The 288,358-nt window shown below is 40.6% G+C and overlaps 8 protein-coding genes across 17 annotated transcripts in view; all 8 read right to left on the bottom strand.

Annotated features, from left to right (window-relative positions):
- pacs2 (phosphofurin acidic cluster sorting protein 2) overlaps positions 1-52,348 on the bottom strand; it is an 80,033-nt gene extending 27,685 nt beyond the window's left edge. For 2 of the 3 annotated variants that reach the window (XM_061893883.1, XM_061893884.1), the window contains exons 1-12: positions 51,485-52,067; positions 33,550-33,637; positions 26,585-26,674; positions 19,110-19,235; positions 18,893-19,052; positions 18,755-18,828; positions 18,612-18,692; positions 13,703-13,762; positions 12,013-12,161; positions 7,036-7,120; positions 6,903-6,965; positions 3,060-3,184 (exon numbers count right to left, since the gene is read on the bottom strand). In XM_061893883.1, the coding sequence (XP_061749867.1) occupies positions 3,060-3,184; positions 6,903-6,965; positions 7,036-7,120; positions 12,013-12,161; positions 13,703-13,762; positions 18,612-18,692; positions 18,755-18,828; positions 18,893-19,052; positions 19,110-19,235; positions 26,585-26,674; positions 33,550-33,637; positions 51,485-51,603 (1,220 nt within the window). In that variant the 5' untranslated portion in view covers positions 51,604-52,067. Of the gene's footprint in view, positions 1-3,059; positions 3,185-6,902; positions 6,966-7,035; positions 7,121-12,012; positions 12,162-13,702; positions 13,763-18,611; positions 18,693-18,754; positions 18,829-18,892; positions 19,053-19,109; positions 19,236-26,584; positions 26,675-33,549; positions 33,638-51,484 lie in introns of all 3 variants that reach the window. The other variant, XM_061893885.1, reaches the window with a different exon arrangement.
- Positions 52,349-52,963: 615 nt separating this feature from the next.
- On the bottom strand, positions 52,964-61,343 carry srsf5a (serine and arginine rich splicing factor 5a). The gene is made up of 8 exons (XM_061893880.1): positions 61,186-61,343; positions 57,147-57,275; positions 56,996-57,066; positions 56,764-56,913; positions 56,348-56,417; positions 54,534-54,607; positions 54,353-54,457; positions 52,964-53,754 (listed from the first exon to the last, which is right to left on the bottom strand). The coding sequence occupies exons 2-8, from the start codon at positions 57,270-57,272 to the stop codon at positions 53,430-53,432; spliced, it is 921 nt and encodes a 306-aa protein (XP_061749864.1). The 5' UTR covers positions 57,273-57,275; positions 61,186-61,343; the 3' UTR covers positions 52,964-53,429.
- Positions 61,344-66,916: 5,573 nt separating this feature from the next.
- Positions 66,917-74,142, bottom strand: LOC133548928 (deubiquitinase DESI2). Its single transcript, XM_061893887.1, has 5 exons — positions 73,396-74,142; positions 71,347-71,419; positions 69,672-69,765; positions 68,086-68,227; positions 66,917-67,996 (listed from the first exon to the last, which is right to left on the bottom strand). Exons 1-5 carry the CDS (start codon positions 73,567-73,569, stop codon positions 67,754-67,756), a joined length of 726 nt encoding a protein of 241 aa, XP_061749871.1. The 5' UTR covers positions 73,570-74,142; the 3' UTR covers positions 66,917-67,753.
- A 2,535-nt stretch (positions 74,143-76,677) lies between these two features.
- Positions 76,678-87,084, bottom strand: synj2bp (synaptojanin 2 binding protein). 2 transcript variants are annotated; one of them, XM_061893889.1, is made up of 5 exons: positions 86,899-87,084; positions 83,144-83,280; positions 81,415-81,510; positions 77,363-77,535; positions 76,678-77,294 (listed from the first exon to the last, which is right to left on the bottom strand). In XM_061893889.1, the coding sequence occupies exons 1-4, from the start codon at positions 86,954-86,956 to the stop codon at positions 77,389-77,391; spliced, it is 438 nt and encodes a 145-aa protein (XP_061749873.1). In that variant the 5' UTR covers positions 86,957-87,084; the 3' UTR covers positions 76,678-77,294; positions 77,363-77,388. The 2 variants fall into 2 exon arrangements, with proteins under 2 accessions (XP_061749873.1, XP_061749872.1); XM_061893888.1 differs by having other exon boundaries at positions 76,678-77,535.
- A 3,350-nt stretch (positions 87,085-90,434) lies between these two features.
- lgals3a (lectin, galactoside binding soluble 3a) lies at positions 90,435-105,365 on the bottom strand. 2 transcript variants are annotated; one of them, XM_061893879.1, is made up of 6 exons: positions 105,213-105,365; positions 104,868-104,990; positions 104,058-104,777; positions 98,288-98,376; positions 98,071-98,227; positions 90,435-91,169 (listed from the first exon to the last, which is right to left on the bottom strand). In XM_061893879.1, exons 2-6 carry the CDS (start codon positions 104,880-104,882, stop codon positions 91,014-91,016), a joined length of 1,137 nt encoding a protein of 378 aa, XP_061749863.1. In that variant the 5' UTR covers positions 104,883-104,990; positions 105,213-105,365; the 3' UTR covers positions 90,435-91,013. The 2 variants fall into 2 exon arrangements, with proteins under 2 accessions (XP_061749863.1, XP_061749862.1); XM_061893878.1 differs by having other exon boundaries at positions 104,868-104,885; positions 105,213-105,363.
- Positions 105,366-110,906: 5,541 nt separating this feature from the next.
- clmna (calmin a) lies at positions 110,907-160,747 on the bottom strand. Of its 3 annotated transcripts, none has more exons than XM_061893873.1 (13): positions 160,220-160,747; positions 147,384-147,445; positions 137,662-137,757; positions 137,481-137,564; positions 137,307-137,399; positions 134,797-134,987; positions 134,526-134,719; positions 128,173-128,255; positions 126,051-128,069; positions 123,479-123,603; positions 121,148-121,244; positions 121,007-121,065; positions 110,907-115,420 (listed from the first exon to the last, which is right to left on the bottom strand). In XM_061893873.1, the coding sequence occupies exons 1-13, from the start codon at positions 160,350-160,352 to the stop codon at positions 115,327-115,329; spliced, it is 3,330 nt and encodes a 1,109-aa protein (XP_061749857.1). In that variant the 5' UTR covers positions 160,353-160,747; the 3' UTR covers positions 110,907-115,326. The 3 variants fall into 3 exon arrangements, with proteins under 3 accessions (XP_061749857.1, XP_061749858.1, XP_061749860.1); XM_061893874.1 differs by having other exon boundaries at positions 121,148-121,232; XM_061893876.1 differs by lacking the exon at positions 160,220-160,747 and adding an exon at positions 151,600-151,735.
- A 6,605-nt stretch (positions 160,748-167,352) lies between these two features.
- syne3 (spectrin repeat containing, nuclear envelope family member 3) lies at positions 167,353-232,274 on the bottom strand. The gene is made up of 17 exons (XM_061893877.1): positions 232,124-232,274; positions 224,808-224,965; positions 224,369-224,541; positions 215,454-215,763; positions 214,131-214,286; positions 211,100-211,459; positions 209,064-209,200; positions 206,423-206,597; positions 205,411-205,593; positions 201,903-202,046; positions 196,748-196,882; positions 195,250-195,411; positions 191,511-191,683; positions 191,221-191,434; positions 188,409-188,552; positions 184,195-184,380; positions 167,353-170,010 (listed from the first exon to the last, which is right to left on the bottom strand). Exons 2-17 carry the CDS (start codon positions 224,949-224,951, stop codon positions 169,828-169,830), a joined length of 2,979 nt encoding a protein of 992 aa, XP_061749861.1. The 5' UTR covers positions 224,952-224,965; positions 232,124-232,274; the 3' UTR covers positions 167,353-169,827.
- A 1,344-nt stretch (positions 232,275-233,618) lies between these two features.
- Positions 233,619-273,001, bottom strand: LOC133548919 (gamma-aminobutyric acid receptor subunit rho-2-like). Of its 4 annotated transcripts, none has more exons than XR_009806000.1 (10): positions 272,740-273,001; positions 269,270-269,376; positions 257,797-257,864; positions 250,732-250,955; positions 246,325-246,407; positions 245,003-245,143; positions 238,439-238,526; positions 235,972-236,180; positions 234,893-235,151; positions 233,619-234,743 (listed from the first exon to the last, which is right to left on the bottom strand). XR_009806000.1 is itself a non-coding variant. In XM_061893871.1 (10 exons), the coding sequence occupies exons 1-10, from the start codon at positions 272,925-272,927 to the stop codon at positions 234,700-234,702; spliced, it is 1,476 nt and encodes a 491-aa protein (XP_061749855.1). In that variant the 5' UTR covers positions 272,928-272,999; the 3' UTR covers positions 233,624-234,699. The 4 variants fall into 4 exon arrangements, 3 of the variants coding, with proteins under 3 accessions (XP_061749855.1, XP_061749854.1, XP_061749856.1); XM_061893871.1 differs by having other exon boundaries at positions 233,624-234,743; positions 238,439-238,591; positions 272,740-272,999; XM_061893870.1 differs by having other exon boundaries at positions 233,626-235,151; positions 238,439-238,591; positions 272,740-272,999.
- Between the last annotated feature and the right edge of the window lie 15,357 nt (positions 273,002-288,358).

Raw genomic sequence — 288,358 nt, 5'->3', positions numbered from 1 at the left:
CTGTCACCTCATACGTCACATACTGTCACCTCACATACTGTCACCTCACACGTCACATACTGTCACCTCACACGTCACATACTGTCACCTCACACGTCACATACTGTCACCTCACACGTCACATACGGTCACCTCACACGTCACATACTGTCACCTCATACGTCACATACTGTCACCTCACACGTCACATACTGTCACCTCACACGTCACATACTGTCACCTCACATACTGTCACCTCACACGTCACATACTGTCACCTCACACGTCACATACTGTCACCTCACACGTCACATACTGTCACCTCACACGTCACATACTGTCACCTCACACGTCACATATGTATACGCCCTTGCGGAGCAGAGAGGTAGCAGCATGGGTAACGTTAGCTGTGGTGCGAGTGGTAATATGAGAGAAAGTAGGTGCCAATCTGGTAACAAATGAAGGAAAAATTAATTCCTAAGAAAAAAACAGCAGGGGGTCCATCGCCTGGCGGTGGTTTGGCTTCAAGTGGGAAAATGTCAAACAGACAACTGTAATTTGTCAAGTATGCGTCAAAAGTGTTGCTAACAAAAGTAGTATTATTGCTAATGTGTAGCATCATTTCAAAAGTCACCCGCTAGAGAATGAAGAGTGCTTACTCTGCATTTCAACATCGCCGTTCGGTGCCACACGCCCACAAAATCATGCACAAAAGTGCACTTTATTTGTTTTAAAGTATTGTAGTGGCGTTCTGAACAAAAAGTGCACTTTAATTGAGTGTTGTTTTGATATGTCATCTTAGTGACATCATGCACAAAAGTGCACTTTATTTGTTTTAAGTTATTGTAGTGGCGTTCTGTACAAAAAGTGCACTTTAGTGTTGTTTTGATATGTCATCTTAGTGACATCATGCACAAAAGTGCACTTTATTTGTTTTAAAGTATTGTAGTGGCGTTCTGTACAAAAAGTGCACTTTATTTTAGTGTTGTTTTGATATGTCATCTTAGTGACATCATGCACAAAAGTGCACTTTATTTGTTTTAAAATGTCTCTGACAATCTTGCACTTTCTGTTTTGGAAATGACATGAATGTTTGTGCCACTGTGCCAATAACTGTTTACTAAATACACTTTTAGTTGTGATTTCCTTCTCTGCATGAAAGTTTAAAAGTAGCATATTTGAATGTAGACACATAGAATCATCATACTGCTGTCATTACATGCATCAAGTCTTCATTCGAGGCTAAGGCAAAATATCCACATATATATGGTGTATGGTCACATGACCTAAACATATATATGGTGTATGGTCACATGACCTAAACATATATATGGTGTATGGTCACATGACCTAAACATATATATGCTGTATGGTCACATGACCTAAACATATCCACATATATGTGGTGTATGGTCACATGACCTAAACATATCCACATATATGTGGTGTATGGTCACATGACCTAAACATATATATGGTGTATGGTCACATGACCTAAACATATATATGCTGTATGGTCACATGACCTAAACATATATATGGTGTATGGTCACATGACCTAAACATATATATGGTGTATGGTCACATGACCTAAACATATATATGGTGTATGGTCACATGACCTAAACATATATATGGTGTATGGTCACATGACCTAAACATATATATGGTGTATGGTCACATGACCTAAACATATCGAGATATTAAAAAAAGGCCATATCGCCCAGCCCTAGTTGTTGGTGTGCCATGTTGTTCCAGACCACAGCAAACATTACCTAGCTTGCCAAGGATTGTAATAAATCTATTAAAATATGACGGCCATAACTAGGACACACACACCTATACCTTTAGCCATAATGAGCCAGTCATTTCCAGGAGTTATCTCACTTTCAGAGTAGCCTCTGATTTACTAATGGTTTCCAATGTTGTAAAAATGTGTAGAATAAATATAACGTTTCAACATTTCTGTCAACAAACATTAGCTTCAGCCTGCGATAGATAGTAGGCTAACATAGCTAATATAGTTGCATTCAACACTTACACATTTTGTGCAGCTCCAGACTGATTGAGTGATACTTTTATTAGTAGATTGCACAGTACAGTACATATTCCCTACAATTGAGCACTAAATGCTAACACCCCAATAAGTTTTTCAACTTGTTTAAGTCGGGGTCCACCTTCATCAATTCATGGTAAAACAGATTAGTTTTTTATATTTTTACTTCAATATGGCTCTTTCAACATTTTGGGTGGCCGACCCCTGTGCTAGTCACACAGCCCACATTGCAGTATTTTGACATGATATTGTGGTAGAAATGTTGGGGATTTAACCCGGGTCCTCATCCTGTTCGTGACGCCAATTTAATGTGGTGGCCTCTATGGGTACGCTAATTTTATGTGGTCGAAAAGTCAATCTTAAACAGGAACAATAGAGAGTTTGTTACAACACTTTTAATTACTCACAATCAGATAGTACAAAGTTGGATTGAATCGATATGAAACCAGACAGTGTCTCATGAGACGAAAGATGGTGAACCCTCATGAAGGAATTAAGAAAGAGCGCACAACAGGCTTGGTCTTCCCTTCTTATTTATACGCTCCATGATGACCTGATTTGTAGCATAACAACTTATGTAACTGTCCAATGTTCAGGACAGTGATGAGCCACTACAGTATTAGTAGTGTGCAACATAGCGGCCTGCTGAGCGAGGTGAGGTGTCTGTCTGGCGAGCAAGCAGGTGTCCGACTCAATCTCATCTATGTCTTGTCGCACTGGGTGGATTTTATCATCTCTCAGGATTTATTATTCACCTATTTGCTCATTTTTTTTCATCTATTTCTACAGTTAGACATCTGTTGTTTCACTACTTCATATTCAAACTCGCTCAGCTTCACTTTGCTCCGTGTGTGTCCTCGCTACCTCCGCGTTTCTGTTTTATCTCCATACTTAATAATCCATATTTGGACCTTTCTCCATCGACTCGGAATAGTCTACGTCCGAATCATGGTGCATCTGTCAATCCATCAGTGCCTCAAAACCCCGAGTCAGTCGCACATTGATGATGTCACACGTTGTGTACCTGGTAGATGACAGGATGAGCGACTCGGTCTTGGTCATCCTGCCACTGGGGGGCAGTCTGTCCTGGAATGTGTCCATGTTGTCCAGCTCCAGCTCCGTGGTCGGCGTCACGGCCTCGGGATGCTCCTACGTGTATCATATATGAGACGTGATCAGATATGAGCGATTCTTATGACTCCCGTATGAAACATGATCGCAAACTGAACAAGAGGTTATCATGTCATTGTCTCATGTATGAGACATGATCAGATATGAGAGTCTCATGACTCACATATGAGACAATATCACATATGCGAGTTTCTCATGACTCAAGTATGAGACATGATCGGACATGACAGAGTCTCATGACGCATGTATGCAAGATTCTGATGACTCTCAAACAAGACATTATCACATAGATTCTCATGACTCATGTATTAGACATGATCATACAAACCCTGTTTCCATATGAGTTGGGAAATTGTGTTAGATGTAAATATAAACAGAATACAATGATTTGCAAATCCTTTTCAAGCCATATTCAGTTGAATATGCTACAAAGACAACATATTTGATGTTCAAACTCATAAACTTTATTTTATTTTGCAAATAATAGAATTTCATAGCTGCAACACGTGCCAAAGTAGTTGGGAAAGGGCATGTTCACCACTGTGTTACATCACCTTTTCTTTTAACAACATTTGGGAACTGAGGAAACTAATTGTTGAAGTTTTGAAAGTGGAATTCTTTCCCATTCTTGTTTTATGTAGAGCTTCAGTCGTTCAACAGTCCGGGGTCGCCGCTGTCCTATTTTACGCTTCATAATGCACCACACATTTTCCATGGGAGACAGGTCTGGACTGCAGGCGGGCCAGGAAAGTACCCGCACTCTTTTTTTACGAAGCCACACTGTTGTAACACGTGCTGAATGTGGCTTGGCATTGTCTTGCTGAAATAAGCAGGGGCGTCCATGAAAAAGACGGCACTTAGATGGCAGCATATGTTGTTCCAAAAGCTGTATGTACCTTTCAGCATTAATGGTGCCTTCACAGATGTGTAAGTTACCCATGCCTTGGGCACTAATGCACCCCCATACCATCACACATGCTGGCTTTTACACTTTGTGTCGATAACAGTCTGGATGGTTCGCTTCCCCTTTGGTCCAGATGACACGATGTGGAATATTTCCCCCAAAAATTTGAAATGTGGACTCGTCAGACCATAGAACACTTTTCCACTTTGCTTCAGTCCATCTTTGATGATCTTGGGCCCAGAGAAGCCGGCGACGTTTCTGGATGTTGTTGATAAATGGCTTTGGCTTTGCATAGTAGAGCTTTAACTTGCACTTACAGATGTAGCGACAAACTGTATTTAGTGACAGTGATTTTCTGAAGTGTTCCTGAGCCCACGTGGTGATATCCTTTAGAGATTGATGTCGGTTTTTGATACAGTGCCGTCTGAGGGATGGAAGGTCACGGTCATTCAATGTTGGTTTCCGGCCATGCCGCTTACGTGGAGTGATTTCTCCAGATTCTCTGAACCTTTTGATGATATTATGGAGCGTAGATGTTGAAATCCCTAAATTTCTTGCAATGTCACTTTGAGAAAGGTTGTTCTTAAACTGTTTGACTATTTGCTCACACAGTTGTGGACAAAGGGGTGTACCTCGCCCCATCCTTTCTTGTGAAAGACTGAGCATTTTTTGGGAAGCTGTTTTTATAGCCAATCATGGCACCCACCTGTTCCCAATTAGCCTGCACACCTGTGGGATGTTCCAAATAAGTGTTTGATGAGCATTCCTCAACTTTATCAGTATTTATTGCCACCTTTCCCAACTTCTTTGTCACGTGTTGCTGGCATCAAATTCTAAAGTAAATGATTATTTGCAATAAAAAATAAAGTTTATGAGTTTGAACATGAAATATGTTGTCTTTGTAGCATATTCAACTGAATATGGCTTGAAAAGGATTTGCAAATCATTGTATTCTGTTTATATTTACATCGAACACAAATTCCCAACTCCTATGGAAATGGGGTTTGTACAAGAAAATTGTCATGACCCACCTATGAGACATGATCAGATATCCTCATGACTTGTGAGACATGATGAGAAACTTGCATAGACGATGAGAGACATGCGTGGGAGACATGATCACATGAGAGCTTCTAGTGACTGGTGTGTGAGACTTGAGGGTGAATGAGCTGTGTTTGTATCATGCTTTTCCACCTTCCAGGTACTCAAAGCTCCTTGACGCTGGTGATTGACGGCTACACAAATCGACTTTTACTGATTGATTGACTAGCATGGCAGAAGCTGCGGATCGAACCAGGATCCCTCAAGTTGCTGGCACAGCCGCTCTACCAAGCTCAGACGTGAGAGAATGTCATGACTCACATATGAGACACGGTCATACACATTGTCGTCCTCATGACTCACATATGAGACATGCTCAGACACATTGTCGTCCTCATGACTCACATATGAGACACGGTCAGACACATTGTCATCCTCATGACTCACATATGAGACACGGTCAGACACATTGTCGTCCTCATGACTCACATATGAGACACGGTCAGACACATTGTCGTCCTCATGACTCACATATGAGACACGGTCAGACACATTGTCGTCCTCATGACTCACATATGAGACACGCTCAGACACATTGTCGTCCTCATGACTCACATATGAGACACGCTCAGACACATTGTCGTCCTCATGACTCACATATGAGACACGCTCAGACACATTGTCGTCCTCATGACTCACATATGAGACACGGTCAGACACATTGTCGTCCTCATGACTCACATATGAGACACGGTCAGACACATTGTCGTCCTCATGACTCACATATGAGACACGGTCAGACACATTGTCGTCCTCATGACTCACATATGAGACACGGTCAGACACATTGTCGTCCTCATGACTCACATATGAGACACGGTCAGACACATTGTCATCCTCATGACTCACATATGAGACACGCTCAGACACATTGTCGTCCTCATGACTCACATATGAGACACGGTCAGACACATTGTCGTCCTCATGACTCACATATGAGACACGCTCAGACACATTGTCGTCCTCATGACTCACATATGAGACACGCTCAGACACATTGTCGTCCTCATGACTCACATATGAGACACGCTCAGACACATTGTCGTCCTCATGACTCACATATGAGACACGCTCAGACACATTGTCGTCCTCATGACTCACATATGAGACACGGTCAGACACATTGTCGTCCTCATGACTCACATATGAGACACGCTCAGACACATTGTCGTCCTCATGACTCACATATGAGACACGGTCAGACACATTGTCGTCCTCATGACTCACATATGAGACACGGTCAGACACATTGTCGTCCTCATGACTCACATATGAGACACGGTCAGACACATTGTCGTCCTCATGACTCACATATGAGACACGCTCAGACACATTGTCGTCCTCATGACTCACATATGAGACACGGTCAGACACATTGTCGTCCTCATGACTCACATATGAGACACGCTCAGACACATTGTCGTCCTCATGACTCACATATGAGACACGCTCAGACACATTGTCGTCCTCATGACTCACATATGAGACACGCTCAGACACATTGTCGTCCTCATGACTCACATATGAGACACGCTCAGACACATTGTCGTCCTCATGACTCACATATGAGACACGCTCAGACACATTGTCGTCCTCATGACTCACATATGAGACACGCTCAGACACATTGTCGTCCTCATGACTCACATATGAGACACGGTCAGACACATTGTCGTCCTCATGACTCACATATGAGACACGCTCAGACACATTGTCGTCCTCATGACTCACATATGAGACACGCTCAGACACATTGTCGTCCTCATGGCCGAGTTTGCTGGCGTCGTTGTGGATCTGCAGGCAGACACAAGAGAAAGGTATGAGGGACTTGAAATGTCCAGCAGGGTCCAACAGGACGTCTCACCACACTGGCCGACTCCAGCTGGCTGCTGTGGACGCTCCCGATCTCCGTCTGCGAGCTCGACAGCGACAAACCCTCGAAATATGGCCTGCAATGCAAGTTAGTAAGAAAGTACATTTTATTCATGAAGCCATTTTCAAAATGACAAAGCGCTGTACAAAACATAGGTGAAGTAAAACAACAAGAAGTAAAACAACAAGAAGTAAAACAACAATTCAATGAAAAGAACAGGGGCAACATTACGGTAGAAAAAGGATGCAAAGTGGATTAAAATGATAGTTAAAAGATATATTAACTAAAAGCTTTACTAAAAAGAGAAGTTTTCAGATGTTTCTTCAAAGTGTCAACAGTCAAGATCACTGAGGGACTGCAGCGAGTTGTTCCAGAGTCTGGGGACTATAGTCTGGAATACCAGGTCTCCACGGCTTTTAAAACAACTTTTTGGGATCTTTAGAAGACCCTGGCCTGAAGACCCTGAAGAGTAGGGGAAAAACAAGTCAGAGATTTACTGAGGGGCCCCAACCGTGCAATTGGAGAGTAGGGGCAAAACAAGTCAGTGATGTACTGAGGGGCCCCACAATGCAATTGGAGAGTAGGGGCAAAACAAGTCAGTGATGTACTGAGGGGCCCCACCATGCAACTGGAGAGTAGGGGCAAAACAAGTCAGTGATGTACTGAGGGGCCCCACCATGCAACTGGAGAGTAGGGGCAAAACAAGTCAGTGATGTAGTGAGGGGCCCCACCATGCAACTGGAGAGTAGGGGCAAAACAAGTCAGTGATGTACTGAGGGGCCCCACCATGCAACTGGAGAGTAGGGGAAAAACAAGTCAGTGATGTACTGAGGGGCCCCACCATGCAACTGGAGAGTAGGAGAAAAACAAGTCAGTGATGTACTGAGGGGCCCCACCATGCAACTGGAGAGTAGGGGCAAAACAAGTCAGTGATGTAGTGAGGGGCCCCACCATGCAACTGGAGTGTAGGGACATAGGAGGTCAGTGATATAGTGAGGGGCCCCACCATGCAACTGGAGTGTAGGGACATAGGAGGTCAGTGGTGTAGTGAGGGGCCCCACCATGCAACTGGAGAGTAGGGGCAAAACAAGTCAGAGATGTACTGAGGGGCCCCACCATGCAACTGGAGTGTAGGGACATAGGAGGTCAGTGGTGTAATGAGGGGCCCCACCATGCAACTGGAGAGTAGGGGCAAAACAAGTCAGAGATGTACTGAGTGGCCCCACCATGCAACTGGAGAGTAGGGACATAGGAGGTCAGTGATGTAGTGAGGGGCCCCACCATGCAACTGGAGAGTAGGGACATAGGAAGTCAGTGATGTACTGAGGGGCCCAACCATGCAACTGGAGAGTAGGGGCAAAACAAGTCAGAGATGTACTGAGGGGCCCCACCATGCAACTGGAGTGTAGGGACATAGGAGGTCAGTGATGTAGTGAGGGGCCCCACCATGCAACTGGAGAGTAGGGGCAAAACAAGTCAGTGATGTAGTGAGGGGCCCCACCATGCAACTGGAGAGTAGGGGCAAAACAAGTCAGTGATGTACTGAGGGGCCCCACCATGCAACTGGAGAGTAGGGGCAAAACAAGTCAGTGATGTAGTGAGGGGCCCCACCATGCAACTGGAGAGTAGGGGCAAAACAAGTCAGTGATGTACTGAGGGGCCCCACCATGCAACTGGAGAGTAGGGGAAAAACAAGTCAGTGATGTACTGAGGGGCCCCACCATGCAACTGGAGAGTAGGAGAAAAACAAGTCAGTGATGTACTGAGGGGCCCCACCATGCAACTGGAGAGTAGGGGCAAAACAAGTCAGTGATGTAGTGAGGGGCCCCACCATGCAACTGGAGTGTAGGGACATAGGAGGTCAGTGATATAGTGAGGGGCCCCACCATGCAACTGGAGTGTAGGGACATAGGAGGTCAGTGGTGTAGTGAGGGGCCCCACCATGCAACTGGAGAGTAGGGGCAAAACAAGTCAGAGATGTACTGAGGGGCCCCACCATGCAACTGGAGTGTAGGGACATAGGAGGTCAGTGGTGTAATGAGGGGCCCCACCATGCAACTGGAGAGTAGGGGCAAAACAAGTCAGAGATGTACTGAGTGGCCCCACCATGCAACTGGAGAGTAGGGACATAGGAGGTCAGTGATGTAGTGAGGGGCCCCACCATGCAACTGGAGAGTAGGGACATAGGAAGTCAGTGATGTACTGAGGGGCCCAACCATGCAACTGGAGAGTAGGGGCAAAACAAGTCAGAGATGTACTGAGGGGCCCCACCATGCAACTGGAGTGTAGGGACATAGGAGGTCAGTGATGTAGTGAGGGGCCCCACCATGCAACTGGAGAGTAGGGGCAAAACAAGTCAGAGATGTACTAAGGGGCCCCACCATGCAACTGGAGAGTAGGGGCAAAACAAGTCAGTGATGTAGTGAGGGGCCCCACCATGCAACTGGAGAGTAGGGGAAAAACAAGTCAGTGATGTAGTGAGGGGCCCCACCATGCAACTGGAGAGTAGGGGCAAAACAAGTTGGTGATGTAGTGAGGGGCCCCACCATGCAACTGGAGAGTAGGGGCAAAACAAGTCAGTGATGTAGTGAGGGGCCCCACCATGCAACTGGAGAGTAGGGGAAAACAAGTCAGTGATGTAGTGAGGGGCCCCACCATGCAACTGGAGAGTAGGGGAAAAACAAGTCAGTGATGTAGTGAGGGGCCCCACAATGCAACTGGAGAGTAGGGGCAAAACAAGTCAGTGATGTACTGAGGGGCCCCACAATGCAACTGGAGAGTAGGGGCAAAACAAGTCAGTGATGTAGTGAGGGGCCCCACCATGCAACTGGAGAGTAGGGGAAAAACAAGTCAGTGATGTAATGAGGGGCCCCACCATGCAACTGGAGAGTAGGGGCAAAACAAGTCAGTGATGTAGTGAGGGGCCCCACCATGCAACTGGAGAGTAGGGGCAAAACAAGTCAGTGATGTACTGAGGGGCCCCACCATGCAACTGGAGAGTAGGGGCAAAACAAGTCAGTGATGTAGTGAGGGGCCCCACCATGCAACTGGAGAGTAGGGGAAAACAAGTCAGTGATGTAGTGAGGGGCCCCACCATGCAACTGGAGAGTAGGGGAAAAACAAGTCAGTGATTTACTGAGGGGCCCCACCATGCAACTGGAGAGTAGGGGCAAAACAAGTCAGTGATGTAATGAGGGGCCCCACCATGCAACTGGAGAGTAGGGGCAAAACAAGTCAGTGATGTAGTGAGGGGCCCCACCATGCAACTGGAAAGTAGGGACATAGGAGGTCAGTGATGTAGTGAGGGGCCCCACCATGCAACTGGAGAGTAGGGGAAAAACAAGTCAGTGATGTAGTGAGGGGCCCCACCATGCAACTGGAAAGTAGGGACATAGGAGGTCAGTGGTGTAATGAGGGGCCCCACCATGCAACTGGAGAGTAGGGGCAAAACAAGTCAGTGATGTAGTGAGGGGCCCCACCATGCAACTGGAAAGTAGGGACATAGGAGGTCAGTGATGTAGTGAGGGGCCCCACCATGCAACTGGAGAGTAGGGGCAAAACAAGTCAGTGATGTAGTGAGGGGCCCCACCATGCAACTGGAAAGTAGGGACATAGGAGGTCAGTGATGTAGTGAGGGGCCCCACCATGCAACTGGAGAGTAGGGGAAAACAAGTCAGTGATGTAGTGAGGGGCCCCACCATGCAACTGGAGAGTAGGGGCAAAACAAGTCAGTGATGTAGTGAGGGGCCCCACCATGCAACTGGAGTGTAGGGGCACAGGAAGTCAGTGATTTAGTGAGGGGCCCCACCATCCAATGCACATTGAAATGCCCATCCATTTTCTACCGCTTATTCCCTTTTTGGTGTCGCAGGGGCCGCTGGCGCCTATCTCAGCTACAATCAGGCGGAAGGCGGAGTACACCCTGGACAAGTCGCCACCTCATCGCAGCACATTGAAATGTCAGGACTAAAATCTTCAACTCAATGCAGAATTGAACTGGAAGGTGATGAAGACTGGATGAAAGGTGGGTGATCTGGACTGGTCTAGGTGCAGCGGCCTAAAGTCTGGCAGCTGCATTTTGCACAGTCTGAAGTCTCTTTAGCTTGTTAAAAAAAGTGAAAAGAGAATTGAAATAGTCGATACGAGACAAAATGAACGCGTAAATCATCATTTCCGGATTCAATTTTGACATGACAGTGCAGACTATTTTCTGGCACAGAAACACTATTAGCAAATATAATGTTCTTATTTAACAGTATCACAATCTCACTGTATGATATCATCACAGTTACAAGGCCACAGTATGATATCATTGAGGTATATTCTATGTCTATGTCCCCCTTTTAGAAGAATTATGTGTAAGTTATCACTTATGCTTAAAGGCCATTGCTATAGTTATTATCAATTGTGCTGAAGTTGTACTTTTCTATCCGTGCAAAGGGACAATCTGCAATCTTGGATTGCTTTCGTCTCTTATCAGTGTTTGTGTCCAGAACATCAAGTACCGTGACGTAGACAAAGCAGAGACAGTGCAATATCACGAGTGTCAGCACATTTGCATTTTCTGAATAGTCATATATTGTGTCTAACTGGGGCTGCTGAAGTTAGCCCCCTTCCTTCAGCAGCAGCCTCAGTGATGTAACCAGGGACCTCCCAAATAAATAGAGGAGCACGTGGGACTGTACCTTAGAGTGTAGGTTGGATCTGTAACTAAAAGTACAGCCCAATACGTCTCTCCTCATTTGAGCCAAATTGAACTCTGTCTATGCATGATTCCTTGCTTCTTGTCTGTTTAATAGATGTCATCAGTGTTTGAACCTGACACCCTCCCACCCCCAAAAAAACTTAAAATGCCACAGTGTGCAAAATGAAGTTGCACGACATTTTGCTGTTGACATTTTTTTAGACAAGTACACTTAGTTCTTGAGGAGATCTTTGTGTGTGTTGATTTCATGTTCAGGAACTGACTTGAGTTTGGGTTTCGGTGTGCTCAGGACGCTGTCGTCGTCGTCCAGTTCTGCTTCGCTCTCGCTGGGGTTCTCAAACTCCACACTGTCCAGATCCTCTTCCTCCACCTCGGGAGGAGCCTCAGCCAGATCCTGCTCAGAGTCCAGAACCTTCACACGTGCACACACACACACACACACACACACACACACACACACACACACACACACACACACACACACACACACACACACACACACACACACACACACACACACACACATTCTTGTATTAGTTACTTTCTTGAGACCTGAGACAAATGCCTCCCTTTAGGACCACCCTTTCTAGAAATATAAAGTTTTGTACTTACAATGAATAATATGTACATACTATTTAAATATAAAATAGCTTGTTGTGAAAAACGAGTTAGAATTTCACAAGAAAAACTTTGAATTTTGGCAGAATTATAATAAAAGTCATCGTTTTACTCGACGCTAGTCAAAACTTTACAAGAACAACATAACAACTGGCAATATCGTGAAAAAAGCTGGAACTTTACTCAATGAGTCACAATTTTACAAAAAAACACTTACAATTTTGGCAACTTTATGAAGAGTGGGAATTTTATTCGACATAGGTCACAATTTTATAAGAACATTTTAAAATATTGGCAATATTGTAATAATAATTAGAATTTTTATTTGGCAAAATGATGACAAAAGTTATAATTTTACTACAAAAATGGCACTATTTTGCAAGAATAACAAAACAACTGGCAATATCGTGAAAAAAGCTGGAACTTTAGTCAATAATGGTCGCAATTTTACAAAAAAAACGCTTAACATTTTGGCAATTTTATGAAAAGAGTGGGCATTTTACTCGACAAAAGTCACAATTTTATAAGAAATGTTTAAAAATATTGGCAATATAATAGTCAGAATTTTTATTCGGCAAAATTGTGACAAAAGTCATAATTTTACTCAAATAATGTCAGTATTTTACAAGAACAACAAAACAATTGGCAACATTGTGAGAAAAGTCAGAATTTTATACGACAAATGTAACCATTTTGCATTAAAAAGTAATAATTTTACACAAAAAGGTAATAATTTTATGATAAAATATTGCAATATTACAGAAACAGAAAGAATATGAGAAATTCTTCCCAATTTTATCAGAAAAAAGTTGACACATTGTGAGAAAAAGACTGCTTTTAGTGATTTTTGTTGTTGTTTGTAATTGGTTTTTAATCCTCATTATTTACTTCGTTATTACAGTATGCTTCTATATACGTGTGTATTTTTTTTTTTTAATTAATTTAGGCCAAAGGGTGCACATTTCTTCAACACACTTGTTATTTCATATGTTGACCAGAGGGGGGGCACTTTTAAAAGCGACACACAGTCAACGTGAAAAGTCCCTCCTCTTTGGGACCGCCCTCATTTTGATAGATGTCGCCACAAATGAGACATCGTCTATGAGATGCAATGTTATATGTCATCACTTCTTCACACCTCCTCATATGGAAGATACTGTTCCTTCTTCATGTCTCCACAAATGGCAGGTGTTTAAGTTGTGATCGGTGGGTGACATGATCGGCGTCTCCCCGCCTTCCACCCATGTGCAGCTAGGATAGGCTCCAGCACCCCCCCGTGACCCCATAAGGGACAAGCGGTAGGAAATGGATGGATGAATGTTCGGTGTGGCTCACCTCGTCAGAAACTCGGAACCTCTTGAGAAGAGCGACCACCCTCTGCTTGAAGTTCTGCTGCTGAAAGAGCAAACAATCAAGTCAGCTTCTGTTTGAAAGAAAACACCAAACATTTTACTGATTCATCTCATGAAAAATCAACAGAGGAGCAAGATGGCGCATTAAAGGCTTTCTTTTATTGTTTTTTCCAAACCAAGTGTCCGCATTGTTTTAATGACAAATATAATCTAGCTACAAATGAGGCATAATGATGCAATATGTACATACAGCTAGCCTAAATAGCATGTTAGCATCGATTAGCTTGCAGTGACCAAATATGTCTGATTAGCACTCCACACAAGTCAATAACATCAACAAAACTCACCTTTGTGCATTCATGCACAACTTTATAATGTTGGTGGACAAAATGAGACAGAAAAAGAAGTGGAATAAATCACGTCTTAGAAATGCATGTAAACAAACTAGGGTGAGTTCAAGGACCGCCAAAATTAGTAGGACAAAACAGCGCTCACTCAGTACTCGCATGTTTAATATAAACAGTGTACTTTCTAACAATTGAAGTGAAGTGAATTATATTTATATAGCGCTTTTCTCTAGTGACTCAAAGCGCTTTACATAGTGAAACCCAATATCTAAGTTACATTTAAAGCGGTGTGGGTGGCACTGGGAGCAGGTGGGTCAAGTGTCTTGCCCAAGGACACAACGGCAGTGACGAGGATGGCGGAAGCGGGAATCGAACCTGCAACCCTCAAGTTGCTGGCACGGCCACTCTACCAACCGAGCTATACCACCCCAATTAGGGAGGTTTGTGTCATGTTTGTCCTCCTACAGAAACTATATTAAAACAAAAAATATATTTTTTTATATTTTTTCCCCTCATCTTTTTCCATTTTTCATACATTTTTAAAAAAGCTCCAGAGAGCCACTAGGGCGGCGCTAAAGAGCCGCGGGTTGCCGACCCCCGACTTAGCCTAAGCATTACCTTTTGCGTCAGTTTCGTGTTAAAAAGTAAAGTTAAAGTAGCAATGATTGTCACACACACATACTAGTTGTGGTGAAATTATTCCCTGCTTTTGACCCATCACCCTTGATCTCAAAATGGGAGGTGAGGGGAGCGGTGAGCAGCAGCGGTGGTCACGCCCAGGAATCATTTATGGTGATTTAACCCCCAAATCCAAGCCTTAATGTTGAGTGCCAAGCAGGGAGGTAATGGCTCCCATTTTTATAGGGATTTAAACTCACGAGCTACCGATGTCAAGGCGGACACTCTAACCACTAATCCACTGAGTCGGTTCACGTTAACCTTCATCTTTAGCGCCCGGTCACTTATTTTCAGCCTTAGTTTCAAACTTGTGTTTACTTTCAAAGGACTCCGGCTTATTAGTGATTCCCAAAGCCCAAAAAAAGTCTGCGGGCTATAGAGCATTTTCCGTTCGGGCTCCAGTACTCTGGAATGCCCTCCCGGTAACAGTTCGCGATGCCACCTCAGTAGAAGCATTTAAGTCTCACCTTAAAACTCATTTGTATACTCTAGCCTTTAAATAGGCTCCCTTTTTAGACCAGTTGATCTGCCGCTTCTTTTCTTTTTCTCCTATGTCCCACTCTCCCTTGTGGAGGGGGTCCGGTCCGATCCGGTGGCCATGTACTGCTCGCCTGTGTATCGGCTGGGGACATCTCTGCGCTGCTGATCCGCCTATGCTTGGGATGGTTTCCTGCTGGCTCCGCTGTGAACGGGACTCTCGCTGCTGTGTCTTGGATCCTCTTTGGACTGGACTCTCGCGACTGTGTTGGATCCATTATGGATTGAACTTTCACAGTATCATGTTAGACCCGCTCGACATCCATTGCTTTCCTCCTCTCCAAGGTTCTCATAGTCATCATTGTCACCGACGTCCCACTGGGTGTGAGTTTTACTTGCCCTTATGTGGGCCTACCGAGGATGTCGTAGTGGTTTGTGCAGCCCTTTGAGACACTAGTGATTTAGGGCTATATAAGTAAACATTGATTGATTGATTGATTTTGCATCTTCATTAGCTTGAGTGGAGGGCGTAGCGTATTTTTCAGACCACATCGGATTTTAAGACGCACTGTCAATGAAGGCGTCTATTTTCATACAAAAGGATTAAAGGGGTCGTATTAGAATTATTTTTTCGACATTTAAAAGACTTCCTTGTGGTCTACATAACATGTGAGGGTGCTTCTTTGCCCCAAAACATTGCATAGATGATGTTCTGCACGTCATCTTCAAGCCACTTTCTGTCTTATGTACCTGGCTGTAATGTGTAATGTTCTATATTCTCAATAAAACATCACCGTTTTGGTCTTGCTTGCTTACTGGTACCTGTTAGTGTCATTTACTGAACAGGCGTCAACCTGCAGTCCACACATACCACTTATCATTACACCTTGTATCAACACCAAAATAAGCACACCCAGATGTAATATTTACATAAGGCGCTGCAGGTTTAAGTGAACTGTCCATTTTTTTGAGAAAATGCGAGGATTTCAAGGGCGCCTTAAAGTTGTAAAAACACAGTACTTTTTAGCTTTTGCTTCATTTTCAGCTTTTTGTCTGCTTTGTCCCTATCTTTAGCGTTAGCTCAGTTAGCTTTAATAAGATAGGACAGACGCTATTCATCCCTCAGAGGGGAAATGATGTGTGTGCAGTGCACTTTGAAAAATGTACAAAAAATAAGTTCAAACACATGAAAACAAGGAGGTAAACATTAAAGAAAAAAGGACATCAAATACATTAGCTGCCATTTCACCAGCGCTATTTCTACAGACTACAGCACGGGTGTCAAACGGAGGAAGTGCGGGCTTGAACGGGTTTTATCCGATGACTTTGCCAAGTATGAAAATGAGCCGAAATGTTTGAATGAAAGAAACTGCTGTTCTAAATGTGTCCACTAGATGTCGCAAAAGCAATTCTTTGCATCTTCGTAGATGACGCTACATGTTTGAAAAAATAAATAAACCACATGATGTTAGTGCACTAGTCCAGGAAAATGAGCAAACTACATAAATAACATCCTGTAATTTGATATTACTTTTTTATTTTGACATTTTGAACATTATTGAGTTGACTGATGAACATTACCACTTTTATTTAGAAAGTATAAATAAGGACAAATAAAGATGCAACATCCATCCATCCATCCATTTACTACCGCTTGTCCCTTTATGTGTTACAGCGCACGCGCAGTCTACTTTTCCCTCCTGCATCTGAGTGCCACAGTTCCTCATCTGACTGCTCGCTGAGCGCAGCACGCCCACGGAGCGACAAGCCTGCACTCAATCGCACATCTGCACACCTGGAATTGATGAGGGCGAACTGGATAAAAGATCAGTGGACCCAAGGATCAGCGTGGGAACTTAGTTTTCATGGTGTAGCTACCCTAAGCGACTACTTTATGCTCTATTCTTGTTTTTTCTCTCCGTGGCTTGACTTGTCCACTTGTCTTCTCCCGTGTCCCCGCAGTACCCTCCGTCACCTGGTAAGTGAGTTGTGCGTCTCACTTTTCCCCGTATCTCCTTCTGTCCTCTGACTGTCTCCCTCGTTCCTCGACTCCTCGCTCGCCCCTGGACTCTTGACGCCTCTCTCTCGCCCCTGATCATCTGCCTGCCCCCTGGACTTCCTCGTATCTCGTTCAACACTTTGGTAACACCCACTTCAGTTAAATTCTACACAGTCTTACACCATAAAAACTCGAGTTTTGTCACACTTCATTTCCTTAGTTCATTTGTTAATATTGTTTATTATTCTTATTATATATATATTGTCCATATGTATAATAAATTATTGAACATTAAAACACCCTCTGATGTCAGTTGCCGTCACCTCCCCTTAGTCCCCTTTAGTCAAAACACATCATTATGTTTTGTACATTTTCAGAATGTGCTTGTTCTATTTTAAAACAAAGACAACAATCTGAAGTTGTCTTTATCTTTAAGTTATGGTGTCCGGCCGACTTGGGAGTAGATTTGTCTCCATGCGGCCCCCCATCTGAAATGAGTGTGGCACCTGACGGAGATAGATATCTACATATATCCATATTTAAGAGTTATTTCTTTCTATAGTCATATTTCAAATAACTAGTGTTTTCCATTTGTACTCTACTGCTCGCCTGTGTATAGGCTGGGGACATCTCTGCGCTGCTGATCCGCCTCCGCTTGGGATGGTTTCCTGCTGGCTCCGCTGTGAACGGGACTCTCGCTGCTGTGTTGGATCCGCTTTGGACTGGACTCTCGCGACTGTGTTGGATCCATTATGGATTGAACTTTCACAGTATCATGTTAGACCCGCTCGACATCCATTGCTTTCCTCCTCTCCAAGGTTCTCATAGTCATCATTGTCACCGATGTCCCACTGGGTGTGAGTTTTCCTTGCCCTTATGTGGGCCTACCGAGGATGTCGTAGTGGTTTGTGCAGCCCTTTGAGACACTAGTGATTTAGGGCTATATAAGTAAACATTGATTGATTGATTGATTCCTATTTTTTTTTCTCATGTCCATTGTACACTGCAAGTTAACCTTGGCTTTAGGAATGTTAGGAGAAGAGATACTCATTTTCCTTATCTTATCCTGTCGCCAGCTGAAGAGAAGAATAGACATGTGTATTTGTTCTGGAGGGTGGGGGCGAGAGACATATTGAAGAAGACAGCGCTTCCGTAATGTTTTCAGATCAACTTGGCGACGCGATTTGAATGTGTTGTTTTTAGGTTGGTCTCTCCAAAGCTTTGGAATAAATTGCAAAGTACCTATTGTGTTCTGGGTAATCATTTAAACTCAGGTTATGTGTCATTAAAAGAACTTGGGATTGACCAGTAACTTAAATTCCCTTTGAGAACATCTGGTCCAAACGCAACACACCCCTGCATACAGGAAGACAAAAGCCTGAGCGTCTCACTCTGGTGATGGACGTGGTCCTGACGATGGACCTCCTCAGCTTCTTTGGCTTGCGTGCGTCGTAGTCGTCGTCCTCCAGGTCCTGAGGACAAATAAAAAGCGTGACGTTTGGGACAAAGACAAACTCCAACTGGGACGTCCGACCTGAGCTTGCACGGCGTCGTCGCTGGCCTCCGGATCCGAAGAGAAGCTCTCGTACTCCTCCTCCGAGTAGTTGTCTGGAGTGCAAGACGCTCGTCAGCCATCTTAACTTGTTACCATGGAGACCGTCGACGCAATTACCAGAACATTTGGTCTTCTGTCCTCCCTGTGCGGCGTCTTCGTGGTCGACGGGCTGACTGGACAGCGAGAAGATCCAGATCTCCGCCACCTTGCCCAGCGTGTCCTTCTGGTTGCCACACAGAGAAAGAAACTGTCCTCCTTCTGTGGGATGCTGCATCACCTGAGGAGCGACAAGCGCGTCAACAAAAGGACGGCGACGCAAAAGCGGGCGTCGTACCTCCGCCATGTCGATGGAGCCCGCCGCCAGCGTCTTGTAGCCCAGGATGGTTCTGTTCTTGTAGCGCTTGCGTCTCTGCAGGAGGATCTCCAGCTTGTTGCCTTCCCGCTTCAGGTAGTGTGGGTACTGGCCGCAAGGAAAAACACCTTTCATTTTCGGCTGTCACACACACACACACACACACACACACATGCACACACACTAGAGATGCGCGGTTTGCGGTCACAACCACGGAGTCCGCGGATAAACCGTGGGTCGGGCGGGTGACATGACAAAAAAATAGGTTTTAAATAGATGCGGGCGGTTAGCGGTTGAACCAATTCTGAAATATATACAGGTTCCTGTCATATTATTAGAATATCATGAAAAAGTTGATTTATTTCAATAATTCCATTTAGAAAGTCAAACTTGTAGAATGTATACATTCATTCCAAACAGACTGATACATTTCAAGTGTTTTTTGCCAAAAAGGAGATGATTATAGCTGACAACCAATGAAAACCCTCAATTCAACATCTCAGAAAATTAGAATATGGTGAAAAGGTCAGATATTGAAGACACCTGGTGCCACACTCTAATTAGCTAACTAACTCAAAACACCTGGAAAAGCCTTTAAATGGTCTCTGGTTTTGATTCTGTACGACACACAATCATGGGGAAGACTGCTGACTTGACAACTGTCCAAAAGATGACCATTGATACTTTCAAGAAGGAGGGCAAGACACAAAAGGTCATTGCCAAAGAGGTTGGATGTTCCCAGAGCTCTGTGTCCAAGCACATTAATAGAGAGGCCAAGGAAAGACAAAGATGTGCTAGAAAAAAGTGTACAAGCAAGAGGGATAACTGCGCCCTGGAGAGGATTGTCAAACAAAAATGTGGGGGAGATCCACAAAGAGTGGACTGCAGCTGGAGTCAGTGCTTCAAGAACCACCACGCAACGACCTATGCAAGATATGGGCTTCAGCTGTCGCATTCCTTGTGTAAAGCCACTCTTGAATAAGAGACGTCAAAAGCGTCTCGCCTGGACTCAAGACAAAAAGGACTGGACTGCTGCTGAGTGGTCCAAAGTTATGTTTTCAAATTAAATTTTGCATCTCCTTTGGAAATCAAGGTCCCAGAGTCTGGAGGAAAGACAGGAGAGGCACAGAATCCACGTTGCCTGAAGTCCAGTGTCAAATTTCCACAATGGGTAATGGTCTGGGGTGCCATGTCATCTGCTGGTGTTGGTCCACTGGGTTTCCTGAGGTCTAGGGTCAATGCAGCAGTCTACCAGGAAGTTTTATGCTGCCTGCCGCCGACCAATTTAATTAAAGCAAGCTGGGCTCTCATAACACCTGAGGGTGCAACAGACTGCTGGACTCCATGTATTGCTGCAGCAATTCAGGCAAAAGGAGCTGCAACTAAGTATTGATTGCCGTACATGCTGAAACTTTCCATGTTCATACTTTTCAGTTGGCCCACATTTCTAAAAAATATTTTTTGGTACTAGTCGTAACTAATATTCTAATTTTCTGAGATACTGAATTTGGGATTTTCAGTAATTGTCAGTACTAATCATCAAAATTTAAAGAAATAAACATTTCAAATATATCACTATGTGTGTAATGAATTGATATAATATGTAAGTTTCACGTTCGGAATATAATTACTGAAATAAATCAACTTTTTCATGATATTCTAATAATATGAACAGCACCTGTACACATAGTTCAATGTTATGTTGAAGAGCTTCATTCAGCCTACTGACGTGTATTTATAAATGGTTGATTTATATAGCCATGTAAGTTAAAGTGTTGTTCCTGACAACTCTTGATGGTACAGTCTAGTGGTTAGGATTCAACGCGCTCACCGCCGCGGCCCAGGTTCGATTCCCAGTCAGGGAACTCACTTTTTTACCATGAATTGATGAAGGTGGACCCCGACTTAAACAAGTTGAAAAACTTATTGGGGTGTTACCATTTAGTGGTCAATTGTACGGAATATGTACTGTACTGTGCAATCTACTAATAAAAGTATCAATCAAAACAATCCATATAAGACGTCACAGACGAGGTCACGATAACATCACGTGACACCTCTGATGAAGGCTGCAGAAGTAAGGCAGCCCAAACTTGTCAGGTACAACACTTTACCTTACTAGCCTGTATAAACTTGTCAGGTACAACACTTTACCTTACTAGCCTATATAAACTTGTCAGGTACAACACTTTACCTTACTAGCTTATATAAACTTGTCAGGTGCAACACTTTACCTTACTAGCCTATATAAACTTGTCAGGTACAACACTTTACCTTACTAGCCTATATAAACTTGTCAGGTACAACACTTTACCTTACTAGCCTATATAAACTTGTCAGGTACAACACTTTACCTTACTAACCTATATAAACTTGTCAGGTACAACACTTTACCTTACTAGCTTATATAAACTTGTCAGGTACAACACTTTACCTTACTAGCCTATATAAACTTGTCAGGTACAACACTTTAACTTACTAGCCTATATAAACTTGTCAGGTACAACACTTTACCTTACTAGCTTATATAAACTTGTCAGGTACAACACTTTACCTTACTAGCCTGTATAAACTTGTCAGGTACAACACTTTACCTTACTAGCCTATATAAACTTGTCAGGTACAACACTTTACCTTACTAGCCTATATAAACTTGTCAGGTACAACACTTTACCTTACTAGCCTATATAAACGTGTCAGGTACAACACTTTACCTTACTAGCTTATATAAACTTGTCAGGTACAACACTTTACCTTACTAGCCTATATAAACTTGTCAGGTACAACGCTTTACCTTACTAGCCTATATAAACTTGTCAGGTACAACACTTTACCTTACTTGTAACGATCTGTCACTTACTTTCTGATAGTTTTTCGTGTTTTGTACTTTGTTTCCTGTTCAGTGCTCTTATTTTGTCATACTTCCTGTTTACTCCGCTGAGCACTGTTTTTGTCACACTCGCCGTTGATTGGCAGCGGTCCTCAGCTGCGGTCAATCAACAGGTCTATTTATGTTTCACTCGAGCACTCCTCAGTGCTCGAAGTTAAAACCTATGTTGGGAACATCTCCATGCAAGACTGCTTTCTGTTTATATCTTTTACTTTGATGAAATTAAAATCATCTTACCTGCTTTCTGCTCTCCTGGATTTTTGCATACTTGAGGTCACACAACTGCAGCCATGCGACATCCCAACAGTAACTTCGAGCCAGAAAATTGTGACCTCGCGAGAATCCCTGTCGGCAATCCTCAGCCGACGTTCTGGACCGCACAATTCCTGGAGGACTTGAAGGCCAGGTTTGTGCGGTCCCAGCCTACAGACGCGGACCCTCTCCCCGCGGCAACGCCACCGGCTTCGGCTCTCCGACCGGCGCGTCCCCCGCCGCCATCTTTCCTCTCGGCTCAACGGCTGGCTACGGCTCTCCGACCAGCACGTCCGCCACTTCCTGCATGCCTCGCGGCTCCCGCGGCAACGCTACCGGCTACGGCTCTCCGACCGGCGCGTCCTCCGCCGCCATCCTTCCTCTCGGCAACGCTGCCGGCTACGGCTCACCGACCGGCGCGCCCGCCTCCTCCTTCACGTCTCGCGGCTCCTGCGGCTCCGTCGCCGACTGCGGCTCTCCGACCGGCACGTCCGCCGCCGCCATCCTTCCCGTCGTCTGCTGAGCTGCTTCTCCCTGCTCCTACGCAGCTTCCAGCGGCTGCTCCCCGGCTGCTCTTTTTGCCAGCTCCCGCTCTCTTTTTTGGTTCACCGAGAGCTCCAGTGGAGCCCACAGTGAGGTCGCTTTTGTCCTCCTGCTGGGACTTGGCACGGGACGTGTCTTCGTCCCTCCTCCTGGTCCCCTCCCGCCCGTCCCTGGTTTTCGCACCGGGGGACTCCGACGAGCAGGCACGTTTTCCCGCATGTGTGAACGGTGTCTGGCAGCCACCTAGTGGAGGGGGGCCCACTATACACTGCGGTGCAGCCAGGCACACACCGCTGTCATCCCCGCCAGCGTCTCCTTCCACGGAGACATCTACGTCCCTGGCGGGCTTTCGCCGAGCCCCAACGCCGGCTCCACGCCGAGCCCCAACGCCGGCTCCACGCCGAGCCCCAACGCCGGCTCCACGCCGAGCCCCAACGCCGGCTCCACGCCGAGCCCCAACGCCGGCTCCACGCCGAGCCCCAACGCCGCCAAGAGCAGCACCACGCCGGGCTTCGTCACCGCCGGCATCCGCTATTCCTCGGCCAGCATTTGCTGCTCCTCGCCCGGCGTCATCTGCCGCTTCCACGCCGCCGATGACGTCTGCCGTTTTCACGCCGCCGATGACGTCTGCCGCTTTCACGCCGCCGATGACGTCTGCCGCTTTCACGCCGCCGATGACGTCTGCCGCTTTCACGCCGCCGATGACGTCTGCCGCTTTCACGCCGCCGATGACGTCTGCCGCTTTCACGCCGCCGATGACGTCTGCCGCTTTCACGCCGCCGATGACGTCTGCCGCTTTCACGCCGCCGATGACGTCTGCCGCTTTCACGCCGCCGATGACGTCTGCCGCTTTCACGCCGCCGATGACGTCTGCCGCTTTCACGCCGCCGATGACGTCTGCCGCTTTCACGCCGCCGATGACGTCTGCCGCTTCCACGCCGCCGATGACGTCTGCCGCTTCCACGCCGCCGATGACGTCTGCCGCTTCCACGCCGCCGATGACGTCTGCCGCTTCCACGCCGTTGATGACGTCTGCCGTTTCCACGCCGGCACCAACATCGGCTCCTCAGCCGCCTCCTGCAGAGGTATCTGTTTTGGCTGCAGCCCCCGCCGCTTTGTCTGCTGTCTCCGGGCCTGCTTCAGCGCGCCCGCCTCCACGTCAGCCGCGGATGTGGCCGTGCCCTGGGCGTCCTCCTCGCGGGATGCACTCGTCTCTTTTTCGGCCAATGATGTGGCTGTTCCGTGGCCGCCCGCCCCGCCAGTTCCAGCGGCGCTCTACGCGCCGTCGACACCTGACTTTCCCTCGCTGGCTGCGGGGACACGAGGTTTGGCGACCTTCCACCAAATCCTCCTTCCATCCTCCCTTACTTTGTGGACATTTTTTTCCATTTTTCTTTTCCAGGGAACATCTGGTATCTGTTCCTTGAGGGGGAGGTCCTGTAACGATCTGTCACTTACTTTCTGATAGTTTTTCGTGTTTTGTACTTTGTTTCCTGTTCAGTGCTCTTATTTTGTCATACTTCCTGTTTACTCCGCTGAGCACTGTTTTTGTCACACTCGCCGTTGATTGGCAGCGGTCCTCAGCTGCGGTCAATCAACATAGGTCTATTTATGTTTCACTCGAGCACTCCTCAGTGCTCGAAGTTAAAACCTATGTTGGGAACATCTCCATGCAAGACTGCTTTCTGTTTATATCTTTTACTTTGATGAAATTAAAATCATCTTACCTGCTTTCTGCTCTCCTGGATTTTTGCATACTTGAGGTCACACAACTGCAGCCATGCGACATCCCAACACTTACTAGCCTATATAAACTTGTCAGGTGCAACACTTTACCTTACTAGCCTATATAAACTTGTCAGGTACAACACTTTACCTTACTAGCTTATATAAACTTGTCAGGTACAACACTTTACCTTACTAGCCTGTAGAAATCAACCATTTATAAATAGTTCTATGTTGTTACCCACCTACGGAAAACGAGCAGCACTCTTTGAAACAGTCTGTGGGCATGCTTTTATTTTGAAGTGTCTCGTTTGGTCTGTGGACGGATGTAAGGAAGCTACTTCCGGGTATGAGTACACATTTTTTGATGCATGAGAAGGGAGAAAGAGAGCAACTTATTGTATCCATCCATCCATCATCTTCTGCTTAGCCGAGGTCGGGTCGCGGGGGCAGCAGCCTAAGCAGGGAAGCCCAGACTTCCCTCTCCCCAGCCACTTCGTCTAGCTCTTCCCGGGGGATCCCGAGGCGTTCCCAGGCCAGCCGGGAGACATAGTCTTCCCAACGTGTCCTGGGTCTTCCCCGTGGCCTCTTACCGGTTGGACGTGCCCTAAACACCTCCCTAGGGAGGCGTTCGGGTGGCATCCTGACCAGATGCCCGAACCACCTCATCTGGCTCCTCTCCATGTGAAGGAGCAGCGGCTTTACTTTGAGTTCCTCCCGGATGACAGAGCTTCTCACCCTATCTCTAAGGGAGAGACCCAAACTCATTTGGGCCGCTTGTACCCGTGATCTTATCCTTTCGGTCATGACCCAAAGCTCATGACCATAGGTGAGGATGGGAACGTAGATCGACCGGTAAATTGAGAGCTTTACCTTCCGGCTCAGCTCCTTCTTCACCACAACGGACCGGTACAACGTCCGCATTACTGAAGACGCCGCACCGATCCGCCTGTCGATCTCACGATCCACTCTTCCCCCACTCGTGAACAAGACTCCTAGGTACTTGAACTCCTCCACTTGGGGCAGGGTCTCCTCCCCAACCCGGAGATGGCACTCCACCCTTTTCCGGGCGAGAACCATGGACTCGGACTTGGAGGTGCTGATTCTCATTCCGGCCGCTTCACACTCGGCTGCAAACCGATCCAGTGAGAGCTGAAGATCCCGGTCAGATGAAGCCATCAGGACCACATCATCTGCAAAAAGCAGAGACCTAATCCTGCGGTCACCAAACCGGAACCCCTCAACGCCTTGACTGTGCCTAGAAATTCTGTCCATAAAAGTTCTGAACAGAATGGGTGACAAAGGACAGCCTTGGCGGAGTCCAACCCTCACTGGAAATGTGTTCGACTTACTGCCGGCAATGTGGACCAAGCTCTGGCACTGATCATACAGGAAGTGGACCGCCACAATTAGACAGTCCGATACCCCATACTCTCTGAGCACTCCCCACAGGACTTCCCGAGGGACACGGTCCAATGCCTTCTCCAAGTCCACAAAGCACATGTAGACTGGTTGGGCAAACTCCCATGCACCCTCAAGAACCCTGCCCAGAGTGTAGACTGATTGTAACAAAGACCAAAAAGTGTGACAAGGACTTGAAGTGTTTGGCCTACAAGAGCCAGAAGATCACTATTTCCTCCTAAAAGAAGCATGCAGGCCAACGAGGTATTTGTTTGTCATTTGTTGGTATTTGACTTGGTAAAATGTTTGATCCACATGCTGTGCATGTTATTATTTTACGTTTGTAACGTGCTTTATTTATGACAGTTTTCACGGTGAATTTGAAGGGAAAGGAAGCCTTCAAATAAATCAGTTGAAGAAAGCCATTGTGTCTGTGCTGTTTGGAGGGAGTTACACTTTCTAACCCCACTAGTGCCTTGCATGTTCTATATTAGATAAATAACAACAGGTGGGTGTGGCTTTGATGAAATGTTGGGTCGGGTGGATGGCGGGCGGATGACGACTTTTGTAATGCGGTTGCGGATGATATAATTGCCTATCCGCGCATCTCTAACACACACAAAAAATCATCAGATAGACTTTTTACCTGCAGTGAAAAAGTGAGAGCTAGATCTGTCTCCACAAATCCACTGGGAGGCAACACGATCTCATGGGACCTCAGAATGCGCTTTGAGCCCTAAACACACACACACACACACACACACACACACACACACACACACACACACACACACACACACACACACACACACACACACACACACACACACACACACACACACACACACACACACACACACACAATTTCTTGTATTTACAACCTTCTTGAGAGCTGAGAAAAATGCCTCCTTCTTTAAGACCAGCCTTTCTACACATATAAATATTTGTATTCACAACATGATTATTATATACATAATATGCAAATGTAAAAAAATGTATTTTTTTATTTTATTTGGTTTTTATTTTTCATTATTTACTCCAAGTTATTACAGTATGTCTCTAAATACATGTTTGGACACACACATCTATACTTCTGGCCAGTCTAAGACGGTCATTCCCAGGACTTATCTCATCCTGTGAGAAGCCTCCATTTGACTAATGTTTACCAATGTTGCAAAAAGAATAAACATTTAAATACAACATTTCTGTCACCAAAGATTTGCATCAGCCTCTAAAAGTAGGTTAATCTAGCTAATATAGACACTTACATCATGTGTTGTCTTCATTATAACACTTATATAAGACTTTTAAAGTCATTTTGATAGTAGGCTAATATAGACACTTACATCATGTGTTGCCTTCATTATAACACTTATATAAGACTTTTAAGTCATTTTGATAGTAGGCTAATATAGACACTTACATCATGTGTTGCCTTCATTATAACACTTATATAAGACTTTTAAAGTCATTTTGATAGTAGGCTAATATAGACACTTACATCATGTGTTGCCTTCATTATAACACTTATATAAGACTTTTAAAGTCATTTTGATAGTAAGCTAATATAGACACTTACATCATGTGTTGCCTTCATTATAACACTTATATAAGACTTTTAAAGTCATTTTGATAGTAGGCTAATATAGACACTTACATCATGTGTTGCCTTCATTATAACACTTATATAAGACTTTTAAGTCATTTTGATAGTAGGCTAATATAGACACTTACATCATGTGTTGCCTTCATTATAACACTTATATAAGACTTTTAAAGTCATTTTGATAGTAGGCTAATATAGACACTTACATCATGTGTTGCCTTCATTATAACACTTATATAAGACTTTTAAAGTCTTTTGATAGTAAGCTAATATAGACACTTACATCATGTGTTGCCTTCATTATAACACTTATATAAGACTTTTAAAGTCATTTTGATAGTAGGCTAATATAGACACTTACATCATGTGTTGCCTTCATTATAACACTTATATAAGACTTTTAAGTCATTTTGATAGTAGGCTAATATAGACACTTACATCATGTGTTGCCTTCATTATAACACGTATATAAAACTTTTAAAGTCATTTTGATAGTAGGCTAATATAGACACATCATGCGTTGCCTTCATTATAACACTTATATAAGATTTTAAAGTCATTTTGATAGTAGGCTAATATAGACACTTACATCATGTGTTGCTTTCATTATAACACTTATATGAGACTTTTAAAGTCATTTTGATAGTAGGCTAATATAGACACTTACATCATGTGTTGCTTTCATTATAACACTTATATGAGACTTTTAAAGTCATTTTGATAGTAGGCTAATATAGACACTTACATCATGTGTTGTCTTCATTATAACACTTATATAAGACTTTTAAAGTCGTTTTGATAGTAGGCTAATATAGACACTTACATCATGTGTTGTCTTCATTATAACACTTATATAAGACTTTTAAAGTCATTTTGATAGTAGGCTAATATAGACACTTACATCATGTGTTGTCTTCATTATAACACTTATATAAGACTTTTAAAGTCATTTTGATAGTAGGCTAATATAGACACTTACATCATGTGTTGCCTTCATTATAACACTTATATAAGACTTTTAAAGTCATTTTGATAGTAGGCTAATATAGACACTTCCATCATGTGTTGCTTTCATTATAACACTTATATAAGACTTTTAAAGTCATTTTGATAGTAGGCTAATATAGACACTTACGTCATGTGTTGCCTTCATTATAACACTTATATAAGACTTTTAAAGTCATTTTGATAGTAGGCTAATATAGACACTTACATCATGTGTTGCTTTCATTATAACACTTATATGAGACTTTTAAAGTCATTTTGATAGTAGGCTAATATAGACACTTACATCATGTGTTGTCTTCATTATAACACTTATATAAGACTTTTAAAGTCATTTTGATAGTAGGCTAATATAGACACTTCCATCATGTGTTGCTTTCATTATAACACTTATATGAGACTTTTAAAGTCATTTTGATAGTAGGCTAATATAGACACTTACATCATGTGTTGCTTTCATTATAACACTTATATGAGACTTTTAAAGTCATTTTGATAGTAGGCTAATATAGACACTTACATCATGTGTTGTCTTCATTATAACACTTATATAAGACTTTTAAAGTCATTTTGATAGTAGGCTAATATAGACACTTACATCATGTGTTGCCTTCATTATAACACTTATATAAGACTTTTAAAGTCATTTTGATAGTAGGCTAATATAGACACTTCCATCATGTGTTGCTTTCATTATAACACTTATATAAGACTTTTAAAGTCATTTTGATAGTAGGCTAATATAGACACTTACGTCATGTGTTGCCTTCATTATAACACTTATATAAGACTTTTAAAGTCATTTTGATAGTAGGCTAATATAGACACTTACATCATGTGTTGCTTTCATTATAACACTTATATGAGACTTTTAAAGTCATTTTGATAGTAGGCTAATATAGACACTTCCATCATGTGTTGCTTTCATTATAACACTTATATGAGACTTTTAAAGTCATTTTGATAGTAGGCTAATATAGACACTTACATCATGTGTTGCTTTCATTATAACACTTATATGAGACTTTTAAAGTCATTTTGATAGTAGGCTAATATAGACACTTACATCATGTGTTGTCTTCATTATAACACTTATATAAGACTTTTAAAGTCATTTTGATAGTAGGCTAATATAGACACTTACATCATGCGTTGCCTTCATTATAACACTTATATAAGACTTTTAAAGTCATGTTGATAGTAGGCTAATCTAACTAATATAGACACTTACATCATGTGTTGCCTTCATTTTAACACTTCTATAAGGCTTATAATTTATTGTGGCTTTTTGTATTTTTGGTCCAATATGGCTCTTTCAACATTTTGGGTCGCCGCCCCCTGGTCTAGTGTCTTTATAATAATAATAATAATAGTAATACGGGACAATCATATCCTTTGACTATATAATAAATATTCTCTGGAACACTCTCCCAGGCACATCAGAGGTGCCCCCTCCCTCCCTACCTTCAAAACCACCCTAATAACTCACCTCTTCACACTGGCCTTTCCAAACTGACCCTGCCCTTAGTGCTTCTTTATTCTTTTTCTCTTTTCTTGTTTGCTTATCTTAGTTTTCTTTTCTAATAAAGTTGTTTTTATCCTACCCCCCACCCCCAGAGGCCCCCCCACACACACACACACATGTAAAGCGACTTTGCATATTTAGAAAAGCGCTATATAAATCCCAGGTATTATTATTATTATTAAATAATAACCATCATGAATCAATAATATTCATAAAATGATAAGAATGTGTCTATATAATAGTAGTAAAGTCATGGTAATGTGTCTGTAGAGTAATGGTAATAACACATGGATAACAAGTAATATCACAACGTGATAAGATTATAACTCATTTTACTATTAAATAAGTAATAATTACATATGATAGTAATGTGGCTATTCAAAAATAATAACATTAATAATAATAATAGTGTGTGGAGTGTAGGATGATACAGTTAATAACATTAATAATAATAATAGTGTGTGGAGTGTAGGATGATACAGTTAATAACATTAATAATAATAATAATAGTGTGTGGAGTGTAGGATGATACAGTTAATAACATTAATAATAATAATAATAGTGAGTAGAGTGTAGGATGATACAGTTAATAACATTAATAATAATAATAGTGTGTGGAGTGTAGGATGATACAGTTAATAACATTAATAATAATAATAATAGTGTGTGGAGTGTAGGATGATACAGTTAATAACATTAATAATAATAATAGTGTGTGGAGTGTAGGATGATACAGTTAATAACATTAATAATAATAATAGTGTGTGGAGTGTAGGATGATACAGTTAATAACATTAATAATAATAATAGCAGTGAGTGGAGTGTAGGATGATACAGTTAATAACATTAATAATAATAATAATAGTGTGTGGAGTGTACGATGATACAGTTAATAACATTAATAATAATAATAATAGTGTGTGGAGTGTACGATGATACAGTTAATAACATTAATAATAATAATAATAGTGTGTGGAGTGTAGGATGATACAGTTAATAACATTAATAATAATAATAATAGTGTGTGGAGTGTAGGATGATACAGTTAATAACATTAATAATAATAATAATAGTGAGTAGAGTGTAGGATGATACAGTTAATAACATTAATAATAATAATAATAGTGTGTGGAGTGTAGGATGATACAGTTAATAACATTAATAATAATAATAATAGTGAGTAGAGTGTAGGATGATACAGTTAATAACATTAATAATAATAATAATAGTGTGTGGAGTGTAGGATGATACAGTTAATAACATTAATAATAATAATAATAGTGTGTAGAGTGTAGGATGATACAGTTAATAACATTAATAATAATAATAATAGTGTGTGGAGTGTAGGATGATACAGTTAATAACATTAATAATAATAATAATAGTGTGTGGAGTGTAGGATGATACAGTTAATAACATTAATAATAATAATAATAGTGTGTAGAGTGTAGGATGATACAGTTAATAACATTAATAATAATAATAATAGTGTGTGGAGTGTAGGATGATACAGTTAATAACATTAATAATAATAATAATAGTGTGTGGAGTGTAGGATGATACAGTTAATAACATTAATAATAATAATAATAATAGTGTGTGGAGTGTAGGATGATACAGTTAATAACATTAATAATAATAATAATAGTGTGTGGAGTGTAGGATGATACAGTTAATAACATTAATAATAATAATAATAGTGTGTAGAGTGTAGGATGATACAGTTAATAACATTAATAATAATAATAGTGTGTAGAGTGTAGGATGATACAGTTAATAACATTAATAATAATAATAATAGTGTGTAGAGTGTAGGATGATACAGTTAATAACATTAATAATAATAATAATAGTGTGTGGAGTGTAGGATGATACAGTTAATAACATTAATAATAATAATAGTGTGTAGAGTGTAGGATGATACAGTTAATAACATTAATAATAATAATAGTGTGTAGAGTGTAGGATGATACAGTTAATAACATTAATAATAATAATAATAGTGTGTAGAGTGTAGGATGATACAGTTAATAACATTAATAATAATAATAATAGTGTGTGGAGTGTAGGATGATACAGTTAATAACATTAATAATAATAATAATAGTGTGTAGAGTGTAGGATGATACAGTTAATAACATTAATAATAATAATAGTGTGTGGAGTGTAGGATGATACAGTTAATAACATTAATAATAATAATAATAATAGTGTGTGGAGTGTAGGATGATAGTTAATAACATTAATAATAATAATAATAGTGTGTGGAGTGTAGGATGATACAGTTAATAACATTAATAATAATAATAGTGAGTAGAGTGTAGGATGATACAGTTAATAACATTAATAATAATAATAATAGTGAGTAGAGTGTAGGATGATACAGTTAATAACATTAATAATAATAATAATAGTGTGTGGAGTGTAGGATGATACAGTTAATAACATTAATAATAATAATAGTGAGTAGAGTGTAGGATGATACAGTTAATAACATTAATAATAATAATAATAGTGTGTGGAGTGTAGGATGATACAGTTAATAACATTAATAATAATAATAATAGTGTGTGGAGTGTAGGATGATACAGTTAATAACATTAATAATAATAATAATAGTGAGTAGAGTGTAGGATGATACAGTTAATAACATTAATAATAATAATAATAGTGTGTGGAGTGTAGGATGATACAGTTAATAACATTAATAATAATAATAATAGTGTGTGGAGTGTAGGATGATACAGTTAATAACATTAATAATAATAATAGCAGTGAGTAGAGTGTAGGATGATACAGTTAATAACATTAATAATAATAATAGCAGTGTGTAGAGTGTAGGATGATACAGTTAATAACATTAATAATAATAATAGCAGTGTGTAGAGTGTAGGATGATACAGTTAATAACATTAATAATAATAATAGCAGTGAGTAGAGTGTAGGATGATACAGTTAATAACATTAATAATAATAATAGCAGTGTGTAGAGTGTAGGATGATACAGTTAATAACATTAATAATAATAATAGTGTGTAGAGTGTAGGATGATACAGTTAATAACATTAATAATAATAATAATAGTGAGTAGAGTGTAGGATGATACAGTTAATAACATTAATAATAATAATAGCAGTGTGTAGAGTGTAGGATGATACAGTTAATAACATTAATAATAATAATAGCAGTGTGTAGAGTGTAGGATGATACAGTTAATAACATTAATAATAATAATAATAGTGTGTGGAGTGTAGGATGATACAGTTAATAACATTAATAATAATAATAATAGTGTGTGGAGTGTAGGATGATACAGTTAATAACATTAATAATAATAATAGCAGTGAGTAGAGTGTAGGATGATACAGTTAATAACATTAATAATAATAATAATAGTGAGTAGAGTGTAGGATGATACAGTTAATAACATTAATAATAATAATAATAGTGAGTAGAGTGTAGGATGATACAGTACATGTATTTTGACGGCAATGACCACAGAGATGATTTCCTTGTCCAGTTCTTTCATCACCAGCAGCTTCTTCACCGTCAAAATACACAACCTGCAACACACAAGAACATAGCTTGATGCAAAAGACACACAACAGGACACGCCCACTGTGCAGGAACACACTGGACAGAACATTCAAGCTCACCTGTAGTGATGTCATCACCTCACAGCACTTTCACTTTCAGCCTTTCAACAATCTAAATGTTTCTGTCCGTTTGTGATGTAGTGTCTACCTCAAATATGTTTGTGTTGCTTTGTGACAATTTTGTTGGGTTTGTGTGTCAGTTTGTAATGTAGTGTCTACCTCAAATATGTTTGTGTTGCTTTGTGACAATTTTGTTGGGTTTGTGTGTCAGTTTGTGATGTAGTGTCTACCTCAAATATGTTTGTGTTGCTTTGTGACAATTTTGTTGGGTTTGTGTGTCAGTTTGTGATGTAGTGTCTACCTAGAATATGTTTGTGTTGCTTTGTGACAATTTTGTTGGGTTTGTGTGTCAGTTTGTGATGTAGTGTCTACCTCAAATATGTTTGTGTTGCCTTGTGACAATTTTGTTGGGTTTGTGTGTTGGTTTGCAATTATTGTGTTGGTTTGTGATGATTGTGTTGGTTTGTGATGATTCTGTTGGGTTTGTGATTATTGTGTTGGTTTGTAATGTTTGTGTTGGTTTGTGATGTTTGTGTTGGTTTGTGATGTTTGTTGTGATTTGTATTTGTTAGCAATGTGTGCGTTTTTTGCAATGATTGGGTTGGTTCGCAATGATTGTGTTGGTTTGTGATGTTTCTGTTGGTCTGTGATGTTTCTGATTGTTTGTGATGATAGTTTTGGTTTTTGATGTGTGTGTTGGTTTGTGATGTTTGTGGTGATTTGTATTTGTTAGCAATGTTTGCGTTTTTTTGTGATGATTGTGTTGGTTTGTGATGTTTCTGTTGGTCTGTGATGTTTGTGATTGTTTGTGATGATTGTGTTGGTGTTTGATGTGTGTGTTGGTTTGTGATGTTTGTGGTGATTAGTATTTGTTAGCAATGTTTGTGTTTGTATTTGTTAGCAATGTTTGCATTTTTTGCAATAATTGGGTTGGTTTGCAATGATTGTGTTGGTTTGTGATATTTCTGTTGGTCTGTGATGTTTCTGATTGTTTGTGATGATTGTGTTGGTTTGTGATGTTTGTGGTGATTAGTATTTGTTAGCAATGTTTGCGTTTGTATTTGTTAGTGATGTTTGCGTTGTTTTGCAGTATTTGTGTTGGTTTGCAATGATTGTGCTTGTTTGTGATGATTAGTGTTGATTTGTGATGATTTATTTTGGTTTGTGATTTTTTTATGATGATTTGTTAGGGTTTGTGCTAATTTTGTAAATGCATTTGGATTTAACTTTTGTGTTTGTTGGGAATGTATCACAAAAGGCTTAATTGTCAGAGTTAATCTACTCTAAAAGCTATTTTTCATACAACGCTGCCTTTTTCTAAGAGGATCTGCGCTGGTGACCCACTTCTGCCGGACGGGCGGCTCAGTCCATTAGTCAAATTCGAGCTTGCTAGCACATGCTGAGATCAGCAAAACTGATTTGATTTCCCTCTTGCAATGACTTGTTGCTAGGCAGATTTGGAGGTTGCACCAAGCACTGTAAAATAAAGTATGAACACTCCCACCCACCATAAAGTTCTTGGAAACTTTGAGCAGAATTGGGCACAACTGTACATAGGACACATCGGAGGGACGGAGCAAGAAGGCGCCTCCTTTGCTGAAATACCCACTTAGCCCCCAATCAGGGTTACGTGAAGTCACGGCAGCTGATGGATGAAAATGCAGAGCAGCCAGATAATATTTGGAACTGATGGCCTCGACTGCAGTGTGGGCTGTATGGCAGGACACAAAGCTCGGGGGCACACAACCTGAGCAAAGCAACGTGTTAGCAGGATGCGTAAGTGGACCACTACAGATTGAGGCATCAACATCTGGAATTTGTCTTGGGCTTTCCTTGCCACTGGAATCCAACCTTCCACAGACAAGCAGTGCTAATGAGGAATGTGCATCCTCTATGGCACTTCATAAACCCTTTTTTCATTAGTTTCTGCCCTGACCTTGATGAGAGAGCAGCTGGTCTGGAACCAAAGAAGACAATCAGAATCAGAATCACAATAGTTTTTATTGCCATTGTTTGAGAACGGGTTCACAAACTAGGAATTGTCCTTGGTGCAATGGTGCAACGTAAAAGACATATAAGACAGAATAGGTAATAAGACGAGCTGTGACTGAGCTATCAGATCTTGTTATGGTTCATGTGTCTGATGGCCGAGGGGAAAAAACTGTACAGGTGGCAGGAGGTGTGGGTCTGGATTGACCGTAGTCTCCTGCCTGAGGGGAGAATAAATTGTGTCCAGGGTGAGAAGAGTCAGTTGTGATCCGACCCACACGCCTCCTGGTCCTGGAGGAGAACAGGTCTTGGAGGGATGGGAGCTTGCAGCCCATCATCTTCTCAGCAGCACTGCAGTCCATGCTTATCCTGGACTGTGGCGCCGGGGAACCACACAGTGATGGAGGAGGTGAGGATGGACTCGATGGTGGCTGAATAAAACTGCACCAGCATCTTGGTCGGCACCTTCAGTTTCCAAGTGTGATGGCGATGGGGCGTCAGATGACAGAGGCGGGTTTGGATGAACTGGAGGCTCTCAGGTGGACCCAGCGGCACAGAGCTATTCTGGTTCCTAGCAGCGGAATTAGTGGCAGACCTTTGTATGACTGAGCAGCCCAGCTCAGGATTGCAATGCTCATCAAGATTGTCCACTCAAAATACTTCTGGATAGGTTCCCACGCCTATTGGGACACTCAGCACTGCGGTTAAAATAAAAGAGCAATAATCTTGAAATTGGCAACATGGAATGTGAGAACCTTCCTGGACTTCACTGGCATCTGTGACAGACTTAATCAGAGAACCGCACTAGATGCTGCTGAACCAAGGCGGTGCAACACCAACATTGTTTCCTTGAGCAAGACAAAGAAGGATTCTTTAAAGAAGAAAGAATGGGCTACAATACACCTTGTTGTGGTAAGGATAGCCCCTTCATTGTGTAGGACTGGTAATTAAACATACCATTCCTGACTAAAACACCTGTCGGCAACAGCGAAAGACTAATGACTATTTGTGTCCCCCTAGCAAGGAAACACTCTGCCAACATTGCCATCTGAGACTGAGGTCACAGATCACTTCTGTCAGTCACTGTATGAAACTCTCGGTCATATCCTCAAGTCTGAGGAAATCATGTTGCTTGGCCACTTCAACATTCAGGTCAGCCCGAACAATAAGGTATGGACTGCAGTGCTTGGTAGGGATGGTGTTGGCCAGGTATTTGCAAATGGGATGATACTCCTTACTCACTATGTCGAGCATGACCTGACAAACAGAGTTCCAGCAGAAGAACTGATCTAAAACATCCCGGAGACATCCCCGCTCCAAACATTGGCACAGAGACATCAACAGTGTTCTCACACCCAGGCCAAGAGAGGCGAGGAATGCTGGACAGACCAGCTTTGATAATTGCCTATTTCCACATGCTAGTACCCCCCAAACCCCCCGCTAAAAAACACAACCAAGTAGTCAATCTGCACCCATCTAATGAAAGCTGAGGTGAGAAATGAGTTCCATTACTCTCGAGCTGAGAAACTAGCAAAGGTTCACTCAGAGTCTGCACTCAGAAGATTCCATGGATCAGAAGTGAAGCCCGATTAGCTCCTCTTTGTACAAACCATCAGCTATCAGGTCAAAAATCATCAAGATTAGTTTGATGACAACTCAGACACTACGAAGAGCCTGCTTGAAAACATGCACAAGGCACGCAGGGCAACTCCAAACAACTCTACTCTTTGAGACTGCAGTGACAGGCAGCTTGAAGGGAATTTCAAAAGACCTTGCAGCCCTGCATCAACAACATCTGAGGACAAAACAATTGTGATGTAACTAATCTTAAATCAGCAGATGGTCTCACATTTTTGAAGAACCATACTCAGATAGGACCAAAATCAGACACTCTCAGCCTGTACTTAAGTCAGCCTCCAACTTTCATGGAGGTCCAAGCAGCTATCCGTGCTCTTAGGAACAACAAATCTACCGACCCTGTCAGCAACCCTGCAGACTTACTGAAGCAAGGAGGGTACATAGAGTATGCAGAAGAACCATCAACCAGTACATCACCAAGGCCTTGCCGAACAAGAGCATTCCCTGACAGTGGAAGGATACCATAATTGGCAGAATCTACAAAAAACAGGGTGACAAAAGCAAGGGGATAAACTCTGTGCTGTTGCCAGTAAAGTCCTGGCCAAGACCATGCTGTGAAGGCTCATCAACCATATTAGAGTCAAAGCTACCTGAATCCCAGGTCGAGTTTACAAAGAACAGGAGCACGGTCAAGATGATCTTCATAGCACGCCACCTTCAGGAAACGTGCAGAGAACCGCACCAAGACCACTGTTTCATTAACTTTATTGACTTCTCCAAAAGCTTTGACAATGTCAGCCAGAAGTTCCTGTGGGGTGTGCTCACCATATTTGGCTGCCCAGCTAATTATATTACCATCCCCGTCAATTCCTAGACAGCATCATGGCTCGAGTACCCATTGAAGGCCAAGAGCCTGCAGCCTTCCCAGTTGGAAGTCTCTTGTTGGTCCCATGGATGGGGATTTGGTCCTGCTCTGAGTTGAAAGGTCCAGGCTTTCTGTGGGCTCTCTGGTCTTGGATGGATGGATGTAGCTCTTGCCTGAACAAGGACTTAATGCCTTGGCAGATCTGCTGCCTCCACCTTTCGTTGTCAGCATCTGTATCCTCCCAGGCTCCTTGGTCTATGTGACAGCTGCTGAGTTTGACATTCAGTGTGTCTTTACTTGCTTTCTGCAAACACATCACTTCCTCATTGTGGTAGAAAAAGTCTATCCTATCCTAAAGAACAACGTCTTTGGGTGCGGAAATCAGACATTTGTAGAGATGAGTATCGAATCCGGTACTTTTTTCACAGTAACCGAATCCCGTCGGTCCAACTGGGCACCGATTGACGTCAAGTCCAAAGGTGCCATGTTACAGTTGAAGTGACGTCATGCCCAGTTCCTGACTCATCCAGCTCTTGGTACTTTGGCACTCAGCGATCTCTCCAGCAGCACTGAGAGCGGACTCGGACAAACTATCTTTTAGTAATATTGCAATTTCCAATGCCAACAAAGAAATTGACTCAAAAAAGGCTGCAATGGAAGTAAAGTACAGCGCCACTTTTCCAAAACCACTCTAGCTTGATGCTAATATACATTGGTTTTGCTGTTGACATGATACTGATTAGCATTATCCATTTTACACGGCCATTTTTGCACATGCAATTTTTTTATGAAAGCTACAACTAAAATGCACGTTACAATCAAACAGCCGGTGCATAACAAGTACAACACTTACAGAATTAACACTTTTGGGGCGCAACAAAAGACTGAACTGACTAGCCAACATCAAATATACACGACTGCTATCTAACGTCTTGAGATATAATACAACAAGATATAAAAGTAGTTATCATAATCATACATTTTTAAATGTTGCAATTAAAAATTTGATTTCATTAAATAAAACTACAAATATTTATTTATACACAAAAGTACCTAAAATTGGTAACATTGAGTACCGGTATCGGTTCAAATGTGAACGGTACATTTCTATAAGATATTCGGACAACATGGCTAGCAGTGCCATCAAGAACAGAGTAACAAGTAAAGTAACAAATGAACATAAGGTAACATACAGTAACGTATGTCAAGATGTTAAACAGGTGAGTCAGCTACTAAGCACGCAGGTGAACAGGTGAGTCAGCTACTAAGCACGCAGGTGAACAGGTGAGTCAGCTACTAAGCACGCAGGTGAACAGGTGAGTCAGCTACTAAGCAGCCACACACTGTAATAAGACTAATGTCCGCTCCAGCAGCACACAATGAAAAAATGTCAAATTAGAGCAAGCCCAGTTCATCTATTAACACAAAATGTAATCAACATTTCCAGAACATTCCACACACTCGCTGATCCCAAGGAGCTTATTTAGTGAAATGAAAATGTGACGGATTATTGTTCAGTGTAGCGCACCAAACACAGCTGATGATGTCCTCTATGCAACCACTCTTAGCATTAGCATTTAAAACTTACTTCTGTTAGCATTAGCATTTAAAAGCTAACTCAGTTAGCATTAGCATTTAAAATCTACCTCAGTTAGCATTAGCATTTAAAACCTACTTCAGTTAGCATTAGCATTTAAAATCTACTTCAGTTAGCACTTGCATTTAAAACCTACTTCAGTTAGCATTAGCATTTAAAATCTACCTCAGTTAGCATTAGCATTTAAAACCTACTTCAGTTAGCATTAGCATTTAAAACCTACTTCAGTTAGCACTTGCATTTAAGACCTACTTCAGTTAGCATTAGCATTTAAAATCTACCTCAGTTAGCATTAGCATTTAAAACCTACTTCAGTTAGCATTAGCATTTAAAATCTACCTCAGTTAGCATTAGCATTTAAAACCTACTTCAGTTAGCATTAGCATTTAAAATCTACCTCAGTTAGCATTAGCATTTAAAACCTACTTCAGTTAGCATTAGCATTTAAAATCTACTTCAGTTAGCATTAGCATTTAAAACCTACTTCAGTTAGCACTTGCATTTAAAACCTACTTCAGTTAGCATTAGCATTTAAAACCTACTTCAGTTAGCACTTGCATTTAAAACCTACTTCAGTTAGCATTAGCATTTAAAACCTACTTTAGTTAGCATTAGCATTTAAAAGCTAACTCAGTTAGCATTAGCATTTAAAACCTACTTTAGTTAGCATTAGCATTTAAAAGCTAACTCAGTTAGCATTAGCATTTAAAACCTACTTCAAAACATGCATTAAAAAAGCTAAACCAAACTCTACATCACAGGTGTCAAACTCAAGGCCAGAGAGCTAGAACTGGCCCACCACATTATTTCATGTGGCCCGCCCGTCATTTGATGTACGCCATCATTTTAAGTGGCCTGTGAAAGGCTGCAAATAATAAAGCTGTTTTTGCCTGAAAGTATTTATTTCAATTTTGAGGAAAAATAAAAAATAAATAGTAGGTAGGTATATATATATATATATATATATATATATATATATATATATATATATATATATATATATATATATATATATATATATATCTATATATATATATATATCACATTCTAGCCTGATTTAGCCATTCCTTTACCACTTTTGAGGTGTGTTTGGTGTCATTGTCCTGTTGGAACACCCAACTGTGCCCAAGACCCACAATTTATTATTGGATCATGTTGTACTGCATTTTAATCGTTTGTTCTGTGGTTGTGTGATGTTTTTTGCCTGGACCCCAGGAAGAAGAGTCTCCACTGCGGTGTAGACTAATGGGGATCCTTAATAAACTAACTAATAAAACCCAACCTCCCCCCTGATGATTTTAGCTTGTCCTGAACAAGTTGGAGCTAATCCTCCATACATACAAACCCTGTTTCCATATGAGTTGGGAAATTGTGTTAGATGTAAATATAAACAGAATACAATGATTTGCAAATCCTTTTCAAGCCATATTCAGTTGAATATGCTACAAAGACAACATATTTCATGTTCAAACTCATAATTAACTTAAGAATTTGATGCCAGCAACATGTGACAAAGAAGTTGGGAAAGGTGGCAATAAATACTGATAAAGTTGAAGAATGCTCATCAAACACTTATTTGGAACATCCCACAGGTGTGCAGGCTAATTGGGAACAGGTGGGTGCCATGATTGGCTATAAAAACAGCTTCCCAAAAAATGCTCAGTCTTTCACAAGAAAGGATGGGGCGAGGTACACCCCTTTGTCCACAACTGTGTGAGCAAATAGTCAAACAGTTTAAGAACAACCTTTCTCAAAGTGACATTGCAAGAAATTTAGGGATTTCAACATCTACGCTCCATAATATCATCAAAAGGTTCAGAGAATCTGGAGAAATCACTCCACGTAAGCAGCATGGCCGGAAACCAACATTGAATGACCGTGACCTTCCATCCCTCAGACGGCACTGTACCAAAAACCAACATTAATCTCTAAAGGATATCACCACATGGACTCACGAACACTTCAGAAAACCACTGTCACTAAATACAGTTGGTCGCTACATCTGTAAGTGCAAGTTAAAGCTCTATTATGCAAAGAGAAAGTCATTTATCAACAACATCCAGAAACGCTGGGCCCGAGATCATCAAAGATGGACTGATGCAAAGTGGAAAAGTGTTCCGTGGTCTGACCAGTCCACATTTCAAATTGTTTTTGGAAATATTCAACATGGTGTCACCTGGACCAAAGGGGAAGCGAACCATCCAGACTGTTATCGACATAAAGTGTAAAAGCCAGCATGTGTGATGGTATGGGGGTGCATTAGTGCCCAAGGCATGGGTAACTTACACATGTGTGATGGTATGGGGGTGCATTAGTGCCCAAGGCATGGATAACTTACACATCTGTGAAGGCACCATTAATGCTGAAAGGTACATACAGCTTTTGGAACAACATATGCTGCCATCCAAGCGCCGTCTTTTTCATGGACGCCCCTGCTTATTTCATCAAGACAATGTCAAGCCACATTCAGCACGTGTTTCATAAAAAAAGAGTGCGGGTACTTTCCTGGCCCGCCTGCAGTCCAGACCTGTCTCCCATGGAAAATGTGTGAAGCGTAAAATAGGACAGCGGAGACCCCGGACTGTTGAAGGACTGAAGCTCTACATAAAACAAGAATGGGAAAGAATTCCACTTTCAAAGCTTCAACAATTAGTTTCCTCAGTTCCCAAACGTTTATTGAGTGTTGTTAAAAGAAAAGGTGATGTAACACAGTGGTGAACATGCCCTTTCCCAACTACTTTGGCACGTGTTGCAGCCATGAAATTCTAAGTTAATTATTATTTGCAACAAAAAAAAATGTGTATGAGTTTGAACATCAAATATGTTGTCTTTGTAGCATATTCAACTGAATATGGCTTGAAAAGGATTTGCAAATCATTGTATTTTGTTTATATTTACATCCAACACAATTTCCCAACTCATATGGAAACGGGGTTTGTAGTTTTCTTTGCTGCTCATGTCATTGTTGTGTTTGTGTGGTGCAGGATTGCATTTCACACAATGGACTTTTGATGTCTTGCACTCCAGCAAACACAAGCTGCACTCATTCCTCTGTGTGTGTGTGTGTGTGTGTGTGTGTTTGTGTGTGTGTGTGTGTGTGTGTGTGTGTGTTTGTGTGTGTGTGTGTGTGTGTGTGTGTGCGTGTGTGTGTGTTGCACCAACCAGTTGGCCTCACATAATAATTAAGTTTCAGAAGATGGGTCAGGAAGTGTCACATCATGTAGAACAAATCTTGCATACTATGGTAATGGTTGTACTTGTATAGCACTTTTCTAGCCCTTTTTAAGGAACTCAAAGCGCTTTGGCAGTATTTCCACATTCACACACTGACAGCGGGAGCTGCCATGCAAGGCGGTCACCAGGACCCATCAGGAGCAAGGGTGAGGTGTCTTGCCCAAGGACACAACGGACGTAACTAGGATGGTAGAAGGTGGGGATTGAACCAGAACTTTCAGATTGCTGGCACAGCCACTCTAAGTGAAGTGAAGTGAATCATATTTATATAGCGCTTTTCTCTAGTGACTCAAAGCGCTTTACATAGTGAAACCCAATATCCAAGTTACATTTAAGCCAGTGTGGGTGGCACTGGGAGCAGGTGGGTAAAGTGTCTTGCCCAAGGACATAACGACAGTGACTAGGATGGCAGAAGCTGGAATTGAACCTGCAACCCTCAAGTTGCTGACACGGCCACTCTACCAACCGAGCAGTGATCCGTTATTTTTTCTTCTCGCTTCCACTTTTAACATGGAGGATTACATATCTAAAATAAAACAGTTTTCTAAACTGGACTTTCAATCGAAGCAGGAGGTAATAAAGGAAGATCTCCATCGAGACAGAGACTTTTAAAACTGAAGAAAGATAAGGAAGACTTCTATAAACAAGTTATCGATGCTTTTGATCAGAAGGAGCTGCGCATGGACTTCATTTATAAGTAAAGGTAAGACCATAATAACGTTTTTTTTTAATTAAATGTGCTTTTCATGATGGTATCCTTACATCACACTCAAATTTTCAAGCGCAAGGCCTAAATTTACCGCATGCCTTTGGTAAACGCCGGAGTGAGAAGAGGTTTTAAATGAATTAGGAATTTGCAAATCATTGTATTCTCTTTCCATTCACCATTTACACGACGCGACAACTTCACCGCTCTTTGCGTTTGTATTTCTTCTCTTACATTTTTAGGATCCAGGAGGGGTTCGTAACGACTTTGACAGCCAGACAATTATGTCATCACTCTTTTGTTATGATGTCGCCTGGAAGGGGGGGGGGGGGAGGAGGAGAGAGAGAGATCTACTCAACCCAGGAAACCTTCTTGCTGTCCTTCAGCTTTGCAACAAAACTGTGGTATGGGGTCGAACTTCTCAGGAAGATGTGAGCGTCACAACTAGAAGCCCTCCGACCTCAAAATAAAAGTGTGTGAGCGAGTAAAATATGACGTGCATGGTAGAAAAACAAATGTAGCAGCAGAGTATATGTGTTCATAATATCTGGGAGCATGTTGAAAACACATGTCCTCAGTGCTAATAGAGGATAAAAACAGTCATGAAGACGTAAGAAAATAAAGGGTAAATATTTGCAACAGAAGAGAAATGTGTGTTGGGGGTCTGTGAGTCTGGCTCCGCCCCCCCGGTCTACCCTCATCACCTCCTCAGGCCCTCGTTGTCGCAGCCTGGTGGGCTCACAGAGGACACCAGGCTCCCGCTCCACGCCGGGTTATGTTGCATAGTGGTCAAAGCTTCCCAGGTACTCCAGGGCGGCCCGGTAGCACAGTTACTTCGCCACGTGTGAATGTCGTTAAAACAGTTAACTCCCATCTTTTGACACTTCTTCCACTCCCGTCCTTGCACGCTACACCGCTACAACAAAGATGACGGGGAGAAGACGCTGCCAAAGGTGAGCCACGTAAATAAGAGCGGCCACAAAACGCCACACTCTGAAGCGACTGTCAGAAAGCGGCTTGAAGATGATGAGTAAAACATCATCTATGTAACATTCTGAGCAAAGAAAGAAGCAGCATTACATGTTATGTAGACCACAAGGAACTATTTTACATTTAGAAAATAATAATAATAATATGACTCCTTTAATGCACCTTATATATGAAAAAAGTTGAAAACTAGACCATTCATCAGTGGTGCGCCTTATGGTCCAGAAAATATGGTAAACCTATACAGTGGTAACATGTGACTTTGTACTATGAAAACATTACTAGCATCTTATTAGAATACTATTACAATATTACTAGCATCCTATTAGAATACTATTACAATATTACTAGCATCCTATTAGAATACTACTACAATATTACTAGCATCCTATTAGAATACTATTACAATATTACTAGCATCCTATTAGAATACTACTACAATATTACTAGCATCCTATTAGAATACTACTACAATATTACTAGCATCCTATTAGAATACTATTACAATATTACTAGCATCCTATTAGAATACTATTACAATATTACTAGCATTCTATTAGAATACTATTACAATATTACTAGCATCCTATTAGAATACTACTACAATATTACTAGCATCCTATTAGAATACTATTACAATATTACTAGCATCCTATTAGAATACTACTACAATATTACTAGCATCCTATTAGAATACTATTACAATATTACTAGCATCCTATTAGAATACTATTACAATATTACTAGCATCCTATTAGAATACTATTACAATATTACTAGCATCCTATTAGAATACTATTACAATATTACTAGCATCCTATTAGAATACTATTACAATATTACTAGCATCCTATTAGAATACTATTACAATATTACTAGCATCCTATTAGAATACTATTACAATATTACTAGCATCCTATTAGAATACTACTACAATACGATTACAATATTACTAGCATCCTATTAGAATACTATTACAATATTACTAGCATCCTATTAGAATACTATTACAATATTACTAGCATCCTATTAGAATACTATTACAATATTACTAGCATCCTATTAGAATACTACTACAATACTACTACAATATTACTAGCATCCTATTAGAATACTATTACAATATTACTAGCATCCTATTAGAATACTACTACAATACTATTACAATATTACTAGCATCCTATTAGAATACTACTACAATATTACTAGCATCCTATTAGAATACTATTACAATATTACTAGCATCCTATTAGAATACTATTACAATATTACTAGCATCCTATTAGAATACTATTACAATATTACTAGCATCCTATTAGAATACTATTACAATATTACTAGCATCCTATTAGAATACTATTACAATATTACTAGCATCCTATTAGAATACTATTACAATATTACTAGCATCCTATTAGAATACTATTACAATATTACTAGCATCCTATTAGAATACTACTACAATACAATTACAATATTACTAGCATCCTATTAGAATACTATTACAATATTACTAGCATCCTATTAGAATACTATTACAATATTACTAGCATCCTATTAGAATACTATTACAATATTACTAGCATCCTATTAGAATACTACTACAATACTACTACAATATTACTAGCATCCTATTAGAATACTATTACAATATTACTAGCATCCTATTAGAATACTACTACAATACTACTACAATATTACTAGCATCCTATTAGAATACTATTACAATATTACTAGCATCCTATTAGAATACTATTACAATATTACTAGCATCCTATTAGAATACTATTACAATATTACTAGCATCCTATTAGAATACTATTACAATATTACTAGCATCCTATTAGAATACTACTACAATATTACTAGCATCCTATTAGAATACTATTACAATATTACTAGCATCCTATTAGAATACTATTACAATATTACTAGCATCCTATTAGAATACTATTACAATATTACTAGCATCCTATTAGAATACTATTACAATATTACTAGCATCCTATTAGAATACTATTACAATATTACTAGCATCCTATTAGAATACTACTACAATATTACTAGCATCCTATTAGAATACTATTACAATATTACTAGCATCCTATTAGAATACTATTACAATATTACTAGCATCCTTTTAGAATACTATTACAATATTACTAGCATCCTATTAGAATACTATTACAATATTACTAGCATCCTATTAGAATACTATAACAATATTACTAGCATCCTATTAGAATACTACTACAATATTACTAGTAGATTGCTGGTATCCTATTAAAATACTACTAGAATATTATGAACATGGTTTAGTATGTAACGCTGCTTAGTAAGTGCTAGCACGCTAACATTAGCATGCTCTCCCACAGAGAAGATTCCAGGAGACGAGCATCAAACAAAGAGAGGCTTACGCCGCCTTCTCCTCCGTCCTACTCTACATTCTCTCTGCGTGAGCATCCCGGGCACGGAGACGGGCACGGGGACGGGGGGTGAAGAGACAAAAGACAGAGTGTCTAACACGTTGGCACTCCGGCCTCCAACCAGCTCCATTATGACGGCCTGACCAGGACCAGCTCTTGGCGCCCCCGGGTACAGGTCCTGTCTCCGTGCAGGTTGGTGGCAAAAGGGGCGGCGCCCCACCAGATGGCACAGCTTTACCCACGATGTTTCATACATAATACAGAGCGACCATTCAAAGACTTCAAAGCCCATTGCTAACCTAAACAAAAATACACACACACACACAATCAGCACAGCAATGAAGACTAAGTGTGTCAGCGTGGAAAAACATTCTAGAAGTTTCTTCAGCCCCTCATTACTGAGAAATTATGAAAAACAGAGAAGATCATGGCTATCTTGTCTTTTAGTGCCTAAATTAAACTTTTGGTTTAAATCTGAAATTTTTGGTAAATATTTGCAAACTCATTGATTTTTTTTAAATCAAAATATAATTATAAAACCTGATCATATTGATTGACGTTCATGTTTTAAGAATAAGTTTGATTTAGAGGGTCAGTACACATTTTCCATGGCCAGATTCAAACACGTTTTAAGGACTTTCAAGATTTCCCTGAGGGAACTCTCCTGAAAGAATCAATAAAGTACTATCTATCAATTTTCCAGTTTTTCCAGTACCTTCAAAAGGCAAAAACCAGTGTGAATCGAATCCAGAGCCTTGTTGTTTGAGGTCACCAAATGCTGTCTGTAGGAAAAATACGGAAAAGCTGCCAAAACCTAAGCCTGACATTCTTTCTTTCTTTCTTAGTTTATTTGGAACATGAGCACATTTACAACACAATCATCACACAGTTTCAAATCACCTTACATCACATCATGTCCGAAAAGGAGTAGGAAGAAGCAAAGTTTATTTAATCCTCGCCCTTTCCCACTTCAGAGGGCCCACAAATACTTACATTCATCTGCTGACTCTCCTTACAGCAAATATCAAAATGACATCCGTGAATGAGTAACATGTAACATGTCATTCATTCATTCAGTCATTAAAGGACTATACGTTGCACTTCATCTCCTGTTATTACTTCACCAAAGCATTGTTCAACCCATCCTTCTGTACTGTTCCACAGGTTTTTTCACCATACTTTCTGTAACCAAGCGGACAAATATCACACACATTACAAACATAGCAACTAAAATCATCGGCCCAACATTTCAGATTCAAACCACAGGTCCATCACTCGAGTGGCAAACACGATAGTCCAGGATATCAGTCACCCACTACACCAATACATCATCCCACTACCTTTAGGGTGCAGGTACAGAACCACCAAAATCCAGAAGGCCCGCCTCAGTAAAAGCCTGATCCCTGCAGCTATGGCCGCCCTAAAGCAGGCCCGGCCGACCTGTCCGACAAAGCCTGTAAATGTGTTGGTCATGCATGATGTCTTTTTGTTATTTTTGTTTCGTGATGTGTAATGTCTATGTGTTTAAATGTAAGGCAGTGAAAATGAATTACCCCAACGGGGACCAATAAATCTAAATCTAATCTAAATTTGAACAGTGGATCATATCAGTCCAATGTTTCATTTCCATCATTTAATTCCACATACTGATATGCTAAAGGTTTTAAGTGTTGTACGTGCATACAAATGTTTTAAATTAGATTTTCCTCAAAGTTATATTTCTCCTCTTTAGTTGAGAAGAATTGTTGTACATTCTTTGGTAGCAGCTTATAATTTGCTTTGTACATCATTTTAGCTGTTTGCAATTTTACCAAATGACCGAACTTTAATATTTTGGACTCAATAATTAAAGGGTTTGTATGTTCTCTATATCCAGCATGATGTAGTGAAGTGAAGTGAATTATATTTATATTATTCTAATTGAACTTTTTGTAACACAGTTAATGAATGTAGCGCACATTTGTAGTTGTTTCCCATATTTCTGCACAATAACTCAGTTATGTAACACTAGCCAGCAGTAGAGAATATAAAGTGATTTTTGGCCCAGGACATATTTTGCTTTATTCATTATTGAAATGTTTTTTGCCACCTTATGTTGTATATCTATTAATACTTCCAAAAATCTGTTTTCTTTTACCCTTTCAATATCTACTCCGTCTATTTGTGTCTGATGCTCTTTTCTACTGTTACCAATTAGCATTATTTTAGTTTTGCTGAGATTCAAAGATAGTCTGTTTAATTTGTTCATTTCTTCAGTTATTATTTGTATTATCTTCTGTGTTCTCTCCTTGAACATTGGACCAGCAGTTATCATTAACTAGAACATATAACATATATTAACATAGAAAATGAATCTATCAATCAATCAAAGTTTACTTATATAGGCCTAAATCACCAGTGTCTCAAAGGGCTGCACAAGCCACAACAACATCCTCGGCTCAGTTCCCACATCAGGACAAGGAAAAACTCAAGCCAAATGAAGCTGTGTTTCTGTAGTACTTTTCCATGTCATTGGTGTTTGCGAACGTTGTTTACTTGTTTGTTTGTATCATCATCATTCATGGATACATCTTTCCTTACATGAAATAACATACATTATTGTTTACTTGTATCATAATTAATGTATACATCATTCCTCACAATAAATAACATTAATTATTATTGCTCACTTGTTTTTTTGTATCATAATTGATGTAGACATGTTCATTAAAACGACAACCTCCCAGCATGATGGACCTCTGCTGTATATCCTCTGGCATGAAACAACCTAATGTCAGGGCTCGTGCAAAGCCAACAGATCAAGCGTGTAGCTTTCATTTCTAAGGAAACTTCTTTTTTTAAGACTTAATACGGTAATATTAACTGACGGAACCTTTACCTCATTTTTTTTTTTCATTTTATAATTGGCCTATTGAGTCAGACTGCTGAGAAATACGATGAACTTTACAGAGCATTTTTTAAACTTTGAAAACACAACATTAAAATCCAAGCATTTTCAAGGTTTTTAAGCACCTGTACAGACCCTGCATATATATATATATATATATATATATATATATATATATATATATATATATTTACCGTATTTCCTTGAATTGCCGTTGGGGCGCTAATTAATTTTAAAACCTCTTCTCACTCCGGTGCTTACCAAAGGCATGCGGTAAATTTAGGCATGCGCTTATAAATTTGAGTGTGATGTAAGGATACCATCAATAAAAGCACATTTAATTTAAAAAAAAAAACGTTATTATGGTCTTACCTTTACTTATAAATGAAGTCCATGCGCAGCTCCTTCTGATCAAAAGCATCGATAACTTGTTTATAGAAGTCTTCCTTATCTTTCTTCAGTTTTAAAAGTCTCTCTGTCTTGATGGAGATCTTCCTTTGATTGAAAGTCCAGTTTAGAAAACTGTTTTATTTTAGATATGTAATCCTCCATGTTAAAAGTGCAAGCTAAAGGAAAAAATAAAGGATGGCTGCTCACTCTTGCTGCTTGTTGTCACTTCTTCTGCAGCCGAGTAGTCGCAAGAAGGATCACTAGCGCCCTCTACCACCAGGAGGCGTGTGTCATTTAATAACTTATATTTGACACACGCAGCTACGGTATATTAATAAAACATAGCTGCTTACTGTTCTTTTTAGCATATTCAATAGCTTGGACCTTAAATCCTACTGAATAGCTCTTAATCTTCTTCCCTTTATGCGATTTCAAATGATTGAAATCAGCCTCCTCCATTTTGAAAATGATGACAGGTGAAGTGTCACTCGTGACGTGACGAGTTTGACCCGGTGGAAATTCTAGACATGCGCTAATAAAAATAATATTTTGCGAAACGAGTTTGACCCGGCGTTAATCCTGAGCCGGCGGTAATGCTAAGCATGCGCTAATTATTTTGTGAAACTAGTTTGACCCGGCAGTAATTCTAGGCAGGCGCAATTCAAGGAAATATGGTACATATACAAACTTCTGCAATTCCAGTAAACACAGTGTTGTCTTAGGTCCTGCTCAGCCTGTTGATTAGTTGGAGCACTGCTGCCCCCTAACTGGAGGCGTGTGTATGGTTCAAGCACGAATAAGTCGCCCCCCTGACACCTCAACGCCCCACCCAGCATTGAATATAGTGTAAAAAGTGTGAGCTTCATACTAGCAGATTTAAGTATGACAGGATACATTGTGGTGGTCTACCCCACTAATGTACTATTGGGATAGATGAAGCTGTATTATTGATGACAAATCTAAGATGGGTTGGCATCATAAAGTCAGTCCTTCCAGAAGCCTCCATCATCATCATCATCCACCGCCAGAAGGCGGGCTGTGCGGCAATGGCTGCCGGTGGAGATAAAGGTCAAAAGCGGCATAAAGGTGTCTTACCGCGGGATGCAGTTCGGGGAGGAACCGTCTATCTCCTGGGTGGCGAACAGGTTCATCGCTACCGGTCTGTTGAGAGCCCCGATGCCGGGGAAGCTCAGCCGGCCACTTCTCTCCGCCATGGTGCCGTCTTCGTCGGCAGGAAAACGGAGAAGCAGCGGCGCCGCCCCGCAGTGGTCCTCGCTGGCCCCCGGGGATGTGGTGAAGGAGGCCCGGGTGGAGATGGAGTGGCAGCCGGAGAACTGCGACTGGTCGCGGGGGTCCTCGTGTCCTCCACGCCGCTACAGGGCCCCGCCTACCAAGGGGCGGAGCCTGGAAACACTTTAAAAAATGACCTTTTATCTTGGTGACGTGACATTTGTTTTCCACACATTTAGTCATTTTCAACAAAGCAAGTAAAACAGAGATGTGTGCACATTAAAAATGTAGCTACTCGTCAGTTTGTCAATGACGTCACAATTGCGCCAATGCAGTTTGGACAGAAACGTTGACCTTTAACCGCACTTGCGTCTGGAAGCCATGTTTTACTGTTGCCTTTCACAACTTGGATTAAAAAGGCTTATTTTGATTTGACGGCTTTAAGTCACGTAAAAATTACTTGGGGAAACACTGGCCTCTAGTGGCGGACAGTTGAAACAATGTGAATAGGTGAAATAATACAAGGTTAGGGCGAGTTCTAGCAGTTATCTATCCAGTATCTCCTTTGATCCACACATCATTTAGCAGTTATCTATCCAGTGTCTCCTTTGATCCACACATCATTTAGCAGTTATCTATCCAGTGTCTCCTTTGATCCACACAAGTTCTAGCAGTTATCTATCCAGTGTCTCCTTTGATCCACAAGAGTTCTAGCAGTTATCTATCCAGTGTCTCCTTTGATCCACACAAGTTCTAGCAGTTATCTATCCAGTGTCTCCTTTGATCCACACAAGTTCTAGCAGTTATCTATCCAGTGTCTCCTTTGATCCACAAGAGTTCTAGCAGTTATCTATCCAGTGTCTCCTTTGATCCACACATCATTTAGCAGTTATCTATCCAGTGTCTCCTTTGATCCACACATCATTTAGCAGTTATCTATCCAGTGTCTCCTTTGATCCACAAGAGTTCTAGCAGTTATCTATCCAGTGTCTCCTTTGATCCACAAGAGTTCTAGCAGTTATCTATCCAGTGTCTCCTTTGATCCACACATCATTTAGCAGTTATCTATCCAGTGTCTCCTTTGATCCACACATCATTTAGCAGTTATCTATCCAGTGTCTCCTTTGATCCACAAGAGTTCTAGCAGTTATCTATCCAGTGTCTCCTTTGATCCACAAGAGTTCTAGCAGTTATCTATCCAGTGTCTCCTGTGATCCACACATTTAACAGAAGGAAAATGCACATAAAAAAATGTTGACTTTTGAGCTTGTTCATGAGTGCAATTATTTTGACGTATGCCTCACTGTCAAGTTAGCCCACTGTGCTAAACCACACCAGACGTCATTGTTTGACAAAAGTTTATTAGACGGCACCAGAAAAAGCTTTGCAGCGAGTGTTTTGTTGACAATCGACTGCTGAAATGAACCAAAACATCACAGTCTAACAAATCTTGTTCTTACGTGGTGGGAGAGGGCAGTGAAGGCAACACGATGTGCGCTCCCTGATCAGCTGGGCGGCGCCAACACAGATACAACCACAGCTTAGTCAACCTGGAACCAAGCGGGTCAAAGTACGCTATGGCAGATCCACTCGGACACCAAAATAATGGACTTGTAATCAAAAAGAAAGGACACAAGACATCATGGAACACAAAAAACAGGACTTTCCTGCAGGGGAAGGTACAAACTAAGACTTGGGAGGGGGGGGGAATAAAAATAAAAAAAGATTAAAAGAAGGCGTGCGCCAAGAAGCTCAAGGATGGAGTTCAACAACAAATGCACGGCGGCTCAGATGAGGAAACATTCCATCTTCAGTGTTTGCTCTCAGCTGAGGGCGAGCGGGAGCGGGATCGGGATCGGGATCGGGATCGCGAGCGGGACTGGTTGTTTTGCGCAGGGGGTGGCGTGCGTGAGCGAGACCGGGATCGCGAGCGGGACTTGGACCTAGATTTGGAGCGGGACTTGGAACGGGAGGGAGACCTATCGCTGGCTTTGCCACCGCTCAGCGCTTTCTTTTCCGGGGTGCGACTGGGTGTCCGGGAGCGGCTGCGGCTCCTGGAGCGGCTCCGGCCCCTGGAGCGGCTGCGGGAGTAGCTGCGGGAGCGTGAGCGGGAGCGAGACCTGCTCCTGCTGCGGCTGTTGGAGAAAGATGGCCAGGATCGTTAGAAAGTCCCACACAAGAGTTAGGAGACGTCTGTAATTGCAGCGTCAAGACCACAACATGAACATGATTAGGGCAGCAGCAGCTAGCCATTATTTTAAATACAGTCATTGGTTAGTTTAATCAATCCAGTATTTGGATAAAACACTAGTCTCAATGCTTATTTCAGATGGAAATCGTTAAAGTTTTTCTGGTTGCTATAGACTTCCTAACCTTCTATTTACCCTACATTAGCTTTCTTTAGCATCTATTCACCTAGTACATTTTTCACCTTCCATTTACTTTTTCTTCACCTTCTATTACCTACTATTTACATTTTCTTTACCTCCTACAACTTCTGCTTACCTGCCTTTACCTTTTAAAGAGTACTTTCGATTCACCTTCTTTGACCTTTAACCTTTTACTTAACTCACATTTTTATCCTTTTTTTCACCTTCTTTTATGCGGTCCAGATTTGATCCATCTTATTCATCAAACGATTAATTGAAGCAACATGATATAAATGGAAGCTTTTTCCTTAATCCCATGAATCTGTAAACTGCTGCAGCCTTAATTGAACTTGATCTAACTCACCCTCTGCTGTCCTCAAAGATCTTAATCTTTCGCCCATTGAGCTCGGTGCCGTCCAGCTTGGAGATGGCGTTCTTCATATCGCTTCGGGATGCAAACTCAACAACCCTGCGTTCAGAATCACAAGGCATTAGATTAGGGAGGGGAAAAAAACAAGTAAAGGCCAACTTGGACCAGGACTCACCCTTCGTTTTTGGTGGGCCTGTGAGCGTCAACAAAGGTAACCTCGCCAGCTTTCCTCATCAGGTCTTTGAGGTCCTGCGTGACGTGAGAACATTAGTTAGAAGACTTGCAGACCGGCACAGCGCTCAGGTGTCTGAACCTTTTTTTGGGGTCACACCTGTAAGTAGAGAAATGAACAGACAGCAAACAAAGCAGTGCACACAAGCTTACTAGTGTGGTGGAAACTAATGAATTGCTAAAATGGTTGCAAACTAAATAGAGTGAAAATATGTTCCTAATAAAAACCTTTTCCACTGCATGGTACCTTCTTGGCCCCCAGTCTTCTCTTGGATGAAAAGTCTTTTTACTGCTGCCAGTTAGCAAGTCAAGTTAGCTCACTTCTGTTTGGAAGTGAGGCAATGAGAGCGGAGATGATACTTTGCAGTGGAAAAGAGACATGACTTCCTGGGCTATATCGTGTGGGTGTGAATGTAGGAAAATCTAGCTTTGTTATGTCCTCTGACCGAGGCTGAGACTTGACTAGCAAAAGGGACCCTAAGAGGCCCTGAGTGGCAAGCCTAAACTGTAGTGTGCATTGGAATGTATTCATATTTATATAAAAAGGGATGTAACGGTACTTCACAATATTGCCGTGATACGTGACGGTATGACAACAAAAACTTGATGAGTTAAGTTTTTTTTCTGGAACTTTAGCATTGGCCTGAAGCCTGCACTCGGGCAGAAGGCAGGGTAAACTCTGGGCTAAAAAAAATAACTGGGAAGCACTGCTTAAAAAGGCATTAAACTTTTTTTTCCCTTTTTTAAATATATTTTCTTGAAACATTAGACGTTCCTGCACTATTCTTTGCATTTAATGTGTTTGTAGAATAAATATGATGAGAAGATTTAAGCATTATGTTTGTATTCAATCACAGTAAATGTTTAGCCTAAATATTCATGCCACATCTTTTTACATAATTTACTTAAGTATTTTTTTTTTTTAAATGTATACATACACCACAATAAGTGATATTGTACTGTAAAATGTTGATACCGTTACATCCCAATTATATGATAAGAGCTAAGTGTTCAATACTGTGCACCCCTTTAACCAGCCCACCCGCTAGAAAACACATGAGGTGTAATTGCTACTTACCTGTGTCCATTACCAGGAAGACATTAGCATAGCGTCACGTGTCCAAATAGCAAATGGGAACCAATGCAGTGTTAAGCCTTTGAGAAACGACCCGGCATCCGGCCTCCACAAGTAAGGGACCACCAGAGAGCAAGTCGGAGGAGGGGTGTTCGCCCAACTCAACACCCCGCCCCAGCTCCGTCAGCCAAAGAAAAAGACCCAAAGAGGGCGGCGGCCCGCCAGATTTGAGAGGGCGTTACAGCAGTCGGGGATGCCAGCCCACAGAACCTCCAGACCGGCTACGGACCTCCTAAGGCTACCGTATCCTGCGCTAGACCACTTTCGCCCGCTACCAGGGCCCAGCCAAGACTTTAGACCGGCGGCAACTGCGTGTAAGGAGAGGCACCAAATGGACACTATTCAGAAAACAACCAATAGAGGGTGGTGCACACTTGTGACCCCTCCGTGGAGGGTGTGCATTCACCTCTTGACAAAAGCATACAAAGTGCTTTAATTAAGTTAATTATCCACTGGCAGCAATTAGCTGCTCTCTCTAGGAGAAGTGTGGATTTTTGGCCAATTAGCTCAAAAGACCCATAATGACATGGGCCATTAATACATGATCAATACTTTTAAAACTACTTATACAGTTTATGAGATCAACTTAACAATGTTGTGTTACAAAGGCTGACTTGTCTTACCTGCCAGCTGATGCGTGAAGAAAGGTTCTCCACAATCAATCTGTGGTCCGTGCGCACTGGGGGCCCATACCTACATAGAAAAAATAATAAAAGAAAATAAATAAAAAAAAGCAAAATGGCATCACAGACCTGACAAGACACAGAAATTAGGCTTGGCTAACATGCAACAAGTCTATTGACAAAACGATACATTTAAACTGGGCAGGTAACTTTACCAGCCATATGCATGTTACAGGCTGTTTGCAGCAGCTGCGGGCGTTTGTACTACCTGCACTTATTGGTATTAATGATAAATGCGGTAAAGGTTCCGACGGTTAATATTAACGCATCAAGTCAAAATGATCGGAAAAGCGTGACTGATAAAAGCTAGGATAAACCTATGGTAGGACTAGCATTAGTTTGCTACCATCTCGTACCTTGAACCACTGCTACGAGATTGACGATAGCCACTAAAGCGGCCCATTCCTCCGCCGCCGCCACCTCCCCCACCACCACCTCCTCCGCCTCCGCCACCTCCTCCTCCTCCTCCCCTTCCTCTCCTGGAGCGTGCGTGCTCGATGGTAACCCTGCACCATGGAGAGGGAGAGAGTCCACATTAAACGGGCAGATAAAACTAAACGTGGACTTTGGAACTTTTTAAGAGCGCACCTCTCACTGCACAATTCTTTGCCATTTAACTCGTACACAGCGTCATCTGCATCTCGGTGGTCATCAAACTCCTGAAGAAAAAAAAAAAAAAAAGAAATTTTAAGCTGGAGAGTAAGTCTTTAATAAGCGCAAAGAGGGATGTCACACTGACCACAAAGCCAAATCCGTTTTTCAAGTTGATTTCACGGATCCGTCCAAAGCCCTTAAAAAACTTCTCCACATCTCTTTCTCTGGCGTGGGGGCTCAAACGGCCGATGAAGACCCGATTTCCACTCATTGTCTGTTAAACAAGATGCCACAAAATTAGCCACACACAAAAATTTACAATGACTAGACACTACAAAACATATCAGACCAAATCGGATTATTTTCCCACCTGACTGTTTAGTTTACAAGTCAAATGTGACTTTGACATCAATTGCATGCGCAGTTTGATAAAGTGAAAACAAACTAAGATGCGCGCATTCCGTAGCTGCTACTACTACTTTGCAAAATGAATGCCGCCACGCCTTAGTGTTTTTTTACTGAAATACAAATTTATGTTTTTATCTTTTTTATAGCTGTTAAAGGAGATAAGAGCTTGAAATTCTATTTATTTATATATATTTTATTTTTTTAATCTTGTCTGTCCAGCCATTCAGGCAAATCATATTGTTGATGTAGAGGGCCATATATGCTGTACAGATTTACCTCACAAAAGAGAATGTGGCATACTTCTTGTTGCCTTATTTGCATTTAATTCTACTAGGCATTTGGTTAGAATTTTAATAAACAAAACCAGTTTCATTTTAATTTATACAGAAATTCAACATAGCTGTTTATTTTATGGGGGGGATGTAGTTAATCATACAACTGACACCCAATGTTATTAAAAAAGCAATGATTTCGAATCGAGAATTGATTCTGAATCGAATCGTTACACCCAGGGCTGGGCGATATATAGAGTTTGTACGATATATTGACATATTTTTTAAACAAGATATGAATTAAGAAAATCCGAAATTCTGGAAGTCTGTGCATCCCTTGAACGCTGATTTTTTTTTAATAAATGTTTAACGATTATTCTTTACTGCCTGTGTTTTGTTTTGTTTATATTTGCCAGGGCAAATTATTAATTATTGGTCGACTTCAAAAGTAATGCACCTTCTGGTACAATTTCTTACATTTTAATTCACCGGTTGCCCACATATATGGTCCTCTCCAAGGTTTCTCATAGTCATCATTGTCGACGTCCCCCTGGGGTGAGTTTTTCCTTGCCCTTATGTGGGCCCTACCGAGGATGTCGTTGTGGTTTGTGCAGCCCTTTGAGGCACTTGTGATTTAGGGCTATATAAATAAACATTGATTGATTGATTGATCACTAGAGAGCAAACAATACGGTTTGGTGTCCAGTGTAAACGGAGCCTATCAATTATGTGGCCAAACCGGTTTAACAGTGATATAGCTGGACCAAAGCTGATGTAAAAGTAGCAAACCGGTCGCTTGGCCATGTAATCTGCAAATACATTAGAAAAGATCAAATTCCAAACAAATTTGACCTACCTCCTGATGTGGTCCCATTTTAATGCGTAATTATCAAGTTTGAAGCACTTTGGAGCGTTTAGATTGAAAATAAAATGTCCAAATCTGCATCACTAGAGAGCAAAAAATACGGGTTGGTGTTCAGTGTAAGAGGGGCCTATAAATAAGCTGGCTAAACCGGTTTAACAGTTCATGTTTTACAGCACTTTTCTACTTGCCACTACTCAGCAATCTAAAATATTTCAGCTCAATAATCAAATTTAGACTCTTATTATACATTTATACTGAAACCCACTACTACTGACCACGCAGTCAATTTTAAATTTCCCTCAAAGTGTCCTGTTGAAAACATTGCGGTATGATGACGCGTGCGTTTGACGTCTCGGGTTGTAGCGGACATTATTTTCCAGCCCGCTAGTCTGCTTTAATCGCATAATTACACAGTATTCTGGACATCTGTGTGGCTGGATCTTTTACAATTTGTTCAATTAATAATGCAGAAGTCAAAGTAGAAAGATGTAGGTGGGAAACTTTTAGCCTTTAGCAACACAAACACAGCCGGTGTTTCCGTGTTTAAAATTCTAGAAGGTGAAGCTTTACTATGGAACAGAGCGGTCAAGTGAACATGGATCCCGACCACATCAACCGGCAGGTTTCAGGGAGAAAATTGTGGTAATAAGTCGGCTCTTAACGTAGTTATGAGCGGAGCTTGCGTTCTCCTGCAGCTGCGGACTATTACCTCTCCCAGTGGAGACACTGGCAGTACCACAGCCGAGGTCACACCCCTCCTACTTTCAGGTATTATATAATCTCACTAAAACACTAGTAACACAATAGGCAGATAAGGGACTTTCCAGGATTATCCTAGTATATGTGTCTAATAACATCTGAATTGCTCTCACTATCCTCATCCACAAATCTTTCATCCTCGCTCAAACTAATGGGGAAATTGTCGCTTCCTCTGTCCGAATTGCTCTAGCTGCTGGTGGATATGATTGTAAACAATGTGAGGATAGCTGCACAACCAGTGACGTCACGCACACATCGTCTGCTACTTCCAGCACAGGCAAGGCTTTTCTGTTAGCACCAAAAGTTGCCAACTTTATCGTCGATGTCCTCTACTTAACCCTTTCAGCAAAATTATGGCAATATCGCGAAATTATCAAGTATGACACACAGAATGGACCTGCTATCCCCGTTTAAATAAGAACATTTCATTTCAGTAGGCCTTTAAAAATAGAATGCTAGGTTACAGTGCACTTGACCTTAAAAAATTATAATAATCATAGTTTGAGTGTGCCAAATTTGAGGAAAATCTATCAATTCTTGAGATATGGCTTTAACATATGCAAAGTTAAGACAAAATAATAAAAAAAATTTTTTTGAATACTCAAGACCTGCTGTGATAGCAACACATTGTTTTGCTATTACAATAAAACAATACCATATTGTGTACAGATTCTAAACTGTAATGCAGTTTTGTTGAATTTCCATTTTTTATTGATGTCAGCCATTTTTGGCCAAAGTGTTCGTTATTTTTTACTTTCTCTTATAACAGTATCTACTGACATGTTTAATGTATAAAACATTCTTGTTTAACAAAATGTATAACGTGTGTGTTCAATTGTACAGGTTGCTATTCACTTATTTTAAAGCGTTTAATTTTTTTGTATGTTCCATGGTTTAAAGTCAAATTAAAGTATACCAATACTAAAATACTTGTCTCAAATGTTACGTATAAGTACTAATGTCAATATGTGAGAGAGATTATGTTTCCAGAATGAATGTAAAACATTTACAGGAAAAAACAGCTTCATTAGATTTTCACTTTTTTGTAATTCCAGTTTTATACATTTGTGGCTCTAAAAACAAACCGCCAGGATATTTTGCGGAGAACTTTTAACCTAATGTCCACAATGGCATTGTCTGTGCAAAAATTTATAAAAATAGAGTAGTGTCCAGACGTGGGAACTAAAATCACTTTCTAGCCACTTTTTCCTGGTTCACCTTATGGCCTCAGAGCCAAAAATACGGTTTGGTGTCCAGTATAAACGGAGCCTATAAACTAGCTGGCTAAACCGGTTTAACAGTTAATGTTTTACACCACTTTTCTACTTGCCACTACTCAGCTCAATAATCAAATTTAGACTCTTATTATACATTTATAAAACGGACATTTAGCAATGGGGTAGTAGTATACAAAGACGCCATCACCCGTAATCACAATTCAAAATACAACTCATCGAGAACATTTATAAGCAAAAACTAAACTACACGTTAAGTATTTAACGAATTCACTAATTGAATTGTTGTTAAAGTGAGCATTAATGTTAGAGTGCGGCCTAGTTAGCTCCTTCATCCTTCACTCCGGCGCCATGGCGACCATTTCACACATAAATGCCTTATTGGGATATTATCCAAGCAAGCACAGACGCGGACGTACTGTGCGATTAAAGTTGAAGAAACCACAGCTGGCCTGAAAGTGCAGAAAATAAAATAAAATAACTTTTGTCGTCGTCGCGCCTTTCTGGCCACGAGGCCTTGGCGCGCTAAGCTAGCAGCGGCTACATGCTAAACAAGAATACACGACTTGAGTCGAAATGCGAATTAAAAAGTTGACGTTTGCATAATTGATGTAGGTAGTGGACATACATCATCCAGATACTCACCTCAGTGTTTGATACAAATGTTGTGAGGTCGCGGGTCTTCAACAACTTCTTGCTGCTCGACTCCTGCAAAATGGCGGCCGGGAGGCTGAAGTACAGACAGGGGAGGAGAGTTAGTGGTGGGTTGCCAGGTGGAATGTCGTCCCTTGATCATGCCGAGGTACTTCTTTTTTTTATAAACAGTTCAACAACCTTGCTACCCGAACAATTGAATAATTTAATGATTACAGTTTATTTACAATGTAGCATAAGTGTGTTGTTTTTATTTTAAAAGTGATTTATTGAAAAGAAAATTAGGAATGTAACGAAACTTTCAAACGAGTTAGTAGAGTTTGGCAACGCCTCTAACATTGCTGGCAGCAGCCTACTAAGTAAACAGTAAATACAATGTTTTTTTAATCAAATGATGCTGACGATGTCCTTGAATAAATATTGGTGAAGAAACTGTGTAGTTAAGAATTCAGTGTGTAAAAATTCAAGTTTGTAAAATTTAATCGCAAAAAAAATGTGTGTACAAAAATTCAGTGTAAAATGAAAGCTGCAAGCAGCGATGGATGGGACCGACTTTTGCTGCTGTTTCCTGCCTTTACCCATTCAACATATATTTACCTGCACATTACCTACCTTCTCTGCATCCTGGTGTCACACTGGTGCTTCTTTCTTCCACCCATACATGCAGGTGCTTCTTGCCGTCACCCAGACAACATATCTTTACCTGCACTTTACCTACCTTCTCTCTATCCTGAAGTCACACTGGTGCTTCTTTCTTCCACCCATACACGCTGGTGCTTCCTGCCATCACCCAGACAACATATCTTCACCTGCACATTACCTACCTTCTCTGTATCCTGGAGTCAAACTGGTGCCTCCTTCTTTCACCCATTCAACATATCTTTACCTGCACATTACCTACCTTCTCTGTATCCTGGAGTCAAACTGGTGCCTCCTTCTTTCACCCATTCAACATATCTTTACCTGCACATTACCTACCTTCCCTGCATCTTGGGGTCACACTGGTGCTTCTTTCTGTCACCCATACACGCTGGTGCTCCCTGCCATTACCCAGACAACATATCTTTACCTGCACATTACCTACCTTCTCTGTATCCTGGAGTCAAACTGGTGCCTCCTTCTTTCACCCAGTCAACATATCTTTACCCGCACATTACCTACCTTCTCTGCATTGTGTGGTCACGCTGGTGCTTCCTGCTTTTAAGCGGCCATCTTGAGACGGTATCAGCGCAGCAGTTCTTTTAAGGCTCGTAAAATCAAAGCCGGAGCAGTTAGAAATACTCTTTGCGCAGCTTTTAATCAGAAGGGTTCAATCTCTTTCATATGCGAGTTTGAAGCCGACATAACAAACGTGGTCAGAGGAGATAATGTTGGAAAGAAGGTGACAGGTTTTTACAAAACTTTTGGTTTGAAGGGGTAATTGCCAACTTCCTGTTGATTTTTGCTGAAGGATGTCAATTAATGAAATATAGGTCTAAGTGAGACCTACATAGAAGTTTTTGTTTCATGTCTCTACATCACTCCTACTGGAAGTTGCAAGCAGTTTTGTCTGTGTTTTCTTCCCAAGAGCAGTTTTGTCAGTGTTTTATTCCTAGGGGGCGCTAGAGCGCAATTTAGAGTTTTGGGGTTTGGTTTATTTATTAAATCGCAATTTTCACCAGTCCTGATGTGTGTTTACAGTTTGGTGAGTTTTGAAGCATTTTAAGGGGGTCAAATTACAGCTCAAAGAGGCAAAAATGACATTTTTTAGGAAACTTTTGTTTTGAAGGTTTTTTTTTGTCAACCTCCTGTTGATTTTTGCTGAAGGATGTAAGTTTATGAAATGTAGGTCTAAGTCAGACCTACATAGAGGTTTTTGTTTCATGTCTCTACGAGATTCTTAACGGACGTTACAAGCAGTTTTGTCAGTGTTTTTGCCTAGAAGGCGCTAGAGCGCATTTTTGAGTTTTTTTGTTTTTTTTTTATTATATGGCAATTTTCGCCAGTAAAATTTGGTGAGTTTTGAAGCATGTTAAGGGGGTCAAATCACAGCTCAAAGAGGCGGCGCTATAATAATAATAAAACCTTAGAAATACAATAGGGTCCTCTGTCCCAAAGGGACATTCAGTCCCTAAAAATCGGAGCAGAAATGCTGGATCGATTGCTTCAGTTTTAATTCACCGTCATTGAGTCTTGAAGCAACACATATTCCCGCACGTAATTTTTAAACCATTTTTTTTCAGTTTTAACAAACTGATTTATTAAACATACACATTTTTATCACTGAAATTGTCAGCATAATTTGAGTGTGTCCAAAAAAACCTTTTGTAATAAAGCCAAACATTAACCACCATGCGGATATTAAAAGTTCTTTTGGGAAAAAATATTTACAAAAGGTCACCCTAAATTGCTCAAATGTACCCCTTTTTTCAAGAATATTCCATTCGTACATGTCTCTTTATTCCAGTAGAACTAATACAACAGTCACTTAAGGGAAATACAAGATGACAATACTTGTCTTGGTATACTTTGTAGAAAGTGGCATACTGTATGTACAGACTTTTGGGCATAGTGTACAATCTGTAACTTAATAAAATATATTCAATAATAAATAAGTAAAAGTACACGACAAGTCCATGTGTTTTGGCAGAGTGCAACATTGTCACAACTGAGAAGTTCCTTCCTGAGAAAGAGCCCTTGAAGACCCCAGAGAAGAGGTGATGAATGAACAAGACTTGTTCATTTTTCACGTGTTGGTTAAACTTCACACTGTTGACAGTGGGAAGTTTAACCAACACGTGAAAAAGCATGCACACATTTAAACACAATTAACATCTTGAAATGCTGATTTGCACCTGTAAACTTGTTTAAAAAACACTTCAGTCCACACAAAATAAAGCAAAACCAGTAAGCTTTGCATAAAAACACAAATATTGCAGCCAAAGAACACTTTAAAAGAAACTACAACAAGCAATTGTGTGTGAATGCTGTATTTGTCGAGCTAAAATGCTAACATTAGCATGCCGACACTTAGAATGCGATAAGTACCAGGTATATGACATGATAAGTGCCAGGTATATGACATGATAGGTACTAGGTATATGACATGATAAGTCCCAGGTATATGACATGATAAGTACCAGGTATATGACATGATAAGTACCAGGTATATGACATGATAAGTACCAGGTATATGACATGATAAGTACCAGGTATATGACATGATAAGTACCAGGTATATGACATGATAAGTACCAGGTATATGACATGATAAGTACCAGGTATATGACATGATAAGTACCAGGTATATGACATGATAAGTATCAGGTATATGACATGATAAGTACCAGGTATATGACATGATAAGTACCAGGTATATGGCATGATAAGTACCAGGTATATGAGATGATAATTACCAGGTATATGACATGATAAGTGCCAGGTATATGGCATGATAAGTGCCAGGTATATGAGATGATAAGTACCAGGTATATGACATGATAATTACCAGGTATATGACATGATAAGTGCCAGGTATATGACATGATAAGTACCAGGTATATGACATGATAAGTACCAGGTATATGACATGATAAGTACCAGGTATATGACATGATAAGTACCAGGTATATGACATGATAAGTGCCAGGTATATGACATGATAAGTACCAGGTATATGACATGATAAGTACCAGGTATATGACATGATAAGTACCAGGTATATGACATGATAAGTACCAGGTATATGACATTCAAAATGAGCTGAAAAGGCTAGCATGCTAAAATTAGAATGCTAGCATGCTAACAGTTGACATGTCTTGTACAAAGTTATATAACTCTGAGGTGTATCCTGGCTAAATGTAAGGATTGGCTGGCATCGTGATGCGGGTGTGTTCTCTCAGAATGCAGTCGGGCTAGGACACAGCGCAAAGGTAAGAAATACTGATTTATTTAAACTTATAAAACAGACTAAGAAAGAAAAACTTGCATGAGGCACAAAAGGCAAAACCAAGAGAACTAGCATGGGAGCTAGAGAAAACCATAAGGGCTTAGCATGGAAGCTAGAGAAACCAAGGCATAGCGCGGAAGCCAGCAAGTACAGAAATGGTTACCAAAGTCGTCACCGTTGTGTGAAACACAAACTGCATGTAACACAAACTAGGAAGCGAGAACGAGTGAACAAAGAAGGCCGGCTTAAATCAGGTCAGTAATTACAAAAACAGGTGTGCGTCCGGAAAGAAGTGGCAGGTGAAACAAATAAGAAATTATGGAGACAGAACTAACCAGGAACTAAGGAAGTCAAACACTAACAGAGCACAATACAAAAGAATCAAAACCAAAACATAATATGATCCGGGCAGCGGATCATAACACGAAATTGGCAAAAAAAAAAAAAAAGTTAGCACGCCAATATTAGTATGCTAGAATTGTTAGCATATGTCAGGTACCAAGTCATATGACACTGGGGTAAACGCTTGCAAAATTAACCCCAAAAAAGTTAGCATGTTAACAGTTAGCACGTGTCATGGAAAAAGTTACATGACCCAAGCTAATGTTTTCAGTACAAAGTTATATGACTCTGGAGGTGTATGTTGGCAAAGTTGGCTAAAAAAAAGTTAGCATGCAAATATTAGTATGCTAGCATGGTAACAGTTAGCATATGTCAAGTACCAAGTCATATGACACGAACGTAAACGCTTGCAAAATCAACAACAAAAAAGTTTGCATGTTAACAGTTAGCACGTGTCACGGAAAAAGTTACATGACCCTAGCTAATTTTTCCCATACAAAGTTAGGGTAAATGGTTACAAAATTAGCCGAAAAAAGTCAGCATGCTAATGTTAGCAGGCTAGCATGTAAACAGCATAAGTTATACGACTCAAAAGTAAAAGCTAAAAAAAAACTTGCATGCTAATGTTGACAAAAACAATTAAGTCTACAAACAAAGCAAAAACAGTTAACTTAGCATTAACAAAAAACCCATTGTGTTTAAAGAACACTTTAAAAGAAAGAACTGTGTTTCCACTGGCAGTCTGGAACCGTTTAGAAGTGGATTTAGTTTGGAAAGGAAGAGGAAGTGCAAGCATTGGTCAGCCTCTCTGACAATCATAACAGCTGCAAAAGTGATCGGTTGTGATGTCAGTCAGCATTAACGCCAAACACGTACTTCTACGTGGACGCCACATTGGGCGCTGAATCCTGGCTGGCCGCCATTTGGGGAGTGGCATGAAGGAATGGAGAAGATGCCTTGCTCATGTGCTGCATGGCACGTACCGTAGCAAGTGCAAACCAGGCCACAACAGATCTTGCTGGGTTACCTTTCACAGGTAAGACCAAACAAACATTTAATAAAGACGCTTTATGGAGTTTGGCAGATCTGCCACGTCCATTACAATAATAAATATATTCAGATAACGCTTTTTATAATATAAATATAATTGTGTAAATATATTCATACAGCGCTTTTTATAATATAAATATAATTGTGTAAATATATTCATATAGTTACATTGAGAAATTTGGTGGAGGCGTCTACGTGCATATACATGTAATATATATATATATATATATATATATATATATATATATATATATATATACAAATGTATAATACGTGTATATGTAAAAATATACACAAATCCATACATATTCATGTATATATATATATATATGTATACATATATACATATATAAATCTATACATACATAATGTACATATACATATATAACAAGTACAATCACGATTAAAACAATATTAAGTATTATCAACTTTAGTTAGAGAACCATTATTGTTGCTAAAGATGCATAGAACTTGTTTCTTTAGTTTGCCAATCCATTTTTCAATAAAAAAAATTTTTGTATAGTTAGTACAGCTAGTTTTTGTGTAGCTAGTTTGTTTTTAGCACCCCCATGTCCAAAAAACTATATTACTAATAAATAAATAAAAATCCTAATAAATACAGGACTACAAATACTTTAAAATAAATCTGAAATAAAATGTTTTATATATTTTGTAAACAAATGAAATAAATATTTCACATAATAAAGGAACTTGTGAAAATATGTCACATCTGATTGGAACTTAAAATACTAATTGACATTTTTATTTTTGCCTTCTTTGAACTTTCTGTAAAGCACTTTGAATTTCTGTGTGTAGGAATTGTGAATGAATGTTAAAGACCTGGCCTCGCCCACTCAGGCTGGCACGGTGCCACCGAGCAAAGGAACATGTGACGCAGGCAGGAACATTCTAGAAGGAAGGAAGTGCATATGGGAGGGGGACTGGGTCCTTTGAACCTTCCATCCATTTTCTACTGCTCATCCCACTGAGTTGTGTTCAAATGAAGCGTCCTTGGGAGGCTCAGCTCCTTGCAAAAAGGCTAAGAAAGAAGTTGCTAATTTAGCAGCTTGTCAAAAATGGTCCCCGACAGGAAGTACGACACACTGCAAGTGTCGCTGTTGGCCGACTCTTCCTGACCGTGTCCGACCGCACTGTGGCGGCCTCCTGACAGCGAGGTCATGTGGTCTTGCCGACTAGCTCCGGGCGGGAGGTCCCGCTCCCCGGCGGGCGGGTCCACGCTCACACCCTGGTGTGGCGACAGCCGTGGGAGGAACCCGAGGCGGCGCCGGACGGCGACAGGCGGTCGCAGTCGTGGTCGCTGGACCGGCGGCGTTGGTCCCTGTGGAGGCCCATGCTGATGTGAGTCTGCAGGGCGGCCGGGGTCAACCATTCCTGGGGCAGGCAGCTCTGCAGGAAGGGGATGCAGGAGCTCAGGTAGGCCAGCCTGTTGACCCAGCGAGGGATCTCACGCCCGCACAGCAGCTGCCCACAAGACACAGATGAATACTTTGTGCTACCCTCTTCTACTACCTTTCAACTTTTGCAGGATTTTGTTGTTTTCTTTGACAAACCTCGGACAGCGAAGAGGAGAAATGGTTGCAGTTCTTGTGCATGAGATGGTACGAGTTGCCCTTGAACTCCTTGCCAAGCTCCTCCATGATCTTCTCCACGTCCTCCTCCGTGAAGTCAGTGGTGCCCAAAACTATGGCTTCCCTGTTTCCCATCAATCAATCAACCAATTAATCAATCAATCAACCTTACAACCCAACCATCCATCAATCCACCAATCCAGCCTTGGATCCGTCCACCAACAGATCAATCAATCATTTATCCAATCCATTCATTCATCCATCCATCCATCCATGTATTTATCAACCCACCCACCAATCCATTCATTCATCCATCCATCCATCCATGTATCTATCAACCCACCCACCAATCCATTCATTCATCCATCCATCCATCCATCGACCCACCCACCAATCCATTCATCCATCCATCTATCTATCGACCCACCCACCAATCCATTCATCCATCCATCTATCTATCGACCCACCCACCAATCCATTCATCCATCATCTATCTATCGACCCACCCACCAATCCATACATCCATCCATGTATCTATCAACCCACCCACCAATCCATTCATCCATCCATCTATCTATCGACCCACCCACCAATCCATACATCCATCCATGTATCTATCAACCCACCCACCAATCCATTCATTCATCCATCCATCCATCCATCGACCCACCCACCAATCCATTCATCCATCCATCTATCTATCGACCCACCCACCAATCCATACATCCATCCATGTATCTATCAACCCACCCACCAATCCATTCATCCATCCATCTATCTATCGACCCACCCACCAATCCATTCATCCATCCATCCATCCATCGACCCACCCACCAATCCATTCATCCATCCATCTATCTATCGACCCACCCACCAATCCATACATCCATCCATGTATCTATCAACCCACCCACCAATCCATTCATCCATCCATCTATCTATCAACCCACCCACCAATCCATTCATTCATCCATCCATCCATCCATCCATCCATCTATTGACCCACCCACCAATCCATTCATCCAGCCACCAATCCATTTATCCGCCATGGACTCCCCCACCAATGTATTCATCTATCCACCAATATATTTATTAATAGAACATCCATCATTCCACTAATCGATCATTCATCCATCCACACACCGATACATCCATCCATGGACCCACTTACCAATGTATTCATCTGTCCACCAATATATCTGTTAATAGAACATCCAACATTCCACCAATTGATCATTCATCCATCCCCACACCAATTCACCAATCCATTTATTCATCCATCCATGGACCAACCCACCAATTCATTCATCTATCCATCCAACAATTCATCCATCGACCCACCTACCAATCTATATCCATCATCCATCCATCCACCAATCAATCATCCATTCATCTACCCACTCACCAATTCATCCATCTATCCACCCATCAATCATTCATCCTTCTATCTATCCATCCACCAATCAATCATCCATCCATACCTCTACCAATCGATAATCTTTCCATCCCGTCATCATCGATCATCCATCCATCCATCCATCCATCCTTTAATGCTAACGTGAGCTCACTTGAATCTGAAGGTGTCTCCGAGCTCGGCGGCGTTTCCTGGATTGATGTGAAAGATTCCGCTGAAAGGGTAAGGATGGCCGCCGTATGCAAACTCTACAAGAAAGAACGTTTGCAAAGTTGACATGACTTCAACATTTCTAATTAAACGACTGTGTTGTGTGCTGAGGATGAACAGTTGGAACAGTCCCTGTAACGCTGATTATTATTACAGTATTGTTTGTTCAATGTGACTTAAACACACACAAAAAATGTTTGAAGTTTTATTTTCAAAAGGTTAAAGGGGCCTTATCGTGCAAAATCAACTTTTCTTACCTGTCGCTACCTGAAATGTACCCAAACACACTAACTACCTCATGTGAAGTAAAAAGTGTCTTATTCTTCTTAACTGTTAGGATTCATGAAGTTCAAGTTGAAGTTAAAAGGGAACGCCACTTTTTTGGGGAATCGTTTACAATCATTATGAGAGACAAGAAGACAAGAGGTTTGTGAAAATGGTCTCGTTCTTGTTGGCTAGCAATGCAGCTAATTGGAGCAATCACTTATAGCACTAAATCACTTTAAAAATGTATTCAAAAATGGTCAACAATACTTTATTTATGGGTCATAACCTGTAAAATAACCAAACTGTAACAACATTGTTATTGTGAAAGCTAACACTGAGGAACTCTATTTCTATCCTAGTAACACATCGGCGTGCTTCGGTGTTAGCCGTAAAAGCTAACGACGGCAAGAAATAAGCTAGCTTCTATGTCTGCACAAACCGCGTTTGAGTCTGTAATGCACAACACTGCAATAGGACACCAATCTGTAGTGACTGAAAAAGGTGAACAATCATATTACAGTATCTGTAAAGTATTAGCCCACATATGTACACAGCCAGCCTATGTAGTTGTACTAACACACATGACGTGCTGTGTGTATCATGATGTATACTCCATGGACACTTGTCTCTTTGGTCCAGTTAGCCAAGGAATTTTTTCTGGTTTATTCGGAGTAAGCATGCCATTTATGTTGAACTAACTTGTCTCCAAATTTCCCATTTTGCAGCTTCGAGTGGCTTCCCCCCCACTCTTTTGGTTTCCATCTGCTCCAAAGTTTCACCCTTTTCTTCGTGCTGGCTTCTGTAAGCAGCAGTTCATCCCCCGTTTGTATATTCAGCTTCAAAACTACAAGGACGCGAATCCTCTTTTGTCCAAAAATGGCCGTCATCCTAGTCTATTACTAAGTCTGCCATTAATACAACTTTGAAGTAGGAACACACCTTTGTTGCAGGAAGTCTGATGTGCGTTGCTATGTAAACGAAAATATATGCACTGAAACAGTCAGTCCTGGAATGAATTAAAATGATGAAAATACGGTAAATATTGAACATATTACTTATTGTTATGAACGTGCCTGTTACTACATTATGTACACACTTATAATGTGTAGAATAAACGTTGGTGGAGGGTTTTGAAGTAGTTTTAGAGGACTTTGAAGAATACTGCAGTGACTCCCTTTAACCTCATCTTTCAAGCATATTTTTTATTATCTTTAAAACCCTAATAAGTAAAAAAAAAAAAAAAGAGGTGTGATCTTGTCTCTAATAATGATTGTGAACTATTGGGCAAAATTCCGAAAAAGTGCATTTCCCCTTCAATGTGTTGTGTATTTCCAGGTTGATAAGGTGCTCACCTTGGCCGTACACCTGGATGCCTGAGTGGAAGACGCCAATTCCCAGATTGGAAGTGTATTCGTTGATCCAGTACTGCGTGATAAGGAGGACATGAAGGATTTAGTAGTATTGGATGTTATATTTTGAAGTATTGATACTATGATTAATAATAGCATTGTTTTACTCCTACTTATTGATAATTGGCCCTCTTTCTACTGATGAGGGACGGCCTTCACCCTAACCAGGAAGGCACCATCACTCTATCTAGAAACATAGATTACTGGTTGAGTCACACATGACTAACTACACTAGAGCAAGCCCAGTCAGAGGCAATGACAGAGTCTGTTAGTCCGGATGAGGAGTCAGTTAAACTAGAACTAACCCGCGCCCGGCTGGAAAATTCCTGCACACATAGCATTTCTCCCAGAATAATACATAACTTACATAACGTTTTTTTCTGTAGTGACTGTGCCAGAGGTGAACATGCATTCTACTGAGGTGGCAAATGATGACGCATTCAATGTATCGCAGCACCAAGCTAATAATCTCAAGATCCCCGTCATAACAATTCCTAAATGTGATCAAAATTATTTAAGGCGCATTGTGCAAAATAGATATAACATTATTAATAGTACTACTACAGATACTATTTAGAAAAATGCCTCAAAGCAGCTCACTACCTATAAAATGGTCTTTTTAAACATCAGATCATTGTCTCCCAAAATGTTATCAGTTAATGAGGTCTTTAGAGATAACAATCTAATCGTTGGTCTCAGTAAAACCAGATAATTGTTTCCGCTTAACGAGGCATCTCCTCCTAACTATACGAGTGTACATTTTGCCCGTCCCCTTAAAAGGGGTGGAGGGGTCACACTAATATCCAAAGAAAACCTTAACCTTAGCCCTAACTTAAGTAATACATATAAGTCGTTTGAGGTGCTTTCTATGAGGTTTGTCACACCGCTACCTCTCTATCTGGCTCTTATCTAGCCTCATTCCGACTTTAATAGCAAATTCTCGAGTGACGCACGCAGAGAATATCATTATAGTGGGCAATTTTAATATCCTACTGGGCAGATGCCCGAACCACCTCACCTGGCTCCTCTCCATGTGGAGGAGCAGCGGCTTTACTTTGAACTCCTCCCGAATGTCAAAGATTCTTACCCTATCTCTAAGGGAGAGCCCGCCACCCGACGGTGGCCTATAGAGCGCAAATGGGGGTGATCTGGAAACCTACTACAATGAGTGCAAGGAAGGCAAAGGATAAGAACCCACAACAGTATTCCCAAGTAAAAAAAGTGTAGGTATGCTGTAGAAACCTACTAAAATGAGTGCAAAGAAATAAAAGAAGGGAGGGGGTTGTCGGAACTTACTACAGTGAGTTGCTAAAAAGGAAGTGTAATGTAGAAACCTACTAAAGTGAGTCCAAGGAATACAAAAAAGGAAGTGTAATGTATGGACATACGATAATGAGGCCAAGAAAATTGAAGGGTGAGTGTGATGTAGGAACCTACTCTGGTGAGTGCAAAGAAAGCAAAAAAGGACGTGCTGTGTAGGAAACCACTCCAGTGAGTGCACGGTAACCAAAGGGTGAATGTGATGTAGGGACCTATTCCAGTGAGTGCAAAAAAAAATAAAAAAAAGTATTGTAATTTGGAACCTACTTAAGTGAGTCCAAGGAATACAAAAAAGAAGTGTATTGTACAAACATACAACAATGAGCCCAGGGAAATCAAAAGGTGAGTGTGATGTAGGAACCTACCCCAGTGAGTGCAAAGTAATAACAAAAGTATAAGGTAGGAACCTACTAAAGTGAGTCCAAGGAATACAAAAAAGAAGTGTATTGTACAGACATACAACAATGAGCCCAGGGAAATCGACGGGTGAGTGTGCAAATAAATAAAAAAGTATAATGTAGGAACCCACTAAAAAAGGAAGTGTATAGTGTATGAACGCACAACAATGAGCCCAGGGAAATCAAAGGGTGAGTGTGATGTAGGAACCCACTGCAGTGAGTGCAAATAAATCAAAGAGTAAGTATACTGTAGGAACCTACTAGAGTGTCTCACCATGTCATACACGTTGAGGATGACAGGTTGACTGGCCATGGTTGTCTCTCTGCTGTGCGCGATGAGAGCAGCAGAACCGGGAACAGAACCCACGCAGGACAAGAAGAGTGTCAAACATCCAGGAGGCCGAAGCACTTGAAGGAGCTCCTGCAGGCGTCCTCCCGATGACGTCATAGACAAGTGTGGCAGGGCAAAGCAGGCGTCCTCCCTCCCGATGACGTCATCGGGGATGATGCTGATGATGATGATGATGATGGCGGCCACATCTCCGACTGCTGCTCAGCCGCCGCCATGACGAGCACGTCCGGCGTCGCTGGCTGCTTCCTTCCGGTCTTCACGCCGCAGTCTCCTTCTGGCTGTCCGGTGACGTCATGCAGCATCCTCCAGCAGAGGACGACGCTCCATTTCTGGGTTCATTAATTACATCGACATAATGACTACAGCAATCTAATTCCGGGTTAATGACTACTTTTGCTGTCCAACAATAAAGTGGACTTTATGTCCTCTGCCGTGTGACGAGTGTGCGACTCTAATCGTCAAGTTACACAACTAACTTCCGGTGTGGCTCGCATACAATACAGCCAAATATCATTTGAAAGGCAGCACTTTTCCTCCATTCTTCATCACTTGTGCGTCCTTTACTGCACTAAATATACAACCTGGTATTTCACCCATGGAACCAACTTTTTACATATCCATGATGGTTGATGAGCCCGTCTTTTCAAAGTAAAATGTTACCATTTTACTTTTATTATTCTATTCTAACATTTGATCTTGGTTATCGTCGCTGAAAACAAATACACCCGCTCGTTGAATAACATGAGCTATAAATGTGACTGTTTTTGTTCAATATGGTCATTCCATTTCACATTTTCTCGTTGTATTGTATGCTCTTGTTGTGAAGTGCTGTAAACCAGGAAGTGACGTGGCAGAGTTAGGCCGCCGCACTATTATTTTGAAGTTTCAACATAAACATCCGCTAGTAGCTAACGTAGCAGCATTTAAACACTAGTTTGATCGATTTTAGTGCCCAATAAATGCTACACTATCCGAACAATGTGTCAATATTGTAGTTTAACAGCTGATTGTGGAGCCCAGAACTGTAGAACTATATAACACGACTTCCGGTTTGTTACGTCGAGCGGAAGTGCATGACCAAATTTGGGGTTGTAATGCTATGTATCGTTCAGTTTCCCCTTCAATCCAGGAACCAAAGTGAGTTTTTGGTGGAAAAGGACCTATTGAGCGAAAATGGGGGTGAGGTGGAAACCTACTACAATGAGTGAAGGGAAGGCAAAGGATAAGAACCCACAACAGCGATCCCAAGTAAAAAGGTGTGGGTATGATGTAGGAACCTACTAAAATGAGTGCAAGGAAAACAAACCGGAAGTGTGTTGTAGGAACCTACTACATTGAGTGCCCAAAAAAGCAAAGAGGACAGCTAATGTAAGAACATATAGCAGTGAGTCAATGGAAATGAAAGGGAGTGTAATGTATGAACATACAATAATGACATTTGGGAGGGGCAGTGTGATGTAGGAACCTACTACATTGAGTGCAAAAAAAGCAAAGAGGACAGCTAATGTAAGAACATATAGCAGTGAGTCAATGGAAATGAAAGGGAGTGTAATGTATGAACATACAATAATGACATTTGGAAGGGTCAGTGTGATGTAGGAACCTACTCCGGTAAGTGCAAAGAAAGAAAAAAGGACGTGCGGTGTAGAAAGCTACTCCAGCGAGTGCACAGTAAGCGAAGTGTGATGTAGGAACCTATTCCAGTGGGTGCGAAGAAATACAAAAGTACACGGTAGGAACCTACTAAAGTGAGTCCAAGGAATACAAAATAGTGTAACCATAAACCACAACTTCCTGTTTGTTAGGTTAAGTGGAAGTGCATGACCAAATTTGGGGTTGTAATGCTATGTATTGTTCAGTTTCCCCTTCAATCCAGGAACCAAAGTGAGTTTTTGGTGGAAAAGGACCTATTGACCGAAAATGGGGGTGAGGTGGAAACCTACTACAATGAGTGAAGGGAAGGCAAAGGATAAGAACCCACAACAGCGATCCCAAGTAAAGTGTGGGTATGATGTAGGAACCTACTAAAATGAGTGCAAGGAAAACAAACCGGAAGTGTGTTGTAGGAACCTACTACATTGAGTGCAAAAAAAGCAAAGAGGACAGCTAATGTAAGAACATATAGCAGTGAGTCAATGGAAATGAAAGGGAGTGTAATGTATGAACATACAATAATGACATTTGGAAGGGTCAGTGTGATGTAGGAACCTACTCCGGTAAGTGCAAAGAAAGAAAAAAGGACGTGCGGTGTAGAAAGCTACTCCAGCGAGTGCACAGTAAGCGAAGTGTGATGTAGGAACCTATTCCAGTGGGTGCGAAGAAATACAAAAGTACACGGTAGGAACCTACTAAAGTGAGTCCAAGGAATACAAAATAGTGTAACCATAAGCCACAACTTCCTGTTTGTTAGGTTAAGTGGAAGTGCATGACCAAATTTGGGGTTGGTTCTGACGATTGCATCCAGCAGTTTGGCCTTCAATCCAGAAGGCAGCTCGTTTTTCATCATATTTGGTTTTTCATTTTGTGGTTATTGATTTGTGCGGGCTTCACGGTGGTAGAGGGGTTAGTGCGCCTGCCTCACAATACCAAGGTCCTCAGTAGTCAGGGTTCAATCCCGGGCTCGGGATCTTTCTGTGTGGAGTTTGCATGTTCTCCTCGTGAATGTGTGGGTTCCCTCTGGGTACTCCGGCTTCCTCCCACCTCCAAAGACATGCACCTGGGGATAGGCCCCTCCCACCTTCAAAGACATGCACCTGGGGATAGGCCCCTCCCACCTCCAAAGACATGCACCTGGGGATAGGCCCCTCCCACCTCCAAAGACATGCACCTGGGGATAGGCCCCTCCCACCTCCAAAGACATGCACCTGGGGATAGGCCCCTCCCACCTCCAAAGACATGCACCTGGGGATAGGCCCCTCCCACCTCCAAAGACATGCACCTGGGGATAGGCCCCTCCCACCTCCACCTGGGGATAGGTTGATTGGCAACACTAAATGGTCCCTAGTGTGCGAATGTTGTCTGTCTATCTGTGTTGGCCCTGTGGTGAGGTGGCGACTTGTCAAGGGTGTACCCTGCCTTCCGCTTGATTGTAGCGGAGATAGGCACCAGTGCCCCCTGCGACCCCAAGGGGACTAAGCGGTAGAAAATGGATGGATGGATGATCTGCACCCGGGGCAGAGGTTGGTGGCACAAAGTGAGTTTGAGCAGCTGTAAAACATTTTTATTTCCATTTCTCTTGTCATTATTCACAATCCCAGTCAGCAGAGGACATGACATTTATGTACAATTTAGAAGCGCCTTGACACCACTCCCTCCATTATTGTGGCTACAGTGCAAAAGTAAACCTTCAACCCCTCACACTTTCTTAGTCTTTACTAGAGTAGAGCAAAACTACCTTTTAGTCGGCACTACAGAAGTTGAGCACCCAAGAGCTGGCATCAGAAGGCCAACAAGCTGTGATTACCACCAATCTCTCTGTGCACTATTTGAAAAATAGGATTTTTCTTCCACGACGACACAGCGTATGTACAGTGGAGATGTGGCGGCTGTCAACTGGCACCAGCTACTAATAGTCCCGAGCTAATTGACTGTACACTTTAAAAAAGAGAAGGCTGGGACAAAGAATATTACATGACGTTGTCATAATTACATGTTGGACTAAAAGTGAAGATGTCAGCTTGTGTTGCTTTTCAGGACAGAATGCTGTCCTCATAGACAGGAGCATAATAAGCAGCATCACTCCTTAAGCGTGCACTATTCTCATGATTGGTCCCGGAGCTTGGCTTCTTTTCATCCCCCACACAATTTGACAAGTGTGCCGACTGAAAGACAACACTTGTTGGTCAAGGAGACTTTCTTACTTTCTTTGGCTGAAAGCAACATGCCGCACCTTACAAGAAGAGACCATGAAGAGGCTTAAATGGCTCTTCTGATGCGACCCAAGTAGACCAAGGACAAGATGGCTGCAGCTCCCATCAGCACAGCCATAATTCCAACATAGGAGTCAGACCACGTGGGATCACTTTGGGGGCTTTTTGCTGGTCCGTTGGCATGATGGGGAGACTGCATGGAGGAAACATGATGTTTGTCTTATTATTATGGATGGGGAGACTGCATGGAGGAAACATGATGTTTGTCTTATTATTATGGATGGGGAGACTGCATGGAGGAAACATGATGTTTGTCTTATTATTATGGATGGGGAGACTGCATGGAGGAAACATGATGTTTGTCTTATTATTATGGATGGGGAGACTGCATGGAGGAAACATGATGTTTGTCTTATTATTATGGATGGGGAGACTGCATGGAGGAAACATGATGTTTGTCTTATTATTATGGATGGGGAGACTGCATGGAGGAAACATGATGTTTGTCTTATTATTATGGATGGGGAGACTGCATGGAGGAAACATGATGTTTGTCTTATTATTATGGATGGGGAGACTGCATGGAGGAAACATGATGTTTGTCTTATTATTATGGATGGGGAGACTGCATGGAGGAAACATGATGTTTGTCTTATTATTATGGATGGGGAGACTGCATGGAGGAAACATGATGTTTGTCTTATTATTATGGATGGGGAGACTGCATGGAGGAAACATGATGTTTGTCTTATTATTATGGATGGGGAGACTGCATGGAGGAAACATGATGTTTGTCTTATTATTATGGATGGGGAGACTGCATGGAGGAAACATGATGTTTGTCTTATTATTATGGATGGGGAGACTGCATGGAGGAAACATGATGTTTGTCTTATTATTATGGATGGGGAGACTGCATGGAGGAAACATGATGTTTGTCTTATTATTATGGATGGGGAGACTGCATGGAGGAAACATGATGTTTGTCTTATTATTATGGATGGGGAGACTGCATGGAGGAAACATGATGTTTGTCTTATTATTATGGATGGGGAGACTGCATGGAGGAAACATGATGTTTGTCTTATTATTATGGATGGGGAGACTGCATGGAGGAAACATGATGTTTGTCTTATTATTATGGATGGGGAGACTGCATGGAGGAAACATGATGTTTGTCTTATTATTATGGATGGGGAGACTGCATGGAGGAAACATGATGTTTGTCTTATTATTATGGATGGGGAGACTGCATGGAGGAAACATGATGTTTGTCTTATTATTATGGATGGGGAGACTGCATGGAGGAAACATGATGTTTGTCTTATTATTATGGATGGGGAGACTGCATGGAGGAAACATGATGTTTGTCTTATTATTATGGATGGGGAGACTGCATGGAGGAAACATGATGTTTGTCTTATTATTATGGATTACTTACTCTCCTGTATTACACTTATTAGCTACCCCTATATTACTTTTAATAGTTACTCCTACATTAATTACTTAGTTTTATATTACTAGTATTAGTAACTCTCTTAGATTACTTTTTACTTATACTCTTATTTTATTAGTTACCCTGTCGTAATACTTTTAATAGTAACTCTTATGTTACTTTTATTAGTTGGGCTTATATTACTCAGTTTCTTTTACATTAATTTTATTAGTTACTCTCTTATATTACTGTTTGTAGTTTACACTCTTACATTTCTTTTATTAGTTACTCTCTTGAATTACTTTTATAAGTTATACTCATATTACTTTTATAAGTAACTCTCTCGTATTACTTTTATTAGTTGCCCTTACATTACTTTATTAGTTCCATCCCATCCATCCATTTTCTACCGCTTATTCCCTTTCGGGGTCGCGGGGGGCGCTGGCGCCTATCTCAGCTACAATCGGGCGGAAGGCAGGGTACACCCTGGACAAGTCGCCACCTCATCGCAGTACTTTATTAGTTATTTAACATTTTTTAGTTTCTTTTATAATTGTTACTCATTACTTGTATTTGTTACTGTTACATTACTTTTGTTACTGTCATATTTTCTTTATTAGTTACTCTGTCATATTACTTTTTTAATTGTCACATTATTGTTATTAGTTCCGCTCTCACATTTCTTGTATTAGTTACACTTCTTTAGTTTATAGTTACTCTGTCATATTACTTTGAATAATTGCTCTTAAATGACTTTTTAGTTACCCCCACATTACTTTTTAGTTTCTCTTACATTACTTATTAGTTACTTCATACATTACTTCTATTAGTCACTCATATTACTTATATTAGTTAGTCTTTTATCTTTTTCCCTCCAATTAGTCACACTCATTACTTGTGTTAGTTGTTTTCCTGTAATACTTGTCTTTCTTACTTTCTCCCATTACTTTTATTAGTTACTGTTTGACATGACTTTTATGAGTTATTCTATCATAATTCTTTTATTAGTTACTCTTAAATTACTTTTCAGTTACTCTAACATTACTTTTTAGTTTCTCTTACATTACTTATTAGTTACTCATATTCTTAAACTAGTTACTGTTTTTACTTTTTCCCTTTGATTCGTCACACATTACTTGTCTAAGTTATTTTCTCATATTACTTTCATTACTCAAACATTACTCTTTGACATTACTTTTTAGTTACTCAGTCATATTACTTTTAATAATTACTCTTAAATGACTTTTTAGTTTCTCTTACATTACTTATTAGTTACTTGGTTACATTACTTTTATTGGTTATTCATGTTGCTTGTATTAGTTAGTCTTTATTTTTTCCCTTTAATTAGTCACACTCATTACTCGTGTTAGTTATTTTCTCATAGTACTTGTATTAGTTACCAGAGGTGGGTAGTAATGCGCTACATTTACTCCATTACATGTACTTGAGTAACTTTTGGGATAAATTGTACTTCTAAGAGTATTTTTTATGCAACATACTTTTACTTGAGTATATTTATAGAGAAGAACTGCTACTTTTACTCCGCTCCATTTATCTACATTCAGCTCGCTACTGATTTTTATCGATCTGTTAATGTTTGTTTTGGTTTTTCACAGACCTTCAAAGTAGGATCTACGCATGCCTGCGTTTCACCAATCAAATGCAGTCACTGGTGATGTTTGACTCCGTTTCACCAATCAAATGCAGTCACTGGTGATGTTTGACTCTGTTTCACCAATCAAATGCAGTCACTGGTGATGTTTGACTCTGTTTCACCAATCAAATGCAGTCACTGGTGATGTTTGACTCTGTTTCACCAATCAAATGCAGTCACTGGTGATGTTGGACCAATCAAACAGAGCCAGGCGGTCACATGACCCGACTTAAACAAGTTGAAAAACTTGTTGGAGTGTTACCATTTAGTGTTCAATTGTATGGAATATGTACTGTACTGTGCAATCTACTAATAAAAGTTTCAATCAATCAATGAAGGCCTACTGAGCCCATGGTGCTGTTAAGTTATTGTGGCTCAATTTGCCTTATTTTTTTTATTTTAATGTATTATTATTTAATATATACTATTGTTTTGTTTAAGAGATATTCCCGGCTCTGAATTTGCTCATTGCTATTTTTATGTTTTTGTGCATTATTTGTTGCCGTAATCATTAAACAAACAGGTTACTCATCAGTTACTCAGTACTTGAGTAGTTTTTTCACAACATACTTTTTACTTTTACTCAAGTAAATATTTGGGTGACTACTCCTTACTTTTGCTTGAGTAATACATCTCTAAAGTAACTGTACTCTTACTTGAGTACAATTTGTAGCTACTCTACCCACCTCTGTTAGTTACTTTCTCACATTACTTTTGTTACTCAAATATTACTCATACAAATTAATCTTTTATTTTACTTTTATTAGTTACACACTTCTATTAATTGAATGAGGTTTTCTGTTATAATACTTTGATTAGTCACACTCTTACATGACTTGTATTTGTTAGCACTTTGATTGGCGGCTTGTAAGAGTGACTGTTGTTTACATCTTCTGCTGTGTTTTGAAAAGAAGCAAATCACAGTCATTAAAAGTACATTTCAGTGAATATGGCTGAACAACACATTCAAATGTTGAAGGAACCTTTTTGAGGACGCGCAGCTCCACATCCTCCCCTGCTTTCCTGAAGAGGTTGACGACTTCATTGTGTGTCTGAGCCTCCAGCTTCACTCCATTGATCTACACGTGCAAGAACAGGTGATGAAGTCATGTCACGCTTGCAATGAGAAGGTGTCAAGTGAAAGCAGGCTGTATATTTGTACAGCAGCAACACAAGCAATGTTGTAAAAGCAGTCCAGTGCTGAGTCAGCATTAATAGCACAAACTAGGTAAACGTCGTAAAAGCAGTCCAGTGCTGAGTCAGCATTAATAACACAAACTAGGTAAATGTTGTAAAAGCAGTCCAGTGCTGAGTCAGCATTAATAGCACAAACTAGGTAAACGTCGTAAAAGCAGTCCAGTGCTGAGTCAGCATTAATAGCACAAACTAGGAAAACGTAAAAGCAGTCCAGTGCTGAGTCAGCATTAATAGCACAAACTAGGTAAAGGTTGTAAAAGCAGTCCAGTGCTGAGTCAGCATTAATAGCACAAACTAGGAAAACGTAAAAGCAGTCCAGTGCTGAGTCAGCATTAATAGCACAAACTAGGTAAAGGTTGTAAAAGCAGTCCAGTGCTGAGTCAGCATTAATAGCACAAACTAGGTAAAGGTTGTAAAAGCAGTCCAGTGCTGAGTCAGCATTAATAGCACAAACTAGGTAAAGGTTGTAAAAGCAGTCCAGTGCTGAGTCAGCATTAATAGCACAAACTAGGAAAACGTAAAAGCAGTCCAGTGCTGAGTCAGCATTAATAGCACAAACTAGGAAAACGTAAAAGCAGTCCAGTGCTGAGTCAGCATTAATAGCACAAACTAGGTAAAGGTTGTAAAAGCAGTCCAGTGCTGAGTCAGCATTAATAGCACAAACTAGGTAAAGGTTGTAAAAGCAGTCCAGTGCTGAGTCAGCATTAATAGCACAAACTAGGTAAAGGTTGTAAAAGCAGTCCAGTGCTGAGTCAGCATTAATAGCACAAACTAGGTAAAGGTTGTAAAAGCAGTCCAGTGCTGAGTCAGCATTAACACAAACTAGGAAAACGTAAAAGCAGTCCAGTGCTGAGTCAGCATTAATAGCACAAACTAGGTAAAGGTTGTAAAAGCAGTCCAGTGCTGAGTCAGCATTAATAACACAAACTAGGTAAATGTTGTAAAAGCAGTCCAGTGCTGAGTCAGCATTAATAGCACAAACCAGGTAAATGTTGTAAAAGCAGTCCAGTGCTGAGTCAGCATTAATAACACAAACTAGGTAAAGGTTGTAAAAGCAGTCCAGTGCTGAGTCAGCATTAATAACACAAACTAGGTAAACGTAAAAGCAGTCCAGTGCTGAGTCAGCATTAATAGCACAAACTAGGTAAAGGTTGTAAAAGCAGTCCAGTGCTGAGTCAGCATTAATAGCACAACTAGGTAAATGTTGTAAAAGCAGTCCAGTACTGAGTCAGCATTAATAACACAAACTAGGTAAAGGTTGTAAAAGCAGTCCAGTGCTGAGTCAGCATTAATAGCACAACTAGGTAAATGTTGTAAAAGCAGTCCAGTACTGAGTCAGCATTAATAACACAAACTAGGTAAAGGTTGTAAAAGCAGTCCAGTGCTGAGTCAGCATTAATAGCGCCGATGAGTTGCAAACTAGGTAAAGCTCCTCCAGTCCTGCTCTGAGACCTTGACTTCCATTTCCACCTGTGCCCTGACATCAGCAAGCGTGGTGTGACTGACATGTTTTACCATCAGAATCTTGTCCCCTTCTTCGAGTCTTCCGTCCAGCGCGGCCGCTCCGTCTTCTTTAATCTTGGAGACGTAGATGCCAGAGTCGTTGGCCACATACTGCTGGTCCACGCCGCCCACGATGTTGAAGCCCAGGCCTGCAAACACTCCATCTAATCACTCTCAGGTGGAATGGCTACACACTAGTTTACAAAGCACATTACAATTACAACACAGGTGGTTCCACCACGAGGACGTCAGATTCCAGTTGGAAAAACCCTGAAGAAGCTAACTCAAAATATCAACGCTCTCTTTTGCCACCACAGGAGTTCCAGTAATTAAAGTTGCTCCAGCGTTTCCACCAAAAACTACTTGGCTGGATTTAGTTCCAAAGGAACTATTTTGTTAGTTCCTGTCAGTGAGGTGGGCCTTTGGAAAGGTTCCTGGAACATTAGAGGGGCGGGCTATAAGGTGGATCGCTGATTGGTTGAACACAGTTGGGGGGGCGTTCCTAATAACCTCCTTTAAAAACACAACAACCGCCACCATTACAGTCCGCTCAACCATTTCTCTATTTATCCTTTTTTCTGTTTCTGTGACAACATGCTTGACGACTGAGAGAGAAAATTACGGAAGGAACTTTTGTGTGGCGTCTTTGTGCGGAAGAACGCTGATCAGTGGAACTATCATACAGTCATTTTACTTAGCTGTAGTCTTTCAACTAGTATGCAGTTTCATGTGGTGCACTCATTTTTCCAACCTAATGTTGTCTATCTGTGTTGGCCCTGTGATGAGGTGGCGACTTGTCCAGGGTCTACACCGCCTTCCGCCCAAGTGTCTTTTTTGTGGCCTCTTTTTGCACTGCTCTCCAAATCTAAACATTGAAACTAGTTAACTGGCCTCAACAAAATTGAGAAGATCTTGGGTTTGGGGGAAACTGCTGTCGTGAGGAAGCGGTTGTTGCTGGACACACCACGGACTCTTGGGAGAAGGAGGAGGGCTGACTCTTTTCTGTCGAGGACGTGAAGATATCCACCTATTCGGAATTATGACAACAGGACATCTGCTGATTGGCGTAAGCGTTGCTCTGGTTTGTCGACAAATTGGAAGTTGCTGGCAGTCTTGAAAGTACCCCAAAGCTGCCACAAATGATTGGAGGATGCGGGAAGAACCGTGGATTACGTCGGACTGCAGTTTTGAGGACCAGTCATAGACAATTTAGAGTGAAAAGCAAATTTTATTTTCACCCGCATACAAAACATTTTAACTTGGATTGTTTCCCTGGCTTGGAGACTCTCCTGAAGGACAGTGCGGCGAAGACACAACAAACTCCCTTCTTGTCTCTTATGGACACACACCTGTTGTTGTTGACTTTGGACTAGCAACTGCACAATACATCAAGGCCGCGGAACAGTGACAAACTACAGGCTTACACACACACACAGCCACAAAAATACACGCCACACATACACCCTCCCTCCCCAATGCAAATCCCATAGGGGTGAAGAATGGGTGGTCAGAGCCTGAGAGTTTCCGGCCTACCATCATGACCCCGAACTCCCTCCCCTCTGTTGCTAGATATCTCGAGATGTATGTTGTAATACAGGGGTCGGGAACCTTTTTGGCTGAGAGAGCCAAAAACCCAAATATTTTGAAATATATTTCCGTAAGAGCCATATAATATTTTTTTTAACACTGAACACAACTAAACGCGTGCATTTTTAAGAAAAAACAACATTTCTAGAGTATAATAGGTCTCTTATTCTTTGTAATAACATTGTTATCCTGAAGTTAACTGTGGAGGGGGCGTGGCCTGCAGCGACAGGTGCGTAGATGGCCCACCTGGGCCTTGTTATCTAATCACCTGTCGCTCTGTTATAAGCAGCAGCCAGGAGGAGAGACGGGGTTGGGGCTGGAAATACTATTGCTGGAAAACAACTGAGAGACATATTGAAAAATAAAACAATATTGTAACCCTAAAACAGGCTCTCATGTCGGTGCTTGGGGGTCTGAAGAACCCCCAGGAGGGCAAGCCCCACACTAACCAATAATAAATAAACAACTTCTTACCATAGACGCAACTTCTTGAACCGGTGCGGTAGAAAACGGAGGGATGGATTAAAAATGCATGAGAATAATTGATATTTTGAACATTATTTTTAACACTGTGATTACAAGTGGAATTATTCATTACTTATCGTGTTAAGCAATGTCAGCTCAGATTTATCAGAGAGCCAGATGCAGTCTTCAAAAGAGCCACATCTGGCTCTAGAGCAGGGGTGCCCACACTTTTTCTGCAGGTGAGCTACTTTTCAATTGACCAACTCGAGGGGATCTACCTCATTTATATATATCATTTATATTTATGTATGAAGGAGACATTTTTGTAAACAAGTTAAATGTGTTTAATGATAATACAAGCATGTGTAACACATATAGATGTCTTTCTTTCACAAAGACAAGAATATAAGTTGGTGTATTACCTGATTCTGATGACTTGCATTGATTGGAATCAGACAGTAATGATGATAACGCCCACATTTTCAAATGGAGGAGAAAAAAAGTTGTCCTTTCTGTACAATACCACATGAAAGATGTTGGTTTTTGGCATCTAATTCATCCAGCTTCCATACACTTTACAAGAAAAAGATTGGCGGCAAATTCCGTAGCTTGCTTGATTGACACTCACGGCACCCGAGGGTCTTGTGAGATGACGCTGGCTGCTGCCAGTTCATTATTATGAAAAAATGACAGAGAGGAAGGCGAGAAACACTTTTTATTTCAACAGACTTTCGCGCCGTCCCTTCCGTCAAAACTCTAAAGGCCGACTGCACATTTCCTATCTTCACAATAAAAGCCCTGCTTCATGCTGCCTGCGCTAACTAAATACAGAGTCTCGGAAAACTGGCGTGCACAAGCGATCCCTCAGAAAGCTGGCGTGCACATCACTTGTGCACGCCAGCTTTCTGAGACTCAGCCAGCGTCATCTCACAAGACCCTCCGGTACCGTGAATGTCATTTAAGTGACGTCTTGGTGAAGATTGATGATCACTCATTTTTAGGTCTATTTTTTTAAAAAGCCTGGCTGGAGATCGACTGACACACCCCCCGCGGTCGACTGGTAGCTCGCGATCGACGTAATGGGCACCCCTGTTCTAGAGCCATAGCTTCCCTACCCCTGTTGTAATATGTGTATGTGCTTTGCTATGGAGGTTTTTCCCCACTCCGGACTGGGCCCCCTTAGGAGTTCAGTTTAGATTGTATTTATTTACTCATCCTTCCCCAGCGTTGACCTTTTTCCCATCTTTTACGGGGCGCCTTATGGCTTCCCATCAGCGTTCTTGTTCTGTGACCTCCTACACTGTTTGTTTGTCTCATCTTGAACAGGTTTGTGCTGAAAACAAAGTTTCGTTGTACTTGTGCAATGACAATAAAGACCTATCCTATCCTGAACTTGTGGTGGGAAATAGTCTATTGACGATCTTTGAGTGTCGCTGTGCCAGCAGCTCCTCAAGGCAGCAAAGTGCTCCTGTCATAAAGACGATCTTTGACACATCTTACATGTCATTTACGACTCGGACTTAAAAAACATTTCGAATACGATGAAACAAACACTTTCATCTAAATAAAAACTTCCGTAAATGAAAACGCGTTTATAATCTGAATGACTTGTTCCACTAGTTTGACAAGTTGTGCTTTTCCACTTGAAAGAAGTTAGCATGAGCATGCTAACAGTGAAGCTAACCGCCAAGATGGTCGAAGGAGCTTCTTCTCACCTGCCGAGCCTCGCTTCAGTTCAATGTCCACCACGTTGGAGCGCAGGGAGCCATTCATCTTTTTCTTTCAAAAGCGTACAAACTCTTTTATGGCGAAGACAAAGTCATTTGCCTTCAGCTTAGCTTGCTTTCTACTGCGCAGTCGCAGATGGAGCCGCCGCTTCCTGGTGGCCTTAAGCGGGACTGCAAGACAAGCGCCTTCTACTGCGCAGTCGCAGATGGAGCCGCCGCCTCCTGGTGGCCTTAAGCGGGACTGCAAGACAAGCGCCTTCTACTGCGCAGTCGCAGATGGAGCCGCCGCCTCCTGGTGGCCTTAAGCGGGACTGCAAGACAAGACAAGACAAGCGCCTTCTAAACTCACGTCCGATCTTCTAAGTAACAAAAGCGTTATATTCACATGGATGTAATTAAAACATTTCATTTTTTAACAATGTATTATAATGTTTGAGTGATAGTAAAGGCTGTGATATTCACTGATGTAAATGTTACAGATGGGAGTTACGGATTTCTGAAGGGAGCCGTCACTTTGAGAGCCGTTTAAAAGGCTGGTTCGTTAGACATTTTTCTTGACGGTTTTTTGTATTACGGAATTAATTATTGGAAGCCTTTATAAGATAGGAAGATGTGAACAGAGGTCATTTCAATTTACACAAAATGTACTTAATTGGTGGTAATTATTCTATGATGTTTTCATTGTAGACATACACTGTATTGCCAAAAGTATTTGGCCACCTGCCTTGACTCACACATGAAGTTGAAGTGCCATCCCATACAGCTTCAACTCTTCTGGGAAGGCTGTCCACAAGGTTGTGGAGTGTGTTTACAGCAATTTTCCACCATTCTTCCAAAAGTGCATTGGTCTGATGTTGGTGGAGAAGGCCTGGCTCTCAGTCTCCATTCTAATTCATCCCAATAGTGTTCAATTGGGTTCAGGTCAGGACTCTGTGCAGGCCAGTCAAGTTCATCCACACCAGACTCTGACATCCCTGTCTTTATGGACCTTGTTTTTGTGCACTGGAGCTCCCACAACAGCAGAGGGAGCGCCACAAACTACGTTAAACCCAGATTCCAATCCAACAAAGGTCTTAACTCATTCTCCTTCTATGCCACATCAATATGGAATGCACTCCCAACAGGTGTAAAGGAAAGTGCATCTCTGTACATATCATACCAAGTCAGACCTACACGGTTTCCATGTCCATTTCTCACATGATATCATTGTTGATGACTGAAGTGCTGATAGCAACCAAACCAGGGGTGCCCATTACGTCGACCGCGAGCTACCAGTCGACCGCGGGGGGTGTGTCAGTCGATCTCCAGCCAGGCTTTTAAAAAAAATAGACCTAAAAATGAGTGCTCATCAATCTTCACCAAGACGTCACTTAAATGACACTCACGGTACCGGAGGGTCTTGTGAGATGACGCTGGCTGCTGCAAGATCATTATTATGAAAATATGACCGAGAGGAAGGCGAGAAACACTTTTTATTTCAACAGACTCTCGCGCCGTCCCTTCCGTCAAAACTCTAAAGGCCGACTGCACATTTCCTATCTTCACAATAAAAGCCCTGCTTCATGCTGCCTGCGCTAACTAAATACAGAGTCTCGGAAAACTGGCGTGCACAAGTGTTCCGAGACTCTTAGTTTGTTAGCGCAGGCAGCATGAAGCAGGGCTTTTATTGTGAAGATAGGAAATGTGCAGTCGGCCTTTAGAGTTTTGACGGAAGGGACGGCGCGAAAGTCTGTTGAAATAAAAAGTGTTTCTCGCCTTCCTCTCTGTCATTTTTTCCTAATAATGAACTGGCAGCAGCCAGCGTCATCTCACAAGACCCTCGGGTGCCGTGAATGTCAATCAAGCAAGCTACGGAATTTGCCGCCAATGTTTTTCTTGTAAAGTGTATGGAAGCTGGATGAATTAGATGCCAAAAACCAACCACTTTCATGTGGTATTGTACAGAAAGGACAACTTTTTTTCTCCTCCATTTGAAAATGTGGGCGTTATCATCATTACTGTCTGATTCCAATCAATGCAAGTCATCAGAATCAGGTAATACACCAACTTATATTCTTGTCTTTGTGAAAGAAAGACATCTATATGTGTTACACATGCTTGTATTATCATTAAACACATTTAACTTGTTTACAAAAATGTCTCTTTCATACATAAATAAATATAAATGATATATATAAATGAGGTAGATCCCCTCGAGTTGGTCAATTGAAAAGTAGCTCGCCTGCAGAAAAAGTGTGGGCACCCCTGAACCAAACCTAACTCTCCCACCCCAACCCCCTCCACATCCCACCCCCCGGATTGTAAATAATGTAAATAATTCAATGTACATACTCTGATGATGAACTTGTGTGATGACTGTATTATGCTGATAGTATTTATTTGTACCATGAATTGATGAACGTGGACCCCGACTTAAACGAGTTGAAAAACTTATTGGGGTGTTACCATTTAGTGGTCAATTGTACGGAATATGTACTGTACTGTGCAATCTACTAATAAAAGTATCAATCAATCAAAGGTGTGCACAGTCATGTTGGAGGAGGAAGGGCCCCCTCCAAACTGTTCCCACAAGGTTGGGAGCATGGAATTGTCCAAAATGTTTTGGTATCTTGAAACATTCAAAGTTCCTTTCACTGGAACTAAGTGGCCAAGCCCAACTCCTGAAAAACAACCCCACACCATAATTCCTCCTCCACCAAATTTCCCACTGGGCACAATGCAGTCCAAAATGTAGCGTTCTCCTGGCAACCCCCAAACCCAGACTGGTCCATCAGATTGCCAGATGGAAAAGTGTGATACATCAGTCCAGAGAAGGCGTCTCCACCGCTTTACAGTCCAGTGGTGATGTCCTTTACACCACTGCATCCCACGCTTTGCTTTGGACTTGGTGATGTATGGCTTAGATGCAGCTGCTCGGCCATTGAAACCTATTCAATGAAGATCTCTGCGTACTGTACGTGGGCTAATTGGAGTGAAAGTTTGGAGCTGTGTAGCAAATGACTTTGCAGAAAGTCTTTGCTTTATGCTGACCTTCTCTATCGGTTTACCTGGTCTACCACTTGGTGGCTGAGTTGCTGTTGTTCCCAAATTCTTCACTTTTCTTCTAATAAAGCTGACAGTTGACTTTGGCCAGTGTGTCAGCTATAACTACTTTGCATATGAACCAGAAAAGTAGATAGTTTGACTCATTCGCTAGCTGTGTTGCCAGTGGAAGGACGCTGTGTGCATCTGCATTAAAAAGTGCTCTTCAATGAACGGTTTGCTCCTGCTAATGGGTTCTCACCGTTCACTTGAAAGAGCCGTTCAAAACTCTCAGTTTGTTCGCTAAAGTCACATCTGCAGTGAGTGGGTTTGCTTGCTTTAATGGTATTTTCCTGTCATTTTCTAGTGCCTGCAAGTCAGACATGTACTAAATACATTTCTACAGTTTTTTATAATTTTTTCAAATAGCTGTTTATTTGGACTGTTTTTTTATTTAGTTTTATTGTTGTATTATGTAGCGGCAATGAATGCAGAAACGCCCGTGAAGACACATTTTTATTTCAGTCAATCATCTAACACATCTTGAAAAGCAGTCAGAGTAGACTCGATTCACTCAAATGCATCGTCACTCGTTGGATTTTGGCCGAGAAATACTGTTATCTCAGGCAATTTAACACTTTTCTCAGCCACCAGCAATGATTTGGACAAATTTGAAGAGCACGCTAACTTTGAAATGCGGAACAACTGCAAAGTGCAGTAAATGTAATAATACAGCATTGACTATGTGTGGTAGAAATGCTTTGTGTTGTCTTGTAGTCGCAAAGACATGTAGGATAGTAAACATTTGGTTAAATGTGCATGAGAATATATTGTACATTATGATGAGATGTCTGGACACATTATAGTGCAGAAGTGTCATGTAATTCTTTTCATTTCCCCTCAGGGATTAATGAAGTATTTCTGAGTCTGATTCTTGGGCATGTATGTGCCATCTGCTGAGATAAATATACAAAAAAATAACATTGCACTGCGCTGATTAGTGTGTGTCTCAAATTCCGTCAGAAGCGCTGTTTTTGGAAGGGATTTTCAAATAGGAGCGTCTGAGTTTGTGTGCGAGCACATCAGATCATGCTGGGCGAGGCGCTGTACAGAACCACGTCGCCGGCCACTCGCATCAGGGTGACGTCCTCCATGCCGCCCACGCGGTGTTCGTACTCCAGCAGGTGGTTGCCGTCCACGGCCACCTTAAAACTGTCCTCTTCCACCAGGATCTTCAGCTGCGCACAACAAGGAGGGAAAAAATACAAAACCCTCATCACAGTACAAGAAAACATTTTTTTATTTTTTATTTAAATTGGTGAAATGGGTAATACCAGATTTCCTCCAATTGCCGCCGGGTATATAGTATGCACCTGCCTAGAATTACTGCCGGGTCAAACTCATTTCACAAAATCATTAGCGCATGCTTAGCATTACCGCCGACTCAGGATTAACACCGGGTCAAACTCGTCACGTCACGAGTGACACTTCACCTGTCATCATTTTCAAAATGGAGGAGGCTGATTTCAATCATTTGAAATCGCATAAAGGGAAGAAGATTAAGAGCTATTCAGTAGGATTTAAGGTCCAAGCTATTGAATATGCTAAAAATAACAGTAAGCAGCTATGTTTTATTAATATACCGTAGCTGCGTGTGTCAAATAAGAGTCATTAAATGACTCCCGCCTCCTGGTGGTAGAGGGCGCTAGTGATCCTTCTTGCGACTACTCGGCTGCAGAAGAAGTGACAACAAGCAGCGATCCTTTAGTTTTTCCTCTCGCTTGCACTTTTAACATGGAGGATTACATATCTAAAATAAAACACTTTTCTAAACTGGACTTTCAATGGAAGCAGGAGGTAATAAAGGAAGATCTCCATCGAGACAGAGACTTTTAAAACTGAAGAAAGATAAGGAAGACTTCTATAAACAAGTTATCCATGCTTTTGATCAGAAGGAGCTGCGCATGGACTTCATTTATAAGTAAAGGTAAGACCATAATAACGTTTTTTTCATTAAATGTGCTTTTCATGATGGTATCCTTACACCACACTCAAATTTTTAAGCGCAGGCCTAAATTTACCGCATGCCTTTGGTAAACGCCGGAGTGAGAAGATGTTTTAAATTAATTAGCGCCCCGGCGGCAATTCAATGAAATACAGTACTTGTACAGCACTTTTCTACCTTCAAGGCACTCCTCACGCACTGATGGCGGGGGCTGCTGCCATGCGAGGCGCTAACCACCACCCGTCAGGAGCAAGGGTGAAGAAGTGTCTTGCTCAAGGACACAACGGAAATGACTAGGTTGGTAGAAGGTGGGCATCGAACCAGGAACCCTCAGGTTGCTGGCACTTTAACTTTATATGTTGTTTTATTATGCAATTTGAGTCTCATTTGCAATGCAGTTGCACTTCCAAGACATTAGATGGCAGTATTGTATCTATGGCATGTTGTGTAACCAGGAAGTAGCTTTTTCCATGTTGCGCCCTACAAAGTGTTTATACTGTAAGTATTGTGCTTATTACACACTAGCTGTTTGTTTATCTTTGTTGTAGTTTTCATTACCAAATTTGAGTGGTAAAATTGCCATGTAAAATCGCTAATGCTAGTGGTAGCCTGTCAATAACTAAGCCAAAGCAAATTAGCATAAAGCTTGCACATTTTGGAAGACTGGAGCTTTACTTTGCGTTCAGTCGTTTTCTACCAAGCGTTCTTGGTTTGTTGGTGTTGAAGACTGCAACACTACTTCAGGGGGTGACACCCGGTAGTACTGACAGAATTCAGTGGGTACCTATGAAAGTACCAAATTTGGTACCAATTCCTACATGAGATACACTTGTCTTAGTGTTGTTTACAATCAATTCACCAGCACTATCAATGCTGACTATTACAAATGGTAAGTGGATTACACTTGTAGAGCGCTTTTCTACAAACCCCGTTTCCATATGAGTTGGGAAATTGTGTTAGATGTAAATATAAACAGAATACAATGATTTGCAAATCCTTTTCAACCCATATTCAGTTGAATATGCTACAAAGACAACATATTTCATGTTCAAACTGATAGACATTTTTTTTTCTGCAAATAATCATTACCTTTACAATTTGATGCCAGCAACACGTGACAAAGAAGTTGGGAAAGGTCAAACAATATTTATTTATATAGCCCTAAATCACTAGTATCTCAAAGGGCTGCACAAACCACAACGACATCCTCGGTAGAGCCCACATAAGAGCAAGGAAAACTCACATCCAGTGGGATGTCGGTGACAGTGACAATGCTGACTATGAGAAACCTTGGAGAGGACCGCATATGTGGGCAACCCCCCCCCCCTCCCAGGGGACCGAAAGCAATGGATGTCGAGCGGGTCTAACATGATACTGTGAAAGTTCAATCCATAGTGGATCTAACACAACCATGAGAGTTCAGTCCAAAGTGGATCCAACACAGTAGCGAGAGTCCCGTCCAAAGTGGAGCTAGCAGGAAACCATCCCAAGCGGAGGCGGATCAGCAGCGCAGAGATGTCCCCAACATATACACAGGCGAGTGGTCCATCCTGGGTCCTGACTCTGGACAGCCAGTACTTCATCAATGGCAAGTTGAAGAATGCTCATCAAACACTTATATGGAACATCCCACAGGTGTGCAGGCTAATTGGGAACAGGTGGGTGCCATGATTGGGTATAAAAGTAGCTTCCATGAAATGCTCACTCGTTCACAAACAAGGATGGGGTGAGGGTCACCACTTTGTAAGCAAATTGTCGAACAGTTTTAGAACAACATTTCTCAACGAGCTATTGCAAGGAATTTAGGGATTTTACCATCTACGGTCCGTGAAATCATCAAAAAGTTCAGAGAATCTGGAGAAATCACTGCACGTAAGGGATATTACGGACCTTTGATCCTTCAGGCGGTACTGCATCAAAAACCGATATCAGTGTGTAAACGATATCACCACATGGGCTCAGGAACACTTCATAAAACCACTGCCAGTAACTACAGTTGGTCGCTACATCTATAAGTGCAAGTTAAAACTCTACTATGCAAAGCCAAACCCATTTATCAATAATACCCTGAAAGGCCGCTGGCTTCTCTGGGCCCGAGCTCATTTAAGATGGACTGATGCAAAGTGGAAAAATGTTCTGTGGTCTGACGAGTCCACATTTCAAATTGTTTTTGGAAACTGTGGATATGGTGTCCTCCGGAACAAAGAGGAAAATAACCATCCGGATTGTTATAGGCGCAAAGTTCAAAAGCCAGCATGTGTGATGGTATGGGGGTGTATTAGTGCCCAAGGCATGGGTAACTTACACATGTGTGATGGTATGGGGGTGTATTAGTGCCCAAGGCATGGGTAACTTACACATCTGTGAAGGCACCATTAATGCTGAATGGTCCATACAGGTTTTGGAGCAACATATGTTGTCATCCAAGCAACGTTATCATGGACGCCCCTGCTTATTTCAGCAAGACAAGTGTTACAACAGCGTGGCTTCGTAAAAAAAAAAAAAAAGAGTGCGGGTACTTTCCTGGCCCGCCTGCAGTCCAGACATGTCTCCCATGGAAAATGTGTGGTGCATTATGAAGCGTAAAATACGACAGCAGAGACCCCGGACTGTTGACTGAAGCTCTACATAAAACAAGAATGGGAAAGAATTCCACTTTCAAAGCTTGAAAGGTGATGTAACACAGTGGTGAACATGCCCTTTCCCAACTACTTTGGCATGTGTTGCAGCCATTGAATTCCAAGTTAATTATTATTTGCAAAAAAAAAAAAGTTTATGAGTTTGAACATCAAATATGTTGTCTTTGTAGCATATTCAACTGAATATGGCTTGAAAAGGATTTGCAAATCATTGTATTCTGTTTATATTTACATCTAACACAATTTCCCAACTCATATGGAAACGGGGTTTGTAGTTTATTATCAGCCCGTCCAACACAAAAGCCCCAGAAAAAAACTACACACCAAGTTTTCATTCGATAGGTCACACAGCACGCCATTATTGTGAGGATCGTGAAACCGCAATATTACGGTATTTACAACACTGTCACATTTTGCACTATTTCTTACAATTTGTTGTAAGAAATAGTGCAACTTTTTAGTAACTTCATTTTGAGTGTTTAATGTGATATTAGAATTGTATTTACATTGACTGACTGTTTTCCATGGTTATGTTGACATTTCCTTTCTTTTCTGCCTTAATAGCTGAGGGGATTATAATCAGAGGAAGGTTACATTTGAAATAAAAATGCTTACAATTGCAGGCCTTGAATCTGAACTGTTTGTTGCCTTAAAGGAGGCTCATACTTTAGGGCGCCAAGGCAAGTTAGAAGGGTTAGCGTCCCGGAAGAGTTGATGCTGCAAGGAATTCTGGGAATTTGTTCTCTTGTGTTTATAATAATAATAAACACACTTTACATTTGTTAAAATCTCAAAGTGCTACAAAGTATATAAAAAATTAAACATATAAAGTTAGAATATATAATTAAAAATTGAAATAGAATGAAAACATGAAAAACACTAGATAACACAGAAACATAATTATATATACAAATAAAAGCATGAAAGCACTGGATAAAAGAGAGAGGCAAGTAGTGTATTTAAAAACAAGAAGGCAGAGAAATAGATAAAAGCTGCGCTAAAAAGGTGGATTTTTAATCCCAACAGTGGTGCTCAAGATGGTCGGGGAGAGCGTTCCAGAGTTGGGGTGTGGTCGAGCAGAAAGCCCGGCAGCACAATGGTTGTAAGTTTGTCCTGATGGCTTTGACGAGGTTGGTGTTTGAGGGTAGGAGGTTGGTGTTTGAGGGTAGGAGGTTGGTGTTTGAGGGTAAGAGGTTGGTGTTTGAGGGTAAGAGGTTGGTGTTTGAGGGTAGGAGGTTGGTGTTTGAGGGTAGGAGGTTGGTGTTTGAGGGTAGGAGGTTGGTGTTTGAGGGTAGGAGGTTGGTGTTTGAGGGTAGGAGGTTGGTGTTTGAGGGTAGGAGGTTGGTGTTTGAGGGTAGGAGGTTGGTGTTTGAGGGTAGGAGGTTGGTGTTTGAGGGTAGGAGGTTGGTGTTTGAGGGTAGGAGGTTGGTGTTTGAGGGTAGGAGGTTGGTGTTTGAGGGTAGGAGGTTGGTGCTTGAGGGTAGGAGGTTGGTGTTTGAGGGTAAGAGGTTGGTGTTTGAAGGTAGGAGGTTGGTGTTTGAAGGTAGGAGGTTGGTGTTTGAGGGTAGGAGGTAGGTGTTTGAGGGTAGGAGGTTGGTGTTTGAGGGTAGGAAGTTGGTGTTTGAGGGTAGGAGGTTGGTGTTTGAGGGTAGGAGGTTGGTGTTTGAGGGTAGGAGGTTGGTGTTTGAAGGTAGGAGGTTGGTGTTTGAGGGTAGGAGGTTGGTGTTTGAGGGTAGGAGGTTGGTGTTTGAGGGTAGGAGGTTGGTGTTTGAGGGTAGGAGGTTGGTGTTTGAGGGTAGGAGGTTGGTGTTTGAGGGTAGGAGGTTGGTGTTTGAGGGTAGGAGGTTGGTGTTTGAGGGTAGGAGGTTGGTGTTTGAGGGTAGGAGGTTGGTGTTTGAGGGTAGGAGGTTGGCGTTTGAGGGTAGGAGGTTGGTGTTTGAGGGTAGGAGGTTGGTGTTTGAAGGTAGGAGGTTGGTGTTTGAGGGTAGGAGGTTGGTGTTTGAGGGTAGGAGGTTGGTGTTTGAGGGTAGGAGGTTGGTGTTTGAGGGTAGGAGGTTGGTGTTTGAGGGTAGGAGGTTGGTGTTTGAGGGTAGGAGGTTGGCGTTTGAGGGTAGGAGGTTGGCGTTTGAGGGTAGGAGGTTGGTGTTTGAGGGTAGGAGGTTGGTGTTTGAAGGTAGGAGGTTGGTGTTTGAGGGTAGGAGGTTGGTGTTTGAGGGTAGGAGGTTGGTGTTTGAGGGTAGGACGTTAGTGTTTGAGGGTAGGAGGTTGAGGGTAAACTAGGTCCTTGATGTTGCATTGGTGAGTTAGCAGGTTCATCTTGAAATGGGTCCGGGATGCAATAGGGAGGCAGTGGAGTGATTTGAAGATGGGTGTGATATGATCACGCTTGCAGTGTCTCGTCAGGATCCTTGCTGCTCTGTTTTGGGACAGCGTGGCGCAGTGGGAGAGTGGCCGTGCGCAACCCGAGGGTCCCTGGTTCAATCCCCACCTAGTACCAACCTCGTCACGTCCGTTGTGTCCTTGAGGAAGACACTTCACCCTTGCTTTTGATGGATGCTGGTTAGCGCCTTACATGACAGTTCCCTCCATCAGTGTGTGAATGTGTGTGTGAATGGGTAAATGTGGAAGTAGTGTCAAAGCGCTTTGAGTACCTTGAGGTAGAAAAGCGCTATACAAGTACAACCCATATATCATTTATCATTTTGAATGTACTGGAGCTTTTTGATGTTTTTTTTGGGCACCCTGACAAGAAGTGCGTTGCAATAATCAAGCCTGTTTATGTTGTGTTGCAAGGCAAATATTCACCCAAAATGTGTTTGTCATTGATGTTTAGTGTAGTCTCACTACATAGCACATGTTTTATGACAGTGTTGGCGTTGTTTATATGGCCACTCTTAGTGTGACATGTATGGCTGTTGACTAAGTATGCCCTTCATTCATCTGTATGTGTGTATTCAAAATAAGCATGATCATTAAATTGACTGGGACTATTCACAGTGACAGTTTCCCCTGACATCCTCATCTGAAGACTATTATTGTCCCATCTGACGTTGCCTGATGACAAACTGAGCACTTGGCTGGGTTTACTCCAAAGGGAATGGGAAATCTCTGCAGCAATGTTGGAGTTGTTAGGCCGCCATGATTATCTAGCCAAACAACACTAGTGCACATGCGCCTGACTTTGTGTTGCCTAAAATGCAATAATAAATGACAGGGTTTGGTAATTAAAAACCAGGTCAACGGCATGTTGTGGCCACAAATGTAGGTGAACTTGTTAGAGCATTACGGCAAATGAGAGGGCGATTGCAGCTTTTGCCGCAGTTGCCGTGGTTAAAGTCGAACCCTGCATTTGATATATTTGAAGTCATAAAAAATACCTACATTTATGGATATTGATTATAGAGTTTTTTTAATTCCGTTGATGAGAATAAAATTCAATAACTGAAACATGCATTGACCGTTGAGCCGATAACAACAATAAAAAAGTTGTCCTACCTCAAAACGTTGACCTGGAACAAAGGGGAAGTGACCGTCACGCTCCTCCGGCCCCCAACATCCGCCCAGGCTTGAGTTTCGAACAATCGTCTGCTCGCTGAAGCGGGGATTTAGGTGGAAGACCACGTCTGGACCTTTGATGAAGTCAACTTGGAACCTTCAGGAAAAGAAAAGTCAAGACTAAAAGCCAACGGTGAAGTTGAGGGCGGAAACGCACCTGTTGGCGCCGGGCAGAGGCTCCCCGACGATGGTGATGACAAGACGGGGCAGAATCCCAGCGTGGAGTGGCAGATCGTATGGCACCATCTGCGAAAAACAAAACGGGAATCTTTGAAATGAAAAAATACCAACTACAACCTCTGTCAGTCACTCAACACCAGTAGACGACCATCATGCATACCATTTCCTCCACTGCTGCTCCTTGAAAAGAGCAGTCTGCCAATGTTTTTCAGCAGATTTGTCGCCGTTTCTTTTTAATTACAATTAAAAAGAGGGTCTGAATACATACTAACCTGCCAACACTAATCCCTTACATCTTTTGATTTGCTAGCAGATCAGGTGTGTTCAGAAGCACATTTAGAATCTACTAGTAACAACAGTTCCATTATCAAGTGTTTATGAACAAGAGCAAACAAATAGCATTAAAACTATTCATGGTGTGACTAATACATGAGTGTAGGGGAAAAATGTGTCCAGTAAAAAGGTCAGTGTTAATGGTTTAGTGCTCGATGTGAACATTTTAATAAATCAGAACAACATTATGATTATTATAGCATACACATTGTTGTACATGACGTGACAGGTAAAACACCACAACCCTGCACCAAATTCTCAAACCGCGTGTCGCTTCTGGAAGTCCTTGTGCACATCATTTAAAGGCTGGATAATAACGGGGCTGGAAGACAAGAACACAAAAGCCATTTGGACTTGCAGCACAACATTCTGCCCCCCTCCAGCCAAGCCAGCAAGACCCAGAAGTAGAATGTCAACACCAGCATTCCAGTTGCAAAGATCCACATAGATGACCTCCACAGCTGCTCTATATCCCCAACAGCTAGCACATGTTAGCACACTAGCTTAAGGAAGATACAGGGAACAAATAGAAGTTGATATTTGTCACATTCACAAGTTCTACTCTGTCAAACATTGCTGAAAGAAACAATTAGCATTCATGGCTGATACTCACCACTGCCCTGTTAGCATGGAGCTTATGTAGCAATGCCAGTGTTCACCTAGCATGTAATGATCGCAAGTAGCTCACCGAGCTATGCTAACCATGCTAACCTAGCATGATGTTGAAAAGTAATGATAGCATGTAGCTCACCTAGCTAGCAATGCTAATGATGCTTAAAATGTAACCACAGTATACAGCTCACATGGATATGCTACAATGGCTAGCCTAGCATTCACTTAAAATGTCATTTTAGCATGTAGCTCACATAGCTAAGCTAATTTTTAGACTTAGACAAACTTTATTGATCCAAACGGGAAATTGTTCCACACGGTAGCTCAGTTACAAAGGATGGAAAGGATTATAAAGGTATAAAGTAGACTAAAAATGTACCATCGTGGCAATATAAAATATAACATACATGTCATATTTACATATTATATACAAAATATACTGATGTTAATTATATCATATTATATCTTTATGGCTGAATTTCCCCCAGGGATCAATAAAGTACTTTCTATTCTATTCTATGGCAACACGGTGGAAATTATTATATTATATTATATCTTTATGGCAGCACAGTGGGCCAGGGGTTAGTACATGTGCCTCACAATACAAAGGTCCTGATTAGGCCTGGGTTCAATCCCGGACTTAAGATCTTTCTGTGTGGAGTTTGCATGTTCTCCTCGTGACTGCCTGGGTTCCCTACGGGTACTCCGGCTTCCTCCCACCTCCAAAGACATGCAACTGGGGATAGGCCCCTCCCACCTCCAAAGAAATGCACCTGGGGATAGGCCCCTCCCACCTCCAAAGAAATGCACCTGGGGATAGGCCCCTCCCACCTCCAAAGACATGCACCTGGGGATAGGTTGATTGGCAACACTAAATGGTCCCTAGTGTGTGAATGTTGTCTATCTGTGTTGGCCTTGTGATGTGATGGCGACTTGTCCAGGGTGTACCCCGCCTTCCGTCCGATTGCAGCTGAGATAAGCTCCAGCACCCACCGCGACCCCAAAAGGGACAAGCGGTATAAGAAGGATGGATGGATGGATGATATCTTTATATAATATATACAATACAATATTTTTCTAACCGAACATGATGTTAAAATGTAATGGAAGCTTGTGGCACATGAAATGGAGTAGTTGCATTGCAGATACAAGAAGTCCACAAAAAAATAAAGAAACCCATAAAAATAATACTAAAAGACATTAAAGAAATTGAAAGAGAACAGAGCCTGATCTGATGAAACCAGCTGCCACTTCAGAGACGCCATTTCTACATACAGCTACAAAAGTAAAACAAAACGAAAAAAAAACATGGTGTGCACACACAATTGCCAATTGCTTGGATAAACAACACAACAATAACAAATACACCATTCCAACACTCACATACACCTGTGGCAATGCTATGTGAGCTACATGATAACGCTACATTTTAATATCATGCACACTTACAAAATAGTGCTTCTTGTAGACTATCGTAGAGGAACAAACCCAACCAAACTACTTATTGGAAACATGTCGTTACAAAGGACATGTTCGTATTATTCTTTGTATTATTTTTAAAGTAGGATACGGAGACCACACTAATCCTCTCTTCATTAGGGCAGGATTATTCAAACTAAAAGACATTGCACAATTGCATACTCTATTAGTGATGTTCAAAGATAGAAATAAAGTTCTTCCCAAGGACTTACAAAAGTTATTTGTGTTGATGTCTTAAGATGAGAACGACATGTGTGACTTTAAACATCCAAGAGTGACAACAAATTTGAAAGAAATGTGCTTGTCTGTTGCGTCTGTGAAAGGATGGATTTCTCGAAAGACTTAAAAAGTTGCAAGAATATATTTTAATTTAAAAAGAGTTCGAAAAAGAGACAACTGGAATTATATCAAACTGATTTTTGATTTTGATTGGATGTGTCATTGTGAAAATGTTTCGATGGAAACGAAAAAGTAAGTTGGAGTTGGGGTGTCGGTGGAGGGAACAGTGATGAAGTCATCTCATACCCATCCATCCATGATCCAAGACCACGGGTACAAGCGGCCCAAATGAGTTTCCTCCGGTAGGTGGTGGGTGTCTCCCTTAGAGATAGGGTGAGAAGCTCTGCCATCCGGGAGGAACTCAAAGTAAAGCCGCTGCTCCTCCACATGGAGAGGAGCCAGATGAGGTGGTTTGGGCATCTGGTCAGGATGCCACCCGAACGCCTCCCTAGGGAGATGTTTAGGGCACGTCCAACCGGTAGGAGGCCACGGGGAAGACCCAGGACACGTTGCGAAGAGTATGAGCTGGACCAAGTAGCTTGTGAGAGGAAAGTCTAGGCTTCCCTGCTTAGGCTGCTGCCCCCGTGACCTGACCTCGGATAAGGGGGAAGAAGATGGATGGATGGATGGATGGATGGATGGATGGATGGATGGATGGATGGTGTCATTCTGAAAATGCTTTGACAAAAATGAAAAAGTAAGTTGGAGTTGGTGGAGGGAACAGTGATGAAGTCATCTCAAATCACGTGTGTGTTACAAACCTCGTTTCCATATGAGTTGGGAAATTGTGTTAAATATAAACGGAATACAATGATTTGCAAATCATTTTCAAGCCATATTCAGTTGCATATGCTACAAAGACAACATATTTGATGTTCAAACTGATAATTAACTTAAGAATTTGATGCCAGCAACATGTGAAAAAGAAGTTGGGAAAGGTGGCAATAAATAATGATAAGGTTGAGGAATGCTCATCAAACACTTATTTGGAACATCCCACAGGTGTGCAGGTTTATTGGGAACAGGTGGGTGCCATGATTGGCTATAAAAACAGCTTCCCAAAAAATGCTCAGTCTTTCACAAGAAAGGATGGGGCGAGGTACACCCCTTTGTCCACAACTGTGTGAGCAAATAGTCAAACAGTTTAAGAACAACCTTTCTCAAAGTGACATTGCAAGAAATTTAGGGATTTCAACATCTACGCTCCATAATATCATCAAAAGGTTCAGAGAATCTGGAGAAATCACTCCACGTAAGCGGCATGGCCGGAAACCAACATTGAATGACCGTGACCTTCCATCCCTCAGACGGCACTGTATCAAAAACCGACATCAATCTCTAAAGGATATCACCACATGGGCTCAAGAACACTTCAGAAAACCACTGTCACTAAATACAGTTTGTCGCTACATCTGTAAGTGCAAGTTAAAGCTCTACTATGCAAAGCCATTTATCAACAACATCCAGAAACGCTGGGCCCGAGATCATCTAAGATGGACTGATGCAAAGTGGAAAAGTGTTCTGTGGTCTGACGAGTCCACATTTCAAATTTTTGGGGGGAAATATTCGACATGGTGTCATCTGGACAAAAGGGGAAGCGAACCATCCAGACTGTTATCGACGCAAAGTGTAAAAGCCAGCATGTGTGATGGTATGGGGGTGCATTAGTGCCCAAGGCATGGGTAACTTACACATCTGTGAAGGCACCATTAATGGACGCCCCTGCTTATTTCAGCAAGACAATGCCAAGCCACATTCGGCACGTGTTACAACAGCGTGGCTTCGTAAAAAAAGAGTGCAGGTACTTTTTCTGGCCCGCCTGCAGTCCAGACCTGTCTCCCATGGAAAATGTGTGGCACATTATGAAGCGTAAAATACGACAGCGGAGACCCCGGACTGTTGAACGACTGAAGTTCTACATAAAACAAGAATGGGAATTCAGTCATTGGTGGAGCATAATATTGTTTTTATAATATTGTTTTTAACATGGCTGTGCAGCACTTTGGAAACGTTATTGTTGTTTAAATGTGCTATATAAATAAAGTGGATTGGATTGGAAAGAATTCCACTTTCAAAGCTTCAACAATTAGTTTCCTCAGTTCCCAAACGTTTATTGAGTGTTGTTAAAAGAAAAGATGATGTAACACAGTGGTGAACATGCCCTTTCCCAACTACTTTGGCACGTGTTGCAGCCATGAAATTCTAAGTTAATTATTATTTGCAAAAAAAATAAAGTTTATGAGTTTGAACATCAAATATGTGGGCTTCACGGTGGCAGAGGGGGTTAGTGCGTCTGCCTCACATTACGAAGTTCCTGCAGTCCTGGGTTCAAATCCAGGCTCGGGATCTTTCTGTGTGGAGTTTGCATGTTCTCCCCGTGAATGCGTGGGTTCCCTCCGGGTACTCCGGCTTCCTCCCACTTCCAAAGACATGCACCTGGGGATAGGTTGATTGGCAACACTAAATTGGCCCTAGTGTGTGAATGTGAGTGTGAATGTTGTCTGTCTATCTGTGTTGGCCCTGCGATGAGGTGGCGACTTGTCCAGGGTGTACCCTGCCTTCCGCCCGATTGTAGCTGAGATAGGCGCCAGCGCCCCCCGCGACCCCGAAAGGGAATAAGCGGTAGAAAATGGATGGAAAAATGGAACATCAAATATGTTGTCTTTGTAGCATATTCAACTGAATATGGCTTGAAAAGGATTTGCAAATCATTGTATTCTGTTTATATTTACATCTAACACAATTTCCCAACTCATACGGAAACAGGGTTTGCAAAAAGGAGTCAGATAAATATAAGAATATTATTCTTCCATCTGCTCCTTTCTGATCATGGAAATGTTGAAGAACCAAAAACCAATGAAAGTGTGATCTGTACGTGGCTTGTATATCTGCATGTGCATGAAAGGAATACAAAGTAATGATGATGATGATGAAGATGAAGATAAGTTAATAGAGTGTTCAGCAAAAAGCTGCCCAGGAGAAACTCAAACACCATGAAAAGAGCAGCAAAGAAACAACATGATGTAAGCAAGGTGCGTACTCACCAACATGCCTCCTGGAGCAGGGGGCCCGTCATAAGGTCCCATTGGGCCTGGGCCAGGACCGAAGGGGCCAGGGGCGGGTGGGAAACCTCCACCTGCAGATCCCCAGGATCCAGGGGGAATCGGGGGGAAGCCTCCACCAGGGAACGCCGGGAAAGAGCCTGGACCGGCGGGGGGAGGGTAACTGCCTGGACCGGCTGGAGGGGGGTAACCGCCCGGACCCCCCGGTCCGTACATGCCGTCACCCCCAGGTGGGTAGTTACCCGGTAGAGGCATGTTTGAATATGGGCCAGGAGGAGCTCCGGGGCCGGAGGGGAAAGGTCCAGCTGGATAAGGAACGGGGCCTCCGGGAAGCTGTCCTGGAGCTCCTTCGGGCGGGTAGTGCCCAGGGAACTGGCCCGGTGCCCCAGGGCCGGACGGATACTGCCCTGGAGCCCCTGGCGCCGGAGGAAACTGTCCAGGTACGCCGGGACCGGATGGGAAGCCACCGGGTGCTGATGGCGGTCCCGGGTAGTGGCCCGGGGCTCCGGGGCCTGAAGGGAACGGGAACTGGCCCGGCGCCCCGGGGCCCGATCCGCCGGGGTAGCCGGACGGGGCCGAGGGCTGGGTGGGGGCTCCCGGGGCCGAGGCGGGCCACCCCGGGTTGTTGGCAGGAGGCGTCGGGTTGGTGTTGCCTTGAGATGCAGCCTTGCTGGGGGTGCTGTCTCCCAAAGCGTCTGACAGCTGACAAACACAACAACAACTTTGCTTTTATTTTATTTTTGTCTATCAACAGGAAAGGGATGGACAGGAAAAGCGGAACTAGATACTCACAGAGAAATCTGCCATGACCTAGGAAACAAAACAAGAGAAGATGATGAGAGGGGCTGTCAGAGAGGAGGGCGTGTCACGTGGTCAGGAGGGCGTGTCACGTGGTCATGAGTAAGACGCCAAATACTGCGGGACAAACTAACATGTCAACTCATGTAATGACAGAAACACACAGGCAGCAAAGGAGGTTAATTAGGAGGTTAATTAGGAGCTGGCGGCGGATAAATCTTCAACTATTTGACTTCTGACAGCTAGCATCTCGTGCTAACAGCTAGCTGCTTGTTAGCGGGGCCTGGCTTCTTAAACAAGCGGAAGGAGGAGAAAAGAGAAAAAGGAGCTGATAAAAACCTCTCCGGGCGTTGGACTCCTCTGTTGTGAAAGCGACAGCCGAGTAGTCTTGGAGCAGTCTAGTTTAGCATCGGCCGGCTAAAGTGCAAACTACAAGCTAGCGTGACGCGCGCGGGCGACAACTCTTCAAACAGGAAGTGCGCGCACGCCCCGTGGTGACGTCATGACGCCATGACGTCAGCGCCGCTGAAAGACAAAGGCAGAGAAGAGAGACATTCCACTCTGCCTGCTCATCAAAGACAACAAACTGCACATCATCCTTTTTGTTTTTCTTTTTTTTTTACTTCCTACAACGTTGCAAGCTCAATGTTTACTACATGAAAGTCCTTTTTTTAAAGGGAAACCCAAATGATTTCATTTAATCTTGGAAAATGACACAAAAAGTAGAAAATCCCTTAAAGTAAATTGTGAATATGTATATATTTATATATATGTACATATATTTTGAAAATATATTTGTATTGTCTCTTATTCTAGCTTTTTTTAACAGTTTTTTTTATTTTTTGCATAATGACATTGATTGCTCAATCTGGTGAATATGTGTAAATATTGAAATGTTTATATTTATTTATGATATCATTATACAGTTGCCTTTGTATTTGATTATTCTATTTTTTAGCAGCTCAGTCATCACAATTGTATTGTAAAATTGACGGTCTTTTTTTTACTTTATATTACTGTAAATGGAGAAATGGCTTCATAATTGTTTTACAGTAATAGAATCAAATAGAATAGAATGAACTTTATTGTCATTATATTTGCATATAACAAGATTAAAGACTCCAATTTAAGGTGCGGTAGTGGGAACAAATATGGGGTGAAATAAATGACACAAGAGGTAATAAAAGAAAAAACTAACAATTGAAATAAACAGACTACTATCCAATAAAAATAATAAGCAATCCTGTACAATATACAAAACACTATTGAAATACAAAATACTGTACAAGACAAGAGTGGCGAAGTAATAAGTAACAATCAGTGTCGGACGTATTGCACTGGAAGGCTAGTATTGCACAGTAGGTTATTAGGGCATGATAGTGTACAGGGGTGATTTATTATTATTATTATAAGTTAGAGTTCAACATGGTGACAGCTTTGGGAAAGAAGCTGTCTCTGAGCCTGTTTGTTGTGGCTCTGATGCACCTGTAGCACCTGCCTGATGGTAGCAAGTGGAACAGGTGGAAGCCAGGGTGTGTGCTGTCCTTGGTAAGGTTTTTTGCTCTGTTGAGGCAACGGGACTTGTGTAAATCCTTCAAGGAGGGCAGGGGACAGCCGATGATTTTTGTGCAGACTTTATGACCCTCTGAATGGCCTGTTTGTCTGCTTCAGTGCAGCTGGCGTACCACACTGTTATGCAGTACGTCAGCAGGCTCTCGACAGCCGAGCGATACAAGGTCACCATCAACTGCCTCTCCAGTCTGTTCTTCCTCAGCACCCTCAGGAAATGGAGTCTCCGCTGGGCCTTCCGGATGACCACAGTTGTATTTTGGGTCCAGGACAGGTCAGCAGATATGAGGGTGCCGAGGAACTTGAAGGAGTTGACTCTCTCCACCTCCTCGCCGTTGATGTAGAGGGGGGCGGGATCTGCAGTGTTTTTCCTGAAGTCAAAGAGGAGTTCCTTGGTTTTTGTGGTGTTCAGTGCCAGATTATGCACTGAACACCACGCTGATAGTTTCAGGACCTCATCTCTGTATGCAGACTCATCCCCCCTGTAATGGGACCCACCACCGTTGTCATCGGCGAACTTGATGATGGTGTTCTCCGAGTGGGCTGGACTACAGTCATGGGTGTAGAGGGAGTACAGCAAAGGGCTCAGCACACAACCCTGTGGAGAGTCCATGCTGAGTGTGTGGGGGGAGGAGAGAGGGGGCCAAGTTTTACTGTCTGAGGTTGGTTGGTCAGGCAGTCCTTAATCCAAAGACAGGTGGGTGAGGGCAGGCCTAAGTCCAGTAGTTTGGTGACCAGGATGTCTGGAATGATGGTATTGAAGGCGGAGCTATAGTCAATGAAAAGCATCCTGACAAAGCTGTCCCCGGTGTTCCAGGTGGCTCAGTGTGGAGTGGAGACCAGGCAGCATAAAATCTATCGTGATCACTTGCTTTGAAATCTTAAGTGAAGGATAGATTTATTACAATTCTTTTTTTGCCAAAAAAGAAAAAAAGTTGAATATAATAATCCATCCATCCATTTTCTACCGCTTATTCCCTTTAGGGGTTGCGGGGGGCGCTGGCGCCTATCTCAGCTACAATTGTATAATGTTCGTTGCTTAGCAGATAACACTAAAGTTTAAAAGTTGTGGAAATTGCATGCGATACATGCTTTTTTTTTCTGTCAAAATAGAAAGAAGGAATAAGAAAATATAAAAGTACTTATTTGACCCCCCGGGCCTTGAGTTTGACACCTGGATGGACTTTATCTCAGTTAAATTTCACTGTTATGCTGATGACACCCAACTCTACATGCCCCTAAAGCTGACCAACACGCCGGATTGTAGTCAGCTGGAGGCGTGTCTTAATGAAATTAAACAATGGATGTCCGCTAACTTTTTGCAACTCAACGCCAAAAAAACGGAAATGCTGATTATCGGTCCTGCTAGACACCGAACTCTATTTAATAATACAACTCTAACATTTGACAACCAAACAATTAAACAAGGCGACACGGTAAAGAATCTGGGTATTATCTTCGACCCAACTCTCTCCTTTGAGGCACACATTAAAAGCGTTACTAAAACGGCCTTCTTTCATCTCCGTAATATCGCTAAAATTCGCTCCATTCTGTCCACTAAAGACGCTGAGATCATTATCCATGCGTTTGTTACGTCTCGCCTCGACTACTGTAACGTATTATTTTCGGGTCTCCCCATGTCTAGCATTAAAAGATTACAGTTGGTACAAAATGCGGCTGCTAGACTTTTGACAAGAACAAGAAAGTTTGATCACATTACGCCTGTACTGTATATACCTTTATATACATATATACATACATATATACCTATACTGTATATACCTTTATATACATATATACATACATATATACCTATACTGTATATACCTTTATATACATATATACATACATATATACCTATACTGTATATACCTTTATATACATATATACATACATATATACCTATACTGGCTCACCTGCACTGGCTTCCTGTGCACTTAAGATGTGACTTTAAGGTTTTACTACTTACATATAAAATACTACACGGTCTAGCTCCATCCTATCTTGCCGATTGTATTGTACCATATGTCCCGGCAAGAAATCTGCGTTCAAAGGACTCCGGCTTATTAGTGATTCCCAAAGCCCAAAAAAAGTCTGCGGGCTATAGAGCGTTTTCTGTTCGGGCTCCAGTACTCTGGAATGCCCTCCCGGTAACAGTTCGAGATGCCACCTCAGTAGAAGCATTTAAGTCTCACCTTAAAACTCATTTGTATACTGTAGCCTTTAAATAGACTCCCTTTTTAGACCAGTTGATCTGCTGTTTCTTTTCTTTTTCTTCTATGTCCCACTCTCCCTTGTGGAGGGGGTCCGGTCCGATCCGGTGGCCATGTACTGCTTGCCTGTGTATCGGCTGGGGACATCTCTGCGCTGCTGATCCGCCTCCGCTTGGGATGGTTTCCTGGTGGCTCCGCTGTGAACGGGACTCTCTCTGCTGAGTTGGACCCGCTTTGGACTGGACTCTTGCGACTGTGTTGGATCCATTGTGGATTGAACTTTCACAGTATCATGTTAGATCCGCTCGACATCCATTGCTTTCCTCCTCTCTAAGGTTCTCATAGTCATCATTGTCACCGACGTCCCACTGGGTGTGAGTTTTCCTTGCCCTTATGTGGGCCTACCGAGGATGTTGTGGTGGTTTGTGCAGCCCTTTGAGACACTAGTGATTTAGGGCTATATAAGTAAACATTGATTGATTGATTGATTAAATAATGATATAGAACAAAATGATTTATCTTTGGATTAAAAAAAAATGGGGTAAATTATTGCAGACACAAAAAGTCCACAAAAATAAGGTAAACCACATGACAACATTAAAGAAGACAAAGGACATAAAAATGTCATAAAGCTGCAAAGGTAAAACACACCAAAGACAGAAAAATGAGAAAATCAAACATATTGTGCACATATGATTCATCATTTAGATTTACATTTAAAATATTTAAGTATTTAGATAACATTTAGATATAGACTTAAATACTAAATATTTTACATCCTAATTAAAAAACTAAAGGCTCATTAACATTTAAAAAATAAATGCTAAATAACATTTGTAAATATTTAGTATTTACTGTCGATTTCACATTCAGATTCAACAATTAAATGTAATATATCAAATATTTAAACAATAATTAAATTAAGCACTTAGACTTACATTTTTAAAATGTTAAAACATAAAATATTTACTAAATATTTGTACGATGTCAACATACCAAAAAAGGTATTTACGTAACATTTATATTTAACATTTAAAATATTTGGTATATAGATTACATGTAGACTAAAGTATTTTAAATGTTAATTAACACTTTTAACATACATGTTAATTACCAATAACAATATTTAGTATTTAGATTTAACTTTGAGTCACCATTTATATTTAGGTAACATTTAGGTTTAACATTTAAAATGACCATTTGTGAGTGTGAGTGTTGTCTGTCTATCTGTGTTGGCCCTGCGATGAGGTGGCGACTTGTCCAGGGTGTACCCCGCCTTCCGCCCGATTGTAGCTGAGATAGGCGCCAGCGCCCCCCGCGACCCCGAAAGGGAATACGCGGTAGAAAATGGATGGCATTTAGATTTAATATACAAAAAATTGAATTTAGATCATTTAGATTTAGTATTTGAAAGACTTAGTGTTTAGGTTCCCCATGCTGATGTAATAATAATGTTTAGTGTTTGGATTCCACATTTAACACATTAATTATTTGTCTAACATTTAGATTCAGCATAAAATATTTTCCATGTAATGAACATTTCATGTTAATTAACACAGGAGACTCACAAACACCACAATTAAGTAGCCTGGAAACACACAAAAACCTCTTTTGTGAGATGGTTATGTTCCTTGTTTCTGTTGCCTCCATCCATCCATTTTCTACTGCTTGTTCCTTTTGGGGTCGCTGGAGCCTATCTCAGCTGCATTCGGGCGGAAGGCAGGATACACCTTGGACAAGTAGCTACCTCCAGAACTAAAACTATTATGTTAATTGCCATTTAAAAAGATGAATGTTAACACATAAAATATTTAGGTTTATTATTTAGATTGAACAGTTTCATTTAGATTCACCATTTAATTTCTACCAAAAAATAAGAAAATGAGCTAAATATTCCACATACATCATCTAGGAAATTGTGATTGAATGTTTACATTTAGCGAGCCATGTTTATATTTATATTCCTGCCAATTGCAGGGCTGCCAGCACAGCCTGCTTGGACTCACTCACTCACTCACTCACTCACTCACTCACTCACTCACTCACTCACTCACTCACTCACTCACCTTTTGTCCTCTCTTGCCAAGAGTACTGGATTGTAAAAGCAACAAAAAGTGAAGCATCGATACATTTCTGAAAAACATGGATTGTGATCTATTTGCAGACTCAGCAAAATGTCCTCCCAGGCATGAATGTCAGACGTGTTGTGGAGCACAGAAGTCATGTCACACTTCTGATGATCGGAGGCATGTTGGGGGTGAAAAGCTTTTATTTAGCGAGTAGAAGCCGACATAGCGAGCAGCAATACAATCACGTCAATGCCACAAAAAGAAGACACTGACAAATATTTCCATGGGCCGGCAGCACAAATCTCAAGCGTGTCTTCATTCCACAATCATGTCAAACTAAATCAAATTGTACATCAGCAGATTTGACACATTTCAAAGAATCTCAACTGTTAAATGGCTTTTCAAAGTGGCAACAACACATCCTTAGAACTGTCACGACCTAAATACTGCAGCACAGCTTTAGTAACTATGGAAGAAGACCCCATTTTGATGCATTATCTCATTTTCCAGGCTATAAACCGCTACTTTTTTCCAACGCTTTGAACCCCGCAGCTTATAAAACGGTGGGGCTTATTTATGGATTTATCTACGCTGATGTTTTGTATTTGCCAAACTGTTTTCATATTACACCCAGAGAGACGCTAAAAAGGTGTGTCATTTTTTGTGCTATGGCGCCACATGTTGGACATATCACACCCAGAGAGACGCTAAAAAGGTGTGTCATTCTTTGTGCGATGGCGCCACATGTTGGACGGGTTTACTCACTGCAGGTGCTGAAGGTAGAAAATGTAGTTCCTGTTTCATGCCTTTGAACGAAAGTAAAACCGCCCACAGCATTTCTGCTGGAAAGCATTCTTCCTTCATCACTCCGAGCAACGCTTGGAATTTTTACAACTTTTAAACTATTCATACTTACCAAAGTGTCCCATGTGTGAAGTCTGTTTTCATGCTCATTTGTACGTGCTATCTTAATGTAATCAAGCTAGCGTCGTTAGCATGAGCGAATATTCTAACAGGTTAGTATTCCATCCATCCATTTTCTACAGCTTGTCCTGTTTGGGGTTGCTGTATTATTAGCTTAAAGTGGCATTCTGTTTGTATTGTTGTTTAGGTCTCTTTAGCTGATTGGAGAGCTAGCTTCTGCAGCTAGTGGCGCCATGACGATGACTTCTGTTTTGTTTGATCGGCTGTTTTACTGCCGTGTGACAGGCACTGTTTGGAAACAATCAAGGTGTGTAAATGTTAATTAAAATTCCATATATCAGCGGCTTATAGTCATACTTGCCAACCTTGAGAACTCCGATTTCGGGAGGTGGGGGGTGGGGCGGGGGGCGTGGTTAAGAGGGGAGGAGTATATTTACAGCTGGAAAAGTGCAGATTGGATTTAAACCTACTTAAAACATGACATAAAAAATATATATTTATTGTGAGAAATCATTAAGATAATCAGTGTTTCCACAAAGATAAATATCATTAATTATTAATAATAACAGAGTTAAAGGTAAATTGAGCAAATTGGCTATTTCTGGCAATTTATTTAAATGTGTATCAAACTGGTAGCCCTTCGCATTAATTAGTACCCAAGAAGTAGCTCTTGGTTTCGAAAAGTTTGCTGACCCCTGCTGTAGATGTTATTGTCACATATGCATGTACAGTAGATGGCAGTATTGTCCTCTTTAAGAGTGTCACAACATTGCTGTTTACGGCAGACGAACTGCTTTACGGTAGACGAAAACGTGACTGCTGTTGTTGTGTGTTGTTACCGCGCTGGGAGGACGTTAATGAAACTGCCCGACAAAAAACTCACATAAGAAACCAAGAACTCGCCCTCCATCGTTCTACAGTTATAACGTCACTGGGCAGACACGCTGTTTATATTGTGGGAAAGCGGACGTGAAAACAGGCTGTCTTCACTCAGGTCCGCATGGAGCTGGAGGGGGCGTGGCCTCCAGCTCCGCCTGAATTTCGAGAGAAAATTTGTCCTGGGAGGTTTTCGGGAGAGGCGCTGAATTTTGGGAGTCTCCCGAAAATCCGGGAGGCTTGGCAAGTATGTTTATAGTCTAGTGGGGCTAATATACATACAAAAATGTGCTCTATAGCCTGGAAAATACGGTAATTGACAAAGAATGTTTGCATAAAAAAATGAAGTTAATAAATGCATTTGTATTTGATGTGTAAAATAAGTGCTAAGCTATGGTGGGTCTGGGTTGGTTTTTGCCTCAACCCTCACTTAAAGTGTGAGTGACGTGAAAAAGATAAGATAAGATAAGATAATACAGTGCTATCTGACACTGACGCCACCTGGTGGTTGTTTGAGCACACTGCAGCCAGGCCTGAATAGTCCCACTCCTTAATGTTTTAGTCACACGCAGCAACCATACCTACTGTACCATAAAATTAAGAATTTTTCAGATCTTTGTAGGGATCATCATTCAACGTGTACCCCCCCCCCCCCCGCTATATGTACAAATATATATTATGAGTATGTGTATGTACAATCAAGGATTACTATACAATCATCTGCCATGTGCACGACCTTCCTTGGAAAAGAATCCATGTATAATTGGGATGAAAAAGAAAGTACATTTGTTTTGATGATTAAAGTAAGAATAAGTTATGAGAGAACTGCAACATTAAAGGTGGAAGCCACTTTGCTGAAGAAGTCGACAGAAAGAGCAGCAAACCTACTGAAAGTCTTCACAGAAAAGTTGATGAAAACATTCTTTCTGGTGGTAAAGCTAGCAGTCGGCGTAGGTTCCGACAGGGGAAATATTGACTGGAAAGTGCTTCCTTGTTCTCTTTTGATGTCATCGGAATGTCTTCTAAGATATTTTGCTAACCTAACAAAAATGTCTTCTTTGAATATCTTGGGTGTGGCCAATATCTGTCTGAGCCAATCAGGAGGCCAGGTTCACATCCCGCATGGGTGTGGCCAATATCTGTCTGAACCAATCAGGAGGGCAGGTTCACTTCCTGCATGGGTGTGGCCAATATCTGTCTGAGCCAATCAGGAGGGCAGGTTCACATCCTGCATGGGTGTGGCCAATATTTGTTTTGAGCCAATCAGGAGGCCAGGTTCACTTCCTGCATGGGTGTGGCCAATATTTGTATTGAGCCAATCAGGAGGCCAGGTTCACATCCCGCATGGGTGTGGCCAATATCTGTCTGAGCCAATCAGGAGGCCAGGTTCACTTCCTGCATGGGTGTGGCCAATATTTGTTTTGAGCCAATCAGAAATTGTGCATCAAACCGTTTTAAAAAATGATGTTAATGATGTGTGTTTTGCAGTATTTCAGGTGTTGTGTGTCCAGTGTGACTGACTGAGCTCTTTATTTACAACTTACATTACAGTCGAGGAACAAAAGTATTCGGACCATCTGAGGATAAAATATGACAATATTATTTTTAATGCAGGGCTAAAATTATTATTTTTTAAAATATCAGTATTTAACTGAAAATAATATATTTCTCATGTTATTTATCTGAGGATAAATTATTTTACTTATTATTTCTCTGGGAAAATTATTGTAAATATTTTTATCCGAAGCATTTTTATTATTATTTTGACGATCATTTTTGTTATTATTTATATGGGAATGAATCATTATTTTCTATCCAAGGATATGTTATTTGAATTATTTGTCTTAGAATAAATTATGTTAATTGCTATTTAGCTAAGAATAAATTATAATGATTTATTTCAGGATACATTATTATTATTTTTTTTTTTAGGATATATTATAACTATTATTACTTTAAAGATAAAACAATTAGGATAAATTATTTGAATTGTTATTTTCCTAAGGCTAAATTATAACTATTGTGTTTTGAGGATAAATAATATTGCAAACATTCTATTTTACTATTTATCTGAGGAGTTTTCCACTCATTGAAAGGTTGGGATGTTGAAGAATGTCTGCCATATTTACAATATAACTGTAAGATCCCATCTTGTAGTAAAATATGTTGAGTGTGTGTCGTAACTATCAAGGCCTGCTCGGAGGAGTTTGGTGCGGAAGAAGGCGACTGACTGACTGCTCGGAGCCCTGAGTGCATGACTTTCTCCACGCGGGAGAAAAGAATCCTGCAGCAATCTTTCTTGGAGGCTTCTTGACTTTCTGCCATGAGATATTTGTATTATCAAATATAAAATGTTTGTTTATCATCACAACAAGAGTAATATTTGTAAAAATAGCAAAGCCATACTAGCATGCGCTCCAAATGTGAAACTTTGTAAACACTTCTCTTTTCTCCTACATACACATATTTCCATCTCCAAAATGTCATTCTTTTTATTTTTAAACTACTACTACTACTACTTAATCTAGTACTACTCAACTACTTTCCTAGAAATAGAGCAGAAACCTGAGAAATGATTTTGCAACAGGAGTTTCCCTATCATCTGCACAACGCTTTACTTGGTCAAACAGAAAACCATAATTAGAATAATATTACCCATAATTATATTCATCACAATAAACAATAAAAGCTTGCCAATTGTCTTGACTCGGTCAAAGGTTGTGTGTGTTTGTGTGAGTAAATACTTGCATAAAATGTGACTAATAGTTAATAATAGTTTATGAAAGTGTGTGTCTTCACGGCTCAAATCTTGACGTCCATCTGAGGCAGCAGCATCACGCAGAACAGCACAATCCACGCCACTAACAGAAGGTACGGCTCCCAGCTGTCGCTCCAGCTACACACACACACACACACACACACACACACACACACACACACACACACACACACACACACACACAAAATCAGATTGTTAAGCAGCATTTTCAGAAGTCATGTTGTCATGATGTAAAGCAGGGGTCAGCAACCTTTTTGAAAGCAAGAGCTACTTCTTGGGTACTGATTCATGCCAAGGGCTACCAGTTTGATACACACTTAAATAAATTGCCAGAAATAGCCAATTTGCTCAATTTACCTTTAACTCTATGTTATTAATAATAATTAATGATATTTATTTTTGTGGAAACATTGATCATCTTAATGATTTCTCACAATAAATATATATAGAAACAGATAAATATAACAAAAAATTGGGTATTTCTGTCTGTCATTCCGTCATACATTTTTTTTCCTTTTACGGAAGGTTTATTGTAAAGAATAAAAGATGAAAAAAACACAAAATTTTGAAACATAGTTTATCTTTAATTTCCACTCTTTAAAATTCAAAATTCAACCGAAAAGAATGAAGAGAAAAACTAGTTAATTCAAATCTTTTTGAAAAAATTAAAAAAAGAATTTATAGAACATCATTAGTCATTTTTACGGATTAAGATTAATTTTAGAATTTGGATGACATGTTTTAAATAGGTTAAAATCCAATCTGCACTTTGTTAGAATATATAACAAACTGGACCAAGCTATATTTCTAACAAAGACAAATCATTATTTCTTCTAGATTTTCCAGAACAAAAATTTTAAAAGAAATTCAAAAGACTTTGAAATTAGATTTAAATTTGATTCTACAGATTTTCTAGATTTGCCAGAATATTTTTTTTTTATTTAAATCATAAGTTGGAAGAAATATTTCACAAATATTCTTCGTGGAAAAAAACAGAAGCTAAAATGAAGAATTAAATTAAAATGTATTTATTATTCTTTACAATAAAAAAAATGAATTTACTTGAACATTGATTTAATTGTCAGGAAAGAAGAGGAAGGAATTCAAAAGGCAAAAAGGTATATGTGTTTAAAAATCCTAAAATCATTTTTAAGGTTGTATTTTTTTCTCTAAAATTGTCTTTCTGAAAGTTCTAAAAAGCAAAGTAAAAATATAAATAAATTTATTTAAACAAGTGAAGACCAAGTCTTAAAATATTTTCTTGGATTTTCAAATTCTATTTGAGTTTTGTCTCTCTTAGAATTAAAAATGTCCAGCAAAGTGAGACCAGCTTGCTAGTAAATAAATACAATTTAAAAAATAGAGGCAGCTCACTGGTAAGTGCTGCTATTTGAGCTATTTTTAGAACAGGCCAGCGGGCGACTCATCTGGTCCTTACGGGCGACCTGGTGCCCGCGGGCCCCGTGTTGGTGACCCCTGCTGTACAGTAAAGCCGAGGTTAGTACAGTAACAGAGACGGCCATAAAAATGTAGAATATTGACACTAATACAATATAGTAAGATATAATAGGAGACCATAGGAGAGGGCGGGGGTCGGCACTCTTTGGCTCTCTGGAGCTTTAACAAAAATGTATGAAAAAAGGAAAAAGATGAGGGGAAAAAATATATATTTTTTGTTTTAATATAGTTTCTGTAGGAGGACAAACATGACACAAACCTCCCTAATTGTTATAAAACACACTGTTTATATTAAACATGCTTCATTGATTCGAGTATTTAGCGAGCGCCGTTTTGTCCTACTCATTTTGGCGGTCCTTGAACTCACCGTAGTTTGTTTACATGTACAACTTTCTCTGACTTTCTAAGACGTGATTTATTCCACTTCTTTTTCTGTCTCGTTTTGTCCACCAAACTTATAACGGTGTGCATGAATGCACAAAGGAGAGTTTTGTGGATGTTATTGACTTGTGTGGAATGTTAATCAGACATATTTAGCTAATCAATGCTAACATGCTATTTAGGCTAGCTGTATGTACATATTGCATCATTATGCCTCATTTGTAGCTAGATTTGAGCTTATTTAGTTTCTTTTAAGTCCTCTTAATTAAATGTATATCTCATGACATACTATCTGTTTGTAATCCATCCCATCCATTTTCTACCGATTGTCTCCTTTGGGGTCTGTATGTAATATGGCTTTCAATTTTTTGCGGCTCCAGACGGATTTGTTTTTGTATTTTTGGTCCAATATGGCTCTTTCAACATTTTGGGTTGCCGACCTCTACGATAGGGAGAACCTTGCTTTCCCTCACGATTACAATATTTTAGTCACATTTATGTGAATTTAAGTGATAATCCACATTGAACTGTAGAATACGTTTTTAGTGGCTGATTCCTTGATTCTGTCTGTGTCCTAAACGAACGCACTTATTAGTAAAACACTTAACTGATTATTAACACAAATAACTGATTAGTAAAACAAATAACTGATTAGTAACACAAATAACTGAGTAGTAAAACAAATAACTGATTAGTAACACAAATAAAAACACATACAACACATGCACTCCGAACCGTGTCAAATATATTTTTTTAAAACATAGCATCTGTAGTACATACTGTACTATAATGTACATTAAACTAAAGCAAAACACTCAATTAGGATTCTGTTTATTTGTTTTGTGGTGAGGCTTCATTCTGGGTGATAAAGTAATATCAATATATATCGCGATACGACTCTAATTTGATAAAATACTCCATAATAAAAACAATTATCCTCCGTCGGAAGAAACACTTGTGGAGAAAACAGTAAAAGTCACCTCGACAGTGTGGCAGTTTTTTGGATTTTAAAAAAATGGGACCATAGTCCTACCAATGTGGTCTTTAAGTCCTGCACGGTGATATAATCCCCACCAAGACCAGTAATGTGGTCTTTAAGTCCTGCACGGTGATATAATCCCCACCAAGACCAGTAATGTGGTCTTTAAGTCCTGCATGGTGATATAATCCCCACCAAGACCAGTAATGTGGTCTTTAAGTCCTGCACGGTGATATAATCCCCACCAAGACCAGTAATGTGGTCTTTAAGTCCCGCAAGGTGATATAATCCCCACCAAGACCAGTAATGTGGTCTTTAAGTCCTGCACGGTGATATAATCCCCACCAAGACCAGTAATGTGGTCTTTAAGTCCTGCACGGTGATATAATCCCCACCAAGACCAGTAATGTGGTCTTTAAGTCCCGCAAGGTGATATAATCCCCACCAAGACCAGTAATGTGGTCTTTAAGTCCTGCACGGTGATATAATCCCCACCAAGACCAGTAATAACACACCACCTTAGCCCCCGCTCACCCTTTAGAGCACAACCCTGACGTCCTGCAACTAAACCTGCAGGAAATACTTCTCAGGTTTCTCTGTGTTAACATTTTCACTTTTTGCACTATTTTTTCTTTTTACACTTTATTGAGCATTTATAACATATTCCTTATTTCTGCACTTTCCTTTTAAGAGGTTGATGTTAAGTGTTTGTGATTTTAGAATTGTGTTTACATTGAATGTTTTCCATGCTTGTGTTGATATTTCCTTTCTGTTCTGCCTCGATAGCTGAGGGGATTATAATCAGAGGAAGGTTACATTTTAAATGAAAATGTTTACCATCAACATATTTTTCCATAGGTACTTAATTTTGATAGGTAATAAAAAATATAAAAAATAATCAATATCGACCGATATAAAACTCTTGTGTTGTGATACAGTTTTCAGCTCTATCGCCCGCTCACCCTTTAGAGCACAGCTGTAACTTGCTGGCAAGAAACCTGCAGAAAATACTTCTTCTTTGGTTTCTCTATGTTAACATTTTCACACTTTGCAGTATTTTCTTAAGCATTTCTTCCAGATTCCTTATTTTTGGACCTTCATTTTAAGATGTTATTGTTAAGTGTTAGTGATTTTAGAATATTGTTGACAAAGTTTTAGTCTTTTCAATGGTTGTGTTGATACTTTCTTTCCTTTCTGCCTTGATAGTTGAGGGGATTAAGATTGGAGGAAGGTTACATTTCAAACTAAAATGTTTACATTCAATATATTTGTGTATTGGTACTTATTTTCGATAGGTCGTGAAAAATACAAAAAAGTATCGATATCAACTGATATAAAACTCTTATGTCGCGATACAGTTTTCAGCTCTATCGCCCAGTCCTAATTGTGGGTAAAGTAAGGGAAAGAAAGTGAACAAATGCTTAACATTGTTAGATTGTGCCCCCCTTGACATTTTTCACTTGGAAAGCCAAAAGTTCGCCACAGACGAGGCTTCTTGAGCTCGCTTCAGCAAGTTCAAGACTGAATTGTACTTTGTTAAAGGGGAACATTATCAGCAGACTATGTAAGCGTCAATATATACCTTGATGCTGCAGGAAAAAGACCATCTATTTTTTTAACCGATTTCCGAACTCTAAATGGGTGAATTTGGGCGAATTAAACGCCTTTCTGTTTATCGCGCTGGAGGCGGTGACGTCAGAATGTGACGTCGCCGAGGTAACACACCCACCATTTTCATTTTCAACACATTACAAACACCGGGTCTCAGCTCTGTTATTTTCCGGTTTTTTGACTATTTTTTGGAACCTTGGAGACATCATGCCTGGTGGGTGTGTTGTCGGAGGGTGTAACAACACTAACAGGGAGGGATTCAAGTTGCACCACTGGCCCCAAGATGCCAAAGTGTCTGCCGCCAGACCCCCATTGAATGTACCAGAGTGTCTCCACATTTGACCGGCGATGCTAAAGCAGACATGGCACAGAGATGTATGGATAACCTGCAGATGCATTTGCAACGATAGTCAACGAAATCACAAAGGTGAGTTTTGTTGATGTTGACTGCCAGCTAATCGATGCTAACATGCTACGCTAATCGATGCTAACATGCTATTTACCGGCGGTGCTAAAGCAGACATGGCACAGAGATGTATGGATAACCTGCAGATGCATTTGCAACTATATTACGTTTCCTTCCACCCACATTTAATGCGAAACAAACACTTACCAATCGACGGATTTAAGTCACTCCAGTGTCAAAAGATGCGAAAGTCCTGATCGTTTGGTCCGCACATTTTACCGGCGATGCTAACACAGCTATTCGGCCATGCTATGGCTATGAATAGCGTCAATAGCTTCAGTTTCTTCTTCAATACTTTCATACTCCAACCATCTGTTTCAATACATGCGTAATCTGTTGAATCGCTTAAGTCGCTGAGATCCGAGTTTGAATCCGAGCTAATGTCGCTATATCTTGCTGTGGTATTCCCATTGTTTGTTTACATTGGCAGCACTGTGTGACGTCACAGGGAAATGGCCAGTGTCTTCGCAGAGAGCGAAAATAAGGCACTTTAAAGCTTTATTTAGGGATATTCCGAGACCGGTAACATTTTGAAAAAAATTTCAAAAAATACAACAAGCCACTGGGAACTGATTTTTATTGTTTTTAACCCTTTTGAAATTGTGATAATGTTCCCCTTTAACACTTTGAATGCGTGTCGTCGAGAAGATTCAATAGCCAAGAATCAGATAATGAATATAAAAGTACACGTTACACCCCTATTAACCAATACATGAAGGTCAGGATACTTACTCTCGATATCCACACTAAAGTTTGTTATTAGCGTTAAAAGTCAGGACACATGAAAGGAGGAAGGACACATTCTTACCAAGGTTCTAAGTTGTCCATGTTCTGTTTTGTAGTCCTGTTGACGCCATTGTCCTGCGACTAGAAAGAAGAAACCAAGACTTCAGTGGTCAACTAAGACATTAATGCTTGTAGAGATGGGAGCAAAGTGTAGAAAACCAACCGTGGGCTGACACAGGTGAAGACCCTTCCTGTGACGGAGGACTGGAGGGACCAGGACTTCCTCTTCCTGACTTGGACTGTCATGGCTGGAAGGGAAACTGCCATCAGTTGAGACAGAATGGAGCGGTTATGGACCCCTGGCTGCTCACAAAGTATGCTAGTTGTCAAGTGTGGTTCTAAGTGTCAGAATTAAAGTGGGGTTCTAAGTGTCAGAATAAAAGTGGGGTTCTAAGTGTCGGAATAAAAGTGTGAGAATAAAAGTGTGGTTCTAAGTGTCAGAATAAAAGTGTGGTTCTAAGTGTCAGAATAAAAGTGTGGTTCCAAGTGTCAGAATAAGAGTGTGGTTCTAAGTGTCAGAATAAAAGTGTGAGAATAAAAGTGTGGTTCTAAGTGTCAGAATAAAAGTGTGGTTCTAAGTGTCAGAATAAAAGTGTGGTTCTAAGTGTCAGAATAAGAGTGTGGTTCTAAGTGTCGGAATAAAAGTGTGAGAATAAAAGTGTGGTTCTAAGTGTCAGAATAAAAGTGTGGTTCTAAGTGTCACAATAAAAGTGTGGTTCTAAGTGTCAGAATAAGAGTGTGGTTCTAAGTGTCAGAATAAAAGTGTGGTTCTAAGTGTGAGAATAAAAGTGTGGTTCTAAGTGTCAGAATAAAAGTGTGGTTCTAAGGGTCAGAATAAAAGTTTGGTTCTAAGTGTGAGAATAAAAGTGTGGTTGTAAGTGTCACAATAAAAGTGTGGTTCTAAGTGTCACAATAAAAGTGTGGTTCTCTAAGTGTCAGAATAAAAGTTTGGTTCTAAGTGTCAGAATAAAAGTGTGGTTCTAAGTGTCAGAATAAAAGTTTGGTTCTAAGTGTGAGAATAAAAGTGTGGTTGTAAGTGTCACAATAAAAGTGTGGTTCTCTAAGTGTCAGAATAAAAGTTTGGTTCTAAGTGTCAGAATAAAAGTGTGGTTCTAAGTGTCAGAATAAAAGTGTGGTTCTAAGTGTCAGAATAAAAGTGTGGTTCTAAGTGTCAGAATAAAAGTGTGGTTCTAAGTGTCAGAATAAAAGTGTGGTTCTAAGTGTGAGAATAAAAGTGCGGTTCTAAGTGTCAGAATAAAAGTGTGGTTCTAAGTGTCAGAATAAAAGTGTGGTTCTAAGTGTGAGAATAAAAGTGTGGTTCTAAGTGTCACAATAAAAGTGTGGTTCTCTAAGTGTCAGAATAAAAGTGTGGTTCTAAGTGTCAGAATAAAAGTGTGGTTCTAAGTGTGAGAATAAAAGTGTGGTTCTAAGTGTCAGAATAAAAGTGTGGTTCTAAGTGTCAGAATAAAAGTGTGGTTCTAAGTGTGAGAATAAAAGTGTGGTTCTAAGTGTCAGAATAAAAGTGTGGTTCTAAGTGTCAGAATAAAAGTGTGGTTCTAAGTGTCAGAATAAAAGTGTGGTTCTAAGTGTCAGAATAAAAGTGTGGTTCTAAGTGTCAGAATAAAAGTGTGGTTCTAAGTGTCAGAATAAAAGTGTGGTTCTAAGTGTCAGAATAAAAGTGTGGTTCTAAGTGTGAGAATAAAAGTGTGGTTCTAAGTGTCAGAATAAAAGTGCGGTTCTAAGTGTGAGAATAAAAGTGCGGTTCTAAGTGTCAGAATAAAAGTGTGGTTCTAAGTGTCAGAATAAAAGTGTGGTTCTAAGTGTCAGAATAAAAGTGTGGTTCTAAGTGTGAGAATAAAAGTGTGGTTCTAAGTGTCAGAATAAAAGTGTGGTTCTAAGTGTCAGAATAAAAGTGTGGTTCTAAGTGTGAGAATAAAAGTGTGGTTCTAAGTGTCACAATAAAAGTGTGGTTCTCTAAGTGTCAGAATAAAAGTGTGGTTCTAAGTGTCAGAATAAAAGTGTGGTTCTAAGTGTCGGAATAAAAGTGTGGTTCTAAGTGTCGGAATAAAAGTGTGGTTCTAAGTGTCAGAATAAAAGTGGGGTTCTAAGTGTCAGAATAAAAGTGTGGTTCTAAGTGTCAGAATAAAAGTGTGGTTCTAAGTGTCGGAATAAAAGTGTGGTTCTAAGTGTCAGAATAAAAGTGTGGTTCTAAGTGTCAGAATAAAAGTGTGGTTCTAAGTGTCACAATAAAAGTGTGGTTCTCTAAGTGTCAGAATAAAAGTGTGGTTCTAAGTGTCAGAATAAAAGTGTGGATCTAAGTGTCGGAATAAAAGTGTGGTTCTAAGTGTCGGAATAAAAGTGTGGTTCTAAGTGTCAGAATAAAAGTGTGGTTCTAAGTGTCAGAATAAAAGTGTGGTTCTAAGTGTCAGAATAAAAGTGTGGTTCTAAGTGTCAGAATAAAAGTGTGGTTCTAAGTGTCAGAATAAAAGCCTACCTCCCAGACTCTGTGATTTCCTTGAAAGAGTCTTGGCTTCCATCGCTGTAGGTAATTGGAAAAGCTCCCATGAGTCCAGGAAGCTGGCGTGGTTCTCCGGGTGCAGACGTGCTGTCTTTCTCCGCCTGCACCAAGTAAGAAAAGGAGAAAAAGAAAGTAGAAGTGCTTTATTTTGAATGGAATATAAGACTTGGTTGTCATGCAACCTGCAGCTCCCATGTCCATCTTGACCAGGGGTCTGCAACCTGCAGCTCCCATGTCCATCTTGACCAGGGGTCTACAACCTGCAGCTCCCATGTCCATCTTGACCAGGGGTCTACAACCTGCAGCTCCCATGTCCATCTTGACCAGGGGTCTGCAACCTGCAGCTCCCATGTCCATCTTGACCAGGGGTCTGCAACCTGCAGCTCCCATGTCCATCTTGACCAGGGGTCTACAACCTGCAGCTCCCATGTCCATCTTGACCAGGGGTCTGCAACCTGCAGCTCCCATGTCCATCTTGACCAGGGGTCTACAACCTGCAGCTCCCATGTCCATCTTGACCAGGGGTCTACAACCTGCAGCTCCCATGTCCATCTTGACCAGGGGTCTGCAACCTGCAGCTCCCATGTCCATCTTGACCAGGGGTCTGCAACCTGCAGCTCCCATGTCCATCTTGACCAGGGGTCTGCAACCTGCAGCTCCCATGTCCATCTTGACCAGGGGTCTGCAACCTGCAGCTCCCATGTCCATCTTGACCAGGGGTCTGCAACCTGCAGCTCCCATGTCCATCTTGACCAGGGGTCTGCAACCTGCAGCTCCCATGTCCATCTTGACCAGGGGTCTACAACCTGCAGCTCCCATGTCCATCTTGACCAGGGGTCTGCAACCTGCAGCTCCCATGTCCATCTTGACCAGGGGTCTGCAACCTGCAGCTCCCATGTCCATCTTGACCAGGGGTCTACAACCTGCAGCTCCCATGTCCATCTTGACCAGGGGTCTACAACCTGCAGCTCCCATGTCCATCTTGACCAGGGGTCTGCAACCTGCAGCTCCCATGTCCATCTTGACCAGGGGTCTGCAACCTGCAGCTCCCATGTCCATCTTGACCAGGGGTCTGCAACCTGCAGCTCCCATGTCCATCTTGACCAGGGGTCTACAACCTGCAGCTCCCATGTCCATCTTGACCAGGGGTCTGCAACCTGCAGCTCCCATGTCCATCTTGACCAGGGGTCTGCAACCTGCAGCTCCCATGTCCATCTTGACCAGGGGTCTGCAACCTGCAGCTCCGGACCTGCATGCTGCTCTTTCATCCTTGGCTCCAGCTGGTTTATGCTTGTTTGTCTGATCTTGAATGGGATTGTGCTGAAAAGTTTAATTTCCCCTCAGGGATAATAAAAAGTCTGAGTTCATGGTTCTTGCCCGGAAAAGGGTGGAGTGCCATCTCCGGGTTGGAGAGGAGACCCTTCCCCACATGGAGGAGTTCAAGTACCTGGGAGTCTTGTTCACGAGTGAGGGAAGAGTGGATGGTGAGATGGACAGGCGGATCGGTGCGGCGTCTTCAGGAATGCGGACGCTGTATCGATCCGTTGTGGTGAAGAAGGAGCTGAGCCGGAAGGCAAAGCTCTCAATTTACCAGTCGATCTAGGTTCCCATCCTCACCTATGGTCATGAGCTTTGGGTCATGACCGAAAGGACAAGCAACTGAAAGGAGTTTCCTCCGCCGGGTGGTGGGTCTCTCCCTTAGAGATAGGGTGAGAAGCTCTGAAATCCGGGAGGAACTCAAAGTAAAGCCGCTGCTCCTCCACATGGAGAGGAGCAGGTGGTTCGGGCATCTGGTCAGAATGCCACCCGAATGCCTCCCTAGGGAGGTGTTTAGGGCACGTCCAACCGGTAGGAGGCCACGGGGAAGACCCAGGACACGTTGGGAAGACTATGTCTCCCGGCTGGCCTGGGAACGCCTCGGGATCCCCCGGGAAGAGCTAGACAAAGTGGCTGGGGAGAGGGAAGTCGGGGCTTCCCTGCTTAGGCTGCTTCCCCCACACCCCGACCTCTGATAAGCAGAAGAAGATGGATGGATGGATGGGATTAATAAAGTAGTTCTGATTTCTGTGTACGGTCATCACTATGCTGGCCCTACAGACGCCGCCATGAGCCTTGCAAAAGTTCTCCTTCTGAGAGGACTGTGAGTTGTTGAATTGTCCACGGTGGCGCGAGGGGCAGTCTTTTTGGGGAAGTCAACTGGGTGAGAAACCAAGACACTTAGCCTATTGGCTTCCTTTGTTGCTAATGAACTAAGAAAATTCCAGGTCCCGAATGCTACGGGTGTATCAGTATCATTTACAGCCCATTTACAGTTGGGAGAGATGGAGTGTTATTGGAGATGTGTTACAGCACTTTTACTGTAAAGTTTGATCCAAAATAGGTGGAGAAGATGTTTGCAAAGGTAGGCCCTCTGAATGAATCGCATCAAAAGAGGAAATTGTAGATAGAAAGAAAACAGGACAGAGGGTCGAGTCGATGATATCGACTGAACAAGTCAATGTTGTAACCATAACATCTAAAGCTTCTAATGATTGGGAGAATGACATACCTTATTATCGTTATGTAGCAAATCCACAAGGAAGTTATCCTCCATGGCACAAAGGGGTTGGTCTTCTGGCGGCATCTTGGAAGCTGGAGCTGGCTCCAAGGCAGAGACAGTCAAGACAGACGGCCAGCTCTGCATTTCGTTATCGAGCGGCTCTGTGAATACGTTTTCCTCTTTGTACGGGTAAAACAGATCCATCGGCTCGTTGAAGTCACAAGCTATGTCTTCTGTTGATGTGCACCTGCCAAGCTCTTCCTCCGTTTTCCTGGAGGTCTCAGGTGCTTCACAACACACAGGAGCTTTCTCAGCTGGGAGTAGACGCTCATCTGACGGTCTTGTTGTCCTGTCCTGTCCAGGTGTTTGACTCCTAGTATCAGTTCTTGCATATTGCTTTGAACTTATTTGTGAGATTTCATATTGGTTCTCAGAGCTCAAGTCTGTTGGAAGATCTGGGCAGCATCTTCTGGCCCCGTCGATGGCTTCATTTTGCGTTACTGTGGCGGCTTCCGTCCCTTCAAGTACAACTCCATCTGCCTCAGCTCCTCTGTCCTGTAACAAGCTTTCTGTGTTCTTACATTCATCTTTGAACGGAAGTACTTCTTCATGATTGTTTTCACAATCAAACTCTCCTTCAATAACTTGGCAGGTGTCCACCGCTTGCTTCAAACTCTCTCCGTAAGAGCTTGGTGGAGCAATATACTGCCCTTTGAATTCTTGGTCAGAATATGCTTGAGGTTCATCTCTTTCCAGTAAAACGTCGTCTCCGAAGGACGACAGTTTTACAAGGCCTGCGTCTTCCTTTAAGGACTCTTCATCTTTAAGAAAATAAATTTCATCGATTTGTTGAGAATTGTGCGTTTTATGGCATTCATTTTCCATTTGAAGTCCTTTACCAACATTTTCACCTTGAAGTCTATTTGTCTGGTCATTAAATGGTCCTTTATCAACCAACAATAAAGGATCCGTAGGTTGCTCTAAACACTTGTCTTCTCTAGAACAGCTTGGCGTAACTCCGTACTTCTCCCCAGGTTTTTGGACGGATGATGATTGGGGTTCAGGTTTAGACAAGTTTTGGAATTGGTTAGAATCATCACTTTCCGGCTGATTACCACCTCCAAAGGATGATGATTTTTCAAAAGGAGATTCTTCTATGGATATTTCTTCTTTTTGACAATAACTTGCATCAATTTGTTGATAATGACAATCTGTTTTCTCACGCTCGTTGTCCAATTCAAGTTCTTTCAACGGTTTCGGTGAAAAGTCTTTATGGCTCTCGAGATTTACCTCATTCTTTTCTTTGACCATGTCATTGTCCAGCACCTTTTTCTCTCTGGTGCCTAGAATTTCGTCTTGCATACTACTTAAGGAGTTGAGTGAAAAGACTCCTTCATCAATAAATGACTCAGCCATTGACTGGTCATCTAGCACTTTCTCCGCAAGGTGGACAAAACCTCCATCAACGGTCGTAATTTTCACGGGAATAGCACGGTAAACATCCCAAGGTGTCGTGCAATCATACAGTAAACTGTCACTCTGGCTCTTCACAGGAACAGCACATTCCTCGCTCTCCACCCAGGAATCTGGAGAGTTAATAGCTGAATCGCCCATGACGGATTCAGTTGTCACTAACTCAGGTAATGTCGAGTCAATGGGAGAGTGAGGATCATTCAGCTGGGAGTCCTCCATGGAGCTGGTTGAGACATCTTCTGTCGGTTCTTTCAGGTTTTCTTCCACGCTGCTCAAACTGTCTTTTGTGAAGGGGGAATCAGCCAAGAAGTCTTCACTAAACCAAGTGCGAGACATGGCTGGTTTAATAGCTGGTGACATGCCCCCTCTGTCCTCTGACATGGACGAACACAAGATTTTGGATGGAGGTTGTGCAGAGTCCTTCTGGAACATTAAGAACCTGTCCTTCACTCGGCCAGAGTGAGCATTATTCACCAAGTGGTGCAGGTCGGCGTTACGGAAGTTGAGTCGGCCCATGGAGGTGCTCCTTTCAATCAGCGGGTAAGCCTGTTTTGGCTGAGAAATGGTAAAGCCAGAATCAGTACTCGTCATCAGATGACAGCTTCTCTGCAATGTGATGCCAGAAACGTGTCACTTATGTGCATTCATGGATTTGTACCTCCTCTGTGCCCGGGAAGTGCTCAAGGAACTGTGACACGTATGTCATGATGGACTGTTCATCTGGTGCATTGCTGGTCACATCTGGAGGAGACAAAAATAACATTTACTACTGTTATGCTAACACCAAGATAGTGTGGCAATTTGGAAACAACGAATCAGGCCTTTCAGAAGTCCTTCCAACTTTCCATCTAATATTGAAGAGAGTCAGACCATGTAAAACCTGGGTAAAAAAAACAGGTAGTTCTTACCTCCTTTTTGCTGAATCCCAATTGTCCCCCACCCCCCCGTCTTATTGTCTTATGTTCCATTTACCTCAGAAGTCGGAGCTGGGAATGACGCCACAGCAGAGTTGCAAGCATTCCAGTTTCGAGGTCGGAAACCAAAATGAAATCCACATCCACGAAAGCTATTGCCTTGTCTGAATGTAAACAAGTTGTATGCACTCACTCGCATGCATGCACTCACACGCATGCATGCACGCCTTCTGCAACCTTCTAACACGCTGGATGAAGAGGAATAACAGACGCTAATGCTAGCGATGTCGAACATATATACCACATTAAAACAATTTTGTTTACACTACAGCAGTCCTAACTAATCATAAACTTATAGGTGCCGACCATCAGGGCCGAGTTGTGACGAAAGAGTGTGTCGATGTTGAGATATTAAGCCGAGTTGGTAAGTCTATCTGTTTTCTAATAGTAGCTACTAGCCGTACCCATGTATTTTCTATGGGCGGTTAGCATCACGGTTAGCATCAGCATGGGCTTCACGGTGGCAGAGGGGTTAGTGCGTCTGCCTCACAATACGAAGTTCCTGCAGTCCTGGGTTCGTATCCAGACTTGGGATCTTTCTGTGTGGAGTTTGCATGTTCTCCCCGTGAATGCGTGGGTTCCCTCCGGGTACTCCGGCTTCCTCCCACCTCCAAAGACATGCACCTGGGGATAGGTTGATTGGCAACACTAAATTGGCCCTAGTGTGTGAATGTTGTCTGTCTATCTGTGTTGGCCCTGCGATGAGGTGGCGACTTGTCCAGGGTGTACCCCGCCTTCCGCCTGATTGTAGCTGAGATAGGCGCCAGCGCCCCCCCGCCATCCCAAAAGGGAATAAGCGGTAGAAAATGGATGGATGGTTAGCATCCAGTTTTAATCTCGTTTCCTCCAATGTTTCTGATCCGATTGAATTTATATTTATGTCGAGTCTTTATTTTAGGTACTTAAATGTGGTGACTGAGTATTGTGGCGTCATAGTGACAACACTGTGTCACACCTGTCATAGTGACAACACTGTGTCACACCTGTCATAGTGACAACACTGTGTCACACCTGTCATAGTGACAACACTGTGTCACACCTGTCATAGTGACAACACTGTGTCACACCTGTCATAGTGACAACACTGTGTCACACCTGTCATAGTGACAACACTGTGTCACACCTGTCATAGTGACAACACTGTGTCACACCTGTCATAGTGACAACACTGTGTCACACCTGTCATAGTGACAACACTGTGTCACACCTGTCATAGTGACAACACTGTGTCACACCTGTCATAGTGACAACACTGTGTCACACCTGTCATAGTGACAACACTGTGTCACACCTGTTATAGTGACAACACTGTGTCACACCTGTCATAGTGACAACACTGCGTCACACCTGTCATAGTGACAACACTGCGTCACACCTGTCATGGTGACAACACTGTGTCACACCTGTCATAGTGACAACACTGTGTCACACCTGTCATGGAGACAACACTGTGTACTGTCGTGTTTGTTATTTTGTACATACATGTGATTATTTAATATTGTTAATGTTAGCAGTATTATTGCTAATAATGATAATAAGTGTAATTTATACTATACTATACTATACTATACTAGCTAAAGTACCTGCTACATTGAGTTAAAGTACCAATGATTGTCACAAACACACACACACACACACACACACACACACACACACACACACACACACACACACACACACACACACACACACACACACACTAGGTGTGGTGAAATTTGTCCTCTGCATTTGACCCATCCCCTTGATCACCGCCTGGGAGGTGAGGGGAGCAGTGAGCAGCAGCGGCAGGGAATCATTTTTGGTGATTTAACCCCCGATTCCAACCCTTGATGCTGAGTGCCAAGCAGGGAAGAATATGAGCTTTCAAACATAACCTGTCAACTGCTGCCAATCAAATGGTGAATAAGATACTCTATAGGGTTGATATGTTTATAAATCTGACTGTGATGAAGTCAGTGCCTCACCAGCCATGAACCTCACCGCACGTCACTGGCCTGTTCTGTGTAAACACACCAATGTATGTATGGGTGATTTGGCTGAAAACTGTATACACAACTAGTATTTTACATCGATCAGTCAAACATGTAGGATATCACCACATCATATGCAGCATCACAATAATACGTAATGTGAGGTTCTTACCAATACCTGGGTGTTGTAGGGCCTATTTTATGGGGGCTTTCAACAAGGTATTGTTAAGCCTCCCCTAAATAATTTAGTGGGATTCATTTTTGTTTTTGGTTTTTACAGAAAATTGCATAACATTTTAATATAAATATGCAGGATATGAGTTTGATAAATAACATAACCTGTAATTATTTACTATGATTATAAATCATTTAAAGACCCTTTGACAGTACTTATTATCCAATCCGATCCGTTCCTTCAGTAATGCTGGCATTATTATACTGAAAGTCCAGTCCGTGTTTTAACTCTCACCTTTGCCAGGACCAGCTAGACAGCAGCAGCATTAATTAAGGCTACGTTTATTTCCTTCACAACACCGCTGGGTAGGAACTCCAATTCACATTAGATTTTTGTTGTGAAATCCTATCTTTTTATATTTTCTTCACATTCCAAAAGAAATGTGTCCAGCATCAAATGAGAATGCAAACTGAGGCAAATACAGACATGTGGTCATGACTTCGCAGGTCCTGCAGAGTTTACAGAAGTAGACATGCTTCAACTCTAGTCGTCTGGCGCATTTGTGGCCATTGAAAGGATTCTGTCTAATCAAAGTCAACATTTTCTGCACTGTGGAGAAGATTATGAAAGAAGATGTCTGCTGTGTTTTATCATTTCCCTGCCTTCTCTTTTATGGTGATGTGTGTTTTCTTCAGTCCATTAGTCCCCAGCGAGGCACACCTGCAACCAATTTCTACCTAGAAGTATTTAAGCTCGTCACTGACAGCTGGGTCTTGCCGGTTGTTGTCTCCTGATCTTCCCACGTGCATGCGCCTGCTTCACTTTGTCAGTCCTGGTATGTTGTCTCTCCTTAGTCCTGTAATCCCTCACCTCTTTGTGTTTGTTTCCTAGCCTCCCTGAGGTAAAGAGGATTCTGTGTTCGACTTTTTGCTGTGCTCAGAGCGCCCTGGCCATTTCCCCTGCCGACCACTGACGAACCTGTTTTTGTTTGTTTATTTATGGTGTGCACTTCTGCCCCATCGCCTTTTGTTGCACTTTTTTGACTTATTACTTTTTGTAATTCTACCTTGCCTCTCGTCTCTGCATCCTGGGGTCACCTCCTTGATCAGGTCCTAACAATGTCTCCCGCAGTTTAGGGGACACTTGCCTCGATGTGTGCTCTGAAGAGCGTGTTGGCGATGAGTGAAGATCATTGACGTGAGTTCCTAAAACATTATTTTTGCCTGTTTTTGCTCATTTATAAACAATTTATCTTGCATCCGTCAGGATGGGTGACTAATGATGACAGTCATGATAAGCATGATCATGAATCAGAATTATGCAACCAAAGCGTGGGAGAGTTCACACGGAAGTTGCATCATAACTCTATCTCAATCAATCAAAGTGTACTAATATAGCCTTATATAAAACTCATAATAATAATGTTTATAATACGACTGAAAGAAAAGTAACTTTCGTACCCTATGATACGAGACGGAGATAGATATCTACATATATCCATATTTAAGAGTTATTTCTTTTCTATAGTCATATTTGAAATAGCTAGTGTTCCATCTTTTACTCTTTCTATCTTTTCTCCATCTCATGACCGATTGTACACTGTGGACTACCTTGAGCTTGGAATGCAGGGAGTAGCAATAATCCTTTTTCCTATCTCATCCTGTCTCCAGCTAAGGAGAACAATAGACATGTGTATTCGTTCTGGAGGGTGGGGGCGAGGGACATACTGAAGAACACAGCGCTTCCGTAATGTTTTCAGATCAACTTGGCGACGCAATTTGAATGTGTTTTTTTTAGGTTGGTCTCTCCAAAGCTTTGGAATACATTGCAAAATACCTATTCTGTTCTTGGTGATCATTTAAACTCAGTTTATGTGTCATCAAAAGAACTTGGGATTGACCAATAACTGCAATTCCCTTGGAGGAAAATCTGGTCCAAACGCAACATAAGTACATCACGCTACTACATCTTTGCAGTGTAGGTGTGATACTTAAACTTAACTGACGTACTTTAATGCCTTATTGTTATTTCATAGTAGTGTTTCCAGGGCTCTGAAGAGTGGATACACTGACAGCCTTATTGTCAAAAAAGGTGGGGTTCTATTGGAGTTTTTCTATGTTGAATTGTATCGCTTTCACTATACAGTAAATGGCAGGTTCTTGTGATAGTCCATATCAACCATCCTTACTGGCAAGGTGTGGCCTGTGGGCCTTGAATTTGACACCTGCCTTGACTTACCATTAGAGTAATAATAAGAGACTAACAATACTGCTTTTCAATCATTTCAATGTCTTCAGTATTTGTGGTGCAAATCTAGTACAGTAACAAGTTGTAAGCAAAGAAATATTACAAGTGCAGAAATTGTGAATCCAAGAGGTTGTGCACAGACAACATGTCTTTGGGTGGACATCCAGCTCCTGTTTTACAGGCAAGAAAGTGGATTTCCACCAGAAACTTTTCAGATCCACTCTGTAGTGATGTGCAGGTTGGTTTACACGGCTATCATCTGTACAACGTTTCCTGTTTGCAAGTTCAATCAATCAATCTAAGTTTATTTATATAGCCCTAAATCACAAGTGTCTCAAAGGGCTGCACAAGCCACAAAGACATCCTCGGCTCAGATCCCAGTTGGCTGCTAGCTTTTCCAGGCAACAACACGTCTTTACGTGTTCGGGCCATCTCATGCTTACTAAAGCTTTCTTACACTTCTACTTTCAGCCATTTAGATGTATTCAGTCTTTCTTGTGTATTTCTAATACAGGGCCAGAAAGTTATTGCAAGTGCAAAAATCATGCACTTGCATCCCAGGAAACTTCTGGGGGCTAAGCCCCCCCCCATGTTCTTCAAATGTAGTGATGCCCCTGCCTAGCCATAGCACCAAGTCAAAAGCAACACTGTCTCTATTGCATTACCATTTCTGGCCACAAGAGACCGCCACAGTCAACATCAGTCAGGATCAGACTAGCACAATAAATCAAAGCAAAAGAGTGAAGAGTTGCATATTTCTTTAAGTAAGAGAGACAAAGTTAAGCAGCATTCAGGCTCAGTCACGTTCTCTTCGGAATTTGAAACTCATCCAACATTCCCCAGAAATAATAAATTCACGTCTGAGTTCGTCTGGGCGAAGGTTTTGGAGAATGCATAATCGTGCTTTTGCTAAAGATATCTTTTTATTGCTGAATCTAATGTCAAGGACTCATTTTTGTTGGAACTATCCAGTCAGCAAATCAGGTTCCTGATACCATTTTTGGTGGAGTCCGAAGGTGTGCAGTTGAGGACAAACAGAATGAAGTCATGGCCCAAATAAAACTGATGTGATGCGGTTGAAACTGTAGGCAATGAAGTTTATGTGGAAAATAAAATGTCTTTATAACCTGCAAAATGATTTAATGTACATTGAATAAATAATCAAGAAATCTGTTATCTTCAGCCAGTCAGGGTCATGAGTAGCACTTCTTTCTGCCCGAGAGTGACAGCTTGTAATCAAAGAAGTGGGAGAAATTGTGTTCCTTGTTTGGTATCAGTATTCATCGCCATCATGGATGTAAACAGAATGAAGGAAAAGGGAACATTCTGCAGTGTTGGATCATTATGATCTTATATGGTCGTCCCTCGTTTATTGATCATGGACTTTGCTGCAATAAAATAATTTCCGCACAACAGGAATCACTGATTATAAATGGAATATTTTCATAGCTGGGGCTTAAAAAAACTATTTACGACCTTTTAAATAAGATTTTGACATTAAGAGAGTCCACTACACATGAAATCACACATTTAATGCGTTGTAGTCGTGCTTCATGAGGCTGAACTACTCAGTGCTCATACTTTTTAGTCACCGCCTGGACAACAAGGAGATTTACAGATCACAATCTTCTTTTTTGCACATTACCTTCAGGCTCAAGAAGGCGCGGGATACCCAAGCTGTAGTGAGCGATCCTGAAAGCGTCTTCAAGGTTTTCTCTGGCGTTCCTTAGCAAGGCCTTCCTCATGTCTACCAGGCTGGGGTCAATAGACTTGATGACAGCGAGAAAAGCAAGACCGTTTGTCCAGCTCTTGCCAAAGTCCTGAACCGCCACACCATACCTAGGCAACAAACGTTGAGACGGGGTGAACCGATGAAAGTCATCCAGAGTTGGGTGTTAATGGAAGCTCACAATCACCTGCGCGTTCGCTTCTGTACCCACTGCAACAGCTTTTTAATGGCCTTGCTGTCTTCTCTTGTGCTGGCGGCCACCATCGCTGTCTCGCTCAGTGGAATGTTGCGGGGAGCTGGATCAGAGCTGCCAGCTATGGATGACAGGCTGGATGTGGACGGAAACTGACTCCTTATGTTGCCAGTCAACTCCTTTATCTGACAGGAAGGAGAAAAAGGGACTTGGAATTGATGACTAGTTTAGTAGTTGCTAGTGTATTTGAGGGTTTTGTGTCATTTTGTTAAGCTTGATGTCGATAAAAAAGTGTAAAAATAAAACAACTGAAAGCAAACAAAATTAGATGAACAGTTTTTAAAGTTAAAGGCCTACTGAAAGCCACTACTAGCGACCACGCAGTCTGATAGTTTATATATCAATGATGAAATCCTAACATTGCAACACATGCCAATTTTTAGTTTACTAAATGGCAATTTTAAATTTTGCGCCGAAATATCCTGCTGAAAACGTCTCGGTATGATGACGCGTGTGCGTGACGTCACGCAATGTAGAGGACATTTTGTTCCAGCATCGTGACCAGCTATTAATCGGCTGTTTTCATTGCAAAATTCCACAGTATTATGGACGTCTGTGTTGGTTAATCTTTTGCAATTTGTTCAATGAATAATGGAGACGTCAAAGAAGAAAGATGTATTCTTCTTCCTCCAAACACAACAAGTTGAGTTTACACAAAAAAGTTCTATTTTGGTTTCATCTGACCACATGACATTCTCCCAATCCTCTGCTGTATCATCCATGAATTTGTTTTGCTATAAACTCAACTGGTGGTGTTTGGAGGAAGAAGAATACTGAGTTGCATCCCAAGAACACCACACCTACTGTGAAGCATGGGGGTGGAAACATCATGCTTTGGGGCTGTTTTTCTGCTAAGGGGACAGGACGATTGATCCGTGTTAAGGAAAGAAAGAATGGGGCCATGTATCCTGAGATTTGGAGCCAAAACCTCCTTCCATCAGTGAGAGCTTTGAATGCTTGACCAAATACTTATTTTCCACCATCATTTACAAATAAATTCTTTAAAATTCCTACAATGTGAATTCCTGGATGTTTTTTTTCCACATTCTGTCTCTCCCAGTTGAAGTGTACCTATGATGAAAATGACAGACCTCTGTCATCATTTGAAGTGGGAGAACTTGCACAATCGCTGGCTGACTAAATACTTTTATGCCCCACTGTACTTCACTTCACTTCACAACTTTCTTACATAAGATCGGATATTCCTGACATGTTTGATGGTGTGTCGACGTGTTGGGTGGGACACAAATGTTTGACTATTGCGGTTTCATTATCGCCCCCTTGTGGTGAAAAATTCTATCCGTCATAACATATTTCTAAATGCACCAATCTTCCTGAAATTTTTGATGATCACCTCCTTATGGATACTCCGATTTTTCCGAAATTTTTGGTGGTATCGGGAAGGTCGTGACCACACGTGTCATGTATGCCCACTGACTCGACTTTTGGTTGCTAATAAAAAAGCCTTGCCTGTACCGGAAGTAGCAGACGATGTGTGCGTGACGTCACGGGTTGTGGAGCTCCTCACATCTGAACATTGTTTACAATCATGGCCACCAGCAGCGAGAGCAATTCGGACCGAGAAAGCGACAATTTCCCCTTTAATTTGAGCGAGGATGAAAGATTCGTGGATGAGGAAAGTGAGAGTGAAGGACTACAAAAAAAAAAGAAAAAAAAAAGACTATACAGTGGGAGCGATTCAGATGTTATTAGACAAAATTACTAGGATAATTCTGGAAAATCCCTTATCTGCTTATTGTGTTACTTGTGTTTTAGTGAGATTATATGGTTGTACCTGTACAACCTGAAGGTCGGCCCCGCACCTTTCTTCAGCACCAGTCGACGGGTGGTGGCGATGCCCATCTCTGACCTTCGCAAGGGTTCTCTTCGAAACACGATCTTTCGAAATGATGGCTGCATAATACACTGTACTTTGTGTGTGTGGTCCAATCCAACCGTGTTCACTTGACCGCTCTGTTCCATAGTAAAGCTTGACTGTCATCTTTCGGGAATGTAAACAATGAAACACCGGCTATGTTTGTGTTGCTAAAGGCGGCCAAAATACACTGCTTCCCACCTACAGCTTTCTTCTTTGACGTCTCCATTATTCATTGAACAAATAGCAAAAGATTCAGCAACACAGATGTCCAGAATACTGTGTAATTATGTGATGAAAACAGATGACTTATAGCTGGGAACGATGCTGGAACAAAATGTCCTCTACAATGCGTGACGTCACGCGCTCACGTCATCATACCGAGACGTTTCAGCAGGATACATCCAGGCGAAATTTAAGATTGTAATTTAGTAAACTAAAGCGGCTGTATTGGCATGTGTTGCAATGTTAATATTTCATCATTGATATATAAACTATCAGACTGCGTGGTCGCTAGTAGTGGCTTTCAGTAGGCCTTTAAAGATGAAGTATGAAAAAGTGTGTCAACCTGGAAAAAGAGAATGATGTTCCAAATGAGTCCCAGTATAATGGAGGAGTTTCCATCAGCAACATCAGCAGCGTCGATACTGACAAGCTTCACCTGTTGAGCAGGACACATGCACAGAATGTACTGAATTGAATTACCAACCTTTGGATAACACGACTATTGTGTGTCACTCACATTTCTCTCTTCGAGGAAGGCCAAGACTTTGGCAATGTTGTTGAGTCTGAAGATACGATGAGAGGACTTCTTGAAGCCATGAAGCTGGACAATGATTCCACAAACATCCACAGCAATTATTGCACAATAACAGCATTTATTTATGTGGCTATAATAACCAGTAGAAGAGTGTGAGTCTGACCAGCTTGCAGCCAGAGAGTTCTTCCAGAAGAGCCATGAGAATCCGTCCATCTTGGATCTCTTGGAAAAGGTCTTGGACTTCAATGGGTTGGTCACACTGAGGAGGTAACATAAGATGACTTTTCTATTAAAAGAAAAACAATAGGATATTTTGTCCAGGGTGCAGCTGGGACAGGCTCCAGCACCCCCGCAACCCTGAAAGGGACAAGAGTAGAAAATGGATGGATGATCACTGGCTCCCACGTTGCATTCAAGCAGACACCCAGCAGTTGGTGTAAAGCTGGGATACATAAAAGGTCCCCGAAGAAAATGTTGTGACATGGCTTGCGTCTTTACAGACTCTTAGTTTTATCACTTCCTGTATTCTCTCTCGCGTTTCTTGTCTCTGCTGGTGTTCACTGGCAGCTTGGTGTGCTGACTGGGGCAGGGATGCAAGTGTCAATCATCCTCCTAACACCAACTGAAGTCCTACAAACCTTTGGATGTTCGCTCGGTTATTGGAGCTCAATGCAAAGTCCGTGTGGCAAGATGCCAGGAACGTCATTTTTCAGAAGTTAGGTGGAAATAAAAACATGCCTTGTGTGTTGGCATCAAACATCCAAGCCTTAAAGGGGAAATGCGCTTCCATCCATCCATCCATCCATTTTCTACCGCTTATTCCCTTTTGGGGTCGTGGGGGGCGCTGGCGCTTTTCTCAGCTACAATCGGGAAATGTACTTTCTTTTCTAAATTTGCTTATCATAAAGAATTCCTATGTTAGTCAAGAACACATATCGTTATTTTTGTTCTGCAATTTAATTGGGAAAATACGGCAAGTATGAGTTGACTAACAAAGCAGCTCACGGGAGTACAACATTCCGCCCATAAAGACCTCCAAAAAGCTTCCACCAAATGCAAACAATAGTGCACTTCCATCTCGTTACTTAAATACTGAAGTATTAGCGATACTGTTTTTATAAGATTGATCACAGAGCGCCAACTAGCTTATGCTGCTATATTGACATATATGAGCCGGTGAGCAACTGCATCGTCTCTGAGCTGGTGAAAGTTAATTTTAGATTATAAATCATGCCTCTCACCTGGATAGCAGAAGGTTGTGGCCATAAACCGAGAAGTTGGTCAACTTTGACATTCAACTTAGCCCCAAATTGCTTGTTTGAGGCACTTTTTGTTTTGTACCTCCGAGTGGATTAGGATAAATTCTTTCTCCAAATGGAAGATGTGAACATTCCATTCGTTGACATCTCAGCCAGAGCAAACATACAGTAAGTAGAGGTGTAACAGTACACTAAAATGTTGGTTCAGTACGTACCTCGGTTTAGAGGTCACGGTTCGGTTCATTTTCGGCACAGTAGGAAAACTACAAAATATAGATTTTTTGGGAATAAGCGGTAGAAATGGATGGATGGATGGTTATTTATTTACCAAATTTGTAAACAATTGCATAATTTACATATACACACAGAGTCCTTTGCCAGGGTTAATGTGGTCAACATATATAAAATAAAAACTAAATAAGATAAGACTCAGAATGGTTTCTTAACAAAACGTTTCTACATATAAAGTGCTTTTTTTGGTTGATTGATTGATACTTTTATTAGTAGATTGCACAGTACAGTACATATCCCGTACAATTGACCATTAAATGGTAACCCCCGAATAAGTTTTCAACTTGTTTAAGTCGGGGTCCACGTTAATCAACATTAAACTGCCTCAAGTTCTAAATAAAATAACAAAACTTTTCTTCTACATGTAAAAAGTGCAACATTAAACAGTTTCAAGTCAACTCAGCCTCAGATTGGCATGTTCCACCATAGAAGTGGGTCAAAATCTGTTTTTTAATGCAATTTGGACTAAAAATCTGCTGCTATAAAAACATTTGTTATTGCTTCAGCCCTGCCTGACTTGCAGAGGAGAGGCTGCTTGAATGTGGTGGTGACGCTTCAAACGGGTTATAGCATGTGTTATAAGAGTAAGTGTGGCCCTTTAATATGTGACAGCATGTGATGTCAGTGAGTGTGTGGGCGAGAGAAGTGAGGGAGCGTTAATGAGTGCGGGGACTGGCTAGTGTTTTGTTGGATTGGCTGTGTGCAAGACCTCAATAAAGCCACAATTTGCAACTAATTGCCGGACTCTTCATTTATTCTGTAATCTGGAGCTGTGGAGACCCACTGACGGGTAGAGTGAAGGGTTTTGCCCCCGAGAATACATCAGCCCTGGAGGAGTGTCTCCCCTCCACGTGTTGTCAGAAGCAGCTGCTGAACAATGTCGGCAAACCTCCGTCCTCCATTGTTGTATCGCGCAGCCAAAGTGTTCCCAAACGAGTGATGTTAACGAGGCAGCTCTGGCTTTTACATGCTGTCCTAGCCCGGTCGCTGCTAGCATGTGTACTCATTATGTACACCTCCGAATTGAACCGAAACCCCCGTACCGAAACGGTTCAATACAAATACACGTACCGTTAACCCCCTGACAGTAAGTGATTGTTTTATAATGTTTGTAGTTTGAATCGTTAGTTCAGCACTTAGCAGTACTGCTACTTGCTCGATCTGCTCAGTCATCACACATCTTCTAAAACTTGTAGCACATCCTCCGTAGCACAAAAACACTAAAGTTCTGTATAATCACTTTGTTAGCGCTCATGAAATCTGCAATGATTAGTACTAGTTGTTCAAGGAAATAGCGGATGTATATGCCCCTGTATGCTTCAAATTAGTAAAATAAGTAAATAGTTCATGTTTTATTGATATATTTTTATTTCAAATATGCAAAAAAACAAGAGCAAGCTTGATCCAATACAGTGCTACAGTCATTATAACAAAATGAAAACAATGGAAAGTTATTATACAAAGTGCCTGTCACTACAATAAATATAAACGTGCAACACGTATATAACACATTGATATAGTTTTAGTTAGAGTGCTTTATAAGCGGAATAGAGCAAATCCAATTGGCTCTATTGTTAGCTGACTTTTGCTAGCCTTTATTTACGAGTTTGAATGCATAAAAAATAAAAATGTGTGCTCATCTTAGATAAGGACTGTGAATGACAGGCAAAATTCCCCCAAAAACTTAAAACATTTAAAAATTACTGTGGGGGCAACGATGCAAGACAAGTGTAATTACTATGTAATAACACAAGTGTAATTACTATGTAATAACACAAGTGTAATTACTATGTAATAACACAAGTGTAATTACTATGTAATAACACAAGTGTATTACTATGTAATAACACAAGTGTAATTACTATGTAATAACACAAGTGTATTACTATGTAATAACACAAGTGTATTTCTGTACTTCAGTAGGTCAGAGTTTTGTGCAACGGCCAAGAGAAGAGAAGTGCTTTGTGTGCAAAGACAAAAGGCTGGAAGAAGATGCTCAGCTGGCCCTGACTCACCCTCTTGGACAACAAACACAAAGTAGGAATGTGTCACAACAACACCAACATTGTAAATAAGCATGATTTGAATATATTGTTATGGTTATTTTAAAAAGAAGTAACTAATTATTTGTAAGTGGTATTGACTAATGGCTAATAGTGCCACGTAAATAAGTGTTTTTCCTTCTTTATTATGCATTTTTGGCCGATGCGACGTATAGTCCGGAGCGATTTATAATCCGAAAAATACGGTAATTCACTTATTTCTGTTCTTATAAGTCAGGGGTCGGGAACCTTTTTGTCTGAGAGAGGCAAGAAGCCAAATATTTTAAAATGTATTTCCGTAAGAGCCATATAATATTTTTTTTAACACTGAACACAACTAAACGTGTGCATTTTTAAGAAAAAACAACATTTCTAGAGTATAATAAGTCTCTTATTCTTTGTAATAACATTGTTATTCTGATGCTAACTGTAGAGGGGGCGTGGCCTGCGGGCCTGCAGCAAAGTGGGGTGTTGCCAGGACCAGCCTCGAAATCAGCGACAAGTGCGTGGATGGCCCACCTGGGCCTTGTTATCTAATCACCTGTCGCTCTGTTATAAGCAGCAGCCAGGAGGAGAGACGGGGTTGGGGCTGGAGCCAGAGCACGAGTGAGGACAATAGAGAACAAGACAATTGCTGGAAAGCAACTGAGAGACTTATTGGCAAATAAAACAATATTTTAACCCTAAAATAGGCTCTCATGTTGGTGCTTGGTGGTCTGAAGAACCCCCAGGAGGACAAGCCCCACACTAACCAATAATAAATAAATTACTTCTTACCATTAACACAACTTCTTGAACATAAAAAAGCATGAGAATGTTTGATATTTTGAATGTTATTTTTAACACTGTGATTACAAGTGGAATTATTCATGACTTATCGTGTTAAGCAATGTCAGCTCAGATTTATCCGAGAGCCAGATGCAGTCTTCAAAAGAGCCACATCTGGCTCTAGAACCATAGGTTCCCTACCCCTGTTATAAGTAGTGAAACTAGCAGATATTTTATTCACGCCGCTTTGCCGGCAATCTTGCCATAAGCAGATTCTTTGTATTTTCGTCGATAAATGCCCGCCGTTTGGATATTATTTGAACGTCCTTGGCTGACGCAGCCGACTCATTCTGTTTCAGTATCTTGCAGACTCACAGTGCAACTCTCCAACTGCTGCATGCTTGGTCATGTTTTGGATGATTTCTTTCTTTAATTTTCTCCTTTATTTTAATGTATTTCTTTAATGCCATGAATATCATCCACTGCACTCTTAAAGGGTGCCTGGTGATGAAGCAAATATACATCTGTCATTAAAAACTAGTAACAAATGTAGGTTTCCCCGCAGCCGCCCTCCATTAGTGATCCTCTGGTTCCGAAGCCCAAGTCTTTCCAGACTGATATTTCCATCATTCCTGCGATACCAACACCTAGATTAAACTGTGAATCTATAAAATTGAAGAAATGCATGTCTTCACTGGTATAAACACTGTCTTTTTAAGCCATGCTTCAAATCACATCCTGTTCACAGTCTGTTGGAAACAAACGAAAAGCAGAAAAGTAGAATTGGGCGATAAAAGGATATATAAATATCGCCCTAGCCACATACTCGATATCAGTAAAAATGCGTTCGATTATTTTTTTCCCGTTGCCGGTGGAAACCGAACATTGGTGGGGCACGATGTGATCACTGATGAGTGGGAGTCACACGCTGACAGCCAATCAGGTAACAGTATCAACTCTCGAAGTGAATCTGTACATCCCAGCAGCTGGACAGGACAACATTTCAAAAAACAAAACAGGTTTGGTTGTGCCATCTTGGACTTCATTTCCACTGCAGGCCAAAGTGGCCCAAATTCAATTTTTTTGCAACTTGTTTTTTTTTCCAGCTGAGTGTTTAAACTGCAAGTAAAATGTGATCTTTATCAGACTCCAGTGTAAACGTGCACAGGAGACAGAGTGGCTGCATTGTATGTTCAGTCAGATCAAGTGTAAAGCAGGGCTCAGCAACCTGTTTGAAAGCAAGAGCTACTTCTTGGGTACTGATTCATGCCAAGGGCTACCAGTTTGATACACACTTCAATAAAGTGACAGAAATAGCCAATTTGCTCAATTTACCTTTAATAAATAAATTTACAAATATAAAAAAATGGGTATTTCTGTCTGTCATTCCGTCATACATTTGTTTTCCTTTTACAGAAGTTTTTTTCGTAGGGAATAAATGATGAAAAAAACACTTAATTGAACGGTTCAAAAGAGGAGAAAACACGAAAAAAATTAAAATTAAATTTTGAAACATAGTCTATATTCAATTTTGACTCTTTAAAATTCAAAGTTCAACCAAAAAAAAATGAAGAGAAAAACTAGCTAATTCAAATATTTTTGAAAAAAATTTAAAAAAGAATTTATGGAACATCATTAGTCATTTTTCCTGATTAAGATTAATTTTAGAATTTTGATGACATGTTTTAAATAGGTTAAAATCCAATCTGCACTTTGTTAGAATATATAACAAATTGGACCAAGCTATATTTCTAACAAAGACAAATTATTATTTCTTCTAGATTTTCCAGAACAAAAATGTTGAAAGAAATTCTAAAGACTTTGAAATTAGATTTAAATTTGATTGTACAGATTTTCTAGATTTGCCAGAATTTTTTTTTCTGAATTTTAATCATAAGTTTGAAGAAATATTTCACAAATATTTGTCGAAAAAACAGAAGCTGAAATTAAGAATTACATTAAAATGTATTTATTATTCTTTACAATAAAAAAAAAAATAATTACTTGAACATTGATTTAAATTGTCAGGAAAGAAGAGGAAGGAATTCAAAAGGTAAAAAGGTATATGTGTTTAAAAATCCTAAAATCATTTTTAAGGTTGTATTTTTTCTCTAAAATTGTCTTTCTGAAAGTCATAAGAAGCAAAGTAAAAAATAAATGAATTTATTTAAACAAGTGAAGACCAAGTCTTTCAAATATTTTCACGGATTTTCAAATTCTATTTGAGTTTTGTCTCTCTTAGAATTAAAAATGTCCAGCAAAGCGAGACCAGCTTGCTAGTAAAAAAATAAAATAAAAAAAATAGAGGCAGCTCACTGGTAAGTGCTGCTATTTGAGCTATTTTTAGAACAGGCCAGCGGGCGACTCATCTGGTCCTTACGGGCGACCTGGTGCCCGCGGGCCCCGTGTTGGTGACCCCTGCTGTAAACAAATGAAGTGGAGAGCAAGTGTGAAAGAGTTACCTGACCAGTTGTGTTGTCACTGGCACTACAAGTAAGTGATTATTATATATTCTCTTTGATATCAAAATTGGCGTTTCCAAACTTTAGGAACTATTCTTTGATGCGGCAGCAGCGTAATTCTATAGTTAGTTTTTTTCAACAAAGAGGCTAATTTTGGGCAGAACACCCCGGATTTTGTCAATGAGGAAGTGGCTACTACGGGATAGAAGACGGACGCCACAGATCAGCGTGTTTGTAGCTTTGTGCTGCAGCTGTTGTGCAGAGGAAGTAGGCGGATGAGGGAAAACAACTGCAGGAGGAAGAAGAGAATTGCAGAAAAGGAAAGTGATGATGCTGGACACACAAACGACGGCAGCTCGCCCAAAGATGACGTAAAAGTCGCATTTAGGTCTCATTTAGGTTTAGACTGCAGTCGGCGCAAAAGATCACCAGGACTCCTCTTCCTCCTATCCAGGAGACCGCAAAAAGCCGCTGCCTGACCAGGGCTCAGAAAATCTGCAAAGACTCCTCCCACCCCTACCAAGGACTGTTTTCACTGCTGGACTCTAGGAAGAGGTTCCGCAGCCTCCGAAGCAGAACCTCCAGGTTCTGTAACAGCTTCTTCCCTCAGGCCGCAAGACTCTTGAACGCATCACAATTAAATTATCCCCTCAACTCCCCACAAAATGGATTAACTCGCTGGAATAAAAAAGACAAAATAACATACATCCATAAACGTGGACGCATTTCAAAAAGTGCAATATATTTATCTGTACAGTAGTCTATTTATTTATTTATATAGATTTATTTATTTTATATATATATTTATTTAATTATATATGCACCTTATTGCTTTTTTTTAATCCTGCACTACCATGACCTTATGTAACGAAATTTCGTCCTTATCTGTGCTGTAAAGTTCAAATTTGAAAGTCAATAAAAAGGAAGTCTAAGTCACATTGAAAAGATCCCATTCCAATGGGATTGGGACTACCTCCTGCTATGACTTGAATCGGATGCAAAAAGATCCGACTTGAAGCACTTTGGAGCGTTTTAGATTGCTAAGAAATGTCTGATCTGTGTCACTTGAGGGTAAAAACATCAGATTTAGTGTCCAGTGTAAACGGGGCCTTGTTGATTCTTTACATGGAGTGAAAACAAAAGAGAAAGTCTAAATGAGGGCTGCACAGAGCAAATAAATTGTGGATAAAACAGCAAAAATCACATGGACAGTACAGCATATTATTGGATTTTTTTTCAAGCGGACTGTAATCATACCAATGTGGTCTGTAAATTATGCAAACTGCTCGCCCCCACCAAGACTGGTACTACCACACCACCTTAGTCGCGCTCACCCTTTAGAGCACAGCTTTAACTTCCTGCCACTAAACCAGCAGAAAATAGTTTTCACAATTTTTCATGCATTCCTTACTTCTTCATTTCAAGAGATTATTGTTAAGTGTTTTGATTGATTGATACTTTTATTAGTAGATTGCACAGTACAGTACATATTCCGTACAATTGACCACTAAATGGTAACACCCCAATAAGTTTTTCAACTTCTTTAAGTCCCACGTTAATCAAGTCATGGTAATTATGTGATTTTACAGTTTTGCTTACATTGTTTGAGTGTTTTCCATGCTTGTGTTGACAGGTGACAGGATTATGTATAGAAAGAAGGTTACTTTTCAAATATAAATGTTTACATTTAATAATTTTTCTCCTGGTCCTTATTTTCGATATCAATAATTATCAATATCAACCGATATAAAACGCTTATATCGTTATACAGTTTTTGGCCCTATCGGCCAGTCCTAGAAACAAAGACGCACAATGTCTGCAAAAAAACTAAACATTACAACAATTGAATGAAGACTGACTATAAAGTTAGAAAGATAAGATAAAGAACTGATGAATGTGTGCAGAAAATAACCAATTGTGTTGACATCAATGTAAAAATCAATGGGATCTTTGGTTGACTCTGTAAGTTGGTGTCATCATCCGTGGTCCGGATCATGTTCTGTTAGTTTTGGACTTCTTTAGTTCCTGGTTGCACTTCCTTGTTTGTTTTGTCACTATGGTTACTTATCATTTTCACCTGCCTCGGTTTTTTGGGACACACCTGTGTCTGATCAAGAGATAATATTTAAGCCTGCCTTTTTCATCACAACTTCCTGGCTTCCTTGTTTGCTGTAAGCAGCAGTCATGTTGATCTATTCCTCTTCTAGACTGTGCTAAGTTGTTGCCTCAGCTTCCCGTGTGTTGGGCACGCTTTTCTTTCGTTTATTTTTGTCTGTTTGGTACGGTGTAATATTCATTAAATCATATCCTACCTTTATGTTTTCATCCGGAGTGTCCATGTTTGCATTGGAGGAAGGATCCTGCATGAGGATGCGACCCCCAGTTGACAGTTGGTGCACATTTCATCTTGCTACATCCTCACTATATCAATAAAAAGAGTATGTAGTAGAGTTGTCCCCATACCAATATTTTGGTACCGGTACCAAAATGTATTTCGATACTTTTCTAAATATAGTTGACCACAAAAATGGCATCATTGGCTTTATTTTAACGAAAAATCTTACGGTACATTAAACATATGCAGGAATATATTGTGTCATTTCTCATTCTATTACTTAGTCAAAATTATTAAGGGCAAGTGGTAGAAAATGAATTATTAATCTACTTGTTCATTTACTGTTAATTTATGTTTACTTTCTCTTTTATCATGTTTTTATCTATACTTCTGTTAAAATGTAATAATCACTTCTTCTTCTCTTCTTTGATACTTGACATTAGTTTAGGATGATAGAGGCAGTATAGTATCAAATATGATTCATTAGTATGTTGGTACTACACTAGCACCGGTGTACCGTACAACCTGAGAGTGTAGGTATTAATTAATTATAGAAAACCACATTTTGTTCATTCTTGTCCACTTCAACATACGCTGATTGATGTGATATAAAATGATTTAAAAAAGGTGTTTGCAGTGTGTGTGATGATATTTTCTTTGACTGCATCAGTCGTTGGAGCACAAGCGTGACTTTTGATGTGATCATCATTGTGAAGACGTGAACAAACCTTTTTCAAATGCAGATTTATCCATCGAGTAAAAGTCCTCTTCTGAACCGTTTGTCTCTCTACTGCAACACAGAAAAAGGAGAACAAATATTTGATGAAAATGATGCAGTCTGTAAGTTGAACTTTTTCATACATCCTCAATATTTTCAAACAAAACTAAAACATTTTTTGATTTTTTTTTGTTCTTACTACTTGATGCAGAGCAGGTTTCAACATTGTCAACATGTATTATAACATTTATTTTATATGACCAGCTGTCTATTCAGTAGTAAAACTATTTGGCCCAATGGCCATGTAAAATCGCTAATGCTAATGAGTACCAAGTCAATAGCAAAGACAATGTTTATCACCAACAAGCTAGCGCATTTTTGGAAAAGTGGAGCCTTACTTTATTTACATTGGAGCCTTTTTTTGAGAACATTTTTTTGGTGGCATTGAAGATGTCAAAATTACTTAGAGGTAGTTTGGTGGAGTTTGCTCTCAGTGCTGCTGGAGTGATTGCCAAGTGCCAAACTGCAAAGAGTCAGGTCAGGTCACAGGCGACCCAGGTACAGTAACATGACACTGTCGGGTTTGATCTGAATCGCTGCCTGCTAGGTCCGGCACGATGTAGTTGGTGTCAAAAAAAAAAAAAACCTGTAATACAGTAAAACTGTACGCTAACACAGTTTTGTTAATAAAATCTGAGAGAAATTGAACTTCTGTGTGCAAATATTTTTGAATTTCATCTTTGAGTTCAGGTCGAGGGAAATGGAGGCAACAACCATTCCTGTGTTTATATCTTTGTTGAGTGTATTTTTCTGTATAAAATACAACGTATTAACTTCCTTTACTTCATGTCTTGCCTCTTGGTGAGGGCGGTTGCAGGTTTCTCTGCTCCCTCCTTCTCTGCTTGCTTTCTGGGTCCTTGTCTTTGTCGGAACTTTTCTGAAGCCTCTTTCTTTGTGCTGTCCTCTAATCCAAACATCAAATATGAATATGATCAGCTGGACTCTTGACACAATTGACACAGTCTTTTCGACAAGGAAAATAGATTCGGGGAGCCTGGCTGCCCTGATGGAACCACTGCTGCTTGGTACCTGAGAGACTCCTGGGATGAATGGAGAATCATGTGCCTCTCAGTTCTTTCCATCGAGGACATGGAAGACATCTACCTATTTGGAACTGTGATGGCGGGGCACCTGCTGATCGTCGAATTCGGAAGACGATGGCAGCCACTCAAGGGTCCCAACGGCTGTTCAACGCAATAGAAGGATTGGGTCGGGCTGTGGGAACACAGACTGGAGCGATTTCCGATTTGAATCGCAAAATGGATCTCATCTTGGAGAAGTTTGGTGAGAAGGAATAATTAAATTGAATTTGAGAGATCCAGCATGGACTCAGCGCAGGCAAGTCATTGTTTGGACTGCTCGAAGAAAAACAACATCTTAATCTACGATTTGACTCCCTCGAATGGCCTTGATGCAATCAGGACCAGGCTGTTCTGAAGAACTCCCCCGAGGACTCCTCAAAGATGGATGCTTTTGACCTTCCTTTTTTTCAACAACACCTGGTGTCGAACTTTTGAGATCGGCCCCAGTCCACAAAAACATTTCAACATCTCGGCCAAGTTAATCGGGCATACATGCACGCACACACGTCCCTCCCCAAATCAACGCCTTCACCACTTCTTAATTCTCTGTTGCGGGTTGTTGTGATTACATGTACCACGTTTATGTGTGCCATGCTATGTGAGGTTTTTTCCACGGACTCAGTCTAAACCCCTCCTGAGGGTCCAGCCTTAGACTGATGTTTTTTTTACTCTCCCCCCTTTCCCAATATCACCCTTTTCTCTCCTTTTTTAAGGAGCGCCGTAAGTGGCTGATCCCTTGGCGGTCCCGTCTTGTCCCCTTGTAACGTATGTCTGCTCTGAGTGGGACTGTACCGAAAATGTAATTTCAGTTCTTATGTGTCTTGTACATGTTAAGAATGGACAACAATAAAGCTGCTGTCTCTGTGTTCCAAAACAACATTGCACATCTTGCACTTGAGGGTCTTGCAAATCTAAACAAGCTAATAAGATCTCCCAAAAAACTCTTCAGGCTTGAGCTGACTTAAGGAAAAAGGTGGGGAACCTGGATTGAGACAATGGTTCATATTCAAAAAATGGAAGACGTAGTCCTCAGCAAATGCTGACACCACCTCCATTCAAAGGCTTCCTGCATGCCGACAGATTACACAAATGGGTGTAAATAAACTGCTACTCTCACAGAACATCTGGGGATAAGAAGAACAACATATCTCACGGGTCAAAGCAGCAAGTTCATAAAAGGGAATTGATCAACCTTTTCCAAGTATGATTTCATACAACTCCTCTCATTACAAAGAGGAAAACAAAAGCGAGAAGACTGGACGGTAAAAGAAACGGAGATCTGGTGGGTGTTTGTTTTTTTGTCCGAAAGCCCCGAGAGCTGCGGGTCAACCTGAGAGCGTAATTTTAGAAAGTCTGCGTGCTGAGACTCCTGGTGCTCTGCTGGCTTCACTGTTAACCCTCTCAAGGCAGCGACTAGCAAGTCAACCACCCGCATCATAAAAGTGCCTCCATCACCAAATTAAGACAAAAAACGAGCAAATCCAGGCTTACATGATTGCGGCTGCGAGGAGCTACTGACCCTATTACCAGAGCACAGGTATTTTTAGCTTGATGGAAACCACCTCGGCTTTGATGCACTAAGCCGCTCAAAGATATTGGCGATCATTGTTTTGCTATTTGAAAGTCATATTTCCATAACTACAGTGTTTTCATTAGCAACTGGGCTATATTTCTTCCCATTTCACACAACTGGGCCAAGCAGTGGGATGGACTGGCTATCAGACGGTCGGATGTAATCCGTCCCCCGTACTAAATCAATCCTAAAAACACTTAAGACAGTTGTGTCAAACACATCCTGAACAGGATAAGCCGCAGCAAATGGATGGATGGAGTGTTCTTTTCCCTGACAAAAAGATTTATTACTTGGCTGTAGTTTATTTTCTAACAAACTCTGCACTCAGGTTAATCCATCGCCATGGAAGTTTTAGGGCTCCCAGAGGACTTTTAAATTTAACTGGATCCTTTTTTTCATTTGAAGTTCATTTCCACGTTCGGCATCAACATGTATACTTTCACATGTACAGTAACCAGCAAAAGCATCCGTATTTCTATGACAAGACGACACTTGTGGACACAGATGTGTCATGTTTGAAGAAGTGAGAGAGAGCCATGCTGAAATGCTGAAAGGGCGGACACTTCCATGACATGCTCACCTGACATCTCCTCCTCCACAGAAAGATGTGGCGCCTCAGCCCACGTTCTCACAACACACTGACTTATCATTGCCCAGGTAACTAACCTTTCATTGCTCAACTTACATTTATACATCATAACTAACCTTTCATTGCTCAACTTACTTTTATATCTTACCGTATTTCCTTGAATGGCCGCCGGGTATATAGTATGCGCCTGACTAGAATTACTGCCGGGTCAAACTCCATCCATCCATTTTCTAACGCTTATTCCCTTTCGGGGTCGCGGGGGGCGCTGGCGCCTATCTCAGCTACAATCGGGCGGAAGGCAGGCTAAACCCTGAACAAGTCGCGACCTCACGGTAGGGCCAACACAGATAGACAGACAACATTCACACACTAGGGCCAATTTAGTGTTGCCAATCAACCTATCCCCAGGTGCATGTCTTTGGAGGTGGGAGGGGCCTATCCCCAGGTGCATGTCTTTGGAAGTGGGAGGAAGTCGGAGTACCCGGAGGGAACCCACGCATTCACGGGGAGAACATGTAAACTCCACACAGAAAGATCCCGAGCCTGGATTTGAACCCAGAACTGCAGGGACTTCGTATTGTGAGGCAGACGCACTAACCCCTCTGCCACCGTGAAGCCCCGGGTCAAACTCGTTTCGCAAAATAATTAGCGCATGCTTAGCATTACCGCCGGCTCAGGACTAACGCCGGGTCAAACTCGTTTCGCAAAATATTATCCTTATTAGCGCATGTCTAGAATTTCCGCCGGGTCAAACTCATTTCGCAAAATAATTAACATATGCCTAGAATTTCATGACAGGTGATGTGACACTTCACCGCGATTCAGAATCACGATTCAAATTCGAATCGATTCTTTCCCACACCCCTAATATATATGTGGAGAGACGGAGCCGACAGCGGGCTAGGAAAAATGTCTGTCCTACCCAAGATGGAGGCCAGGAGGCGGAGCATGCAGCAGAGAGGAGAGGCGTGGCGCACTCGGAGCGATGCTGCAGCGAGCCGAGTCACGTGCGTAAGCGACACACCTGCTTGCAATGTCTGCATCTTCTGTCCAGTTGTCTCCAACTACTTCTCCCACGATCGCACCTCCTTCGCCCCTTTTATTCTGCAGCAGAAGATGCAGATTGCGAGCAGGTGTGTCTCCACAAGATATATATCCACATTTTTTTCCAGATAAATTCACGAATAATGTGTATACATGTTTATATATATATATATATATATATATATATATATATATATATAATCTAATTATATACAGTATATTTGTTTGTGTTTGAAATATGATAAGTTCAAGCTGCATTTTCTTTGACTGTATCAATCAATTCAAAGAAAATACATATTGAAGCTGTCATCTTATTTTACTATCTTATATGCCTGGAAAGGAAATGTTTGCCTTTAAGGCAACACTTGGCTTGCCTTCAAAAAGTTGAGACGGGAGGCCTGCTTGGAGATGCAACATCCCTGCATGTCCGTGTGGAGCACAGGTGCTGCACAAGCCAGGTAGTCTGCTTTATCACACCTTGCAAATACTTCTGACTCTATGAAGTGAATGAAATCAATCAATCAATCAATGTTTACTTATATAGCCCTAAATGATACCGCCTGTGAAAGTGCATGTAAAATGTGGAGCGTTCATTTCCCCGTTGGAAAAAAAGCAAAAAGCAGCAAGGGAGCAGAGAAGGCAGCTCGCTGTGTGGGATGTGGGAACATTCAGCGACGCAGTAAAAGCCGAGGGAAAGGAGCTGCTCTCTCTCTGCCTCTTCATTATGTAAGAAGCCTCAGGCCATTGTTTCAAAGCTTGCTGCTCTCTTGGCGTCACATGACTGCATGAAGGCTGCCAGCAAACAACACTCGGCCATCCGTGTCTGTGCTCAACACAAAAAGGTGGTGCTGGTGCCCGAAAAGAATGTGGAGAAGTTTGGATGGAACTCCTAAGTGGACACACAGTAGTTTGAAAGATTTTATGGCATGTTTGCCAACATTCCTAAAGGTGAGACACACAGTGCCATAAAAAAACAAAAGAAACAGAAAAGGCTAACTGGACGGGATAGAAATAGGCATCATTTTAATAGCTCACAGCGATAGAGCTCCGTCTTCAACATGACTCATGGTTTTGTGTTCCCATGGAAACGGTTACTTACCAACTGCAAGAAAACACACAGCCCACTTCAATGAAGCCCTGGAGGAACTTTACCTCTTTGCCATGTTCTCAGGACATTGAAGCGGCTCACAAACTAATATGATATTTGTATTAAAAGAGAGTGTTTGATCCTGTAGCAAGCATCACAGTCTGCTGATGAAGAAGAAGACAGCTTCATGCAGGATGATCATTTCAAGAAGTATATTCATGTGTACATCTGATGTATTCTCTCTGTCCTGCCTTATAAATGTTGGATGCCCGGGTTAAAGGAAAACCAAAGTTAAAATCCAAAGGTTCATGCATTTAGGCGTAAACAAGCAGCTTTCCATGTCTCCGTTTGCAAAGTGTTGCAGTCTGGATGAGTTGTGACGTCGCAGCCGGGTGGATTTATTCATTCATCACATTAAAGGCCTACTGAAAGCCACTACTAGCCACCACACAGTCTGATAGTTTATATATCAATGATGAAATATTAACATTGCAACACATGCCAATACGCCCGCTTTAGTTTACTAAATTGCAATTTTAAATTTCGCACCAAAATATCCTGCTGAAACGTCTCGGTATGATGACGGGCAACGTCGGGCCGGTAGCGGCAAGCGTGGCCACCGCTGCTGCTCACTGCTCCCCTCACCTCCCATGGGGTGGAACAAGGGTGATGGGTCAAATGCAGGGGGTCATTTCACCACACCTAGTGTGTGTGTGTGTGTGTGTGTGTGACTATCGGTGGTACTTTAATCATGTTTAATGCAGCTCTTGAGCGCCGCTCTAGTGGCTTCCTGGAGCATTTTTAAAAAAGGATTGAAAATGGAAAAAGATAGGGATTTTTTTTGGATTGTTTTAGTATGTTTTTTCTTTAAGGACAAACATTACACAAACCTTCTCAATTGTTAGAAAGCCCGCTGTTTAATATGTTGGTATGATTTTCAGCAATTCTTGAACCCACCAGAGTGTGGACGGTGACGCAACAGTTTGTTTACATGTATAATCAGTTTGTTTACATGTACAATCAGTTTGTTTACATGTATAATCAGTTTGTTTACATGTACAATCAGTTTTTTTAAATGTACAATCAGTTTGTTTACATGTACAATCAGTTTGTTTACATGTATAATCAGTTTGTTTACATGTACAATCAGTTTGTTTACATGTATAATCAGTTTGTTTACATGTACAATCAGTTTGTTTACATGTATAATCAGTTTGTTTACATGAATAATCAGTTTGTTTACATGTACAATCAGTTTGTTTACATGTACAATCAGTTTGTTTACATGTACAATCAGTTTGTTTACATGTACAATCAGTTTGTTTACATGTACAATCAGTTTGTTTACATGTATAATCAGTTTGTTTACAAGTATAATCAGTTTGTTTACATGTATAATCAGTTTGTTTACATGTACAATCTTCCACTCCATCTTTGTCTCATTTTGTCCACCAAAAGTTTTATGCTGTGTGTAAATGGACAAAGGTGAGCTTTGTTGATGTTATTGACTTGTGTGAAGTGCTAATCAGACATATTTGGTCACTGCATGGCTGCAAGCTAATCAATGCTAACATGCTATTTAGGCTAGCTGCATGTACATATTGCATCATTATGCCTCCTTTGTAGCTAGATTTGAGCTCATTTCATTTCCTTTACTTTTATCCTCTTTGTATCTAATTTAGTTTTGCATGTCTCATAGATAGATACAAACCCTGTTTCCATATGAGTTGGGGAATTGTGTTAGATGTAAATATAAACAGAATACAATGATTTGCAAATCCTTTTCAAGCCATATTCAGTTGAATATGCTACAAAGACAACATATTTGATGTTCAAACTCATAAACTTTATTTTTGTTTGCAAATAATCATTAACTTTAGAATTTGATGCCAGCAACACGTGACAAAGAAGTTGGGAAAGGTGGCAATAAATACTGATAAAGTTGAGGAATGCTCATCCATCTAGTGGTAGGCCAAAGAATCACTTGAATGAAGTACTCAAGCACAGTGTGACTGTTCAAACTGTTTTTTTTTATTGATTGTTTGATTGAATGAAACTTTGATTATTCCGTACAATTGACCACTAAATGGTAACACCCCAATAAGTTTTTCACCTTGTTTAAGTCGGGGTCCACCTTCATCATCCATTCGTTCGGGATTGCGGGGGGTCGCTGGAGCCTATCTCAGCTGCATTTGGGCGTAAGGCGGTGTACACCCTGGACAAGTCGCCACCTCATCACAGGGCCAAGACAGATAGACAACATTCACACACTAGGGACCATTTAGTGTTGCCAATCAACCTATCCCCAGGTGCATGTCTTTGGAGGTGGGAGGGGCCTATCCCCAGGTGCATGTCTTTGGAGGTGGGAGGGGCCTATCCCCAGGTGCATGTCTTTGGAGGTGAGAGGGGCCTATCCCCAGGTGCATGTCTTTAGAGGTGGGAGAGGCCTATCCCCAGGTGCATGTCTTTGGAGGTGGGAGGGGCCTATCCCCAGGTGCATGTCTTTGGAGGTGGGAGGGGCCTATCCCCAGGTGCATGTCTTTGGAGGTGGGAGGGGCCTATCCCCAGGTTCATGTATTTGGAGATGGGAGGGGCCTATCCCCAGGTGCATGTCTTTGGAGGTGGGAGGGGCCTATCCCCAGGGGCATGTCTTTGGAGGTGGGAGGGGCCTATCCCCAGGTGCATGTCTTTGGAGGTGGGAGGGGCCTATCCCCAGGTGCATGTCTTTGGAGGTGGGAGGGGCCTATCCCCAGGTGCGTGTCTTTGGAGGTGGGAGGGGCCTATCCCCAGGTGCATGTCTTTGGAGGTGGGAGGGGCCTATCCCCAGGTGCGTGTCTTTGGAGGTGGGAGGGGCCTATCCCCAGGTGCATGTCTTTGGAGGTGGCAGGAAGCCGGAGTAGAACCCACGCAGTCACGGGGAGAACATGCAAACTCCACACAGAAAGATCCTGAACCCGGGATTAAACCCAGGACAACTCAGGACTTCCGTATTGTGAGGCACATGTACTAACCCCTGTTCCACCGTGCTGCCCCTATTATTAATACTTTTTAAAATAGTTTACAATTCATGGTAATTGTGTGGAATGTTGTATTAAATGAACTTGTTTAATAAAACATCTGCCTTGTTTTCAATGAATACTTAGGCCTACTATGCTACTGTATTTTAATGTTGGTCATTATGGTGGTACTTGGAGAGCCAGGTGTTTTCTGACGTGGTACTTGATAAAAAAAAAAAAAAAAAGTGTGAAAACCACTGATCGAGACCAGAAGGAATTGTTTTAAATGAAATACTAAGACCCCAAATAATGTGTGATAAATAGCATGTGCAAACTATAAAAGTGCGTGTACTATTGGTGAGCGTGTTGCTTGTGCTCTGTTAAGTGCCAAAGTGGTACAAACCAGATCAAGTTAGGGATTTTCCGTGAACTACGCTGGCTGCCACCATGGAGACACTCATTTCCTGTCCACTCAATGCATCAAATACTCCAACCTGTAGTGTTTTGTGATGTGGTGGAAAATGCAGCCACAAATATCATTTGTACCATCCCTGGGCTATACTGTATAGAAGCCCGATGTAGTCAACACAATCTAGTTTTTGCATGCCCAAGGAGCCCTTTGGGAGGTGCCAAGGTGTTATGAGGTTAAGTCTGGAATGATCCACTTAAAAAAACTACTATTTGCTCTGAATTAAATCCATTAGTTGTTGCCCTACAAGTACCCTTGAGTTTTTAAACAATAACAACAATGGGAAAATATATATATTTTGTAATGCTTCAAAATATTGATGTAATCACTGTAGTGTCCACCATGTACTAATACTATACTTGGTATTGCTACCTCGGGTTACATCCGAGAGCTCTAGCTCTGTTTTATCAGTTATCATGGCTGATGGTATCTTCCTATGGTGTGGAGTGTAGCATGTTAAGCTGTTCCTTGTCCTGTACTCCTCCAGTGATAATGGTACTTCGGCTATGTTCCAAATTTTGATTTTTTTTTGGTAAATCATACCTTTTTATATAGTCATTAACATTACAAAAAAGACCCAAAAGATTTCTAATGTGAACCACTGGAGTTCCTGAACTGATGTAAACATGGCTACAATTCCAGTGGTCTCAGTTCTTGTGCTTTTGTGGCAATAAACATTGTTTCTTACACTTAGCACAGGAGGACAAGGAATAGCTGAACATGATACACTGCACACCCTAGGACATGCTAATTGCTAACTGCTAACTAGAGCTCTTGAATGTGAACCGAGGTGGGCAGATGGCCACAAATATCGATATTAATAAGGATAGTATGTATAGTATCGGTATCGTGGATATTTGTTATTTCCACAAAGTCTTGTGTTGTTTTGGCTATTGTTTACTAGCACAGGAGGTTTTTAGGGCAAAAATCAAAGGATTTAAATGAGACAAAAGAGTAAGAATTAAAAAAGATATTTAATTGATATGTTAAACCAACATCGTGTGATATGTATGATTGTAATTGTGATCAACAATGTATTCACTCAGTCAGATTGAAATGTTGAAGTATCAGCATCGGTATGATCAATGCTGCCTTTGCAACTACTTGCTATTGGATCCATATCCACATTTCTAGTATCGCCGAAAACTAATGTAAAGTATTCAGACAACCCAGCAAATATCAGCACACACACACAACTCGGCTTGAAAATCACACCCCACTGAAAAGTCTGCCAACTGGGAATTTGTCTTAGAAGCTTCTTATTGCCACAGTGTGTTGTACATTCGGCTTTAGGAACCAGTTATAGCAGACCCTCTTCAATATAAACATAAATATATACATATACACACATATATAAACATGATATATATATATATATATTTATATATATATATGTTTATATATACACACATATACATATATATATATATATATATATATATATATATATATATATACATACATACATATATATATAAAATACGTGTGTATATTTCAACAATTCAATATTATGTGACAAATATAATAATACAACTATTTAAATAATTTCATATTATGTAATATATTTAATGTATAGATACATGTAGTATAATGAATATATCTAAATAATTCAATACTATTTAATATAATAAATACAATATATTTAACTACCTCAATAAAATGTAATATAATAAATGTAATGACAAATATATTGAAATACCTGAATATTATTTAATAACAAATACATTTAAATACTTACACATGATGTAATATAACGTAATAACATACATAATTAAATACTGGAATAAAAAGTTTAATATTTTAATATTGTGTAATAAACGTAATATTATCATTGAGATGGCGACTTGTCCAGGGTGTACCTCGCCTTCTGCCCGAATGCAGCTGAGATAGGCACCAGCGCCCCCTGTGACCCCAAAGGGAATAAGCGGTAGAAAAATGGATGGATGGATGGATAATACATATACTGCACTACCTCAATAAAATGTAATATAAGTGTAATGATTATTATAGATGTAGAAACGTCAATATTACATAATAAATGTAATGATTAATATATGCAAATAATAAATCTAACAATATCTTTAAATACCTCAGCATTACGTACTGTAAAAAATTGAAATGATACATGATTAAGGGTTATATGAATACATTTCATTGATGTAACAATACGTTTAAATACTTTAATATTGTGTAGTAAATGTAAGGAATATATTTTAATATTACAATATCATGCCACATAAATACATAAATATAAATTAATATGTAATATTTAACTATATGTAAATACTTTATTATGTATTAAAAGTAATGAATATATCTAAGTCCTTCAATATTAACTCTCTTTTAATACTATAACATTATGCAATAATTGCAGTGGTAAATAATGCTTCAATGTTATTTAATAAAGCAACTGCAGCCTCATCATAAATCATCTAAATACCTCAATATTATGTGATAAGATGAATTAAATGACAATATATACATATGTAAATACCTCAATATTATGTGATACGATGAATTAAATGACATACATGCATATGTAAATACTTCAATATTATGTAATAGAATAAATGTAATGATGAATATATTTAATACCTGCGTAAGAACTTAAAGATTGTTTGCATAGTGCAGGGGTAGGGAACCTATGGCTCTAGAACCAGATGTGGCTCTTTTGATGACTACATCTGGCTCTCAGATAATTATATTTATATAGCACTTTTCTCTAGTGACTCAAAGCGCTTTGCGAAGTGACACCCAATATCTAAGTGACATTTAAAGCAGTGTGGGTGGCACTGGGGGCAGGTGTGTAACGTGTCTTGCCCAAGGACACAACGGCAGTGACTAGGATGGCGCAAGTGGGAATCGAACCCGGAACCCTCAGGTTGCTAGCACGGCCACTCTCCTAACTGAGCTAAGCCGAGCAACCGTGTAATACTCTTCCATTTCACTAGGTGGCAGTCGGTAGCTAATTTCTTTGTAGATGTGGGAAACAGCGGGAGGCAGGGTGCAGGTAAAAAGGTGTCTAATGCTTAAAGCAGGGGTAGGGAACCTATGGCTCTTTTGATGATTGCACCTGGCTCTCAGATCAATCTTAGCTGACATTGCTTAACACAATAAGTAATGAATAATTCCACTGGTTATCACAGTTTCAAAATAACGTTCAAATTGTAAAACATTCTCATGCATTTTAATCCAACCATCCGTTTTCTACCGCACCTGTTCAAGATGTCGCATTAAGGGTAAGAAGTATTATATTTATTATTGGTTAACTTTTAGAACAACAATGTTGTTAAAAAGAATAAGAGACTTATTATACTCTACAAATGTTGGTCTTACTTAAAAATGCACAAATTTGTTTTATGTCTCTTACGGAAATACTTTTTGAAACATTTGGCTTTCATGGCTCGCTCAGCCAAAAAGGTTCCTGACCCCTGATGTAGTGAATGTTGTATGAAGTACAATCTAAGTAGCTTCTGTCATCCATGTTGAACTCTAACTTATAATAATAAATCACAGCTGGACAATATCCTGCTCTAATAACCTAAAGTGCAATATGTCTGACACTGATTCTTATTTATTACTTTGATACTCTTGTCTTGTTCTGTATATTCTACACTATTTTGTACTTCTATAGTCTTTTGTCAATTGTACAGGATTGCTTATTATTTTTATTGGATAGTAGTCTGTTTATTTCAATTGTTATTTGTTTCCTTTATTACTTTTCTGTTATTTATTTCGCCCCATATGTGTTCCCACTGCTGCACCTTCACTTGGAAACTTTAATCTCCTTATATGACAATATAATGACAATAGAGTCCATTCTATTCTATTCTACTAGTACATGTATATGTACATGTATATGTACCTTTAGAATGTAGTACCACTTAGGGCATAGTAAGATATAAATGTGTATATATTGGGTGTGTTTTTCAAAGGGCGGCCGTACCTTGGAGGTTCTGGACCCGCATGTCGCTGATGTGTCCGATCAACTCCTCGCGTTCGAACCAGTCCTTCCACTGAGGAGCAGCAGGAGAAGGAACAGAAGGAGAAGAAGTAGGAAGAGAAGTAGAGGCGGCCATGCTCGCCCTCAGCCACAAAGTCGGCAGGCAGGCAGGCAGGCAGCGAGGTCCCTCATGAAGTGGAAAGAAGTCCACAATCCCCGCAGCTCAGACAGCAGGAAGCCGCGTCCTGTTTCTTCTTGTTGTTGTTGTTGTTGTTGTCGTCCTATTGTCCCGCGCAGCACACACATCAAAGGATGAGATGGCGGGAAGCGGCAGCCATGATGTATCAGCACATCTTCACAAACATCTTGACTCTAAAAGCTGACATGAATATTAATAAGTGCTTCCGTCCGACGGCTGTGAGGAGAAATGACCACCATCGTGATCACGTGACCACCATCATGGTCACGTCGGCGGAGAGGATGAAGACCACCAGCACCTGGCTGATACTTCCGGTGTGGGCGGGGTCCCAGCTCTCAAGCCGCGCCCCCTTCCATCTCGCTAGCCTCACTGTGGAGCAGGTGGGGGGAGGAGGAGGGGGGGGGGGGCTGGGTGACGTCAGAGATTAAATATTAAACAGGTTACAAGTTTAGCAAACATGTTTTTAAAGACTCACTGGAACTCTTCTGCTGCAATTTGGAGCTGTATGTATATATATATACATACATATATATATATATATATATATATATATATATATATATACATACACACATACAGTATATATATGTATATATATATACATACACACACATACATATATATATATATACATACATATATATATATATATATACACACATATATATATATATATATATATATGTGTGTATATGTGTGTGTGTGTGTGTATATATTGGGGACAGCGTGGCACTATTGTAAAGTGGACGTGCCAGCAACCTGAAGGTCCCTGGTTCAATCCCCACCTAGTACCAACCTCGTCACGTCCGTTGTGTCCTTGAGCAAGACACTTCACCCTTGCTCCTGATGGATGCTGGTTAGGACCTTGCATGGCAGCTCCCTCCATCAGTGTGTAAATGTGTAAGTAGTGTCAAAGTAGTTGGAGTACCTTGAAGGTAGTTACAGATAGGAGTGGAAGACATTTAGCATTTATTTTGTATGTGTTGAGTGAGTCAGGCCATATTTGCTGCTTACATAATTCTGATTTGAATATGTGACATCATCACTGACTCCAACATGATGTGAGGAGGTGGACTACACCTGCTGATACTCCCACTGATGCTAATGTGATACAACTCTGTCACACTACTTGCAGCAGGTACTTGTACACACTCATTGCAGGTACTTGTACTAGTCGACATGTACACACTCATTGCAGGTACTTGTACTAGTCGACATGTACACACTCATTGCAGGTACTTGTACTAGTCGACATGTACACACTCACTGCAGGTACTTGTACTAGTCGACATGTACACACTCACTGCAGGTACTTGTACTAGTCGACATGTACACACTCATTGCAGGTACTTGTACTAGTCGACATGTACACACTCATTGCAGGTACTTGTACTAGTCGACATGTACACACTCATTGCAGGTACTTGTACTAGTCGACATGTACACACTCATTGCAGGTACTTGTACTAGTCGACATGTACACACTCATTGCAGGTACTTGTACTAGTCGACATGTACACACTCACTGCAGGTACTTGTACTAGTCGACATGTACACACTCATTGCAGGTACTTGTACTAGTCGACATGTACACACTCATTGCAGGTACTTGTACTAGTCGACATGTACACACTCATTGCAGGTACTTGTACTAGTCGACATGTACACACTCATTGCAGGTACTTGTACTAGTCGACATGTACACACTCATTGCAGGTACTTGTACTAGTCGACATGTACACACTCATTGCAGGTACTTGTACTAGTCGACATGTACACGCTCATTGCAGGTACTTGTACTAGTCGACATGTACACACTCATTGCAGGTACTTGTACTAGTCAACATGTACACACTCATTGCAGGTACTTGTACTAGTCAACATGTACACACTCACTGCAGGTACTTGTACTAGTCGACATGTACACACTCATTGCAGGTACTTGTACTAGTCGACATGTACACACTCATTGCAGGTACTTGTACTAGTCGACATGTACACACTCATTGCAGGTACTTGTACTAGTCGACATGTACACACTCATTGCAGGTACTTGTACTAGTCAACATGTACACACTCATTGCAGGTACTTGTACTAGTCGACATGTACACACTCATTGCAGGTACTTGTACTAGTCGACATGTACACACTCATTGCAGGTACTTGTACTAGTCGACATGTACACACTCATTGCAGGTACTTGTACTAGTCGACATGTACACACTCATTGCAGGTACTTGTACTAGTCGACATGTACACACTCATTGCAGGTACTTGTACTAGTCGACATGTACACACTCATTGCAGGTACTTGTACTAGTCGACATGTACACACTCATTGCAGGTACTTGTACTAGTCGACATGTACACACTCATTGCAGGTACTTGTACTAGTCGACATGTACACACTCATTGCAGGTACTTGTACTAGTCGACATGTACACACTCATTGCGGGTACTTGTACTAGTCGACATGTACACACTCATTGCAGGTACTTGTACTAGTCAACATGTACACACTCATTGCAGGTACTTGTACTAGTCGACATGTACACACTCATTGCAGGTACTTGTACTAGTCGACATGTACACACTCATTGCAGGTACTTGTACTAGTCGACATGTACACACTCATTGCAGGTACTTGTACTAGTCGACATGTACACACTCATTGCAGGTACTTGTACTAGTCGACATGTACACACTCATTGCAGGTACTTGTACTAGTCGACATGTACACACTCATTGCAGGTACTTGTACTAGTCGACATGTACACACTCATTGCGGGTACTTGTACTAGTCAACATGTACACACTCATTGCAGGTACTTGTACTAGTCGACATGTACACACTCATTGCAGGTACTTGTACTAGTCGACATGTACACACTCATTGCAGGTACTTGTACTAGTCGACATGTACACACTCATTGCAGGTACTTGTACTAGTCGACATGTACACACTCATTGCAGGTACTTGTACTAGTCGACATGTACACACTCATTGCAGGTACTTGTACTAGTGAACATGTACACACTCACTGCAGGTACTTGTACTAGTCGACATGTACACACTCATTGCAGGTACTTGTACTAGTCGACATGTACACACTCATTGCAGGTACTTGTACTAGTCGACATGTACACACTCATTGCAGGTACTTGTACTAGTCGACATGTACACACTCATTGCGGGTACTTGTACTAGTCGACATGTACACACTCATTGCAGGTACTTGTACTAGTCGACATGTACACACTCATTGCGGGTACTTGTACTAGTCAACATGTACACACTCATTGCAGGTACTTGTACTAGTCGACATGTACACACTCATTGCAGGTACTTGTACTAGTCGACATGTACACACTCATTGCAGGTACTTGTACTAGTCGACATGTACACACTCATTGCAGGTACTTGTACTAGTCGACATGTACACACTCATTGCAGGTACTTGTACTAGTCGACATGTACACACTCACTGCAGGTACTTGTACTAGTCGACATGTACACACTCACTGCAGGTACTTGTACTAGTCAACATGTACACACTCATTGCAGGTACTTGTACTAGTCGACATGTACACACTCATTGCAGGTACTTGTACTAGTCGACATGTACACACTCATTGCAGGTACTTGTACTAGTCGACATGTACACACTCATTGCAGGTACTTGTACTAGTCAACATGTACACACTCATTGCAGGTACTTGTACTAGTCGACATGTACACACTCATTGCAGGTACTTGTACTAGTCGACATGTACACACTCACTGCAGGTACTTGTACTAGTCGACATGTACACACTCATTGCAGGTACTTGTACTAGTCAACATGTACACACTCATTGCAGGTACTTGTACTAGTCGACATGTACACACTCATTGCAGGTACTTGTACTAGTCGACATGTACACACTCATTGCAGGTACTTGTACTAGTCGACATGTACACACTCATTGCAGGTACTTGTACTAGTCAACATGTACACACTCATTGCAGGTACTTGTACTAGTCGACATGTACACACTCATTGCAGGTACTTGTACTAGTCGACATGTACACACTCATTGCAGGTACTTGTACTAGTCAACATGTACACACTCATTGCAGGTACTTGTACTAGTCAACATGTACACACTCATTGCAGGTACTTGTACTAGTCGACATGTACACACTCATTGCAGGTACTTGTACTAGTCGACATGTACACACTCATTGCAGGTACTTGTACTAGTCAACATGTACACACTCATTGCAGGTACTTGTACTAGTCAACATGTACACACTCATTGCAGGTACTTGTACTAGTCAACATGTACACACTCATTGCAGGTACTTGTACTAGTCGACATGTACACACTCACTGCAGGTACTTGTACTAGTCGACATGTACACACTCACTGCAGGTACTTGTACTAGTCGACATGTACACACTCACTGCAGGTACTTGTACTAGTCGACATGTACACACTCATTGCAGGTACTTTTACTAGTCGACATGTACACACTCACTGCAGGTACTTGTACTAGTCGACATGTACACACTCATTGCAGGTACTTGTACTAGTCGACATGTACACACTCATTGCAGGTACTTGTACTAGTCGACATGTACACACTCATTGCAGGTACTTGTACTAGTCAACATGTACACACTCATTGCAGGTACTTGTACTAGTCGACATGTACACACTCATTGCAGGTACTTGTACTAGTCGACATGTACACACTCACTGCAGGTACTTGTACTAGTCGACATGTACACACTCATTGCAGGTACTTGTACTAGTCAACATGTACACACTCATTGCAGGTACTTGTACTAGTCGACATGTACACACTCATTGCAGGTACTTGTACTAGTCGACATGTACACACTCATTGCAGGTACTTGTACTAGTCGACATGTACACACTCATTGCAGGTACTTGTACTAGTCAACATGTACACACTCATTGCAGGTACTTGTACTAGTCGACATGTACACACTCATTGCAGGTACTTGTACTAGTCGACATGTACACACTCATTGCAGGTACTTGTACTAGTCAACATGTACACACTCATTGCAGGTACTTGTACTAGTCAACATGTACACACTCATTGCAGGTACTTGTACTAGTCGACATGTACACACTCATTGCAGGTACTTGTACTAGTCGACATGTACACACTCATTGCAGGTACTTGTACTAGTCAACATGTACACACTCATTGCAGGTACTTGTACTAGTCAACATGTACACACTCATTGCAGGTACTTGTACTAGTCAACATGTACACACTCATTGCAGGTACTTGTACTAGTCGACATGTACACACTCACTGCAGGTACTTGTACTAGTCGACATGTACACACTCACTGCAGGTACTTGTACTAGTCGACATGTACACACTCACTGCAGGTACTTGTACTAGTCGACATGTACACACTCATTGCAGGTACTTTTACTAGTCGACATGTACACACTCACTGCAGGTACTTGTACTAGTCAACATGTACACACTCATTGCAGGTACTTGTACTAGTCGACATGTACACACTCATTGCAGGTACTTGTACTAGTCGACATGTACACACTCATTGCAGGTACTTGTACTAGTCGACATGTACACACTCATTGCAGGTACTTGTACTAGTCGACATGTACACACTCACTGCAGGTACTTGTACTAGTCGACATGTACACACTCATTGCAGGTACTTGTACTAGTCGACATGTACACACTCATTGCAGGTACTTGTACTAGTCGACATGTACACACTCACTGCAGGTACTTGTACTAGTCGACATGTACACGCTCATTGCAGGTACTTGTACTAGTCGACATGTACACACTCATTGCAGGTACTTGTACTAGTCGACATGTACACACTCATTGCAGGTACTTGTACTAGTCGACATGTACACACTCATTGCAGGTACTTGTACTAGTCGACATGTACACACTCACTGCAGGTACTTGTACTAGTCAACATGTACACACTCATTGCAGGTACTTGTACTAGATGGTGATATAATGTGACAAGGATGGTGATGTAATGGTGATGAGATGATGACAGTGATGTAATGATGATGCAATCGTATTGGTGATGGTGATGTAATGGTGATGTTGTGATGGTGATGTTGAAGTAATGTGATGGTGATACAAGGTGACAGGGATGGTGATGTAATGGTGATATGGTGATGTAATGGTGATATGATGTGATGTGATGGTGACCTAGTGGTGAAAATGGAATAATGGTTATTGACCCAATTATTGTTAAAATGAAGAACATTGAAATATTCTCAATGCTTTCAGAGATTTGTATTTTCTTCCCAATAAATGTTACTTTCACTTCAGATGCTGACGTCATGGCTGTCAAAGATGAGCTAACGTGTACTAAAACACTTGACCATATTTTTGCTTGCTAAAAATGATATCGGAAGTGAAAGGATGTCACTGCAAATGTGCCTTTGGGCAAGACACTCCACATAATTGATCTTCACACCTGGATGCTTCACAGACTAAAAAGATGACCTCTGACCTTGGGGCCAGTTCTCCTCCACAGGAAGGTTTGAACCCCAAAAAGTAATTTGTGTTTAATGAAGTTCTATTCTTGCTAGCATGTAGCATGAACTAACTTTTATTTGTTACAGCCAGGAATTGAACCATCAACCTCCGCATCAGAGGCCAAGTGTCATCGCACCACTTCACCACCAGGCTGTCACCTTTGCAGTTTGATGCAAAATCAAAACTTCTTGATTTACTTTTTTAACCAAAATTCATGCTTTTATTCTTCTATTTCCTTTTTCACTGACACTCTTTTTTTTAACCAAAGTTTTCTCACACCTCATTTTTTGGAATGTTCTTAAATTGTGGTAAAAGTGTGTAGTTTGTGTCTTCAAATAAATTGTGTTGCATAACAAAACCCTCCAGAAATATTATTCTTTTTGCAAAGCATCATTTATGGCAATTCTCCTCATTTGGCAAATGACATTTCAAACAATGTTGAGCACAATAGTACATGAAGTAGTACATATTAGTACACACAGCAGAATATATATATGTATATATGTAGTGTGTACTAGTACATGAATTGCAAGCCCGCATATTAAAAAAAAAAAGCAAAAAGAGTCAACCTACACAAGCTAGGACAACATTGTTGATGTCAAAAGTAAAATGAATATAAAAGTACTTCATGAATATAAAAGTACTTCATGAATATAAAAGTACTTCATGTGTGGTACTTGAGGTCTGAAGTTGAAGGCAGAAAAGCAAAGAAATACTTAGTTTGCAAACACTTGCTGATGTTTCTCCTAGTTGTGTGAATGCTGCAAAGCACTCACACAAACTTTTCTACACAAAATTCATCGACTTCACAAACTTCTCCAAATGTTGGCGCTCTCTCTCTACCTTCCACATTTTTCACCCGATTCAAAAAGTTCCAACTTGAAACTGTTCGGCCTATTTGGGAAAGTCGGCGCGCTTTCCCTTTTTACATTTTCCCAAAATTCTCAGATTTCCCAGAATTCCAGGTTTTCTGGGACATTTTTCCCATTCAAAATGAATTGGCTATTTTTCAAACTTCCATTTCCACATTTTTCAACCGATTCAAAGCCTTCCACTTTCAAAATATTCCAATCATCCTGGACATTCAATCTATTATTTTTTAAAGTTCAAAAGAATTCCGGGAATTTCCAGAATTCCCGTTTTTTTGAAACCCTTTTTTTCTGGCGTCTACTCCTTCCACATTTTTCAAGCCACTTCAACCTTCCAAACATTCTTCTTAATCGGGACAAAAACTACGTTGTTTTTGAACGTGAAAAGTTCCCGGTTTTCCCGAAATTCTGTAACAGCATTTCTCAATTCAACATGTTACAACTTCAACATTTCTCAGTTGATTTGCAAAAATGCCAACACCAACCATTTCAACTAATTCAGATCATTCCAGTTTTTTACCATTTTCCAAAAAATTCTTGCTTTTCCTGAAATTCCTAATTTTTGGGCAAATTCCCATTGAAGTCAATGAGGCATTTTTCAAAGTTCCACAACTCCCACATTTGTCATCTGATTCAAACGCTTCCATCTTCAAAATATTCAGCCTGTTTGGGAATCATGTGCCTCCACTTCAACAATTCTGAAAAAATTCCATGATTTGAGTTCATTGAAGCATCAGACACACTTCCTCCAGGTCGCCTCATCCAGTTACTTGAAAATGTTTTGATGAATAAAAAGAAATGAAAGCTAAAAGACTGACTTACTCTGTGATATTTAGCAAGTAGAGCAGGGGTAGGGAACATCTGGCTCTAGAGCCAGATGTGGCTCTTTTGAAGACTGCATCTGGCTCTCAGATAAATATTAGCTGACGTTGCTTAACACGATAAGTAAATAATTCCACTTGTAATCACAGTGTTAAAAATAATGTTCAAAATATAAAACATTCTCATGCATTTTAATCCAACCACCCGGTTTCTACCGCACCTGTTCAAGAAGTTGTGTTAATGGTAAGAACTGAAGTGAATTATATTTATATAGCGTTTTTCTCAAGTGACTCAAAGCACTTTACATAGTGACACCCAATATCTAAGTTCCATTTAAAGCAGTGTGGGTGGCACTGGGAGCAGGTGGGTCAAGTGTCTTGCCCAAGGACACAACGGCAGTGACTAGGATGGCGGAAGTGGGAATCGAACCTGCAACCCTCAAGTTGCTGGCACGGCCACTCTACCAACCGAGCTAAACCGCCCCAGAAGGATTTTACGTGTTGGTTAGCTTCAGAATAACAATGTCATTAAAAAGAATGAGAGACTTATTATACTCTAAAAATGTTGGTCTTACATAAAAATGCACACATTTAGTTGTATTCTGTCTTTAATTTTTTTTTATATGACTTTCACGGAAATACTTCTTAAAATATTTGGCTTGTATGGCTCCCTAAGCCAAAAAGGTTCCCGACCCCTGAAGTAGACGATACAACATCAGTATGAGGCTGAGTTTGACATTAAAATAGTTCAAATACTCAATTAAATACAAATTCAAGTATAAAAAGCATTTTGCTATTTTTTCTTTTAAAATAAAGTCCATATCTTTGTAAGGCTGTAATAAAAGACATGATTTGATGCTGTAGCCTGGAAATATGCCGTGGATGCAGATATAGATGTATGTATGTATGTATGTATGTATGTATATATGTATGTATGTATGTATGTATGTATATTGTGTTATGTGGGCGGAGGTCCAGAGTAGCGCAGCATCATGGATGCAGATATAGATGTATGTACGTATGTATGTTTGTATGTATGTATATATGTATGTATGTATGTATGTATGTATGTATATATGTATATATGTATGTATGTATGTATGTATGTATATATGTATATATGTATGTATGTATGTATGTATGTATGTATATTGTGTTATGTGGGCGGAGGTCCAGAGTAGCGCAGCATCATGTTGAAGGAGCGTGCAAAGTTGTTGCTGAGAGAGCAGCTGTGGTCTTTGTCCATGAGGGGAAGCAGGAAGGCGATGAGCAGCAAGGCCAGGAAGAAGAGCCACAGAGGAAGAGCCAGTCGACAAACTCTCTGCATCAAGCTCGGCTTCTGAAAGTACACAACATGCTCTTAATCTGAAAGTACACAACATGCTGTTATTCTGAAAGTACACAACATGCTGTTATTCTGAAAGTACACAACATGCTCTTAATCTGAAAGTACACAACATGCTGTTATTCTGAAAGTACACAACATGCTCTTAATCTGAAAGTACACAACATGCTGTTATTCTGAAAGTACACAACATGCTCTTAATCTGAAAGTACACAACATGCTGTTATTCTGAAAGTACACAACATGCTGTTATTCTGAAAGTACACAACATGCTCTTAATCTGAAAGTACACAACATGCTGTTATTCTGAAAGTACACAACATGCCTGTCACCTGCAGGCTGGCCCACTTCCTGTTGGCGGGCGGGCCAGCACTCAATATGGCTGCTGCTTATTCCTGTGATACATCTTCTAAGTACGCTGGATTCTTTTCTTTTCTGCTATAATGTAGTAGAAGACCACATCTTTGTTTTGTTGTACTATAATGTAGTAGAAGACCACATCTGTGTTTTGTTGTACTACAATGTAGTAGAAGACCACATCTTTGTTTTGTTGTACTATAATGTAGTAGAAGACCACATCTGTGTTTTGTTGTACTACAATGTAGTAGAAGACCACATCTTTGTTTTGTTGTACTACAATGTAGTAGAAGACCACATCTTTGTTTTGTTGTACTATAATGTAGTAGAAGACCACATCTATGTTTTGTTGTACTATAATGTAGTAGAAGACCACATCTTTGTTTTGTTGTACTACAATGTAGTAGAAGACCACAACTATGTTTTGTTGTACTATAATGTAGTAAAAGACCACAACTATGTTTTGTTGTACTACAATGTAGTAGAAGATCACATCTTTGTTTTGTTGTACTATAATGTAGTAGAAGACCACATCTGTGTTTTGTTGTACTACAATGTAGTAGAAGACCACATCTTTGTTTTGTTGTACTATAATGTAGTAGAAGACCACATCTGTGTTTTGTTGTACTACAATGTAGTAGAAGACCACATCTTTGTTTTGTTGTACTATAATGTAGTAGAAGACCACATCTGTGTTTTGTTGTACTACAATGTAGTAGAAGACCACATCTTTGTTTTGTTGTACTACAATGTAGTAGAAGACCACATCTTTGTTTTGTTGTACTATAATGTAGTAGAAGACCACATCTATGTTTTGTTGTACTATAATGTAGTAGAAGACCACATCTTTGTTTTGTTGTACTACAATGTAGTAGAAGACCACAACTATGTTTTGTTGTACTATAATGTAGTAAAAGACCACAACTATGTTTTGTTGTACTACAATGTAGTAGAAGATCACATCTTTGTTTTGTTGTACTATAATGTAGTAGAAGACCACATCTATGTTTTGTTGTACTACAATGTAGTAGAAGACCACATCTGTGTTTTGTTGTACTACAATGTAGTAGAAGACCACATCTTTGTTTTGTTGTACTATAATGTAGTAGAAGACCACATCTATGTTTTGTTGTACTATAATGTAGTAGAAGACCACATCTTTGTTTTGTTGTACTACAATGTAGTAGAAGACCACAACTATGTTTTGTTGTACTATAATGTAGTAAAAGACCACAACTATGTTTTGTTGTACTACAATGTAGTAGAAGATCACATCTTTGTTTTGTTGTACTATAATGTAGTAGAAGACCACATCTATGTTTTGTTGTACTACAATGTAGTAGAAGACCACATCTGTGTTTTGTTGTACTATAATGTAGTAGAAGATCACATCTTTGTTTTGTTGTACTATAATGTAGTAGAAGATCACATCTGTGTTTTGTTGTACTATAATGTAGTAGAAGATCACATCTTTGTTTTGTTGTACTATAATGTAGTAGAAGACCACATCTATGTTTTGTTGTACTACAATGTAGTAGAAGACCACATCTTTGTTTTGTTGTACTACAATGTAGTAGAAGACCACATCTGTGTTTTGTTGTACTATAATGTAGTAGAAGATCACATCTTTGTTTTGTTGTACTATAATGTAGTAGAAGATCACATCTGTGTTTTGTTGTACTATAATGTAGTAGAAGATCACATCTTTGTTTTGTTGTACTATAATGTAGTAGAAGACCACTCTATGTTTTGTTGTACTACAATGTAGTAGAAGACCACATCTGTGTTTTGTTGTACTACAATGTAGTAGAAGACCACATCTTTGTTTTGTTGTACTATAATGTAGTAGAAGATCACATCTTTGTTTTTTTGTACTACAATGTAGTAGAAGATCACATCTTTGTTTTGTTGTACTACAATGTAGTAGAAGATCACACCTTTGTTTTGTTGTACTATAATGTAGTAGAAGATCACATCTGTGTTTTGTTGTACTATAATGGAGTAGAAGACCACATCTATGTTTTGTTGTACTACAATGTAGTAGAAGATCACATCTTTGTTTTGTTGTACTACAATGTAGTAGAAGACCACATCTTTGTTTTGTTGTACTACAATGTAGTAGAAGACCACATCTTTGTTTTGTTGTACTATAATGTAGTAGAAGACCACATCTATGTTTTGTTGTACTATAATGTAGTAGAAGACCACATCTTTGTTTTGTTGTACTACAATGTAGTAGAAGACCACAACTATGTTTTGTTGTACTATAATGTAGTAAAAGACCACAACTATGTTTTGTTGTACTACAATGTAGTAGAAGATCACATCTTTGTTTTGTTGTACTATAATGTAGTAGAAGACCACATCTATGTTTTGTTGTACTACAATGTAGTAGAAGACCACATCTGTGTTTTGTTGTACTACAATGTAGTAGAAGATCACATCTGTGTTTTGTTGTACTATAATGTAGTAGAAGATCACATCTTTGTTTTGTTGTACTATAATGTAGTAGAAGACCACATCTATGTTTTGTTGTACTACAATGTAGTAGAAGACCACATCTTTGTTTTGTTGTACTACAATGTAGTAGAAGACCACATCTGTGTTTTGTTGTACTATAATGTAGTAGAAGATCACATCTTTGTTTTGTTGTACTATAATGTAGTAGAAGATCACATCTGTGTTTTGTTGTACTATAATGTAGTAGAAGATCACATCTTTGTTTTGTTGTACTATAATGTAGTAGAAGACCACTCTATGTTTTGTTGTACTACAATGTAGTAGAAGACCACATCTGTGTTTTGTTGTACTACAATGTAGTAGAAGACCACATCTTTGTTTTGTTGTACTATAATGTAGTAGAAGATCACATCTTTGTTTTTTTGTACTACAATGTAGTAGAAGATCACATCTTTGTTTTGTTGTACTACAATGTAGTAGAAGATCACACCTTTGTTTTGTTGTACTATAATGTAGTAGAAGATCACATCTGTGTTTTGTTGTACTATAATGGAGTAGAAGACCACATCTATGTTTTGTTGTACTACAATGTAGTAGAAGATCACATCTTTGTTTTGTTGTACTACAATGTAGTAGAAGACCACATCTTTGTTTTGTTGTACTACAATGTAGTAGAAGACCACATCTTTGTTTTGTTGTACTATAATGTAGTAGAAGACCACATCTATGTTTTGTTGTACTATAATGTAGTAGAAGACCACATCTTTGTTTTGTTGTACTACAATGTAGTAGAAGACCACAACTATGTTTTGTTGTACTATAATGTAGTAAAAGACCACAACTATGTTTTGTTGTACTACAATGTAGTAGAAGATCACATCTTTGTTTTGTTGTACTATAATGTAGTAGAAGACCACATCTATGTTTTGTTGTACTACAATGTAGTAGAAGACCACATCTGTGTTTTGTTGTACTACAATGTAGTAGAAGATCACATCTTTGTTTTGTTGTACTATAATGTAGTAGAAGATCACATCTGTGTTTTGTTGTACTATAATGTAGTAGAAGATCACATCTTTGTTTTGTTGTACTATAATGTAGTAGAAGACCACATCTATGTTTTGTTGTACTACAATGTAGTAGAAGACCACATCTTTGTTTTGTTGTACTACAATGTAGTAGAAGACCACATCTGTGTTTTGTTGTACTATAATGTAGTAGAAGATCACATCTTTGTTTTGTTGTACTATAATGTAGTAGAAGATCACATCTGTGTTTTGTTGTACTATAATGTAGTAGAAGATCACATCTTTGTTTTGTTGTACTATAATGTAGTAGAAGACCACTCTATGTTTTGTTGTACTACAATGTAGTAGAAGACCACATCTGTGTTTTGTTGTACTACAATGTAGTAGAAGACCACATCTTTGTTTTGTTGTACTATAATGTAGTAGAAGATCACATCTTTGTTTTTTTGTACTACAATGTAGTAGAAGATCACATCTTTGTTTTGTTGTACTACAATGTAGTAGAAGATCACACCTTTGTTTTGTTGTACTATAATGTAGTAGAAGATCACATCTGTGTTTTGTTGTACTATAATGGAGTAGAAGACCACATCTATGTTTTGTTGTACTACAATGTAGTAGAAGATCACATCTTTGTTTTGTTGTACTACAATGTAGTAGAAGATCACACCTTTGTTTTGTTGTACTATAATGTAGTAGAAGATCACATCTGTGTTTTGTTGTACTATAATGTAGTAGAAGACCACAACTATGTTTTGTTGTACTACAATGTAGTAGAAGATCACATCTTTGTTTTGTTGTACTATAATGTAGTAGAAGATCACATCTTTGTTTTGTTGTACTATAATGTAGTAGAAGATCACACCTTTGTTTTGTTGTACTACAATGTAGTAGAAGATCACACCTTTGTTTTGTTGTACTATAATGTAGTAGAAGATCACACCTTTGTTTTGTTGTACTATAATGTAGTAGAAGACCACATCTATGTTTTGTTGTACTACAATGTAGTAGAAGATCACACCTATGTTTTGTTGTACTACAATGTAGTAGAAGATCACATCTTTGTTTTGTTGTACTACAATGTAGTAGAAGATCACGTCTTTGTTTTGTTGTACTATAATGTAGTAGAAGACCACATCTATGTTTTGTTGTACTACAATGTAGTAGAAGACCACATCTATGTTTTGTTGTACTACAATGTAGTAGAAGATCACATCTTTGTTTTGTTGTACTACAATGTAGTAGAAGATCACACCTTTGTTTTGTTGTACTATAATGTAGTAGAAGATCACATCTGTGTTTTGTTGTACTATAATGTAGTAGAAGACCACAACTATGTTTTGTTGTACTACAATGTAGTAGAAGATCACATCTTTGTTTTGTTGTACTATAATGTAGTAGAAGATCACACCTATGTTTTGTTGTACTACAATGTAGTAGAAGATCACATCTTTGTTTTGTTGTACTACAATGTAGTAGAAGATCACATCTTTGTTTTGTTGTACTATAATGTAATAGAAGACCACATCTATGTTTTGTTGTACTATAATGTAGTAGAAGATCAAACCTTTGTTTTGTTGTACTACAATGTAGTAGAAGATCACATCTTTGTTTTGTTGTACTATAATGTAGTAGAAGATCACATCTTTGTTTTGTTGTACTATAATGTAGTAGAAGATCAAACCTTTGTTTTGTTGTACTACAATGTAGTAGAAGATCACATCTTTGTTTTGTTGTGTGGAGGTGTGTTGCTAAGAGACAGGTGAGTGTGGATGTGTGTTGCTAAGAGACAGGTGAGTGTGGATGTGTGTTGCTAAGAGACAGGTGAGTGTGGATGTGTGTTGCTAAGAGACAGGTGAGTGTGGATGTGTGTTGCTAAGAGACAGGTGAGTGTGGATGTGTGTTGCTAAGAGACAGGTGAGTGTGGATGTGTGTTGCTAAGAGACAGGTGAGTGTGGATGTGTGTTGCTAAGAGACAGGTGAGTGTGGATGTGTGTTGCTAAGAGACAGGTGAGTGTGGAGGTGTGTTGCTAAGAGACAGGTGAGTGTGGATGTGTGTTGCTAAGAGACAGGTGAGTGTGGATGTGTGTTGCTAAGAGACAGGTGAGTGTGGATGTGTGTTGCTAAGAGACAGGTGAGTGTGGAGGTGTGTTGCTAAGAGACAGGTGAGTGTGGATGTGTGTTGCTAAGAGACAGGTGAGTGTGGAGGTGTGTTGCTAAGAGACAGGTGAGTGTGGATGTGTGTTGCTAAGAGACAGGTGAGTGTGGATGTGTGTTGCTAAGAGACAGGTGAGTGTGGAGGTGTGTTGCTAAGAGACAGGTGAGTGTGGAGGTGTGTTGCTAAGAGACAGGTGAGTGTGGATGTGTGTTGCTAAGAGACAGGTGAGCGTGGAGGTGTGTTGCTAAGAGACAGGTGAGCGTGGATGTGTGTTGCTAAGAGACAGGTGAGCGTGGATGTGTGTTGCTAAGAGACAGGTGAGTGTGGAGGTGTGTTGCTAAGAGACAGGTGAGTGTGGATGTGTGTTGCTAAGAGACAGGTGAGTGTGGATGTGTGTTGCTAAGAGACAGGTGAGTGTGGATGTGTGTTGCTAAGAGACAGGTGAGTGTGGAGGTGTGTTGCTAAGAGACAGGTGAGTGTGGATGTGTGTTGCTAAGAGACAGGTGAGTGTGGAGGTGTGTTGCTAAGAGACAGGTGAGTGTGGATGTGTGTTGCTAAGAGACAGGTGAGTGTGGATGTGTGTTGCTAAGAGACAGGTGAGTGTGGAGGTGTGTTGCTAAGAGACAGGTGAGTGTGGAGGTGTGTTGCTAAGAGACAGGTGAGTGTGGATGTGTGTTGCTAAGAGACAGGTGAGTGTGGAGGTGTGTTGCTAAGAGACAGGTGAGCGTGGATGTGTGTTGCTAAGAGACAGGTGAGCGTGGATGTGTGTTGCTAAGAGACAGGTGAGCGTGGATGTGTGTTGCTAAGAGACAGGTGAGTGTGGATGTGTGTTGCTAAGAGACAGGTGAGTGTGGATGTGTGTTGCTAAGAGACAGGTGAGTGTGGATGTGTGTTGCTAAGAGACAGGTGAGTGTGGATGTGTGTTGCTAAGAGACAGGTGAGTGTGGATGTGTGTTGCTAAGAGACAGGTGAGTGTGGAGGTGTGTTGCTAAGAGACAGGTGAGTGTGGAGGTGTGTTGCTAAGAGACAGGTGAGTGTGGATGTGTGTTGCTAAGAGACAGGTGAGTGTGGATGTGTGTTGCTAAGAGACAGGTGAGTGTGGATGTGTGTTGCTAAGAGACAGGTGAGTGTGGATGTGTGTTGCTAAGAGACAGGTGAGTGTGGAGGTGTGTTGCTAAGAGACAGGTGAGTGTGGATGTGTGTTGCTAAGAGACAGGTGAGTGTGGAGGTGTGTTGCTAAGAGACAGGTGAGTGTGGAGGTGTGTTGCTAAGAAACAGGTGAGTGTGGATGTGTGTTGCTAAGAGACAGGTGAGTGTGGAGGTGTGTTGCTAAGAGACAGGTGAGTGTGGAGGTGTGTTGCTAAGAGACAGGTGAGTGTGGATGTGTGTTGCTAAGATACAGGTGAGTGTGGATGTGTGTTGCTAAGAGGCAGGTGAGTGTGGAGGTGTGTTGCTAAGAGGCAGGTGAGTGTGGACGTGTGTTGCTAAGAGACAGGTGAGTGTGGACGTGTGTTGCTAAGAGACAGGTGAGTGTGGACGTGTGTTGCTAAGAGACAGGTGAGTGTGGAGGTGTGTTGCTAAGAGACAGGTGAGTGTGGAGGTGTGTTGCTAAGAGACAGGTGAGTGTGGAGGTGTGTTGCTAAGAGACAGGTGAGTGTGGAGGTGTGTTGCTAAGAGACAGGTGAGTGTGGAGGTGTGTTGCTAAGAGACAGGTGAGTGTGGAGGTGTGTTGCTAAGAGACAGGTGAGTGTGGAGGTGTGTTGCTAAGAGACAGGTGAGTGTGGAGGTGTGTTGCTAAGAGACAGGTGAGTGTGGAGGTGTGTTGCTTAGAGACAGGTGAGTGTGGAGGTGTGTTGCTAAGAGACAGGTGAGTGTGGATGTGTGTTGCTAAGAGACAGGTGAGTGTGGATGTGTGTTGCTAAGAGACAGGTGAGTGTGGATGTGTGTTGCTAAGAGACAGGTGAGTGTGGATGTGTGTTGCTAAGAGACAGGTGAGTGTGGATGTGTGTTGCTAAGAGACAGGTGAGTGTGGAGGTGTGTTGCTAAGAGACAGGTGAGTGTGGAGGTGTGTTGCTAAGAGACAGGTGAGTGTGGAGGTGTGTTGCTAAGAGACAGGTGAGTGTGGATGTGTGTTGCTAAGAGACAGGTGAGTGTGGATGTGTGTTGCTAAGAGACAGGTGAGTGTGGATGTGTGTTGCTAAGAGACAGGTGAGTGTGGAGGTGTGTTGCTAAGAGACAGGTGAGTGTGGATGTGTGTTGCTAAGAGACAGGTGAGTGTGGAGGTGTGTTGCTAAGAGACAGGTGAGTGTGGATGTGTGTTGCTAAGAGACAGGTGAGTGTGGAGGTGTGTTGCTAAGAGACAGGTGAGTGTGGATGTGTGTTGCTAAGAGACAGGTGAGTGTGGATGTGTGTTGCTAAGAGACAGGTGAGTGTGGAGGTGTGTTGCTAAGAGACAGGTGAGTGTGGAGGTGTGTTGCTAAGAGACAGGTGAGTGTGGATGTGTGTTGCTAAGAGACAGGTGAGTGTGGATGTGTGTTGCTAAGAGACAGGTGAGTGTGGATGTGTGTTGCTAAGAGACAGGTGAGTGTGGAGGTGTGTTGCTAAGAGACAGGTGAGTGTGGATGTGTGTTGCTAAGAGACAGGTGAGTGTGGAGGTGTGTTGCTAAGAGACAGGTGAGTGTGGAGGTGTGTTGCTAAGAGACAGGTGAGTGTGGATGTGTGTTGCTAAGAGACAGGTGAGTGTGGAGGTGTGTTGCTAAGAGACAGGTGAGTGTGGAGGTGTGTTGCTAAGAGACAGGTGAGTGTGGATGTGTGTTGGTAAGAGACAGGTGAGTGTGGAGGTGTGTTGCTAAGAGACAGGTGAGTGTGGATGTGTGTTGCTAAGAGACAGGTGAGTGTGGAGGTGTGTTGCTAAGAGACAGGTGAGTGTGGATGTGTGTTGCTAAGAGACAGGTGAGTGTGGAGGTGTGTTGCTAAGAGACAGGTGAGTGTGGAGGTGTGTTGCTAAGAGACAGGTGAGTGTGGAGGTGTGTTGCTAAGAGACAGGTGAGTGTGGATGTGTGTTGCTAAGAGACAGGTGAGTGTGGATGTGTGTTGCTAAGAGACAGGTGAGTGTGGAGGTGTGTTGCTAAGAGACAGGTGAGTGTGGATGTGTGTTGCTAAGAGACAGGTGAGTGTGGAGGTGTGTTGCTAAGAGACAGGTGAGTGTGGATGTGTGTTGCTAGGCGACGGGTGAGTGTGGATGTGTGTTGCTAAGAGACAGGTGAGTGTGGAGGTGTGTTGCTAAGAGACAGGTGAGTGTGGAGGTGTGTTGCTAAGAGACAGGTGAGTGTGGATGTGTGTTGCTAAGAGACAGGTGAGTGTGGATGTGTGTTGCTAAGAGACAGGTGAGTGTGGAGGTGTGTTGCTAAGAGACAGGTGAGTGTGGAGGTGTGTTGCTAAGAGACAGGTGAGTGTGGATGTGTGTTGCTAAGAGACAGGTGAGTGTGGATGTGTGTTGCTAAGAGACAGGTGAGTGTGGATGTGTGTTGCTAGGCGACGGGTCACGCCCACCAGGGTTTGAGCTGAGCTACATTTGTTAGCTTTAGCAGTTAGCAGCTGCAGGTTGTCTACACTCAATGCTGTTCAGTTTTTTTTTAATATTTATTTCATTTTAAGTGTTTATTGTTTTTTCAAGTATGTGAAACTTTGTGAGGCAATTTTTAGGGTAAATTGTGCAAAGGATTTTTCTTAGCAGCAGAATTTATAGGACATATTTCACTTCAACCCAAGTTGACTTTGTAAGCAGACAAATGTGTAAAAGTTTGAAGGGCACTCAAGGGCGTCCTGTTCAGTCTTTCAGCAGCTTGTGTCAATAAAGAGGAGCTGCAGGCGCCTGCTGTCAGAGCTCCAGGTGAGCAGGTGAGCTGCGTGTAAAGGTGAAGGTGGCGCGGCGTCGGCGTCAACAATGTGGTGCGTCAGAGACTGCGGAGGCGGGGCAGACCCTTTACATTGTTATGAAAAAAGCCTGGGGGAGGTTTGCGGCGGGTGTTGATGTCATGTGATTGATGTCATGTGATTGATGCCATGTGATGGATGTCATGTGATTGATGTCATGTGATGGATGTCATGTGATTGATGTCATGTGATTGATGTCATGTGATTGATGTCATGTGATTGATGTCATGTGATTGATGTCATGTGATGGATGTCATGTGATTGATGTCATGTGATTGATGTCATGTGATTGTCAATAAATAAACGGCGGGAGTGACTATCAAACATATCAGTCTGGCAAACACACACCTCTTTGTAAAACATAACATTTCAACTTGTATTACCACCCAGCACTAAAAAGCTTCCAGGTTAAATCATTTCTAGAAACATTACAAACATCAACATAGACTCAATGAACACACCTTCAACTTCTCACCTGGAACTCAATGTCTTGACTCACTGAACAGCACCCTTACAATCTAGGACATGTCACCCCCTGGCACTCTGACCCCCGGTTCACTAATTAGCTCCCAAAGATGAAAACAGTGGGCGTGTCCTTGGTCGGGTCTGATTGTACACAGACTGGCCAAGTGGGGGCGCCAAAACTTAGAGTACTCAAACATCTCAAAGATGCTACATCTCCATTCTACTCTCACAGGGTCAACAATAAGCCAGGAAACTGTAAACACCTTTTTATCATCTCCTCAAACACATCCAAGTACTTTAGTAGGTAGACATATTCACGTTGCACTTTACTGTTGTGTTTTCTTTTTCTTTTTGTCTATGCATGGGAGAGTGAGAAACATAATTTCGATTCCTTTGTATGTCTTACATGTAAAGAAATTGACAAATAAAGCTGACTTGACTTGAAGTAAACATTCAAACACATACAGAACAGAAAACTAACACAAAAAAACCAGTATAAATGGCAATATCACATAATGTTACAGTGTTTGTGCATATTCAGTAAACAGCATCTAATAAATGAATAAAAGCATATATATATATATATACATATATATATATATATATATACATATATATACATACATACATATCGTACATTAGGGCTGTGAATCTATGGGTGTCCCATGATTTGATGCAATATCAATTTTTTTTTTCAATTCAACACAATTCTCTATTCAAAAACAATTTTTTTTCCGATGTAAAAGGATTGTGTATTCATTCAATACATAGATTTCAGCAGGATCTACCCCAGTCTGCTCACATGCTAGCAGAGTAGTAGATTTAAAAAAAAAAAAAAGCTTTTATAATTGTAAAGGACAATGTTTTATCAACTGATTGCAGTAATGTAAATTTTTTTGAACTATTAAAGGAAGCAAAAATATGACTTATTTTATCTTTGTGCAAACATTGGACACAGTGTGTTGTCCAGCTTATGAGATGCCATGCAAGTGTAAGCCACTGTGACACTATTGTTCTTTTTTTAATTATTTTTATAAATGTCGAATGATAATGTCAATGAGGGATTTTTAATCACTGTTGTGCTGAAATGATAACTAATATTGATACTGTTGTTGATAATATTCACTACTTTTGTTTTGTTCTGTGTGGTGTTTGTGTCTCCTCTCAGTTGTTCTGTTTATTGCAGTTCTGAGTGTTGCTGGGTCAGGTTCGGTTTTGGAATTGGATTGCATTGTTATGGTATTGCTGTGTAGTGCTTTGTTGGATTGATTAAAAAATATATTAAAAAAAAAAATTTTTTTAAATGAGAATCGATTCTGAATCACACAACAGGAGAATTGCGATTCAAATTCAAATAGATAATTTTCCACACCCCTAATATATATATACTTTAAAGATGTGTCTACACATTCTATAAAAGGTACAGATAGCAGTATTCCCACATATAGGATTGGTATCTAACAGAAGTACACCCAGGATTATCTGTAGAGAAGTCCGATCATGGCTTTTTTGCCGATACCCGAGGGCGATAGATCAATAATTGTTTATACTCCTTACTTTACCAGCCTTGTCTTTAATGACATGTAGTAAAATACATGTCAGCATAGCATCTGGCAGGATGACATGTATGACCAGGCCCGTAAAACAGATGGAGAGCAACACATACACTGTATACCCTAGGGCTGGCTAGCTTCAGCTGCTGTGCAGTACTAGTATCCACGCCATGTGCACCACTTCCTCCACAACATGGCTCACTTCTCAATCACTTCAATAGAGCAGCATAGTTCCTGCCTGCATAATTCACTTATATTTCCTCCAACTCAATGTTACAAAGCAACACTGCTTTAACTCTATTTAGATGTTCAACTTCCTTCCACAAGCCCGTGACACTGCTGTCCAGCAGCTTCCACACCATACACTCAGATCTCAGGGCCTCATCATGCTTGCCAACAAAGCACACTACACATTTCTATGGATGGTATTGGTTAGCTACAGTATTTATGCTCAAGAACAGGTCCCAGTCCAGGTCTAGCAGCAACAACCCAGTCCAGGTCTAGCAGCAACAACCCAGTCCAGGTCTAGCAGCAACAACCCAGTCCAGGTCTAGCAGCAACAACCCAGTCCAGGTCTAGCAGCAACAACCCAGTCCAGGTCTAGCAGCAACAACCCAGTCCAGGTCTAGCAGCAACAACCCAGTCCAGGTCTAGCAGCAAGAACCCAGTCCAGGTCTAGCAGCAACAACCCAGTCCAGGTCTAGCAGCAACAACCCAGTCCAGGTCTAGCAGCAACAACCCAGTCCAGGTCTAGCAGCAACAACCCAGTCCAGGTCTAGCAGCAACAACCCAGTCCAGGTCTAGCAGCAACAACCCAGTCCAGGTCTAGCAGCAACAACCCAGTCCAGGTCTAGCAGCAAGAACCCAGTCCAGGTCTAGCAGCAACAACCCAGTCCAGGTCTAGCAGCAAGAACCCAGGCCTTACAGGTGGCCTTAGCCTCTGCCAGTGTGTTAGCTCCATACTTCTTCCACCCAGGCTTGGAGTTTTTAGCTTTAGTAAAATGAGTGAGTAGAGGTCTGCAGGCCTGGGGTAAAGTCTCCACAACACAATTGTACATTTCCTGGAGGTCATCAGAGTGGGAGGTGACATTGGAACATAGAACAACATTAAACGTAGAACAACATGAAACATAGAACAACATGAAACATAGAACAACATAAAACATAGAACAACATGAAACATAGGACAACATGAAACATAGAACAACATGCATTGCTAAACCAAAGCCCCTCAGTCACAAATGACACACAAGAGCAGTGTAATAACTTCATTTCATTTCTCATAAAAATCATTTGCTCTTCTCTCTCTAACCCCCTCTGTTTTGGCCCCCTCTCTATATCGCTTTCTCTCTCTGGCCCCCTCTCTTTATCGCTTTCTCTCTCTGGCCCCCTCTCTTTATGGCTTTCTCTCTTTATGCACACTGTGTCTCCCAAGTTCTCTCCACCTTCTCCCAAAAAGAGTTTGATGTCATCACATGTTTGGCCTCCAACACATTTTACTGGACCACATATTGACCAACAAATGATTGTCAATAAAGGATGTGGCCATTATTTTGGAGAGCAAATCAAGCATTGATGTAAAAACATTACATAACAGTAATGGAAGTATACCTTTTTAAATACAAGTAACGTGTATGTCTTGTATATTGTAACATGGTAAGTGCATTATTTGTTGTGTGCAAACTACAGTATTATTGTTGTGTACATAGTCCAGTTTTATTTGTTGTTTACATAGTCAGTGCAATATTTGTTGTGTACTAACTACAGTATTATTTGTTGTGTACATAGTACAGTATTATTTGTTGTGTACATAGTAAGTGCATTATTTGTTGTGTACACAGTACAGTATTATTTGTTGTGTACACAGGACAGTGTGATTTGTTGTTTGTGAAGTAAGTTCACTATTTACAGTGTACATATGACATAGTACAGTATTTAAATGATTTATATATTTCATATTTGCATTCTAACATCTAAGAAGAGTTCAATAAAAAAAATGTTTTTTTTCTGTACTTGGATTTGAGTTGTAAGATGTAAAGAGATGGTGTAAATATATAAAAAAGAGAGCTTATGCAGAGAAAGAGAGAAGTTTCAAAGATTGTAATACAAGTTATGGGCCAGAGTTAGTGTCATTCACTTTGTAATAATGTAGATGTGTTTGACATTCTCACTGCTCTTGTGTATAGTCTCACATCTTTCACGTCCACAGTTGGATGCTTACCTGAGAATGGAGCCTTTTCTGAGGGACACGGGCATCCTTTAGTTTGGACTTGTAGAGAATCCAGCGATAGCGAAGGTCTTCAAAGCTGGCATCTTCTGCTGGACCTGATCCAGTCTGACTCTCTCTCCTGTCCTGCAGCAAAAGCTGGAACTGCTCCTGACCCCAACTCACTCCTGCCTTCAGAGCCTGGATGGAGCATGCAATAATAGTTGGAGGATATAGCATCCTTTTGGACCAGCAAAATAAGTCTTTACTAGGCTCGCCTTCCACAAAGGATTTTCATACTCTAATTACTGTCAGCTCTATGGTGTTCTTTTCTTTTTTAAAGATAGGAATTATGATAGGTAGTACACTGACTAGCCACTAGGTGTCAGTAACGTCATGTGTATGTAGATTAGAGGTGTCAATGGTGCTGCCCACGGGTCTGAACAGGTTTTAATCGGCCTGCGGTCTGCGAGATGAGTTTGCCAAGTGTAAAAATGAGCAATTTCTTTAATGAAAGAAACTGCAGTTCTAAATGTGTCCACTAGATTCTCAATAGCAATTCTGTTAGGCAAGCAAACGGTTTATAGTGTGGCTAAGCAAGTATGTCATGCAAGAGGTGACCAGTAAAGAAGAGACTGCGGCTCATTCTCTTCAAACCAAATAAAAAGCAAAACCTGCAGTTTTACGTCTTCTGCAAAAAAACACGTCGTTCTTTGGTATCATCATTGCCACAAAATGTCTGTCAAGAAAGAGACATTTGGACGAAGAAATTTGTCAAGAGGATTATTTGTGGTATTTACGTTTTCAGAATGTGCTTGTTTGATTTTTGGCCCAAGTAAAACAAAGAAAACAATCTGAAGTTATCTTTATTTTTAAGTTCTTATACCATGATTTTACCAATCCGGTGGCCCCTGAGCTAAAATGTTGTTGACACCTCTGATGTGGATTTAGCCGCTACAAGGCCCAAAGTAAGTAAAAGGAACAAGGTCTTTCATTGACGCAAACAAAACACAGATCTGATGAAGAAATAAAACACGATAGAGATACGATAGTTATGCAAAGTCAAACAAGACATCAAAGTTGACTAAATAGAGGTAGTAAAAGTCGTAACAAAGTAAGCCAAGCTGCAGCAGGATAGTTACCTTTTCTACAGGAGCTCTTGTGCTCAAAGCTACATCTCCTCTATTTCTATTTCACAACTGTGTTCATTTGAGAATTAGCAACCAATACTTACATTTGAAAAGAATTAAAGACACACAAAACAGGATTTATTTTGTCTTTCCCATGCCCAAAATCAGCTTCAAACTAAGGTATGTGGGAAATTGTGAGGAATGATGACTTATTGTACCTTTTTGATAGTGTCTGCAAATACACTACAGGTGGGCGTAGCAATAGGAATATTGATAGTATCGATACCAAGGTGGATATTAGGATCCCAGCAATACTTTTGTCACAGTTTCTCTTCTCTACATACACATAAGTACTCAAATGTTTATGCGGTCGCAGCGCCACCTGTAGTCTGTCAGTGTAAACTGCACATCTCTCTCTCTCTCTAAGCTGCTCACTTCACCTCTCCACTCCCTCCCTGCTCTACTAGCACATATCACACATAAACACATATCACACATACAAACTACTAGCACATATCACACATACAAACTACTAGCACATATCACACATACAAACTACTAGCACATATCACACATACAAACTACTAGCACATATCACACATACAAACTACTAGCACATATCACACATACAAACATACAAACACATACAAACTGCACATCTCTCTCTACAAGCTGTTCACGTCACATCTCCACTCCCTCCCTGCTCTACTACAACTTATCATCTTGTGCACAAATATCTGCATGACATGGAAGTTATTTTACTGGTTTTGATTACATTTTAAAGGCCTACTGAAATGAGATGTTCCTTTTTAAACGGGGATAGCAGGTCCATTCTATGTGTCATACTTCATCATTTCACCATATTGCCATATTTTTGCTGAAAGGATTTAGTAGAGAACATCCACGATAAAGTTGGCAACTTTTGGTGGCTAATAAAAAAGCCTTGCCTGTACCGGAAGTAGCAGACGATGTGCGCGTGACGTCACGGGTTGTGGAGCTCCTCACATCTGAACATTGTTTACAATCATGGCCACCAGCAGCGAGAGCGATTCGGACCGAGAAAGTGACGATTTCCCCATTAATTTGAGCGAGGATGAAAGAGTTGTGGATGAGGAAAGTCAGAGTGAAGGACTAGGGGAAGAAAAAAAAAAAAAAGGCGACGGCAATTGGAGTGATTCAGATGTTATTAGACACATTTACTAGGATAATTCTGGAAAATCCCTTATCTGCTTATTGTGTTACTAGTATTTTAGTGAGATTATATGGTACCTGAAAGTCGGAGGGGTGTGGTGACCGCCAGTGTTTCTGAGGCAAGCCACGTTTCTCGACGAGGCGAAGCGAAGGCAGCCGTTGGGGCCGGGCTGAGCTTTTATTCCCCCTCCTCCATGGTGGAAGCATCCCATATTCGGGGGCGGCCGGTCGGAGGAGGCAAGAGAATCCGCACCTGCCTCTTTGACAGGTGCAGGAGGAACGACGCAATCTATCCGCTCATGTCCACGGTAAGAGCCGACTTATTACCACAATTTTCTCACCGAAACCTGCCGTTTGACATGTGGTAGGGAACCATGTTTGCTTGACCGCTCTGTTCCATAGTAAAGCTTGACCGTCATCTTTGGGGAATGTAAACAATGAAACACCGGCTGTGTTTGTGTTGCTAAAGGCGGCTGCAATACGCCACTTCCCACCTACATCTTTCTTCTTTGACGTCTCCATTATTAATTGAACAAATTGCAAAAGATTCAGCAACACAGATGTCCAGACGACTTATAGCTGGGATCGGAGCTGGAACAACATGTCCGCTACAATCCGTGACGTCATGCGCACGCGTCATCACACCATGACGCTTTCAACAGGATACTTCGCGCGAAATTTAAAATAGCAATTTAGTGAACTAAAGCGGCCGTATTGTCATGTGTTGCAATGTTAATATTTCATCATTGATATATAAACTATCAGACTGTGTGGTTGCTAGTAGTGGCTTTCAGTAAGCCTTTAAGATCTCTGTTTTTGTTACATTATTTTTATTTCGTTATTTTGCAATAATGAAATTGTAATCAGGAAATTGTTTATTTATTCATACATTTTTTTGTAAAGTACATTGTTATGAATACATTTTAATGCAAAACATTTTTTTCTGTGTTTTCATAACCATTATCTAAGTAGAGGCAAATTTACAAAATTATTCAATGATAATGACGTATCCGATAATGAAGTATCTGTATCCGTATCGGCAATACTGGCCTCGTAGTTACTTAGCCTCGAATTGATATCAAAACTTTTTTGGCACCTACCGACTCCCGCCAGACTTTGATTACCGTTAAGTCAATTGTTGCCATGTTACAGTGTCTGGAATGTGGATGACAGCACGCCCAGTTCTTAATTTGAGTGGCTCTTCGTACTTTGGCACCTCAAGATCCCTCCAGCAGCACTGAGAGCTGGCTCAGCCAAACTACCTTGAGGTAAAATTGCCATTTTCAATGCCAACAAAAGAATGGACTCACAAAACGCTACAAGGTAAGTAAAGCAAGGATCCACTTTTCCAAAAATGCACTTTGCTTTAAGCTAATATACATTGGCTTTGTTATTACCATCTTACTGATTAGCATTAGCGATTTTACATGGCGCCTTCAACACTTCCAAATGTGTTAATGAAAACTACAACTAAGATGCACATTACAATCAACAGCTGGTGTGTAGTGTGTACAATACTTACAGTATTAATACTTGTGAGGGCGCAACAAAAACCAGACCCTATAATGTACAAATACTGCCATCTAATGTCTTGGACTTGAAACTGTAAATCCAATGTATTGTCATACTTGCAAATAGTAATATGATGATAATAAAAAAGATATAACAACTGCTCAGCAGTTATTATAATTTACTTCAATGTTGCAATAAAATAAAACAATTAATACTGAACAACACACACAAAAGTACAGTAAATGAGTATTGTTGAGTACTGGTATCGACTCCAGGTACCAGGAAGTGGTACCCTATCAATTGAAATGTGTATGGTAGCCCTCCCTGGTGTCCGATGCATAAAAGGAAGGCAAAGAAAAGCTAAGAAGTGCTGATGTTGTGTTGTTGTTTGTTCACCTTCAGTGTGTCTCGTTGCTTCTGGACTTGATTGCTCTTCAGGGTTCCTCGCTTGGTGCTCAGGATTCCTGACAGGAGTTGATTCTCTCTGCTGAGCCAAGCCTCAAACTGTTTCCTTTTGGACTGGAATTGATCCCTGCTCACCTGTATAGCATCAAATATGCAAATCAGCAACTTTGCTCTTATTGGAAATGTTAAACTTCTACTGAGCCCCTTGACTGCATCTTTGCACACATCAACTAGTGACTCAACTACAATCTGTTGTTTTCATTCAATAATTAGTCAATAGAACACTAATTTAAAAAAAGCTAAATCTACTATGTATTAAACGAGAATTATTCCCTGAGTTTGTAAACATTAACAAACTTAATGAAAAAACCATTTTATGAAAATGAAAATAAGGATCATATGCTGATACTAACTACCCTTAGTGTCGACACCACCGTTATATGGATCCATCATCTGCCCTCTTTATTCATCTGGCGTATTTCCTTGAATTGCCGCCGGGTATATAGTATGCACCTGTCTAGAATTACTGCCGGGTCAAACTCGTTTCGCAAAATATTATTTTTATTAGCGCATGTCTCGAATTCTCGCCGGGTCAAACTCGTCACGTCACGAGTGACACTTCACCTGTCATCATTTTCAAAATGGAGGAGGCTGATTTCAATCATTTGAAATCGCATAAAGGGAAGAAGATTAAGAGCTATTCAGTAGGATTTAAGGTCCAAGCTATTGAATATGCTAAAAAGAACAGTAAGCAGCTATGTTTTATTAATATACCGTAGCTGCGTGTGTCAAATATGAGTCATTAAATGACTCCCGCCTCCTGGTGGTAGAGGGCGCTAGTGATCCTTCTTGCGACTACTCGGCTGCAGAAGAAGTGACAACAAGCAGCAAGAGTGAGCAGCCATCCTTTAGTTTTTCCTCTCGCTTGCACTTTTAACATGGAGGATTACATATCTAAAATAAAACAGTTTTCTAAACTGGACTTTCAATCGAAGCAGGAGGTAATAAAGGAAGATCTCCATCGAGACAGAGAGACTTTTAAAACTGAAGAAAGATAAGGAAGACTTCTATAAACAAGTTATCGATGCTTTTGATCAGAAGGAGCTGCGCATGGACTTCATGTATAAGTAAAGGTAAGACCATAAAAACGTTTTTATTATTATATGTGCTTTTCATGATGGTATCCTTACATCACACTCAAATTTATAAGCGCAGGTCTAAATTTTCCGCATGCCTTTGGTAAGTGCCGGAGTGAGAAGAGGTTTTAAATGAATTAGCGCCCCGGCGGCAATTCAAGGAAATACACTTCATAAACTTTACTGAACACTTATTTCTTGGTATGTTTCAAACTAGCTTAGTGGTTCTCTCAGCAGTTAGCAGGTCTGCTCCTCGCTTGTTATCGGAGTGTAACATGTTAGTCAATAAACCTCATCTTTCAGCGATAATGATAGTTAAGTTATTAGTAAAATTCTGTTTATCTGACGTGATGGTGCTGATTATTATTAACTTAGGGAAGCAGCTTCACAAAGTGTAAAGAGAAACATTAGGTATTTTCCAGGCTATAAAACGCTACATTTTCCAATAATTTGAACCCTGTGGCTTATAAAACGGTGCGGAAAATTGATGAATTTTTCTTCGCTAACGGCCATAATGTCAACAAATAGTTTTCATAAAACACCGACAGACACTGAAAAGGTGTGTTATTGTTTGTGCTATGGTGCCATGTTTTGAAAAATGTTTTGCATGTTGAACTGATGGTTCCGTATATCCTGTTTGCTCTACTATACGTCTATTGCGTTTCTGCTGGAAAGGATTCTACATTCATCAGTCCAGGCAAGGTTTGTAACTAAGACACTTCATATTTACTCAACCGTCCTACGTGTGATGTCTGTAGCAGTCTTTTCATGTATGTTTGTACCTGCTATTAGAATATAAACACGCTACCCCGGCAGAAAGAAGACATTGATACAACGTTGGTTACACATAAATGTCCTTTAAAAAGGACTTAGTAAAAACGTTGTAAAATAGTTGTATTTGTAAATTGAGACAACGTCGATGTCCAGTGTTGGATCCACGTTGTTGGTTGGGAAATGACCACATTTCAAAGGTCAAATCAAGGTCACAAGCGGACATGGAATAAACAGTCGTCAAAAAGCATGTTGTTGCAACGCTGTGTCTGAGTTGCTCAACGTCAGGACCTAATTCACCAAGTTCTCACCATTGTTTTAAGGCCTTCTCCCTGCTGGCTATAGCGTCTTTAGCTTTAGCGAATATACTAACCCATTCACAAGTGTCTATGTTAGTATTATTAACTTATAATGGCATGTTTTTTTGTACTGTTTAAGTTTTGTAAATTGACTCAAACATCACTGTAAAGTTATTGACTCCGTCTAGGTGATTGGAGAGTTAGCTTCAGCAGCTAGCGGGTCCATGACGATGACTTCTGTTATGTTTGATCAGCCGTTTTACTGCCATGTGAGAGGCACAGTTCGGAAACAATTAAGGTACGTAAATAAACATTTACAAAATGTTTCGTACCAGTATACTGTATATCTGTGGCTTATAGTCTGAATGCTTATAGTCAGAATGCAAAACAATTCTAAAATATGGTGCACTCTATAGCCTGGACATTTAATTAGACGAGCGTATCAGTCATGAGACTCAAAAAACAATTAAAAGCATTAATCAGCAATGGTGATCACTTATTTTTTTCACGGAAATTGTTCGATACTGATCAGTGGCTGATCGATTGGCACAACCCTAACAGTTTATTTTGAATATATTTCAACTTTTGACAACATACCATTGCACCATCTTTCTGCCTGAAGTGTACAAAGGCTCCTCTGCTTCGGTCAGAACTTTCTTGGTCGGTTACTTCTTTGGGAAGCTCTTCCTGTCTCGGCGTTAGGAGGTGACCTTTGGAATGGTGACCACCATCCACCACCTCTGCCATTTCTAAAGTGTTGAGGCCCCACATGTCAGGAACAGTCCCCTGTTCTGTGGATCCATTCAGCAGCCTGCAAGAGAAGAAAGCAACATGAAGATGAACTTAACATTGCACCAAAGTTGCGTATTTCATAAGTAGAACATCACCTGTGAATGTTGACACTCATCTTGCACAAGTTCAACCAGGACTCTTTCAGACGCTTCATATCTTCCACAATGTGGACTTCTCCTTTCTGCGAAGTCCTTTGTAGAACTTTCTGACCTTGGACCTCCATCTGCTGGATCTGCAACTCTTTCTCTGGAAACTCTCCCAGTGCTTTCTGTGGACCATCCAGAAGAGTCAGTGGTGTCCTCACCCAGTTTACAACTTTTTCGAGCTCTCTCTTTTCGGTTACGAGCCTAGTGAAAGCCGTATGATCCGACTTTAAAATCCAAACTTACTCGCATTAGCTTGAGGCTAGAGAGCAACATAACTTAGTTTTCCCAACCATAGGAAGAAAGAGCGTGAAGGACGGTGCTGAGAAGAAGAGGAGGATATTCAATGAATTAAAAAATAACTCATAAAAACATGAGCTAGCATGTATTTAGCTAACTTGGTCACAGTTGGAACGTAGCACAGCTAGTCCGCACCAAACTGTAGCAGAATGAGTCGGTTATGTCAGCCAAGGATGTTCAAAAAATATCTAAACGGCTGTTTTGTATCCATGAAAATATAGAGAAGCTGCTGATGGTGTGTTTGAGGGCGGCGTGGCTCAGTTGGTAGAGTGGCCGTGCCAGCAACTTGAGGGTTCCAGGATGAAAAAAAATGAATAAAGGGGATCTATTTTTTGGAATATTGCCCATTATTTACAATCTTTATGTAAGACAAGAAAACATATGTTTTTTATGCATTCTAAGTTGTAATTAAGAGTAAGCAAAATCCCAACTAATTCTAACAATGGAGTCAATGGAGCGCCTCTATTCCGCACACAAAGACTTAGACTTCCTTTTAGTGTCATTCAAAGTTGAACTTTGCAGTAGACATAAGTATGACATTTTGTTGTATTAGTCATGGTAGTGCAGGACAAAAAAGCCCAAAAAGTTCCACTCTCAATATAAGAGTTAGTTGATCAATATAAAATGCCCAGAAGTCATTTTTTAATGTTATCTCTTTAAAATAGAGGTGTGATGTTAGGAGGAAAGTCTATTCCCACATTATTCTTTAAAAATGTACATAACTTCAAAACTAATGTATTTGTCTTACTTTGACCAAAAGAGAAAAAGCACATTCTGAAAATGTACACATTACAAATAATCCTGTTGGCAAAACACTTTAAATTAGTCGAAAATTTTGAAGAAAAAAATGGTGCTGTTTCAAAAACACCAGGAAGAACACAATGAAGTTAGGCTGTCTCAGTGTGTTTACAAAGCCAATACACTTTAAGCACTTTAGTTAGCTTTCTCTTGCTGGCAGTTCACCATTAAACCGAGTGTTTCCTTAAACCATGGCAATGATGACATCTGCAACTGCCACAACACATTCATTTATCAATATTCAAATAATACAATTATAACATAATCAAACAATTGTCACAATGACATCATAATAATGGTGAAATAACTACAAACTTAACCATTGAGAAAATAATATATTTAAGCATAAAATAAATTAGAACCATCAACCAATGTAGAAACACATTTTTTCCAGAGTGCACATTGTGCCGTCTGCCCTGCAGAGAATTTAACTACGAAGAAGATGGTCATGTTGACTTAAGTCTTTGCATCTTATCGTTTTGTTATTTGATCTGTTATGTGGGTATTGGGTGTCGCTGCAGCATTATTCTGCCGGCAGCCACATCAGGAGCACCTGCGCTGATTGGAGTAGCGGCAGCCAATCCAAGAGCTCGTATGTTTGACACCCCTGCTTTGAAACAGGCATATCATCTGAAAATATGCCTTATAATATTCACAAACTGGAGGATACATTTTTTAATCAGGATACAATTTTAGGCTTCATGTAATTATACACATCAAACTTAATGAAAATTCTGCATGTGTTCGGAAATAGAAGCCTGATTTAAAGCTTTTGGAAAAAGACCACACGAGGACATTTGCATCCTTAGGATGCATTTGAAATAGGCTGAATCCACTTTAACATTTTGAAGAGATGATATCGTACATCCTCTCAGTTGTTCCAAATGTGTACACTAGATAGCAACTTATGCAAATAAGTGTCAAGCTAAAGGAACAGTTATTCCTTTTATTTGGGAATGTCATAAAAGAAGAGTTGCGGTCTGTTGTGAGAATTGCCTTGTGTGTCCCTGGCAGGTGATGTGAGGTGTGTGCGTCACAAGACTGTTGAACTGCAGACACCTGAAATAAGGACAAGCTCAGCTGTCACATCAACATGACTTGCTGGCAGAGTTCAAATCTGCACACTGCAGTAACAAAAAATGGCAACATTTTAAATTGCTGTATTGAGGCAGCACTTTTTGCGCTTTCAGACCGGACCGGACCGGACCGGACCGGACAAGACCTCGTGTCCAGTTTGAGAGCCCCAGCTGTTAAAAAGAAACAGACGGACGCAGCAATTTATCGATGACGGAAAAGTTATTGAGTTTATTTCCATTTACTGTTCAATTAAATGACTTACTATGACCGACCCAGTCCCATAATTGTATAATATTTGTATTGCCTCTAAACATTGAATTCAATGATTTTAATGTCATTGAAGTGAGTGAAGTGAATTATATTTATATAGCGCTTTTTCTCTCTAGTGACTCAAAGCGCTTTACACAGTGAAACCCAATATCTAAGTTACATTTCAACCAGTGTGGGGGGCACTGGGAGCAGGTGGGTAAAGTGTCTTGCTCAAGGACACAACGGCAGTGACTAGGATGGCAGAAGCGGGAATCGAACCTGCAACCCTCTACCAACCGAGCTATACCGCCTTCATTTTCCCCCAAAAAATCATTAAATTACTTTTAATGCCTCTTAATGCCCTGTGGAAACCCTGTAGGGTCTCGAAAATGTGCATTTTTAATTTGATGTGACAAAAATAGGGACTTTTGTCGAGGCTAGAAGCAATTATTCAAGTTTACATTGATTCTTATGGGGAACCCTGCTTCACTATACAAACTTTTCGGTTTGCAAACCATGTTCAAGAACTAATTAAGTTCATAAATCGAGGTTCTATTGTATTTATTTACGGAATTATGCATCTCTGGTCATCTATCCATGCAAGCCACGCAGGTATACAACGGTCAGGCCGATTAAAAGAACAAGAACATTTTTCCCCATTAAAGAGCAGAGGGTACATAATTACCTGTGCAGCCACTTCACTTGTTGTTATCACGACAACACAATACTTCCCGGTAGCTCGGTCATGTGCCATGAGATATAAAATATGCAACTTGGCTCAACATAGATTGGGAAACACAGACTTAGCATCTTGAAGAGCCAAGTCCAGAATCTCACCCTTCTTCTTTTGCAATACTTGAGAATAGTCAAAGATGCATGACCTGGTATTCCTACAGGGGGGAGTTGCTTCTAAAAAAAAAAAAACCTTTCTCGTACCAGCAGCTGGAAAACCCTGCTATTAAAACATGGTTCTAAAGTACTAAGTTTTAAAAGAGGAGCACTATGATATTACCCCAGTAATATCTTTAAAACTTACCTGACTGGAGGAAGTCCTTGGGCTGAAACACTAGTGTGGCCTCAATAGCCCTGCTGTAGTGTGTAGCATGCTGACAATTGTCCCAGCATGTGATGGAGGAATTTGCATTAAATCTGGTTGTTTTTGCTAACGATCTAGCATGTTGCATTCAATGTTTATTCCCATTAATTCCCAACTTTGAATAATCCCGGAATTTTGCAACCCTAGTTGTCAGTATGAAAACTCACAGACCTCAGCCTCGTGTTTGCGACCATCAATGCTCCATTCTCCCGTGGGACTCTTAAAGGACTCCACCTTCTGCTTCAGGACCATCAAGCACTTCTCCATGTTCAGGAGACTCTCATGGAAGCTTTTGTGATCTTCGATACTCCGCTCACTCTCATGCAACTTCACCTACAGCATTTAATGACACATGTACAGGATGTATTTAAAGCTAATTAGAATGATTTTATTATACATTTAAGTCAGGGGTGTCCAAAGTGCGGCCCACAGCTAATCCTTTATTCTGCAAAAATTGCAAAATTGATAGTATTGCAAAAATCTTAAAAAAACATTTAAATAAGTAGAATGAGGTGAAATCTAATAAGAAAAAGTGGCAATGTTGACACAAAGCTGCCATGCGGGCATTTTTATTTCCCTTTTGTCTTTATTTTCTTTTTTTTTTCCATTGCTCAAAAAAAAAAAAGAAAAGGACAAACAAATCTGTTATAATGAATTATTGCTAAAAAATTATCATTTTAAAATGTTTTATGTGGAAAAAATATTGCATATGTTGTGTAGTTGCCATATAAAAACATCAAAGTTTTGACAAAAGAGCATAAAACAAACAAAATAATAGTTCAAACTTCAAATCGACAGATATATCGGAAGTTGAACTTGAAATTTAAGTGTTAAAAGTAAAAAAAATATATAAAAATGCATCACTTTATTAATGGGGAACCTTTTGGATCTCAAATATATTTAGTAGGATTTTATTTAACTTTTCACTGTGATTACTCAAAAATATTAAATAATCAAAATCAATGGTGTCCTGCATTATTGATCTTTGAGGGCTTTAATTGCTAAATAAAGGAACTCTCCTGAAGGAATCAATAAAGTACTATCTATCTATCTAAATACTGCATATTTCTGTTTTACTATAAAAAACAAAGTTGTCTTTGACAGAAAATGCATAAAACCTTATTTGTTTTACTTTATATCAACCTCAAGTTGATATAGAGATTTACTGTAAGCATTAAATAAAAAATAATAACAATAATTTGACTTATTTTTAACATTTTAGTGACTGAGACCCTCTATGCTCCCCAGGAGCCCTAAGGATTAAAAAAAAAAAATCCATATATTTTGTTATGGTTTGAAAATGAAAAACATCAAAAAGGCCCCCGCATGTTTACTTTTTTCCCGTGTGCGGCCCTCTGTGGAAAAAGTTTGGACACCCCTGATTTAAGTAATTATGTAAAGATGTATTTAATTTTTCCCATTTGACCTTCAGTATTCTTACAATTTACACAACATCTTCAGATGTCATACAAGTATAAAGGTGAGAAAAATACCAACCAATTTAATGCAAACAAGTAAAACAATCAAGGGTGAAGAAATGACCTTCTCTACAATCCATATTCTTTTTATGAATATCATATTTTTCGTTTTTTATGCACAAAAGGTGAAAATATTTGGGTTGCAAAGTGAAGTTTGAATAAACCTCAGTTACATTTCACAAGTCTCTTACCTTAATCGTGTTGCAAAGCTGTTTCCAGTCAGCGTGGACTTTTTCAAAGCGAGTCCTGTTGCTGGAACTGGAGGACACGAGCGCTTCAAGAGATGTGAGCTGTGCTTGGCAGTCTTCCAGGTCCTTCTGGATCGCCTGCAAAAGGGACACATCCACAACATGTGATGTGTCCGACTTTCTTGTTTGAAAAAGATGCTAAGTTTTTGTGAAGGTTTGATCCAAAAGGACTACAGCATGAATCATACACACGGGTACTTGTTTTATTCAGTAGTCTCAGGGTTTCCCTTAAGTTTCCAAGATACTCGTGTCTGTAGGGCCGTGATTACCAGGACGTCATTGTATGATTTGCTATGACGATATCATTTTCTTTGAAAAGGTTCAAAAAATGTATACTGTACATACATTTAAAAAGTACCAACATATGTTTTTGATATTGTTGCTGCTTATTAGAGACCGAATGTCCATTTGGGACAGAGGACCCTATTGTATTTCCAAGGTTTTATTATTATTATACCGCCACCTCTTTGAGCTGTAATTTGACCCCCTTAACATGCTTCAAAAATCACCAAATTAATAACACACACATCAGGACTGGCGAAAATTGCCATCTAATAAAAAAAACAAACCCCAAAACACAAAATTGCGTTTTAGCCTCTTAGGAAAAAACAGACAAAACTGCTTGTAACTTTGGTTAAGAATGTCGTAGAGACATGAAACAAAAACCTCTATGTAGGTCTGACTTTGACCTACATTTCATACACTTACATCCTTCAGCTAAAACCAACAGGAATTTGGCAAAAACTCTTTCAAAACTAAAGTTTCCTAAAAAAATTTAATTTTTGCCTCTATGAGCTGTAATTCGACCCCCTTAAAATGCTTCAAAACTCCCCAAACTGGACACACACATCAGGACTGGTGAAAACGGCGATTTAATAAAAAACCCAAACCCAAAACTCAAAATTGCGCTCTAGCACCCCCTAGGAATAAAACACTGACAAAACTGCTCTTGGGAAGAAAACACAGACAAAACTGCTTGTAACTTCCGGTAGTAAAGTCGTAGAGACGTGAAACAAAAACCTCTATGTAGGTCTCACTTAGACCTACATTTCATCAATTGACATCCTTCAGCAAAAATCAACAGGAAGCTGGCAATTACCCCTTCAAAACAAAAGTTTAGTAAAAAACCTTTCACCTTTTTTCAAACATTATCTCCTCTGAGCGCGTTTGTTGTGTTGGCTTCAAACTCGCACAGGAAAGAGATTGAACCCTTCTGATTAAAAGTTGATTGCGCAAAGAGTTTCTAACTGTTTTGGTTTTGATTTTACGAGCCTTCAAAGAACTGCGGCGCTGTTGCTGCTGCGCTGCTGCCGTCTCAAGATGGCCGCTTAAAAGCAGGAAGCACCAGCATGACCACACAATGCAGAGAAGGTAGGTAATGTGCAGGTAAAGATATGTTAACTGGGTGAAAGAAGGAGGCACCAGTTTAACTCCAGGATACAAAGAAGGTAAATAATGTGCAGGTAAAGATATGTTGTTTGGGTGATGGCAGGAAGCACCAGGGTGTATGGGTGAAAGAAAGAAGCACCAGTGTGAACTCAGGATGCAGGGAAGGTAGGTAACGTGCAGGTAAAGATGTGTTGAATAGGTAAAGGCAGGAAACACCAGCAAAAGTTGGTCCTGGCCATCGCTGCTTGCAGCTTTCATTTTACATTGTAGTTTGTTGAGAAGGCCTCGAGTATGGAGATACTTTTTCTTTACTAAAGATGACCAGCAATAATTCTAGCATCCTTTTCTGGTGTTATTATAGACTGTACTGTAAGGACCTGCTGGTGGCAATGTTTTATGTTCGTGTGGTTTTGATTTCATGTTCATTGTTCCCATGAGATCAAGAGTGCACCGTCCGTGCCTGAAAGGGGATTGGCAGAGAACGAGGAAGTGTTGTTGTGTTTCCGGGGAAGCAAGAATACGAAAGTGTGTGCACGGGAGAGAATATGAATTGGAATTGGGCCGGTTGTAAGCATAAGATTGGCAATAAAAGATAAAAATAGCATCTGCTTTTTGACTTCTTCTGGAAGCTACAATATATATTTGTTTAATTTGTTTTCATGTAAAAAAAATACAACAAAAATTAAAGGGTAGGGACTTTAATTTTGCTGTGGCAATGCGCTACGTTCAGTCACATAAAATTATACAAACAGAGAACAATGTTAGGTATGTAAAAAAGACTAACCTATTTATTATTAAGGTCTGGGATGGACTTATGCTGAGTGGAATGGTAATTATTATTTCAGCGACACCAAGTGGCCACAATAATCATTTAAATGAAGAGCCTGACGCATTAAGTTTAATGACACAGACCAGTTTGTTCCTGGACACTTTCTAATATGCTTCTGCCTTGGAGACTTTGTGTGTGTAATTAATATGCAACTATAATTATTCGATATTTGTTTATGTTGACAAACTGTTCTATTTCACAATGCAAAAATGTTCATATAAGGACACTATTACATATGTATAGTTTGTGTCCAATCGTGTGCTTAGTTTGGGTGTAGCTACTAGCTCCTAGTAGCTTATAGCCCACCATGTTTACTTTTTGTAAATGACTTGACTAAAATAGAAGAAAAGACCAATCTTGTGGGATTATTTGAGGACATTTAGATGCTAACTGTCTGTCCAGCTTTGCACAAGTAAACATGCTGCAAGACTGCTTGTAGATGGGAGATTTTACATGCAAGCTGATATCATTCCATACGGTCAATAGTGTTGTTGTTTTTGCTGATATCTGATAGCAATATCGGATCAAGACACGCTAAATTTGGACATTTCTACTTGGGGCGGATACAATCTAGTCTTCACCCGTAAACGAGAGGGGGCTTCAATGACTTTCAGGAAACAGAATGTCACAAACACAAAGTCACAGAACCGTTCTGGTAGTCCTTGAAGGGAAACTTCAATGCCCAAGTTGGCAATGACAGTGTAACCTGGACCAGTACCATTGGGAAGAACTTATCTCCTATCCCAATGAGCAGTGTCAGCTTATTAATGACAGTGTAACCTGGACCAGTGCCATTGGGAAGAACTTATCTCCCATCCCAATATGAGCAGTGTCAGCTTATCAATGACAGTGTAACCTGGACCAGTGCCATTGGGAAGAACTTATCTCCCATCCCAATATGAGCAGTGTCAGCTTATCAATGACAGTGTAACCTGGACTAGCGCCATTGGGAAGAACATATCTCCTATCCCAATATGAGCAGTGTCAGCTTATCAATGACAGTGTAACCTGGACCAGTGCCATTGGGAAGAACATATCTCCCATCCCAATATGAGCAGTGTCAGCTTATCAATGACAGTGTAACCTGGACTAGCGCCATTGGGAAGAACATATCTCCCATCCCAATATGAGCAGTGTCAGCTTATCAATGACAGTGTAACCTGGACCAGTGCCATTGAGAAGAACTTATCTCCTATCCCAATATGAGCAGTGTCCGCTTATTAACCTCTGCACTAACCACGCTTCTGACCACAAGCACATGTATGATCGACTTTGTTGTTGTTGTTATCATTACATTTATGACTTTAGAGTGCATAAAAGCAAAAAAATAAACGTTAGCATTGTAATTCCCAACTACAGAATAAATCAGAGGAAGTCACAAAACAAACAAGCTTGTTTTCATATAGATGTATTGTAATTTTAGAACACCATGATGACCATTGTTCATGTTGTAGGAAAGAGGGGTCTCGCCATCCGATATTGGTCTGATAATAGCAACAAAACAAGTATTGGCTTACATGTAAACGTTCCGACTCAAGGCTATGATACAAGCAGTCCTGCAGCGTGCTTAGTTAACATCTTATTGTCCTCCAATAAGAACACAGGCTTGGTCTTTTCTTGTATTTAACCAAATTATTTACTAAAGGCGAACATGGTAGGGTAAAAGGAGCTAGCAGCTACACAACAGCTAAGCACACAAGATAGATATAAGTGTCCTTAAGTGAACAACAGTGCAGTCTAAAACAATATTTGTCAATATATAAAATAGAGGTTATGTTCAAGCTGCAGGGTTGGATGTTAAAATTAAGATTTTTTGGTCAAATCGGATGTTTTAGTGGCCGTTCACATTACCAAAAAACATGGGATTTATAATGTGAATGCAATCTGACCCGCCTGCGTAAATGATGTCGCATGCACTGCAGTGTTTCCAGAAGGAGACATGGCTTCAGTGTTAGTCGGTCTTCTATCAACCAAATTATTGTGCATGCAAGATTAATAATAATAATAATAACTTAGATTTATATCGCGCCTTTCTAAACACTCAAAGTGCTCACAGAGAGAGAAGATTAAGAAGAAAAGTGCATGTATTTTTGGGCTCTTGCAACTTTACGAGACATTTTTCTTCAATGTGTGTTTGAAGAGCGTGTCTGTGGGCGGGCAGTCGGAAACAGGAGTGGTGGACGCCAGTTCCTAAAACTTTATTTTTACCTGTTTTTTCCCCGTTGTCAACTATTTGTTTTGTAAGCATCTATTTGAGTGAAAAAAGATGATGCTCATCACTTTTTTATGATGTTCTGGTCGGACGAATGCGAACTGAGCGCGGGAGTCTTCACATTAAGGACGCATGGCATATCTATCCACATACCAAAGAGGCTTGGGTCGGATTGAAAAATTCGGAATCGCAATGTTTACACTGACATGAAAAAATCCGATACAGGTCGCATATTGGATAAAAAAATCAGAAGTGACCTGCAGCGTGAACAAGGCCATAGTTGAATATTGCATACACGTACAAAGTCTCCAAGGCAGAAGTGTATTAGAAAGTATCCAGTAACAAACTTACTGCATTAGCAAGGTGGCCACAAGGTGGCGCCAAAACACAATTATTAATCCACTTCAACTGATTTAAAAACAGCATACATTTAATCCAGATGCTTAATAATAACTAAGTTAGTGTTTTTCATACCGACCATTGTTCTCTGTTAGACTAACTTCACTCGATCAAAGCTTTTCTAACATTCCACACTAGAAAATAATAAAAGTATGCATGACTCCTGCTGATATCGTCTCGGATGAAAACCGGGACACCCCTGGTAGTGAGTAAACAAGCTGTAAAGTAAGTAAACAAACAGTCCTTATCATGCCGACATTTCAACTCACCTTCAACTGGTCAAACTGACTTTTCTTGGCCAGGATGTCAGGCTGGAGCACTTCAACTAGCACCATCCTGTCTCGCAAGCCCCTCAACTTGGAGCTCATCAAAATGTAAGCATCTCCAAAGTCCTTAGCTCTTGAAACGGAGGCCTGTCAAAGTGAAAAATTACATAAAAAAGCAGTCACAAACTTCCCCATTATTTGTTTTTCAATGCCTGAATTCAACAATCCAATTTGAAAACACATTTAGAGGGGAACTTATCTGACCATTACTCGCTTTTTGATACTACTTAAATTGCATGAACTCTCTCCTCACAGATCGATTATCAGCCCCGATATTAGTCATTTTGATATATATCGGTACTTTTTTTTTACACTCAGCTGCTTCATAAGAATTTGAAATGCTCATGCGGCCTAACCTTAACCAGAAACCAGGGGTCGGCAACCTTTACCACTCAATGAGCCATTTTTATACATTTCACAAAATAAAGAAAACTAGACTCTTTTGAAATTTAAAATGAAATAACACAGCGTACAAAGTTTTTTTTTGCTTTGTGCTATGTATTAACCAGGGGTCTCAGACACGCGGCCCGCACCTTTGTATGAAAAGTTATTATTAGTGCGTCCCGCCAGTTTTATTTCAATGCCGCTCGACAACATCACATTTGCCAACCATTTCAAGTTTTCCAGGAGACTATCGAGTTTCAGAGCAACAGTTCTCTCACCCAAACAACAATGATAAGGGCGTGCTATGATGACAATGAGTTTAGCGCCCTCTACAACTGTAACAAACAGCTCCTGCAGACACACATAAGTGACTGCAAGACATACTTGGTCAACAGCCATACAGGTTACACTGAGGGTTGTAATATAAACAACTTTAACACTCTTACTAATATGCACCACACTGTGAACCCACACCAAACAAGAATAACAAACACATTTCGGGAGAACATCCGCACTGTAACACAACACAGCTGAGCCACATCAAAGTGATCCAAGAGCCGCGGGTTGCCGACCTTTGCCATAACCCTAACCCATGCCTCCTTTCTTCTAATACAGTGCTGGTATTTTTGTCCTTCTTTCATGGTGTCTTACCGGCCCCGTTTACCTTGTTTTTACTACTGCAGCCATGGAGTCTGCTTGACAAGTCTCTGTGCGCAACACTGGGAGCGTAGGCTCATTAAAGGGAGCGCCGTGACTTTTTATGTTCCCTGATTCAATCAAATGAAGACCACAGAAAATATATCTCTGACAAAAATCCCTATTTTGTGTATATACAGTCGCGATCAAAAGTTTACGTACCCTTGAAAGGAAAATAATGTCATGGCTGTCTTGAGTTTCCAATAACTTCTACAACTCTTATTTTTAATGAAGGTTTTAGAATGGCCTTCCCAAATTCCTGACTTAAAGGTGTGGACAATGCTAAAGAAACAAGTCATGTCAGAAAAGCAACACATTTAGCTGAAGTGCAGCAATTTTGTGGTGAAAAATGTACGCAAAAGTTTGTGGATGGCTACCAAAAGTGTCTTATTGCAGTGAAACTTGCCAAGGGACATGGAAGCAAATATTAACATTGCTGTATGTATACTTTTGACCCTCACATTTTTAGTAGAGCCATAATAAATTCATAAAAGAAGCAAACTTCATGAATGTTTTTGTGTTCAACAAGTATGTGCTCCAATCACTACATCACAAAAAAATAAGAGTTGTAGAAATGATTGGAAAGTCAAGACAGCCATGACATCATCTTCTTTACAAGTGTACCTACACTTTTGACCACCACTGTATCTTGACAAATAGGAGACAAAGTCAGTAAGCAAAGAAGAGTACGCAGCAGTTTGCACTTTCTGAGACTTTCTGTAACATCCAGGAAGAAATGATGTCAGACATCTTAAAAAATGTCTCATCTACAAACTACATTAAGAAGCCCAGAATTGTATTTATTTTTTTAATATTATCAATATTCCAGGATTCCTCAGGAGGAACCCTTGCAATGTAATACATTCATAAAGTGCCATAAAATAGTAGATGAGGAGTTATTGATGTTGAGACATCCCATTGTTTAACAGATAGTCCCAGGAGATTTTTCTTGTATTTTGAAATGCAAATGTTGATGCTCCTCTTAGACACAAGCAATAAAGGTGCTTGTAAAATCTCCTGATGTTTCTTCCTGATAAATTAACCACAACATTAGTACCACATAAAACATTATGTTGCTACCAGGGCTGGGCGATATATCGCAGGTTTGTCTCTGTACGATATAGAAAATGACTATATCGTAATATTTGATTATATGTTCTCACGCCGTTGCTTTAAGCTGCGTGCATTACATTAGAAGCTAGTTGCTAATGTAAGCCATGCTAACGTTAGCTGAGGCAGGTCAAGTTGCTTTTAGCTGCAGGCATTTCTAACTCCTCCTCGTCTCTCATTCTGACAGAGACGGAAAACAAGTTCTCCTTCTTACATACGTCACATACTCTCGCGAGTCTAGCCTCATAGCTCTCGCCGATCAGAGAGGTAGCAGCATGGCTAACTTTAGCTGAGCCAAGTTGAGCGAGCGGAGCTTGTGACAATACAAGAGAGAGATGGTGCCAAACTTATCACAAATAAAGGAAGAACAATAAATGCCCAACATAAAGAGCAGGGGGTCCATCATCTGGCGGTGGTTTGGCTTCAAGTGGGAAGATATTAAGCAGACAACAGCAACATGTGGTTCAATGTATATACTATGATGATGAACCTGTGTGATGACTGTATTATGCTGATAGTATATATTTGTACCATCAATTGATGAAGGTAGACCCCGACTTAAACAAGTTGAAAAACTTATTGGGGTGTTACCATTTAGTGCTCAATTGTAGGGAATATGTACTGTACTGTGCAATCTACTAATAAAAGTATCAATCAATCAATGCAAAGTATGCAGCAGAAGTGTTACTACAAAAAGATAGCAACACTTTTAATTTATTGTTTCATTTAAAAAGTCACCCGTGACAGAATTAAGAGTATTAATGAATACAGTTTTGGTCAATTGACTTAGTTGTGATTTCCCTCTCTGCATGAATGTTAAAAAGTAGCATATATGAATGCAGTATGAAGAAGAATGTTTGAATGATGTTTGAATGTAGACACATAGAATCATCATACTGCTGTCATTATATGCATCAAGGCTAAGGCAAAATATCGTAATATATATCGTATATAGCAATATGGCATAAAAATATCGCGATATTAATAGAAGCCAATATCGCCCAGCCCTAGTTGATACGGTTCTGATGTTTCCTAAAAAAATATGTTAAAAAAACAACTAAAAGCCTTGTCCAGCTGTATACTACTATTCATCTTTAAATAACTTTTACTGCAAATGAATATTGGTCCAGTCTCGCAACGATTCTACAAGCCGAGGTGGAGGATACGTGTCATGTTTGGCACACGTTATAATTGAATGATTTTGTCTGAAATCTTTCTATGGGACAACAACTGTTAAATGAAACTATGGAGGGTGTCTCACCTGCAGCCTGCCTTGTCTGTGGAGCAGTTGATCATGCAGCAGTTGTCTGTCCCTCATGGATGCACTCAGCTCACCTTGCAGAGCAGCACACTTGTCAGGACCCAACACTGACACCAACAAGTCCTCCCTGGTCTTCAGCCTCTTCAGAACATCCTGCAGCTGAAAACTGTCTTTCAACAGCCGCTGAGTGAAGACACAAAAAAAAAAGCCATTTAATCTAACTCTCAACAAACTTTTCAAGAACAACAGCACAGACTGACAAGTCGAAGGATGAGGGGGCCATTTTGGTTGTTTTCACCTTTAAAAACAGTTCAATACATAGATTATTTTTTTTAACAGCTAGAACATGCAATTTGGGTAGAAATGTTGTGTGAATGCCGGAGAGCCAAAGCCAAACTGAAATGCTAACAGTTGGTCAGATAGCGACAAGTGACAAAATATATAAGCAAAATGAGCTAAAAAGTTAGCATGCTAACAGTACTATGCTAATAATAGCATGCCTACAGTTAAGATTAGTTAAATACTAATGTATGACACTGAGGTGTATACCTGCTAAATTACTGAAAAATGAATTTTAGCACGCTAAAATACTATCTGTAGCATGTGTCAAGTACCAAAATATATTACTCTGCGATGTACACCTGAAAAATGTGTTTAAAATATTAGCATACATCAAGTACCAACATATGACACTGGTGTATACCTATAAAATTTGTAAAAAAAAGCTAGCCAACTCACATTAGCATGCTAACAGGTAGCGTTCCTCAAGTAACAAAATATTTGTGTACTTGGTGTATACCTGCAAAAATAAAAGCTGTCCTGCTAATATTACAATGCTAACAATTATGTCACAGGCCGTTAAGAAATGAGCTAAAGGGCACAAATAGCCCGCGGGCCACACTTTCGACACCTTGAACTAGAACTTTTTAACCTGGAACAACTGCTAGGTGAGGAGTGGGGTCATCATTAAGCAGCATGACAAGATTTATTTAGCAGCAGCAAAGATTCTTACGTCAATTTCTTCAAGCAGCATGACAATGTGGGAGAAGTCTGTGACCACAGCAGAAGTTTCCAGAACCTGGGACACAGCCTGCCTCCACTGGCCAAAGGACATCAAGGGGTCCTGGAGTGTGTTTCTCAGGACACACTCGGATTCTGAACACAATCTTGCCGCTTTGCATTTCACACTGCAGTACAAATAGGCTTTTAATACAACATTTGTCAAATGCATTTGTACAGGTTGACATTCTTTACAGTGGGTGTCAGCAACCTTTTCCAGCACAAGATCCCTGGTCTCAAACAAAAACCACAGCAAGATCTACCCCTGCGTCAACTATGTTGTACATCAGGAGTGTCCAAACTTTTTGACTTGGGGGCCACATTGGCCGGGGGCTGAACGTCTACTGCATGTGAAGTAACAAGTTTCCCCTTAATGTCATTGAACGTGGCGCGTCATCACAGCATTTTTATTACCGCCGCACCTTAAAAATAAGGGCTTTTTTGTACTAGAAAATGAATTAAAGAAATACAATATATTGGCAAACCCAGAGGAAATCACACAAAGTCAGACGCTATTTTTAACTTTTAGTACCAATCTTATGATAACAAACGGCACAATTCCAACAGGTTTTGAAGAGGCTGGCAGGCAGAACTTGGCCCACAGGCCGTAGCTTGGAGACCCCTGTTTATTAGATTAGATTAGATAGTACTTTATTTATTATTTTTTTTTAAATTTATTCCTTCAGGAAATTTACAATTTTCAGCACAATCCCATTCAAAATCAGACAAACATTACAGGGAGACAGAACAGGATCGCTGACGGCTCTGCCGGCTTCCAGCGCCCTTTACAAAAAAGGTGAGATATATATATATATATATATATATATATATATATATAACGGACGTTGTATCGATCCGTTGTGGTGAAGAAGGAGCTGAGCCGGAAGGCAAAGCTCTCAATTTACCGGTCGATCTACGTTCCCATCCTCACCTATGGTCATGAGCTTTGGGTCATGACCGAAAGGATAAGATCACGGGTACAAGCGGCCGAAATGAGTTTCCTCCGCCGGGTGGCGGGGCTCTCCCTTAGAGATAGGGTGAGAAGCTCTGCCATCCGGGAGGAACTCAAAGTAAAGCCGCTGCTCCTCCACATGGAGAGGAGCCAGATGAGGTGGTTCGGGCATCTGGTCAGGATGCCACCCGAACGCCTCCCTAGGGAGGTGTTTAGGGCACGTCCAACCGGTAGGAGGCCACGGGGAAGACCCAGGACACATTGGGAAGACTATGTCTCCCAGCTGGCCTGGGAACGCCTCGGGATCTCCTGGGAAGAGCTAGACGAAGTGGCTGGGGAGAGGGAAGTCTGGGCTTCCCTGCTTAGGCTGCTGCCCCCGCGACCCGACCTCGGATAAGCGGAAGATGATGGATGGATGGATGGATATATATATATATATATATATATATATATATATATATATATATATATATATATATATATATATATATATATATATATATACATACAATGGGGCAAAAAAGTACTTAGTCAGCCAGCGATTAAAATGATGACAGAGGTCTGTAATTTTCATCATAGGTACACTTCAACTGTGAGAGACAGAATGTGAAAAAAAATCCAGGAATTCACATTGTAGGAATTTTGAAGAATTTATTTGTAAATTATGGTGGAAAATAAGTATTTGGTCAAGCATTCAAAGCTCTCACTGATGGAAGGAGGTTTTGGCTCAAAATCTCACGATACATGGCCCCATTCATTCTTTGAATGCCCCAAAGCATGATGTTTCCACCCCCATGCTTCACAGTAAGTGTGGTGTTCTTGGGATGCAACTCAGTATTATTCTTCCTCCAAACACGAGTTGAGTTTATATCAAAAAGTTATATTTTGGTTTCATCTGACCACATGACATTCTCCCAATCCTCCGCTGTATCATCCATGTATCCATTTTGGTATAAACTCAACTCACCAATTTGTTGTCCTGAGGTTTATTCTTTACATGAAGTGAGAAAAGATAATAAAAATGAGCGACTAAATCATTGATGAAGAGGAGAAGTCACCTCGACAGTAAGGCGGTTTTTGGGATTTTTTAAAATGGACTATAGTCAGACCAATGTGGTCTGTAATTGATACAAGGTGCAGTAAACCTGCAGAAAATACTTCTTCTCAGGGTTCTCTGTTTACATTTTCACACTTTGCACTATTTTGTGACACTTTATTAAGCATTTCTTATGTATTCCTTATTTTTGTGCCTTCATTTCAAGAAGTTATTGTCTAATTTTGTTGGTAGTTCAGTGTTATGCATGGTTGTCTTGACAACTCCTTTCCTTTCTGCCCTGATAGCTGAGAGGATTATTATCAGAGAAGGTTACATTTCAAATAAAAATGTTTACATTGAATATTTTTCTCTTGGTCCTTATATTCCGTAGGTCCTAAAAAATATAAATAAATATCGATATTGACCGATATAAAACCATTACATCGTGAAAAAGTTTTCAGCGATATTGCCCAGCCCTAGTCGTCATGTAAATGTAAAAGACAAAAGTAGTACAAATGAAAATGTTTGAGTTGGATTGTGTTTAGTTGAAATCCAAGAGGTACAAGTTCTATTATGTGAGACAGCAAGGAGCTTGTGGACAAATACCTCTGGTGCTCTTTGACAACTGCCAGGACATCATCAGAGATGTGGCGAGAGTCCTCGGAGAACCTGAAGAGATCCTTGAGCTGAGACTTGAGGTGCTCCACTTGGGTCTCTTCCATAGCCACACCCTTTCTCACATCCTAGGAGATACAGTTATGTCAGTGAAATTGCACATCAACGTGTCATCAGTCATCGATATCAGAGCAACTCTATCAATTGAAGGCATTACAAATATTACACAGTTGATTGGCTTTTGTGAGTATAATGAAATGAAGACATGCTTGGATGCAAAGGAGGAGGAGAATTGAATCAGCTCTGCATCTTCTACTCCTTTTTGGACTTGTTGAATTTGTCAAATTGTAAACACGATATCTCATGTCGCCACCTCTTGTCCAGGGTGTACCCCGCCTACCGCCCGAATGCAGCTGAGGTAGGCTGCAGCGACCCCCCGCTACCCCAAAAGGGACAAGCGGTAGAAAATGGATGGATGGATATCTTATGTGCATGTTCCAAATAAACTAAAGTCGAACTTAGTCTCTGACTTTACAGAATACAAGAAGCATTCGAGAACAGGGGTCAATGTTTTCCAGGCCGAGGTACTTTTATATGTTGTATAACAAAGTGATTGTGTTTGAAATTAGACTAGTCATGAAAGTACTTAGTATCGCAAAACACTAAGATCTTTTAAAAATAACAGTATAGTGCCTGTGGAGAGGCGGAGCCGACGGGCCGACAGAGGCGGAGAAGTCCAGTGGGTGGCGAGTGGGTGGCGAGGCGGGGCGTGCCGGGAGCGACGCCATGATCGAGTTCAGGTGTGTGGATCGAACACCGGTACACAATCAACTCATCTCCTCTCACTGTATAAAAGGGGAGAATTAGGAGAGAACGGGGCTGAAGGAGGTGAAGAGTCCACAGCAATGCCCGGCGAGCAGAAGCACCAGGAAGCAAGACACGAGAGACGGAGATGCGGCCGACTAAAGCGCGGACCGGAGAGCGAGAGACGGGGAGCGAGACACGGAGAGCAAGCGGCAGGAACGGCGACGACGCAAAATACTTTCTTTATTTGAAAATCAAACGAGTCAAACCTGCTCAATCTTGTCCTTCCTGAATGGTCCATGGAACCCGCATGACGACAGTGTGAGTCGTTCACAGTGCTGCTAATCGCTAACGGTCAACTAGTGCGATAATCACTAACTGGCATTTAGAGCACTCATTTCTAGCTGGCAACTAGCGCACTAATAGTTAGCTGGAAACCAGCGGGTAAATTGTTAGCTGGCAACTAAAGCGCCAATCACTAACTGGTAGCTAGAACCTTAATCGCTAGCTGACCACTAAAGTGCTAATCAATAGCTGCCAACTAGCACAATAATTTCTAGCTTGCAATAAAGCATTAATTGCTAGCTGGCAACTACAATGCTAAATACTTGCTGACAGCTAGTGTGCTAATAACTACCTGGAAACCGAAGTGCAAGTTGTTAGCTAGCAAATATCTTCCTGGCAAGTAGTGCGGTAATAGCTTGCTAGAAACTGGGATGTAAATTGTTATCTGGCAACTAACTTGCTGATCGCTTATTGACAACTCGATCACCAACCACTAGGTGGCAACTAACACTAATCGCTAGCTGGCAGTTAAAGCGCTAATCAACAGCGGACAACAGTAGCTGGGAACTAGAGCGCTAATCACTAGCTGGGAACTAGAGTGATAATTGTGAGCTGGCAACTAAAGTGCTATACGATTGCTCAGAGTTTGTGTGTGCAAACGACTAACTGGCAACTCGCTTGCTGGCTACTGGCAAGACAATCTTGCAACTAGACTGCTAATTGCTAGCTGCCAATTGGGTAGGGTGGCCATGCCAATGCAATTTCCAAACTAGACCGTGTTAATGTGGACTTAAAGACATTTAAAATGTGAGGGAAAATTAAGGGGAAATATCAAATTTAAATGACAAAAGAAAAGTTATTATTTATATCATGTAATAAAGAGTGTGTGATATGTGTTTAGTCATGGATGAGTAAATAAGGCTTTTAGAAAAACTTACCGTGTATTTTCTCCACTGGCGGACCATCAGCTCTTCAGTCAAATCCTTCTCATCCCCAACATCAGCCACCTTGTCCAAGTCCTGGTCCAGACCCTGAAGTCGTATCCTGAGGCCTCCAAGGTCCTCCCCCAGTCGCTGGCGACGAGCCATGTAGTCGCAGCGTGCATCCAGGCTGGAGCGCAGGCCGTCCTCGGCCTCACACAGACCCTGTCTGAGTCTCTGCCAGCCCAGCCTGAGCTCCTCAGCCTCCTCCACTACCACCTCCGCTCCAGCGGGGGAGCTGTTGACTCGGACCGCTTCGGACACGCCCTCGATGTGTTGCAGGGTTTTTTCCTCACTGGCCACGCTCTCATCAACCGCCTGAAAAAAGGGACAAATCCACTTAGGTTTGCTTGGATAGATCCATGAAAAATGAGTGAATAAACTGTGGATGAAACAGGAAAAGTCACATGGACGGTGGGGCACTTTTGGGGATTTTGTAGTCAAGACCAATTGGGTCTTTAAATCCCCGCCAAGACAGGTAATACCACACCACTTTGGAGCACAGCTGGAACTTCCTGACACTAAACAGGCTCAGGTTGTCTATCTTTACATTTTTATACTTTGCACTATTTTGTACCATTATTAACCATTTCTTACATATTCCTTATTTTTGCACCTTCATTTAGAGAAGTCACTGTGTGATTTTACAATTGTGCTTACATTCTTTGAATGTTTCCCATGCGTGTGCTGACATTTCCTTCCCTTTTTGCCTTGCTAGCTGAGGGGATTATAATCAGAGGAAGGTTACATTGAAAAACAAATAAAAAAAAAAAAAATTTTATTATATAAATGTCGATATTGACCGATATAAAACACATGTATCATATTTTTCAACCACATTATCTCGCCCTATAATGTAGAGTTGACAAATGGGACACAATAAATAAACTGCTGAATAATTATTTAAATGTCTCATTAATTAAATAATGAAAACATTTATTAAATCGTGAAATAATGAAATGAACAATTAAATGCAGCTGAGATAGTCTCCAGCAGTAGAAAACGGATGGATGGAACAATTAAATGATTAATTAAATATACTTTTACATTCAATAGATTTATTACATATTAACAAGTATTCATTTTATTCAAATTACAATTAATTATTGACACGTACAAGTCATTATATAACGATTTATTTATTTAATTTTGTCCCTTTCCACACCATAGTGTAGCCTCCACCTTCATTAGCAAATGGCCATTGCTACCATCTGCTGTTCAGTGTGTGCCTCGTGTACAGTAAGTACTACTCTGATTGCAACAGTACACCTAAGTGGAGGATTTATGCATGTTTCACTCAAAATAAATGCAGCTGGCCAGATTGTACCCCAGAGTGTGCTGGTTTTGTACACACATGCCCTGATATATAGCATTAGCATAATGATACATAATTATCTTTATTTTGACTTGTTGATTATTCGGGAGTATTTATATTATTAAAGGAATGTGAGACGGTGATGGAATGATTGTAATACCCAGATTCTACACAGCGGTTGTAAATCCCATCTGCAAAGTAAATGTTGTACATTATAATTACATTCCTGTAAATTCCGGGATTATAAGCCACTACTTTTTTCCTACACTTTGAACCTTGTGGTATAGAAAACGGTGCGTCGAATTTTTGTTCACTGATGACAATAATGCAAATTGTTTGAATAAAACACATGCAAAGACACTGATAATAGTGTGTTATTGTTTGTGTATCTTTTGAACAAATGTGATCAAGGCAGTGACTCAAAGCACTTAACATAGTGAAACCCAAGTGAACGTTTACAGTGTTTTCTTTTGTTTAGTCCTTTCGACCGTAAATACAAGTGCTGTTCCGTCCATAGTGTGGCTAGTCGTATGGATTTGTTATTCGTCACTCCAAGCAACGTTTGTAAGTTAACTAAAACACTTCTTACATACTAAACCAGTCATTCTCAAATAGTGGGGCAAGGTGTGATGCCTGCCTTTTTTGCCATAGCAGAATACGATGAAGCATACGTAGCACTTGGCCTCACTGTAACCACGGTGGTAGACCAGCAAAGGCCAGAGTGTGGTTTCCTTTAATGTTAATAAACTTTAAATGCCATGAAAGGTATAGTTATAACAATTTTATAGACAAATTATACAATATATAGTCACAGTGGAAAGTGTGTGTATGTGTGTGTGGGGGGGCAAAATATTTGCTTCGTCATGGGGGGGTGCGTAGTGGAAAATAATTAAAAAATCACTGTACTAAACCGTCTGTAGGAGTGTTTTTTACGCATATTTGTATGTGCTATCTTAATGTAATGGAGCTAGCTCTGTTAGCATTTGCTAATATGCCAACACGTTTACGAGTGTCTCTGTTAGAGTATTCTTAACTTACGATGGCATCTCTTTGTTTTGCTTTAGTTTGGCAAATTCTTCAGTAAATTTGCAAAAACATCACCGTGGAGTAATTGAGTTTGTTTAGCTGATTGGAGAGCTAGCTTCTGCAGCTAATGGGTCCGTGACCATGACTTCTGTTTTGTTTGATCTGCCATTTTACTGCCGTGATACTGACACCATTTGGAAAAAAATGAAGGCATGTAGATAAACATTTACAAAATATTTCTGTGTAAATAAGTAATTTGACAATGTATAGTATATACGTGTAGCTTATAGTACGGTGCGGCTAATATATGGAAAGTTTAGCAGGTGCGGCTTATACACCAGTGCGATCTATAGTCTACAAAACTATAAAACTACTGTAGTTGTTTGTACTTCAGTCTATTATTTTTCATACAATTTTCATGATATACACGTTAGTTTTCCCTCATCAAAAAGCATGTTAGATTTAAAATTCTGCTGTTTTTTGGTGGTTCTCAGCACATAATAATGGCATTTTAATTTATTTTGAGGTACAAGCTCCGTCACGGAACTAATTAAACTCATAAGATGAGGATACACATTTCCAAATAAACAGCCTGGTAGCTTTGAGACAAAAATAAGTTGATCTTCAGGGAAGTCAGTTTAGTCTTACTCGTAAGGCTTGGAGTTTGTTCTCTGTGGTATCTTCTTTCTCCATCAGATCTGTCAGTTCCTTGGTTTTGGACAGCAGCCAGGACTGAAAGCTCTGAACGCAGCCTTGGTAAGTCTGGTGCTCCTCAGCGATCTTCTGGAGCAGCGCCAGACGCTCCTAGCAAGGACCGGCACACTTTTATTCACTTGCAGTGATAATGACACAAATGGAGGACGTTAGTATCTCATAGTCATAAAATGTTCATATTGGCAAAGGTTATGTTGATTGTTTTTCCTACACTACTACTAGGGGTGGGTACCGAATTCAGTACTTTTATAGTGACCGAATTCCGTGGGTCCTAACAAGTAACACTTTACAAAACAATCAACTACATGCTACTGATTAGCATCAGAGACTTTACATGGCGGTTTCGACACCTGTACATTTGGTTGAACAATTAAGATTATTACAATCAAACAGCTGGTGCTTAATAAGTACAATACTTACATTATAAACACTTTGTAGGACTGCCACATTTAAAATAATGGCAAAGACTACTTCTTGAAAATGGATTAACTTGGACAAAACCAAAACAATGCATACTTGAGACTCAGAAGTGTAAGAAATCCAAATATAACAACAGTTATTATCAGCTCACTGCTAAATGTTGCATTAAAAATATCATAAAACACATTATTACCACATGAACGCGTACAATAGTATCAAAAATTGATACCATGGAGTACCAATATCGATTTACAGGTACCAGCAATTGGTACTGTATCAGTTGAAATGTAAAAGGTAAAAATGTCAGAATGTAATACAGAATCTGATATCCGATAACAATGGTAAAATATGATACGGAATCTGATATTTGATAACAATGGTATACATGTCGTAATCTAATATTGGATCACAATGGTACAACTGTCATAATCTGATATCGGATAAAAATGGAACAATGTGATAGAGAATCTAATATTTGATAACAATAGTACAAACTGATACAAAATCTGATATTTGATACAAAATCTGATATTTGAAAACAATGGTGCACGTGTCAGAATCTGAAACACAACTGATATTTGACAACAATTAAACAATGCGACATTATCTCCCATTTGATAACAATGATAAATGTGCCAGAATTTGATAGCAATGACACGTGTGTCCCAACCTGATACAGACTCTGATATTTGATAGCAATGATAAATGTGTCCCAACCTGACACAGAATCTTACATTTGATAACAATGATACATGTGTCGGAATTTGATATTTGAGTCAGAATTTGATATTAGAGCTAAATTATTGTTGAAAAACCAGTTTAATGGTATCAGCCCACCTCAGCCTTGGTCGTGATGTCACTGTAGGCCCCCTGCAGTCTCTCCTGGGTCTTAGGGTCCACACAGGGGTCTTGGATTCTGTTGTGCAGCGCGGCAGCTTCATCCAGCAGCCGTTCCAATAACGCTGCTTGGCCACGGATGTCGCTCACCATAACCCTCTGCTGGTCCACCTGCCACAACTTCTCCTTCAGGCCCAGTTGTAGCTCCAAGGTCACGTCCAGACTGCACTGCTGCTTCATCAGCCACAACATGAACTCCTCGTAGGCCTTTAAATATTCACTCCAGTGGAGCCACACCCACTCGATCCGGCTGATAAGAAGACCAAAGACGGGAGGTGAGACTATGCAGTATTCAGGGTCTTTATGCACACTTCATGATGTTGGATTCACGTCCACATGAATATCAACAATTTCATTCTATTCTGGATTATTGGTGAAAAACCTACTCAGTGGCCTAGTGGTTAGAGTGTCCACCCTGAGATGGGTAGGTTGTGAGTTCAAATCCCGGCCAAGCAAATAAATCTGTAATAGTACATCTTGGTTTTCTTCCACATCCCAACTATTGAAGCCAAAATAAGCTCCTTGTTGACAGCCTGCTGGGGACAAGCTGTCCAACTGTCCATGCACCAATCATTCAGTCTGGCACATGGCAGAAACTCAGTTTTAATGGACTGCAAGGATGTGAAATGTCTTGCACAAGCTACATCAGTAACATTTGATGGTAAAATGCATTCCTCACCTGAGAGAAACTTTTATAAACACACCTTTATAGGAACTAACATGTTTGCTTACTCAATCTCATACACAATTCTTGTGTGCAATGACTTCACTTTTCTTGACTTGAATTGATGAACGTGGACCCCGACTTAAACAAGTTGAAAAACGTATTGGGGTGTTACCATTTAGTGGTCAATTGTACGGAATATGTACTGTACTGTGCAATCTACTAATAAAAGTATCAATCAATCAATCAATCAAGCCATTTTCTAGCGCTTGTCCCTTTTGGGGTCCCTTTGGAGCCTAATCCAGCTGTGCTCGCGCGGAAGGCAGGGTACACCCTGGACAAGTCGCCACTTCATCGCAGACTTTGCTAATGTGCTAAGTGAAGTGAAGTGAATTATATTTATATAGCGCTTTTCTCAAGTGACTCAAAGCGCTTTACATAGTGAAACCCAATATCTAAGTTACATTTAAACCAGTGTGGGTGGCACTGGGAGCAGGTGGGTCAAGTGTCTTGCCCAAGGACACAACGGCAGTGACTAGGATGGCGGAAGCGGGAATCGAACCTGCAACCCTCAAGTTGCTGGCACGGCCGCTCTACCAACCGAGCTATACCGCCCCTAACTGCTCGAGGAAACTAAACTTTCAAATTGTTTCCTGGTAATTGGCCTAAAATTTAAACCTTCAAATTGTTTCCTGGTCAGTAGGCTACAAGAGTACATCCTAAAAGTGTTCACTGGTAACTAGACTTAAAAATCTAAACCTTGAAATTGTTTCTCCGTAATCAGGCTAAGAAACAACCACTTAAAATAGTTTCCTGGTAATTAGGCTAAGAAACAACTTCTTGAAATTGTTTCCTGGTAAGTAGGCTACAAAAGTACCTCCTAAAAATGTTTCCTGTTAACTAGGTTTAAAAATTAAACATTAAAATTGTTTCTTTGTAATTAGGCTAAGAATGAACCTCGTAAAACCGTTCCCTGGTAATTAGGCCAGGAAAGTGTCTCCTAAAATTGCAGGAAACAACCTCTTAAAATTGTTTCCTGGTAATTAGGCTGAAACATTTTAAAATTGTTTCCTTGAAATTAGGCTAAGAAACAACTTCTTGAAAGTTTACTGGCAATTAAAAAAAGCCCCCTCTAAATCCATCCATCTATTTTCTACCGCTTGTCCCTTTTGGGGTGCAGGAGCCTATCCCAGCTGCATTTGGCGGAATTCCTTCCTGGTAATTATGCTAATAAGTCGTTTCCTGTTTTTTTGGCTAAAAAAACCATGACATTTTTTCCTGGTAGTTGGGCCAATAAAGAACCTCCTGAAATTGTCTCCTGGGGATTATGCAAAGAAACTAAACCATAAAGCAGTTCCCTGGTAATTAAACTCATGAAAACAAAAGCCTGAAATTATTTCCTGGTAGTCGGGCTAAGAGACTACAGTCTAAATGGGTTTCATGGTCATTAGGCTAACACACTACACCCTAAAATGTTTCTGTGGTAATGAGGCTAATAAAGTGAACCCTAAAAAAGCTCCCTGGTACCAGTAGTTAGTCTAAAAAACTAAACTCTGAAATGGTTTCCTGGTACTCAGGTTAAGAAACTCAACCGTAAAAATAATGTCCTAGTAAGTAGTCTAAAACCTTCAAATTGTTTCCTGGTCAGTAGGCTACAAAAGTACATCCTAAAATGGTTTCCTAGTAACTAAGCTTAGAAACTAAACCTTATAATTGTTTGCTGGTAACTCGACTAAGAAATAACCTATTTAAATAGTTTCCTAAAAAATTAGGGTAAAAAATACTTCTGGAAGTTGTTTCCTTGTAAGTATGCTAGAAAAATACCTCCTAAAAATGTTTCCTGATAACTAAGTTTAGAAACTAAACCTTACAATTTATTCGTTATTAGGTTAAGAATTAACCTTTTAAAACCGGTCCCTGGTAATTAGGCTACAAAAGTACATCCCAAAATTGGTTCCTGGTATTTAGACCAAAACAACCTTTTTAAATAGTTTCCTTGTAATTAGGCCAAGAAAGAAGTTGATGAAAGTTTCCTGGTAATCAAAAAAGGCCCTTCTATAATTGTTTCCTGTTAATTACACTTTGGAACAACTTAAAATCTTTTCTTGATAGTCCTGAAAATGTTTCCTGTTTTTTTGGCTAAAAAAACTAAACCCTAAAATTGTTTGCTGGTAATTAGGCAAATAAAGCACCTCCTGAAATAGTCTTCTGAGTATTAGGCAAATAAAGTACCTCCTGAAATTTTCTCCGAGAGATTACGCTAAGGAACTACACCTTAAAATGGTTCCCTGGTAATTAAAACTCAGGGACACTAAAGCCTGAAATAGTGTTTCTGGTTGTTAGGCTAAGAAACTACACCCTAAAATGGTTTCCTGGTAGTTTGAACCTTATAGGTTTCCTGATTATTACACTAGGTAACTTTGAAACTTTTATTATCAGTAAATTGCACAGTAAAGTACAAACCCCGTTTCCATATGAGTTGGGAAATGGTGTTAGATGTAAATATAAACAGAATACAATGATTTGCAAATCCTTTTCAAGCCATATTCAGTTGAATATGCTACAAAGACAACATATTTCATGTTCAAACTCATAAACTTTATTTTTTTGTTTTTGCAAATAATAATCAACTTAGAATTTCATGGCTGCAACACGTGCCAAAGTAGTTGGGAAAGGGCATGTTCACCACTGTGTTACATCACCTTTTCTTTTAACAACACTCAATAAACGTTTGGGAACTGAGGAAACTAATTGTTGAAGCTTTGAAAGTGGAATTATTTCTCTCTTTTTTTTTTTATGTAGAGCTTCAGTCCTTCAACAGTCCGGGGTCTCCGCTGTTGTATTTTACGCTTCATAATGCTCCACACATTTTCCATGGGAGACAGGTCTGGACTGCAGGCAGGCCAGGAAAGTACCCGCACTCTTTTTTTACAAAGCCACACTGTTGTAACACGTGCTGAATGGGGCTTGGCATTGTCTCGCTGAAATAAGCAGGGGCGTCCTTGAAAAAGACGGCGCTTAGATGGCAGCATATGTTGTTCCAAAAGCTGTATGTACCTTTCAGCATTAATGGTGCCTTCACAGATGTGTAAGTTACCCATGCCTTGGGCACTAATGCACCCCCATACCATCACACATGCTGGCTTTTACACTTTGCGTGGATAACAGTCTGGATGGTTCGCTTCCCCTTTGGTCCGGATGACACCATGTCGAATATTTCCCAAAACAATTTGAAATGTGGACTCGTCAGACCACAGAACACTTTTCCACTTTGCATCAGTCCATCTGAGATGATCTCGGGCCCAGAGAAGCCAGAGGCGTTTCTGGATGTTGTTGATGAATGGCTTTTACTTTGCATAGTAGAGCTTTAACTTGCACTTACAGATGTAGCGACAAACTGTATTTAGTGACAGTGGTTTTCTGAAGTGTTCCTGAGCCCATGTGGTGATATCCTTTACAAATTGATGTCGGTTTTAGATAGTGCCGTCTGAGGGATCGAAAGTCACGGTCGTTCGATGTTGGTCTCTGGCCATGCCGCTTACGTGGAGTGATTTCTCCAGATTCTCTGAACCTTTTGATGATATTATGGAGCGTAGATGTTGAAATCCCTCAATTTCTTGCAATGTCACTTTGAGAAAGGTTGTTCTTAAACTGTTTGACTATTTGCTCACACAGTTGTGGACAAAGGGGTGTACCTCGCCCCATCCTTTCTTGTGAAAGACTGAGCATTTTTTGGGAAGCTGTTTTTATAGCCAATCATGGCACCCACCTGTTCCCAATTAGCCTGCACACCTGTGGGATGTTCCAAATACGTGTTTGATGAGCATTCCTCAACTTTATCAGTATTTATTGCCACCTTTCCCAACTTCTTTGTCACGTGTTGCTGGCATCAAATTTTAAAGTTCATGATTATTTGCGAAAAAAAATAAAGTTTATGAGTTTGAACATGAAATATGTTGTCTTTGTAGCATATTCAACTGAATATGGCTTGAAAAGGATTTGCAAATCATTGTATTCTGTTTATATTTACATCTAACACCATTTCCCAACTCATATGGAAACGGGGTTTGTACATATTCCGTACAATTGACCACTAAATGGTAACACCCCAATAAGTTTTGAACTTGTTGAAGTCGGGGTCCACGTTTTGTTGAAGTCGGGGTCCACGTTCATCAACTCATGGTAAACAACCTCTTAAAATTGTTTCCAAGTAATCAGGCTATGAAACAACTGCTTGAAATGTTTTCCTGGTAAGTAGGCTACAAAAGTACATCCTAACATTGTTTCCTTTTAAGCAGGTTTAGAAATTACACTTTAAAATAGTTTTTTTCTTAATTAGGCTAAGAAAGAACCTCTTGAAACGTTCCCTGGTAAATAGGCTGAAAAAAGTGCCTCATAAAATTGTTTCCTGGTAATTAGGCTAAAACAACCTTTTAAAATTATTTTGATGTAATTAGGCTAAGAAACAACTCCCTGAAAGTTACCTGGTAATTACAAAAGGCCTCTGTAAAATTGGTTCCTTGCAATTAAGCTAAGCAATTGTTTCCTGATTGTTGTCTGTTTTCTGGTAATTAGGCTAATAAAGTACCTCCTGAAATTTTCTTCTCGGAATTACGCTAAGAAACTAAACCCTAAAATGGTTCCCTGGTAATTAAAACTCAGGGAAAGTAAAGCCTGAAATTGTTTTCCTGGTAGTTAGGCTAAGAGACTACACCCTAAAATAGTTTCCTGGTAATTAGACTAAGAAACTACACCTTAAAATGTTTCCTTGGTAATTAAGCTAAGAAACTAAACCCTAACATTACTCCCTGGTAGTTGGTGTAAAAAACTAAACTCTGATATGGTTTCCTGGTACTCAGGCTAAGAAATTCAACGCTAAAATGATTTTCTGGTAATTACAGTAAGAAACTAAACAGCAAAACATGGAACAAAAACTTTCCAGAACAACCAAAACCTAAATATTGATGTAACTTGCCGACCCCCAGGGCTTGTAAAAGTACACCAGCATCTGGAGTGGAAGTAAAAGTAGGTATTGCTTGAAGGAGTAACAAGTACCTGTGACAGTGGATGGTGTAACAAGTACCTGTGACAGTGGATGGTGTAACAAGTACCTGTGACAGTGGATGGTGTAACAAGTAGCTGTGACAGTGGATGGTGTAACAAGTACCTGTGACAGTGGATGGTGTAACAAGTACCTGTGACAGTGGATGGTGTAACAAGTAGCTGTGACAGTGGATGGTGTAACAAGTAGCTGTGACAGTGGATGGTGTAACAAGTAGCTGTGACAGTGGATGGTGTAACAAGTACCTGTTACAGTGGATGGTGTAACAAGTACCTGTGACAGTGGATGGTGTAACAAGTACCTGTGACAGTGGATGGTGTAACAAGTACCTGTGACAGTGGATGGTGTAACAAGTACCTGTGACAGTGGATGGTGTAACAAGTACCTGTGACAGTGGATGGTGTAACAAGTACCTGTGACAGTGGATGGTGTAACAAGTACCTGTGACAGTGGATGGTGTAACAAGTAGCTGTGACAGTGGATGGTGTAACAAGTAGCTGTGACAGTGGATGGTGTAACAAGTAGCTGTGACAGTGGATGGTGTAACAAGTACCTGTGACAGTGGATGGTGTAACAAGTACCTGTTACAGTGGATGGTGTAACAAGTACCTGTGACAGTGGATGGTGTAACAAGTACCTGTGACAGTGGATGGTGTAACAAGTACCTGTGACAGTGGATGGTGTAACAAGTACCTGTGACAGTGGATGGTGTAACAAGTACCTGTGACAGTGGATGGTGTAACAAGTAGCTGTGACAGTGGATGGTGTAACAAGTAGCTGTGACAGTGGATGGTGTAACAAGTACCTGTGACAGTGGATGGTGTAACAAGTACCTGTGACAGTGGATGGTGTAACAAGTACCTGTGACAGTGGATGGTGTAACAAGTACCTGTGACAGTGGATGGTGTAACAAGTAGCTGTGACAGTGGATGGTGTAACAAGTAGCTGTGACAGTGGATGGTGTAACAAGTAGCTGTGACAGTGGATGGTGTAACAAGTACCTGTGACAGTGGATGGTGTAACAAGTACCTGTGACAGTGGATGGTGTAACAAGTACATGTGACAGTGGATGGTGTAACAAGTACCTGTGACAGTGGATGGTGTAACAAGTACCTGTGACAGTGGATGGTGTAACAAATAGCTGTGACAGTGGATGGTGTAACAAGTACCTGTGACAGTGGATGGTGTAACAAGTACCTGTGACAGTGGATGGTGTAACAAGTACCTGTGACAGTGGATGGTGTAACAAGTAGCTGTGACAGTGGATGGTGTAACAAGTAGCTGTGACAGTGGATGGTGTAACAAGTAGCTGTGACAGTGGATGGTGTAACAAGTACCTGTGACAGTGGATGGTGTAACAAGTACCTGTTACAGTGGATGGTGTAACAAGTACCTGTGACAGTGGATGGTGTAACAAGTACCTGTGACAGTGGATGGTGTAACAAGTACCTGTGACAGTGGATAGTGTAACAAGTAGCTGTGACAGTGGATGGTGTAACAAGTACCTGTGACAGTGGATGGTGTAACAAGTACCTGTGACAGTGGATGGTGTAACAAGTAGCTGTGACAGTGGATGGTGTAACAAGTACCTGTGACAGTGGATGGTGTAACAAGTACCTGTGACAGTGGATGGTGTAACAAGTACCTGTGACAGTGGATGGTGTAACAAGTACCTGTGACAGTGGATGGTGTAACAAGTACCTGTGACAGTGGATGGTGTAACAAGTACCTGTGACAGTGGATGGTGTAACAAGTACCTGTGACAGTGGATGGTGTAACAAGTACCTGTGACAGTGGATGGTGTAACAAGTAGCTGTGACAGTGGATGGTGTAACAAGTACCTGTGACAGTGGATGGTGTGACAAGTATCTGTGACAGTGGATGGTGTAACAAGTACCTGTGACAGTGGATGGTGTAACAAGTAACTGTGACAGTGGATGGTGTAACAAGTAGCTGTGACAGTGGATGGTGTAACAAGTAACTGTGACAGTGGATGGTGTGACAAGTACCTGTGACAGTGGATGGTGTGACAAGTACCTGTGACAGTGGATGGTGTAACAAGTACCTGTGACAGTGGATGGTGTAACAAGTACCTGTGACAGTGGATGGTGTAACAAGTACCTGTGACAGTGGATGGTGTAACAAGTACCTGTGACAGTGGATGGTGTAACAAGTACCTGTGACAGTGGATGGTGTAACAAGTACCTGTGACAGTGGATGGTGTAACAAGTAGCTGTGACAGTGGATGGTGTAACAAGTACCTGTGACAGTGGATGGTGTGACAAGTATCTGTGACAGTGGATGGTGTAACAAGTACCTGTGACAGTGGATGGTGTAACAAGTAACTGTGACAGTGGATGGTGTAACAAGTAGCTGTGACAGTGGATGGTGTAACAAGTAACTGTGACAGTGGATGGTGTGACAAGTACCTGTGACAGTGGATGGTGTAACAAGTAGCTGTGACAGTGGATGGTGTAACAAGTATCTGTGACAGTGGATGGTGTAACAAGTACCTGTGACAGTGGATGGTGTAACAAGTAACTGTGACAGTGGATGGTGTAACAAGTACCTGTGACAGTGGATGGTGTAACAAGTACCTGTGACAGTGGATGGTGTAACAAGTACCTGTGACAGTGGATGGTGTAACAAGTACCTGTGACAGTGGATGGTGTAACAAGTACCTGTGACAGTGGATGGTGTAACAAGTACCTGTGACAGTGGATGGTGTAACAAGTAGCTGTGACAGTGGATGGTGTAACAAGTATCTGTGACAGTGGATGGTGTAACAAGTACCTGTGACAGTGGATGGTGTAACAAGTAACTGTGACAGTGGATGGTGTAACAAGTACCTGTGACAGTGGATGGTGTAACAAGTAGCTGTGACAGTGGATGGTGTAACAAGTAGCTGTGACAGTGGATGGTGTAACAAGTACCTGTGACAGTGGATGGTGTAACAAGTACCTGTGACAGTGGATGGTGTAACAAGTAGCTGTGACAGTGGATGGTGTAACAAGTAGCTGTGACAGTGGATGGTGTAACAAGTAGCTGTGACAGTGGATGGTGTAACAAGTACCTGTGACAGTGGATGGTGTAACAAGTACCTGTGACAGTGGATGGTGTAACAAGTACCTGTGACAGTGGATGGTGTAAGTACATGTTTCTTCCCAGCTGCTCTTCAGGTCTTTGAGCTTGGCCTGGGTATTTGTCCTCAGCTCTTCATCTCCTTTCTCCAGAAGATGTTGAGCTGCAACTTGTGCCATGTCCATCTTCACCTGGCCGTCGTGCATCGAGTGGTGGATTTTCTAAACATGGAAAACTTTGTTATAAAACCTCATGACTCGCAGCTGCCGTACTAAAAGGGGTTGCATTGTAATATTTGTCTTACTTCACACGACTACTTAAATATATTCCTGATTTATTGGCATTGTTTCCTTCCAAGTGTTTAGGACTTTTTGTGAATTTTTGCATTTTCAACAAAGAATAACAAAGATTCCAGCCCCGTCCAGTGAAATCTGGTGTTGCACCAGAGGTCAGGGGTGAAGGGTTAAACGAAGTAACACAATCTCACCTCCGTCTCCCTGAGTCGACTTTCCAGGGCATCCCACGGCCCCTCCGTGTTGTCGTTTGTCCTCAGCTTCTCCTGCACAGCTTTCATCCAGGACAGCGCCTCCTGCAGTCGCTCCATGAAGTCCTGCTGCTCTTGCTGCGTCATGACCACTTCAAGGCCTGCAGAGAAGCAGACGGCACACGATCACTGTCACTGTGGGGGAGCAATTGCAATAAAGTCCGCCAAGCTGTGCACATTAAAGTAACCGTCCAGGACTCACATTAGAGTTGGCTAAAAGCAATCCGATATGCTAAGAAGTTTATCAATACATTTATATTATTAAATTACTGCAAGACTCAAAACCATTAGAATTATTCCTAATGGATTCCTAGACAGCATAGATATGAATATGTAGATGGGAAAGGCCCCTTTGATCATGCTAGACTAGCATGTTTTGATGTAGACAACAAAGTAAACCACATAGAAATTGGTTGACAAATGATCTATTTCCAATGTACATGCATTGGATTTAATGGGAATTTAGCCCTCACCAAGATGGCCGCCATTAAAGCACGTCATTAACCCGTAGCTAATCTATATATATATTTGTGTTAGATGTGCACCATAAACTGGCCCATTTGAGGGATTATGACATCACACATATATTTCTACAACATGGTAAATGGGTTATATAGCACTTTTCTACCTTCAAGTTGCTCAAAGTGCTTTGACACTATTTCCACATTCACACACTGATGGAGGGAGCTGCCATGCAAGGCCCTAACCACCACCCATCAGGAGCAAGGCTGAAGTGTCTTGCTCAAGGACACAACGGCCGTGAGGAGGTTGGTGGAAGGTGGGGATCGAACCAGGAACCCTCCCAACATAACAACAGATAACATTAAAACGTGAGATTACTGTGCTACAGGTGGGTTGAGGTGAGCGAATCAAACGCTTATTTTCTCAAACTTCCCTTGAGATTATTGTAAACAAACATGGCGTAGATCGCGTAGGACTTCACACATCAAACTTTATCAGCCTTCTGACACGCCAGGATCGTTATGACGGTGGTTTGTAAACCCAGGGAAGAGACTGGTGCTAAAGAAGCTGCACTTTTTCACTTCCTGTACCAAACTGATGTCGGAGCCTTGAGTCCTTGCTGAAAATGATGGACACTATCAGCAGGAATCATGTTACATTTTGTCATGTGGATTGTTAGACAAGGTTTGATTGGTTGAAAAGAATGACACAGAACAGTGGTAGGTATGAAAACACTAACCTGTATATTATTAACCGTCTGGAGTGGACTTATGCAGTCTTTTAAGTTGAAGTGGCATGGTATTTGTTTTTTGGTGAAATCCAGTGGATTTGATAAATAATTCAATTAAGCCAATGACGCAAAAAGTGGAATAATGTGGACATGTTTGTTACTAAATACTTTCTATTACAGTTCTGCCTTGTAGATTTTGCATATGTTAGTAATATCCAAATATAATATTTGATATTTGTTTATTAGGGCTGTGGGAAAAAATCGATTCGAATACGATTCACGATTCTCACTTTGTGCGATTCAGAATCGATTCTCGTTTTTAAAAAATCTATTTATTTTTATTTATTTTTTATCAATCCAACAAAGCAGTACACAGCAATACCATAACAATGCAATCCAAAAGCAAAGCTGACCCAGCAACTCTCAGAACTGCAATAAACAGAACAATTGAGAGGAGACACAAACACCACACAGAACAAAACAAAAGTAGTGAATATTATCAACAACAGTATCAATATTAATTATCATTTCAGCATAGCAGTGATTAAAAATCCCTCACTGACATTATCATTAGACATTTATGGTAATAATCAAAAAGAACAATAGTGTCACAGTGGCTTACACTTGCATGGCATCTCATAAGCTGGACAACACACTGTGTCCAATGTTTTCACAAAGATAAAATAAGTCTGATTTTTGCTTCCTTTAATAGTTCAAACAAATTTACATTACTGCAATCAGTTGATAAAACATTGTCCTTTACAATTATAAAAGCTTTTTTTTTTTTTTTAAATCTACTACTCTGCTAGCATGTGAGCAGACTGGGGTAGATCCTGCTGAAATCTATGTATTGAATGAATACACAATCCCTTTCAATCATAAAAAAAATCGTTTTTGAATCGAGAATCGCATTGAATTGAAAAAAAATCGATATATAATCGAATCGTGAACCCACGGATCGATATTGAATCGAATCGTGGGACACCCAAAGATTGGCAGCCCTAATGTTTACCTTTGGTAAATGACTAAAATAGAAGAAAATACCAACCTTGGAAGGTCACTGGCTGTCCAGCGGATCATTTCTACGATGTTACCTCTCGTTTACATTATAAACTTCAACTTCTAAGTGTGTGTGTGTGTGTGTGTGCGCGCTAGTTAGGGATCGGTACATCCATCAATACCAGTACTCTATGGTACCCATTTATGGTACTTTTGTGTGTTAATAAATATTGTTTTTAATGATAAAATCTCATTTTTACTGCAACATTTAAAGATGAGCTGACTATGATAACTGCTGTTATATCTTGTTTTATGATGAGCTTGTGAGTCCAACACACCAGAAGGCAGTAGTGTATACTTTATGGTGTGTTGGCTAGTTAGTTCAGCAGTCTTTGCAGTCTCGGCTTTAGTTGTGCCCTAAGAAGTGTTAATACTATAAGTATTGTGCTTATCACACAGCAGCTGTTTGAGTGCTAGGTGCAGCATTTGAGTTGTACTTTCATTAACAAATTTGGAGGTGTTGAAATCACCATGTAAAATTGGTAATGCTAATCAACAACATGTCTTAGAGCAAAGCCATTGTACGTTAGCATCAAGCTAGTGCATTTTTGGGAATGAAGAGCCTAACTTTACTTAGGTTAGAGGGTTTTTTGGAGTCATTTGTTTTGTTGGCATTAAACATTGTAACATTACTAGAGCAGGGGTCAGCAACCCGCGGCTCTTTAGTGGCTCTCTGGAGCTTTTTCAAAAATATATGAAAAAGTATTTGGTGAGCACCGTTTTGTCCTACTAATTTTGGCGGTCCTTGAACTCACCCTAGTTTGTTTACATGTACAACTTTCTCCAACTTTCTAAGACGTATTTTATTCCACTTCTTTTTCTGTCTCATTTTGTCCACCAAACTTTTAACGTTGTGCATGAATGCACAAAGGTGAGTTTTGTTGATGTTATTGACTTGTGTGGAGTGTTAATCAGACATATTTGCTCACTGCAAGCTAATCGATGCTAACATGCTATTTAGGCTAGCTGCATGTACATATTGCATCATTATGCCTCATTTGTAGCTAGATTTGAGCTTATTTAGTTTCATTTAAGTCCTCTTAATTCAATTTATATATCATGACACACTATCTGTATGTAATATGGCTTTTATTTTTTTGTGGCTCCAGACAGATTTGTTTTTGTATTTTTGGTCCAATATGGCTCTTTCAACATTTTAGGTTGCCGAGCCCAGAGCTAGAGGTAGTTGGGCTGAGTCCGCTCTCGGAGCCGCTGGAGTGATCGCCACGTCATCGCGCGACAGATGTACCGTAACATTGCACCGTTGGATGTTATGTAAATATGTGCCCGGTAGTACTGGCGGGGATGGGTCGGTGGCAAAAAAGTACCGGATTCGGTACTCATCCCTTGTGGCAGCGCGTCCGCGCCTCCACCCACAGAGTGAACACACTGGATGACTGACAAGAGGCTTTATTCGGTTTCTTTAGTTCTCCTATTGATAGCTCAAACGTTTATGGACAGATGTTGATGAAACTTTCAGGAAATGTCTGACATGGGATAAGGAACCAGTGGTTACATTTTTGGGCTGATACGGATCACTGTCTGGATTCAGGATTTGTTTACTCTTGGTAGGTAGGGCCGGCCTGGCAGAGGTCGAATTCATCGCTGTCGGAGTTTTTTAATCATTTTGCAAAGCATCCTCCAGCTGTGTCAACTGTTCCTAAAAAAATGAATCAGTTGATCTAAAGTGGCACCCCCGCAAATCTAAAATATTTGCCCACTTCTGCTACTGTAGATGCTTTATTTGTATGTCTATTATAAAATGTCTCTGTCAGTTATTGAGGAAGCTGAAATTGTATGAGACTGACTTAGTGGGGTGTGACTTGAGGCAATGAAAAGTCTGCAATGAGGACTAGAAACATCCATCTTCTTACAAGGAAAAAGTCTGCTGAAATGACTCATTCCCCCCAACCACAGAAGAAATTCCTCACTAAACGAGCGGCTTTGGTTTTCTCTTCCAAACACGAGTGCTGATGTACTTTCCAAGGCTACACAGACACAAACACTGCTGCCAGTGTGTGGAAGAAAGAAATGAAGATCCACTGGAAAACTAACAAAAGTCATTTAAAAAGCAATACATTAAAGGTAGATTGTAGTACAACTACTGGTACTACAACTACAACATTGTTCCGATCAGGGTGTTATGCTGCCAACTCCGATACATGAGCGAGATCAGCTGATACTGACCACATGTTTCAAGTACTTATAGTGAATGCCAGTCACAGTTTAACAATATCTAAACTACTTCCCTATTCTCTTTTATTACATACAATTGTTGGAAAAAACAAAGTCAATAGTACACGGGACGGCGTGGCGCAGTGGAAGAATGTGGCCGTTCGCAACCCGAGGGTCACTGGTTCAAATCCCATCTAGAACCAACCTCGTCACGTCCGTTGTGTCCTGAGCAAGACACTTCACCCTTGCTCCTGATGGGTGCTGGTTGGCGCCTTGCATGGCAGCTCCTTCCATCAGTGTGTGAATGTGAGTGTGAATGTGGAAGTAGTGTCAAAGCGCTTTGAGTACCTTGAAGGTAGAAAAGCGCTATACAAGTACAACCCATTTATTTATTTATTTATTTACACAATACATAAAAAAACACCATCTTCAACTCATTAAAGCCTTTGATTTTTAGTCCTCCAGTGACCAGCTAATTATTGATTGAATTTGTGAACAACAAAAACGACAAGAAAGGATTTTGTAGGAAAATAAAAAGATTGACCTAATCACGAACGTATCGATCTTAAACTGATGCTACCTTGGTGTCGACACCACAGATTTCTGGATGGATCCGCCCTCCTCTTTCCATGTAAGCCTGACTGATGATACACACCAACAGATGTTATATTACGCTCTCTCTGACTCCTATTAATCTTTTTTTTAATTTCCTGCTAATGAGCACTTACTTTCTGCTGTAACGTGCATCCATTTACACGTCTTAAAGTTTACAAAGCACTTATTTCTTGTGTTGTTTCACATTAGTTTAGCAATTAGCATGCCTTCACCTGCTACCTCTCTCCTACTGTTGTGTGACATCTTTAGCTCTCTGGTAATGAGAAATAATATCATATTTGTGGATTGATTTCATTTCTTTCTTATTATTTGCTGTATGGTATTTATACAACACATACAATTACATTTTACTTATAAAATGCAGTTTATTGGACCCTTTGGAGAATTTTTTTTTAAGAAACCCCGTTTCCATATGAGTTGGGAAATTGTGTTAGATGTAAATATAAACAGAATACAATGATTTGCAAATCATTTTCAAGCCATATTCAGTTGAATATGCTACAAAGACAACATATTTCATGTTCAAACTCATAAAGGTTTTTTGTTGTTGTTGAAAATAATCATTAACTTTAGAATTTGATGCCAGCAACACGTGACAAAGAAGTTGGGAAAGGTGGCAATACATACTGATAAAGTTGAGGAATGCTCATCAAACACTCATTTGGAACATCCCACAGGTGTGCAGGCTAATTGGGAACAGGTGGGTGCCATGATTGGGTAAAAAAACAGCAGACATGGTGTCATCCGGACCAAAGGGAAAGCGAACCATCCAGACTGTTATCCACGCAAAGTGTAAAAGCCAGCATGTGTGATGGTATGGGGGTGTATTAGTGAACAAGACATGGGTAACTTACACATGTGTGATGGTATGGGGGTGTATTAGTGCCCAAGGCATGGGTAACTTACACATGTGTGATGGTATGGGGGTGCATTAGTGCCCAAGGCATGGGTAACTTACACATGTGTGAAGGCACCATTAATGCTGAAAGGTACATACAGGTTTTGGAACAACATATGTTGTCATCTAAGCACCGTCTTTTTCATGGACGCCCCTGCTTATTTCAGCAAGACAAGTGTTACAACAGCGTGGCTTCGTTAAAAAAGAGTGCGGGTACTTTCCTGGCCCGCCTGCAGTCCAGACCTGTCTCCCATCGAAAATGTGTGGCGCATTATGAAGCATGAAATAGGACAACAAGACCCCGGACTGTTGAAGGACTGAAGCTCTACATAAAACAAGAATGGTAAATAATTCCACTTTCAAAGCTTCAACAATTAGTTTCCTGAGTTCCCAAACATTTATTGAGTGTTGTTAAAAGAAGGGTAATGTAACACAGTGGTGAATAAATGATAAATGGGTTGTACTTGTATAGCGCTTTTCTACCTTCAAGGTACTCAAAGCGCTTTGACACTACTTCCACATTTACACATTCACACACTGATGGAGGGAGCTGCCATGCAAGGCGCTAACCAGCACCCATCAGGAGCAAGGGTGAAGTGTCTTGCTCAGGACACAACGGACGTGGCGAGGTTGGTACTAGGTGGGGATTGAACCAGGGACGCTCGGGTTGCGCACGGCCACTCTACCACCGCGCCACGCCGTCCCAACGTGAACATGCCTTTTCCCAACTACGTTGGCACGTGTTGCAGCCATGAAATTCTAAGTTAATGATTATTTGCACAAAAAAAATAAAGTTGATGAGTTTGAACATCAAATATGTTGTCTTGGTAGCATATTCAACTGAATATGGCTTGAAAAGGATTTGCAAATCATTGTATTCTGTTTATATTTACATCTAACACAATTTCCCAACTCATATGGAAACGGGGTTTGAACAAATATCAACGCCAGTATATTGTGGTGACTAACTTACGTGTACTTATGTCATGTACACAAGCAACACAACTTACTTGGGATTAGTTACAAACAAAGCAGAAGAGTTGAAAAAGAAACGATATTGCAGCAAACACGTTACATTAGTTAGATGTTACATTAGTTGCGTGTTACATTAGTTACGTGTTACATTAGTTACACGTTACACTAGTTAGATGTTACATTAGGTACGTGTTACATTAGTTACACGTTACATTAGTTACATGAGTAACACGAGGAGCAACAGACAACACCTTTATTTACCCGCCTTTGCAGGGCCAGTTACATTCCAGCTACTCCACTTACTCGGCCGAGAAGTAGTCTATAATGACGGAGAAGAACACTCACCACGTCTTTATTGTCGGCCAACAGACGAAAGAACAAAACCTTTTCCTTTGTGTTTTTGTTTTTGGTGAAGTTATGGAAGACAGGAAGTAAAGCAGGCGTGGCGCATTCACAGACACCTCGTAAATAAGCATGTCCACCCTGCCAGTCACGGTCCCTTTAAGGACATCTCGTAAAAAGCACCACTATCCAAGCAGTCGCGGTTGGGAATGGGTGTTGTTCGCGTTTTTTTTTTTTTTTTACCAATGCTAGTGTAACTAAAGGTTTTATAAGATGGGATACAAGCCCAACGTGAAGGATAAACAGTAGACAGTAACCCGAAAGGCACGTATTTTATTTATTGCCAGTCTTGTAGTGAAAAAAAATAAACGCTTCTCGAAATAATCGTACACTTCCGGCTTCACAATAAGAGCGTAACGCGTCACATCCTGCCCAAGTGCGCTGACAAAATGAACAAATGAGTGGAATTGTAGTTAAAATACTTCAATAATGTGAATGAGTACCAAGATGGACACACAACATATCGTCATAATTATCAAAGCAGAACCTAAACGATAACAGCGGAAGTGAAACAACCACGCAACCCTTCTTTTATTGGACATGATTTCGAAGGCACCCTTTTATTGTGAAGGCCAAAAGTGTGCTGTTGGTGTTTCCTTCTCTTGGCGGTTGTGCGAGGAGTGGTGATACTGAAAATGTTGGTGTCGATCCGACACCAGATAAACACAGGGGTGGTATCGCTGATACTGAGACCGATACCAAGACTTGAAACTGGAGACGTCACAACCACTAACAAGCTAGTTGATTTTCATTATGAGAAACATGGAAACAAGATTGTGCAAAAAAAAAAGTTATTAAAAAATACATGAATTGAAAACAATGTAAAAGTATGTACATCAAAAAATATAAACAGACAAAATGTTTTACTCCACAGATTCAAGTCACTATCACACACTTTATTTATTTTAGCTGCACACAATAAAAAGTCCAACATTTTCACCTTGTGATATTTTACATGAATGTCAGATGACAAATAAAACATACATTTGAGTAGAAATGGTGAGTGAACGCTGAAGAAATATGAAATTATGAGACATTTTTAAAATGTTTACGTCAAGCTTCCTTGTAGTGGAAATTCTGTATCAACATATTTAACAGGATACCAATTATACATTGAAGTATTTTGGTGTGTTATAACATTATACAATTAATGACGCGAATGACCTTTAACTTTCACACAATTATGACAGCATGATCAGTTTTTCTTTCTATAGCTATCACTCATATCTTAAATAAATACACATAGGTTTTATCATATATATATATATATATATATATATATATATATATATATATATATATATATATATATATATGTATGTGTGGGAAAAATCACAAGACTACTTCATCTCTACAGAAGTGTTTCATGAGGGGTTCCCTCATGAAACACTTCTGTAGAGATGAAGTAGTCTTGTGATTTTTCCCACACATACATATTGAGCTCTACCACGGTATCGAGCACTATTCTCTGGATGATCTAATTAAGACATATATATATATATATATATATATATTCATCCATCCATTTCCCACCACTTATTCCCTGCGGGGTCGTGGGGGGCGCTGGGGCCTATTTCAGCTACTATATACATATATATATATATATATATATATATATATATATAAAAGTTGGCAATCTTATATGTATAATTAAAATTCATATTTATGATATTTAAGTATCGTTACATACAATTGTTAGTAATACATTATATATAAATAAACAGGTATCAATCATATTTAAACATGTTAAATAGCTGTCAGTCATACATATATACAGTAATAATGAAGTTATCAATAATATATAGAATCAGCTATCAGTCATGTAACTAATTGTTATCAGTCATATATAATAGATCTTCTTATTGTATAATCAAAAAGTAGTTGTCAGTCAGACAGTACATTATAGTTATCAGTTGAATATAATAAATAAACAGCTGTCATCTAAATATGATTAATAGTCATCAGTCATACAGATCATTAACAGTTGTCTAAAATAAATAATCAGTAGTTCCATCCATCAAACCATTTTCTACCGCTTGTCCCTTTCGGGGTCGCTGGAGCCTATCTCAGCTGCACATAATCAATAGTCATCAGTCAAATGTATAATAAGTAGCAGTAATACAGTATATCCAATCAATAGGTATCAGTTATAATAATAAATAATTATGTCATATATTAATACATAGCTAATATTCATAAATATATATTTAATAACTATCAGTCGCATAAATAACAAAAATAAGGTATTAGTCATATATATAATTAACAAACACCTATAGTCATGTATAATTAATAGTTATTGTCGTGTATAATTAGTAGTTATTAGTCACATCTAATTAATAGCTATTTGTCACAATATCTTCAATAAACATAGCTATCAGTCATATATATAATTATTCAACAACCATTAGTCATACTGTATATATATTTTCAGGAATTGATATCTGCCATTGTCTTCAATGTGGTTCTAAAAATGGAGGAGCACCACGACAAGAATGTTAATAAGAAGTCTTTCATGGTCAAATCAAAAGTCTTCTTCTTCTCTTCCTGGACGTTGACGTTGCTGCATGAAAGTAAGAAGTGAGAGTTGTGAGTCTTGCACTAAAACTTGCAGAGAGTGAAGTAGAAAAGTCGTTGTGACGTAAAATAATCAGCAGTAGACGGACCAGTAGATCAGGTTGAAGAAAATATAGGAACCAGGAAAAATCATACGTGAATATTTATCTATGGCGTGCGTGTTCTGTATGATGTTCAGAGCACGCAGACTCTTCTTCTTCTTGGTGCTTGTGGACTCACTGCTGACGGACAGGTGGACCACCATATGTTCTACCTTCTCTGCAACCTCCTCCTCATCCTCCTCCAGCGGCTCTTCCGTGTATCCTGCCAGGCTGTTGGTGTCCGCCTCGCTGTAGGTGCCGTCCAGCATGGCCATGGTTCTGGTCTGGGAGATCCCGCACGTGCACGGCAGCGACTGAAATATGCCACATCACGCTTTATTAATGTCACATACTTCAAAACATGCTAGTACAAAAGCCAAAAGCAGTCAAGTTGTCAACCAACAAACCAACCAACCATCTATCCACCTACCAGCCAACCAACAATGTATCTGCCTATCAACCAACCCTCTGTCCAGCTACTTACCTACCAACCATCCATCTATTCACTTACCTACCACCCAATCATTTATTCCCATACCTACCTACCTAATATCAATGTACATACCTAACAACCAGCCATTTATCCACATACCTACCTACTTCCCTACCAACCCAACAACCATCTACCCACATACTTACCTACCTACCTACCTACCTCCAGAGCAACCAACCAAACAACCATCTCCCCACCTAGACTGGTCATGGGTAGTACTGGGAAATTTTCCAGTGGGCCGATCAATAACGGGCTTTTTTAAATTGTATTTTTCCCGACACAAAGCCTTCATAAAAACAATAACTGTTCTTGTCTGACCCTGCTGCAGACAGGTAAGGCAGGTGTGCTGCTTGTCTGACCCTGCTGCATGCTGCTGCAGACAGGTGTGCTGCATGCTGCTGCAGACAGGTGTGCTGCATGCTGCTGCAGACAGGTGTGCTGCATGCTGCTGCAGACAGGTGTGCTGCTTGCCATTCTGGAGTTTTAGTGTCCATTCCAAGTTTAGTTTTTTGCATCCATCTTCCTACTTTTCTAAGTGAATAAATGACTTAAAGAAGGGTTACGAGTCAAAAGGAGTCTAGTCCACGAGCTTTGTTGGTTAATACATCTTTGAAGAAGCCAGAAAAGGACTCCGGGAGTACCTGGGATCGTGCCCGCTCTCTCCTTTTGCGTTCCCGGCGGTCCTGGACGGTGGACAGGTAGTTGACAGCAGCGTATTCCAAGACAGATAAGAAGACAAAGACAAAGCTGACCCAGAGGTAAATGTCCACGGCCTTGATGTAGGACACCCGAGGCATGGAGGCGTTGACCCCCGTGATGATGGTGGACATGGTCAGCACCGTGGTGATACCTGCACACATCACCTCGTGTTATTTGTTGTCCACGGGGCAAGCAAAAGGAGTCACCTTGTACATCTTTACTGAGGGAGACAAAAAGGGGACACATTGTTTATTGTTCCACTGAAACGACTTTTAAAGGTCAATAATTACTTCACCACATTTAACTTTGTTGTTTGATACAAGAAGAGTCATGTTAGGCCAGGTCATTCTTTGCTGTAGTTTTTGGTTCCACTTCCTGTTGTGTTTGTATTCTGTTTGCTGTAACTTTCACACTCTTTCTGAGTGCTTACCTCCTCACCTGCGGCTGGTCTGGGTTGATTGTCTCACCTGGTGCTGGAGGACTATTTCAGCCATTGTCTCTTTTCCGTTGGTTGTGACATCATTAACAAAGTTTGGTGACTTATTCTTCAGAGGAACTTTCATGCTTTCTGGCATTTTTTGACTTCTTGTTTTGCATTTCTTTCTTGTTGGCTGTCTTTAGTTGTTCTTCTGGCAGAGTTTGTGCATCTCCCTGTTGCGTGACTCTACCTTGGACTTTTTGCATGTTTTCACATGAAATACTTATTCACCTGCCTGTTGTGTGCCGTCTCCCGCTTTTGGGGCCAAGACCTCTGCTACAAAGCATTCTTGACAGAAAGCCCACCAAGAAATATTGTTGGGAAATAAAGGAGACGCTGCATCTCAAGGGCTTTTCCATTCCTAAATTCAAAGAGCGGTTTGATAAATACCCAGCAGGCATCAGTGTTTGTATTCTGTTTGCTCCAGCTTTACTCTCTTTCTAAGCGCTTACCACCTCACCTGTGGTTTATTGGGGTTGATTGTCTCACCTGGTGTTGGAGGACTATTTAAGCCACTGTCTCTCTTCTTTGTTGATAGTAGAATCTTTCCAAATGTTTGGCGTCTTGTTGTTCAAAGGAATTTTCACTGTTTGTGTCATTTTTTGACTTCTTGTTTTGCATTTCTTTATTGTTAACTTTATTTAGTTATTTTTCTTGCACAGTTCCTTGAGATCACTTTGTGCATTTCCCTGTTGCACTCTAGCTTGGATTTTTGGACCTTTTGACATGAAATCCCCATTTACCTGCACATTGCGTGCTGTTTCCAGCACTTTGGGGTCACAATCTCTGGTACAAAGAGCATTCCTAACAAGTCAAGCACGCAGACAAAAAATGTATTTTTAATAATGATAATCTTATTTTTGAAAACACTGTTTTTAGGTTTTTGTGGGATTTTGGCCTTAATGTGGTCATTAAGTATGTAAAAAAATATATATATAAATATAAGAGTACAGTCACATAAGTGGCATCCGTATTAAAAAAGGAAACTCATTTGAAGTAAGATAAACAACTTTTAAGTTGATATGTATTTTGTAAAATACAACAATTATTAACTTTGCAAATAAAGGAATTTTACAATGAGGGTTGTATAATACAAAAATCAGGTAAGAAGTAGGTAACAGAAGATAGGAGAAGGTGAGAAGTATGTAACCAAAAGTATGAGAAGATTAGAAATAGGTAAAAGAAGGTAAAAGGTAGGTAACAGAATGTTAGAGGTTAGAAATGGGTAAGAGAAGGTAACAGGTAAGTAAAAGAAGGTTAAAAAGTAGGTAACAGAATTTAAGAGAAGGTAAAAAGTAGGCAACAGAAGGCAGGATAAGGTTAGAAATAGTTAAAAGAAGATACAAGGGAGGTAAGAGAAGGTAAAACAAGGTAATAAGTAGGTAACAGAAGTTAAGAGAAGGTAGAAAGTAAGTTACAGTAGATTGGAATGGGCAGAAATAGGTCAAAGAAGGTAAAAGGTGGGAAACAGAGGACAAAAGAAGGTAAGAAGTAGGTCACAAATGGTAAAATAAGATAAGAAGTAGGTAAAAGAAGTTAAGAGAAAGTAAGAAGTGGGTAACAGAAGGAAACCAAAGCTAAAAGAAGGGAAGAGAAGGTAAAATAAGATAATATGTAGTTAAGAGAAGGTAAAAAGCAGGCAACAGAAGGTGAGGCAATGAAAAATAAAGTAAAAAGTAAGTACCAGAATGTTAAAAAGGGGATCATTATTTAACAGAAGGTAAGCCAATGTAAAATAGGGTAACATAATGTAATATGTAGGAAACAGACGGAAAAAAAAGGTAAGAAGTAGACAAGAGAAGGTAAGTGAAGGTAAAATAAAATAATATAGGTAAGTAAGGTGAGCGGTATTGTAGGTAAGAGAAGGTCAACTAAAGAAAGATGTAGATAACTGAAGGTTGAGGTTGAGGGGTTAAAGAGGTTTTAATCACCCAAGGAAACTCTGGCTGGCACAGCCCGACGGTCGATCCAGAAGGAGACCCAGGACAACATGACCATCAGCGTGGCGGGGAAGTAGGTCTGCAGCAGGAAGAAGAAGATGTGGCGTCTGAGGGTGAAGTTGATGTACAGACGATTGTACCAGCCTGCCAACACGGGAGAGAAGAGCCAGATCAGCAGATTGTACTCATGGAACATGACATTCCAGTCTACACCAGGAAGAGCTGCTGGATATGTCCATGTTCAAACTACTCATGGAACATGACATTCCAGTCTACACCAGGAAGAGCTGCTGGATATGTCCATGTTCAAACTACTCATGGAACATGACATTCTAGTCTACACCAGGAAGAGCTGCTGGTTATGTCCATGTACAAACTACTCATGGAACATGACATTCCAGTCTACACCAGGAAGAGCTGCTGGTTATGTCCATGTTCAAACTACTCATGGAACATGACATTCTAGTCTACACCAGGAAGAGCTGCTGGTTATGTCCATGTTCAAACTACTCATGGAACATGACATTCTAGTCTACACCAGGAAGAGCTGCTGGTTATGTCCATGTACAAACTACTCATGGAACATGACATTCTAGTCTACACCAGGAAGAGCTGCTGGTTATGTCCATGTACAAACTACTCATGGAACATGACATTCTAGTCTACACCAGGAAGAGCTGCTGGATATGTCCATGTTCAAACTACTCATGGAACATGACATTCTAGTCTACACCAGGAAGAGCTGCTGGTTATGTCCATGTACAAACTACTCATGGAACATGACATTCTAGTCTACACCAGGAAGAGCTGCTGGATATGTCCATGTTCAAACTACTCATGGAACATGACATTCTAGTCTACACCAGGAAGAGCTGCTGGTTATGTCCATGTTCAAACTACTCATGGAACATGACATTCCAGTCTACACCAGGAAGAGCTGCTGGTTATGTCCATGTACAAACTACTCATGGAACATGACATTCTAGTCTACACCAGGAAGAGCTGCTGGTTATGTCCATGTACAAACTACTCATGGAACATGACATTCCAGTCTACACCAGGAAGAGCTGCTGGTTATGTCCATGTTCAAACTACTCATGGAACATGACATTCTAGTCTACACCAGGAAGAGCTGCTGGTTATGTCCATGTTCAAACTACTCATGGAACATGACATTCTAGTCTACACCAGGAAGAGCTGCTGGTTATGTCCATGTTCAAACTACTCATGGAACATGACATTCCAGTCTTCACCCGCTCACCCCGCCTGAGCACTAATCAGAGGCATTATTTAAACCTGCCTTGCTCTCCAGTGAGTGCCGGAGTATTGTTTGCTGTGGACTGCCTTTTTTTTTTGGGAAGCCGAGAGCTATTCCCTGGATCCTGACTCCTGTCCCTGTTTGCTGTTTCCTGGTTTGTGTTTTCCTTGCCTTGTTTTCTGAACATTAAAACCATGTTTTCATTTTCCAAAGCCTGTCATCTCTGCATCTTGGGGTTCGTCACCTACACTTCGTGACAGGTAGATACTTCAAAAAATAAACGGTTAGGTTAGGGTTGGGAAAAAAGTACCTTCTACCCTGTTGCTGACTCAGCCAGCTTCTTGCACTTTAGCACTTAGTAGCAGGACTGAGAACTGACTGGGTGTTGTGGGACATGCGTAGTCTGCGTCTCCCTCCGCTGCAGGTCCAACCTGAGGACCCGCTGACAGCGCATTCCAGACACGCCCCCGCAGTACACACCTGTGACTGATGACGATGAGCTGCTTAAGAGACCAGTGGACCCAGCGATCCTGGCGGGAACTTAGTTCTCTACTGACCTTCAGTAAGCTGTAATCCTGCGTTATGCGATCCTGTGATTCTCCCTCTCCATGTTCTCAGTGTGTTTCCTTGTGTCTCCTCCACAGTGCCCCCTGTTGCCTGGAAAGAGAGCTGTGCGTCTCTCTTCTCCCTCTGGACTTTGACTTCCTCCCTCGATCCTCGACCCCCCACTTTGGACTCGGATCTCTTGACGCCCCTCTCAGCCCCACGGACCCTGCTTGTATCCCGGATCACCTGCTTGTTCCCCAGGACGTTCCTTCGCTCTCGTCAACACGTTGGTAACACACACTTCAGTTAACATGCACAATAACCTCACACCACGTAGACTTTTGAATCTATAGTTCACATTCCATTCCCTTAGTTTGTTTTCTATTGTTTGATTATTATAGATTTGTGGTTAATATATATATATTAAATCTCTGTACACTACTGCCACCTGGTGTTAGTCTGCCATCATCTCCCTCTGGTTAAACATAACACTCAGTCAAACTACCTCGAGCTAATGTTCCAATTTTCAACACCAACAAAGAAATTGACTGGAAAACACTCCAACGTAAATGAAGTAAAGCTACGGTTTTCCCCCAAAAATGCTAATATTTACTGTAATATTGAAATGCTGCTGCCATTTTACATGGTGATTTTAACACATACACATTTTTTATGAAAACTACAACTAAGATGCCGGTTAAAATCAGACAGCTGCTGCATAATACTGTAAGTACAATTCTTACATTATTAACACTTTTTAGGGCGTTACAAAAAAACTAAACACCACACTACAACCGTAATCAGTTCATTTTTAAATGTAGTAATTAAAATGCAATTTTATTATTAAAAACAAGCAATATTTATTAACACACGCAAAAGTACCGAAAATTGGCACTGTTGAGTACTGGTATGGATTCCCAAGTACCAGGGTTTGGTACCAGGATGTTAAAATGTGAACGGTACCCATCCCTAATTGTGAGATTCATATTGTTGATGATTGTCACTTTATTGAATGTTGGTTATCCCCCGCAGTATTAGTAGCGTGTGCAGACGCGTGTGTGTGTGTTTGTGTGTGTGTGTGTGTGTGCGTGTGTGTGTGTTTGTGTGTGTGTGTTTGTGTGTGTGTGTGCGCATGTGTGTGTGTGCGTGTGTGTGTGTGTGTGTGTGTGCGGTGGTTGCCGCTCGCACTGGTAAAGAGCTATTTCCAGAAGTCTCGCTGGGATTCCAAAGCTGTCCTGTTCGCGTGAAAAGTAGCACACAACATTACTGCACAGCAAATGTATGGGTAATGGCGTTGTAATGTACAGAAAGGTAATTAATTACAAACCCCGTTTCCATATGAGTTGGGAAATTGTGTTAGATGTAAATATAAACAGAATAAAATGATTTGCAAATCCTTTTCAAGCCATATTCAGTTGAATATGCTACAAAGACAACATATTTCATGTTCAAACTCATAAACTTGAATTGTTTTTGCAAATAATAATTAACTTAGAATTTCATGGCTGCAACACGTGCCAAAGTAGTTGGGAAAGGGCATGTTCACCACTGTGTTACATCACCTTTTCTTTTAACAACACTCAACAAACGTTTGGGAACTGAGGAAACTAATAGTTGAAGCTTTGAAAGTGGAATTCTTTCCCATTCTTGTTTTATGTAGAGCTTCGGTCCTTCAACAGTCTCCAGTGTCGTATTTTAAATTGTGTGGCACCCACGCATTTTCGATGGGAGATGGGTCTGGACTGCGGGCGGGCCAGAAAAGTACCCGCACTCTTTTTTTTACGAAGCCACGCTATTGTAACACGTGATGAATGTGGCTTGGCATTGTCTTGCTGAAATAAGCAGGGGCGTCCATGAAAAAGACGGCGCTTAGATGGCAGCACATGTTGTTCCAAAACCTGTATGTACCTTTCAGCATTAATGGTGCCTTCACAGATGTGTAAGTTACCCATGCTTTGGGCACTAATGCACCCCCATACCATCACACATGCTGGCTTTTACACTTTGCGTCGATAACAGTCTGAATGGTTCGCTTCCCCTTTGGTCCGGATGACACAATGTCGAATATTTCCAAAAACAATTTGAAATGTGGACTCGTCAGACCACAGAACACTTTTCCACTTTGCATCAGTCCATCTTAGATGATCTCAGGCCCAGAGAAGCCGGCGGCGTTTCTGGATGTTGTTGATAAATGGCTTTCGCTTTGCATAGTAGAGCTTTAACTTGCACTTACAGATGTAGCGACCAACTGTATTTAGGGACAGTGGTTTTCTGAAGTGTTCCTGAGCCTATGTGGTGATATCCTTTAGAGATTGATGTCGGTTTTTGATACAGTGGAGGGATGGAAGGTCACGGTCATTCAATGTTGGTTTCCGGCCATGCCGCTTACGTGGAGTGATTTCTCCAGATTCTCTGAACCTTTTGATGATATTATGGAGCGTAGATGTTGAAATCCCTAAATTTCTTGCAATGTCACTTTGAGAAAGGTTGTTCTTAAACTGTTTGACTATTTGCTCACGCAGTTGTGGACAAAGGGGTGTACCTCGCCCCATCCTTTCTTGTGAAAGACTGAGCATTTTTTGGGAAGCTGTTTTTATAGCCAATCATGGCACCCACCTGTTCCCAATTAGCCTGCACACCTGTGGGATGTTCCAAATAAGTGTTTGATGAGCATTCCTCAACCTTATCAGTATTTATTGCCACCTTTCTCAACTTCTTTTTCACATGTTGCTGGCATCAAATTCTTAAGTTAATTATGAGTTTGAACATCAAATATGTTGTCTTTGTAGCATATTCAACTGAATATGGCTTGAAAAAGATTTGCAAATCATTGTATTCTGTTTATATTTACATCTAACACAATTTCCCAACTCATATGGAAACGGGGTTTGTAGATAAATAGTTACTAGAAAAACTAACAACATTATTAATGCCAAGGGGTAAGCGATTCGGCTGTAAACTGTATCACGATATAAGTTTTTTATATCAGATGATATTATGGTTGATATTTTTTGTGACTTATGGAAAATAGGGACCATGAGAAAAATTTATTAAATGTAAACATTTTCATTTCAAATGTAACCTTCCTCCGATTATAATCCCTCAGTTATTAAGGCAGAACGCGAGTGCCTTTGCTCAGGCAACCAACCTTGCCTCGCAACTTCCCTTCTTTTTCAATCAAGAACAAAAATTCAAAATATATTTTTTGTTGAGATCAATTAGGTGTCTATCGTAATATATATTGATAAACCGTATTTTCCAGACTTAAAAATACTTTTTTCCCTCAAAACTCGACAGTGCGCCTTATAACCCGGTGCGCCTAACATACGAAATAATTCTGGTTTTGCTTACTGACCTCGAAGCAATTTTTTTTGGTGTAATGATTAGTGTGACCAGTAGATGGCAGTCAAACATAAGAGATACTCGTAGACTTCAAGATGATGGCAATATGACTCAAGTAAATCACACCTGCATTTTATATATTCCATTGAAAATATAGAACATAACACACGGCGCTCAAAAATCTATCAAAATGTTTTAGTAGGACTTTGGTAAGCTATGAAGCCACACCGCTTGATGTGCTTCAACATAGGAGTATTATTATGCTGTGTGTACAAGGTAAGACATATTATCTGCCGTCTTGTTTGGCAATATTATGCAAAACAACTTTTCTTACCTTCGCGTACCTGCTGATCTGTATTTGGGATCTGCATAAATGCTAAAAAAATTGTGCACTTCCGACACTGTAGCTGATGAGCTTCTTAATTTTCTCTATCTTCTTGTTATGTGACATTCATCCTCCACTGTTGCCATTTCTAATATAAAGTAGTGTAAAGTTCTTACTTATATCTGTCAGTAAACTCACCATGAAAGTGCTAAAACATACCGGTGTAGTGACTTTACATTATTCACCCAAGGAACTTTACTTATTGGAGAGTTCCAGTCGGATGGTTTTTCACGGGACACATTTCCAGCGTTTTTTGTTATAGTTAAAGCACCAATGATCGTCACACACACACAGGAGGTGTGGTGAAATTATTCTCATTTGATTAATTATTCGCATTTGATACATCACACTAGATCACCCCATGGGAGGTAAGGGGAGCAGTAAACATCAGCAGTGGCCACGCCCGGGAATAATTTTTGGTGATTTCACCCCCAATTCCAAGCCTTGGTATGACTTGGCCGGGGTTTGAACTCATGACATACCCATATCAGGGCGGACACGCTAACCACTAGGCCACTGAGCAGGTTGTTTGCGGATGCGGAGATGCTGCTCCGTTATTGATTTAAGTAAAGTGTGAATGTCATTAAGACAGTTAGTGCCATTTTTTGACACTTCTCCCACTCCTGTCCTTGCACGCTACCCCGCTACAACAAAGATGATGCTGTCCAAGTGGAGGCACGTAAATAACAGCGCCCACAAAACGGTGCTTCCTGAAGCGACTGTCAGAAAGTGAGTTGAAGATGATGAGTAAAACATCATTTATGCAACATTTTGAGCAAAGAAGTAGCATTACATGTTATGTAGACCACAAGGAAGTGTTTTCAAATCACGAAAAAAAAAAAAAGACCCCTTTAATGCTCCTTACAATCCGGTGTGCCTTATACAGTATATGAAAAAAGATTGAAACTAGAGCATTCATCGGCGGTGCGCCCTATGGTCCGGAAAATACGTCCATTTTATTGCCCAGCCCTAGTAACGCTGTTTTTATGTAATGCGGTTTTTGCTTGTGACATTGGTGAGCTACCTGTGCTGCTGTAGAAGGCCAAGCGAGATGTGGTGTGGAACTTCTGGATGAGGAACTGTGACAAGGAAATGCGATCATCGGTACTCAGTGACTCGTCACCACTTTTCCAGTATAGCATCAGGTCTTCATCGGTGTATGCGTCTGTGAAACACAAGACATGTCCTCACGCTGCGTTTGCAGGAAGAATGGATGCCAGAAACATCAGAGACTGTGGTTGACAACATGTTTGTTTTTTTAATAACAGCTGATATTCTTAAAATATTAATAAATAATTGGGTGCTGTAGGTCGGTCGCCCAGAAACTTAAAATATACCCAAAATAATATCAGTTTGGTTACCGTATTTCCTTGAATTACCGCCGGAGCGCTAATTCATTTAAAACCTCTTCTCATTCTTCTCACTAAATTTAGGCCTGCGCTTATAAATTTGAGTGTGATGTAAGGATACCATCATGAAAAGCACATTTCATAAAAAAAACGTTATTATGGTCTTAATGAAGTCCATGCGCAGCTCCTTCTGACCAAAAGCATCGATAACTTGTTTATAGAAGTCTTCCTTATCTTTCTTCAGTTTTAAGTCTCTCTGTCTCGATGGAGATCTTCCTTTATTACGATTGAAAGTCCAGTTTAGAAAACTGTTTTATTTTAGATATGTAATCCTCCATGTTAAAAGTGCAAGCGAGAGGAAAAAATAAACACACGCTGCTCACTCTTGCTGCTTGTTGTCACTTCTTCTGCAGCCGAGTAGTCGCAAGAAGGATCACTAGCGCCCTCTACCACCAGGAGGCGGGAGTCATTTAATGACTCATATTTGACACACGCAGCTACGGTATATTAATACAACCTAGCTGCTTACTGTTCTTTTTAGCATATTCAATAGCTTGGACCTTAAATCCTACTGAATAGCTCTTAATCTTCTTCCCTTTAAGCGATTTTAAATGATTGAAATCAGCCTCCTCCATTTTGAAAGTGATGACAGGTGAAGTGTCACTCGTGACGTGACGAGTTTGACCCGGCGGAAATTCCAGGCATATGCTAATTATTTGGTGAACCGAGTTTGACCCGGCGGAAATTCTAGACATGCGCTAAAGAAAATAATATTTTGCGAAAGGAGTTTGACCCGGCAGTAATTGTAGGCAGGTGCATACTATATACCCGGCGGCAATTCAAGGAAATACGGTAATTGAAGACGCACAGTGTATGTGCAGACACCCTGCTACTGTCTCCTTCCCCAAGTCAGCCTCACCTCCTCACTAGTCTGAGCAGGATCAGCGGACTGGAAGGATGGCGGTAGGGACCAATAGATGATTCAAATTCAACTCACAGCTTTCTAACTCCAGTGAACAAGTCTGAGAGTCCAGAGGGAAGCGGCTGAAGTCCATGTTACAAGCTGCTGTCACCGTCACTCTGAGAACACACACAGCAGGCACACATTTGCATTCATTTGACAACCGTGTGGTATTGAAAGGAAATGTAACAACAGCAAGCGATATCTCCCGGTCATCATCTGTATTGATGTTCTATCATCTACTAACCCCGCTTCCGTATGAGTTGGGAAATTGTGTTAGATGTAAATATAAACAGAATACAATGATTTGCAAATCCTTTTCGACCCATATGCAGTTGAATGGGAACGGAGTGGCGAAGTTGGTAGAGTGGCTGAGGGTTACTGGTTCAATCCCCACCTTCTACCATCCTAGTCACGTCCATTGTGTCCTTGAGCAAGACATTTCACCCTTGCTCCTGATGGGTCCTGGTGAGCGCCTAGCATGGCAGCTCTTGCCATCTGTGTGTGATTGTGTGTGTGAATGGGTAAATGTGGAAATACTGTCAAAGGGCTTTGAGTTCCTTAAAAAGGGCTAGAAAAGTGCTATACAAGTACAACCATTTACCATTTTACTATTTGAATGCACTACAAAGACAAGATATTTGAGGTTCAAACTCATAAACTTTATTTTTTTTATGTAAATAATTAACTTAGAATTTCATGGCTGCAACACGTGCCAAAGTAGTTGGGAAAGGGCATGTTCACCACTGTGTTACATCACCTTTTCTTTTAACAACACTCAATAAACGTTTGGGAACTGAGGAAACTAATTGTTGAAGCTTTGAAAGTGGAATTCTTTACCATTCTTGTTTTATGTAGAGCTTCAGTCCTTCAACAGTCCGGGGTCTCCGCTGTCCTATTTTACGCTTCATAATGCGCCACACATTTTCCATGGGAGACATGTCTGGACTGCAGGCGGGCCAGGAAAGTACCCGCACTCTTTTTTTACGAAGCCACGCTGTTGTAACAAGTGACTTGGCATTGTCTTGCTGAAATAAGCAGGGGCGTCCATGAAAAAAACGGCGCTTAGATGGCAGCATATGTTGTTCCAAAAGCTGTATGTACCTTTCAGCATTAATGGTGCCTTCACAGATGTGTAAGTTACCCATGCCTTGGGCACTAATGCACCCCCATACCATCACACATGCTGGCTTTTACACTTTGTGTCGATAACAGTCTGGATGGTTCGCTTCCCCTTTGGTCCGGATGACACCATGTCTGCTGTTTTTATAGCCAATCATGGCACCTATCTGTTCCCAATTAGCATGCACAATAAGTGTTTGATGAACATTCCTCAACTTTATCAGTATTTATTGCCACCTTTCCCAACTTCTTTGTCACGTGTTGCTTTCATCAAATTCTAAACTTAATGATTTAAAAAAAAAAAAATGTTTATGAGTTTAAACATGAAATATGTTGTCTTTGTAGCATATTCAACTGAATATGGCTTGAAAAGGATTTGCAAATCATTGTATTCTGTTTATATTTACATCTAACACAATTTCCCAACTCATATGGAAACGGGGTTTGTATAACTGGGGCGTGAAACTCGTTTTGATTGAGGGCCACATCGCAATTGGCAAATATGGCTGCCCTCGGAAGGCCACAGGAAGACAGTGAATAGATATAAATATAATAGTTCTTATTACGCTAGTCCAATAGGAATCTTTTTATCATTACTATATTTTATGATGGATACCTTGCTTTGCTTCTTGCAAGATCAGGTACAATTTTAACCTGAACAACATACCCTAATTTTGAACTATAAGGCGCACTTAAAATCTTTAAATCTTCTTAAAAATCGACACGGCCCCTTATAACCCGATATGCCTAATGTACATCATAATTCTGCTTGTGCTTACCAACCTCGAAGCAATTTTATTGTGTACATGGAGTAATGATAAGTGTGACCAGGAGATGGCAGTCACACATAAGAGATACAGTACGTGTAAACTGCAAGAGGATGCCAGTAAACAACACCAAAACTTTACACACGGCGCTCAAAAATCTGTCAAAATGTTTTTAGCACGACTTCGGTAAACTGAAGCCGCACCGCTTGATGGATTGTCGGCGCATTAAACATAAAAGTATTATTATGGTGTGTGTATAAGGACTGCAAAATGGCGCTCATTAGTAAACATCCATCCATCCTTTTTTCTACCGCTTATTCCCTTTGGGCTTGCGGGGGGTCGCTGGCGCCTATCTCAGCTGCATCCGGGCAGAAGGCAGGTTACTCCCTGGACAAGTCGCCACCTCATCACAGGGCCAACACAGATAGACAGACAACATTCACACACTAGGGACCATTTAGTGTTGCCAATCAACCTATCCCCAGGTGCATGTCTTTGGAGGTGGGAGGGGCCTATCCCCAGGTGCATGTCTTTGGAGGTGGGAGGGGCCTATCCCCAGGTGCATGTCTTTGGAGGTGGGAGGAAGATTACCCAGAGGAGAACCCACGCAGCCGCGGGGAGAACATGCAAACTCCACACAGAAAGATCCTGAGCCCGGGATTGAACCCAGGACTACTCAGGACCTTCGTATTGTGAGGCAGACGCACTAACCCCTCTTCCACCGTGCTGCCCCCATTGGCAGACGTATTATGCAAAATCAAAATTTTGTTACGGCTCAGACTCCTGCAGCCGCCTCTCCTGCACCTGTGCACTCCAGTGAGAGCACCGCGGGCCACGACTACGGGCGTTCCATCTCCGCTGCGGCTGCAGGAGATCTGCAATCAGTGCACATGCGCGTGATGAGCGATCAGCCTTCTTAAGTTCCGTTCCAGTGCGAGAACGTAACCTTTTGTTTGCGCACAGTAAGCCACGTCATGCTTGATGCAATCCAGCTCTCTCGGTGTTTGCCCCTCCGTGTTTGCACTGTGAGTTGTCTCTTATCCTCCGTCACCTTGGAAGTGAGTTGTGAGTCTCACTTTTCCCTGGATCTCCCTCTGGACTCTGACTGCCTCCCTCCATCCTCGACTTCTGTCACGGCCCGGGCACATGCCAGTGCGCATTTCTCAATGAGCGCAGCAGAGCGCAAATCGGGACACGCTCATGGTCACTCCTCTCCTACAAGCTTCAATCAATCGGAAATCAGCGCACTTGTCCATGACGATCTTTCTGGTCTTCATAAGCCTGCTCAACCTGCCACCCCGCGCCGGAGTACAGTCTTCTGTTGGCGTTTAGTAAGCGATCATCCTGCTTGATGCAATCCTGCTCTCTCTGTGTTTTTGCCCCCTCCGTGTTCTCTTTTGTCGCCCCCGCAATACCCTCTGGCGCCTAGAAAGTGAGCTGTGCGTCTCACTTTTCCCCGAATCTACCTCTGGATTCTGATTGCCTCCCACGATCCTTCACTTCCCTGGCTTTGGACTCGGACCTGTAGACTTCTCTCTCCCTGGATTTTGTCACACTTCATTTCCTTCGTTAGTATATTTAGCGTTGTTTGATTATTATTATATATGGTCTATATATATATATATATATATATATAATAAATACATTATGCTACACCCCCTGGTGTCAGTTGCCGTCACCCCCCCTGCTTAACCAAAACAACTTCCTTAAAAACTCTAGTGGGTTTACATTATTCACCTCCAAAACTTTAGTTATAAGAGGGTTCCGGTCAGACGGTTTTTCACGGTACACATTTGCGGCTTTGTTGTTGCACTAGTGAGCCACGGATGAGGAGATGCTGCTTCTTTATTGATTGAAGTAAAGTGTGAATGTCATTAAAACAATTAGCACCATCTTCTGACACTTCTTCCACTCCCGTCCTTGCACGCTACACCGCTACAACAAAGATAACGTGGCGAAGACGCTGTCCAAGTGGAGGCACGTAAATAAGACCGCCCACAAAACGGCACATCTTGAAGCGACTGTCAGAAAGCTACTTGAAGATGATGTGTAAAACATCATCCATGTAACATTTTGAGCAAAGAAGCACTATCACATGTTATGTAGACCACAAGATAGTGTTTTACATTTAGAAAAAAATCTTAATATGGACTCTTTAATGCCCCGTATAATCCGGCGAGACTTTTGCATGAGATTAGACCTGAACAGACCCGCTCATCGGCAGTGCGCCTTTCAATCTGGTGCGCCCAATGGTCCGAAAAATACGGTAAGCAATTGGATGCAATACATTTTTCTGTCAAAATTGAAAGATAAATGCATGCATTTCGTCATAAAAAGTGCCTCATCATCTCCAGCCTTTTTTGGCTGGATGCGGAGGACTTGTAAAATGACATGGCGGGCCATTTTAAATGATGTGGCGGGCCAGATATGGCCCCCAAGCTTTGAGTTTGACACCAGTGAGCTATGTTGATGCTTCATCATATATTTCCTTTACATTTCACTTGTGCCATCATGCTCAACGTAAAGTCCATCAACATGTCCCATTGATACACACCTGAGACTGTACAGGACATGTCCATCAGGAAAGACGCGCAGCATGATGTTGTCCGTGGTGGTGTCGTGGATAAAGGACCTCTTGGAGTGGACAAAGAAGACGTCTGGGACCCAGATCTTTTTCACAAGGCGACCATCGAATGTCATGCTCTTGTTGGAACTGCCCGTAAATGACAGCCGCTCATCTTTCCAATAATGTCTCAGGTACAGAGTCATGGTAAAATCCTGTTGGAAGACCATAATAAGAATAATATCAGAATGTTATAATAGTTGTGGTGAACAGTGTTGGATTAAAAATAGCATTGCAAATCACTTTGGAAAGCTGAAACAATCTGAAATGTACTGATCATGTCATTCTGAAGCGAGGAGAAGAGAAAATGACTTCAGTTTATTATTCTCTGCTCTTACTTCATCCACAACTCTTGTCATATTGTGATATCGCTGTAATGGCAGTTTGTGATGGAGCAGATGTCTGGATAGGAGAACAAGCCGAAGGCGCTCGGAGGACAGCAGCACTCTGCTTTCAAAGGACTTTTTCCCGTCAGTGGGCCCCATTCAGTAATAAGTTCCTAACTTTTCCTAACTAAGTGATTTCCTAAGCATAGTCCATTCAAATTCATGACGTGTTCTTAAACGGCCAAATTGTAGCCACCTGCTGTTCTTAAGTTGCTGAATGCCAAATATTTAGTGTGTGCGTGTCTATAATAATTTGCATATAAACACGCCCTTATTTACCCAATATGCATATGTAAACACCCTTCATTTGCATAAGTAAACGCCCTTAAGTCCCCATACAAGGGCACAATTCCGGCGGAAAAGCCGCACATCAACCACACAGAGAAAACACAAACAGATTACAGAAGAGAAATTTGTATTGTCCTGTGGGGGAAATACATAATGTCGAAACGTAAGTTTAAGAAAGGGGGGACCGCCGAGTTAGCCTCAAGCATTCATATAAATATTTGTCACTTGGGGCAAATAGGTCTATATGGTCGTGAAATATGCGCTTCCCCCCCTAGGCTCGATCTGCGGCATCTTGCAGTAGCAGCAAAAGCATTGCCACTGTGTGACTTGAGTCTTTTAAAGAGTCACCAATCACTAAATCAACGCCCCGGTAATTGATGATTGTACACACGGTATTTCGGAGTGTCTATATTTTGCTACATGTCTGTTTGTCGTATCTATTTCTATCTATCTATCTATCTATGATAGATATATTAATTCAACATGAGATAATAGAAGTTAGGGAAGTTGTCATACTTAAGAACAAATAGGCCACAATACAAGTGCTCTAAAGCAGTGGTTCTCAAATGGGGGTACGCGTACCTCTGGGGGTACTTGAAGGTATGCCAAGGGGTATGTGAGATTTTTAAAAATTATTGTAAAAATGGCAACAATTCAAAAATCCTTTATAAATATATTTATTGAATAATACTTCAACAAAATATGAATGTAAGTTCATAAAGTGTGAAAAGAAATACAACAATGCAATATTCGGTGTTGACAGCTAGATTTTTTGTGGACATGTTCCATAAAGATGTATTTTTTTCTGAAGAAATGTTTAGAATGAAGTTGATGAATCCAGATGGATCTCTATTACAATCCCCAAAGAGGACACTTTAAGTTGATGATTACTTCTATGTGGAGAAATCTTTATTCATAATTGAATCACTTGTTTATTTTTCAACAAGTTTTTGAGTTATTTTTATATCTTTTTTTCCAAATAGTTAAAGAAAGACCACTACAAATGAGCAATATTTTTGCACTGTTACACAATTTAATAAATCAGAAACAGGTGACATAGTGCTGTATTTTACTTCTTTATCTCTTTTTTTCAAACAAAATGCTTCGCTGTGATTAGGAGGTACTTGATTTAAAACAATGTTCACAGGGGGTACATCACTGAAAAAAGGTTGACAACCACTGCTCTGGAGCACTGGTAGAGTTTGTTCTACAGTACGAACAAATCCCAGCTAAGAAAACATTGGTGAATACAAAAATCTCCTTAAAAACTTCATAAGTGTGCCTAAGAACAAAGGTTGGGGCCCAACGTGCATGCATGAACTCTTCCACTGTTTGCCCCTCACATGTCCGGACAAGCTCCAGTATCTTCCCCCGTGTAACGCTTAGGAGGGTCAGGAGGGTGCAGACTCTAAGCCCACACGTCACCAACAAACTCATGCCTGCAGCTGCTCTGACCTCTACATTTACATGATTACATGCTAAGCGTGACCGCCATTCTAATAGATGTCATGCCATCCTTCGCTTGGATAATTAAGCGCCCCGACTCATCCTTTTGAAGCCCTTAGGCGAGAAGTGGCCACTAGGTGGCTGAATAACTAGAAATTGGACTAGGAATAAACACAGAGACTTGCATTTTGTTATTATGAACTGGACCAATTGTCACAACATTCCATAGCCAAAGTCAAGACAATTGTGTTTCTATGACGCCGATGGACACGTAAAGCAGGTGGAGTCTCTTCAAACAATGAAGGAAACACAACAATAACCTGAAAAGAATTATGGATGAGAAGAAACATAGCCAGCATTGTACAGTACAGTACAGTACAGTACAGTATATATGCAAATAGAGACCTTGTTGGTGGTGGTGTAGTGGCTAATTTCTGTCCTAAATCTGTTAGAATTAGAATTGTAAATTATGCGAATTATCATGACCATTCCAATGCTCTGTTCATTAAATTAAAAACATTAAAACTGCACGATCTTGTTGACCTCAATACTACTATTGTGGCTTTCAAAGGTCATAACCACATGCTGCCTGGGTGTTTACAGGAGGGGTTCAAACCCAGAGAGAATCCCTATGACCTCAGAGGTTCAGCTTTCTTTCAGAAAGCAAAAATAAGAACAAGCTTAAAAAGTAGATGTGTTTCTGTTAGAGGAGTTCAACTGTGGAACAGCTTGGATGATTCCTTCAAATGTTCCAGTTCCATTCACACATTTAAAAAACACTTTAAGACCAATGTCTTGAAAAAATATATCACTCTCGAATTAACATTGTAGTTAATACTATGATTAATGTTAATTAAAAATCAAACATGAGATATAAATAATAATAGAAGTACAATTGTTTGTATATATTGTATATATAATTAGTGCAAAGGTCTTATATGTACACAGGGATATTTCACATGCCTGTACTGTGTATAACATTGAACTACGTTCATGTTGGTTATAATGTTGTTTATAATGTGTATTTATAATAAGTTGTGCAAAGGACATTTTATAATTTTCGGAAGTTTATTTTGTACTTGAAATTGTTTATAGGGTTAGGCGCAATAAGTGTTTAACTTCAGCCTAAACCCTTTCGGTCTGCAACATTTTTCATTTTCAATCTATGAATGTATAACTTTTTATTTTCAATTTATGAATATACAACTGTTTGTTTGCTTTGTTGATCATCGACCGAAGAACAATAAACTTGTAACTTGTTTTGGGTAACTTTCACCTGGATACATTGGGAAGGACACGACATAAGAGGTGAAGTCACCCTGAACATTGAACAGTTACATAAGTTATGATACAAATGAGGTCATCATGGAGCGTATAAATAAGAAGGGAAGACCAAGCCTGGTGTGTGCTCTTTCTCAATTCCTCCACGGGGTCCCCCATCTTTCGTCTTGGAAGACATTGTCTGTGTGAACATATTGATTCAATCCAACTTTGTACTATCTGATTATGACTAATTAAAACTGATGTAACAAACTCTCTATTGTCCCTGTTTAAGATTCGGACTTTTCGACCACAGTTGTATTAAAGCAGGGGTGTCACACTCATTTTAGCTCAGGGGCCGCAAGGAGGAAAATGTGTGCACACGCGTGTCAGACTATTAAAGTCATGGCATTAAAACTAAAAACTAAAGACAATTTCAGATTGTTTTCTTTGTCTTACTTTGGCAAAAAAAAAAAAAACACACTGAAAAATTACAATTGAATTTAGAAAAAACTAGCGGCAGCGGTAAAGTTTAGATCCATGAAGAAAAGAAGAAAGTGAATGATTGTTTATAAGTGAATCCATTTACATACGCATAAAAATGTATTTTCTTTTGTATACTTTCTTTAATGAATGAAGTGACGTTTATGACAACCTTCTTCCAAAACACAATATAGCATGTGAGACATAACAGGATAATGCATACATTTATCATTTGTTTTCAAAACGCTTACAAAAAAGTGGGACCCCTAATATTTTTATGACCCAATTTGGAAAATTTCTAGCGCAAACACTGATGGAATATTGGTGCAGCAGGCGGCTGTGGCCTGCGGGCCGCTTCTAATACTAATCAAAAACAGACCTTGACACCTAAGTATTCAAGTCATTGCAGGTTGTTGTATTGCTACGTGTACTGTGGAATTGACAAACCTATTTTGGTTCTTGAACAGGCTAGTAAATAGAAAAGTTTGTATACTCAAGCAAGTTTTTCCACAAGAAAAAAATGTAAACATGAATAATGGGTTGGACCCTGGATTTAAGTCCATATTTTAGTGAAGGTTTGGACGCATGTTTTTTTTTTTCATCACTTCCCTCTCTACGGGAAAAAAATGCAAGCAAAAAGGCTCTGATTTGCTACTGGGGCTTTTGATCATTTTGAGGCTTTTTTGACCACTGATTGTGATCACAAGCACTGAAGAGTCAGCTGGCATCTTTCAACTTCTCTTGGTCCGGTGAGAGACACATATTGGAATATCTGTTAGCCTCAAGCTAACAGCCTCCCGCAATTCAGAGCAGTTGCCTAGTAACCAGAAGCTACACTGAGATTGTACGGCGAGAGTTTGAAGCTGTTTTAAAGTGTTTCTGACTAATCAAGACTGATTTCAATTGATGGGTGGACGCCTCCAGTTGATATCTGAACAGTGCAAGGTACGGATTTGTTGAAATAGACATGTTAAAAGTGACGCAAGTCGATAAAGTGGCAACTGCCGTCAGCGAGCTGCTCCGATGTCAAAAGCTACAAAAACCTCAAATCCCAAAACCTTAGGTGTCATGTGGATTACATGAGTCTCAGGATACAGGACACGGAGGAAAACAAGACTTGTTGTTACAAAGAAACAGCTGAATTGAGAGAAGACAGCACACCAGGAAGAGCAAGGTTAGAACACAGAGAGGCCTGGAAAGCGCGAGATCAGAGCGCAAAATCGATCTGAGAAGTCTGCGGGAAAATACAGAAAGTCTGTAAAGGCGAAAAGACAAGGCAAGGCAACTTCATTTGTTTAGCACTTTTCATACACAAGGCAGACTCAAAGTGCTTCACAGACAACAAAGTGAAATAAAAGAAAATAAAAGCCAAATTAAAATGCAGACAATAAAAATAAAAACAGTGCGGACGTTAAAAGATAAAAGATTTAGCTGAAAGCTAAGGTGAACGAACATAAAAGTTTTCAGTCTAGTTTTAAAAGTAGTCAGAGTTGGGGAAAGTCTGACATCTTCAAGAAGTTTATTCCAGCTATTTGTTGCGTAGTGACTGAATGATGCTCTCCTTTGGTTTGAGTTGACTCTGGGAACCGCTAACAGACTGGTCTCAGAAGGTCTTTGTGATCTAGAGGGCTTATATCAGTGATGTACTTGGGCCCTAGACAATGTAGTCATTTATATGTGAGCAGGAGGATTTGGAAATCAATTCTCTGATGTACAGGAAGCCAATGTCAGGATTTAAGAATTGGTGTAATGTGCTCACTTTTTTTGGTCTTTGTTGGAACTCTAGCAGCAGGGTTCTGAACAAGCTGTAGCTGCCTGGGAAGACCTGCAAGGAGACCATTATAATAGTCTAACCTACTGGTAATAAAGGCATGTACAAGCTTTTCTAAGTCTTCAGCTGACATGAGCCCTCTAAGTCTTGTTACATTGTTGAGGTGATAGTAGGCCGATTTTGTTACTGGTTTGATGTGACTGTCGAAATAAAAATCAGAATCTAAAATAACCCCAAGATTTCTGGCTTTATTTGAGGTTTTCAGGGACAGTGATTGAAGGTGTTGGATGACTTTAAACCTTTCTTTTTTAGCACCAAAAACAATTATCTCAGTTTTATCTTCATTTAGTTGTAGGAAATGTTGGCACATCCAGTGTTTGACTTGCTCGATGCACTGGCACAGAAGATATATGGGGCGATAGTCATTTGGTGATAGTGCTACATAGATTTGGGTGTCATCATCATAGCAATGACAGTCAATGTTATTATTTTGCATGATTTGTCCTAGTGGGAGCATATAGATGTGAAATAAAGTCGGCCCCAAGATTGAACCTTGGGGACTCCACCCGTTACGTTGGTTGGTTCTGATACAAAGTCACCAATGGAAACCAAATAGTTCCTATATTGTAGATATGACTTGAACCAGCTGAAAACTGTGCCTGAGATCCCCACCCACTTTTCCAACCTGTCCAAAAGTATTGAGTGGTCGACAGTCTCAAATGCAGCATTGAGGTCCAATAGCATTGATACTGAAGTCTGTGTTTAGACGGATGTCATTTATAACTTTAAGAAGGGCTATAAATGAGAAAGAAGGGATATAAATGACAAAAAGGGAAATTCAGGATCTCAAGGAGATGGTGGTGAATCTCTTAAAAGAGCAAACACAAGTGTGTCAAGAGCCAAACAGAAATGCATTAGGAGGGGAAGATTTGACGAGAGGAAAATATTATAGTGAAACAAGACCACATCCTTCCGAGGAATTTCATAGATGAAATGGATCAGGGCTTACGAATTAATGATATCGTCTTGACCGGACACGGAATCAAACCAAGACCCTACAAGGAAGTTGTGGATATTAAAGGAGAACCAGATGAAACAGCAAGTGGTCAACTTTCTCTCTCAATCAAAGAATATTGAAATGGACATTAATAACATGCATCTCACTGAATTGGAAGAAACACCCCCACCACTCAGGTCATTGTGGTGAAAGTTGCTAACAGGTAATCTAACATGGTACTGCTGAAACAAGGAAAGTTGTGTGGTGAAAGTTGCTAACAGGTAATCTAACATGGCACTGCTGAAACAAGGAAAGACGTTGAAAAGTACAAGTTTCTGACGGTTAAAGATGAGACGTTTGCTTACCATATCAACTTCAGAGATGCTGTCCAAGCTCTCCACCTGAACATCAACACCCACTGGAATGGCAGGACCTTGGAAAAAGACACATTCAATGACTTCTAGGAAGAGTACTTTATGCTGTTCAGCAAAATGTCATCTGTATGCTACCTTTAAAGATAGCTGTTGTCAGATACTTTACATAATGGATTAAATCACAAAGTATTAACATTTTTAATTGTTAAGCAAGAGTGATTTACCATGAATTGATGAAGGTGGACCCCGACTTAAACAAGTTGAAAAACTTATTGGGGTGTTAGCATTTAGTGGTCAATTGTACAAAATATGTACTGTACTGTGTAATCTACTAATAAAAGTATCAATCAATCAATCAATTTTTCAGATGAGTGAATGTTTAGAATGTCCAAGATAAGTTGAGCAGGAATCTTGAATGCTAACATGTAAGCTTGTGACTATTATGAAACTGTTTGAAGAAGAAACATAAGACACATTTGAACACATTCCTGGAATCGATAGCACTCATAAACGGTACCAATTATTGGTACTTTTGTGTTTGTTCATGTGGTCATTTGTTTAATAATATGTTTTGTTGACCATTTTACAGTGGGCTGGTAATTTGTGATATATTGTTGTCTTAAACTGCTGAGTCTCATTTGCTAGTATGTGTTCATTTCAGTTTGGCCTAAAGTGTGCCGCTGTAGTCAGGAAGTAGTCTTTGTTATTCATCTGCCATTCTTGTCTTTTGAGTCCTACAAAGTGTTTGTACTTAAGTATTGTACTTATCCACACATATGAGTATTCCCTATATGTTGAGGAGCGTAAGTAACTGTTGTGTTGAGAATCTCCCCTTATCAGCTGCCATCATCGTAATGTTTCCATCCTTGCCCCGTGATCTTACTGCCTTCCTCTCCTCCTCTTTCTTTGTAAGCTACACATATTTGTTTGAGTTAAACAACATTGTTTGTTCACTATTCATCTTTGTTTATGAGCTGTACATATTTGTTTCTGAGTTATAAAGTACATTTATATTTAAGAGCTATATATCTTTATTTATGAGCTGTATAGTGTTGTTTATTAGCCAGCAAGCTAAGCAGGTTTTGTTTTTTTTATCAACAAAGACACAAATTAAAACTACAGAAGACATAAGTCAATATTTTTGTGTATACATTAAAGTAAAAATCTGCTTTATGATTGTCATACAAAGTAAATAAAGAAACATAAATATTGAAGAGATATTTTAGTAAAAGAGAAGAGGAATAAATGGTATGTCCATATGCAACAAATTACACCTCGGTGACAAGTAATTAATCCATAAAAATAATTCACTTGGTAGTGGAAAGTTAATTTTTATTGAGTGCATGCTAAATATTTAATTTATTTGGTAGTTTGAAGTAGTATACAATAATTGTAGATTCTAAAGGAGCAGCCAATGTTAGAGTAAGGCTGTCAAACTCATTTTAGCTCAGGGGCCGCATGGAGAAAAAGGTGTGCACGCGAGGGCCACACTACCAAAATTATGGCATTAAATTAAAAAAATAATCTTTGTCTTACTCTGGCCAAAAATAAAACAAATACACTCTGAAAATATCACAATAAAAATATAGAAAAAAAACTAGCGGCAGCGGTAAAGTTTAGATCCATGAAGGAAAGAAGAAAGTGAATGAATGTTTATAAGTGAATACATTTACATATGCATAAACATGTCTTTTCTTTTGTATTATTTTTTTAAGTGAATTAAATAACGTTTATGACAAGCTTTTTCCAAAACACAATCTAGAATGTGAGATATGACAGGATAATGCATACATTTATCATTTGTTTTCAAAACGCTTACAAAAAAGTGGGACCCCAAAAATGTACTGTGGGGCCCCATTTTTATGACTTGATGGGGCCCCTGGAATCCCAAATTTGAAAATTCCTAGCGCCAACACTGATGGTTCGGCTGTGTAATACAAATCAAATATCATCCAGAGATCCCTAGATAATTCATTCTGACTTTGACACATAGGTGTTAGAGCAGGGGTGTCAAACGTCTGGCCCCTGGGCCAAAGCAGGCCCGCCAACAGGTTTTATTTTTTTTACAGGTTGCATTTTTTTGAATGAAAGAAACTGCTGTTCTAAATGTGTCCACTGGGTGTCACAATAGCAATTCTGTTAGGACTAAACAAGAGGTAGAAAGTAAAGCGTGGCTGCAGCTCCTCTCCCTCCACCCAGATGAAAGTTAAAACCTGCCGTTTTATGTCTTCTGCTTCGAAACACTTTGTTATTTGGCACCCTTACTCCTTCATAATGTCTCTGACAAAAACGAGAAAACTTAACCCTTTGGAATAGTTTTTACCTCTGTTTTTTACGGTTTGTTGAGTTAGCACCGGATTGATACGTGGAGATGACAAAGGAGGTGTTTGATACCTCGAAAAGTTTACATGTCGGGTTTTTTGTTCAATCCCAGAAAGACTGTGACTCAAAGTTTAATCCTGGTTTTGTAGTTACACTGAGACAAAGTCTATCAATCAATGTTTACTTATATAGCCCTAAATCACCAGTGTCTCAAAGGGCTGCACAAGCCACACCGACATCCTCGGTTCAAATCCCAGATCATGGCAAGGAAAAACTCAACCCAGTGGGATGCCAATGAGAAACCTTGGAGAGGACCGCAGATGTCCCCCCCGCCCCGGGAATAGATTTTCCTCCGTGCTAAAATGAGATTGACAGAGGATCATCATCAGTACAAAAACCAAAGCAGATTTCATGAATGAAAAGGTGTGTACATGTTAAACTGTCACCCTACACCTAAATGTATCCTACATACTACAACAGTTGCATATGTGTATTTCATGAAAAATATCCATAAGTGACATAAGGTCAGGTGAACACACCACTTCTGTTGCGTTCACAGGTGAGATCACCACTTTCCCTTGCCTGGAGATGGACTTAAAAGAACTTTTGGAAAGCTTCCTGTTTGTCTCACTTGTTCCTCAGTGGTGTTAAAGTGTGCTTGGCAGAGTAACAGCTGTGTGAGGGTGGAACAGATTGGTGCCAGTGCAAATCTAAACGGTAAGCAGTAAGGACGACTGCCAGCTTAATCTGTCAGCAGTGCTGGGCGAAATTCCATACAACTGCACGTTACGTACACTATCAATGCACCATCAATTCCATACAACTGCACCTTACGTACACTATCAATGCACCATCAATTCAATGCACCATCAATTCCATACAACTGCACGTTACGTACACTATCAATGCACCATCAATTCCATACAACTGCACGTTACGTACACTATCAATGCACCATCAATTCAATGCACCATCAATTCCATACAACTGCACCTTACGTACACTATCAATGCACCATCAATTCCATACAACTGCACGTTACGTACACTATCAATGCACCATCAATTCAATGCACCATCAATTCCATACAACTGCACGTTACGTACACTATCAATGCACCATCAATTCCATACAACTGCACCTTACGTACACTATCAATGCACCATCAATTCAATGCACCATCAATTCCATACAACTGCACGTTACGTACACTATCAATGCACCATCAATTCCATACAACTGCACGTTACGTACACTATCAATGCACCATCAATTCAATGCACCATCAATTCCATACAACTGCACCTTACGTACACTATCAATGCACCATCAATTCAATGCACCATCAATTCCATACAACTGCACCTTACGTACACTATCAATGCACCATCAATTCAATGCACCATCAATTCCATACAACTGCACCTTACGTACACTATCAATGCACCATCAATTCAATGCACCATCAATTCCATACAACTGCACCTTACGTACACTATCAATGCACCATCAATTCAATGCACCATCAATTCCATACAACTGCACGTTACGTACACTATCAATGCACCATCAATTCCATACAACTGCACCTTACGTACACTATCAATGCACCATCAATTCAATGCACCATCAATTCCATACAACTGCACGTTACGTACACTATCAATGCACCATCAATTCCATACAACTGCACCTTACGTACACTATCAATGCACCATCAATTCAATGCACCATCAATTCCATACAACTGCACCTTACGTACACTATCAATGCACCATCAATTCAATGCACCATCAATTCCATACAACTGCACGTTACGTACACTATCAATGCACCATCAATTCCATACAACTGCACCTTACGTACACTATCAATGAACCATCAATTCAATGCACCATCAATTCCATACAACTGCACGTTACGTACACTATCAATGCACCATCAATTCAATGCACCATCAATTCCATACAACTGCACGTTACGTACACTATCAATGCACCATCAATTCAATGCACCATCAATTCCATACAACTGCACGTTACGTACACTATCAATGCACCATCAATTCAATGCACCATCAATTCAATATAACTACACGCTACATACACTGTCAATTTTGTTATGGATTAATAATCGCATTAACATTATTTACAATCACCAAACATTGAGTTAGGATAGCTCAACGTTTGGCTTAAATAATTCAACCCAACAGTTTGGTTGGGAATAATCCAACATTAAGTTCCTCGGCGGCTGGAGCTGCGTGCGCCCCTGCTGACAGCGCGCTCAGACACGCCCTCGCCCGTGCTGAGCGCAGAACGCCCACGCAGCAACGAGCCTGCACTCAATCAAGAATCAACACACCTGGACTTGACGAAGGGGAGCAGAATAAAGACCAGCAGACCCGAGGAACCTTTGCCAGAACGTCGCTAACCTTCCAGTAAGCATCAAGTCTGGCATTGCCTGTTTTCCCAGTGATTTCCCCGCCTTGGTTTGGCTCTATCTCTCCGTGTTTTCCCCTGGTTCATGTCCTTTTGTATTTCCTCAGGGACTCCCCTGTCCTCTGTGATTGTGCCTTCTGGCTCAACTCCCATCCGGATTCCTGACTGCTCTCCTTGATCCACGACCTCCCTGCTCGGACCCAGACCACGTTGGCCTGCTCTTGCCCATGACCACCTGCCTGTCCACGACCTGCCTCTTGGCCTTGCCCTCTTGGATAACGACAAAAGACACAACCAACATTCACAGACAACAACCCTTGGTAACATTTACATATTTAATACTACACATAGTCAACACTCATTCACTTTGAGTAGCATACACACGCCACGTATTCATCAAAGGTTTTCAATAAACCTTGTAAACCGCAGTCCTGCCCTGGTTGTCGCCTCCTTCCCTTCTCTGGTACAAAACATTTTTGGTTAAATAACGCAAAAGTCGGGTTTAAATAAATGTACCCAAAAAGGTGGATTTAAAATACCTCAAATAAGCGTTTTGTCTTTTTCTGAACCAGTAATTGGGTTAAAATTGGGATATTTTTTAACCCAACATTTTTTTGTGTGCAGGTAAGGTATGACTAGGGATAACTACCGTTCACATTTAAAATGACACGGTACCTTGGAATCCATACCGGTACTCAACAATACCAATTTTTGGTATTGTTGTAAATAATGAGGTGGTGACTTGTCCAGGGTGTACCCCGCCTTCTGCCCGATTGTCGCTGAGATAGGCCCCAGCGCCCCCCGCGACCCCAAAAGGGAATAAGCGGTAGAAAATGGATGGATGTAATTAATGTAAAAAATTCAATGTATATATACTTGAGTGAAGACTGTATTATGCTGATAGTATATATTTGTACCATGAATTGATGAAGGTGGACCCCGACTTAAACAAGTTGAAAAACTTATTGGGGTGTTACCATTTAGTGGTCAATTGTACGGAATATGTACTGTACTGTGCAAACTACTAATAAAAGTTTCAATCAACCAATCAATCAATCCAACCATCCATTTTCTTCTGCTTATCCGAGGTCAGGTTGCGGGGGCAGCAGCCTAAGCAGGGAAGCCCAGACATCCCTCTCCCCATCCACTTCGTCCAGCTCCTCCTGGGGGATCCCGAGGCGTTCCCAGGCCAGCCGGGAGACATAGTCTACCCAACGTGTCCTGGGTCTTCCCCGTGGCCTCCTACCGGTCGGACGTGCCCTAAACACCTCCCGAGGTAGGCATCTGGATGGCATTCTGACCAGATGCCCGAACCACCTCATCTGGCTCCTCTTGATGTGGAGGAGCAGCGGCTTTACTTTGAGTTCCTCCCGGATGGCAGAGCTTCTCACCCTATCTCTAAGGGAGAGCCCCGCCACCAGATGGAGGAAACTCATTTTGGCTGCTTGTACCCGTGATCTTATCCTTTCGGTCATGACCCAAAGCTCACGACCATAGGTGTGATGGGAACGTAGATCGCTCGGTAAATTGAGAGCTTTGCTTTCCGGATCAGTTCCTTCTTAATTACAACGGATCAATACAGTGTCCACATTACTGAAGACGCCGCACCGATTGCCTGACGATCTCACGATCCACTCTTCCCTCACTCGTAAACAAGACTCTGAGGTACTTGAACTCCTCCACTTGGGGCAAAATCTTATGGTACTCCACACTTTTCCGGGCGAGAACCATGGACTGGGACTTAGAGGGTCAGATTCCCATCCCAGTCGCTTCCCACCGGGCTCCTCCTGAATCCGAGGTTCGAGTATCCGGCTAGCCTCCATTCCAGTACACCTGAATAAACTTTACCGGGAAGGCTGAAGAGTGTGATCCCACGATAGTAGGAACACAGGGCCTTTTTAACTACCTCAGCAACCTCATCCCCACCACAGATTCCCCAAGCACTGCTTCCTCATAAGAAGACGTGTAAGTAGAGAGGTCTTCGAAGTATTTACTCCACCTATCCACAGCATCTGCAGTCGAGGTCAGCAGCACACCCTCATCACCATACACGGTGTGGACAGTGCACTGCTTACCCCTCCTGAGGCGGTGGATAGTGGTCCAGATTCGCTTCGAAGCCATCCAGATGTCGTTCAATGGCTTCCCAGAACTTCTCCCATGTCCGAGTTTTTGCCTTCACGACCGCTAAAGCCGCACACTGCTTGGTCTGTCGGTACCTGTGCGCTACCTCCGCAGTCCCATGAGCCAAAAGGACCCGATAGGATGTTTTTTTCAGCTTGACGGCACCGTTGGATTTTACATGAATTGGACCGGCGGGTAAAACAGTACCGGATTCGGTTCTTATCCATAAGTATGACTGAGGCACAGTTCTACAGTAATAATGTCAGTTGATTGTCCAAAGTACTAGCAGTCAGGGCCTACTCGTACTATTAGCTAATATGTAGTTTTCTTTCAAATTGTGATGAAAAAAGCTTTCAAACTAGATAACAATCTTAATTGTGTTGTGCCTCCAAGGCCGTATGAACCAATCCTAGCGCTGACCTTCTGACCTATGCTAAATCTGCGGCATTGCTAAGCCATCACATTTTCTGAAAAGCACATGACAACTTGAGAATGGTAAACAGGATAGCACTCAAATGATCGTACGATGGGCTTTCCCTCGCTATCTTCCTGCACTGCGGATTAAGAACAAGCTTTATGTGTTATTTGGATTAAGAGCAATAATACTTCCCACATGTCAGCCACACTCAACCTACTCTATGCATGCATCTTTTAAAGTACTGTATGTACTCTCATGGAGCCATGTAGTACTGACCACTACTTCAAAGTAACACATCATATGGACATACAGTGCACACGCTGATCTCACAATGCTAACAATGCTGACAAAGCAACAAGCTTCTCCCTAAAACAGGCGTGTCCAAAACACATTTTGAGACCTTTAGTTTCCTAAAACGTGCTATTGACCAGGGGCCCCAAAAAGTTTTGATTTGGGCTAGGTTATCTATTTGTGTATACAATATAATATATATATATATATATATATATAGGAGAGTGGCCGTGCGCAACCCGAGGGTCACTGGTTCAAATCCCACCTAGAACCAACCTCGTCACGTCCGTTGTGTCCTGAGCAAGACACTTCACCCTTGCTCGTGATGGGTGCTGGTTGGCGCCTTGCATGGCAGCTCCCTCCATCAGTGTGTGAATGTGTGTGTGAATGGGTAAATGTGGAAGTAGTGTCAAAGCGCTTTGAGTACCTTGAAGGTAGAAAAGCACTATACAAGTACAACCCATTTATTTATTTATTTATATATATATATATATATATATATATATATATATATATATATATATATATATATATGTATATATATGCATATATATATACACATTGTGTGTGTGTGTGTGTGTGTATTGTGAGAATTAGATACGTTTAAGTGTTTTTTAATCCATAGTCATTTTTAAAGCAGCTAGTATTTTCCTATGTAGTGTGTCTTCTCGTAATCTCTGTGTTATTTATCTTATGTCCACTAGTAAACTTTGTGTTTCACCTTGAAGGCACTGTACTGTCCGTGTCCGGGTATAACATACTCCCTTCCTGTGGAGAAGGCCATTTGTTTTGAAACAACAGCTATGTTTCAAAACGTTTGATTTTAGACCGCTTCTTGACACGGCTATTATCGCATTGTGAGGGTTGGTCTCCTAGAGCTTTAGTAAAACTTGGTCAAGTACTATTCTGTCTCAGTGGTCCTTCTTACTCAACATATATGTCATCCAAAAGAACTTGGGAGCGACCATTGTGTTATATTACCTGAGAGGAAGACTGGTCACTCCATATGTATGTGTGTATGTATATATATATATATATTAGGGATGCACCGAAATGAAAATTTGTGGCCGAAGCCGAATAAAATTTAAACGCTTGGCCGAAGGCCGAATACCGAATAATGAATGCAGTTTTTCACAATTTTTTTAATATTGCATAAATAGCCTAGAATAAATATTTAGACATGTTTTTCAAATAAAGTAATTTTTTATTGAATATTGACATTTTTTTAATATTCCAGCAGTCTTTGCTTTTCAAAAAAAGCACAGTTTTTCATTTATATTAGGCCTTCAAAGAAAACATGCATTCCAAAAACAAATAAAGTGCATTAAAGTGGATAAACCCACAACAAATGAATTCTTGTCCTTTTGGCAAAAGTCTGCTTAGCCACAGTAGATATGCTAATAATGTAAACAGAAGGCTCAAGTAAATCTCAATAAGTGTGTGCTTGTAACCTCATACACTTATACAGGTAGCCTACACAACAGGCTAATAATGTAAACAGAAGGCTCAAGTAAATCTCAATAAGTGTGTGCTTGTAACCTCATACACTTATACAGGTAGCCTACACAACAGGCTAATAATGTAAACAGAGAACCCACTAAATCTCAATAAGTGTGTGCTTGTAACCTCATACACTTATACAGGTAGCCTACACAACATTGTAACCTCATACACTTATACAGGTACACAACATTGTAACCTCATACACTTATACAGGTACACAACATATCCCAACGTCACTGCACGTTGGTTGATTGCGTCACCGCGCCAAAAAATTGCGTCACACGCCACTATTCGGCCTTGTTTTTAACTCATTCCACCGAAGGCCGAATGTCGCTTTTTTTTGCCATATTCGGCCGAATATATTCGGTTACCGATTAATCGGTGCATCCCTAATATATATATATATATACATATACATGGGGCTTCATGGTGGCAGAGGGGTTAGTGCTTCTGCCTCACAATACGAAGGTCGCCAATCAGTGGGTTCAATCCCAGGCTCGGGATCTTTCTGTGTGGAGTTTGCATGTTCTCCCCGTGAATGCGTGGGTTCCCTCCGGGTACTCCAGCTTCCTCCCACTTCCAAAGACATGCACCTGGGGATAGGTTGATTGGCAACACTAAATGGTCCCTAGTGTGTGAATGTGAGTGTGAATGTTGTCTGTCTATCTGTGTTGGCTCTGTGATGAATTGGCGACTTGTCCAGGGTGTACCCCGCCTTCCGCCCGATTGTAGCTGAGATAGGCGCCAGCACCCCCCGCGACCCCAAAAGGGAATAAGCAGTAAAGAATGGATGGATGGATGGATATATATATATATATATATATATATATATATATACATAATAGTCTGAGAGTCCAGTCCATTGGGGATCTAACATAATAGTGAGAGTCCAGTCCATAGTGGATCTAACATAATAGTGTGAGAGTCCAGTCCATTGGGGATCTAACATAATAGTGAGAGTCCAGTCCATAGTGGATCCAACATAATAGTGAGAGTCCAGTCCATAGTGGATCTAACATAATAGTGAGAGTCCAGTCCATAGTGGATCTAACATAATAGTGTGAGAGTCCAGTCCATAGTGGATCTAACATAATAGTGTGAGAGTCCAGTCCATAGTGGATCTAACATATTAGTGAGAGTCCAATCCATAGTGGATCTAACATAATAGTGTGAGAGTCCAGTCCATAGTGGATCTAACATAATAGTGTGAGAGTCCAGTCCATAGTGGATCTAACATAATAGTGTGAGAGTCCAGTCCATAGTGGATCTAACATAATAGTGTGATAGTCCAGTCCATAGTGGATCTAACATAATAGTGAGAGTCCAGTCCTTAGTGGATCTAACATAATAGTGAGAGTCCAATCCATAGTGGATCTAACATAATAGTGTGAGAGTCCAGTCCATAGTGGATTTAACATAATAGTGAGAGTCCAGTCCATAGTGGATCTAACATAATAGTGTGAGAGTCTAGTCCATAGTGGATCTAACATAATAGTGTGAGAGTCCAGTCCATAGTGGATCTAACATAATAGTGTGAGAGTCCAGTCCATAGTGGATCTAACATAATAGTGTGAGAGTCCAGTCCATAGTGGATCTAACATAATAGTGTGAGAGTCCAGTCCATAGTGGATCTAACATAATAGTGTGAGAGTCCAGTCCATAGTGGATCTAACATAATAGTGAGAGAGTCCAGTCCATAGTAGATCTAACATAATAGAGAGAGTCCAGTCCATAGTGGATCTAACATAATAGTGTGAGAGTCTAGTCCATAGTGGATCTAACATAATAGTGTGAGAGTCCAGTCCATAGTGGATCTAACATAATAGTGTGAGAGTCCAGTCCATAGTGGATCTAACATAATAGTGAGAGTCCAGTCCATAGTGGATCTAACATATTAGTGGGAGTCCAGTCCATAGTGGATCTAACATAATAGTGAGAGTCCAGTCCATAGTGGATCTAACATAATAGTGAGAGTCCAGTCCATAGTGGATCTAACATAATAGTGTGAGAGTCCAGTCCATAGTGGATCTAACATATTAGTGGGAGAGTCCAGTCCATAGTGGATCTAACATAATAGTGAGAGTCCAGTCCATAGTGGATCTAACATAATAGTGTGAGAGTCCAGTCCATAGTGGATCTAACATAATAGTGAGAGTCCAGTCCATAGTGGATCTAACATAACAGTGAGAGTCCAGTCCATAGTGGATCTAACATAATAGTGAGAGTCCAGTCCATAGTGGATCTAACATAATAGTGTGAGAGTCCAGTCCATAGTGGATCTAACATAATAGTGTGAGAGTCCAGTCCATAGTGGATCAAACATAATATTTTAATACTACTACTACTACAAATGGTAAAATGGTAGAAATACCTCCAAATGCTGGCCTCATGGTGAAGTCGTGGTCATCTACTTTGATCAGATGTTCTGTCTTCACTTTGCGGGACTTGGTCACATCTGGAGGCTTCTTTGACAAGGAGCTAAATGAAGAGAATATTCAAACAAATATTACATTGTTCTGTGTACATTTCATCCCCCGCTGATTGTGTAAATGTACTTTGATTACCACGAATTGATGAAGGTGGACCCCGACTTAAACAAATTGAAAAACTTATTGGGGTTTTTACCATTTAGTGGTCAATTGTACGGAATATGTACAGTACTGTGCAATCTACTAATAAAAGTTTCAATCAATCAATCAATCAATCAATCTTTACACAGAGGGTTACAAAAAAATTATTTCATTATTTTTTTAACTTAGATTCAATTAGGGAGGGTTGAGTCTTGTTTGTTCTCCTACAGAAACTATATTAAAACAAAAAAGATATGTCTTTCTTCGTCTTTTTCCATTAGCACACATCTCTGAAAGAGGTCCAGGAGGCCACTCGGGCGATGTCAAAGGTCGCTGACCCCCGAGATAGCCAATGGTGTTTTTGAAAATGTAACTGAGAAAGTTGCAACCAGTCCCTTTAAAGTCCTACTGAAAGCCACTACTAGCGACCACGCAGTCTGATAGTTTATATATCAATGATGAAATATTAACATTGCAACACATGACAATTAGTTTACTTCATTACAACTTTAAATTTTCCGCAGAGTTTCTTGTTGAAAACGTCGCAAAATGATGACGCCTATGATGACATGTGTTTTTGTGAGGTTTGGAGTTGGAGGGGACATACTAGATCAGCACAGCTAGCGGCTAAAAGTCGTCTCTTTTCATCGTGCAATTACACAGTAATTTGGTCATCTGTCTTGCTGAATCTTTTGCAATTTGTTCATTTAACAATGGAGACGTCAAAGAAGAATGCTGTTGGTGGAAAGCGGTGGATTGCAGCTGTCTTTAGCAACACAGACACAGCCGGTGTTTCTTTGTTTGTTGTGAAGCTGCGGTCAAGCGAACATGTTTCTCTACGTCAACCAGCATGTTTTTGGATGGGAAAATTGTGATATATGTCTTACCGGACATCAGTGGATTATTCCTCCTCCTGCAGCAGCTGTTTAAAAGGCAGCTGTGAGCTTGGCTTCTCTCTGAGACACTGCGTGTTCACCGCAGCCATCCGACCTTGAGGTATGTCTTTACAACCTCACTAAAACACTATTGGAACAATAAGCAGATAAGGGATCTTCCAGAATTATCCTAGTAAGTGTGTCGAGATACATCTGAAACGCTTTTTATCTTATTTTATATACATTTTTTTATTTCTAGTCCTTCACTATCAATATTCTCATTCACGAATCTTTCATCCTTGCTTAAATTAATGGAGAAATTGTTGCTTTCTCGGTCCGAATCGCTCTCGCTGCTGGTGGCCATGATTGTAAACAATGTTCAGATGTGAGGAGCTCCACAACCCGTGACGTCACGCGCACATCGTCTGCTACTTCCGGTACAGGCAAGGCTTTTTTATTAACGACCAAAAGTTGCCAACTTTATCGTGGATGTTCTCTACTAAATCCTTTTAGTTAGAATATGGCAATAAGGGGAAATGATCAAGTATGACACATAGAATGGACCTGCTATCCCCGTTTAAATAAGAACATCTCATTTCAGTAGGCCTTTAAAGACCTACTGAAATGGACCTACTGAAAGCCACTACTAGCCACCACGCATTCTGATAGTTTATATATCAGTGATGAAATATTAACATGACAACACATGCCAATACGGCTTTTTTAGTTTACTAAATAACAATTTTAAATTTCCCGGGAGTTTCGTCTTGAAAACGTTGTGTAATGATGACGTGTACGCAAGACGTCACGCGTTTTTAGGAAATGTGAGCGCTGCACACACACACAGCTAAAAGTCGTCTGCTTTAACGGCATAATTACACAGTATTTTGGACATCTGTGTTGCTGAATCTTTTGCAATTTGTTCAATTAATATTGGAGAAGTCACAGTAGAAAGATGGAGGTGGGAAGCTTTAGCCTTTAGCCACACAAACACACGGTGATTCCTTGTTTAAAATTCCCGAAGCTGAAACATTCCGATGGATCAGAGCGCGGTCAAGCAGACATGGATCCCAACCGAATGTCAACCAGCAGGTTTCGGTGAGAAAATTGTGGTTATAAAGTCAGATCTTACCGGAGAAAAGCTGAGCTTGTGCCGTCCATGAAGCTGCCGTCGACTCCCCTGAGATACTGGCGTCAAGACACCCTTCCGACTATCAGGTACTATTAAACTCACTAAAACACTAGCAACACAATAGAAAGATAATGGATTTCCCAGAATTATCCAACTAAATGTGTTTAAAAACATCGGAATCCGTCCCAATGCAATCGCGTTTTGTTTTTTTAACTCGTTTTTTTTTTTTTTTCCGAGTCCGTCGCTATCAATATCCTCAAACACGAATCTTTCATCCTCGCTCAAATTAATGGGGAAATTGTCGCTTTCTCGGTCCAAATAGCACTTTTTGTTGGAGGCTCCCATTAAAAACAATGTGAATATGTGAGGAGACATCAACATGTGACGTCATCGTCTGCTACTTCCGGTACAGGCGTGAAGTGAATTATATTTATATAGCGCTTTTCTCTAGTGACTCAAAGCGCTTTACATAGTGAAACCCAATATCTAAGTTACATTTAAACCAGCGTGGGTGGCACTGGGAGCAGGTGGGTAAAGTGCCTTGCCCAAGGACAAAACGGCAGTGACTAGATTGGCGGATGCGGGAATCGAACCTGAAACCCTCAAGTTGCTGGCACGGCCACTCTACCAACCGAGCTATGCAAGGCTTTTCTGTTATCACCGACAGTTGCGAACTTTATCGTGGATGTTCTCTACTAAATCCTTTCAGCATAAATATGTTGAAATGATGAAGTATGACACATAGAATGGAGCTGCTATCCCCGTTTGAATAAGAACATCTCATTTCAGTAGGACTTTAAAGATTTAAATCTAATTGTTGCTTTCATTGTTTCATGATTGAATTATTTCAGAATGCGTTTATTGAATTTTATCCCATTTCAGCCACAAGAAGACTAAAAAAAGAGCGGTATAGAGATCCGAGCTGCCTTGAACACATCCCAAAATGACATAGTGGTTGTCACGTGACTGTCACGTGACTAACCCAAATTAGCTAGCTCGAGTCCAAAATCCCCCCCCCCCTTTTTTTTTAACTTAAAGTTAATTTTAAACCCATTTTCACAATCTCCACTCTTCAATGGTGTTGTCAAATATTAAAAGCCAACTGTTCTCCAGTGAGTGAATCGACAAAATATCGATATCAGCTTTTAAAATAGCTCGACGACCACATTGTTCCGCCATAGCAAACATGCTAACGAGACGCCAGGTGTGAATGCTTCCACGTCCAGGTGTGTTGTGCCACACAAACATGTCCCAGGTGACTTACGTGGAATGTTTCTGCGCCTCCACAGCCGAGCTCCACCTCGGCAGCCGCCGTCTTCTGGGCCGACATTGGCCGCTGGCCAGCAGACACAAGAGGAGCAGGAGCAGGCTTAAATGCTGCATTGCCGGGACTAAACATCCACAGGTGAGACACACATCCACAGGTGAGATCCCTGGAAGCTGCCAGCACATGTTTGTCGTCAGAGCCCAGCCTCATGTCTCCTCTCCGCTTCATCAGCCTGCGCGGAGGAGAGAGAATCCTCCTCGTGGTGACGTCACGTCACAGGCGGGATTATTACAGCATCACACACACCACACATGATGTCTACCTTCATGGAAGGCCATCCATTTTCTACCGCTTATTCCCTTTTGGAAGTCATACAACAATAACACAGTTGTTACAACAACATCATAAGAAGAAGAATTGAGGGATCATTACCGAACTGAATTAATTGACTTGATTGATGAATGCAGCTAAAACAAAACAACATTCCTCTCACTACATTTAAGTAGACATCAAATATGAATACATCTTTCACTGAAATATTGTTGTCTATTACCAAACCCAAAAGCCGTGTCACCTTGTGTAAATGCTAAATAAAAAGAGAATACAACATATCCTTTTCAATGTTCAATTGAATAGATTGCAAAGACAAGACATGTCATGTTCACGCTGACAAACATCTTTTTTTTCTGCAAATAATCATTAACTTGCAAAAAAATTCTTAGAGGGGCATTTTTACCAGTGTGTTACATGGCCTTTCCTTTTAACAACACTCACTATAGGTTTGGGAACTGAGGACACACATTTTTGAAGTGGAATTCTTTCCCATTTTTGCTTGACGTACAGTTTAAAGTCCTACTGAAAGCCACTACTAGCGACCACGCAGTCTGATAGTTTATATATCAATGATGAAATATTAACATTGCAACACATGCCAATACGGCCGCTTTAGTTTACTAAATTACAATTTTAAATTTCGCGCCAAAGTATCATGCTAAAACGTCGCGGTATGATGACACGTGCGCGTGACGTCACGCATTGTAAAGGACGTTTTGTTCCAGCATCGTTCCCAGCTATAAATTGTCTGTTTTCATTGCGTAATTCCACAGTATTCTGGACATATGTGTCGCTGAATTTTTTGCAATTTGTTCAATGAATATTTGAGACGTCAAAGAAAAAAGCTGTAGGTGGGAAGCAGTGTATTGCGGCCACCTTTAGCAACACAAACACAGCCGGTGTTTCATTGTTTACATTCCCAAAAGATGACAGTCAAGCTTTACTATGGAACAGAGTGGTCAAGCGAACACGGTTGGATTGGACCACACACACAAAGTACAGTGTATTATGCAGCGATCATTTCGAAAGATCGGGTTTTGAAGAGGGTCCCTTGCGAAGGGCAGAGATGGGCATCGCCACCACCCGTTGAATGGTGCTGAAGAAAGGTGCGGGGCTGACCTTCAGGTTGTACAGGTATGACCATATAATCTCACTAAAACACTAGTAACACAATAAGCAGATAAGGGATTTTCCAGAATTATCCTAGTAAATGTGTCTAATAACATCTGAATAGCTCCCACTGCCCTCATCTATTTTTTTTCTTCTAGTCCTTCACTCTCACTTTCCTCATCCACGAATCTTTCATCCTCGCTCAAATTAATGGGGAAATCGTCGCTTTCTCCGTCCGAATCGCTCTCGTGGCTGGTGGCCATGATTGTAAACAATGTTCAGATGTGAGGAGCTCCACAACCCGTGACGTCACGCGCACATCGTCTGCTACTTCTGCTACAGGCAAGGCTTTTTTATTAGCGACCAAAAGTTTCAAACTTAATCATCGATGTTCTCTACTAAATCCTTTCAGCAAAAATATGGTGATATGGGGAAATGATGAAGTATGACACATAGAATGGACCTGCTATCCCCGTTTAAATAAGAACATCTCATTTCAGTAGGCCTTTAACTTGCAAATAAATTGTCAGAGGGGGATTAACAACATTCATTAAAGGTTTGGGAACTGAGGAGACACATTTTTGAAGTGGAATTCTTTCCCATTCTTGCTTAAGTTGTTCAACAGTCTCTGGCCTCATATTTTAGTCTTCACACATTTTCAATGTCTGGACTACAGGCAGGCCAGTCTAGTACCCACACTCTTTTACTATGAAGCCACGCTGTTGTAACACCTGGCTTGGCATTGTCTAGCTGAAATAAGCAGGGGCGTCCATGCTTGGATGGCAGCATATGTTGCTCCAAAAGCTGTATGTACCTTTCAGCATTAATGGTGCCTACACAGATGTGTAAGTTACCCATGCCTCGGCCACTAATGCACCCCCATACCATCACACATGCTGCCTTTTACACTTTCACCCTACAACAATCACTAATGCACCCCCATACCATCACACATGCTGGCTTTTACATTTTCACTCTAAAAAAATCTGGATGGTTCTTTTCCGCTTTGGTCCGGAGGACACAATGTCCACCGTTTCCAAAAACTATTTGAAATGTGGACTCGTCAGACCACAGAACACTTTTCCACTTTGTATCAGTCCATCTTAGATGAGTTCGGGCCCAGCAGAGCGTTTCTGGGTGTTGTTGATAAATGGCTTTGGCTTTGCATTGTAGAATTTTAACTTGCACTTACAGATGTAACGACAAACTGTAGTTACGGACAGTGGTTTTCTGAAGTGTTCCTGAGCCCATGTGGTGATATCCTTTACACACTGACGTCACTTTTTGATGCAGTACTTTCTGAGGGATCCAAGGTCACGGGCCTTTCTGCATACGTGCAGTGATTTCTCCAGACTCTCTAATCCTTTTGATGATATTACGGAGCATTGATGGTGAAATCCCTAAATTCCTTGCCACAGCTGGTTGAGAAATGTTGTTCTTAAACTGTTTGACAATTTGCTCAGGCTTTTGTTGACAAAGTGGTGACGCTCACCCTGTCTTTGTTTGTGAATAAGTGAGCATTTCATGGAAGCTGCTTTTATAGCCAATCATGGCACCCATCTGTTCCCAATCAGCCTGTTCACCTGTGGGATGTTCCAAATAAGTGTTTGATGAGCATTCAACAACTTTCTCACTCTTTTTTGCCACTTGTGCCAGCTTTTTTGAAATTCAAATTCCAAATGAGCTAATATTTGCAAACAATAGCAAAGTTAACCAGTTTGAATGTTAAGTCTCTAGTCTTTGCAGTCTATTCAGTTGAACATCAGTTGAAAAGGATTTGCAAATCATTGTATTCTCTTTTTATTTAACATTTACACAACTTTACAACTTCACCGCTTTTTATTTTGTAGATTAAAAGTCTTCACCAGGGGATTTGTGACCATTAGGAGGTCCGCAGCTAGTTTGCTTTTGGTGGATTATAAATTTTTTTACATTTTTGTAACTCCAGCAATTTTTCCACAAATTCAAATGTATGCATTCATGTAAATCGTAGATACACACGAGCAAAAGTCAGTTAACAATGGAGTAAACGCTCTATTCTGCCTACAAAGTGCTCTGAAACATCCAAAAGCCTCCATTATGGTTTTATATACACGTTGTAAGTATTATGTCATGTAGTCAGTGATGGGCAAGACACTTAGAAAATGTAGTAAGCTGAGCTACTAGGTACTCTGGATTATATGTAGCTACAGGGAAAGCTATCCCTGGAGAACTGTAGCCAGCTACACAACAAAAGTAGCTTGCTACATCAAAGCTACATTTAACAGCATTTCTTTATATGGGCCACATGTATGATATCAACGTTAATGTAATTGAAAGTTCACAATAAAGGTCCATTACTATACTAACTATCTGTCATTTAGCTGGGGACATCCTACAACTAACTCTTGGATGTATTTATTTAGTTTGCCTTTTCTTTGACCCACCCCTCTATTGGTATTCATTTTCTCTACCGACAGTAGAAAAAACAGCATCTATTTATATCTTGACAAAAGAACAATGGCTTGTGTGTTGTTTGGGAACATTTGGTAATATTTAAGTGCAGTACAACTTTTCAACAACTCACCTTAATGTGTGTTCCTAAATATGTGTTGGATGTCTTAGATGAAGAGACCTGTTATGATTTTGGTTTACACAGCAAGCCACTAGAAATTAAGGTTTTGGACGTTGTTCTCTCTAAATTATTGTGGGGTTCCTGCACGTCATCTTCATATCAAATATCATTTGTAGGGGAGAGAATCCCTCTGCCATTTTCAAGTATGTTTTCTTTGTGGAGTTGTCAGCTTGAAGCATCCTTCTGTCTCTGACTCCCTCGTGGTCATGTGACATGAGTCCGTTATGAGTTTGACTACTAGTTTCGATGACCTTATCTTGCATCTGATTGGCCAGTCCATAACTTTTCGCCCTAACCTTACCCAATTGTGACTCATCTTACCAACACCAACCAATCATCATGGATTGTCTCCAGGTGTATGCTGTTCTCATTCATCCAGGTCATTCTATTTTGTTTGTATTTTTTGGGGGGCCTGCATTCGCAGTCCATTTTATCTCTTTGTAGCTTTGATCTAAGCTAGTTCGCTACATGGGTCTAAAACAGGCCTCGGCAATTACTTTGACTTGGGGGGCCAAATTTTGAGAAAAAAATATGTCTGGGGGCTGGTGTATTTATTTTTAGGAGCACTAATGCAAAACCTCACAATAATGTCTGAATGCTAAAAACCTTATGACAGACCGCCTTAAAAAACTGAATATAATATTACTTTTTTTTACTGAATGAGACACCCAGAATATACATGAATATAAAGAATGTGGGATTTACAATATTAACTATGAATGATAAAACACTGAATATTGACCGCATATGAACGTCACCCCCCCCCCCCCCCCCCTCTATTGACATATTTTACATTCAAGCAAAACGCAATAAAAATAGCGAAATATGAACGCGAAGGGTAAAAAAAACGCCACATACAATGTAATATATCTAATATATCATTAAGCTTCAGAACTTTGTTGTAAAAATGTCCTTCAGTGTCCGTCCCTGACATTTCAGGCTGGCTGCTCTGAAAACAGTCTGTGGAAACGCTCCCCACCCACACTGCTTGGTGCCTCATCTGAGCGGCTGTGACTTACATTACCATAGTAACTCATTACATTACCATGGTAACTAATTAGATGACCATAGTAACTCATTACATTACCATGGTAACTAATTAGATGACCATAGTAACTCATCACATTACCATGGTAACTAATTAGATGACTGTAGTAACTAATTAAATGACCATAGTAACTAATTAGATGACCATAGTAACTAGTATATCATACAAAAGCGCAGATTCCAACCATTGAAAAAATTATGGTAATTTGAAAACATGACTGCACATCATAATGGCAGCTACAGTTTCCATCTTAAAGATCTAACATAATTCTTTGAGAAAGTCCGGTAGGCCAGATTGAAAAACTTAACGGTCCGCATGCGGGTCCTGGGCTTTAATTTGCCCAAGTCTGGTCTAAAAATAGCTAAGTTACTCGTTAAAAAAATAGCTAAGCTACCAACAAGCTGGTGGAAAATATAGTTAAACTATGTAGTTTGTTACTGCCCATCACTGAATGGAGTTAGAGGCACATTCATAATAACATGTGATATATATTTCACACTTAGGCCTTCGCTGTTATCCTACTTAGTCCAACTTGAATAAATACTTCTCATAATGTCATAATTGATGTCACCACATGACCAGCGCTGGACAAAACACTATACAAAAACACAACTGCGCACTATGGGTCATTGAAACACTTCAATAGTGTACAAAACAGGCTCCTTTCCAGTACATTTAAAAATCAATAATCCCGCATCAGCAAATAAAACATATCTCTATGTGCTGCTGTCAAGATTAAAATTATTGTAAAAACAAACTAAACATGCGAAAATAAAGAAATCAAATATTGGAACTCACAATTTTCAGCAGCCATTGGAAGGAAGTAAGTCAGGGGCACCGCTCAGAGTTGGTTGATCCAATTGGAAGTGGCGGACAAACCCTCTCACCTGCTTGACAGGTTGGTTAGCTCGGGGGTCGGCCAACCTCCTTTCACCAGATCTTCTCTTCAAATGTCCTTCTTGAAAATGGCCTTGCGAACATATACCCGCAACCTGATCAACGTTTCACTCTCCTTCGGCCATCGAGGGTTAAAAAAGCGAGTAGATATCAGATTTCACCGAGAGCCAATTGAGGCTCTTGTGCACTCCTGTTGATTTGACTTCCTGCTTTTGCAACTCACAACCTGTGATTGGATACTCACTTGTGAGTCAGAAGTGAGGATGAGACATTAATCCATCCATCCATCCATCCATTTTCTACCGCTTATTCCCTTTCGGGGTCGCGGGGGGCACTGGCGCCTATCTCAGCTACAATCGGGCGGAAGGCGGGGTACACCCTGGACAAGTCGCCACCTCATCGCAGGGCCAACACAGATAGACAGACAACATTCACACTCACATTCACACACTAGGGCCAATTTAGTGTTGCTAATCAACCTATCCCCAAGTGCATGTCTTTGGAAGTGGGAGGAAGCCGGAGTACCCGGAGGGAACCCACACATTCACGGGGAGAACATGCAAACTCCACACAGAAAGATCCTGAGCCTGGATTTGAACCCAGGACTGCAGGACCTTCGTATTGTGAGGCAGACGCACTAACCCCTCTGCCACCGTGAAGCCCGTGAGACATTAATGTCATGTTCAATTGTTCAATGCCTGCGAAACAGGCTTGTGGGGATGAAATAGCCTATATATATATATATATATATATAATTTTTGTGTCTTCAAAGTGTGCAGTTTTTCACAAAAATAGGGACTTTTGTCAAGGCTTAAACCAAATATTCATGTTTACTTTGATTCTTATGGGGACTCTGCTTCACCATACAATATTTTGGGTTTGCGAATCACGTTAAAGAACCATTTAAATTCATAAACCAAGGTTCCACTGTATATTTATATATATATGTATAATATATTGATTATAACTTGCAATGATGAATTATTTTGGCTTATTAGAGAGACTTCTCCCAGAGGGCACGGTCACTTGAGCAAGAGAAGACATCACACTTGACTAAAGACGAATGTCCAACTTGTCGCACGCCGTGTCCAATTTCCGGCGAGTCCCACCGGGGTCGGCGGCAGGATTTGGCCTGCCTGAGGCGTGCTGGCACGGCAAGCGTTGTGTCCCCGGTGTAAAAACATCCTCCCAACACGATTAAAAGGCTGTGGTGTGCAGACATGTCACATCAAGCAGCAACACTCCCAGCAAGGCTGAAGTGACGGCCAAAGCTGTAAGCAAGTAAGAGTTATTTTTTATTCAATAAAATACTATATATTTGTATTATGTTGGGTTCCTTTTTATTTTATGACTTTTAGTTGAGGATGGATCTACAAAACCCAAAACCAGTGAAGTTGGCACATTGTGTAATTTGTAAATAAAATAAATCTAAATTGGCAAATCCTTTTCAACTTATATTCAATTGTATGGACTGCAAGGACAAAATGTTTAATGTTCCAACTGAGAAACATTTTTTATTGGCAAATAATCATGAACTTAGAATTTAATGGCAGCAATACATTGCAAAAAAGTTGGCACAGGGGCATTTTTACCAGTGTGTTACATGGCCTTTCCTTTTAACAACACTCAGTGCAGGTTTGGGAACTGAGGACACACATTTTTGAAGTGGAATTCTTTCCCATTCTTGCTTGATGTACAGCTTAAGTTGTTCAACAGTCTGGGGTCTCCATTGCGGTATTTTATGCTTCATAATGCGACACAAATTTTCAATGGGAGACAGGTCTGGACTACAGGCAGGCCAGTCTAGTACCTGTACTCTTCTACCTTGTCTTGCTGAAATAAGCAGGGGCGTCCATGATAACGTTGCTTGGATGGCAACATATGATGCTCCAAACGCTACATGTACCTTTCAGCATTAGTGGTGCCCTCACAGATGTGTAATTTAGCCACTAATACACCCCCATACCATCACACATGCTGACTACAACACTTTCACCCTACAACAATCACTAATACACCCCCATACCATCACACATGCTGACTACCACACTTTCACCCTACAACAATCACTAATACACCCCCATACCATCACACATGCTGCCTACAACACTTTCACCCTACAACAATCACTAATACACCCCCATACCATCACACATGCTGCCTAGAACACTTTCACCCTACAACAATCACTAATACACCCCCATACCATCACACATGCTGACTACCACACTTTCACCCTACAACAATCACTAATACACCCCCATACCATCACACATGCTGCCTACAACACTTTCACCCTACAACAATCACTAATACACCCCCATACCATCACACATGCTGACTACCACACTTTCACCCTACAACAATCACTAATACACCCCCATACCATCACACATGCTGACTACCACACTTTCACCCTACAACAATCACTAATACACCCCCATACCATCACACATGCTGACTACAACACTTTCACCCTACAACAATCACTAATACACCCCCATACCATCACACATGCTGACTACAACACTTTCACCCTACAACAATCACTAATACACCCCCATACCATCACACATGCTGACTACAACACTTTCACCCTACAACAATCACTAATACACCCCCATACCATCACACATGCTGACTACAACACTTTCACCCTACAACAATCACTAATACACCCCCATACCATCACACATGCTGACTACAACACTTTCACCCTACAACAATCACTAATACACCCCCATACCATCACACATGCTGACTACCACACTTTCACCCTACAACAATCACTAATACACCCCCATACCATCACACATGCTGACTACCACACTTTCACCCTACAACAATCACTAATACACCCCCATACCATCACACATGCTGACTACAACACTTTCACCCTACAACAATCACTAATACACCCCCATACCATCACACATGCTGACTACAACACTTTCACCCTACAACAATCACTAATACACCCCCATACCATCACACATGCTGACTACAACACTTTCACCCTACAACAATCACTAATACACCCCCATACCATCACACATGCTGCCTACAACACTTTCACCCTACAACAATCACTAATACACCCCCATACCATCACACATGCTGCCTACAACACTTTCACCCTACAACAATCACTAATACACCCCCATACCATCACACATGCTGACTACCACACTTTCACCCTACAACAATCACTAATACACCCCCATACCATCACACATGCTGACTACAACACTTTCACCCTACAACAATCACTAATACACCCCCATACCATCACACATGCTGACTACAACACTTTCACCCTACAACAATCACTAATACACCCCCATACCATCACACATGCTGACTACAACACTTTCACCCTACAACAATCACTAATACACCCCCATACCATCACACATGCTGACTACAACACTTTCACCCTACAACAATCACTAATACACCCCCATACCATCACACATGCTGACTACCACACTTTCACCCTACAACAATCACTAATACACCCCCATACCATCACACATGCTGACTACCACACTTTCACCCTACAACAATCACTAATACACCCCCATACCATCACACATGCTGACTACAACACTTTCACCCTACAACAATCACTAATACACCCCCATACCATCACACATGCTGCCTACAACACTTTCACCCTACAACAATCCGGATGGTTCTTTTCCTCTTTGGTCCGGAGGACACTTGATTGATTGATTGATTGATACTTGTATTAGTAGATTGCACAGTACAGTACATATTCCCTACAATTGACCACTAAATGGTAAAACCCCAATAAGTTTTTCAACTTGTTTAAGTCGGGGTCCACCTTCATCAATTCATGGTAACAACGTCCACAGTTTCCAAAAACAATTTGAAATGTGGAATCGTCAGACCACAGAACACTTTTCCACTTTGCATCGGTCCACTTTAGATGAGCTCGAGCCCAGCGAAGTGTTTCTGGGTGTTGTTGATAAATGGCTTTGGGTTTGCATAGGAGTTTTAACTTGCACTTACAGATATAGCAACAAACTGTAGTTACTGACAGTGGTTTTCTGAAGTCTTCCTGAGCCCATGTAGTGATATCCTTTACACACTGATGTCGCTTTGCCATGCAGGACCGCCTGAGGGATCCAATGTCATGGGCATTCAATGTTACGTGCAGTGATTTTTCCAGATCCTCTGAACCTTTTGATGATATTATGGAGTGTAGATAGTGAAATCCCTAAATTGTTTGCAATAGCTCGTTGAGGAATGTTGTTCTTAAACTGTTTGACTATTTGCTCAGGAATTATTTGACTATGTGGTGAGCCTCGCCCCATCTTTGTTTATGAATGAGTGAGCATGTCATGGAAGCTGCTTTTATAGCCAATCATGGCACCCACCTGTTCCCAATGAGCCTGCACACCTGTGGGATGTTCCAAATAAGTGTTTGATGAGCATTCCATAACTTTCTCACTCTTTGCTGCAGCAACTACTTGTGCGACTTGTGCCAGCTTTTTGAGGAATGTTGCAGGCATCAAAATCCAAATGAGCTAATATTTGGAAAGAAATCAAACAAACCGACTCCCAGGTACCAGTACTCAAGGGTACACATTTGAGGTACTTTTGTGTTTGATAGTAAAATCTAATTGTTATTGAATATTTCAAAAATCAACTGATTATGATAACTGACGTCCATTTGTTGTAGCTTTGTCATTTGCAAGTATGACATGGAGTTGCAAGTCCAAGACATTCTATGGCAGCATTGTGCAGTTGACCCTGTATTTTTCTATTTTGCGCCCTAAAAAGTGTTCACACTGAAATCATTGTAATTATTACGCAGCAGCTGTGTGATTGTAATTATTCGTGGTTTTAATAACAAATGTTCAGGTGTTAAAAAAATGGCCACATAAAATCACTAGCATGTCATTAGCAAAGTCAATGTATATTAGCATCAAGCTAGCGCATTTTTGAAGAAGTGTAACCTTATTTTACTTACGTTGGAGCGTATTTTGAGTCAATTGCTTTACTGGCATTGAAAATGGCAACATTACCCAGCGGTATTTTGGCTGAGTTCGCTTTTAGGGCTGCTGGAGTGATGGCCAAGTGCCGAAGTGCGAAGAGCCAGCAACTCAGGTGGCGGAACATGGCAGTGTTGGATTTTATGTGAACTACCTGGGTACCCATCACGAGTTCTATCCATCCATCCATTTTCTATCGCTTGTCCCGTTTGGGGTTGCGGGGGTTGCTGGAGCCTATCTCAGCTACAATCGGGCGGAAGGCGGGTTACACCCTGGACAAGTCGCCACCTCATCACAGGGCCAACACAGATAGACAGACAATATTCACACACTAGGGACCATTTAGTGTTGCCAATCAACCTATCCCCAGGTGCATGTCTTTGGAGGTGGGAGGGGCCTATCCCCAGGTGCATGTCTTAGGAAGTGGGAGGGGCCTATCCCCAGGTGCATGTCTTAGGAAGTGGGAGGGGCCTATCCCCAGGTGCATGTCTTTGGAGGTGAAAGGGGCCTATCCCCAGGTGCATGTCTTTGGAGGTAGAAGGGGCCTATCCCCAGGTGCATGTCTTTGGAGGTGGGAGGGGCCTATCCCCAGGTGCATGTCTTGGGAGGTGGGAGGGGCCTACCCCCAGGTGCATGTCTTGGGAGGTGGGAGGGGCCTACCCCCAGGTACATGTCTTGGTAGGTGGGAGGAAACCGGAGTGTCCACGCAGTCACGGGTTATCAGCCACTAACATCATAATTGTTCAGAATATGATATTTCTATTAACAGTCTGGTTTCTGTTATTGAAGGTGAAGTTGAAGATTTATAATCTCTTGTTACAGCATGACCACAAGGTAACTTCTAGACTTGGTAGATTCCCATGGTTTCATCTGTAGTAAAATGCAGGACATGAAGTTATTGTGGTTCAACAAGTGCATGAGCTGAAAACGGCAAACTAAGAAGATTTTTCACTCTGAAGGGATAATAATAGGAGAAAATCAGCTTAGACTGCATTTAGTAGTTTTTGTAGTAGTGTAAATGATGGCTCAGTGGTGACCTTTTCAACTTCATATCCAGAGTGACATGTTGGAGAGAAATGACTTGGTTTTAGACTGCGAGACTGAAATGACATGATGTCTGTTGCTCATTTTCAAGGTCCACTCTGGTAGACATTTGTATGTCTCTTGAAAAGTCCTTTTACACCAGCCATGGGAGAACGTAATGTATAAAGAATAATTACCAGTGACATGTACTTTTGGGTAATAATTGATTATTAACCAATAAATGTAATTTCTCTCCAGACTCCAGACGTAACTGACAGGTATGACAGGCCATTTTGATTGATTGATTGATACTTTTATTAGTAGATTGCACAGTACAGTACATATTATTAGTAGATTGCACAGTACAGTACATATTATTAGTAGATGGCACAGTACAGTACATATTATTAGTAGATTGCACAGTACAGTACATATTATTAGTAGATTGCACAGTACAGTACATATTATTAGTAGATGGCACAGTACAGTACATATTATTAGTAGATGGCACAGTACAGTACATATTATTAGTAGATTGCACAGTACAGTACATATTATTAGTAGATTGCACAGTACAGTACATATTATTAGTAGATTGCACAGTACAGTACATATTATTAGTAGATTGCACAGTACAGTACATATTATTAGTAGATTGCACAGTACAGTACATATTATTAGTAGATTGTACAGTACAGTACATATTATTAGTAGATTGTACAGTACAGTACATATTATTAGTAGATGGCACAGTACAGTACATATTATTAGTAGATTGCACAGTACAGTACATATTATTAGTAGATTGCACAGTACAGTACATATTATTAGTAGATTGTACAGTACAGTACATATTATTAGTAGATTGTACAGTACAGTACATATTATTAGTAGATTGCACAGTACAGTACATATTATTAGTAGATTGTACAGTACAGTACATATTATTAGTAGATTGCACAGTACAGTACATATTATTAGTAGATTGCACAGTACAGTACATATTATTAGTAGATGGCACAGTACAGTACATATTATTAGTAGATGTCACAGTACAGTACATATTATTAGTAGATGGCACAGTACAGTACATATTATTAGTAGATTGTACAGTACAGTACATATTATTAGTAGATTGTACAGTACAGTACATATTATTAGTAGATTGCACAGTACAGTACATATTATTAGTAGATTGCACAGTACAGTACATATTATTAGTAGATGGCACAGTACAGTACATATTATTAGTAGATTGCACAGTACAGTACATATTATTAGTAGATTGCACAGTACAGTACATATTATTAGTAGATGGCACAGTACAGTACATATTATTAGTAGATGGCACAGTACAGTACATATTATTAGTAGATTGCACAGTACAGTACATATTATTAGTAGATTGCACAGTACAGTACATATTATTAGTAGATTGCACAGTACAGTACATATTATTAGTAGATTGCACAGTACAGTACATATTATTAGTAGATTGCACAGTACAGTACATATTATTAGTAGATTGTACAGTACAGTACATATTATTAGTAGATTGTACAGTACAGTACATATTATTAGTAGATGGCACAGTACAGTACATATTATTAGTAGATTGCACAGTACAGTACATATTATTAGTAGATTGCACAGTACAGTACATATTATTAGTAGATTGTACAGTACAGTACATATTATTAGTAGATTGTACAGTACAGTACATATTATTAGTAGATTGCACAGTACAGTACATATTATTAGTAGATTGTACAGTACAGTACATATTATTAGTAGATTGCACAGTACAGTACATATTATTAGTAGATTGCACAGTACAGTACATATTATTAGTAGATGGCACAGTACAGTACATATTATTAGTAGATGTCACAGTACAGTACATATTATTAGTAGATGGCACAGTACAGTACATATTATTAGTAGATTGCACAGTACAGTACATATTATTAGTAGATTGCACAGTACAGTACATATTATTAGTAGATTGTACAGTACAGTACATATTATTAGTAGATTGTACAGTACAGTACATATTATTAGTAGATGGCACAGTACAGTACATATTATTAGTAGATGGCACAGTACAGTACATATTATTAGTAGATTGCACAGTACAGTACATATTATTAGTAGATTGCACAGTACAGTACATATTATTAGTAGATGGCACAGTACAGTACATATTATTAGTAGATTGCACAGTACAGTACATATTATTAGTAGATTGTACAGTACAGTACATATTATTAGTAGATGGCACAGTACAGTACATATTATTAGTAGATGGCACAGTACAGTACATATTATTAGTAGATGTCACAGTACAGTACATATTATTAGTAGATTGCACAGTACAGTACATATTATTAGTAGATTGCACAGTACAGTACATATTATTAGTAGATTGCACAGTACAGTACATATTATTAGTAGATGGCACAGTACAGTACATATTATTAGTAGATGTCACAGTACAGTACATATTATTAGTAGATGGCACAGTACAGTACATATTATTAGTAGATGTCACAGTACAGTACATATTATTAGTAGATGGCACAGTACAGTACATATTATTAGTAGATTGCACAGTACAGTACATATTATTAGTAGATTGCACAGTACAGTACATATTATTAGTAGATTGCACAGTACAGTACATATTATTAGTAGATTGCACAGTACAGTACATATTATTAGTAGATTGCACAGTACAGTACATATTATTAGTAGATTGCACAGTACAGTACATATTATTAGTAGATTGCACAGTACAGTACATATTATTAGTAGATTGCACAGTACAGTACATATTATTAGTAGATTGTACAGTACAGTACATATTATTAGTAGATTGTACAGTACAGTACATATTATTAGTAGATGGCACAGTACAGTACATATTATTAGTAGATTGCACAGTACAGTACATATTATTAGTAGATTGCACAGTACAGTACATATTATTAGTAGATTGTACAGTACAGTACATATTATTAGTAGATTGCACAGTACAGTACATATTATTAGTAGATTGCACAGTACAGTACATATTATTAGTAGATGTCACAGTACAGTACATATTATTAGTAGATTGCACAGTACAGTACATATTATTAGTAGATTGCACAGTACAGTACATATTATTAGTAGATTGTACAGTACAGTACATATTCTCTACAATTGAGCACTAAATGGTAACACCCCAATAAGTTTTTCAACTTGTTTAAGTCGGGGTCCACCTTCATCAATTCCTGCTATATGAATATCTTCCACATGTCTACCAATGAGTTTGCTGATGTGGTTAAAAAACTCCTCGAACGAGATGTAAGTTTGGGATCTTTGTCCTTTTGCAATTCAACATTGGGTTTTTGTCTGCTTGTTGACTAAAATTGAAGTTGAATAATTTTGATCATTCTTCACTTTTGACAGCAGATCCCGATCATAGCTGAACCTCCACCTCGATTCACGGTTGTTACCGTGTTCTTAGGTTAGAAAACCTCACCTTGAGTAATACAACTATACTTCCTGCAATTATGGACAAATCAT

This window comes from Nerophis ophidion, linkage group LG03 (genome assembly GCF_033978795.1).
Source record: "Nerophis ophidion isolate RoL-2023_Sa linkage group LG03, RoL_Noph_v1.0, whole genome shotgun sequence".
Classification (NCBI taxonomy): Eukaryota; Metazoa; Chordata; class Actinopteri; order Syngnathiformes; family Syngnathidae; genus Nerophis; species Nerophis ophidion.
This window is presented reverse-complemented; position numbering and strand designations above follow the sequence as displayed.

Coding starts and splice junctions, on each gene's coding strand:
- syne3 (XM_061893877.1), bottom strand. CDS start 224,951: ATGACGCAGCAAGAGCAGCAGGACTTCATGGAGCGACTGCAGGAGGCG. Junction 209,201..211,099: donor GCCAGTGGAGAAAATACACG/GTAAGTTTTTCT, acceptor TGTATCTCCTAG/GATGTGAGAAAGGGTGTGGC. Junction 195,412..196,747: donor AGCTTTGCAACACGATTAAG/GTAAGAGACTTG, acceptor TAAATGCTGTAG/GTGAAGTTGCATGAGAGTGA.
- lgals3a (XM_061893879.1), bottom strand. Junction 98,377..104,057: donor CTGCTCCAGGAGGCATGTTG/GTGAGTACGCAC, acceptor TGTTTTTCGCAG/ATGGTGCCATACGATCTGCC. Junction 91,170..98,070: donor TTCCAGGTCAACGTTTTGAG/GTAGGACAACTT, acceptor TGTTGTGCGCAG/CTGAAGATCCTGGTGGAAGA.
- srsf5a (XM_061893880.1), bottom strand. CDS start 57,272: ATGAGTGGAAATCGGGTCTTCATCGGCCGTTTGAGCCCCCACGCCAGA. Junction 56,914..56,995: donor AAAGAATTGTGCAGTGAGAG/GTGCGCTCTTAA, acceptor TCCATGGTGCAG/GGTTACCATCGAGCACGCAC. Junction 54,458..54,533: donor AGGCCCACCAAAAACGAAGG/GTGAGTCCTGGT, acceptor TTCTGAACGCAG/GGTTGTTGAGTTTGCATCCC.
- clmna (XM_061893873.1), bottom strand. CDS start 160,352: ATGGCCGCCTCTACTTCTCTTCCTACTTCTTCTCCTTCTGTTCCTTCT. Junction 128,070..128,172: donor ACTTCCCGGGCACAGAGGAG/GTACAAATCCAT, acceptor ACCATTTCTCAG/CCAAAACAGGCTTACCCGCT. Junction 121,066..121,147: donor TTCACCTGTGTCAGCCCACG/GTTGGTTTTCTA, acceptor TCTTCTTTCTAG/TCGCAGGACAATGGCGTCAA.
- LOC133548928 (XM_061893887.1), bottom strand. CDS start 73,569: ATGACGTCATCGGGAGGACGCCTGCAGGAGCTCCTTCAAGTGCTTCGG. Junction 69,766..71,346: donor CATCCAGGTGTACGGCCAAG/GTGAGCACCTTA, acceptor TCTTTCTTGTAG/AGTTTGCATACGGCGGCCAT. Junction 68,228..69,671: donor GGAGACACCTTCAGATTCAA/GTGAGCTCACGT, acceptor GATGGGAAACAG/GGAAGCCATAGTTTTGGGCA.
- synj2bp (XM_061893888.1), bottom strand. CDS start 86,956: ATGAATGGCTCCCTGCGCTCCAACGTGGTGGACATTGAACTGAAGCGA. Junction 83,281..86,898: donor ACTGAAGCGAGGCTCGGCAG/GTGAGAAGAAGC, acceptor GAGTGTTTGCAG/GCCTGGGCTTCAACATCGTG. Junction 77,536..81,414: donor AGCTGCGCGTCCTCAAAAAG/GTTCCTTCAACA, acceptor TCCTCCATGCAG/TCTCCCCATCATGCCAACGG.
- LOC133548919 (XM_061893870.1), bottom strand. CDS start 272,927: ATGTGCTGGCAGCTTCCAGGGATCTCACCTGTGGATGTGTGTCTCACC. Junction 250,956..257,796: donor GCATCTCTGAAGTTGATATG/GTAAGCAAACGT, acceptor GTCTTCCAACAG/GATTTTACCATGACTCTGTA. Junction 245,144..246,324: donor TTCACTGGAGTTAGAAAGCT/GTGAGTTGAATT, acceptor TGTGTTTCACAG/ACGCATACACCGATGAAGAC.